The sequence below is a fragment of the Lynx rufus genome, unplaced genomic scaffold, assembly GCF_022079265.1.
Source record: "Lynx rufus isolate CCGP_SWC_20201006 ecotype Redwood Valley unplaced genomic scaffold, mLynRuf1.p SCAF_7, whole genome shotgun sequence".
Classification (NCBI taxonomy): Eukaryota; Metazoa; Chordata; class Mammalia; order Carnivora; family Felidae; genus Lynx; species Lynx rufus.
Genome location: NW_025814889.1, coordinates 68,418,223 through 68,668,988, shown reverse-complemented (window position 1 = coordinate 68,668,988; position 250,766 = coordinate 68,418,223). Strand labels below are relative to the sequence as shown.

General features: G+C 35.6%; 1 protein-coding gene across 1 annotated transcript; it reads right to left on the bottom strand.

Moving 5' to 3' along the window:
- Window positions 1-12,747: 12,747 nt before the first annotated feature.
- CNTN1 (contactin 1) lies at window positions 12,748-181,000 on the bottom strand. Its single transcript, XM_047066344.1, has 22 exons — window positions 180,988-181,000; window positions 179,339-179,471; window positions 175,554-175,726; window positions 172,578-172,673; window positions 170,245-170,451; window positions 166,822-166,921; window positions 166,484-166,665; window positions 160,688-160,812; window positions 159,889-160,006; window positions 153,609-153,759; window positions 147,849-147,976; window positions 147,374-147,549; window positions 129,300-129,420; window positions 103,119-103,277; window positions 91,101-91,250; window positions 80,823-80,893; window positions 75,432-75,666; window positions 72,585-72,688; window positions 64,477-64,663; window positions 61,901-62,013; window positions 60,944-61,100; window positions 12,748-13,438 (listed from the first exon to the last, which is right to left on the bottom strand). Exons 1-22 carry the CDS (start codon window positions 180,998-181,000, stop codon window positions 13,362-13,364), a joined length of 2,976 nt encoding a protein of 991 aa, XP_046922300.1. The 3' UTR covers window positions 12,748-13,361.
- Between the last annotated feature and the right edge of the window lie 69,766 nt (window positions 181,001-250,766).

Sequence of the window (250,766 nt, the reverse complement as noted above, 5' to 3'; positions counted from 1 at the left end):
TGACACTACTTTTTTTCTGATGCCTTTTATTTATTTTTCTTCATATCATTTGCATGCTTCTGGTTATTTTTCTTCATTCCTTCAATTACGTTTACATTATTAATGATTTTTATTAGACCCTAGTCTACCTTGGCCCCATCTTGTAGTTTATTCTTCACTTATGATATGACTTTTGTCATTTTCTTCTATTTCCTTGCCAAGTTCAATCAATTCTTATTTCATTTCTCCCCCCCAATATCTTCTCTAGTTTTGTATTCTGACTGAAGATACTTTTTTATATCCTTAAATAGCTGTCTGGGAGAGGTACCTGGGGGTCTCAGTCAGTTAATCATCTGACTCTTGGTTTCTGCTCAGGTCACGATCTCGTAGCTCGTGGGTTCAAGCCCCACTTCCAGCTCTGTGCTGACAGCTCAGAGCCTGGAGCCTGCTTCAGATTCTGTGTCTCCATCTCTCTCTCTGCCCCTTCCCCACCCACATGCTATCTCTCTCTCTCTCTCAAAAATAAATAAACATTAAAAAATTTTTAAGAAAATAGCTGTCTGAGGATATAGAATTGTTTGGAGTGTTCCATTACCATTTTCACCAATTCCATGATTTTTTTGTGGGGAATGGGGTAAATTTTCAACAGCAGAGTATTTTCATGAATATTTTCCATTTATATAAAGTAGTTGTATGTGTATGTGGCTTGTTTTTTCCCATTCCTGTTTATTTTGTGGACAGTGTTCTTAGTTTGAGAGCACCTTTTTTTTGTGAGCCTAGCACTTATCAGTTTGTTTTTGTTTTTGTTTATTTATTTTTGAGAAGGAGTATGCAACTGGGATAGAGGCAGAGAGAGAGAGAGAGAGGGAGAGAATCCCAAGGCAGGCTCTGCACTGGCAGTACAGAGCCACATGTGGGGCTGGAACTCACGAACCATGAGATCATGACCTGAGCTGACAACAGATGTTAACCCACTGAGCCAACCCACTGAGCCAACCCACTCAGCCACCCAGGTGCCCCAATTTTCAGGTTTTTTTATGGGGAGGGCATGGTGTCCTTTTCTCCTTCATTTCTGTAAGATCCTTAATTTTTCTCTCATATGATAGCTTCATTTCTCAGGACTGCTAGATTTTTCTGCATATCTGATTCTACCCCAGAAACAACTCTGCCATTCCAGTCATACACACATTCAAGTGTCTCTCCTATAGCCAGTCCTGTGAACCATCGACTTCTGACTTGTCTTGATTGTTTTGGTATATAATGTTGACCTTTCTACTCGGGAGTTAACTTTGTCCTTGCTTCATGTAAGTCCCTTACCACCCTATATCTTTTTTATGGAGTCTCTAAGTCACCCCTTCTCCATTCTCCTTACTGCAGAATAGTAACAGAAAAAGGATCACAAACTTGCATGCCAGTTCCAGAGATAAATTATCAGTGGGAGCAGGTGATAGGAATGGATTTTCAGACTGATGGTATCTAGGAAATTCCCAGATTTATAATCTACCTACTTAATGTTCAAGTAGATTGTAAATGGAATTGTTCCATTAAAAAGACTCTTAACAAAGGGTAAAGTTTTGTACTTTATTTCATCCATGTTCAGGAGAACTAAGAAAGAAAGTGGGAATAAAAAAGTCCTTGAAGCTGATTACCTTGGGAAACTCAGGTGGCAAATATATTGATTCAGGTGTGAAATAAATGTTAATAAACAATTTTGCAAAACTACATCTCTAGGAAACACCTTTCCAAAACAGTTTTAAAAATTCCCAAATAATTTATAGTATTGTATAACATTTTAAATGTTTTGTTTGTCCAAATATTAACATAAAGTGTTAATGTATTAAATTCAAATAGTTTATGGGGATTTATTCATTGGAATCATCACCCCAAGAAGAGAAGCATAAATTGAAGAACAGATGGTTTTTTAGTAGGCTGAATAATGGCCCCCAAAGATATCAGATCCTAACCTCTGTAACCCACATTTATACTTGTAAATGTTACTTTACATGGCAAAGACTTTACAGATGTAGTTATGGATTTTGAGATGGGAAAATTATCCTGGATTATTAGAGTGGGACCTCAGTACAATCACATGTGTCCTTTTAAGACAGAAGTAGAAGCAGATTTGACTACACACAGAAGAGGAAAAGGTGATGTGACCATTGGAGGCAGAAACTGAAATGATATGGACAAAAGCCAAGAGACACCAGAGAGTGGATAGCCCGGCAGCACCATGGTTTCACGTCAGTGATACTAAACTTCTGGCCTCCAGAACTGTGAGAGAATAAATTTCTAGTCTTTTAAGCCCCCAGGCTTGTGGTAATTTGTTATAGCAGCCACAGGAAGCCAATATAGTTATCAAAGGGAATGACATTATTCTCTCAAGCAATATCAATTTTACCACCTAAGAGATGATGCACTGGAAGTTATGTAATGAGCTACTGTAATATATGTGGTCTACAATTGTTCATTTCCTGCATGCTACTAGTTGTGGAAGAAGATAAACAGAAATTCACCCTGTAAGCCCAAAGTTTTCAATATCTGTTCTAAAGCTTTTAAATCAACTTCTCAGAGATAATGACTAAAAATCCAATCCTATCAAACCAAATCTGGTAGACTCTTTAAACAATTAATGAAAAAATATATAATTTAATGATTTTAAAAGGGTCTAAATTACAATATTCAAGGTGCCTTTAGCTCATGAGAAGTATATGGTTTTCCAACAGATATTGGCATGGATGTGGAGAAAGGGGAACCTTTTTACACTATTGGTGGAAAAGCAAACTGGTACAGCCACTCTGGAAATCAGTATGGAGGTTCCTAAAAAAACTAAAACTAGAACGACCCAGCAAATGCACTACTATGTATTTATCCAAAGGATACAAAAATGCTGGTTCAGAGGGGAACATACACCCCAGTGTTTATAGCAGTGCTATCAACAATAGCCAAATTATGGAAACAGCCCAAATGGCCACTGACTGATGAATGGATAAAGATGTGGCCATATATATATATATATATATACAGTGGAATACTATTTAGTGATCAAAAATGAAATCTTGCCATTTGTAACAATGTGGATGGAACTAGAGTATAATATGCTAAGCGAAATAAGTCAGAGAAAGACAAGTATATGATTTCACTCATATGTGGAATTTGAGAAACACAACAGATGGACATAGGAGAAGGGAAGGAAAAATAAGATGAAAACAGAAAGGGAGGCAAACCATAAGAGACTCTCAAATACAGGTAACAAACTGAGGGTTGCTGGAGGGGAGATGGGTGGAGGGATGGGGTAAATGGATGATCGGCATTAAGGAGGGCTCTTGTTGAAATGAGCACTGGGTGTTATGTGTAAGTGCCGAATCACTGGGTTCTACTCCTGAAACCAGTACTACATTGTATGTTAACTAACTTGAATTTAAATAAATAAATTTTAAAAAAAAAGAAGTACAGTATATGGTTTTCATTACTTACCTCTCTACCTTCCTCTGATTTTATGGGTCTACTTCTTCATAAGTCAGAATAGTTGAATCTTACATCTTTTAAAATTTCCTGCATAAATAGCAATTGAAGGATTTTCTGCAGTTTAGTGTTTTTTTAAGTGGCTGTATACTTAAATAACATATTTGCAATTATAGACATCCCCCGTAGGAACTTTCCAGAACCCTAAATTCTTTAGAAGTATTATCAGAAGACTCTGGTGAATAAGTGAAAGCAATCTGACGAATGATTGACAAGATGACATATTCCATAGTGGATTCTAAAGAATGAGCAAAAAAGGATTAGCTGCTCAGGACCCCAATCTGAGAATCTGATGTAGAAGCAGATGGGACAGGCTGGAGATATGAGAGCTTCTTGTTGCTATCCTGGGGAGAGAAGTCTGAAGCAATTCTTTGAGTTTGGATTTGTTCACCCACATGGCATTTTATGCCTCTTTAGCATGGCCTCCCAAACTGAGCTTTTCTGAATGCCAGACAGCAGACCATGTCATGGGAAGAAAAGGAGATCAAACCAAGCTGGTTTTGCTTGTCTTGAAGAGTCATCCCTGGTACAAATATTGTTAGATTAATTAGAAGTTTAAAAAAAAGGAAGTAAAAAAAGAGAAAGGAATAAAAAATGCAAAACCAGAAAAGCACACAGGTTCTTAGTAAGAAAATATTTAAGGGACTTGGAAAGGTCACATTCTTTATTTGATCATTAACCAACTAAGATTTTGGTACGGTTCTGCAGGAGCCTTGAGGGACCATTTCCCTGGCTAAGGAGTGCTTGATTATGCTAAACAAACAGAACAATAAATTCATTGTAAAGTACTGGGGATAGGTTCTTTTCCTGGGGGTGGCAATAAGAAAGACCAGAATGATTTTTTTTTCCGAAGACTGGGATAATAAAAACAGTATTATAAAAATATGGTGTATTTTTCTTCCACGCTGCAGTTGAAGCACAGAATTAGCTTGTTTGTCAATTAGGACTTAGCACACAACTGTTAGAACCAAAAACATATTTAGGGTGAGATGGAAATACTCTTTACACGATATATGTTTCTATTACAGTGAACAAAACTTAAACCCATAGGAATCATGTAGCAAACTCAACATCACTAGATCTGACACTCAAATTTATGGTTTAAGACTCCTAGTAAATTGTTTTTTTCAAAGAGCTACTGTATTTCCCAAGACTTTTCAAATAGTAAAATCTTCCCCAAACTGGATTGCTTAGAATATTCCATTACATACCAGATTAGCCATTTCTAAAATATACATTCCATAATAGAATTGTTTAAAGAAAAAATAGGCACTTCCACTGAAATCAGAGAAAGTCATGTATATGCAGGATCAATAGTGTCTCATATGCTAAAAATGCCAATCAGTAAATCTTTTTTGAGAGCTGGTTTGCCTCAGTTAGCAGTGTAAACAATCTCTCTGGAAAGTGAAACTGTTTATATTAGAAATATGCCTCTTTCCTGTCCTTAGGACTTTAATTCCACAGTAGCATAGCTGAATTGAATAGAATATAACTACCTATATAATATTTATGAATGTCACAAACAGAATTTTGAAGTATTCAAGTTGTGCTTTACATGCTTCATTAAATCTCTTTTAATCATTTTATTATTTCTTCTGTATGACAGAGTTTGGACTGTTACCTAATGCCTTCTACTACCTTTCAAAGACTTCCTATCACTACAAATGCTTTAAGTATGACCATTTCCTAACTAACCTCTTAACTCCAGCCAAAAAGGATGGGTTTTACATTTCTTCAAAGCTGTTAACTTCTCAAATTATTTTAAATTAGGGTGTAAAAACATGTAGTGTATAGCATAATATTTGTGTTTAACTCTCTCAAGACTTTTTTTTTTCTTTTTGTAGGTTTCATCCCCAGTGCAGAGCACAATGCAGGGCTTGAACTCATGACCCTGAGATCAAGACCTGAGATCAAAAGTCAGACACTCAACTGACAGAGCCACCCAGGTGCCCCTTGCCTCTCCACTCTTAATCCACTATTTCTCAATCTGAGTCTGTTCAAAGAACCTGCATCTTACATATTCTGAGAATTCTCAAGGACAATTTAAAATTTTTGATCATTTGATGATTATCTTTGGATGATGTCTTTAAAAAATAATGTAAGCACATTCTGATCTTCTGAGTGATCACTGAAGAGCTTCATATTTCCTATCATTTTAGTCCTGGAGTTTGTATGTGCAATTGCATTGGTGCCAAATAGCCCTATTTTCTTGTCTCTGGCTAAGAAGAAACAGACATGCACTTAATGGTAAATGATGAGTGTGCACTAAGTGATGCCCAGATGTCAGCACCATTTACCAAAAGGTTTCATAGTAATTAGGATTGGGAAACGACAGGAGAGTTCAGTCATCTGGTACAGGGCTGCAAGCAGCAAATTAATTTCGGCAAAACAACATCCATGATCACATGAAATCAATTTCAACAGTGCTAGGTTTGTAGCTTTAATTTTTAAGCTTGCTTTGGTATAAGTTATAAGGACAAGAAATTTATAATTAATTTTATGTTGGAAAATATTTAGGTAACATTTTAATAATAATATTATAGTCAACCTGGGTTGCCTGTGATTTTTTGGTTGATTTATTTGGTTTCAGCTGTGCTTTCCTCGAGTTTAAGGGACACAAGGCCAAGATAGATAATAATATAAAAATCTAAAATCTGTCTGACAGATGGTCCTTCTGGCAACTCTCAGCTCACTTGGTACGAGCAGTTGTCTTCCCAGTATTTGACTCTGGAAATGGCAAACTTATAAGCAGTTAAATTGGTCAGTATTTTTGAGCACAGCAGATTAAGTGAGGAGGGGAATGTTAATTTATCTTATCAAAAAAATATCTATATTACCATGTTCTCAAAAGGGGTCTGAAGTCTCCTCATTTATAAACCACAAAAAACTAGAGAAACTTTTGAACAATCTGATGTATTTCTGTTTCCTTTAGCAAATCATTGTAGTCTTACGAAGATATCTCAGACTTTTACCTTCAACAGACTGTCATGCATTTGGCTGCCCTCCTCGAGATATTTTATTACTCTTTCTAGTCATAGGTATGAACAATTTAAGCACAGTATAAATGCTGTTGTTATGAAAAACAGTACAAATATCTAAAATCACTCAAAACCATTTGTGAAGCCATTTGAAAGCTTTGGTTAATTTCTAAGAAAAATAGCTAGACTTAAAACCAGCAAATGATGCTTGTTTTCATTTCGTCTATTCACCATACCCAGTCAAATCATGAGTTCTCTTAATTTGGTCTATTAAATACCCTTAAAGTCTGTTCGCTTTCTTCATTTTTCTCCACCACAAGAGGATTTCAGGCCACCACCCTTCCTCCCCTGGATTTTTCCTACCGTTCTCTTGCTGACTAGTCACCCTCATGCCAGACTACTGAAGGATGAGGGAGAAGTAGGGCAGAGCCAAGTTGTCCTAAAGGGCCCACTGACAGTGTGTAACAGCTGATAGCTGGCTCTCAGGCACATGAGAAAGCCCAGTTCATGTTAGCAAAGCCCCGTACCTGACCCACTGCTGACCCAGATGTGTGAGCAATTAATATTTATTGCCATCTGCCACTGAAGTGTTGTGGTTGTATTTCTGCAGCACTATTATGGCAATAAATCACTAATATGGTTCACTTAAAAGGCTGTGTGAGTCTTTAATACTTTATTATGGCATGCCCCTTCCCATTGATTAATTGGAATTAATTGCCTAGTAGATAAACTTGTCCAATTAAGTTCCGAAATCCCTTGGAAATTTGTACCACCCCTAGATACACACATCACTCTTTCTTAGAAATAATGAAAAAAAGTACAGGTGAGACTGCTTGACAATGGTGTCCCTTCACTCATCACTGGGAAGGGTGTACATGTAAAGTGTAGTAAAAGGAAGATTTCAGTGATGACGGGCTTTTTCTTCTCTTCTTTTACGTTCTGATATTGCTTTCAGTTAGGTAAGTCAGCTCTACCTGATCAAGGAGGAACTAACTTTGGGTTGACTGTGGATGCTAAGCTCTGCGCTAGGTATCAACAGAGAGCTGTGCCATCCCCTCAAGTAGGAGTTTTAGGAGCCCTAAATGCAAAACTGCACTTATCTATTGAAAAGTAATGGTAGGAAGGGAGACTTAAGATTGGTTTGGGATTTATAACTCTATCATCTTCTTAAATTTGTATAAATTGTATAGAACTCCAGGAAAAAGTGGAGTGCAGAATGCTTTTTGCCAGTCCAATGCTCTCCTGCTAGTAGCATTTGATAGTCCTTTGTGACTGCATGTGGTCCTGGTCCTCCATTTTTATCAGAGTGTATTTGCCACCTTCTAGTTATCCAGAGGATAGATAGGAGACCCAAGATGGCTGAATAAAATACACCAAACTCCTGGGGATAATCTGAGTCGTTAATGAGATTTGGTATGCGTCAGAAAGAGTCTCTATGCCTTTTGGACCACTGACCTGGAGGACGTAAACTGTCAGCACCTATGATTCCTGCCACAAGGAGATTAGACTGCCTGAGAATGAAGCCTATGCACAGACAGAAGCAGAATCAACAATGGAGAGTGTTCCCTGGGAACATTATTTATGGCCATATATCAAGTCCATCTTGTAGATCCCATTATCTGAGCCAATAAATTCCTTTTTTCCCCCTTCAGTTTGAGTGTCTATCACTTACACTTGAAAGAATCCTGAGGAGTGTTGTCCTCATTTTATGGAGGAGGAAATTTGTCCTCAAAATGCTGCATTGCTTGTCCAAGGCCTCACAAGTAATAACAGATCGAGTTAGAATATGATTGCAGGTCTATCCAACACCCATGATCCAATGCCCAGTTTAAAAAATGTCCACACAGTAAAACCTACTCATTTGCTGTACGGTTCTCTGAGTTTTGACAAATGGCTAGATTTGGGTCACTGCTATTAGTTCCATCATCTCTAAGGGTTACTCATGCTGTTCCTATGTAGTCAGACTCTCTCTCCTTAATGCCTGGTCACTATTGACCTGTTCCCTGCCTCCAGAGTTTCACTTTTTCCAGAATGTCATATAAATGGAATCACGCAGCCTTTTGAATCTGGCTTCTTTTCACTGAACCCAATGCATTTGATATTCATCTACATTGTTGTATGTTATCAACATAAATGTTTTCTGAAAGCATGCTTACAGCAGTGTTTCAATCACATCTTCATTAGTGTGAGTGGAGCATATGCGCGTTTTAAAATGAGGAAAGGGGAAGAACACGGGGTTGAATGTTCTCCTAAGATTTCTATCCACCTGGAATCTGTGACTCTGATCTTATTTGGAAATAGGGACTTTGCAGAGGTCATCAAGGCCATACTGGATTAGGGTGGGCCCTAATCCAATGGTTGGCATCTTTATAAGAAGAGAGAAATCTGGATGCAAAGACCCACAAGGAGAATGTCAGTTGAAAATGGAAGCAGAGATGGAGGGATACAGCTGGAAGCCACGGAATGCCAAGGATTGCCCACAACCACAAGAAACTAGGAGAGAGTCACAGAACAGAGTCTCCCTCAGAACTAACCTTGCTGGCACCTTGATTTCAGAGTTATAGCTTCCAGAACCGTGAGAAAATAGATTTCTATTGTTTGATGCCGTTCAGTTCGCTGTCATTTGTTATGATAGCCCTAGGAAACTAATATAACTGAACTAATGAGGTATTCAGCACTATTTTCAACCAAAGCAAAGCGGCCTGAGGACATATGATAGGCGAAGACCAAGTTCCTTCACCTCACAATTTGCCTTAGGCTGAGCTTGATTGAATTTTACAGCCAAATTAGTAATAGCATCATATGCACTGCTATATATTACCCCAACTATCAAATTTATTACTAGAAACTAAAAAGTGAAACCTGTTTTTAAGTTATAGAAATGTTAGAAATCTAATCCTGGCCTCCCATCAACTAATTTTAAAGTCAACTCATCCAAAACCACTGTGTTTCTATTCTGGAAAAAAAAAAAGTTCAAGTTAAGGAGCGGACACCTTTCATCAATCTTTTTATTAACAACCTTCAGAAGATTATAGACTCAGGAAATTAAGTATTAAAGTTTAATTAAGTTACTAAGTCACATAAAAAAAAGAAAGTAAGAAAAGGGTAAAAGAAATCCACATTCCTTTAGAGAAAAAATCTTCTGAAGTACATTTGTGTCTGCTGCTTGGATTTTAGAAACAAACAAGTTGAGATATTTTGATTAGACAAGCATTTTGACACTTAAGATATGTAACTAAAATGTAAGAACGGTCATCAGTATTTTAGCATTTTAGACAAGCCAAGAAAATGGATTTTTTCCTTAAGAGATACTTAAATTACATATACAGTCAAAAATATCAGTTAATCTAGTTTGTAGTAATCATAAAAATCTTTGATTCTCAAATCTGGCTCCCTATGAAGACACTCTTGAACAACCTAAAAAGATACAGCTTCGTATCCCTCACTTTCCAAATTCTGATTTGGTAAGTCCGGACTGGGGCCCAGAGACTATTTTATTTTTTTCAAATTCTCCAGCTGATCCTAAGGGGCAACCAGGTTTGAGAACCATTAACATGGGAAACACTCTCATGGAAAAAAGCTTTCATCTCCCAAAGTCTGGGGAATTAGAGCTAGGGTCAATCCAAGGTCAAATACCAAAAGCAAAATATTAGAAGGGAAGTAATCTAATACTTAGGGTCAAGAAACAGAAGCAGGGGTCCGAAAGGGAAACCAGGATCCAGTGTGGAAGCAAGTTTCATGAAACAGGAAGGGAGGTCGGAATGCCAATGAGAAATCACAATCGGAACACAGAAGATTGTCAGGCAGAACACAGGGAGCCCTGGGATTCAGAACTTTGGGCTTAGTCTAAATCAGGATTCAGAGAAACTTTACCTGTACCAGACTCCTGTCTTTAGAGACATGCTTTTATGCAAATTCCTCTATTAGAATTTCAGTTCATTCAGGGTTGAATAGCCTTTTTTTCCTTTTTTTTAGCTTTTAGCAGTTTGCTTTAGTGTCTAGCATTAGATTCATGGCAATCCACAAAATTGAAGTTTTTTACTAGATGATCTTATTTCAATGTAATAATGCCTGTGTGTGTACGTGCAAGCTCGCGTGTATGTGTTTGTGTTTGTGTGTGTCTTTACATTTGTGTGTATATTTTTTGTAGAACCTTTCAAACATTTAACTGTTACTTAACAAGTAATATTTATTCCATGCAGTTGAATTTACAACGAAACCTTCTAGGGGTACCTGGGTGGCTCAGTCGGTTAAATAACCAACTCTTGATTTCGGCTCAGGTCATGATCTCAGGGTTCATGGGTTTGAGCCCCGCATCAGGCTCTGTGCTAACAGCACAGGCCTGCTTGACATTCTCTCTCTCTCTCTGCCCCTCCCCCGCACACTTTCTCTCAAAATAAAAAAATAAACTTAAAAAAAAAGGAAAGAAAACCTTCTAAAAATGAGTTTTAAACTTTAGGTAAATTGAAAGGACAGTTGCTATTTTTTGGGTAACAGTAAGACATTTATTTCTTTATAATTTGTTTTCATTCATAAAAAGGACAAAGCACAGTCCTATACTACTCCATTGAAAAAATGATAAAAAATAACTAAAAAAATCAATTCAATATTTATCAGTATCAAATAAAACTACTATCACCTTTCCTGAAATACAAAGAAACAACAGATATGTCTATATCTATATAAAGTTTAATTAAGAATCTTGCGTCTTAAGCAGATGATACATTAGTTAGTTTGACAACAGTTTAAAACTGATGGTCCCAGTCAAATTTGTACAACTGTATGAGGAAATGAAAAGCTTGAGTTATCAGTGTATGAGAGATTTTAATCTACCTTATCTCTGTCACAAATTTAAAATGAAACAACCTCCAAAGTCTGTTTCTTCTTACCTTTCAGAACCATTTCATGCAAAATCTAACCAGTTTTGCTCTTTATTGCAATACATTAGAAATAAAAGGCGAGCATGCATTTGGCAAAAGATTTAGTTGTTGTCGATTATATAAAAATGCCCAACATGGGTCACATTGCAAAAGGAAAACCCCAAAGTGTAACAATGAAAACACAAACATTTGTACAGAAGGCTTACACAGTATTCGTTTCCCTAAAGTATGAAGAGATTTTGTTTCTTTTTCACATAATTATGTATTTTATGAAATCTGGTAATGATTTTAAGACTGTTGACATACTTCCACTGGGAAATCATCCATTTCACTTATTATTAAAAAGTTTAATTTTATAACAAAGAGTTGAATGTAAACTAATGACATATTTATTGATATTTTCATAATGAAAGCTCTAAACATTTACACATAGATATATAGTACAAAAATTATACAAATTAAAGAAAAGGGGGTAAAGTAGTAATAGTTCTATTTTGCTGCCTGTAAATATTTTTTTTATGAACCTATAAGGTATCCTTTCTAAAAAGATAAACTCTATCTCTAATTAGCTAGCAAGGTTGTGCTAATAAAATAGGATTATACCTCCTGAATCATCAGACATTGCACTATTTCATGAGCCAGCTAATCCTTTATTATTCCATTTCTCTCACATCCACACTCAAACACATTTCCTTGCATACCATGGAGAATGAAGAAATGTGCATCTTCCTTTTTACAACTTATGAAAACCTAAAGCACCAACACTTGGGAGACACCATTGGACACATTATTTGTCTCCTCCTGGCCTTCCAGTTTGCATACTTTCAAAGTACCATTAGCAACATATTGATTTGGTATTTTTAGCCAGTTTTCAGTATTGCATTGAAGTGGGAAATGAGTTTACTAGCAAATTAAAAAAAATAAGGTATATTGTAGATTTTCCAACCTATAGGTGATTTCTTGATACCTTCAATAAAGAAAGCTTTTACTTAGAAATGGAGCACAAAAACAAAGATCCTTAGAATAGTATTAGATCACACTTATACTCACTTAACGTTGTTTATTTCTAGCTGTGTAACGACTGTCATCTCTCAAAAAATGAAAGCATTCTACTTTTCAAAATTCATTATTCTATGTATGAATAAATACAGCAATATGATGATACTCTAGAGAAGAGCTGTGATTTTTGAGGTTTGAAACTGATGATGAGAAAGCATAAAATATCTTCAGAATATCATATAAAAGTAAAGAAAAACCTTCCTATGGTATGTTAACTTTACCACTAAAAATCTAACGTAAAATTATTACTGATTCTGAAAATCAAGCATTTAGAAAATCACTTACTTCCAAAATAAGAATACTGATAACAATTTCTAGAATTTGGTTTTCAATATTCAGAATCTTTCAACTCATTCAGTAAAATGAGTTGCTCATGGAATTTATGTCAAAATGTTTCAGTTATACTTTATATTTTTTTCAAGAAAACTCAAAATGTCATGAATGATAGGGGCCATTTGAAAATATGCACGACCTGAAACAGAGAATAGTACAAGAGACTGTTTTACTCTTACATTTACCACATACAATCAACATTTCAACCTCTATTATATTTCACAACTTGTTATTAAATTTAAAGCACCTGTGTATGGTGATTTTACTTTTCACTCTACAGCCTATAGTATTGAATTGAACACTGTAACTTGTCCCATTGGATTAAATCATGCAACTGTCACAGAATCAGGTTAAGTGGTTTATAAGGCATATTGGAACGAGTTAAAAATCATTTTATACCCATTTAAAAGTTTATTCTTTTGGACGAAGGGGTTCCTGAATGCCTCAGTCATAATGTGTGTTGTAAATCAGTTGGAGAGTTTGTTAAAGTATCATTTATTTGGCTTAGGGTGGAGCCACAGAAAATGGAAGGAATTATATTCATCATAGGGATGAAGGTGTCCTCTGTGTCCTCTAAGCTGGGCTGGGAGCAGCAGCTGTCACATCACACTCAGAAATCCAGGTAGACAAGGATGCCAAGGGCAGGCAGCAGTAAGCCAAGAAGGCTTGGTGATAGGGTGGATACACCTGCGAAGTAAATAAAAAAGTACATATTATTTCATTGAGAATGCCACTGTTTCTAATTTACCCTGCTTTGGGAAAGGCCAGATTATGTAGGCTTGAAAATCAAATGGTTCCTTTAAAAAAATTCTCTGATCTTAAGTAATATAAAGAAAAAAAAAACATTCGATCAAGAATTTTGTGTGTGAAAGCACGTAACTCTCTACAACATGTTCTTATAAATCATTTATGATAAGATCACAAATGCTTAGGTTTTCCCTATAATCCAGCTGTCCCAAATTCCTACCAGAAGGTGGTAAGTGAAGAAACATATGGAAATAAGCAAACAAATGAAAAAACACTGAAGGTGTTAAAAAATAAGATAAAAAGATGTACTAAAAATACTAATAATGTTACCTGGTATAAAAACATCATGGGTATACTAGATAAATTTTGCATAATTTCATATCCCAATAGTTTTAAGGCATTTAGGTGCTCAGACACAAATGATTTGAGTAATATATATATAATATAATATATATAATATATAAATATATATTTATATAGATAAATATATAAATAAATAATATATATAATGTATATAATATATAATACATAATACATAATATATATGTAATATAATGTATATAATATATATAATATATATATATAATATATAATATATATGTATATATAATATATATATAAAATAGGTGCTCACCCCAACAGGTGCCCTCCTCAATACCCATCACCCACCCTTCCCCTCCCTCCCACCCCCCATCAGCCTTCAGTTTGTTCTCAGTTTTTAAGAGTCTCTTATGCTTTGTCTCTCTCTCACTCTAACCTCTTTTTTTTTCCTTTCCCTCCCCCATGGGTTCCTGTTAAGTTTCTCAGGATCCACATAAGAATGAACACATATGGTATCTGTTTCTCTGTATGGCTTATTTCACTTAACATGACACTCTCCAGTTCCATCCACATTGCTAAAAGGGCCATATTTCATTCTTTCTCATTGCCACGTAGTACTCCATTGTGTATATAAACCACAATTTCTTTATCTATTCATCAGTTGATGGACATTTAGGCTCTTTCCATAATTTGCCTATGTTGGGAGTGCTGCTATAAACATTGGGGTACAACTGACCCTATGCATGAGTACTCCTGTATCCCTTGGGTAAATTCCTAGCAGTGCTACTTCTGGGTCATAGGGTAGGTCTATTTTTAATTTTTTGAGGAACTTCCACACTGTTTTCCAGAGCGGCTGCACCAGTTTGCATTCCCACCAACAGTGCAAGAGAGTTCCCGTTTCTCCACATCCTCTCCAGCATCTATAGTCTCCTGATTTGTTCATTTTGGCCACTCTGACTGGCATGAGGTGATATCTGAGTGTGGTTTTGATTTGTATTTCCCTGATGAGGAGCGTTGTTGAGCATCTTTTCATGTGCCTGTTGGCCATCCAGATGTCTTTTTTAGAGAAGTGTCTATTCATGTTTTCTGCCCATTTCTTCACTGGGTTATATGTTTTTCGGGTGTGGAGTTTGGTGAGCTCTTTATAGATTTTGGATACTAGCCCTTTGTCCGATATGTCATTTGCAAATATCTTTTCCCATTCCATTGGTTGCCTTTTAGTTTTGTTGATTGGTTCCTTTGCCGTGCAGAAACTTTTTATCTTCATGAGGTCCCAATAGCTCATTTTTGCTTTTAATTCCCTTGCCTTTGGGGATGTGTCAAGTAAGAAATTGCTACGGCTAAGGTCAGAGAGGTCTTTTCCTACTTTCTCCTCTAGGGTTTTGATGGTTTCCTGTCTCACATTCAGGCCCTTTATCCATTTTGAGTTTATTTTTGTGAATGGTGTCAGAAAGTGGTCTAGTTTCAACCTTCTGCATGTTGCTGTCCAGTTCTCCCAGCACCATTTGTTAAAGAGACTGTCTTTTTTCCATTGGATGTTCTTTCCTGCTTTGTCAAAGATGAGTTGGCCATACCTTTGTGGGTCTAGTTCTGGGGTTTCTATTCTATTCCACTGGTCTATGTGTCTATTTTTGTGCCAATACCATGCTGTCTTGATGATGACAGCTTTGTAGTAGAGGCTAAAGTCTGGGATTGTGATGCCACGTGCTTTGGTCTTCTTCAAAATTACTTTGGCTATTTGGGGCCTTTTGTGGTTCCATATGAATTTTAGGATTGCTTGTTCTAGTTTCGAGAAGAATGCTGGTGCAATTTTGATTGGGATTGCGTTGAATGTGTAGATAGCTTTGGGTAGAATTGACATTTTGACAATATTTATTCTTCCAATCCATGAGCATGGAATGTTTTTCCATTTCTTTATATCTTCTTCAATTTCCTTCATAAGCTTTCTATAGTTTTCAGCATACAGATCTTTTACATCTTTGGTTAGATTTATTCCTAGGTATGTTATGCTTCTTGGTGCAATTGTGAATGGGATCAGTTTCTTTGTCTTTCTGTTGCTTCATTATTAGTGTATAAGAATGTAACTGATTTCTGTACATTGATTTTGTATCCTGCAACTTTGCTGAATTCATGTATCAGTTCTAGCAGACTTTTGGTGGAGTCTATCAGATTTTCCATGTATAATATCATGTCATCTGCAAAAAGTGAAAGCTTGACTTCATCTTTGCCAATTTTGATGCCTTTGATTTCCTTTTGTTGTCTGTCTGATTGCTGATGCTAGAACTTACAACACTATGTTAAACAACAGCAGTGAGAGTGGACATCCCTGTTGTGTTCCTGATCTCAGGGAGAAAGCTCTCAGTTTTTCCCCATTGAGGATGATATTAGCTGTGGGCTTTTCATAAATGGCTTTTATGATCTTTAAGTATGTTCCTTCTATCCCGCCTTTCTCAAGGGTTTTTATTAAGAAAGGATGCTGAATTTTGTGAAATGATTTTTCCGCATTTATTGACAGGATCATATAGTTCTTATCTTTTCTATTATTAATGTGATGTATCACGTTGATTGATTTACCAATGTTGAACCAGCCCTGCATCCCAGGAATGAATCCCGCTTGATCATGGTGAATAATTCTTTTTATATGCTGTTGAATTCGATTTGCTAGTATCTTATTGAGAATTTTTGCATCCATATTCATCAGGGATATTGGTCTGTAGTTCTCTTTTTTTACTGGGTCTCTGTCTGGTTTAGGAATCAAAGTAATACTGGCTTCATAGAATGAGTCTGGAAGTTTTCCTTCCCTTTCTATTTTTTGGAATAGCTTGAGAAGGATAGGTATTATCTCTGCTTTAAATGTTGGGTAGAACTCCCCTGGGAAGCCATCTGGTCCTGGACTCTTATGTGTTGGGAGATTTTTGATAACTGATTCAATCTTAGCTGGTTATGGGTCTGTTCAAGCTTTCTATTTCCTCCTGATTGAGTTTTGTAAGTGTGTGCATGTTTAGGAATTTGTCCATTTCTTCCAGGTTGTCCAGTTTGTTGGCATATAGTTTTTCATAGTATTCCCTGATAATTGCTTGTATCTCTGAGGGATTGTAATAATTCCGTTTTCATTCATGATTTTATCTATTTGGGTCATCTCCCTTTTCTTTTTGAGAAGACTGGCTAGAGGTTTATCCATTTTGTTTATTTTTTCAAAAAAACAACTCTTGGTTTCGTTGATCTGCTCTACAGTTTTTTTAGATTCTATATTGTTTATTTCTGCTCTGATCTTTATTATTTCTCTTCTTCTGCTGGGTTTGGGGTGTCTTTGCTGCTCTGCTTCTATTTCCTTTAGGTGTGCTGTTAGATTTTGTATTTGGAATTTTTCTTGTTTCTTGAGATAGGCCTGGATTACAATGTATTTTCCTCTCAGGACTGCCTTTGCTGCATCCCAAAGCATTTGGATTGTTGTATTTTCATTTTCGTTTGTTTCCATATATTTTTTAATTTCTTCTCTAATTTCCTGGTTGACCCATTCATTCTTTAGTAGGGTGTTCTTTAACCTCCATGGTTTTTCCTGTGGTTGATTTCAAGCTTTATAGCATTGTGGTCTGAAAGTATTCATGGTATGATCTCAGTTCTTGTATACTTATGAAGGGCTGTTTTGTGACCCAGAATGTGATCTATCTTGGAGAAGGTTCCATGTGCACTCGAGAAGAAAGTATATTCTGTTGCTTTGGGATGCAGAGTTCTAAATGTATCTGTCAAGTCCATCTGATCCAATGTCTCATTCAGGGCCCTTGTTTCTTTATTGACTGTGTGTCTAGATGATCTATCCATTTCTGTAAGTGGGGTGTTAAAGTCCCCCGCAATTACCACATTCTTATCAATAAGGTTGCTTATGTTTGTGATTCATTGTTTTATATATTTGGGGGCTCCCGTATTCGGCGCATAGACATTTCTAATTGTTAGCTCTTCCTGATGGATAGACCCTGTAACTATTATATAATGTCCTTCTTCATCTCTTGTTACAGCCTTTAATTTAAAGTCTAGTTTGTCTGATATAAGTATGGCTACTCCAGCTTTCTTCTGGCTTCCAGTAGCATGATAAATAGTTCTCCATCCCCTCACTCTCAATCTAAAGGTGTCCTCAGGTCTAAAATGAGTCTCTTGTAGACAGCAAATAGATGGGTCTTGTTTTTTTATCCATTCTGATACCCTAAGTCTTTTGGTTGGCGCATTTAATCCATTTACATTCAGTGTTATTATAGAAAGATACGGGTTTAGAGTCATTGTGATGTCTGTATGTTTTATGCTTGTAGTTATGTCTCTGGTACTTTGTTTCACAGGATCCCCCTTAGGATCTCTTGTAGAGCTGGTTTAGTGGTGATGAATTCCTTCAGTTTTTGTTTGTTTAGGAAGACCTTTATCTCTCCTTCTATTCTAAATGACAGATTTGCTGGATAAAGGATTCTCGGCTGCATATTTTTTCTGTTCATCACATTGAAGATTTCCTGCCATTCCTTTCTGGCCTGCCAAGTTTCAGTAGAGAGATCCATCACAAGTCTTATCAGTCTCCCTTTATATGTTAGAGCATGTTTATCCCTAGCTGCTTTCAGAATTTTCTCTTTATCCTTGTATTTTGCCAGTTTCACCATTATATGTCATGCAGAAGATCGATTCAAGTTACGTCTGAAGGGAGTTCTCTGTTCCTCTTGGATTTCAATGCCTTTTTCCTTCCCCAGATCAGGGAGGTTCTTAGCTATTATTTCTTCAAGTACACCTTCATCCGCTCCCCTCTCTCTTCCTCCTCTGGAATACCAATTATGCGTAGATTATTTCTCTTTAGTGCATCACTTAGTTCTCTAATTTTCCCCTCATACTCCTGGATTTTTTTTATCTCTCTTCTTCTCAGCTTCCTCTTTTTACGTAATTTTATCTTCCAGTTCACCTATTCTCTCCTCTGCCTCTTCAATCCGAGCTGTGGTTGTCTCCATTTTATTTTGCAGCTCATTTATATCATTTTTTAGCTCCTCCTGGTTGTTCCTTAGTCCCTTGATCTCTGTAGCAAGAGATTCTCTGCTGTCCTCTATACTGTTTTCAAGCCCAGCGATTAATTTTATGACTATTATTCTAAATTCACTTTCTGTTATATTGTTTAAATCCTTTTTGATCAGTTTGTTAGCTGTGGTTATTTCCTGGAGATTCTTTTGAGAGGAATTCTTCCGTTTCGTCATTTTGGATAGTCCCTAGAGTGGTACGGGACTGCGGGGAACTTGCCCTGTGCTGTCTTGAATAACTTGCATTGGTGAGCAGGGCCGCAGTCGGACCTGATGTCTGCCCCCAGCCCACCGCTGGGGCCACAGTCAGACTGGTGTGTGCCTTCTCTTCCCCTCTTCTAGGGGCAGGATTCACTGTGGGGTGGCGTGGCCCATCTGGGCTGCTTGCACACTGCCAGGCTTGTGGTGCTGGGGATCTGGCGTATTAGCTGGGGTGGATTGGCAAGGTGCACAGGAGCGGGAGTGGCAGGCTCAGCTCCCTTTTCCTTCCGAGATCCGCTTCGGGAGGGGCCCTGCAGCACCTGGAGGGAGTCAGACCCGCCACCAGAGGGATGGATCCTCAGAAGCACAATGTTGGGTGTTTGCACGGTGCAAGCAAGTTCCCTGACAGGAACTGGTTCCCTTTGGGATTTTGGCTGGGGGATGGGCGAGGGAGATGGCGCTGGCGAGCACATTTGTTCCCCACCAAGCTGAGTTCTGTTGTCCGGGGCTCAACAACTCTCCTCCCGTTGTCCTCCAGCCCTCCTTCTCTCCGAGCAGAGCTGTTAGCTTATAACCTTCCAGATGTTAAGTCCCGCTTGCTGTCCGAACACACTCCATCTGTTCCCTCCACTTTTGCAAGCCAGACTCGGGGGCTCTGCTCTGCCGGCGGGCTGCCCCTCTGCCCCAGCTCCCTCCTGCCAGTCCGTGTAGCATGCACTGCCTCTCCACCCTTCCTACCCTCTTCTGTGGGCCTGTCGCCTATGCTTGGCTCCAGAGAATCCGTTCTGCTAGTCTTCTGGTGGTTTTCTGCGTTATTTAGGCAGGTGTGGGTGGAATCTAAGTGATCAGCAGGATGCAGTGAGCCCAGTGTCCTCCTACACCACCATCTTCCTATTCATTTCTCTGTATTCTTGATAATAGTAAATAACCTATTAAAATTTTTATATAAGGAGATATTGCTTTGAGATACTATGTTATGAATTAAAAATAAAAATGATGTCATGTACTCTGGACTTGAATTACATCTTGAGCTAATCATTACATCTAGAAGGGTTCCTCCTGTGGTCCAGTTTATGGGTGCAGGTATTGCCCACGTTGGAATTCTTGAGAAAAGGCTAACAAAGGGGATCAAGAAGGCACACTCTTCTTTTCCACTCCCCACATCTATTAGGCACTATCTTCACTGAACACACTGCTGGGATGAATGCTGAGCTAAAAACTATAGTCAACAGCTCATAAATATAATAGATGTGTGTCAAGTTATAGACACAAGTTATAGAAGTTATTCTGAAACCTTAAAACATTATTAGCTACCATATTAACAGTGACCCCAAACAGCCCCTTCCGTGGAATATTCCTCTTGTATTAGGAAGAGTCAGGGCATTTATCTTGACTCTCTAGTCATTAGAAGCACATTCCCATTCTCCACAGGATGGAAGATGATTGTGTCTATCTGCAAACATGTATTTCACTAGCACCCTGTTAGTAGCATTGAGTACTACATGGAAAACTTAAGAGAAGTATCATTTGACACAGATAAAAAAAACAAGCAGGACGGTGAGGGTCAAAAGTGTGGGCAAACAAGAAGGGCAATATAAGTGGCTGCTTACAGTCCATTAATGCTGATGCTGCAAAACATTATCAATAGCGATGATAACACTAATAGCAAACTATGAATGCTACTACTTCCTGATCTACAGCCATAAGACAGACACTACGCTGGCCAGTTGTATATATTATGATGTTAACACAACAGCCTGTGACGGTAGGTCTTACCATCCTGCTTTTATAGATTAGGTAACTCAGTGTCAGGTAAAATGACTTGCTCAAAGCCAATTGCCAGTAGACTGGCAGAGCCAGGTTTCCATCTCAGATTGGTCAGGCCCCAAAGGCCGTATTCCATTTTCTGCCACTTTCTACAGATAGTTTTGCAAAAGGATCAGTTCTAGAAATGCATAAGGACGCTACCCTCCACACTTAAAAAGGCACAGAAGGAAAATTATATGAGACATATGAGAAAGCACAGCACCTAAGTTGTTTCAAAGAGTCTTTGGATTCACGTAGTATTTTTTCATTCTATTTTTCTACATAGATATTTTAAAAATTATGCCACAGTCCACATGTTATTTTATTCTGACAAGGTAACCAACAGTAAACCTCAATCACACAGAAAAACATTAGTTTTCAAAGTCTGATCTAAGTTAAATGATCTGTTCTGAAGACTTTTGTCTGACAATGAGTGCAGGGTCTTTCTGTACTGCTGCGTCCTTTGACCACAAATTATATCGGTGACGGGTCCACATTCATGTACTTGCCTAAATGGTGGGTTGGCTCAAACAAATTTTGGCTGCAGAAAGAAGTTTAGGCAATTGTGGATGCCAGCTTGAAGTTTTGGTGTTAGTATGAAAACCAAATACAATTTCATAATTTGTGGCTTCAACATCAGGATATTTGATTTATTTTAAATAAACTCTTCATGTTTATGTGTGTTATATTTAATTTCTCTAATGGCTCAAGCTTATGTAATTGTGGTCTTCATCTTCAATTCTCTTCCACATTCCAAGCACAAATTAGAGACCTGACTGAATTACTATTTAAAGGGCATTTTAAATGTGGGCTCCCCTTATTCTTCAAGGGTTTTCAATATATATTGGTTTTATATCTAACAAAATGTATATCAAAATAATGCTATCAAGCACAATGTCATAATTATACGGTAAGTAGTAAACACATATTTTGCTTTCACATATTTACTGCATGTCAAACATGAACATGTGAATCATTTTTCCCTATCAGAACAAAACCAAAGCCAATTTAGAGTACTATATTTTTTCTACTGGATTTTCTTGATTTTTTTTTTTTTTTTACCTAACCTTCACTGATCTATTACTTCTTTCATAAAGGATTCCTAATGGAGGGAGTTTTATGTTGAGAAGGGAAATTCTAATTAAAAGTTAAGCAGTGCTTAACCATCTTTGCAAGTTTTATGATAAGCAGAGAACCATTCCAGTCAGTTTTTAATACAGATCTACTTTCTTGTTTTTTTTTCCATTTATTTATTTATTTTGAGAGAGTGAGGACAGGGGAGGGGCAGAGAGGGAGAGAGAGAATCCCTAGCAGGCTCCACACTGTCAGTGTAGAGCCTGATGGGGGGCTTGAACTCATTAACTGTGAGATCATGACCTGAGCCAAAATCAAGAGTCGGATGCTTAACTGACTGAGCCACCCAGGCATCCCACAAATCTCTTTTTTGGTGCTTCAATTTGGACGTTATAGTCCAATCCAAATTGCTACTGCTTAGCTATCGTGCATGATGCCATGGGACAGAGAAGTTCATTCTTGTGGTGTCACTCTTTGTGTTCACACTGTTCATATTTCTAAATTCTAAACACTTCAGGAAAAGGAATAAACCCAAACTGTATTTTCAGCTGTGTTGACTAATACCAAGTGCTGCACATAGTGAATACTTGATCTGTAATGTTATAATATAAATAATTTTAACAGCTAGAAGCCCTTAACCTTTTCTGATTAAGGGTACAAGTTGGGAGAGAAAGCAAAAGGGTAGGAAAGGGGGCTTAATAAAGAAGACAAAGGAAACCACTGTGATCTGTAGTGGAACCGTTGGTATTTCCTTACATTTTATATTCTTTCTATTCCATAATCTCTCTAACTTTTAGGGATCTGGGGCAAGGAAAGGGGTTATCCATTCCTGTAAATGCTTTTCTTCAGGAAATACCGGGTTTTTTTCTCCATCAGAGAGAGGATATTGAAAAAAAACACAACAAAAAGGCATTTATTGTGGTACGTGGCTGGCTCAGTCAGTAGAGCATGTGACTCTTGATCTTGGGTGGTGAGTTTGAACCCCACATTGGGAGTACAGATTACTTAAAAATAAAATCATTTTAAAAAGCCATCTATCTATTTTACCACTTGGTTGTGGAATCCTCTGATTTGTCTTGTTAGAACATTACTTCAGATTCTTTCAGTCTTATAATTGGCCCTGGACTTAGGGAAGAAAGATTTTAGATAAGATGGTTGATTCCCCACAACCTAGAGGCATGTTTAATATACATTCACTGTATTAGGTACGTATAAGTGGGTGTTTGCTATTGAAATTTGTCAAGTTAACAGAACATTTGTTGGGATAGCAGCAAACTTAAGTCAAAGAGTAGAAATCTGTCTGGGACTGAGAGTGGAAATCAGATTAGATGGAAAAAGAACAAAGCCACATGTCATTATTCAGGTTAGTGTGAAAGACACAGATAATGCCAACTGTAAGCTTCACTGGAGATACTTCAGAGGTCAAGCCACAGCTACAAAATTCCATAATGGCCCCTTCATTGAGGGGCTAGTGCTGTGTTACCCATGATGCCCCCGGTCTGCTTTACTTCCCATCTATTACTGGGAATACTCAATTGATCAACCGCCCTCTACTCATGATGGCCCCCCAACCCTAGTTAATTTCTGCTTCTCCTATCCTTACTTGGGAAACAGCAGGTCCAGAACTGATTGTTAACTCCCTTACACCCTGCTCTGAATTCTTCAGCAGGGACTCAAGTCTTACGTAAGAATCTTCTCCATCTCACTTGAGTGGTGTTCCACAACTGCTCTGGCTTGTTTCTTTGCTGCATCCAGTCTGACTACATGTCAGACTACAGGTTTGTGCTTGGTCTTCAGCTGTGTAGGTTTTCACAGAATCAAGAGGCAAACATGAGGATCAGTAAGGAGATCAGTGTCCTGGTAGGAGCTGTAAGGCTGTACTGGCAATAGTAGTAGCATGTGGCAGATAAGAATAAGACCTCTGGGGAGAGGCAAAGAAGGCAAAGTCCAAATCCTGCCTCTGCCTTTTACTGGCTAGGTAATCTTTAGTGTATGTCTTAATCTTTTTGTGCCTCAGTTTCTTCAGCTATAAAATGAAGATAATGTCTCATGGCTTTATTGTGAGAATTGAGAAGATGTCTATTAATGGTTCTTATATATATTTTAGCAGAAATCTTTAGAAGCAATCATGCGTGGAAGTTCATGACTGAACTAAGAGGAAAAGGGATGCTTTATCCAAAGATGTGCCTGGAGAAGGAGACTAGAGACCTTTGCCTCCTCCATGGTCATGCTGTTACTTGTACTCCCGCAAGCCCATCACTCCACACAGCATGTGGAGATCTGCTTATCACAGTTTGAAAACAGCTGCCTTATGTAAAGCACTTCAGAAAATGCATGGCTAATAGAAAATTCCTGTAAATTGTAGTAATTCATACTACATTTGGCCTGTGCCCAAGTGGGAGAGGGGCAGACAGAGATGGGGACAGAGGCAGAAGTAGGCTCCATGCTGACAGTGGAGAGCGCGATTCAGGGCTCGAACTAATGAACTGTGAGAGCATGACTGAGCCAAAGTTGGACATTTAACTGACTGAGCCACCAGGCACCCCAATACTGTTCATTTCTTGCAATAGATTTCTTGCACTATATTTTTTGAAAAGTAGATGGGTGAAAAGCAAAGAAAAACAATAAAAAAGGCAGGTGTCCCTTGCATACAACCTACATTTGAGCCATACATGTCTACTTACTGTTCCCCAATCACACACGTCCTTTTAGTGCACAAATATTCCTAGAATGTCCTTCCACCTATTAAGACTGGGCATACTGAACTTTATTGTAGTGGTCTAGCTCAAGTGTTATCTCCTCTGAGGTATTATAGTTGGGATCTTTGGTTTCTGGTAACAGGAACCCAACTAAAGAGCCAATGTCATACGGATTTTGGACAACTAGAGCCAGAGACTTCAACCTCTGTGTCTTCCGTGTCGCTGACTTTCATCTCTTCTTCCTTTGCATATTGCCTCAAATTCTAGACACACTTCTCCTCAAGACACACAATGGAATACTACGTGGCAATGAGAAAAAATGAAATATGGCCTTTTGTAGCAACGTGGATGGAACTGGAGAGTGTAATGCTAAGTGAAATAAGCCATACAGAGAAAGACAGATACCATATGGTTTCACTCTTATGTGGATCCTGAGAAACTTAACAGGAACCCATGGGGGAGGGGAAGGAAAAAAAAAAAGACGTTAGAGTGGGAGAGAGCCAAAGCATAAGAGACTGTTAAAAACTGAGAACAAACTGAGGGTTGATGGGGGGTGGGAGGGAGGGGAGGGTGGGTGATGGGTATTGAGGAGGGCACCTTTTGGGATGAGCACTGGGTGTTGTATGGAAACCAATTTGTCAATAAGACACACAAGAGCACTAAGCTCGCTGTCATATATTCTCAAGAAGAAAATGACGACATCTTTTTACCCAAATTCTAGTGAGAAAACTGTGAAGGAAATATTCTGATTTGCAGAGTCTGGATCAAACAGCCACTCCCAGACCAACCACTGTGGCTGAATTAGTGAATTTCTGTAATAGAACCAGCTTGGAACAGGTTCCCATCCCTTTACTAATCAGTGTGGCCAAGGAGACAAGGTGACTTAAGAAGGTGTCAATGTTCATTCTGATCTCAGGAGGGGGTACCTTCCCCAGGGAAAGAGCTATGAGGATCAAGAAGCAAAATAAGAGTTCTGAGAGAAAATGAGAGCACACTTCAACTAAAAAGTACAAATGCCCACTGAGTCACCAAAGTAACATAGAATAATCCTTATCTCCTAAATTTGTTGACTATGGTATGCTTTTTGTCAAGGAATAAGTCACAATAATAATATTCCGCCCATAACTTTGGAAAATGTGTTTTGTGGTAATTGGAAAAATATGTTTCAGATAATTGCTCACCTCTCTAACTTGCCTTCCTCAACTTTTACATATTTTTCCAATTCCAATCAAAATAAGAAAAGCAAGTGATCTATTTAGCTACTGAAGATTTAAGGACTAATTATTTCTGTAAACTAGTCACAGTAATGGAGCCATTTTTATGAGTAAACATTGAAAGTCACTCAGGATGGGTGCAACATTAGATACTGTAAGCCTGGAGGGTACTTTTCTTTTTTGAGGGGTAGGGGGTGGAGTACACAAATATGTATGGTTATATTTACCCTAAGATCTGAATTTCAGCAGCAGTGATAATTACATAAAGGATGAGCTAAGAAATTTAATAAACTACTATGGTTGGGTCTACGTAAGATCTGCATTTCTGACCTTATTTATTTGTACAGGAAGACCTAGAAAGAGTTTGTCATTTTACAAATTCAATCAATCATAAGGATTTAGTCTGGTTAAGAAGTGGTGAAGCGTTTATTTTTGGTTAGCCTAACCCACTGGGAATTCTCCATCTATCTTTTACTAATTATATACCCTTCAGCAAACTATTTAATTATATCTGCTTCTCCACTGGATTGTTGTATGAAGTTGGAAATGATACTTATTTTCCTAAGTTTTGTGGCAGAAATGGGTGAAAACAAGGGTTAAAGAAGGAAGAGCTGTTTCTGACTTTGAGATACTGAAATGCAACTTAAAGTATGGGTGTGTTTTCTTACAAAGACAATTAAGACAAAAATTAGGCAATCCAATTTTCTCGCAGGACTTAACAACTGAGCAATGTTTGCCATTGAGGCAAAACCAAATTACTTTAAAATGTTATTTAAAAATTTTCCTTGACTATTGGGATTTTATGAAAATATTGGATTTGGTTGAGTCATTTCTGGAATTTCCATACTTTCTGTCTCTTCTTTGCATACTTTCTCTTGCACGATTCTCCTGCCCTACCAGCCCCAGGTTCCCACCCCATTCTTTATCCCATCTAAATGCTATCAATAACGAGGGTTTAGAATAGAGCTGATGCATAAAACTGGAAAACTTATAAAGCAGGAAAGTTTTACTTGCCTGGAAACTGGCATAAAATTTGCAATAAAACGCCTACAATTCAGTGAGGTTAATGTTAAAATTTCCTTTAGGCCATATACCAAAATTATTTTTATAAATTGCCTAGTGCTTATTAAAAATTAGAGGAGGTGACTTTTTAGAAAGGTAGTTGGATTTTCTTCAAATAGGTCTCTAGGGGAAAATGCTGAGACATGTTTCAGTTTTAAATCAATTATTGTAAGCGTTAACTACCTGCCCTTGACAAAATGAAGTAATGGATATTTACCCAGTTGGTTTTAAAAGTTTCTGGGGGAAAAAAAAGCAAAAGGGAAATCAGGACATAAAATGAGTTTGGTCTTTGAGTTACAGATTTTTCTGAACTTTTCCATCATTTTTTTTCTTTAGATATCTATTTTTTATGGTGTCTATCAGCTTACTTATTTTGCTTTTGGTAATTTTGTCTCTGTATGTCTCTTTGAGATGGGAAAATACTAAGCTTTGTGGAGAAGGAAAAAGATAGCCTAAGGCCTACTTCCAGTTCTTTCAATAGCTAGTTGTATAACTTCAGGCAAGATAATATTTGGACTCAAGATGTGGCTATGAGGCTGGTGTGATCTTTGGCTATTTTACTTGTCAAGGATGTGAGTTTTCCTTCTGGAAAATGATAGGGTTCAATGTTATAAGTCCTAAGGTTCCTAGTATGGCCATGAGTCTATGATTCTAAGCAAGCCATAATGTATTTAAGAATATCAAACATTGAGCCATCAAATTTGCAAACATATTTGTTATATTTCCCCTCATTTATAATAATCAAAGTTGATGCTAGTTTATAAATACACATTAAAAGTTTGATCATGTAAGTGATAGTGGCTTTGATGGTTTTTTTCAAATTCATGCAACCCACTAATCTTTTTTTGGCAGGGGTACGTGGTTTGCTGGCAGCTTATCTTAGCAATTGTACTCTTTCCTTACTGTTGACTCTGGCCCTTTCCATGTCAGAATGCTAGACTGCCAGGATGCATTTCCTCTTTGAGAAAGAAACGAGCATTTACAATACAATGATGACCAAGTATTTGCTGGGAAATGTAAAAGTACCTTCCAACTGCCTATTGGCCAACAAGCATATGCTCAAACAACCTACTTTGATATGTTTTGGGCAAGATAAGACTGTGACTATGAGGGCCTTTTAGATTAGCTTACCTAGTCCTGAAGAAATGCAAGGTGATGTTTTCACAAGAGCATGAGACTCCACATTACAAAGAATTCTATTTGAATATTTTTGCCCTCAGTGCTCTATGTGAACGCATTTGAATATATTTGTCCTCACAAGGTACTTAAGCCTTCAGAGCCTCCATTTCCTTATCTATAAAATGGGGAATGTAATACACAGCAGGGTATTTGTGATCATTAAATGGAAAAAAATGCTAAAAATGTAAAGTAAAAGTCATCTGATAATTATAAATTTGAAATATGAAATATAATTTGTGCACTAAAACAATTATTTCATGAATTTTTAATGAGAATACACTGAGCCGGGGGTGAGACAGAGAAGACCCAGACCTCAGTATTTGGGTCGCATTCTACACCAAATGTGCAACATGTATATAATGGATTTCATGGGCTTATTTTTTTTTCAACTTATATGAAACTTTTAACGAATAACATTCCAATTATTTATTTGTGATTAATTCACAAACAACCAGAGTCAGCTTGTTAGATCTCTGCATTTGGCTTTGGAAACAGCTGTTAGAACATTCTTACATGGGTAGCCCTTGCTTTGTGGAATGCATTAAACTACCACGAGAATCAGTTTTTTCTCAACCTTGATTACAGTTAGAGAGACTGGGGACTTAAAATGCCTATTCTAGTTTGCCATACTCGTAAAAACAAATACTAAAATCCTCTCCTCCTCCTCCCTCTCCTTCCCTTTCCCCATTCTGTTTTTGAGATAAAAGGACAGTGAGAAGAGTCAGAAAGTTTAAGAATTTGTGTGTGCCCCTTGCCACGGCTAGTGGTGCCCTCTTTAGTGCTAGGCTTGAAGAACCACTTGAGCACATCAGGGACTAATACCTCCTGGACATTTTCAGGAGCTACAGATACATAGTTTATTGGGTTTACTTCCAGATGAAGAAAGACTGTTCTGTGCACCTCCTCCACTGACACACTCGCTGGTTCTATAGCTTTGCCTCTTCATGCTTTTGGGAGACCAGCTAGTGTTTTAGCTTATTGACAATAAAGAGGAAGAGCAAAACCTACTGGTCATGACAGTCTTCCTTGAACTCATAACTGTATCTAATCAAAAGAAATCCAAACTAAGGGAAACAGGCAGATATGTCTTCCCACAAAGCCCACTGAGTTCTTCTCAGTAGTTCTGTTCTTTTCTTTTCTTTTACTTTACTCTATTTTATTTTAGAGAGAGGGAGAGTGTATGAGTCAGGGAGGGAGCCACAAGGAGAGAGGGAGAGAGAGAGAGAGAGAGAGAGAGAGAGAGAGAGAGAGAGAGAGAATCTTAAGCAGACTCTTAAGCATGCTCAGTGCAGAGCCTGATGAGGGGCTCCATCCCACAACTCTGGGACCTGAGCTGAAATCAAGAGTTGGAGGTTCAACCAACTTAACCACCCAGGTGCCCCCTCAGTTCTTATTTTATATAAACTGATCTTTTGCTGATCTTTTGCTGATTTTAATACCCATATTCAAGGTCAGGGTGGTGCACACTGTTTTTATGTGAGACAATGGAATCCAAAAAGCTTACTCTATCATGTGGCAGGATGTCATGACTATTCATGCACAGAGGGTCTACTTTCTATAGGCATCCCTAAAATTGTAGGAAATGTGACATATTTCTAGGAGACACACATTTACATGCATATTGCTGGTACCAGTATTTGTGGGACACATCACTCCCCAGTTGTAGGAAAGGATAGGTATGCAGTTTTTTAAAATTTGCTTAGAATAGCAGGCCCTTCAAAAAGACGAGAACTATGAGGATAACACAGGGCAGTCTTTGTCAATTGGCGCTATGAGCCCCAAAGTGGGAGTTGTGTCTAGCTTTATGTGGCTCTTTTGTGGGACCCTAATTAGTAGCAGTAACTCAAGTGGCTAGCCTGCCTGGGGGTAATTTCCACGTCTCATGCCTAGTTTTATTAAAGTATAGATGCAGATTAATTTGTATTTAAATTTTAGCTCTGTTTGTCTTTTAAAATAAAATCTTCATCTAACGATGAGGAAAACTCTAAAATTTAAATATACAGAGAGTGATAGGAGAATAAAAAGGAGATTTTTAAAAGTCATTTCATTTAGGGGCACCTCAGTGGTTCAGTCAGTTAAGTGTCCAACTTTCGCTCAGGTCATGATCTCAGTTGGTGAGTTCGAGCCCGGCATCAGACTCTGTTGTCAGCACAGAACCCACCTCAGATGCTGTCTTCCCTCTCTCTATCCCCTCCCCTGCTGGTTGCTTCTCTTTCTCTCTCTCAATAAATAAATAAACTTTAAAATTATTTCATTTATCCTAAGTTTTCTGGACAATCTGACCCCGAACACAGCACCAACAAATATTCATTCAATGGATTGATTTTTTTAAAATAATTTATGATGTGCCAACTCTGGGGAAGTTGTAACATGTTATTTTGTGTAAGCCATATAATACACGGTTGAAGTATCGTTATCCTCACATATAGATGAGGAGCCTAAGTCTCAGATTTGCCCACCTAGGAAAAGTAAAATGAAGTATTGAACTGAAACCTGACTGTAAGCCCAGTGCTATTTTCCCTACCGCACAGATGCTTCATGAGTGTCTCTTACTATGGCTAGAGAATGCAGTGATCCAGCCTACCTAATGTAATGAGCTGACGGCTGGAAATTACTACCCATATCTAAGCACCTCCACAGTGGAAACAGCCAAAAATCTTAGTTCTCCACTGGTTTCACTTGGTGATTCAGAGACCTTGGGAGCTTTCCCAGGGTAAAACTGTGACAAAAGGACCATTTGATCTTTCTTGATTCATCATTGCTTTGCGGGTCTGACAAATGAGTGACTCACCTGTTTGAGGTAGTATTTTGGTAGTTAAGATTTTCCTTCCTAATAGGAACCTGAACTCATTTGTTTGTCAGACCTTGAGGCCTCACTGCAGGATTCAGTGTCATCCCTCTATCAGCGAGGATTACTTGGTGTATCTCTGTTTTTCCACGTGCACATTCAGTTCTTCTAAGAAATGGTCCAAATTCACTGAATTTCTACAACTATTATAAGGATCACAACCAGCTGATTCTTCTTTTTGCACTTCCCCAGGAGAAACAATTTCTCAGCTGTTTTAATGATATAGTCTGAAACATGGAAGGAGTTGCTGGCTGAAACTCATCACTGATTACTCTAAACGATTTCTGAGTGTGTGCTTGTTTAAAGCCTCTCAGCCAGAAGATTATAACATAATCCAATCACTTTGGATGGTGTCTGCATGGAATTTTCACTCTGTTTATACATTTTCCAGAATTCTCTTTCCAGAAAGCTCATCCTCAGTCTTACTGTCAGGTGCTAAACTCTGAAATTATAAGTTCTTTTCAAATTCTTGAGGCTCAAAAAAGTGGAGACAAGAAGATTGGCTTTCATCACTTCCGCAAAGAGTTTATTTTAAAAATCAGCAAAGTAGTTACTCCTTGCTAACCACGAGGAATTCTGGGAAATACTTAAGAAACCATTTTGTTTATATTGAACAAGCCAAATTCCCACACAGTGAGTGGAAATTGAACTTCTTTCAACATTTGTCTGTATTCCTAACAGTAGTGCCATTTTTCTTCTAGTCACTTCATTATACATTTTTTGGAGTCATCACTGTCTTTCTTCCATTAAGACTTGCGCCTTGTGCCTTTATGCCTCTTGACTGCATTTTATACAGAGAGACTTTTAGACATTGATGATATGCTAATATGTTTTAAATAACTCATAATTAATTTTCTAGGTATTGAGACAACTATTATAAAATCTAGAAAGAAGTTTGAGACTAATGATTTGTTTTGAGATAGTATATCTTAACTGGACTGTCCCCTCTCATTTACCTGAGCTGTTTTTTCTATGTTAGAGTTCTTCAGAATTTGTCACTCAACCTCTTCTTTCTCCCTATATTCTCTTTGCTCTGTCACTGTCATTGTTCTTATAAAATGTGCCCACTGAATTTCTGAATTACTTAGCTCAGTCAATGATGTTGCCATGGACTCATTATTCATAACAGAAAACACAGAATCATTTGCAAAACCGTTTTGCCCTCATTTGCAATGTACCAACTTGGCCACCAAGCACAACTGAAGAATCTCTCTGTTCCACTTTCTCTACTGCCTCTGCCTTAGTAATCCAGGACCTCATCACCTCCTATTCAAACATAAGAAAAAGTAAAATATGAAAAAAAACCCAAATCATAAATTCAATATGCCCCTTTCTCACAGTCTGAATAAAATAATCTATACTCTACTTATTTCTACCCTACCCTCCTTTTTTTGAATGCCACATCCCAAATGCACTAAATATGATGCCATTTTTATGTGTTCTTACAGTCAACATTTGTTTCGTTGGACTTGAACCCCCTTTATTCCTGGAAAATTCCCACTGATATTACTAGATTCATCAAACATGCCATTCCTTAAAACAGTTATACGTTGATTTAATCACTTTCTCTCTGTCCTTGCTTCTATAACATTTGATAGATGTGCCACAATTATTTTTCTGCCTCCTATTCTCCATGAGCTCAGGAATCCTGGAGAATACACACTATGTTCCTATTCTTCTTTAAACTTCCTGGGACCAAGTCTTATCTAACATGTTTGGTGCTCAGTAAGGTTTTACTGAATGGGTTGAACCAATGGTCAAAACCTTTTTTTTTTTTTTTTTTTTTTTTTTTTACATTTAATCACCAGCTGCTGCTTTGGATTCCCCTTCTGCTGTAGTTCTGTGCAGGGTCTGTTTATCTATGCATGTCCCAGAGGACCATTCCTGAGAAAAAGTATTATAAAGAATTAGTGTCCCTATAAAACCCCCACTTGTCTTAGACTCAAAATCAAGCAATCATTACATCTAATCACATCCACTAGAGTACTCAATTTGTAAATATGAACAAGCAAGGTCAGTTGATCATCCAACTCTGGATTTTGGCTCAGGTCCTGATCTTATGGTTTCTGACATTGAGCCCCACGTCTGGCTCTGAGCTTACAGTGTGAAGCCTGCTTGGGATTCTCTCTCTCCCTCTTGCTCTGCCCCTCCCCTGCCTTGTTCTTTCTCTGTCCCTCTATCAAAATAAATAAATAAATATTTTTAAAAATACTAGGCATAAACAAAAATTCTTACTTAATTGATAGAAAAATGCTTACAATCAAATATGCCTTAGGAAATATTTATAATTCTGAGTTTAATATTGCCTATAATGTATATTCTTTCTTTTTCTTTTAATATCGATGCTGTAACTCCTGGCATTTATTACTTAATCAATTATAATTTATAACTTATTTATTTTTATTTTTTTAATGTTTATTTATTTTTTAGAGACAGAGAGAGAGTTTGAGCAGGGAAGGGGCAGAGACGGAGACACAGAATCTGAAACAGGCTCCAGGCTCTAGCTGTGCGTGGGGCTCAAACTCACGAACCATGAGCTCATGACCTGAGTACAACACTTAACCCAGAGCCACCCAGGTGCCCCAAATTGTCTTATGTCTTTTTTTGAACCCAAAGTTCTACATAAGTGTAATAACTCAACAGATATAAGATAGTATCTTTTATTGTAATTTTTAGATACACCTTTAAATATAACTCACTTTTTGGGGCGCCTGGGTGGCGCAGTCGGTTAAGCGTCCGACTTCAGCCAGGCCACGATCTCGCGGTCCCTGAGTTCGAGCCCCGCGTCAGGCTCTGGGCTGATGGCTCAGAGCCTGGAGCCTGTTTCCGATTCTGTGTCTCCCTCTCTCTCTGCCCCTCGCCCGTTCATGCTCTGTCTCTCTCTGTCCCAAAAATAAATAAACGTTGAAAAAAATTAAAAAAAAAAATAAAAAAAAATAAAAAAATATAACTCACTTTTTAAAAAAATCTTTTTAATGTTTTTATTTATTTTTGAGACAGAGAGAGACAGAGCATGAGCAGGGGAGGTGCAGAGAGAGGGGGAGACACAGAATCTGAAGCAGGCTCCAGGCTCTGAGCTGTCAGCACAGATCTTGACGCGGGGCTTGAACTCACGGAGTGTGAGTTCATGACCTGAGCTGAAGTCGGATGCTCAACCGACTGAGCCACCCAGGCGGCCCCCCTTTTTTTAAATTTTTTAATGTTTTTATATAACTCACTTTTTTAAAGTTTATTTTTATTTATTTTGAGAGAGATAAAGAGCAAGTGGGGGAGGGGCAGAGAGAGAGGGAGACAGAATCCTAAGCAGGCTCCATGCTCTCAGCACAGAACCTGATGAGGGGATCAAACTCACAAACCATGAGATCATGACCTGAGCTGAAGTCAAGAGTCCCATGCTTAACCAACTGAGCCACCCAGGCATCCTTAGAACTCATTTAATTAATCTTCAATTTTACTAAAATAAATCTTCTTCTGGAAAGAACTGTAAAGAGATTTTAAAATACCAAACAAATAATCACACTATAATAAAAAAGCATCCTTATTTGCATTTTCATTTATTTGAGAACAATGTAACTTTTTCCCACTTTGAGGAAAAGGGATTAACAAATAAAATTCAAATATGGAGTTATTTTCTTTTATATTTCTTTTATTTGGTCAGAAAATATTGATTTTTTAAAACCTCCTTTGAATATAATTAATGGTTTTCATAGAAAATCTTCCTTAAAGAGTAAGAGTATAATAATAATAAAAAAGAATGAGAATAATAATTGGGGTTCTTACTCCAGTCACAAATTATGTTCACTTGTAAACTGAGCAAAAATAAAAATAAAAATCAGAATAAGAAAATTCTAAGTTAAATCATTGTCTTATGTCTTTTTTCTTTTTTTAATGTTTATTTTTGAGAGAGAAAGAAAGACAGCACAAGCGGGGGAGGGGCAGAGAGAGAGAGAGGGAGACACAGAATCCGAAGCAGGCTCCAGGCTCTGAGCTGTCAGCACAGAGTCTGACCCAGGCTCAAACTCACAGACCACAAGATCATGACCTGAGCCGAAGTTGGACATTTAACTGATTGAACCACGCCGGCGCCCCAGATTGTATTATGTCTTTACTTGAACCCAAAGTTCTACAGAAGTGTAATAACTCAACAGGTATAAGATAGTATCTTTTTTGTAATGATTTTTAAATATATCTTACTTAGTTTAAACGTTTTAAAGACCAGTTAAATTTCTTTTAGGTAAAGAAAGCTTTTCAGTCCTAGGTAAAACACAAAAAATAATATATGGCTTCAGGGAGCTGCAAAAAGATGTGTTCAGCCATCAAAATCACCCTTACAAAAGGCAAAGTAATTAACAAAATCACAAAATAACCAGTTTTCCAGAAATGAGCAATCCTCTAAAAGACCAGCTCTGTGTTATCAGCAGAAAAATATATTCAGGGAGAACAAAAGAGACAGAAACTAAATACATTTTTATCTGTGTAGGACTTTATTCTCTATATCAAATTCATGTTGGGTATCAGGTACCCATGTCAGTATATTTATATGTTTGGAGGCTTAGGCAGCACTTAATGACTATATAAAAAGAAAGAATGTCCTTCCATTTATAAAAACCAAAGCTCTCTCCAAAACCTCGGAATATATAATGTTACTACATTAGTTGAGGTATTTGGAAGAATATATATAAGAATTATGATGGCTATATATTTCATATATGGTAGCACCATTTTCCCTACTTCCAATCTTTCTCTATTAAGCTGGTTTGCCTTGTGTTTCAGGTTTCTCCTTGAATTACAATTTCTTTGTAATCTTAGAATCATATATAACAGTTCTCCAGTTGGCATGAAAATCATCATACTAAATAATAAGCACTTTTTAATTGTGTCAATTTTTCATTTTTAACATTTTCTCTAGATTTTATTTTATTTTAGAATACATTCTTTATGACTTGCTATATTTAAAGAATTTCTTTTTATCTTATATTTTAATCTTATATTTTAATCATGCATATGTTAGAAATCTGATACATGTGTCTTGTAGTTCTTGAGGGTCAATACATGCTCTTTAGACATTTATGATCTGTGTTCTTAAGACATTTTAACACATCACTATTTATTTAGGTAACTTTTTTTGCTAGTTAATCTGGGAAAATAAATATTGAGTCGAAATGCTTTGCCAGGTTTTTTGGAGAATAAAATATAAATATTTACCTATAAGTTTTATGCTTCCTAATTCTAAAAAGGTTTTAAGATAGTTTGCAAAGATACATAAATTATGACAAAGGAAAAATAAGGAAATTGAGAAGAAGGAAAATAAATTTAGGAAAAAATAGACTAAGCTAGGAGAAAATGATATCAAAATAGCAACAACAACATGCACCAATGCTGCTACTAATATTACTAATATTTATTAAGTAGTTATTTAAAAAGCACTTTACTTACATTCACATATCTTCAATTAAAATATACAATGACCTATATACTTTGCTATAGGTATGTCAGAAATATGGCTCTGAGCTTTGGCCAAGCAACACAGAGAAATAGATCAGTCATTAAGTTAATTATCCAAATGATAAACAAACAAACAAATAAAAACAAAAACAGGTAATGTGCTCAAGAAAGGCTTTTCTATTCCTGGTCCTGAGATAAGAGGTTAAGGGGCAATCCATCTGGGCAGGTCCCTGGAGTAACAATCCATCATGATGCTAACACAATACTAGAAATGCAACAAATTAGGAAAGTATTTTTTTTTAACTTTTCTTAATGTTTTTATTTATTTTGAGGGACAGAACAGGAGCAGAGGAGGCACAGAGAGAGAGGGAGACACAGAATCTGAAGCAGGCTACAGGCTCTGAGCTGTCAGCCCAGAGCCTGACGTGGGGCTTGAACCCATGAACCATGAGGTTGTGACCTGAGCCAAAGCTGGATGCTCAACCGACTGAGCCACCCAGTCACCCCAGAAAGTTTATTTACCAGAGGGTTTTTTTTTCATCTCCCCTCCCTCACCTGAATTCCTTTTCATGGAAAGTACTGTATTGAAGGAAGATATTTGTAACTTATTTAGAGTGTATGTGCATAGAACATAGATTTCCTAATAAATATGCTCTAATAAGTAATATATTAGTTGCCTACAGAGGAGAATGGATTTATTTAACTGTATGTATTTTTCCTTTTTGAGTGTGTGTGTGTGTGTGTGTGTGTGTGTGTGTGTGTGTCAGAGAGGGGGAGTGGTACTGAGGAGATGGATTTTTCTAGAATTTAGACAACAGTGGTCATATTTCACAACCTACCTCTAATAAGATCTCATCCTTTCCATTAAATAGTTTACAAAAATTTCAAGAATACTTATTTAATGTTAAATATTAAATTATCTTATTTAAATATTTATTTACTAGCCTGGGCCAGGGCATTTACTTGTCTAGATTCATCCCTACTTAAGAAAATTTTTAACCATCGTTCCTTAAAAGAAGGACACTGTGTAGTACAGCAAAACATATCCTCTACAATCATCTAATAATATGGTAGTAGATTTTATGCAATTGTTTTTTGCTTTTGTTCTTTTTTCTATAACGTTCCTCAGGATAAGCCAATAGCAAGATACCAAAGTACAATACGATAAAAATTAATCCTATGAAGGTGCAAAAAAATGTCTCATAAAAACACAGCTCACTGACCTTTTGGACTGATAAATTCAGAAAATGATTGCATCTCTTGGGAATGGATGGAAGGGGGTACCTCCAGAGAGAATGCATTCTCCATAGGGACAATATGGCCCTCATGGAGATGAAAACTAGATCTTGTGAGTTGAAAGGATCTAAGATAGTACAATGGCTTTTGCATCTCCAAAGGACTACTGTACATGAAGAGATATGCAGAATATCTGTGGTATTAAAATGTCATGGGTGGCACAGTTTCTAGGCAAAAATGTGTAAAAGGGCTTATTAGTGAGGTAGTAATGAAACAAGGTTGAGAAACACTGATATGGAGTATTATCTCTCCCAATCATGCTTTTGTTTGGAATTGGATGGCAAAAGTTTAAGGCATAATAAAACAGATTTTGATGTATTCATTTATTATTCACAATAATAGTACATAGTGTCATTTACTATTCATAATAATAGGAGGTAACAATCTATTCATCACTTATTACTCACATACAAGATAGACACTTCATCCTATTCTACATATAAAGAATAGAATATACTTTTTATATAGAATAGAATAATCAATGCATATAAGTAATACAAATATATACAAATATATAGGAATAATATAGGCATCTTGATTAGAGGAGTCAAATTTTTCAGGGTATTAGAAAACCAATTAAGAATCTCACAGAAACAGATTTATATTTCATGAGCTGGGGAGATCATGGTACTGGCCAAGGTTGAGACAGATAAGACAAAATACAAAAATGAATATGGGACTTAGTCCTATTTTAAGTAAGATGGAAAGTGATTGCAAGTTTTTGGTCAGGTAAGTGCTGACATATGTGAAAATGATCACTGTGGTCATTCTGTTGAGAATGAATTGTATGGTGCTAGCTAAGCACGAAGCAGAGAACACAGATGTCTAATGCAATAATCCTGAAGATAAAGCATGATCACTGAACCATGATGGTGGCAGCAAACCTAGAGGTTTCTAGATATATTTTAGTGGTGAAACCAATAAGACTTTTTGATGAAATGAATATGGTATGTAAGGAGGAAAAAAAGTCAAAGATGACTTCAAGGAATATTGGAAATGTTTTTTTGAGATGGGTAAAAATGTAGGAAGAGCAAATATAGTGGGCCAGGGGGAAAGTTTACTTTAGATATGTAAGCAGAAATAGTGGTTAGTGATTAGAGAGTTGAATAAATCAGAGACTTATAATGGAGAGCTTTCAGCATTTAAATCCTTGGAACTGTATAAGATTACTTAGACACTAAGAGAGATACAGTTACTGAAGTACTGAGTCCTAGGGCATTTTAAGTTCAAAAGTTGGAAATATGACCAGGAGCCAGCAAAGGAGACTGAGAACAGCAGCTTGTGAGGGAGGAGGAAAATCAAGAGAAACTGGTGTCCAGAAAGCCAAGGAGGAGAAAGTGATCAACTGTATTGATGCTACTAAGAGATTAAATAAGGACTGACTCCTTGATTAAAAACATGAAGGTCATTGGTGACCTTGACAAGAGATTTTTGATACAGTGTTGGAATGAAAACCTGATTGAAGCAAATTTAAGACAGAATTGGAGAGGGGAATTACAGATGGTGAAGATGGACAAATTATCTGTTCCATTTTGCTCTGAAGAAAATCATAGAATCATGCAATAGCTACAAGGAGAGAGCTTTCTTTTTTCTTTTCTTTTCTTTTCTTTTCTTTTCTTTTCTTTTCTTTTCTTTTCTTTTCTTTTCTTTTCTCTTCTTTCTTTTCTTTTCTTTTCTTTTTTCTTTTCTTTTCTTTTCTCTTTTCCCTTCCCTTCTCTTCCTTTCCTTTCATTTCCCTTCCTTTCCTTTCATTTCATTTCCTTTCCTTTTCTCTTCTTTTCCCCCTTAAAGATGGGAGCTATTGCTAAATGCTTGTAGGGTGATGCAAAAAAAAAAAATTGAATAGAGAAAAGGAAAATTATCATGCAGAAGAGAAAAGAAAGAATGGCTGAGGCAATACCCTTGAATTAACAAGAGGTGTTGGAATCTGTCTCATATGTGGAGAGTGGACCTTGTGTAAGAAAGAACACCGAGTTCCTTCAGGGTATTATGAGGGAAAGTATGGCACATATTTAGATGTTGGCTGCTTCTGACTTCTTCCATTTTCTCAGAAAAACAGAAGAAGTTATTGACAAAAGAGGAAGATAGGAAAGATATGTTGGAAACTGAAGGAAGGAGAAGTGCAAACGAGTTGTCAAGAAGAGGGTAAGAATGAACGTATGAGGAAAATCTAGTGGAATGGCCCAGCAGCACTGTGGTCCTGCTTAAAGTGAGTTGTCATGAATTCAAGGTGGTGTAACCAGTCTTAATGTTGGGTATTTTTCTTTAGCCACCTTTAGCTTTGAGAATGTAAACATAGATATAAGTGAACAGTTGGACTTAATCCATGAAATATCAAGTGAGTATGTGAAGTAAGAGAAGTAAAGATATGTGTGGGGATTCTATAAAAAGGAGTAATTATAATTTGTGGCTGTGGGAATTAAGGTAGATATGAAGAAATTGAGAAAGAAACAGAAAAAGTGATAAGGTCAATGGCTTATGGTTTCTTGTGGGTCAAAAATTTTGGAAGTCAGAGTACTAAAAGATGAGAGGAAGGATAGGTGGTGGTCAGAGACTAGACTCTTTGATATTATAAAAACAGCAATAATAAGGTTGGAATGGAACCACAGGAAGGACAACATAAATGAGCAGTGTTTCAAGTGAGAGGATAGGGTAATGTATGGATTATCTATATGCATATTGAAATCAACAAAAGGTATGACAGAAATAGTTTTGGAGACATTCACAGTGACCTGGGCTTGTAACTCCTCAAGGAATGAATAGAAACGATCCAGGGAATTGGTAAAAAAAACAAAACAAAACAAAACAAAACAAAACAAAACAAAACAAAACCTTCAAAAAGGGAAAATGAATGAGAGGAACAAATGCTATGAGATTCCAAGCAGGGTGTTTTGAACAAGAAAGGAGAATACTACCGAAGCAGCAACAAGAAGCAAGGACAACTACCCTGCCACCAGGCCCAGGGTCCACGGTGTCTGAACAGACTGCAGGAGAAGCAATGTCATTGGGTAGAGCAAGGTTTCAGATGAATTAAGGGGAAGGAAATATTCAGTGAAGAGATGGACACTACAGGAGACTTTGCTGATGACTGACCATGAATTCCAGAGGTCAGAGTGAGAGGTTTTAAGAGTTATGTATGGATAGAAATGGAATCATAAAAGGAGCACCCAGAACTCCTTAATCAGGGACTCCTGGGCTACTTTTGGTTAGTGTAGTAAATGAGACCTATGGGAATGCTTAGACCTGAGGGTCTCCAGGCAGATAGTGTTGGGGGTAAATTTTGGGCATGGGGATGGACAGGGAGATCTTGGCAGGAGCTATTCAGGCACATAGTACAACAGAAATTTGTATTTAATCATAGTTTGGCTTGGCCACGTGAGGAGCATAAAGGGAGAATGAGGCAAACTATAGATAAGGTAGTGGTTTTAATTACAGGCCATGGAATGCTGCAAATAATGCTTTCACATACATTAAATATAATATCTAGAATTATAGGAAAAAACAATTATATTGAGATACATTTATAGAAATATCAAGAAAGCAAATATATGTTTATTAGCACAATAAAATTTTATGTGCACATCAAATAATAAGAACAAAGGTCAGGTCTAATAAATGCCATATTTTTGAAGCAGTAATACTGCAACAGCTGAAATATTATATGAGAATATCTGCAATTGTTATTGGTGACAGTAATTTGTTACTTCAATTCATATTTCAAGGAATAATACATTTGAGTTAGCAATTAGTGAAAGTTACCATGTCATTTTTTCTCATTAAATTTTCAATGACCACTCATCTTTTTGTTTTTGTTTTTTTTCAATATTTTATGTATTATTTTTGACAGAGAGAGAGGGAGCAGGGGAAGGACAGAGAAAGAGGTAGACAGAGGATTTGAAGTAGGTTCTATGCTGACAGTAGTGAGCCCAATGCAAGGCTCAAACCCACGAACCATGAGGTCATGACCTGAGCTAAAGTTGGATGCTCAACCTACTGATCCACCAAGGCAGCCCATGGGGACCGCTCATGTTCTAGTTCACATTTAGGTCTGTGAACCCCTGTCTCCATTGTGATCAGAAGCAGGTGACTGAGGCAGGGCAGGAAGACAAGATCATCAAGAAAGAGGAATTGAAAGTCCAGGGCATTGGAAGGATCCTCCACACAGATGTTCATATCCAAAGAATTCACAACTTTTGGGCACATCTACTTTGAAGCAGCCCCTGTGGATTGAGTCTCGTTAAGCTACTCCTCTGTAATCTACAACATCCTTCACTCTTCCTGCTTCTAATGGCCATGTGACCAAGGCTGTTAATTTGCAGGGCCTGAAGCAGTAGGTTACTGAAGAAAGACAACTGGCGGGAGAAATACATACTTTTGTAATATGTTCTAAACGATTTATTTCCTCTTGGTCTGGCTCATTTTGCAGAAGGTGTCTGTAAAAAGTGCCTCTGGAATGTCTTTTGCTTCACTGAATTGCTTTCATACTGTGAATAATCTACTGAGGGGGCTGACTTCTAGCCTTACCTAACTTTGGGAAGGACTTTGAGACCCAAACATTCCTTTCATAAATCACTAAAGCTGGTCCCTAAAGTAGTATTAAATGGACCATTTTAATATGTTGATATATCACTTTCCAGTTTAAGTGTTTCATATTCCTTCTTATTATAGCATTAAAGGTTTCCAGTTCTATTTGTGAGAAATTTCCAGGGATTCAATTTTAACAATGACAAACTCATTTTCTTTTCTAAGTAGTTTTAAAATTTGTGCTGGGGCGCCTGGGTGGCTCAGTCGGTTAAGCGTCCGACTTCGGCTCAGGTCACGATCTCACGGTCCGTGAGTTCGAGCCCCGCATCGGGCTCTGGGCTGATGGCTCAGAGCCTGGAGCCTGCTTCCGATTCTGTGTCTCCCTCTCTCTCTGCCCCTTCCCAGTTCATGCTCTGTCTCTCTCTGTCCCAAAAATAAATAAACGTTAAAAAAAAATTAAAAAAAAAATTGGTGTTACTGTGGGCAAATATCAAAACTACAGAGTGAAAATTTAAAGTCAACTCTCTTTCTCAGCACAGATAATTATCTTTATATTTTCCTGAAAGGGTTACAAATTTCAACATAGCCTATAATGTTTCAAAGGAAATTAATTTTGAAATGGTGTTTTGATGGTTGATGTATATGTCAAAGATAACATAATTATTTTAATTCACTTATTTGTTGCTCTTATTTAAGGAGAAAATATAAAGCAACATCCTATGACTTGAGGGGGTGTACATATATCCTAATATTTCTTCCTTACGATTATAGAATATTTTCACTCCATTTGTGTATAGAGAATATAGAATCTTACTGTAATTTTTATGCCACTAATGAACCAACATTCATAAATGTGCAAAATTGAGCTTACTAATAATTAAAATTATACATATAAGACATGCCATTGCAAAAGATTATTCATTTTCTCATGACCAATGTATTGGCACAAAATAAAATTTGTTGGAACTTTATATTCCACAGAGTTTGGAATTATGAAAACAAGATGAAAATAGAGAACTATTTAATAAAACTGGAATTTTGCTGATACCCCAAATTCAGAAAAGTTCATCTTTGAATGAAGATATCTCCCTTAATACAACTGCTTCATTTTCTGAAACTGCTTCCGTGTAATTACATTCTTCAAAAATGATAAATTCCTTTAATTTACAACTCCTTTTTTGAGAACACTTACTTTATGTAGGAGTCCCTAACCATGCTAGGTTCCATTAGCAATGTTCTTTTCAGATTCTAACCTCCTAGTTCAACTTTTTAAATCTAGAAAACATCACCAAATGCAGTCTTTGAGGGGAAGGGATTGTCTCATAGGTTTGAGTATTGCAGAATATATAATCTAAACTACAAAACAAAGCAAAAATAGTTACCATTTTCCTACAGCAGTAATTACTTAAACTCTTCCTTGAACATTTCTGTTTACCCATCCAAATATTCTTTAACAGTTACTGACTTTAGATCGGACTTCTCTCAGTTTATGGACATAATCCTTGGTAACTTGTTCAACATTATTAATCCTCGTTTTAATCTAAAACTTCACATGTGATTACCATTCCTTATTACCTCAGTAAAAATAATCCTGCCTAAATTGTCTATTTTTGAAGCTAACTTTGTATCTTTCCTATAACTTTTTGTCCTTCTGTTGCACTTTTATGAAGTTGCTCTTTGACCCAGTTTTCCCTTCTTCATTTTTCTATATCCTCATTTATTTATTTTAGTTATTTACCTCATTATTCATCTTGTTATCTAACTTTTAATATTAAGTAGAAATCTTTTTCTGTTTCCTTGCCAATATACTCTCCAGTTTTTTGCTCAGATGTTCACTCCTTGAAGAAATTTTCACCATCCCCATCTGAATTAAATCTTGATCACTTTGAGCATTCATGGAAATGCCATTTTACTAGTTTAGTAAAACCAATTTGAGACAATATGGAAAAGATTTTCAGAGAGTCTCTGGTAAAGGTCCTTCATTTAAGATGGAGCTGTGACAGAGACATACCCCTTCTTCCTTGGACATTATAGAGTCTGCGTGCACTAATTCCTAGCTTTGCTACAGCCATACTATAACCACAGAGAGAATCAGCCTTAAATACACCCAGTTCTGAGACCCCTCTGGTGGAGATGTAAGATGCTGGGAGGGAATGGCCTTGATTACATTTTTGAGACACTGATTTCACTAAGGCCTAATAGCCACCTATTTCTTAAGCAATTTAGAGCTGAGGGTTTGTTATAGACAGCTGAAAATATTTTAATAGATACAAACTTGCTGCTCAGCTACTTAAATTATTCAACTAAAAGTAATGAATCCTTGTTTCCCTTATCTCCTACTACATTAACCATGCAAGTTGCCAACTTTGGGTGATGTCAACAACCATCTGCTTTCTCTGTATCCAGGCTGGTATGAATTGCAGATAGTTATATAATTATGCCACTTGGTTCTCTGACAAATTTGTTATTTGACCTCAGCTGGTCTCTCAGTTTTGCTAGATGATTCTTTTCCTTTTTTTTTTTTTAATCTATCTCCATTTGGATGACTGATGGACATAGCATGAACTAGCACATCAAAATTTGAGCTCTTCCTCCTTTTCTCCAGTCATCTATTTTTAGTAGATGATTCTGTTGGCCATTTCACTAGATGATTCTGTTGCCTAATCTAAATTCTTAGAGTCATGCCAAATCCTCTTTCACATCCCTTATCAAATCATCAGAACATATTGTTGGGTCTTCTTCCAAATAAATCCTGACTGTACTTCTCACTTCTACTATGACCACACTAGTCAAAGCTGATTTCATCTCTAGCTTAGACTGTCACCTTTTGGTTTGTAACCACTCTCCCTCTTTCTAGAGATTCACAGAGATTTCTGGTCCACCATTTATGAGATTTCTACTTCCTTCCAAAGAACAGATAAAATAAGACTTGTAAAATATACATCTGATCATGCCATTTCCCATCTTAAAATGCTTCAATGGCTTCTCATCACATTTAGAGTAAAATCTAGTCTTTAACCAGGACCTGTAAACCTTGTTATGATTCAGGTTCCAACTACTTCTCCATCATAATTGTGTCTACTCTCCCCACGCCTTGCTCAGCCCCAGTAACACTGGTCTCCTTGCTGTTCCTTGAACAGCCAAAGGCACTCCTAGAATAGGGCTTTATATTGTTCCAATAGGAATACTTTTCCTCCAGATAACCACATGGACCTTTCCCTCACCTCATATGGTTCTCTTTTTCAGTGTTATCCCATCAGAGCAAGCTGTTCCTCCCACTCATTGAAAATGTAGGTCCTAGCTCTCTTCCATCACTATTTACCTACCTTCTTCTGGTTTACTTTCTTCTTCAGGTATTATCACTATCTGTTGTTATATGTTGACTGATTGATCTTGCCTCCTCTCTTTAGAATGTAAGCTCTGGGAGGTTGGCTTAGAGAAAGAAATAAGACCTTCACCCACAGTATTTTATGGAAGATTTTCTCTTGAAATTACCAGAAATTACCGGTAACTTTGTTATGGGATGAATTTTGTCCCTTCAAATTCCCATGTTGAGGCCCTAACCCTCAGTACCTCAGAATGTGACTGTATTCAGAGATAGTCTTTAAAGAGGTAATTAAGTTAAAGTAAGGTCATTAGGGTCAGCTCTAATCCAATATGACTGGTGTTCTTATAAGAAGAAAAACTCAGGACACAAACATACTGAGGGAAGACCCCATGAAGATAGGGGGAAGACAGCTGTCTATAATCCAAGGAAGCCAACCCTGCTGACATTTTGACCTCAGACTTCTAGCCTTCAGAGCTGTGAGAAAGTGAATTATTGTTTAAACCACTCAGTCTGTGGAACTTTGTTATGGTAGCTCTAGCAAGGTAATAGACACCTCTAAAATGTCAGATTCAATAAACTTTCTTATTTGTCAACTTTGTCAATCCTCTTTTAACTTCTACAACTTTGAAATAAATTACGTAAATTAGTACTTTTAAAAATATAATTTAACAAAAACAACAACAACAACAGAGCACTTGCATACTTAACAGCCAGGCAAAGAAATAACATTGTCACCATCCTATAAGCCTCTTCCTGATTGCCCTCTGCCCCTTCACAAGGCAACATGGTACTGAGTTTTGTGTTAAGCATTTTCTCTTTTGGGGGGAAGTTTTACATGTCACTTACATACCTCTTTAAACATTGCTTCATTAGATCCTAAGGGGGACCCTGTGAGACAAAGTACCAGAGAAATCACTACAAGCATAAAACATACAGACATCACAATGACTCTAAACCCGTATCTTTCTATAATAACACTGAATGTAAATGGATTAAATGCGCCAACCAAAAGACATAGGGTATCAGAATGGATAAAAAAACAAGACCCATCTATTTGCTGTCTACAAGAGACTCATTTTAGACCTGAGGACACCTTTAGATTGAGAGTGAGGGGATGGAGAACTATTTATCATGCTACTGGAAGCCAGAAGAAAGCTGGAGTAGCCATACTTATATCAGACAAACTAGACTTTAAATTAAAGGCTGTAACAAGAGATGAAGAAGGACATTATATAATAGTTACAGGGTCTATCCATCAGGAAGAGCTAACAATTATAAATGTCTATGCGCCGAATACCGGAGCCCCCAAATATATAAAACAATTACTCATAAACATAAGCAACCTTATTGATAAGAATGTGGTAATTGCTGGGGACTTTAACACCCCACTTACAGAAATGGATAGATCATCTAGACACACGGTCAATAAAGAAACAAGGGCCCTGAATGAGACACTGGATCAGATGGACTTGACAGATCTATTTAGAACTCTGCATCCCAAAGCAACAGAATATACTTTCTTCTCGAGTGCACATGGAACATTCTCCAAGATAGATCATATACTGGGTCACAAATCAGCCCTTCATAAGTTTACAAGAATTGAAATTATACCATGCATACTTTCAGACCACAATGCTATGAAGCTTGAAGTCAACCACAGGAAAAAGTCTGGAAAACCTCCAAAAGCATGGAGGTTAAAGAACACCCTACTCACGAATGAGTGGGTCAACCAGGCAATTAGAGAAGAAATCAAAAAATATATGGAAACAAACGAAAATGAAAATACAACAATCCAAACGCTTTGGGACGCAGCGAAGGCAGTCCTGAGAGGAAAATACATCGCAATCCAGGCCTATCTCAAGAAACAAGAAAAATCCCAAATACAAAATCTAACAGCACACCTAAAGGAAATAGAAGCAGAACAGCAAAGGCAGCCTAAACCCAGCAGAAGAAGAGAAATAATAAAGATCAGAGCAGAAATAAACAATATAGAATCTAAAAAAACTGTAGAGCAGATCAACGAAACCAAGAGTTGGTTTTTTGAAAAAATAAACAAAATTGACAAACCTCTAGCCAGGCTTCTCAAAAAGAAAAGGGAGATGACCCAAATAGATAAAATCATGAATGAAAATGGAATTATTACAACCAATCCCTCAGAGATACAAACAATTATCAGGGAATACTATGAAAAATTATATGCCAACAAATTGGACAACCTGGAAGAAATGGACAAATTCCTGAACACCCACACTCTTCCAAAACTCAATCAGGAGGAAATAGAAAGCTTGAACAGACCCATAACCAGCGAAGAAATTGAATCGGTTATCAAAAATCTCCCAACAAATAAGAGTCCAGGACCAGATGGCTTCCCAGGGGAGTTCTACCAGACGTTTAAAGCAGAGATAATACCTATCCTTCTCAAGCTATTCCAAGAAATAGAAAGGGAAGGAAAACTTCCAGACTCATTCTAGGAAGCCAGTATTACTTTGATTCCTAAACCAGACAGAGACCCAGTAAAAAAAGAGAACTACAGGCCAATATCCCTGATGAATATGGATGCCAAAATTCTCAATAAGATACTAGCAAATCGAATTCAACAGCATATAAAAAGAATTATTCACCATGATCAAGTGGGATTCATTCCTGGGATGCAGGGCTGGTTCAACATTCGCAAATCAATCAACGTGATACATCACATTAACAAAAAAAAAGAGAAGAACCATATGATCCTGTCAATCGATGCAGAAAAGGCCTTTGATAAAATCCAGCACCCTTTCTTAATAAAAACCCTTGAGAAAGTCGGGATAGAAGGAACATACTTAAAGATCATAAAAGCCATTTATGAAAAGCCCACAGCTAACATCATCCTCAACGGGGAAAAACTGAGAGCTTTTTCCCTGAGATCAGGAACACGACAGGGATGCCCACTCTCACCGTTGTTATTTAACATAGTGCTGGAAGTTCTAGCATCAGCAATCAGACAACAAAAGGAAATCAAAGGCATCAAAATTGGCAAAGATGAAGTCAAGCTTTCGCTTTTTGCAGATGACATGATATTATACATGGAAAATCCGATAGACTCCACCAAAAGTCTGCTAGAACTGATACATGAATTCAGCAAAGTTGCAGGATACAAAATCAATGTACAGAAATCAGTTGCATTCTTATACACTAACAATGAAGCAACAGAAAGACAAATAAAGAAACTGATCCCATTCACAATTGCACCAAAAAGCATAAAATACCTAGGAATAAATCTAACCAAAGATGTAAAGGATCTGTATGCTGAAAATTATAGAAAGCTTATGAAGGTAATTGAAGAAGATTTAAAGAAATGGAAAGACATTCCCTGCTCATGGATTGGAAAAATAAATATTGTCAAAATGTCAATACTACCCAAAGCTATCTACACATTCAATGCAATCCCAATCAAAATTGCACCAGCATTCTTCTCGAAACTAGAACAAGCAATCCTAAAATTCATATGGAACCACAAAAGGCCCCGAATAGCCAAAGGAATTTTGAAGAAGAAGACCAAAGCAGGAGGCATCACAATCCCAGACTTCAGCCTCTACTACAAAGCTGTCATCATCAAGACAGCATGGTATTGGCACAAAAACAGACACACAGACCAATGGAATAGAATAGAAACCCCAGAACTAGACCCACAAACATATGGCCAACTCATCTTTGACAAAGCAGGAAAGAACATCCAATGGAAAAAAGACAGCCTCTTTAACAAATGGTGCTGGGAGAACTGGACAGCAACATGCAGAAGGTTGAAACTAGACCACTTTCTCACACCATTTACAAAAATAAACTCAAAATGGATAAAGGACCTAAATGTGAGACAGGAAACCATCAGAACCTTAGAGGAGAAAGCAGGAAAAGACCTCTCTGACCTCAGCCGTAGCAATCTCTTACTCGACACATCCCCAAAGGCAAGGGAATTAAAAGCAAAAGTGAATTACTGGGACCTTATGAAGATAAAAAGCTTCTGCACAGCAAAGGAAACAACCAACAAAACTAAAAGACAACCAACGGAATGGGAAAAGATATTTGCAAATGACATATCGGACAAAGGGCTAGTATCTAAAATCTATAAAGAGCTCACCAAACTCCACACCCGAAAAACAAATAACCCAGTGAAGAAATGGGCAGAAAACATGAATAGACACTTCTCTAAAGAAGACATCCAGATGGCCAACAGGCACATGAAAAGATGTTCAGCGTCGCTCCTTATCAGGGAAATACAAATCAAAACCACACTCAGGTATCACCTCACGCCAGTCAGAGTGGCCAAAATGAACAAATCAGGAGACTATAGATGCTGGAGAGGATGTGGAGAAACGGGAACCCTCTTGCACTGTTGGTGGGAATGCAAATTGGTGCAGCCGCTCTGGAAAACAGTGTGGAGGTTCCTCAGAAAATTAAAAATAGACCTACCCTATGACCCAGCAATAGCACTGCTAGGAATCTACCCAAGGGATACAGGAGTACTGATGCATAGGGGCACTTGTACCCCAATGTTCATAGCAGCACTCTCAACAATAGCCAAACTATGGAAAGAGCCTAAATGTCCATCAACTGATGAATGGATAAAGAAATTGTGGTTTATATACACAATGGAATACTACGTGGCAATGAGAAAAAATGAAATATGGCCTTTTGTAGCAACGTGGATGGAACTGGAGAGCGTGATGCTAAGTGAAATAAGCCATACAGAGAAAGACAGATACCATATGGTTTCACTCTTATGTGGATCCTGAGAAACTTAACAGGAACCCATGGGGGAGGGGAAGGGAGAAAAAAAAAAGACGTTAGAGTGGGAGAGAGCCAAAGCATAAGAGACTGTTAAAAACTGAGAACAAACTGAGGGTTGATGGGGGGTGGGAGGGAGGGGCGGGTGGGTGATGGGTATTGAGGAGGGCACCTTTTGGGATGAGCACTGGGTGTTGTATGGAAACCAATTTGTCAATAAACTTCATAAAAAAAAAAAAATAAAAATAAAAATATACACGGTAAAAAAAAAAAAAAAAAAAAAAAAAAATAAACATTGCTTCATTATTTTCTGCTTTTGGATTTCATAGAAGTGGACTTAAATCATATCTATTATTCTATGGCTTGTTTGTATGCACTAAATATTTGAAGGCTTTTAAGATGAGAATTCATTATTTTGCACATAAATGACCATATTGATCTAGCATCAATGACTTTGAAATGCAAACTTGAAAAAATATTTGCTACAAATAGGGTATGAAAATGCTAATTACATTGTTTTCCAAAATGAGCATAAAATTTTAAGGAAAATTATTAATGTTAAACAGAGAAAAAAACATAAACAGAACTTCTTAGAAATAAAAATATAAGTAGCTATTAAACATATTAATGTATTCACCTCAATAGTAATTAAAAATAATAAAAATTATGAGATCATATTTTTGCCCTTAATTTTTGAATACTGAAATGCTAGTAAAAATTGTTTAATGATAAAATATAGGCATTACTGTTTAGATAGCAATTTGGCAATTATCAAATATTTGCCAAGTGTTTGAAAGGTTCTGCCTTCTAATCCAGTATTCTACTTGTAAGAATCTTTTCTAAAAAGTAAGAAATTTTGAAAAAAAGATTTATATACAATGTTGTCCATTATGATGTTATTATAACACTGTAAAAGAAAATACAGAGGGGCGCCTGGGTGGCTCAGTTGGTTGAGCGTCCAACTTTGGCTCACGTCATGATCTCGTGGTCTGTAAGTTCGAGCCCCACGTCAGGCTCTGTACTGACAGCTCAGAGCCTAGAGCCAGCTTCAGATTCTGTGTCTCTCTCTCTCTCTGCCCCTCCCCCACTCATGCTCTGTCTCTCTCTGTCTCAGAAACAAACATCAAAAAAAAAATTAAAAAGAAAATATACAGAATAACTAAATATAGTTGCCACATTGTTATCTGTGATTGTTGGTGATCAAGTGATATTAATCATTATTTTCTATATCTTAGGTAAGTCTCCCTTTTAGATATATTTATAATGCAGCCTCGATAGCTACGGGTTTTCTCGCCCTATATTTTTAATAGTGTTTCTAACACGGATTTCTATATCATGAAATCAATTTAGAAGTTAAGAGCAATTTTACTTCTTTTCTCTAATTTCATTTAACATATCCTAAAAAGCCAGGTTTGGCTGGGTTTTTCTTGTCAGTTTTGATGGTTATCATGCAAAGCTACTTAGTTTTGGAGAAAGCGTACTACATTTTTTCTTGGATTTGCAGCAGCATTTCTGGTGGTCACTATGTCCTTCTGCCTATCCCTGGGATAAAAAGGTGAGAACTACATTCCTAGATGCTCTTGCCAATGAGAGGCACAGAGAAGGGGTGGGATGTGGAAGGGCCCAGAAAAGCAGAAGCCCCTGCTGCTTTTGCAGCAGTGGGCAGGGCTCTAGGCCTCGATGGTGCCCAAGGTTCTGGTGGTGCCAGTGCCCTCACAGCTTCTCCTGTGGTTCCCTCACTTGGGAGCTGCAGGCAGATGGACCACCAACAGGGGCTCTTTTCCACTGCAATTTCTTATTTTTCTTAAAGCCAGCAGACATTCTAACAACTCTTATAAAAGGTTTTATTTTCTCTTTTAAGAATCTAATTCAATACTTGATTAAAATATCCAGAGATGTTTCATCTTTCCTCAAAGATGAAACCTCTTTCACTGAAAGAAGACAGAAAAGAAAGAACTTCATAGAAAGCTATGGGTTGATCCTATGAGGTAGATTTTATCAGAAACTAGTTCAACTACTATAGCATTGATCAGAAATCCATAATCTATTGATTAAGGTTATTGATAAGTCTAAGGGCTGCTTGTAAAATGGATGAACTGGCTCCCCATCACAGATAGTGTTTGAACTGAGGTTGAGAGAGAAAAAGCCATGAATGTTCTGCAGAGAATTCCAATGCTCAGAAAAGAGTCAAACAAGATGATGTAGACATTTCCCTCCAGCAACTTTATGAATCTTTTTTGCTTTTCTTATCTTTTTTATCACTAAATTTCACATATTTTGATAATTCGTACAGAAAACCTTCTAAAGTGTACATTTTCTCCCTCTGAAACATATATAATGTCTCCGTACACATTCTTTAATCATTTGTCCTAGAAAAGGTCTTGTAGTTTGCTTTGCATCTCAGAGGAGTAACAGACTTGTTATCTTATAAAATGATTCTTTCTGGAAGGGAATCTACCTACGCTGATGGGCTGTCAGACTTGCTCTCTTCTTTACCAACTCCCCTTTGCTCCACATCAATATACTGTCTACACTACAACAAAAATGGTCTTTGATCAGGTTGCATCACTCATCTCTGAAAACACACTGATATTCCCCCCAGAATAAAGTGCGGACTTCTGATGGAAGGCTTCAAGGATGGGGCGATGGGAGTTGGAATGAGCAAAAAAAATGGTCTGAAATGAGTCTGAGATGCAGTCAAGGCCAGGCCTTTCACGGTGTTTTCCCCTATGCTGTCTCCAGCACAACCCCCACTGCTACTCACCAGTCACCCTGGCCTCCTTTCAGCTTCTTCAACATGGCGGGCTCTTTCCTGCACTCCCTGCACCTATGACTCTCATTCCTACTTTTGTGGTATGGCTAGTTCCTTTCCTTTAAATTTCATACCAGACATCACCTAGTTAGGGCTTGACCTGATCATCCTATTCAAACCAGTTCTACTTCCTTTATTCTCTAAATTGGCCACTGATTTTTTTCTTATAAATCCTTAAACCTACATGAAAATGGATTTTATTTTTGGTGTTAGTCCTTTATTCTCCTGATAACCTCTAGAATGTAAGCTTCAGGAAGGCTTGTTAATTACTGTAACCAATAACAAAGTAGAATGGCTGACACATTGTAGGTGTTTGGTAGATGTATATTAAATGAATCAACTTTCTGGAGAACAAAAGTATTATGAAAATCTGTAATGTTTTAATACTAAGTTTTATTTATCAAAGGAAAAAATTATTTACACATTCTAATACTAAAGTACAGCCTCATAGACTAAGACCATCCTTCATAAACTAAAATTATTTTGGTTGTAAGTAAATCTTGGAGGATTATTTTTAATTTTTCTTTCTATTCTTATAATGCATTCCACTGGGGAGTTTCCCAATTAAATTATTTCTAAGTCTAAATAAATGAAGAAAATAATATATTTGGACTGTTGTGTTAACTTACTAGTAGCTAAAAGAAACCTTGGAGAAGATCCAGGAAAACCCAAGTTAGTTTAGATGCAGAAGTGCTATCTTGAAGTCAAATGCAGAGACACACAAAATATTATTTTGTTCAGATAGTTTCCCTCCATTTCATGATTGTTATGAAAGTAGGAGTGTTATGTACAGCTGGGATGTCAGAAAAGGTTTTAAGTGGATAGTCATAATTCAAAGTTAGTGAAAGGAATCTATACTTTAGAGGCAATTAAAAATTTCTTAATGCTTTATTTATTTTTGAGACAGAAAGAGAGACAGAGCATGAGTGGGGGAGGGGCAGAGAGAGAGGGAGACAGAATCTGAAGCAGGGTCCAGGCTCTGAGCTGTAACCACAGAGACCAATGAGGGGCTCAAACCCACGAACCATGAGATCATGACCTGAACCAAAGTTGGATGCTCAACCTACTGAGTCACCCAGGCACTCCAAGGTAATTTAAAATGTAAGCTGTTTGTCAGCCTAGAAATACAAAGGCTGGATTGGTCCACTTGAACTCTCAAATTGATCCCACACAGAACTTAGCAAAGGAAGACAAATTATTTGGCTACTTCAAAATAGTTGGAGAGATAGCCTTTCCTAAATAATAATATTTGATTATGCCATAATCACAAATACAAGCTTTTAAAGTTATGATGATGAACTTATAAGAATGGCATTGAACTCTCATATGATATACCTTTCCAATTTCTCATCTTAGTATATAATTTATTCATGGCAATCTATTTGTCCCAAATAATACAGGACATTTACAACGTTACAGATTTGGGGGGGGGTCGCTAAATTATATAGTAGCCTATCATTAAAGAAGGCAAGATACAGTAATTCTAAGCCCATCATGTATACTACCCTCTCCTCCTGTTATATGGACTACTGTACAAGATTAGATGCTCAAAATAATTTTGGCTTTTGAAATGCTTACACTGAAAAAGTGATGAAATCAATATAACATTTTAATTTCATAATGTATGAATTAAATCTAAACATCCCAACTACCTTCTTGTTCCTATTACAATGTACTAATAACTTAGGTAGTAGAGAAGGGGGCATGTGAGTAACAGAGTTAACATCTAAAGATTATATCTAGAGAACAGTTTCCTAGTCCTTCCTCTGCTGCTAGTGGAAAGATAAGGACAAAGTGAGAAAACAAAATGCGTTTTTCATCAGTGTTTAAGTCAGTGGCTTTGGTTATATAGTTTAACTTAGTAACTTAGGAGTTGCCAAAAGTAGTAGGTTAAATTTTGAGTTTGCATCATCTATGGCAACATCAGAATAAACTAAAGATTTATTAGGAGATACAAAATCAACAAGATGAATATACAGCAACTTTATTTTTTTTTAATTTTTTTTCAACGTTTTTATTTATTTTTGGGACAGAGAGAGACAGAGCATGAACGGGGGAGGGGCAGAGAGAGAGGGAGACACAGAATCTGAAACAGGCTCCAGGCTCCGAGCCATCAGCCCAGAGCCTGACGCGGGGCTCGAACTCACGGACCGCGAGATCGTGACCTGGCTGAAGTCGGACGCTTAACCGACTGCGCCACCCAGGCGCCCCTACAGCAACTTTAAATCAAATGGAAAAGATGTCTTGTTCTTTTAGAACCTACCCTAGACCTGACTGACCACTGCCCTCTTTCCAGGACAGACCGTTATCATCTTCTAATCATTCTATAATGATAACCTTGTAATTCTACTCCTTAAATCTTTCTCCCCTACTATATACATTTTCCACAATCACCAAAGTGATTTTTTCAACTGATATAAACAACTGATCCTGTTATTCCTACCTCCTTGAAGCTTTCAAATGATTATGGATTGCCCTTAGGAAGAAGTCTGGCCTCTAAAATGCCCTTAAAAGTCTTCTTTGATTTGACTAAGGTATCTTTTACTAAAACTAAAAAGAAAAATAAAACCTCAAAATATGCACATTCACACATAAATAAGTAAATACGTACTTCTCTGTGGATATTTATTTATGGCCACAGATCCTTGATAATCTATATTCTAAAATTTATAGTGAATATGTAACAAGCCAAACTAGCTTATTAAAATTTACATTCAAAGTATTTTGTAACTATTAGCACATTCTTAATTTAACTACTAATGATGTACAAAAACAAAAGATTCTTAAGAGACAATATAGAATTTCTTAGAGATAGTACATTTGTGATGAAACATTTGTGGTGTTACATTTGCCTAGATGTGAACTGTAAACATCTAATGGGGAATAATGTATTAAGACAGCAGTACCAGTGTTCAGGTCAGAGAGAAGCAGAGATGCAAGTTACCATGTCAAATAAATTTTCTAGACTATCTCTCATATGAAGTCTTAAGCTTTGTAAGAACCAAACTGTGAATTAGCACATGGCATAATACAAACCATGTGCCTAAGGGAGAGAAGTGTATCAACATTCTGGAAATATAAATCATAATTTAAGTTATCCAAGTTATTCTTATAACTAAATTTTACTCTATGCAGAAATAGTAACTTCATTTAGCAATTATTTGTTAAAACACTGTTTTGTGCCAGATGTGTCCCCGAAGTACTGGGGATTCAAAGGTTGAAGAAGTCAGATAAGAGCTTGTTCCCATGGAGATTTACATTCAAGTAAGGATGGAGATAGATGATAAACAGCATAAATTAATACATGAGGTAACTTTGAGTAGTTATAAATATTATTAATAAAATAAAAGAGTGATGTGATAAGATATAGTGGTAGAGTAGGGGGCTATCTTAAATTGGTGGTCATACAAGTCTCCTCTGAGGAGGTGACATCCGAGCAAAAACAAAAATGACAAAAATGAACCTGCCATGCCAAGATTCAGAGAATTCAGGCAGCAGTAGGAACAAGTACAGATGTTTCAAAGTAAGGATAACATTGATGTATGTTCACGAAGAGAAAGAAGGTCATGGAACAAAGATGAAATCACTTAATCGAGATAAGAGAGTTTGGCCAGATTATTATAGAGCACTACAGGCCATGGTAAGGAATTTTGATTTTATCCTGTGGGAAGTCTTTTTAAAAGGAGAGTTGCATGATTTGATTTAAGTATAAAAAGACCCCTCTGGCAGCTGCATAGAGAATGGACTGTACAAGGCCAAAACTGGAAGCCAAGAAAATTGTTAGAATCACAGTAGGGCCATCAAGGGGTGACAGTGATGTGGAAGAGGAGGGATATGAGATATATATATATATATATATATATATATATATATATATATACACACACATATATATAAGATATGAGATATATATACATATACATATATAATATATGTATATAATATATATGTATATAATATGTATATTATATATGTATATATATAATGTATATATATATACATATGGTATATATATATATATATACATATGGTATATACACATATATATATACATATGGTAGCACATTTTAAATATATGAACTGTGGGGGCACCGGGTGGTTCAGTTGGTTGAGTATCTGACTGTGACTCAGGTCATGATCTCATGGTTCATGAGTTCAAGCCCCACATCGGGCTCTGTGCTGATAGATCCACCGTCCCCTCTTGCTCTGCCCTGACCTCGCTCACGCTCTCTCTCTCTCTCTCTCTCAAAAATAAACATTAGAAAAAAAAAAATATATATATATATATGAACTGTGCCTGGACATAATGTAGGCATTTCATGTATATTTCTTGAATGAATAAATAAATGAATGAATACATGAATAGCACAATGCTTATATAAACATTAAAACATAGCAATGTACTCTATTCCTGGCATCATATTTTAGTCATGAAAACAGAAACAAAGGAAAGTATGAGGAGTCTTTTACATTCACAAGAAAGCCTAAAATTTTCATTTGCATTCACATGCTTCTTTCATTACAGATAAGGTAAACAATTTGCAAATGAATCTAACTTAAAGAAGAAAATTTTAGAATGGGACAACCCAGCAAACATCTGACATTTCCTAATGTTAATTGTGGAGTTTCTTCATAGAGTCATGGCTAGAATAAGAAATAAATAGAAATTCTGCCTTAATAAGAACATTGCCTGTTAGTTCGCAGAAAAAGGAAATTATTCACTTGAGGTTTCTAAAAATAGCTTGCTCTGTGCCTTCCGTACGCGGGCTGTTCACACTAGTGTCAGAGTGTGCCCGTGGTGGGCAGCATGGGGTCTCTGCCACCTCCCAAGAACCGATTGTTAATTGTTTAGAAAATTGATGAGCAAGTGGTTAAAAATACTGTTATTAAAATTGAAATTATTTAAATTTCTTAAGTAAATGAGGAAGTTTAAAACAAGGTAGTAAATTCTCAAAACTCATCACTTCCTAATTCCTTACTGCATTTTTAATAATAGTCTTTGAATGTTTGTTTATTTTTGAGAGAGACAGAACACAAATGGAGGGGAGGGGGCAGAGAGAGAGGGAGACACGATCTGAAGCAGGGTACAGGCTCTGGGTGTCAGTACAGAGCCCGACATGGGGATCAAACTCACTGACTCTGAGATCATGACCTGAGCTGAAGTCAGACGCTGAACGGACTGAGTCACCCAGGCGCCCCTGTTCTGGCATTACAAAAAATTTTTTTCAGTTTATTTTGAGACAGAGAGAGAGAGAGAGGGATAGAGAGAATCGTAAGCAGGCTTTGTGCACAGAGCCCAATGTGGGGCTCAAACCCACAAACCGTGAAATCATGACCTGAGCCAAAACTCAAGTTGGATGCTTAACCGACTGAGCTACCCATGTGCCCCTATTTTACTGCATTTTAATATCATCAATGCTCTTGAGGTTATTCCTCTGCATCTGTGTGGTGGCTACCATCACATATGCATAATGGTGTGCTGCTCAGCATTTCATCGTAGCTCCACATTTAGTGATGTCATGTGGGAAGTTTGAAATCAGACATGATGGAAATATTTACACCACAGAAATTAGCAAACTATAAAGCCAGGGCTTCCCCTCACCCTAAGACAGTCTGTTGTTTATCATCTACCTGCACATCACTAGTTATCACTATGCTGAGGCTACTGTCACTGCTACGGCATCTCCAGCTACAAACTTCTGTAGTTTCAACCCCAGAAGCTTTTGGGTTTTGCTTCACATCAGCGATGAAAAATGAAGGGTAAGGAAATAAAGAGAGCAGCAGTGGGGTATGGCAGGCTTCTTAACAAGGAAGGTTGGTTTTCAAATCGATTTACTGGGTTCTTTTGCACTTTACTACCCTCAAAATAAAGTGCTCATTTCCCTCTGATTTCCTTTGTGGAACAGCCCTGCTGAGTGTGAAACCACTCAAAGTGTGTGCTAGCAAAGTTCAGAAATTAGAAAATGTTTTAAAAATAAAAACATGCCATCTTCTCCTATCATTAGTAATGACTAAAAGGAAAACTAATGTTGGGGCAATGCAATGGGAAATGCACTCATATACAATGACAACAGGAAAATAAATAAATATATTTTAATTTGGCAATATAAAAGTAAAATACTTTATCAAATTATTTCAATTTAACCCGCAGAAAGATTAATTTATAAAAATGTATTCAAAATAGAATTATTTATTATAGTGGAAACCAAAATGGGTAGATACATCTTATACATTTGAGAGAATATGTATAATTTTAAGTGAAATTTACAACATTTTGAATGACATGCGGACTGTTTGTGTAACATGATTCATAAAAGTAGGATATGCCATTATACATTCAACAGAAGCAAAAATGCAAAATTATATATAAATATAAATATAAATAAATATAAATAATAAATATATAATTTATAAGATATTATATAGTGTAAATATATTGTATATAATATATAATAATTATATAATTTATATAAAATATAAATATATAAATATATATACACACACACACACATACTGAACACTAATTGTAGCTAATTTAGAGTGTTTGGAATATGACTATTTTTTATTTTCAGATTTTGGCAATTTATAAATTTCCTAAAGAAACACAATAATAATGTCTAAACAAAAAAAATCAACATAAATTAAATGCATGAGAAAACCTATTTAAACAATTTGCAAATAAATCCAAACTTAAATGAGAAAATTCTAGAATGGCACTATTCACCAAATACATTAATCTATTTAGCTATAAATTATCATTTTTTTTCTAAACAGTGATCCCTGCCTTTAATTTAGCATCTTGCAGTGTTTCAGAGACTCATAAAACTCTCAAATAAACATCATTTAATTCATTATAATTAATCTATAGCATGCAGGATGAGAAAAAAGTATCAAAATTTAAATAATAGTGTTCTACAAGTCCACACAAGAGATGAAGTCACTGCCTCAAGTATTTATTTTGGATTACCCAGTGCTGTGAGAAATACAGTTTGCAGAATAAGGACACATACGCTGAGACACAGAGAGAGACAGTAAAGGAAGGAGCTTCCATCTAGTTAGTATCTTTCTATTTTATTACTATATTAATATACATAGGACAAAGAAAAAGGAGTTAGAAAAGTATGAATAGTAGTCCAGTGAATTTCTTTTTTTTTTTTAATTTTTTTTAATGTTTATTTATTTTTGAGACAGAGACAGACAGAACATGAACCAGGGAGGGTCAGAGAGAGGGGAGACACAGAATCTGAAACAGGCTCCAGGCTCTGAGCTGCCAGCACAGAGCCCAATGCGGGGCTCGAACTCATGAGCTGTGAGATCATGACCTGAGCCAAAGTCACAGGCTCAACCGACTGAGCTACCCAGGCACCCCATGAATTTATTTTTGATAAATTTCGGATATTAGTATTAAATGGTCTATTATTACATAAAATTTTAATGCATTGTGGTATTTCTTTCCATTGAACTATAGTTGACATACAATGTTACAGGTGTACTACATAGTGATGCAACAAGTCTAGATGTAATGCTAGGCTCACCATAAGTGTGGCTACCATCTGTTACCACACAATGCTATTACCATACCTGCATTATGGTACTTGAATTATGCTTTGTCACCCAGATAGTAATCAAAAAGTATGCAGTATGTTGCAAAGTTACTTTTGTGACTTATAAGGGAAGAAATGCCAAGTTTTAGGACATCCTTGACACTTCAGATTTCCTTAGGAAAACACTGATACTGGTGTGCATACCAATCCTACCTTTACTCTTGAGAATCCATATGGCCTACAAATATACAAGTAATTAATGGAAATGTGTCTTAAATGACTGGCTTACCTGAAATTTTGACTTGAGACACTACTCCATCTCCTCCATCACTGTGTGCACGAACCTCTACAACATACTCTCCATCCCTGGGGATTGGAACTTCTATGGAGTGTTTATGAGTTGAATACAGCTTGCCATCATGCTGGCCATCGGGTCTATAGAGAACCTGAAAAAGTCCCAAAATGTGTATATTTAATAAAGTGGTAATAATGAGCCAATGCCAAAACACTAAAACCAAAATAAAAATGCTTAGACTTTTATTAACAAAAAAAAAATCCCAGGAAGCTGTTTAATACTAGCTAGAAAAAGTTATGTTATTTTTAATTCACAGAAATTGATTTCACCTATTATTTTAGGGTGATCCAAGAGAAAATGCCTTAAGCATCTGACTTTTTTTTTTCTGACCTAACATAGAGGCAGAAATATGTGTGTGTGTGTGTGTGTGTGTGTGTGTGTGTGTTTTATGGAATAGGTATAAAAATGAGGGCTCTTTGAACATTTTGAAGTAGTCTTAAAACATTGCTCAGAATTAAATTTTTTAATATTATTCCCAAAGTCTGGTATCCAATAAAAAATGTGTGATAGAATATATGGAAATAATCTTTTTTTGGTTCATTTATGGTATGCAACTCAATATACCCAAGTTTACTGTGTGCCAGGCAACGCTATCTTAATCATTGCCAAACAAAAATGGATTCATGCACTGATTACTTTAACAACTCTATTCTTTAAAGCAGTTATTGTACCTATCTTGCTCACTTGACATAGAATTTTCATAGAATTCACTGAAGATCTTTTCTTATTTCAAAATTTATCACAGTACGATGTCATCTGATTCCTCTATACAGCTAGAATAAGAAAGCTGAAAGGGTTTTGGTGAAATAAACATCAGTCAAGTCCAAACATCAATCATTCTTTATAGGAATAAAGCCTGTGTGGGGAAAAACCCAGTAATATTTTACATACCTTATATCCTGTCACTGTAGATTCATTTGATAGTGCTACCACATGATCCCAGGTGATTATATAGCGTGAACCAGATCTTATGGAACTGATGATCCTTGGGGGCTGGCTCGGAGCTGTGGAAAGTAATAATATGCAAGTGACAGCCACCGTATCCAACTTGAGTTTTGCAAACTGCTTTGAGTCAGTGATGATAATGATGTGACAACAACAGCTAATTCTGATGAGTGCTTACTACATAACAGGCACTATACTAAGCACTTTATATCCATTGGTTCATTTAATGTACCCTTGACCCTGTGAGGTAGGTAATGTAACTATCTTTTATTCTCTTCTCCTTGTTCTTGGGTTTCTTTCTCCACCAGTCTTTTGTAACTGCTGCTTTTAAAGCCATCAATTATCTCCAGTTGGCCAAATAATGTCATGTTTTACTCTTTTCAGACTTAATATCTTTGTAGCATTCTAGAGAATTGACCTTCTAACCCCTTTCTGAATCTCATTCTTTTCTTAAATTCATGATCTCTTAACATCCAGGTGTCCTTCCACCTCTCCGGATGCTCCTTCTCATTAACCATCCTGTGCCAGCTCCTGTCCTCTGCCTAATTTCTAGATGTTGGCATGACCTAGGACTTGATCCTGAGAACCCTTCTCTGATCTATGAATCTTTCCTAAATTTTATATCTGGGTGTATGGCTTTAAGAAGTCAAAATTTTATTTCAGGTGTATGCTTTCTCTTGGCCTCTAGACATATGTGTCCAATTGCCTGTATTAGAATGTCTACAAGACTTCTCAAATGTAATCAAGATGGAACATTTGCCATGTTCTCCCAAATCTGCGTCTCTATGGGTCTTTCCCATCTTTGGCAAATGATACAACTGAATTCTCAGTTTCTGAATCAAAAGTACAGTACTCAGTCTTCCATTCCATCCATGCCAACATCCAAATCAGCACCAAGTTGTCAACTCTTTTCTTTCTGTAGAAAATTTTCCACTTCTCTTTATATCCATTATCACTTAGTTCTGGCCATCATCACTTCTCTCCTTGACATCTAAAACCGTCCCCTAATTGGTTCTTTTGTTTTTACCCCTACTCCACCACCACCCATTGTCCATCCAGAAGCCAGAATGATTTTTTTCAAGCATAAGTTAACTATCCCTCTCTGCCTTAAAATCTCCCAATGGCTCTCAACAGACTTAGAAAAAACTCTAATCCCTAGCAGGACCTACAACTACAAGACTCTTCATATTTCAACACCAGCATACTTCCTCCTTCTCACTTCCAGCCTACATCCTTGCCCAACTGGCCTTTCTACACTTATGGCATACCAAACTATTCCCACCCTTAGGCTTTACCCTAATTACTTTCTCTACCTGAAATCGTCCCCTCCCTGCCAGTTGTCATAGTTGGTCCTTCTTATGATTCATATATTCATATATATATGACTCAAATGGCATCTTATCAAAGAAGCTTTTCTTGACCACTCAATTGGAATTCATTTCCATCCATGTCACTTTCTATTTTATTATGTTTATTCATTTTATTGCCCTGTCATCTGATATTATCATTCATATTGACTTGTCAGTTCTTTGTTTAGTTTTGTTTTGTTTTGTTTTCATGTCCTTCCATTAGGTTGTAAATCTTCTAAGAAGAGGCTCTGGGTCTGGTTTGATCCCTTCTGTATTCTCAATGGCTAGAACAGAGATAGTAGACACATAGCACACTTCTGATGAATAAATGGAAAAAAAGAACAAAGGAATGGATGCTGCTCTTACAAATTAGAAAACTAAGGCTTAAAGGTGGGAGGTAATTTGTCTACTGGCACACATTTAGTAAGTGGAAAATACATATCTGAAGCCCATGGCTGATACCAAAGTCTGGTATCCTATCACCATGTTCAGTTACCTTTCCCCAAGTGAATTTCATAAATTTCCAAACACCAGTAGTATTCATGTCTTTAAATTCTTGCAAATCTCTCTAGAATCTTGAATATAAATTCTATTCTTCTATATATTCAATGTGGGTTCAAGAAGGAGATATCAAAGTGAACCCAGAGAGCTAAGAATGACTAGAAGACTTAAGCAGGATGGGCTGTCTTGTTGTATAAACAACGAGAACATATGGTAATAAGAGATGAAACATAATGCTACAACATTTACCTCACATTTGCACTATGCACTGATGAAGGTTTATATAAAAAAAGTATAGAAAAGAAACAATTTTAATTTTCTCATGCTATATGCTATTTATGCAGTCCTATAAAAACAATGTTAAAAATAGTAATGGAGAATACAAATTGATTATCTAGTGATACAAAATTTACAAATGGAGGTTCTGTAATATTATTTCTATAGTGGAACATTAAATGGGTGAAGTCATCCTCCACATGTTTTCATCACCTACAATAACTAACAGTGATTTTTTGTTTGTTTTTGTTTTAAACCTTGGATGGCTGTAAAAGATAAAATCTAAAATGGAATGCGCTAAGACTGCTAGGTAGTAAATTTCTCTCAAATGTAACTTGCATCATGACTGAATGGATTGGTAGTTTTTGATGAGTCTAAATGCAAATGTTGACTCACGTGCTTTCTTGGTGAAGGTCTCAATCATGTCACTGGGAGGCCCACACCCTGCGCTATTGCAGGCCCTGACTTCCACAAAGTACTGGGTGTCGGGCAGAAGGTTCTCCAGCCTGGCCGAGTACTCTTGGCTGGTGACTTGAACTCTGTGTGCAGCTGCTTCTTTGTCATGGGCAGCCCAATACCGAATCTGCAAACATTCAAATTGAGGAAGACGTTGTCATGACTCAGTGGTGAAAATCCTTTTCACTTGGCTCTGACACCTATGATGTTGGCTGAGTGTCATATACTCAAATGTTACTTAATGCTACTTATACTTCTATTGGTCTTAGAATACGGCAAGGCACATAATGTAGATCTATTAAAGATGTCAAAGAAATCAAGGGCTCACCTCATGGCCTGAAATAGTATCACTCTAACAACAACAACAACAAAAAAAAAAGATGAAGAAGAAGAAACCAAAAACCTCTTCATATGATTTACCTTCAAAATATAACACTGGTTTCTGTTTGGATGTATTTCCACAATAATTTTTATCATTTATTTACTGTTTTATTTCTGTTTGTATAATATCAAATGTGTCATGGGTCACTGATAAAACAGTTTGACAGGAAATACAACTTTGTTTTATAAAAAGTTATTATATGGCCTAGAACATGCGAGTGTAATAAGTTTCTGCTAGTTCATTTTAGAAATATGTATGAAAAAATATTCCCTTTGAAGCTATATTTTTGCCAGCTATCAAAGAAATGGGCTTAAGAGTTTAATTAGTTGAGGAAATTATTTATTATGAAAATCAATTTATTTTTAAAAATGTTATCCATGTTGTGATTAGAAATGATTACTTGCGGGGCACCTGGGTGGCTCAGTCCGTTAAGCGTCTAAATTCGGTTCAGGTCATGATCTCAGGGTTCATGAATTCACGCCCCCCCCCCCCCCCCCGCCCAAGCTCTGTGCTGACAGCTCAGAGCCTAGAGCCTGATTCAGATTCTGTGTCTCCCTCTCTCTCTGCCCCTCTCCCACTCACACTTTGTCTCTCTCTCTCTCAAAAAAAAACATTAGTTAAAAAAAATGATTACTTGTACCAACCAATGTACCAATGACACTCTTCCTTGTCTCTTAAAGTTTAAGTAAAAATTGGAAATTATAATTTCCATCCTTCTAATGAGACTATTTTGTTGGTTAGAAATTCCTGTATCTAAGGTGTAAATAAAAAGGAGCAAATTTCCTTATAAATGTGTTGATATTTTATATATTTTAGATTCCCTGGCCATAAAATAAATGAAAATTTAATTTCACAATTAAGCAAAGTGCCTAGACAATAGTATCTAATATTTATATAATCTTGAATAATTACATAAATCAAATGAAACCATTATAAAATGGAATTAGATGGTTCCAATTCACTTGGTAACAAAGTAAGGTTTATATGTAGAATGATCACATTTCAGAACAAAGCCTAGTTACTAAGTTGCTAATTTGTTTCCTTTGCAATGTTTTTATTTTGTTTTCTAATACTCATTTTTCTCATATCAGCAATACTTTTTCTAATGGTTTTGATCGGATCTCCTTGGCATTTCCTGTCATCTGACCAGAAGGATGGCCTCAGAACCAAGGAACTAGAATTGTACCCAGTGTCTCCAGAGGCAGATCTCAGTTGGCAGACAAAAGACCTGCTAAGAGGAGGAGCCTCCTCGAGATGTTTCCAGATTCTGAAAGGGTTCAGGCAGTGAGTACATTCATCTGGGAGGACAATGGCCTACATTTTAGTGGGCACTTGAATTAGATAATGCATAAGGCCTCCTTCTAATGCTTGACTAAAGAGAAATAAAATGAAAATTTATATTCTAATGAAATGCCAAGAACCTGAGTAGGATCATCTGTATACATTATCTTCATAATAAATCTAGAATGTTTTATAGCAATCAAAACTGAAATCTATGAGGTTGATGCATTTTTATATGTATGCTTGTTGACTGAGATGTGGACCACATTTTAAAATCTTCATTGAATTTTAACAACTTTTCTATCATCCAGTTTAAAGAAGAGAAACTTTTTAACCAGATAGATACCAAAAAGGTAATTTCTAAAAGACAGACACTATGAGGAATTAAAGTGACAAAATTTTTCTGCCTTCTCACTTAAATTTCCATGAGGCATTTTGGCAATACAAAAGAAAAGAGCTTTCCTTAATTTACTATTTGCACCTATATCTAAAATGACAAATGACTTTATTCATCTGTGGTGGTCAGTCTCCATTAACATTCACAATAGGGGCGACTGGGTGGTTCAGTCAATGAAGCGTCTGACTTCCACTCAGGTCATGATCTCATGGTTCGTGAATTCAACTCCTGCACAGGGCTCTGTGCAGACAGCTTAGAGTCTGGAGCGTGCTTCGGATTCTGTGTTTCCCTCTCTCTCTCTGCCCTCCCTGACTCGTGCTGTATCTCTCTTTCTCAAAAATAAACATTAAAAAAAAAAAACATAAGTCACAATAAATTAAAGCAGTGATTTAGCTATGCCTTTTTAACTAGGGAGCAGAAAGAATTATTGAGAGTGCCAAATAGTCCTTGATTTCCTTGTTTTAGAACAGGAGAGTTGTTTGAACTTTTCACAGTATAGTTAATCTTTACAAATGAAAGCATCTGAGACAAAATGATTTAATTTAATAATCTCTTTATATGTTTACATATAACTTACAATGTTTTCAAAGTATACTAAAATAAATAATAGATAGATATATGTAATGCATGGCATCATCTTTTTTTCTCTGAACTAGCCACTGGCCATGCACGTCATTTCCAAACAGATAATAAATTTGGGCTGTTGCATCTTGATCATCTCACTGAGTTTCTCAATGTGGTGAAGCACCGAGCAAATCGCTTATGAGCGATTTGGAACAAATGGCTTGGAGTGAAGGGTGCAACCTGTAGTCATGGAACAGAACAAATGTGTTGCTTTTGATTAATCACTAGGGAGACCAAAAGAGAGCCTGAATGAATTAGTGGAAAGGGATTATCACTACTGGAAAATACATAGGCACATACATACATATAGTGGGTCCTGAATTATGGATAGCAAACCATAAATTCATCTTCATATGCTGCATTAATACATAATGCATTTCTTTTTAATGCTGTGGCATTATACAATTTTCACTCTTTCTCTACATGTTTCTATAATTCCCATAGCATCTTTTGTCTCTCATAAACCTATCATAGTGCTTATTAGGCAATTATGACTAATTAGACTGCCTCATGACTTGTCTTTTTCCACTTAAACTAGATTATAAGCTCTTTGATGACAGGGTATTTACTATTTATTTTCAACACTATGGGCACAGGGCTACATTTGACGTATGATACTCTTTCATTCATTGAACAAATATTTATCAGGTACCCACTTTGTCCCACTTACTGTGCACGGTGCTGGGAGTGCAGTGAACACAGGCATACATGTTCTTTGCCATCATAGATCTTATTTAAAAAATGAAGGCATACATGTTCTTTGCCATCATAGATCTTATTTAAAAAATGAAGGAATCAAAATGTATAACTTCACATAAAATCCCTAATATCTTTGAGGGAGAGATCTAAGTATATCATTTTGCCCAAAGAATACTTACTCTTTACAAAAGTATTAGGAAGCTAAAAAGAAAAAAGCCTTAGCAGAAGAATATCACACTTTCCATAAATTGTGTGCTACACTTACAATACTTTTGTACAATGACAATATAGTTATATTCCTTCTCAGAAAAATTTAAGAAATTTGCAGGGAAAATGGCTTTTCTAAAACCTCATTTTCTCCAAAGGGGTTTAGAAAAAAGGAATGGATGTTACAATTATGGAAGTGCCTGAAGATATTTAGCACTTTTGAAAATTGGGTTTGCTCCATTTTATTATTTTCAACTTCAGTAAAGTTTTTCTTAAGTTTATTTAGGTATTTTGACTGAGAGAAAGAGAGAGAGAGAGACAGAGAGAGAGAGAGAGAGAGAGAGAGACAGAGAGAGACAGAGAGAGACAGAGAGAGAACATGGAAGAGGAAGAAAGAGAGAGACAGAGGGAGAGAGAGAATCCCAAACAGGCTCGTGGATGTAGGGCTTGATCTCCCGAACCAGGAGATCATGACCTGAGCTGAAATCAAGAGTTGGAGTCAGATCCTTAACTGACTGAGCCACTCAGGCAGGCGCCCCTTCAGTAACCTTTTGGATCAGATTTCTAAGTTCTGCCCTTTCAGTTCTGAATTTGCTGGAAAAAAAAAATCATAATCATGTGACAAGTGAAGATTCTTTTGTAAAAGATTTAATACAGTATTTAGGAGAAACGGTTAATATGGTCATTTAAGTGAAAAACCGAGACTCTGACACAAAAAAAGCTCAATCTCTAAAAATATACAATAACTATATTATCCAAATGTTAGACTCCTTTGATTACTAGAATATTCTATGGGAAAGGAATAGCAAAAATATAAATCATTCCAATCCATATTCTTACACCTTTTGGGAGCTATTCAAAATTATTTTATTCCAGCCACTGGTGCAGGGACCAACCAATTCTATGGAGGCTTCACTTAGGTACTTCCCCTAAGCATGACCAGTAAGCATTTCACCCATGCTAGTGCTGCTGGCCTCGCACTCCCAGTCCCAGGATGTCTTTGATGCTGCGATGTGAAACTTGTCCCACAGTCCACGGAAGTGGGAGAGGAGGTGATGCTGATGGGGCCACCCTTAACCAGTGGGGGGCAGCAGTGGATGAATGCTCCCCCTTTTATCCCAGGTAGGGCAATTCTAAGCCACATTCTAAAGGTCCTCAGAGATCCCAAGAGATGGAGCACCAGTTGCCAACAGGGTTTGCCAAAAAGATACGCATCTTTCTATCCAAGCTTCCCCTTTTCCTCTTCACTCTGTTTTTCCTCATTTTTTGCTCTCCAGGATCATATTAAAACAAATGGATCAACAACAGCAACAACAAAAACACTACCTTCTCCCACACCTGTGTGTCAGACTTTGCTTTGGGGAGATCAAGATCCAAAATAAGAAAATGAAGTACTTCCTAAATATTAGTACTTCCTAAATGTGCTCACTATAATCAATTAACCTTTAAAAAACTGAGATTACTCAGGGTTGATAATCTTTTAAGATAATTGTGAAACTGATTATTTGCATTAATCTCTAATTCACTTGTTAAGAGATTTTGCATTCATTATTCCTGATAGCATATTATGCTTGTTTACATTAAGTTAAGTGGGTGTTGTACCTGCTGGGTGAACAAACTGTCTTTTGGGGATTCTGGGCAGGAGCTCAAAGCTCTAATACACCTTTCCTACACTGCAGAAAAACTTGTACCATTAAGGTTAGGAGTGGGGAGCTCTTTAACTAGGCAAGAGGAAAAAATAAGTAGAACTTAAACACTCTACTGAGATAGATTTTAAAACCACAAGGGAAGAGATTATTTTTAAACTCAACTGCTCACAGTTCTCACTTGAAATATCAGGAAATTAACCTTGAGAAGGGGTTAATCACACAGGACTCGGGCTTTTCCAGTTTTTATTTTATTTTCTTAATGTGTTACTTTTTTTTTCTCTGTTTCTGTATAACTTTGTCCCTGAGTACATTTTTATAGGAAGTGCACTGGGGTATTAGTTTTCTCAATCATCTATCTTGTTAAACCATTGGCTTCTCCCATAATATTTTAGAATAGAAACAATAACCACATTATAGTCAGTCAACCTCCCCCCCACCCCCTATACAGGGGCATTTTCTTACAGGAGAATAAATGTTACAGACATTCTCTTTTAAGCTTTCATGCTTATCTCTTTGATATTCAAGGTTCTGTGTCAACAACTCAAAAAGGTTTTAAGAAAGAACAACTGGAAACAATAATTTTGCGATTTATGTCCAATATTTTAAATTTATTTGGAGACGTAAGACCTAGGTTCAAATCTGGTTATGCTAATTATTACGCAGACAAATATTTCTAAACTCCAGTGCTGTTGAGCATCATAAAGGCTCAACAAATGTTATCATTCTTATCAATATTATCAGTATCATTTTCATCACTGTCATTATCATCACTATCACTGTCTTCAAATGTCCAATGACATAGAACAGGAAAGGCATTAAATGTTTTGATTTCATTCCACACAACAGTTCTATGAGGCATGATTACTCTCTCACCTTTCCAGGTAAGAGAACCAAGGTTCAGAAATTTCAGGTAAATTTTGTATCAAATTCCTCAGTGACAGAGTTGAGATATCAATGCACATCTGCTCAGCAAAAGAGCTCACTGTTTTCTACTTAATATGGAATTACAGAAAATCAGATATCTGTGAAACCAAATTCCTCAATGGTATACATTTTCCTTGAAATTATCATTTGAGAAAATATTATCTGATAACTATTATTTTTAATGGACTATTTCATTGAAAATCCTTAACTGATGTTTACTTCCAATCAAAAAAGCTTACATTCTGGTTATTGCCTAAATTCATTGGTGCCAATGCTAGGTCAATGTTTTAAACAAAGTAAAATATAAATTTAGCATTTTGATTCAATGAGTGAGTTATATTTTAAATAACCTTTTTTCTCTTTTTTTATTATTTAAAAATGAATAATATGAAAGAAGAAAAAAATCCTATGGTCCAAGATGACTTTCAAGCTCCAAATACTGATGTCTTCTCCCAAGAAACCTTGGACTTGTTTATTATAGGGGTTTGTAATGCCTAGTGAATTTCTTTATTTTTCCCATTCCTTTCCTACTAGCTTTAAATGTAAAGGTCAATTTAATAAGTTATGAATACTGTCTTTCCAGTTCATTCCTACCATTCCACTCTTTTCATAATAGCTTCAGCTGAACCCTTGCAAAGATTATCTGAAGACACTTTGACATGTACCCAAATCATAACCTATGTTACTGAAGAAAAAAAGCTTCCTGATATTTACATGTTTAAAACTTAAAATCTTGGGTTGGTTTTGTGGTCACATCTCAGAAACATGGCTTTGAGAAGTCCAGATTGTAACATATGATTTGATAATACTGTAGCTCTATTCAGCCTGAATACCTGTTTAGTGCCTACCCTGTGCCCAGCACTTGTTCTTGGTGCTGAGAGAAAAAGAGACAAAATCTTGCCCTCAAAGAGCTAATATTCCAACAGATGAAGAAGGAAGGTGCACAAGAACTGAGAGGGCAAGCTGGCTGTGTGCGCAGTTCAGCGCCCATGGTTTCAGAAGGGCATTCACTTCTAAAACAGAAAGGAGTCTGTGGTTTGGCATAAAGCCTTGAACTTTGAATCATCAAAGCTGAATTTTAGATACTGCTTTGACACTTAATTTGTGCTGAGGCAAGTTGTTGAATCTCTGGCATCCATTTGCTCATCTGCAAAGATCAGATGTTGCCAATTCCTCCTAATTTTCACTCTATGTGCTTAATTAAACATATGAGATGATATCACATTTCCTGCACAATCAAATCTTAATTTTGCTAGTATTGTATTAAAGGCCCCGACTATCATTCTAGCTTCAATTTTCCAGGTCTTCTTCCCTTCAACTAAGACAAACTCTCCCCTTTGTATCTGGTGAATTCCTACTGGTATTTTAAGACTCAACTCAAGGAAAATTTCCTTTGGGACATTTCGAATGTTGCCAATTTTCTACCTTCATAAATAACATTATGAGACACATATCTGGTATATTTTTAGTTATTTCTTTTATAGGGACCATTAGAAGTGGAACTACTGAGACAAATAGAATAAACATTTTAAGGATGCTTTTATAAATTATCAAAATGGTTTCCAAAAAATTTTTAAATTTGGCAACAGTTTATGAGAATGTCTCAAGAGATCTCATTTAACTATGGGTGTTATTACCTTAGTGTTTATTTCAGTCAACTGTTTGTCAACACACAGGACTCTGTATCTCTCCTAGATAGTTAGGAATCTCCGCCTTACTCTTAACAACCAGCTTATGAATGCCCAACATATTAGACACAGAGATTATAGTGTTAGTTGCCACATAAATCAATGGCCACAGAACATTCAAAGGGACAACATATTTGAAAACTTACGATAATAAACTTTTGAATAAATGTATATAGTTTAATAAAAATTGAACTCACCTGATAGCTTTCCACAATTTTTTCTACAACATGATCCCAATGAACAGATATCTCAGAAGATGATAAGACTTTTACACCTACTTCTGTTGGGGCTTCACTGGGAGCTGAAATTTGATGAGAACATTACATTCTTATATAAGGTGCTTATATTCATATAGCACCATTTGCTGTATGAATGGATTAAAATTACATTTTAATATTTTTTCAAGTTTTCGTATTTCTAAAATAAAACAAGACCAGTAATTTTATTATCTTTTTCTCTGTTTTTACTAATATTATTTTATTTCATGGTCAGCAATGATATATGATGACACACAGTCATCTACATGAATGTTAATATATTCACACACATGTACATACACATGCACACACACACTTTTACAAAATATAAACTCTTTCACGGATTTCTCCAATATCTGTGAGCAAGAACTGTACTAATTATTTTTTTGTATTTCTCTGTACTAATCTGCTTTAAGAAAGCCTGTGGATGCACATTCAATTCATTATATTTATATAACTCTATATTATCAAAAATAGGAAATTTGGTATTTATTAAAATTGTTCATTACATTTAATTTTCATTTTTCTCACTCACACTTTGTATTTACATAAGGTACAGATACACAGGAATACTTCTCTCCTTTTCTTTTATGTTTAAGCTAAGTTTTTTTTTTTTTTTTTTAGATCCTTTGAAACAAGTTGTGACATCCACTGCTTCTTGTGCTCAGGAAAGCTTTTATAAGTCTAATCTTCCAACTGGGCATCAAGTCAAGTATGTATCAAAAAGGTCTCTGTTCAGTGAAAAATAAAAAGTAATTTACATCCCTTATGAAAATTACACAAAGAAACTAAGGAAATCTTTAAGCAAGAATGGTCAATTTTTATTGTCATTTATTAACAAACCATAATCCTCTTTTGTGTAAAAAATGTCCTGCACATGGACATTGTTGCCTTTCTAAATCAAGGTTAATGTGTAGCACTATGATTGATTTCCTAGCAGGAGAAGAAGAGAGGAACGCTTATACAAGCTTCGGCACATGCAGGTTTTATGAGACTTATGAAACATTTAGGAAAGAAATATAATTAAATGCAGATGGTCATGACTACAGAGATGACAAGCATGGCCCTTTGCCTGATTACTTTAGCATCAAATAAGGCACTAAAAAGTTGATATTGGGTGAGAAGATAACTTGTAAAGTGCTTTTTACTTTCATTTCTTCTGTGGGGGATACTCAGATTGTTCAAACTGGTAACACTGAGCCAAGTTACCATCTTTCTATTGAATCAGAATAAGTATAGAGAATGTAAGAATTATTACTCAGGTCTGAAAGCCCTGACTTGATTATAAACTTAAATAATTTCCATGTTTATTCTCTCCATGTATTTAGTTAACTTAAAAAAAAGCATGTGTGTGTGTGTGTGTGTGTGTGTGTGTGCGTGCACCTACATGTATATATAACCATATATATAAGATTGCCTTTCATGTTTGTGTTGTAAGTAAAGATCATGGAATGATGGGAATACACGTTAAATTTTTAACAAGTAGGGAAGCTAGTAACTGTATGGCTGAAGAGCGTTATGTGAGTTCTGATAGCTAAATGTGTATTTTGAAGTAGAAGCTAACACAAATTTGGCAAATGAATAGAGTGTTTTTCCTCTAAGAGATCAGAGGAGTATTTCCTGTTTTATTTCCTTTTGTGCTTCTCACACGTATGTGAAGAGAACTTGGCCAAGGACAAATGTGTCAGGTCAGAAGGCAATGGAATCTCCATTTGCTTTTCTAGCCATTAATTGTTTACATAGTGCTCATGAGTACAGAGGTATAATAAGGAGGTCTTATGTTTCTTTAATAGGAAAACAATAAAAAGCATAGTAGCTTAAATAGGAAATCACAGAAATCAATGTTATTATGTTTAATCCAAAACGATGTATTATTTATCAAAGACATATAAAGTCTTTTTTTTTTTTTTTTTAATTTTTTTTTTTTTTGTTTTCAACGTTTATTTATTTTTGGGACAGAGAGAGACAGAGCATGAACGGGCGAGGGGCAGAGAGAGAGGGAGACACAGAATCGGAAACAGGCTCCAGGCTCTGAGCCATCAGCCCAGAGCCTGACGCGGGGCTCGAACTCATGGACCGCGAGATCGTGACCTGGCTGAAGTCGGACGCTTAACCGACTGCACCACCCAGGCGCCCCATATAAAGTCTTTTAAAAGCATTCTCAGTTCAGATAAAGTTTCTAGAAAAACAAAGAGAGCCAGTATCTATATATTTTTCCCCTTAACTAGTTCTCCAGACAAATTTTTCCTTTCCCAATAAAAAAATTCAACTTTCTGACTCCTTCTTCATAGAATTATGCCTAGATTCCCTTTAATAAAATTTCAGCACTCTATTGAAATGGCAAAGAAGTTACATAAAGGATATAATTATACAATTTGGGGGTTAAAAGGGGAAACTTTACCCCCAGAAAAGTATATGTTAAGGAATTTGTAAGTAGTAAGCATTGTGAATGCACAGACATACTAAGGTACCAACCAAGTATGGAGAATTTCTCACTTCACAATTAGAATCAAGAAGCCAAAAACAGGGGTCCAAAGCCAATTATTTTAGCGGAGATTTCCTAATTATCGTGGACATGATCTAAAGGATGAAAAATATTTGGGAGGTACTCTTGTCTTTAAATGGTTGGAATGACATTTTAGTTTTGATCAAAGTAATACTCTTTTACTAAATGCCTAGTACTATGAACAGATCTTAGCAAGTAAGGCCTGAAAGACAGCAAACAAAATACCTACCAGAGAGTTAGGTTTATCTTCCCTCATCATGTTAGTAAGGTCTTTTACCTACCGTCTTGTGCTGAATTAATGACTGCTGTGAGGCTGTAAGGTCCATCTCCTTTGTTGTTGAAGGCCTTAACTTTGACTTGAAATGCAGTGGAAGGGCGCATGGTCTCATCTTTATGGACATAGCGGCCAGTATCTGGATTAGTTACTGTAACTTTTTTCCATTCTTCCCCATCAAAAGGCTTAAATGCCACTATGTAACCAAAATTGTTGCCGTAGTGGTATTCTCTTGACAAAGGCTAAATAGAAATTGATATATTAAATAGGTTTAAGCAATATAATTAATAAGGAGGAAATCCAACGCAAGTAATAATAACAATACACATGGAAGCATGTTCTTTGTAAAAAATTACTTAAAAAAACATGTTCATAAGTTAGTGCTGCCTGAAAATGCCAGGGCAAAAACATGCCCAAACAAGTAATGACTTTACTTACTAAGTATTCTCTTCCTGGAATATCTCAGGGGGGCTCTCACTCTGGACCTTTTTACATTCAATTCTTTCTGCCTAGAATGCTCTCCCATACATCAGAAGCTTCCCTCCTTCACTTTCTTGAGGTAAAAATCACCTACTTGTGGTCTTTCCTGGCCACAAGATCTGCCATTTCAAGACTATTTCCATAACACCCCATAGACCCCACCTCCCTGCTTTATTTTCTTTTCTGTAACACTACCATGATCCACACTATATAATTTACTTATCTATCTACTTCATTATCTTTCTCAACTATTAGAATATAAGTTTCATGAGGGCAGAGTTTCTGTGAGTTTCATTTACTTTCATGCCTAGAACCTAAAACAAAGAGAGTTGTATATGACTCTAGAATATCTGTCCTGTAATCAAACAGTACACACTGGTCAGAGGAGAAAAGAGAGAAAAGGTAGGAAGAGATGATATTGCCTTCATCTGTAGGAGGCTGGCTGTGGGCCCCTGTCTGACACAGTATTGAAGAATGTGCTCTGTTTGGCATTATTTCCTGAGTTTCTTATCATTACACACGTCATCTGCCCAATAAGGAAGTTCATGTCAGCCTTAACAAGTCATTATTTATAAATAACGACAAAGCTAGTTCTAGTAAATACTCATTACTTAGTCGTTTTCAGTCAAAAAGAGAAATATGCAAATTGTGTCTTTAATTTTTCACCAGAAAAATCAAAGTTATCTTGAGGAAAAACCATGAAGTAAATATACCACAGTTTCTTGAATATACATATGTTAAACAGGATGGTATAGAAATGTACATCCTGAAAGCATAATCCCCAGGATGCACATATTGTGATTTTTTAAATTATTAGATAATAGAACCTAGTGTTTCACAGTAGTTTGAACTTTTCTTACTGATAGTTATCTACCTAGTTTTTGCAATTTAGAGTATACCAGAGTCAGCTAGAGAATTTTCAAATCCCAATGAAACTGGAGAAAAAAAAATTCCAGAAAAGAAAAAAAAAAAAACTCCTTGGGGAAAAAAATTAATAAGTCTCAGGCCATAGAGACTTGATTTAAAAATTTTAGAATAGGATTTCTAATTATGAATTTTTGACAAGCCCGCATCTTATCCTGAAACAGATACCATCCAATTTTTTTTTAAAACCAATTCATATATATGCATAGGGGCACTTGTACCCCAATGTTTATAGCAGCACTCTCAACAATAGCCAAATTATGGAAAGAGCCTAAATGTCCATCAACTGATGAATGGATAAAGAAATTGTGGTTTATACACACAATGGAGTACTACGTGGCAATGAGAAAGAACGAAATATGGCCCTTTGCAGCAATGTGGATGGAACTGGAGAGTGTGATGCTAAGTGAAATAAGCCATACAGAGAAAGACAGATACCATATGGTTTCACTCTTATGTGGATCCTGAGAAACTTAACAGAAACCCATGGGGGAGGGGAAGGAAATAAAAAAAAGAGGTTAGAGTGAAAGAGAGCCAAAGCATAAGAGACTCTTAAAAAGTGAGAACAAACTAAGCGTTGATGGGGGGTGGGAGGGAGGGGAGGGTGGGTGATGGATATTGAGGAGGGCACCTTTTGGGATGAGCACTGGGTGTTGTATGGAAACTAATTCGACAAAGAACTTCATATATTGGGAAAAAATTTAAAAAATTCATATATAAAAGTTAGAATATTCTAATTTCCCTAATATCCACACTTATGCATGTTACATTGACTAAAACCTACAAATTAAATAACTTGATATTCAGCATTCAGTATTTCTAAATCTTACTTAAGAATGTAACCTAAATGCCAAGAATAAAATATGACACAGCACTGAATAAAGTCCATTTTTGCTAAATATCCACTTACTTAAATTGATTTGATTTCTGCAAAAATTAAAACCTGATTTTTTTTTTTTGCACTCCTAAAAATCCCTTGGAGCTAGGTTGTGCTTTTTGACTATCTGCAATGATTGAACACTAAAGATATTTAATGGGTACACATGGACCTATATAAACATGTTACCTAGATAAACAGATGTCTAATGCAGACAAGTTTATACTATTGCAGCCCTCTCCTCCACCAATATCTGTCTCACTTCAAAAATCCAGATGAGAGGCATTGTTTCTCAGACATTATGGTTTCTGAGATAGACTTCCCTTTGGGTCATAAAAGATTAGCAAAACGTTTTGGGTGCCTCAATAACAAGTCCCTTGGGTGACTCCTGAGACAACATATTGTAATACATTACACTAGTGGTCAAAATAAGTCTCAGGTAAGAAAGCAAACTTCATTTTGAAAACAGGTGCTGATATAAAAGTTTTTAAATCTTTGGGGTTTTGAATGCCCAGAGAAGTGTTATAAATTAAAATTGGGTTACTACACCACAGCGAGCTCAAAATCTATCTAGAATCAGATAGCAAGATGTTTGTTTAATCTTTTAGGCCAGTGGATCAATTTTTGCACAGGAACTATACACTCAGCCATAGGTAAAATCTGACTTGCATTTGAGGAAAAAAATAATTTTAGTAATTTATTCTTGCTTGTGCTTTGAGCATTGATTTTTTTTCTTCTTCCTTTTTTTTTTTCAAGTAAAGTAACATTTTGGATAGGGGATCGTGACATGAACAATTTTCATGAAAAGAAGTCATTGTGAGTTTGTCAGATACTTCAGAAATAGATGTTCAAGTTGGATAAAGCTTGAAGATAAAATTTGTTTTTCAAAAATGCAATTACAAATGTCATGGAAACATGTTGAACTGAAAGTTAATATTGCCATATTCTATGCAAACAACATAATAAAATATCAAGGAGTCTTGAAGAAAGAAAATTGCATGCAAAATAATATTAAGTTTAAAAATGCTTAGAAAACAGCTTTCTGTTTTTATTTTACAAATTTTATGACATCATATGTAGAAGATTAGAAAGACCACCCCAAAATGTCAATGTGAGTTATTTCTGACTTGTGTGATCTTGAGTAATTTTTGTTTACATAATACTTCAGCATTGGAGCTGTCATTAATTTAAAAAAAATGTTGCTTTCTAGCTTAAAAAATTATTTTTACAAAACAAACAAAAGGAGAATACCCCTGCGGTAGAAATATTACCATAATAGTAGATATGGTCTTTGGACTAGCTGATACTACATTACTGATGTGTAAATAGAAAAGGACAAATATATCAGTTTAGTGTAGTGAACAAGAGCAGTACCAAAGAACATCCAGATTCCTTTTGGGTAAACGTTCCCCAGTTGAATACCCAATTATTCCAGTACCTTTCGTTAACAAGTTTTTCTTTTTATTGAAAAAGAAAATAAAGTTATTTTCTTTGTATCACTTTGGTGCCTTTGTTGCAAGTTAATTGATCATATGAGTGTGAGTCTATTTCTGGGCTCTCTACTCCATTGATATGTATCAGTCCTTATGGGAATATCACATTGTCTTAATTAATGCAGCTTTAGTAAATTTTGAATTCAGGTAGTGAAATCCTACACCTTTGTTTTTCTGTTTTTATTTTTCAGATTTACTTGATTCTTCTAATCCATGAACATGCTATTTATGTTCATTTATTTGGATTTTCCTTAGTTTCTCTCAGGAATATTTTGTAGTTCTTGGTAGAGAAGTCTTGTATGTTTCTGTTTAATTTATGTCTGTATTTTATGTTTTTCTAATTGTCATTATAAATGTATTTTTAAAGTTTTGTTAGCAGCAAACCAATAAAATATAAAAGAACATTTGACTTTAGAACATTGATTAGGTATCCTGCAATTCTATTAAATATGCCTATTAATTTTAAAAGTTGTTTATAGGTTTCCTAGAATTTTCTGCACATATACACTTCGTGCTCTTTTTTCTTTTCTTCTTCTTCTTCTTCTTCTTCTTCTTCTTCTTCTTCTTCCTTTTCTTTTTTTCTGCCCTATTTCACTGGTTGGGGACTATTATAACATCAAGAGGGGATATATTTGCTCTGTGTCCAAACTTAAAAGGAAAACACTTAGTCTCTCACCACTGAGCCCATTATATTAGCTACAAGATTTCTATAAATACTCTTTACCAGGTGTAGGAAATTCCCATCTATTTCTAGTTTACCTTGAATTTTTAAAAAATAAATGACTGTTTTAAGTTGCCAAGTGCTTTTTATGCATCTATTGAGAAGATCCTATGGTTTCATTCCTTTATTCTGCCAATATGATGAGATTTGTGAAACCAACTTTGCATTGCTGGGATAAACTCTACTTTGTCATAGTGTATCATTCTTTTAGTATTTTGCTGGGCTCAATTTGCCAACATTTTGTTAAGTTTTGCATCTATGGTTATAAAAGGTATTTCTTTGTTATGTTCTTTTAAAAATAAAATTCACATTTTATTTAAATTAAAATACATCGTGAACAATTTATTTCACCAAAAATAACAGCAATAACTTTTATATTGTTACTCTATAAACCACAAATTCCTATTTTTCTCCAGGTAATTCTTATAAATCAAGAAAGGTGGTAGATACGGTCATGCAAAGAAAACAAATAGATAGCTAGCATCCTTGGCCTCTGATTCTATCTTGACCATGAATAAAAGTGTTCAATGTACACTCACTAGATTTCTACCTTATGAGTTAACTCATAAGGCGTAAATCAACAAATGAATGTCGATAACAACCATATGCAGAACAACAGTGGATTGCTTTCCACTCAAAATTCAATTTTCTCTTTACATTCACTTAATGGAGACAAAATCTACATTGAAATCTCTGGTGAACTCAGTTTCTTCTACTTGTTGATAATTTCCCTAATTGCCAATTCAATTTTTTTATTATATTTAAACAAAAACAAAACAGAACAAAACAAAAACAGTTTACTCTGGGCATTGTCTTTTATTCCATTATTTCAGGAAACAAAATGGTTTTGAGATTCAGTGTAGGTAAAGGAGCCTATAATATATGCAACTTATTCATACTTACCACCCATGTTATGGTCAGCTCTCTGTTGCTTCCACCTCCACCTCCTACATCTGAAGGCGCCACATTAGGAGCTGAAACAAACAATAAAAAATGAGGTTATGCAATTTTTTTCTGGCACTCCAAGACCATAAATTTTTTCTTCACTAGGAAACACAAGCTGCACACATTACCCACTCAATTATAATGATAATGCCTCACAGTAGCTGCAATCTATCATATATTATATATATATAATTATATAAATATAAATATAAGTATAAATATAAATATAAGTATAAATATAAATATAAATATAAATATGTTTTCCTGCCAAGCTAAAAATTGATTCAGTGCCATAGGAAAGTATGGGTTTTCTTTAGCAGGGGGGAGCAAAGCAAATTTGCCCTCCCACACACATCTTTTTTTTTTTTCCTGTGTCCTTTCATTTAATATGATTTTGAAAGATTAGATCTATTTTGTTAGGAAAATATTCCACAGCTCTTACTTTTGAAACTTATGACCTTCTTATAATTTACTGTTGTGTTAGTTTTATGCTTCAATCTACAAATAATATTAAATAGCTCCTGTGTATTAACATTGGATAAAGTTTCTCCAAAACATCTGGCAATATTTGAAATCTAATATTTTTTTCTGGTACTCTCACTTCCAGTTCCTAAATACCTTCTAGAACCTTGCCCCATCAGGGACTCCGACTCTCCCACACTTCTGTCTTTTTAGATCTTCCTTCAGTTTCACTTGTTCTACTGGATTCTACCTTACAGTCTCTCCATCTTTAAAAATTATCTGTAATATTGCCTCCTTCTTACCCTCCACACCATTAAACACTTTGTCACAGAACTGCAAAGAAGAACTGATATATGGCTATGCTTTGTACTTCACTCTGTAATAGCTTTTTAATGACCCATAATCTGTTTTCCACTTCTTTATATTACTAAATTCACTCTCTCAAAAAAATCACAAATCACAAAATTGCTTCAAATTGCTAAGTCCAATGACCTCTTCTTTATTTTTCTCCATGTTATTCTCTCTCCCTATAAATCTTTCAGGGTAGTTGCTGTATCTCATCAGATTTGTATACTATTGGATTCTTATCTAACTGGAGTTGCACAGATATATAAAGCATAGTTTGTCTTGTACTGGAGGCACTTAGAGACCAGCTACATGGATGAAGTCCGTGTTTTTACACACAACTGTCGTGGCTCAGTCTGAGATATCATTCCCAGATCTGTTAAAATTTTAAAGAACAGATGAAGGGCACCTGTGTGGCTCAGTAGGTTAAGTGTCCAAGTTCAACTCAGGTCATGATCTTGAGGTTCATGGGTTAGAGCTCCAGTTCCAGCTCTGTGCTGACAGCTCAGAGCCTACAGCCTGGTTTGGAGTCTGTCTCTCTCTCTTTCTCTGCCCCTCCCTCTCTCTCTCTCTCTCTCTCTCTCTCTCTCAAAACTGAATAAACATTAAAAAACAAGAACAGATGAAAGATGAATTATCCCTGGATTCCCCACATCCTTCCCATGGAAATAGTCATACCTTCCTCAGAGTGCTCAAAGTAACATGTTCATTTACTAAGCTGCACATACCAACAAATAATTGTGACTCAAAGAAAAATAATTCGTAACTTCTCCTATGTTAGCCATGCAAATTCTTTGTTGAGATATGTACATTAATTGCACAGAAACAAAATGTATGGTTTTATGTCTATAAACCGTGTGATGATTTCCATTTCTGATTAGGAATGAATATGAATTTGAGAGATTTTATTTTACTATTCAACTGTCACCACATAAGTGTTAGAAATAAAAATTGAGTGCACAGAGGTGTTAAAAGATAATTGTAGTGCTTTAGATAAAATACATATTGAACCCTGGATATTAAAATAACTCTTGGAAACCTTTTAAACAACATAACTCATATTCTGAAGTTAAAATTCTACATGCTACAAGAAACAAGAAACAAAGAACATGCTGTCTTACAATCCATGAATAGATCAAATTTTGTGTGTTTAACTCTAAGTACAAGTATTGTGGTCACAGGCAAATAATTTCAAAAATAACTCTTAGAATAATTTATTGCACTGCAATTTGTTGAATCAAACATTGCCTTCATTAGATCAAGTATTATTTGCCAAAGCACTTCACTGTAATCCTTTTCTTTATAATCAAAATTAACCTCTTTATTTAGAGCTAAAAATGAAATATGTGTATTATGTTAGATTGAATTTTTCTCCATTTCATACTGTTTATTTCAAACTCCTTTAACATGCTTCAATAAATCAAGATTGACTTGCCCTTCAAAGATCACCCACTCAGCTTATGATGCTAAAATAAAGGGCAGGAATAAAGGTAACTGTACCTTCTAATAGAGTGTTTTATATCTTAGGTGAATTATTGACTTAATGTCCTCCATTTAGCTTTGAATGTGCAGCTGTAGCTTTAGCAACTAAGGGGCATTTTTTTTCACAGGTGGGATTGACATATACCCTACATAACTGACAAGAATCTGAGCACCTTGGGGCGCCTGCGTGGCTCAGTTGGTTAAGAGTCTAACTCTTGATTTCAGCTCAGGTCATGATCTCACGGTTCATGGGTTCAAGCCCCACATTGGGTTCTGCACTGACAGTGTGGAGCCTGCTTGAGATTTTCTCTCTTCCTCTCTCTTTGCCCCTGCCACTCCCCTGCTTGCACTCTCTCTTTCTCTCAAAATAAATAAACTTAAAAAAAAATCTGAGCACCTAGCTACTGTATATTTGCATTCAGCTTTTCAAGAACAGAAAACCTGGGCAAATCATGATTCCTTTCAGGGAAGTAAATAACTCTAACACAAGGCAGTTTATTCAGCGTTAGGCTCCAAAGCAATTTAACAGTGAACAAACTAAACTTTCTTTTAACAATAAATCATTTAAAAGATTTTAATGAAATATTTAGGAAAAAATAGAAAATTATTGAATTAATCACGAATAAACAATATTTATCATTTTACTGTGACATGTTAAAAATAGCTTTTAAATTTGTTCTTCTGCCTTGAGTTCAGTCTAACAGTGATTTCCTAATGATGTTTGTAAGAGTGCTTCTGTATTTCAGTCACAGAACTCAAAATTATTTAAAAAGAAACTCAAGCCAATGTCATAATTACTTGTTCAGTTTAGAAAAAAACTGATGCTGCCAATTTTACTTTTAGATTTGAAAGCTTAGGTAATTTCCTTAGAAGTACCAATTTGAGCTTTAGCGTTTTTTTGCTTTTGTTTTTTCTTTCTTTTCTTTTTTAACAGTGTACACACTGACTTATGACAAACCCTAAATTGTAACAACCATGAAGTATATGAAGACAGGCCCTTGATTCAAAATAAATTGTTGACTACTTAGTCCTTGTTAATTATTGCTTAATTTGTATAGCCACTTTTACAGAAATAAAGTTACCATGAATGTAGCTTTCAAATTTAATTTGCATCAAAATCTCATTGTGATTTAAAACAAAATCTTTAGGAAGAGATTCAAATGGTTATAACTGTAATGCTCTAGAACCTAGAAAAACCAAGGGATTAAAAGTACAATTAAAGTCTTGCATCTGCTTTTATTCTACTTTTAAATATATATTCTTTGTGATTAGCCATTAACAAAACCAAATGAACTGCATAATATTTGGATATTCAAATGAGAGTAGCTATTTGTAACTCTTAATGATCTGTTCCGCTGGTGGAACAGATTGCTAATATTGCTAATGCATCTGCCATGTTAAACTGATGCTCTTCCCGTAACAGGTAAAAACAATACAGGGTCTGAGATAATTCACAATAATATTAATGTCATAGGGTCTTCTAGAGCTGAAATTGGAGGTTTGTTTATGAATCTAGGCTTTGATCTCAAACAGGAAAAATTTAAATGGGTGGAACGGAGTAAATTTGTTAACTGCTCAAAAGCATGATAATCTAAAAATAAGTCATCTGAAGAAATGCTGTATGGGCAGAAAAGAATGCTACAAACTGAAATGATCATAAGGTACAGTGAAGTTATTATGAAGAACTCAAACCAACTATGCACTATTCATTTAAGTAAAAGGATGAAATCTAGTTTCTCTCAGGATATTAAAAACAAAAGTATTTAATGCATGTGTGACCTTTGTTTTCAAATAGAATAAAATATATTTGGTAATGGGTTCTTTTCAATCATAACGTGCAATTATCACTATGGCTTTATCACTGCTTCTCTTTTCATCCTCCTCTATTAACTGCCAATTTCTAGAACGACCATCTTACCCTTCTTGCTCCTCCTTTTCTCTTCCACAAATAATTTTGTAGTGCTAAAGATAGCAACATAAATAGAATCTGATTCCAGTACTGAAGATGCACTTTCTTTAATTTAGCAACAAGTGAATATGTACAACTAATTTTAATTTAATGTGTTAAGTATCCCTAACTTGTGAAAGTCTGCCGAATGAATGAAGCAGCTCAGCTTCATAAAAGACTCATCTAGAATTCAGAAGTGATTTTTACATACTGCACCTAACTGGATACTCAGATCAGCCCTTTGAAGTAAGCATACAGCGAAGTAACATTATCCCATTTTACAGGAAAGGCAAATGAATCCCAATGGAAGTTACTTAACTAGCCATGTCACAGTGCTTACATGGATAGTAGCTTTAATGCAGGCCTCCTCATTGCTTAAAAATCTATACTTTTTGCTACTTTAAAAAAAGATTTCTCTCTTTTATTACCAATGATAGCAAATAAATTTATCAGTAACTTGCTAGCTACAAAACATGCTCTTAGCACCATTTCTCTCCTTTATCAAACATAACTAAAATGATTAAAAATAAAACTAAATAAAAAGAGAATGGCTTCATTAGACACAGAATTAATGTTCTATATAAAGGATGAAAGTGCTGATTCTTGTATTTTTTTTCTCTTTTCCTTCTTAGGTTGATCTGGCATAAATAAATGCCAAAGCTGTCAAAACAAACCCAAATGCGCCATTTTAGGATATCAACTCACCAACTGCACCTGCAGATCCATTAGCTATGAGGGTATGTCTTAATGACACATTACTTTGAAGGATGCTTTTGTTATCTCTTTCTTACAGTCAAAATTAAATGGGCTACAATGAATTACAAACACATCTTCTAATTCTTCATTTGGGACCATCCATTTTATAATGCACTTGTCTGAATCCAAAGAATATACCCAACCATGCACTGCGATCTTAACATTAAGTAATTGGACAGATAAGGGCATGTGCTGCATTAGATAATGTTGTGTCTTTCAATCAGCATAATGAGGTGCAGGGGCAACCTTTCCATCAAATGGGAACCAGCCTTTATCCCACATAACATATGCTGGCATCTCTTAGGGAGTTGTTATAATGGTACATGGCAAGACAAACATCCCCTTGTTTTAAAAACTATTTTTATTTTTTTGTTAGAATGAAGAATGTGAATGTCCAATTTTATGCATATTAAATTTTTTAAAATGAAGAAGAAAAGAAAAACAATATTTAAAGATAAATTCTATTTAGTTTTATTATATTAAATGTATATTCTTGTATTTATGTTAAATATAAATATATATATATTCTCTAAAATGATTAGAAATTACATGAAGCTATGTGATTCTCTGTATGCTTATAAAAAATGGAAATACATTGTCAAATGAGGTGATCAATTACAGAGTAGACAATATTTTCTTATAAGCATATTATACTGTAAAATGAGAATAATAGCATAATAAATGAATATTAGGCAGCAAATATTATGCACTAGATAGTACTAACTTCTTTCATTATATGTTTTTAAATCATAAATCATAAAATCATAAAATCTCAAAAAATAAATAATTTCCATTTTGAGATGAGAAAACAGAGAGGTTATGTAATCTAAGGTTTGAAACAATGGCACCAAGATTCTACTGAAGGATTGGTGTCTCGGAGCTTCAATACTACACACTGCTTTCAGAAGAGTAGGAAGACAGTGAGGTTGAAAGGTCTTTAGAGTTTCATATAAATTGAGTATACCAAAATGATCCTGAGCTTCCAAATATGATATTAAATATAAATCACCAATTCAGATTCTAAAGTCAGACTGAGTCTCTGAGACACTTTTTGTTCGTATTCCTAAAAACATAATCATTTCTACTTTGAGATGACAAAAAAGATCTTACAATAATTCCTTCCAGATGATCAACCCATGTATACCAAAGCAATCACCTTCTGAAATTAAATAATTAAGATACTGTTTGTAACAGATTTCCTGAGGAGGAGAGGAGAAGGTCTGTATCTATCATCAATGCCAGAGAAAGCTCCTTCCTCCTCTAATGAACAATTCAGTATTTCAAAACATGTGTTCAGATTAAGTCTTAGTTCATACAATGTTAGTCAAGACATCATGGAAAGTTAGCCAAGCTCAAGAGATTTTTTTAAAGGACTATATTTAAATATAAGAATGTTATAATTTTTAATTTTTATTTATTTTTTATTTTTTTAATGTTTATTCATTTTTGAGAGACAGAGAATGAGTGGGGGAGGGGCAGAGAGAGACAGAGGGAGACACAGAATCTGAAGCAGGCTCCAGACTCTGAGCTGTCAGCACAGAGCCTGGCACAGGGCTTGAACCCACGAACAATGAGATCATGAGCTGAGCCAAAGTCCACTTAACTGACTGAGCCACCCAGATGCCCCAAGAATGTTATAATTTTTTAACTGAAAAAAGTTTCCTTAGGCATAAACTTAATCATTTTATTTTATTTTTACAATTTTATTTTGAAAATGAATACTTGTTAAATCAAATCAAGTACAAGATCTCTCAGCATGAAATTATGTGGTTTAAAACCACTGGTCAGATCATGCCCATGTTCCTTTTTATTTTTGTCTTTCAAGAAAGTCCATCATACAGAAGTTTATATTAAAAACACAAGTGGCTCTAGGGACTAATAATAAAAACCAAACACAAGGATCCTGGCTATATGGTATCTGTAATCTACAAAGCTTCAACTTATATTACCTCTCTATCCTAATGAGATGCTTGCCAGGTAGAGCAAAAGAAACAGTTGTGTTCATTTCGCAGGTGAATATACCAAAACACACAAACAAAAAATTAGCATTTTATCATATCTAGCTTTATAGTTAAGGATGAAATCTAAACTACTCCTAGAACACTAATAAAGTTTTATATAAATACATATTTGGGGTTTTTTTCATGTTTATTTACTTACTTTGAGAGAGAGATAGAGAGCATGCTGTGTGTGAGTGGGGGAAGGACAGAGAGACAGGGAGAAAGAGAATCCCAAGCAGGCTCCACACGGTCAGTGCAGAGCTCTACAAGGGACTCCATCTCACAAATCGTGATATCATGACCTGAGCTGAAATCAAGAGTCAGATGCTTAACCAACTGAGCTACACAGGCTCCCTGTGTACACACTTTTAGAGTCCTGCTTGAGAAAATGCCCTTAAGAGAGAAAGCTCAATGTATGAGAATAGGTGTCAAACAGATCTTGGATTTGAACTGAGTCTTGCAAGTAATTATATGAATTTCACATTATTTACTGTCTCTGAGTCTGTTACCCATTAATGAACACTGGATAGTAATACCTACCTTAAAATATTATCAAAAGAATTAACTGAAATATGTGTGAAAATACTCAGTGAAGATCAGTATTTCAATGTTTATTATCTTCCTTAATTACAGAATCATTATTTTTATCTGGTAAATAATGTAGTAAACTACATGAAACTTTCAGAGATTACTGATGGCAGTCCTGTGAATAACTGGCTTTAAAAACTAAGACATGAGAGTTCATAATTCTATTTAGAAGTTAGGCCAAGAAATTGAGGTAGCCAGCAATGTGGATTAGTGGTATTAAGATACCACAACAGATTTTAACAGCAGTCTATCATCCTTTTAAAATCTTTTCTCTCGCAGGCACCTGGGTGGCTCAGTGGGTTAAGCGTCTGACTGCAGCTCAGGTCATGATCTCACAGTTCAAGGGTTCAAGCCCCACATTGGGCTATGTGCTGGCAGTGCAGAGCCTGCTTGGGATTCTCTTTCCTTCTCTCTCTCTCTCTGCCCCTCCCCCACGTGCACTCTCTCAGAGTGAATAAACTTAAAATAAATAAATAAATAAAATCTCTTCTCCCAAATAAAGCACTGAACTTTGGCAAGGCATAGTAAAAATAAGCTCAGAGAGCCTACAAAACATTTTCTTTTTCTTTTTTTTTTAATATGAGATTTATTTTCAAATTGGTTTGCATACAACACCCTGTGCTCATTCCAACAGTGCCCTCCTCAATGCCCATCACCCACTTTCCCCTCCCTCCTACCCCCCCATCAACCCTCAGTTTATTCTCAGTTTTTAACAGTCTCTTATGGTTTGGCTTCCTCCCTCTCTAACTTTAACATTTTCATTTTCATACACAAGGAATAATAAAAAAAGAGCTATTATTATAATCAGAACAATATTTTTGCCTGGTAATTCAGGGAAAAGGAAAATAGAGCTGAGTACTTCTGAACCAAAGGCTATTTAAATGGAGTTGGTATTTCGCCTAAAAATGTGAACCTGAATTGGAACAACATCCATGGTTGAGCTAGGGTCAAAGAGCATATTTAGAGTGACACCTAATATTAAAAGAACACATTCTAGCTATTTCTCAGAGAAACTATGACTCTCTTCGTGGTTTAGATCTGGGAAGTTCTCATTCCATGGTCTCCACTCCCTGCTTATCCTACCCTCCCCCCCCGCCCCCGACCATGCCACATGGCCACACAGTTTTAAATGTTTTTGAGTGACATGCAGAATTGTGAACCTTCTAAATCTTAAAACTCGTTACTTATGAGCCTCCCTGGTTAAGATTCAAAATTTACATGAAAGTTTACATTCTATTTTTTAATGTTTATTTATTTACTTATTTTGAGAGAGAGAGCACAAGTTGGGGAGGTGCAGAGAGAAGGAGAGAGAGAATTGAGGATGATTAATTGGCTTTCACTCTAGTGTCTACATAGAAGGTAGAAGCATTTACTGAGGGAGAAGTGAGATTAAGTGCAGGTGAGGACTTAGTTCCATTTTCAAATGGGTTCTCCATTTATTTATGCAGAACTGGATTTCCATCTAGTATACTTTTCCTAAGTAAAAAAGTTTTTTAATATTTCTAATGCAGGTTGCTGGAGTCAAAGACCTTCAGCCTTTGTTTTGCTTTGTTTATAATGTGTATTTATTTTTGAGACAGAGAGACAGAGAGAGAGAGAGAGAGAGAGAGAGAGAGAAAGCGAGAGCGCGCAACCAGGGGCGGGGGGAGCAGAGAGAGAGGGAGACACAGAATCAGAAGCAGGTTCCACGCTCCGAGCTGTCAGTGCAGAGCCCAATGCGGGCTGAACCCACCAGCGGTAAGATCATGACCCGAGCTGAAGTCGGACACTCAACCGACTGAGACACCCAAGTGCCCCAAAGACCTTCCTTCAGCCTTTGTACATTAGGAAATTTCTTTCATTTCATATTTGTGATAATTTTTTGAAAATAAGTTCTAAATTATTTTTTGAGAAATTTAATTTTTAATCTTTAATTTTTTTAAGTTTATTTATTTCGAAAGACAGAAAGAGTGGAGGAGGGACAGAGAGAGAGAGGGAGAGAGAGAATCCTAAGCAGGCTCCATGCTATCAGCCGGAGCACCATGCAGGGCTCGAACTCACAAACCATGAGATCACAACCTGAGCTGCAACCAAGAGTCCGACGCTTAACTGACTGAGCCACCCAGGTGCCCCTTTAGTTTTTTTGTTTTTTTAATTTTTTTTAAGTTTATTTATTTTGAGAGAGAGAGAGTGTGTATGTGAGAGCATGAGAGTGGGAGAAGGGCAGAGAGAAAGGGAGAGAGAGAATCCCAAGCAGATTCAGCTCACAGCCCAATTCTGGGCTCGATCCCATGAACCATTAGATCATGACCTAAGTAAGCAGAAATCCAGAGTCAGATGCTTAACTGAGTGAGCTACCGAGGCACCCAAATATGAAAGTTTATATTATAAATACCAATTTCATTTTAGTCATCCCAAGTGGAATACACAGAGATTTCTATTTACTTCTTTCCTTACTTTCCTTATGTAAAAATATTCTTAAACATCATATGACCTTTTTCTTGATTTTTGACTGTCTTGTCACAGAATACACACACCTGTGTGAAATACATACACACATTTTTAGATGAATCACTTACCTCAGAGTATTATTTATTTCCAAATACGTTCAACTATATATAAAAGTGGCACCATATATATAAACCTTTCAAATTTTCAAAAGTTTCTTCAACATACCAGCACCATCTGTTTTAATTCTGTTTGATGGTATACTGGGCTCTCCTATACCCAACGTATTGGTTGCTACCACACGAAATTCATACTCCATCCATGGTATTAAATCCACCGCTCTTGCTGCCTCCATATTCCCTTCAATGATTGGGGGATCTAAACAAAATGAACATTAAAAAGAATATTAGTTGAACAGCATCATTTTTATAATCTCGCATTTTAATTTTACTATTTTGAGACAATGGCACATATTCCACTGAGTTGAAATAAAAATAAAAACTAGACATGACAGAATATTAAGTTCAAGGGAGTAAGCAGAGAGATCATTAATAAATAATAAACTACAAAAAGTGATATGAATGTGGATCATCTATTTCATAAGCCTAAGATCAGAGGGTTGAAATTCGGCACTCCTATCAAGCTCCCAGGTCATGCATTTACTGCTAATCCATGGACTCTACCTGGAATAGCAAGGAGCTGTATTCTAAAGGTAGAATCTAGAAAGATTTCCTGAGGGAAGAGCACAACTGGGACAGTTAAAAACTTTGGGGACATCCACTGACATTGTACATGGGCAGTGAACGATTTATTATTAGGGTACCTATATGTTTATACCCTTTTTTAGTTGGTTTTGTTGATTTTTACCCAAATCACTTGGGGCAATGATAACAAATGTTATAATAGTTTATTAAAAATTCATGCTCTTAGATAATGAAAAGATTATAAATTATGGATAAAATATGATCCAACATTGCTTATTTCATTGAGATATGATAAAACAAAGAATCAAGGCAGGACTACACAGTATTTTAAGCTCTCTTAAAATATTTCCACATGGGGGCGCCTGGGTGGCGCAGTCGGTTAAGCGTCCGACTTCAGCCAGGTCACGATCTCGCGGTCCGGGAGTTCGAGCCCCGCGTCAGGCTCTGGGCTGATGGCTCGGAGCCTGGAGCCTGTTTCCGATTCTGTGTCTCCCTCTCTCTCTGCCCCTCCCCCGTTCATGCTCTGTCTCTCTCTGTCCCAAAATAAATAAAAAAACGTTGAAAAAAAATTAAAAAAAAAATATTTCCACATGTGTTTTTAATAACTAACATATACATACATATGCATATAAATACTTGTACATCACTTGTTTGGAAAATGTGTTGCTTTAGGCTTGTCTATGACTCATTATCTTACTATTTAGGGAATTTTTTATCTGGCAATGCAGACCATGAATCTATAGTTTTTCAAGATGTTGTTCTCATCTCTACAATAAATGCCAAGCATCCCAGTGTCCTGGTTTCTGCTTTTGGACAAATTCCTGTGTGGCTCAGACCATGCCATGCCTCATCCTGCCATAATTGTAACTGTCCTGGATGCTAATTTTTCCATCTCTTCTCTTATTTTGTGATGAACTTGTTCTATACATTTGATGTAATTTTTGACTTTCTGATTGAAAATTTGGCTTTGTCTTCTCCTGTTTTGATTCTGCCTCTTTATTTAATATTTCTTCCACCCTTCCTTCACAGCAAATCAGAATTTGCTTTACTTCATATACCCAAGGACTTCTTTTAGGTAGTTGGAGGAAGGAAGTGTAATTTTAGTTTGTATAGTGCTCTTCATAAAGAAAAGAAAAAAATATAGCTGGTTGTTATGACACTGGGTAGCCCACTTCCCCTCTAGAGACCTTCCAATAATTTTGAGCCTAGTATAAAAGAAAAAAATTTATAGTAGTGGGTTGAAATTATAGTACCAAAAAGTTCTATCTCTTCCCAAATTACAAGAACCTGTGAATGTAAGTCATCTGGAAAACCAGTCTTTGTGTGTCCTTTGAAGATTAAGACCAGAATTATGTTAAGGATCCTGGGATAAGATTAGCCTGGATTATCTAAGTGGGCCCTGAAACCAATAATAAGCATCCTTATAAGAGAAACACAGAAGAGAGACATATGTAGAAGAGGAGGCAATGTGACCACAGAGACAGAAGTTGAAGTGATGTGGCCACAAGCCAAGGAACATCTGGAGCCACTGGAACCTAGGAGAGGTAAGGAATACCTGTTCCCTAGAGCCCCTGGAGACGGTACAGCCTTGCAAACACCTTGATTTTGGACTCTGGCCTCCAGCACTGTGAGAGTCTAAATTTCTGTTGTTTTAAGCAACCAGTTTGTTACAACAGCCCTAGGGAACCAATACAGAGTTTTAAAGTCAGAAGCTGATGGGATTATTTATGAGTTTGTGATCTTATGAATTTGGGGCCTAAGTAAAAACACATGGTAGAAGGCTCAAGGAGGCAGTCCAATCTTTCCCCTCCCTGTGCTGCAAAATCCCGGCACCATTTAAATGTTTATTTTGAGAAACAGAAAGAGAAAGAGAGGGAGGGACAGTGAGAGAAGGAGAGAGAAAATCCCAAGCAGACTCTGGATCTCATGACTGTGAGATCATGACCTGAGCCAGTATCAAGAGTTGGATGCTTAATCAACTGAGCCACCCAGATGCCTTTAATCCCAGCATCATTTAAATGCCTGAAGAATGGGAATGTTGAAAGCCCTCCAAAGGGTCTCTGTTGACAAGGGTATGCTATTCTCATGATGGTCAAAGCTAACCAGGCTTTTTCAAGCAGCTGGGCAGCCAACAAGTACAGGCAAGAGTATGTTGAGTCAAAACAAGAAGAACCAGAAGGATGTGCAGTGGAAACTGTAGCTAATAGACTGATTTTGAGCATGTGTAATCATCCAGTATGAAAACACCCCTAAATAAATGGAAGGTCGAGTATATGTTCAAAGAGTAGAAAATCAGACTTGACCACAGAAAATATTTGGAGGAATGGTGAAAGGTAAAGAAGGAAAGGTCTAGTGGGGTCATTTTGTGGTAGGCTTTGGATTCCAGGTGAAGCTGTCAGTCCTCTGATTTAATGACCGAGATGAAGAAAGAAGGAATAAGCAAAATGCCTTGGAGTTACTACCATAAGATAAACACCAGTGAGAAACCATTGGCTCAGGGATGCAAACGACTTTCTCAGAACGGGAAACAAGAAGTGGGTGGTTGGTAGGAAGATGGACTTCTGGAATGCATCTTCTGAATGGGTAGGAAAGAATTTGGTATCTATAAGTTAAGGATAGTATTCTCTACCAGGATTGCTAAAGGCATGAAAAGTGCTCTTTCTGGAACAAAACCAATTATAATCATTCTTGTTAATATACATTAACATCAGTACTTATGAGAATATAAATATCCCAAACAAACATGTATTGGTATATTTTTATAATATCTCCTAAATAAAACCATTTGCATAAGCAGTAGGAAAAACTTAGCCAAAAAAAAGACTAACATTTTCATTTTAGAAAAATGTATCTAGAATTAAAAGTGGCTTCTATCATGCCTGTTTTCCATTCCACAAACTGGGGCAGGACTTTTGAACACCACATCATGAGAAGAGGATTTTAAAGCTTGCGAGAATTTCTCTAACTTTTTCCCAGTTCCAATCTTGACACAGGCAGTCCACACTAAAAATATTTCTTTTGCCTCCTCTTGTTTGTTCATTTGTGAACATCCACGTTTCTTCTACTTCTTCTACATGTTTTGGAATTCTCTGGGCCTAGTATACATAGTATACTGTTTTGTAAATAATACTACTTAATAAATGTTTGTAAAAACTATACATAAAATATAAATACAAAAGTTACACTTATTTAGAGCAGACAGTGTTTCAATGCAAGAAGTACAGCCTTGTGCAGAACACTCATGATAGTCTCCTTCATCCCTGAATCATGCAGGCTACTGGTGAAAGACAAGAAGATCATTCCTTTACCCTGCCCCACCACAAAATATCCAACACTCTGTGGCTTTGATGCTTATATTCAGTCTATAAATTATCTTCCCTTGTAAGGCAGTATACTTTGTCTCAGTCCCCTTAAGCCCTCTCCCACTCTCTTTAACTGTGAGCTGATCCTTTCTCCTCTACTGCTACTGTTTGTTTTACCTCTATTATACATTTTTATTTGTTTTATTCTGGCCCTGAATATCCCTATAAATGGATTTTTACCCCATGCAATTCTCCCCCAACTCCTTCAGTCCTGGCAGGAACTATTGGATATATTTTATTTTTCCAAAACCACCCACGTAGACAGGAGCAGAGTTCAGCTTTGCTTTGGAAGCAGATTCATACCCGGGCCGAATGCAGAACAGTCAGAAGCAGAGGACATTGTGTCCCCTCTCTTCAGCCAAGTTTCTTGCCACCTGTTTGTTATTCCTAGAGTCAGAAAGAGAGGAGAGCACTTTGCACAATTGACTCAAGTGCTAGGAATCAGGACTGGGGTCTCAAGATCCTGAGTTTTAAGTGGGTCAGTTCTGAGTCAGGCCATTGTTTAACAGATAATTTCAGTATTGAAAATCAGATCTTAACTGTATCATGACTGCCAGAGGCTTCTCCCTATAAAAACTATATTGAGTATTAACCTGATAGCTGTTTAAATCTTGGTTTTACTCCTGAGTGTAACTCTCAATCAAAGGGATACAGAGCAGGAGACATGCTCCTTACGTTAACACTCAGGTCAAAAGACCCTCTTGAGAAGGTCTTACTTTAACAACCAACCATACACAATAATCCATAGATTCATTTGCAAATGCCTTGAGTCCCTGAGGCTCATAATAAAAAGATTGTGACTAATCTTTGGAGGAAAAGAGAAGCAAGCCTCATGGGTATCCTAAGGCCAATAATTCACAGTGCTTTTGTTGCCTGGAAACCATGCTTATGGCACTCTGCCATCAGGCCACATGCACTAACTGAAAAGCTTCAGAAATAGCCGGAATGACCTCTGGACTAAAAAATATATTGTTTCAAGAATAACTCTAGGCAATGTCATCCTACCTGTTCTAGATTCTTTGAAGTTGCCTAGTGAATCCTGGTGTTTCCTTAGGATTTAAATACATTCAGAACCTTTAGGTTCTTCCCTCTCAATCCAAAATTCAAGCATTTGAAACTATCCAGAAGCCACTCAGAGGTTCTAAGTGATAAAGCAGGTCTGCGTTTGAGGATGGAAAAGGGCATTTACAGGCTTTTCATTGGTTCTGTGTTATATTAGAGCCTTCAGACCCCACCTACAAGGTCTTGTGGCAGAACTTTGAAAGGAGCCATAGATTTGGCAAAGTTCTCTGCAGTGAAAGAGAAGCAAATTGTGCTCTGGCATCCCAAAAGATGTGATTCATTGATTTTTCTCCAAGGAAATTTTGAATGTAACCTCATAAAACCCCAGAAATTCATATTTGAAATAAGAACAACAAAAAGTGAGGCTACAGAAAGGCAAAAGAGAAAATAGCAAATTCTACAAAGTATCCTACAAGAAGCCTAGTGGTTTTTCTTTTCTTTTCTTTTTTTTTTTGCATTTTTTAAAACCTAACAATGTGGCAAAGAATTAAAAAAAAAACACTAAAAACTAAGTAAAGATGTGGTAGAAGAGATACTCATATGCTGGTGGTGGTAATAGAAATTGTTTCTTCTTTTCTACTGGATAATTTTTTAGTTCAGCTCATGGGTTTAGGCATGTTTACACTAAATAATTTAGTTTACAAATATCTATTCTAAGGAAATAACCTAACATTAAAGAAACATTTATGTATTAAGACATTATTACAGATTTGCACCAATAAATTCGAGGCTTCCACATGACAGAATTTTAAACACAAAGACATTTTTCTTCTTCATTTTAGAAAATATATCTCAGGTTTGTTCTCTTAATTGATCCTCATAGCACGGTTTCTAGGTCTCTTTATGTTCAGTCCCCTTCCATACATACATCCTATCACCAACAATATTCTATAAAATTTCCTCTCCAAGTAGCAGTATAGAATCAAACACAACATTCTAAATCTTATCTATGCATCGTGTAGAACCCTGAGAAAATGGCATCAAATTTCGGCTGTCCATCCCCAAAAAGTCCAAGAGAAATAATATTTACAATAGATTGTTTCAAAGCATACAGTCTATTCTTCCAGATCATTATTCTAAATGTAATCCTTGGACTGCTGAAACTTGGTATCTTTGAAAAATATTTACTGAATACCTTAAATAATTACCTTCATAAAACAGAGTTTAGTCTTATACTTTCCATTTTTAATGGGCACCACTATAAATAAAAACTACATGGTTGCATTTACCGCAAAAAGTATTTTTCATTTCTACTTAGGACACTGTCACAAGAGAATTTTACTTACATAACTAATAAAAAGAACAGGTAATACAATCTACAAAATAATCATTTTTCAGAGCCTATCAGAGAGCTGAATTTGTGAAATTTGTGAAGAAGAACAGGTACAGGAACAGGGAGAGGAGAGCATAGTCATTAATGTTCAGAAAAACAAAACTTTTCACAGATATTTAAAGACAACAGGTAGGCTGGCATGGCTTTTTCGAATCCCAGAAGCCCCCAAATCAAGGAGCATCTATACCCATCAGCGAATTCTTTTTTTGTGGGCCTTCACCAAGTGTACGAAAAACAGCTGGGGGCAGGACAAGAGAGCCAAAAGAAACCTCCCTCTGAGGCACAGACATCTCAGATCTGTTCAAGTCTAAGAGCAAAGCAGGAAAATGGAGACCACCATATGCACTCCAGGCCTTACCCTGAATAAGTATGCGGTTGTGTGTGGCTGTGTGAGTGGCAAGAGAGCAAAGACAGATCTGCCTCCCCAGAGAGGGACAAGTGTTTTGGGTCTGCTGAAGTCTGAGTGAACCTGTAACTGAGAACCACTCCCCCACCCACCCCCAGGAACTCGGGTCTTCAGACTAATGATTAGACAACAGCTGCCTGGGGCAGAAGAAGGGAAGCCAATAGAACCCTCCCAGAGAGCCAGGCTAGAAGAACAAACAAAGTCTGATGGGAAGGCTGGAAAGCATTCACATGTGAGAGAGGTTTTGATCCTCCACTCAAATTTACTCGACCCTGTACTGAACTGAATCTAACGGCAAAAGTCAGATCACCTCAACTACAGATTGTAGTGACAAAATGACAGTTTTGGAAAAATGACATGCATTTTCCAGGATATAAGTAGTATTCACTTTATGCTCCACTGTTCTTTTTTACACAATGTATGGATATTTAAAAAGTTATCAGGACATGAGAAAACAAAGAAATGTGATTCATTTTCAAGAAAGGAAAAAAAGAAACAATCAACAGAGCCAGACTTAAAGATGGCCAGATGTTAAATGATCAGACAAGGACTATAGAAAAATTACACCACTTGCAAAAACAAAAGTGCAAAAAAAGTGGTGCACCACTTGCAAAACAAAAAGGAAATTTCTATGGAATACTGTGTAAACAATATGAAAAGGAACCAAATCCTGGAAACAAAAAATCCTGGAGATAAATAGAAATAAAAAATCAAAATAATTTTTATAGGATCTTCAGCAAACTGAATGTAGCATAGAAAAGAATCTATGAGGGTGAAGACAATTCATTAGACACTATCCAATCAGAAGCAAACACACACATCCATGATCTATGGAACACATCAAACAACCTAACATACATGGCAACACAGACCAAGAAGAGAAAGAGAGCATGACGCAGAAGAAATATCTGAAGAGATAATGGCTGAGAATTTTCTAAGTTGAAGGAAGATATCAACTCAAAGATCAAGCTTGCCAGTAAACCCCCACCAGGATAAATATATTTTCATCAAGCTGAAAAGCAAAAAGGAAAAAAATCTTGAAAGCAGCTAGACATGACGGACACATTAAATACAGGAATATAAGGTAAAAACAATAAATAGTTCACTTCTTATCAGAAACAACAAAAGCAAAAAGATAAAGAAATAATATTTTCAAAATGTTCAAGGGATGCCTGGGTAGCTCTGTCAGTTAAGCCTCTAATTCTGGATTTTGGCTCAGGTCATGATCTCATGGTTCAGTTTACGAGATTGAGCCCAGCATTAGGCTCCATGCTGACAGCTCAGAGCGTGCTTGGGATTCTCTCTCTCCCTCTCTCTCTGCCCCTCCCCTGCTTGCTCTCTCTCTCTCTCTCTTTCAAAATAAATAAACTAAAAAATAAAAGAAATAACAAATAAAGGGGTGCTTGGGTGGCTCATTTGGTTAAGCATCCAACTTCGGCTCAGGTCATCACTACAGTTTGTGAGTTCGTGCCCTGCGTCGGGCTCTGTGGTGACAGCTCAGAGCCTGAAGCCTGCTTCAGATTCTGTGTCTCCCTCTCTCTCTTATCCCTCCCCTATTCACGCTGTCTCTCTGTTTTTCCAAAATAAATAAACATTAAAAAAATAAATAAAAAATAAAATGCTCAAACAACTTAGAATTTATATTCAAAAAAATATCACAAATATGATATGAAAGAAATTTCCAAAGGCTAAAGGTCATTGACTTCAGCAACCTGCACAATCAGAAATATTAAAAAAGTTCTTCACTTAGGAAAATTATACTAGATGGAAATTCAGTTCTACATAAATAAATGGAGAACACTTTCCAAAATGGAACTAAGTCCTCACCTGCACTTAATCTCTCTTCTCTCAGTGAATGTTTTCCACATTCTGTGCAGATGCTAGAGCCAAAATCTCATTTCCCATCCTCAATTCTGACCTTTCTCTCAATATCCATACTCAATTTGTTAGAAAGCTCTGTTTTGCCTTCAAAAATATATCTCAAACCCATGCACTGCTCTCCATGCGCATTGCTATCCCATTGTCCTAGACACTGACATCTCCGACCTGGACATCCCTCACCTTCAATATCCTCCTAGCTATTCTCCATGTTTCTAGTTTTGGCCCTCCAGAAATCCCTTCTCCATACACCATTATTTCTCCTTCGTTTAAAAATTCCTTGTAGGATCTACAAGCCCCTGCATATCTTGTCATCCACTATTGCTATTTGCATTATAAACTACCTCCAAATTTAGTGGCTGACATCAACTATCATTTTACTCTGTCTCATGAGTTTCATATATATAAATTTTTTATTATAGGGGCACCTGGTTGGCTCAGTCGGTTAAGCATCCAACTTCGGCTCAGGTCATGATCTCACGGTTCATGAGTTTGAGTTCAGCATCGAGCTCTCTGCTGTCAGTGTGGAGCCCACTTAGGATCCTCTTTCTCCCTCTCTCTCTGCACCTCCCCCTATCATGCTTTGTCTCTCTCTCACACACAAAAATAAACATTTAAAAATATTTATTGTATACATTTTATATTATAAAATAAAAATTTTTGTTGGGCCTAAGACATACAGAAGTGTAACATATTTGATAATATCTTAAGGGCAGGTGGATGCGAAGTTCTATCAAAGTAAGGATGGTAACTCAAATCCACACGAACAAATGAGGAGGACTAAAAATGGAAAATAAAAAAGTTAATATAACAAACTCTATAAATATGTACTTGCTTTCCTTTCTTCTTATAGCTTCTTTAGAAGACAGTAACAGAAGAATAACAGGTTGTAATATATAGAGAGGTATAAAAATAACACATAGCACCAAAAAATGGGTAAGATGCAATAGAGTTATCCAGGAGTAACATTTCCATATCTCGCTGAAATTAAGTTAGTAAACATATGAAGTATTCTAACAAGTTCAGAAGTAGCTGGTGAGCCCTAGAGTAATAATATGTATATTTATATTTAAAATTCATTTATTTATATTCAGTAATGTATATATAGTATATATAGAGTAACCATTAACTACATAAATATAGATATTCATTAAAGTAGTTAAAATGTTATACTAGAAAATATTCACTCAAGCAGTAAAGAAGGAATAAAGGAACAAAAACAAGTAAAACATTTAGTAAGCAAAAATACAATGGATAGTTACCACAGGGGAGGTGGGCAGGGAATGGGTGAAATAGGTGATGGGGATGAAGGAATGCACTTGTGATGAGCACCAGGTATTATATGGAAGTGTTGAATCACTAAATTGTACACCTGAAACCAATATTATATTGTGTGTTGACAAACTGGAATTTAAATGAAAACTTAAAAAAAATAAACAGAATAAAATACAATGGCATATATAAACCCAGCTATATAAATAGTAACATGAAATATTAATTGATTAAAGAATCCAATCAAAAGGCAGTGGGTGTCAGGATAAAAAATAAGATGCAGCTATATGTTTCAACAGAAAACATACTATAGATTCAAAGATTGAAATAGGCTGACAGTTGTGAAAGACACAACATGTAAACAAGAACCATGCAAAAGTTGGGGTGACTAGATTAATATCAGAAGCACCCTTTCTTTCAAATGCAACTCCTGTATCCTGATCCCTCTTCACGATTGTTTCTCTTTAGCACTAATCACCATAGGACTTACTGTACATTTTACTGTACATTTACTGTAATTATTTGTTCATTGCCATCTTTCCTACTAGAATGTAAACTCTTTTGAGGGTATGGTGTGTGTGTGTGTGTGTGTGTGTGTGTGTTTCTTCTCTCTGTTTTGTTCATGGATGGCCAGGTGTATATCCAGAATCTAGGACAGATTCTTGCATACAATGGAGGCCCCATCAGCATGTGTTTAATAAATGAGCATTATGGGCCCTGATCTAGGAGTTAGAGTAGGGCAGTGAATAAAAACCTTCATCCTCATGGAACTTACTTTCTAGTGGAATAGATATAGATATTTTAATGATAAGTATATTTTTATTCAGCTACCTAGTAAGAACATATATTTAATGAAAATGATTACAATTATTACTCCTTTTTCAAAGCAAACCAAATTTAAATGTGTTCATTACATTCTGTTCTCTAGTATCTATAATCAGTGTCAATTAGGCTAGATATCTAATATTATCATTATCATCCATTTTAATTCTCTTCAGAGAAATAGAAAATATCCATACTTTAGGTTTATCAAACATCTAAATTGTTTTTACATTATTTTGCAAATGGTCTGATTTTGCCAAGTTTATTGCTAGATAACTTACATTCGCAAGCATAATGTAGCAGAAATATTTCACCTGTTTCTAACTCGTGTTCTTTATATAATATATGGAGAATACCTCAATACTAAAATATATCTAAACCCTCATAACAGCCTTCAGGTTTATATTTAGTTCATTTCACATAATAGGAATAAATTATCAAAGAAAATTAAATCTAAACTGAAACTTCTCAATGATCAGTACAATTAAATCCCATTATGTTAGTTAAAGCAAAAATAAGAGCAGGTTTGGGATATTCTGGGATTACTTCTTTTCCAATTTTTAAAAAGACAAACATTTTATTCATTTTGTTTTTTTCTCCCCTTGTGACAACTGAGCACATATTTCTACGTCTCTTCATTATATCTAAAAGAAACTCTAGCAATTACAAGTTTGTTTAAAAATAATGTCAAAATGACAAACAGAAACAGGTTATTTCATTGAAAGGATCCTTCATTTTCTTTGACATTACAACAGATAAACTGATGTGTGATGTTATAGTCTAGTCATGACAAATGGCATTGGAATAGCTATAAAGGAGGGAACCCACTTACTCATTTATTTTTCCTGATCAACTTTTAGAATACCTTAGTATAAGAAAAAAAAAATGGAGATCCAAAACTTAATTGAAAATATGTTCTGAGGAAATTCAAAGCAGGTATGATCATCTTTGAAAAACAAAGGCTATAGTAGTGAGAAACTGGGTGCTTAAATTAATATTTACAATCAAAGTGGCTTTTCTAAAAATGCAGAATAATAGTACCTATGTAATTGCAAAAAAAATGGGTCATAAATAATAAGCTATAGATATCATTTGCCAAAAAAAAGATTTCCTGAAGTTTTTTTCCTAATAAACCTTAGAATTACACATAGCAAACTAGAAAACTAGGAGGCCTCTCTTTGCTTTCCCATTATAGATTCAGAAATGCTGCTTCCCCTGCAGCTTTAAAACGTCTAAGTTCCTTGTGGTTTTCTTCACTACCATTCCACAGGGATACTTGAAAAAAAATTAAAAATAGAAAAGCATTTCAAGGTAGATGATGAAATCCTTAAAAAGTCCAGATATTCATTTTTGTGAAAAGAATTCATTTAAAAATATGCACAGATTAATCAGACAAACGAAACTTACCTGTCTTTGCATCTTTCCAGTCATCTGAAAGAATAGTCTTGGTCTGAATAGTGTATTTAGATATAGGACTATGATTGTCTGAACCACGGCTCCAAGTAAGTGCCACAGAAGTGGCTCTAATGTCTTCTATTCGCAGACCACCTGGAGGGCCTGGAGGGCCTGGAATGAAAATTTGGGTAATGAATCAATGAATCCCAGCTAGCGAATTAAGTGCACATTAGAATACAAAAAACATCTTCTATGAAATTAAAGAACATTTGTATGATATAATTGGTGTTGCCATATTTCTTTTGGAATATATAAACTATAATAGGCAATAATAATAATAATAATAATAATGATAATAATATGGCCTTTGCTAAATGAATTCATGGTGTCTCTTTGAAAAAGGAGATAAATGCTATCATTTAGAAATGGCATTATTCAAGATAAATATGACAATCTTGGGTTCATAAAATGCATACACATGACAATCTTTGACTTATAAAATGCAATTGGCATTATAGGACCTAACAGAGTATAGCAAGTTAATAAATGTTTGCTGAATGCATAAATCAGATATGGTAGCACAAATAAGTCCAGATATGAGAATAGTCAGTTAAAGGTTTCATTGTGCTTCCCCCAGATGGAACAAATTCTTTTTTATAACCCTAAATGGTCTAGGTAGTTTATTTTACTTGGAGTAGAAAATTCTGGGAATTATTGTATCATTTTGGATAACACATTCATATTAGTTACAGTAATGGGAGTAAATAATATGAAAAGAAATATCTCTATTTCCATAAAATGCAAAAAAACAATCATCAACTCAGAGATACACCAGAAATGCTCTGAAACACAAAATAATATACTGAAGAGTCTTAGGACAGAAAGATTATTAATGCAGAACATAAAACAATGTTAAAAATAGTTTTCATAGATGCTTCATAGGTCAGCACCAATATTACTCATTGAGAACACTATGCCAGGTAGTAGAAAAACACATGATGCATAACTTTTGGGTACGGAGGAGCTTTTCAGGGTCTTGAAAAGAGTGAAATGGACCAGCAAATAAATAACTATAATTGTCGGGGTGCCTGGGTGGCTCAGTGTGTTACACATCCGACTTCAGCTCAGGTCATGATCTCACGGCTTGTGGGTTTGAGCCCCACGTCGGGCTCTGTGCTGACAGCTCAAAGCGTGGAGCCTGCTTCAGATTCTGTGTCTCCCTCTCTCTCTGCCCCTCCCTTGCTCATGCTCTGTCTCTCTCTCGAAAATAAATAAACACTAAAAAAAAACTATAATTGTAAATGCCACGATAATGGCATACAAGGGATTTATACTTTACATCACAATTTCTTGTTTTTAAAAATGAGAAAAACATCCTTTAAGTGGTACAGAGGCATCCATTGTTTACAATGCCACAGAAGGTTCTCAGGGAATGGAGACATCCTTGTATAGACATCTCAGAAAATACTCTCACTTGTTTTCTTTACACAAGAAAAGAGTTGATCCCCAACTAAATTAGGCATATTAAATATAATAACAACTTTGGTAAAATGATACCTTTGGCTTTTCATTGTGAATGTAGTACTAAAGACATGTGTAGCTAAATATAAATACTTTACTCGTTATTTATCAAATCAGATGCTTAGCCTGCATCATTTTGGTTTTTGCAAATAGGTTTTGGTTTTTGCTAAGGCATAGATGATTTCCTTGTAGCTGATCCCAAGGGGGGAAAGGTATAGATAGATCCATACAAATACATTACTGCTAATACTAAAATAACACAAGACACATCCTATTGATGGTAGTAAATTTTATTATTTGGAGGTTTATATAACATATAAATAAACTTTTATAAATGGATCATCTCTAATAGTGTACTTATACTTCTCGATGTTAATTAAAAGCAACATATATACATCATCCAGAATAAATGAAAATAGACACATAAGTAATATAGAACACGTGCGATATTCTGAAAGAAAAAAACTGCATTTTTCATGTGTAAAAACCATATTGATTGGATACTTTTTCTGAGCACAAAGGTATGGCATCAATAAAATGTTAAGGGGGATTTAAGACATAATTGCCATAGGTTAGCCTTTAACCATTAAAGTATAAATTATTGCCCTGCTGTTATTCTCTGAAGTTCTTGGAGTGGCAAATGAGTAATATTTTAAAAGTTCAGATTAGAGTTGCATATTAGGAACATATTTGTTGGAATCTTACATGCCAAATAATTTCACTCAGTCATCCATTCATTGAAGAGTAACACTGTTAAGCAAGACATTGTAATTAAATTTGTGCATTTTGTTTTCTCTGATATATGCTTGGCTGCTAATGGGTTCTTAACAAATATTTTGGTGTCTACATAAATGCATATATCACATTTGAACTTCTCTCAGTTCTGTAAACATAACAGTCATCCACAATACAAGCTCTACTTTTCCATTTGCCTTGACTATCATCCTAAGGAGGTAAAATTGAGAGAACAAATGGAAAGGTGTCGGTTGAGATCCTCAAAACCCTGGTGTGGCAATGTTACTTAGTAATGCAAAGTACACTTTTCCATCTAGTAAGTGACTACGAATATCTCCTGGAAAATACCTGAGAGAAAAGTACAATTAAAGGCAGGGATTGTGGAGTTTAAAAGAGGCTTGACTTTAAATTCTGTGCTCTTTGCCTGGTGACTCAGTGTCAGGAGAGTGGAGCCTTCTTAAGATTCTCTCTCTCCCTGTCCCTTTGTCGCTCTTCCATGCTCACACAAACTCTCCACACACTCTAAAATATGTGTGTGTGTGTATTATATATTATATATATTTATATTTATGAATATATATAATATAAATATATACAAATATTATATTTATATATATATATATATATATATATATATATATATATATATATAATCAATTCTATGCCCTGATTTACCATGGGCAACTTTTTAAAATTACTGTTTCCATTTCCTCATCTGTAAACTAGGAGTAATAAAAATTGATCATAATATAGAATAGTTTTTTTTAGGATTGAAACAATATCTTTAAAGAATATAGTGGTAGACTTGATCCATAGAAAGTCCTCAGTAAACTTTAAGTATCAAAAGTATTATTGCTGTTATTCCTGTAAGAGCTTCCTGGGCATCTGAGCTACTAAGCAGCAGTAATTATTGAATTGGGAGTGATCTGTTTCTCAGCTTGCTCATTTACAACTTGTTTTCACTTAAAAATAAAGTGTTTTCTGATAAATTTGTTGGAGGTGAGGAAAGGTTGGCAGTGTGAAGTCCCTTAGTTTGTACTAAGAAATCACGATGTAGCAAAAACGGAGTGGTGTTATCAAGAGGAACTTGCACAACCCAGGAGGTCAGCTCAGGGCCAGTATTGTATTATCCCCCAGAGGAAGATTTTCAAAGCAGTGTAGCTGATATTACTTGTTCATTTTTTCCTGTTCATAATGGAGAAAAAAGTTTTATGGTAGAAAATAAAATGCAGCTACCAGTTCCTCAGCACACACACAAGAAGGCATTCGGAACTGGCCACCCTTGTTTTTCTTCCATCAATGAGGAGAAAAAAGCAATAAATAATTCTAAGAGTTTCTCTTCCTCCCTCCCTCCCTTTCTCTCTCTCTCTTTCTCTGTCTCTTCTCTACCTCCACCTCCTCTCTCTTTCTTTTTTTCTCTGCCTTCTCTCCCTCTCCCTCTCCTTTTCCCTCTCCCTCTCTTTAAGCTCCTACTGTTTTACAAACACTCTCAAGAAATATACAAGCAATGAATTAAAGTCAGAGAAAAATGTAAGCAAATGGACTGTTACATGCAGCTTATTCATTATTACCCTACTAATATATCTTTCCAATTTCTTAAGTGGCCCTCAGGCAGATAGCTAATTGTTCCTAAGAATGTTATTTATAATGAATTATGTGTGTGTGTGTGTGTGTGTGTGTATATATATATATATATATATATATATACACACACACACATATATATATAAATTAAAATGAAATTAAATTGAAATTATAATGACACAGAGACATTGGTCAGATAGAAAGGAACTTTGGAATTTGACATGCATTTTAAATGCTTATATACATTCAATGAGAAATTATTTTAGTCTTCCATTTTCTTTCTTTTTTAATTTTTTTAAAATTTTTAGATGTTTGTTCATTTACTTTGAGTGGGAGAGGGGTCAGAGAGAGAGGGACAGAGGATCCCAATGACCTAACCCTACATCAAGAGTTGGATGCTTAACCAACTGAGCCATCCAAGCACCCCCATTCTTTTGTTTTTAATCATTACAGATCAGGATGGCAGGAGGAGGGGGAAGTGTGTGTGGAGGAACTGGGATATTTCCCTGACTAGCCCTGGCAAAACTTTCTTTTGATTCTTCTCACTACCATTAAATACTTAGGAATCTGGAAAGAGAGGAGTAAGGAGAAAAATAAAAAAAGATCTGGGGGAGGAGATAAAAAGCTTTTTATTTTTATTTTATTTTTTTTCCAACGTTTTTTAATTTATTTTTGGGACAGAGAGAGACAGAGCATGAACGGGGGAGGGGCAGAGAGAGAGGGAGACACAGAATCGGAAACAGGCTCCAGGCTCTGAGCCATCAGCCCAGAGCCGGATGCGGGGCTCGAACCCAAGGACCGTGAGATCGTGACCTGGCTGAAGTTGGACGCTTAACCGACTGCGCCACCCAGGCGCCCCTAAAAAGCTTTTTAAAGGACGCTTTTTGTTTTTAGTTTTTATGAAGACAGTCTGACCAAATTCTCCTAGGATAACATTTCCAGTGCAAACTTCAGTGTCAATACTCTCTATCTCCTATTCAAAATCATGGTGCTCTATCACTATTTTTCTTGGACCTACTTTTCTGTACTTCTTCAGGTAGAGGCTGCCACTATGTAATTCCTTCTCTATTTGCACTACCCTCTGTCTTACTATCCTGGTTTTTCACTCATATTCTTTTCCTCTGCCTTTAAATATCCCTCGCAGAGATTGCTGCCTGAGAACGCTCCATAAAAATCTCACCTATAGGGGATAATTAGTGGTCTGTCAAAGTCCTTGCTAGTGCTATGTTTCAACATTGTGGGTTCTTCAAAATCAGGCAAAAGGAATCTACAATTACTGAAGTTTGTTCTTTTTTTTTTTTTTTCAACCAGTGAAGAAGGACTGTGGGAAATATCCAGAATGGTCCTGTGTCATCTGTGGTTCAATGCAGTCTCATTTGCCACATTGATACTCCCTACCCCTAAATCTCTCCAGGTTCTCAATGTTTTAACTCATTGAGTTAAAGGAAATCATTGACTGCAGGCAAATAACAAAAACATTTCAGTATGTAATATGGATCACATACATTTTAGAGTGCATGTAAGTGAATATCTGTATATTTACCAAAGGATCCAGAAGTCTAGAAAGGTTATTGCCAGAGTCACCCAGATAGTTTGTAACAGAGTACAGACTGGGACAAGAGACTGGGTGTCCTGGCATAACTCACACAAAATGAGAAAAAGCCCATTTGATATTTAGATCCTGCAGCCCAAAGGTGCCTATCTGCAAAAGCCCTCCAAAAAGCTACCTGAATACTGACAGGTTTACCCTGTTGTTTTCTTGGATTTCTCTGTGTTTTTTTTAAATAATATAATGTATTTTTTAACAAGTATGAACTCATAACAACATAAAATTTATATGACATAAAATGTTAGTGAATAAAAATTTTATATTTTTTATTTTAATAAAAATAATATATTTTACTGGGCCCTTATTATATTGAAGTCACTGCTAAATCTCATCATCAATGATGTAGGTGCTATCATTTTTGCTACTTTACAGATGAGGAAACAGAGACATGGATAGATTAAACGATCACAGTCATACAGCTAGCAAATGACAAAGCTAGGATGTAAACACAGCCAATTTGCCATGAAACCAACTTTCCAATAACTATAGCATGATGATTTAAATTATTGCATTATCAGAATCAAATTCAAAAAATGGTATTGAGCTTTTCTTTGGAGACCTCTCTTGTTGGGGACAATATGAATATCTTGGGCACAAGTGTATATTTTAGAAAAAATGACCAAAACTGTTATACAATGACCATAACTTTTTAAATCTTTGCTTGATCTGTTAACTCAGATAAATGAAGATAAACACATCAGCTGTCTATAAATTCATACTCAATATATCCCCAGTTTTTCTTGATCACATAAAGCCATCTGTTAATCTTTCCTTCATTTTGCCAGTGTCTTTAGGTAAAAATACCTATGTATGAGAGAAATATAGATGTGATTTCCACTCAATTCTTGGTCATAGGTAATCAGAGGAAAAACTGAGCAAGAACACAACTATTTATCAATTTGGCCATTTCTTCTTTGGGAAAGTAGTAACATTCTATGAAAAGGAGTTTAGACACTTGAGAAAAAATGGCCAGGAAAAAAATATTTTAAAATGTCTCCATCAATAATTGAGACACATTTTCGGATGAGTCAAATGGGATAGAAGATTTGAAATTGGGACCCTCCAGAATTAAACAGGGTGCACAGCAGCCATGACTCCACCCCGTGCATTGCTTGAGTTTGTGCTGACACTTAGGCAGTACTGATTACTAATGGACTTTCTTCTTCTTAAACACTGACTTTCTAAACAACCGGACCGTAAACTTTTGGTCCTTTTGGGACTCCCTTCCACATGGCACACACATTTAATATAAACCTTCACGTTCCAGAGCTGCTGCAAGCGTGAAACACATCTAGCATTACTCTCTACCTGTAATTCCCATTAAGTAATTAAAGCAAACACCACATGCAAAACTCTGTGATTCTTTATTTTTTACTAAAATAGCAATTTTTAATGAAAAGTTTGAATGTTAAGGAAACAAAAACTTCTCAGAACAAATTATCTTCCCTTTTAAAATAAAATAATCTTGAAAAAAATCACATTACTGAAAGGACATCAGTTATATTAGGAGGGGCGACCTCTTTTTTTACCAGTATGTGTCAGCTAAAGTCCTTTTATTATTGTAGGCCTATTTCTGTTCTCAAAATTAGTTAAGACAATGGTTCTACATAATGTTCTGAAACACAGTTCAATGTCATGGGGTCTTGTCAATGTTTAAAGCTCTACTAAGGTGAAGGTGAATATTAAACATCCCTACCATTTAATAGGAGCATGGTAGTTTTTTAACCTCTAACACTGAGAGAAGTGAACTTAGATCCATTCGTAATGAGAATAAATCTAACAGGACGGCAATGAATCTTTATAACCTCTACTTATTATCAATGCAGTTTATTTAAACAAGAATATTCTTCCTTTCCCAGAAACAGGAAAAGCACATTTGTTGTCATGTGATTTTCTTTCAAATTTTTATTCTTTCTTTTTTAAAGCTATATCCCCATCTAGGGGCATCTGGGTGGCTCAGTCGGTTAAGTGTCTGACTTCAGCTCAGGTCATGATCTCATGGCCCGTGAGTTTGAGTCCTGCATCAGGTTCTATGCTGACAGCTCAGATTCTGTGTCTCCCTCTCTCTCTACCCCTCCCCTGCTCACACTCTGTCTCTCTCTCAAAAATAAATAAACATTAATTTTTTTTTTAAAAACCAACAACTATATCCCCATCTGGTCTTGGTGGTATACTTTCAATTATGGTCTATGAAAGAAGATGCCCACAATGATGATTCATGCACATATCTCCATGACGATATTTACAGGTACATGAGAGTTTCAGAAAAATTCTAAATATCTTATTAAAATGGCAATTGATCTGGATCTCTATTCTAAATTCTAAGATAGTTCCATCTGTGACAATAATTGAGACTGGAAATTTTTAAAAAAATTAAAAAGATGGAAGTTAACAACATCTTGAGCCAGAGATTTTTATTCCTTTATGATGACTAATGAGTTATTTAAAAAAGAACACTACATATACATTTAAGAGTCATATCCATATCCCTCAAAACTTTCCTGAGAGTTCTTCCAACAACAGATGGGGTTGCTTGAGCTACTAAACGAGAAGTTTATATAATACCTTATACCTAAATATAAACCTGTTTAAGAGCAAAATTATTTCTGGTAAAGAGACAAGAATTTTAAGCATGTCTTTTTGACCAAAGGGGAAAAATTAAAGTATTTTGAAACAATGAAATTTAAGCAGTTCCAGAAAGAATTATATATACTTCATTTTAATCTTTCACTTCTGCTCAAGTCCTTCCAGTCACAGTCTCAAATTTCCTGCCCAAATTAAAGATCCAAGAAGGTTGATGGTAGGAGTTAATAAAATTAAATACACATCCATGCTGTTAACGGCTTGGTATCTTCACATAAACCTTGCTACTGAGACAACAATTTTCTCTGCATGCTGTCCATTTTCACTTCCCAATCCCAGGAATTGTTCCAAAAACCCTACAGAGCCATGGACAGTCTTGAGTTGTTTATTGCTGCTTTTCATCCATTCTTGCCAAAGAATATATATATGGCATCAGGATACAAAAGACCAATGGAGTAATGCTCCTTAGAATGCATCCTAATTAATATGACACCTTCGTGAATTTGACAACAACACTGTTCATTACCTGCTTGGCTAAATCAAACAGTCCATTCAGTGGCAACACTCCTGTATTATAATTCACCAGTTCTTCAGAATTTTTTTCAGATAATAAGCTAATTTCTGAGATATGTAATTTCAATGAAAAACAGGACAAGAAAACACAAAAATTTCACTTGGCCATTATAAGACGTACTAGGTTAGTTCACTAGCCATTTTTCATATTAGTGAAGCTATGATTATATTTTTAAATATCTTCCTGCTCAAAAGTATGTTTAGAAGTTTCAAAGGGGGAAAAATCCTCTAAGATCTAGATGGGAGGGAAAACTGCAGAAGCTACAAAATTGAGTAAATTAGTATAATCTAGAATAATATGTTAAAAAAAAAAAGAAAGAAAGAAAAAAAGGCTTTCACACAAATGGTGAGTGTCAACGATCACCAGGTTGGAGGCAGGCTGGCACAGACGGGGAGAAAAGGATCCACCATGTTTTTCTCTCCATCTTTTCTGTTTTTACCTGCAAGAGGAAAGATCAAGGCTGAAGGGACAGTGTGGATGCCCGGTTAGGGGCAGGAAGCCATGTGCTTTGGGTATTTGCCATGAGTCCTTGATGGGTAAGTTGAACTAATGAGCAAAGGAAAACATCTTCTCCTAGACACTGGAGACGGGAGTCCAAGAGAGAAGGCTAAAGTGACAAGCTTTGGCCCAATCAAACCTCTCTCCCCCTGTAATAGTGACTGACTTTCTAGAGAACAAGAGCTGTACCTGGATCCGTTCCCCCACGTTAGCAAACAAACAAACAAAAACTCCTAGAACCTTTGTAATTTCATTCCAGAAGTGCAAGTCTACTTACTAAAACATGTGCTTGAAGGCTTACAACTAAGAAAAAAATACTGAGGGTGAACTTAGCAATGATTCTAAAAAGCTAATCGGTGTTTGGGACTGGATGTCACGGGAACTTGTGTCTTGAGGTATATGGTATTTATTTTTTTATGTCTACATTATACATTAATAGCAAAGAGGGAAGAAATGAAGGAAGATGTTTATAAAACATCACCATGGTCATTGTGTGAACTGTAACTATTATTATTCTCTTTCATAAATATGGAATCTGAGACTTAGAGTGATTAACTGACTAGCCTAAGACCACAGCTGAATCAGTAGTGGGAGTGGCTTTCTAAGGTACATTTGCTTCATGCCAAATGTCATACCTTTTAGAGTGCACCATATAGATCTTTTTCTTTTAATTTTTTAAAGTTTATTTATTTATTTTGAGAGAGTGAGATTGAGAGAGAGTGCAAGCGGGGTAGGGGCAGAGAGCGAGGGGAGAGAATCCCAAGCAGGCTCCGCACTGCCAATGCAGAGCCCGATGCAGGGCTCAAATTCACGAACTATGAGATCACTACCTGAGCTGAAACCAAGAGTTGGGCGCTCAACTGACTGAGCCATCCAGAGGCCTCACATCATGTAGATCTTTTAATGATTGTATGCATATATTAACTATAGTATTAGAGAAAATCATGTAATTTATAGGATGACCAGCCACCTCTTTCCCTTACCCATAACTAAGTATAATTTGATTATTAGAATTAGACCACTTTACCACACTATTATCTCTCTGGTGGTGACTATTTAACTATGACAAATAATATGTGAAAACTCGCTTTTGCTGACTGCTTATTGCAAATTTTGTCCTTATGATAAATGGTAGCAAAGGGCGCCAAATTCACTTGTCACTTTAAACACATGAGATTTCTACATCTTTTCAATGAGAACTGGAAGTATTAATTTTGGATATATTCTGTGCAAACACCACTCCCCTCACTCCCTGGCCTTTAAATAAAGTTTTGGTAGATTTTGCTATATTAGCAGAGTTTGCTTCTCTGAACCCTGAGGTTTTAAGTCTGATAAGAGGGGATTCTGCACAGTCACACAGCAAGTCTCCCTAAACTGCCGTACAATAGAATTCCATTTCCTTGATTTAGGCACCTTAGCTACCAGCTTACACAAGAACATATCAGATGGTGACATCAGACAGATTTGACATATTACTGTCAGTAACGGTCCATTGCTCCTGGAGAGATTCTCAGGAACACGTGGAGTTGCTCAAGCTCTGGTGTTGACAGCCAGTAAGACGGGAAGGAGCTGAAGTTTAGAGCTATATTCTTCAGTGTGACAGAGCCTCGACTATTCAGGGACACTCATACAAGGGATCACTACATCTTGGCATGTCACGAGTTACTTGCTACTCACATGTTTGTGCATTATTTCTTTTCTAAAATGAAGTGGATTCAAGGTTGTCCCTGCAACATGCTAACTCTTAGCTTACTTGCATCATCCCGACGCACTTTCAAAGGAGTTGGCATTCTCGCTGCCCTGGGAAATTCACAGAAACACAGCCAGCTTCCTCACCTCCTCTCGTGTCCATACAGTGACCATTACTGATGGCTAATATTGGACAATTAGAAATTAAAATAGTGTTTTACTTTTTAGGGAAAAAAATGCCTTGGGATTTATGCCAGAATGGGCATTGACTTGTAAGTGTACTGGGCAGTCAAATAGTATAACGGGAAAGTGCAGTAGCAGAGGAAAGACAGAAGTCACTGCTGTGCTGATGTAATGATAGGTCCTAAGTCAAATTTAGATAACACATGGGGTATTCTGTCAAGTATGGGATCCTGTAGTTACCTTTAAGGAGGAAGTGGAGAGGATGCGAAACATGGTTGCATCATAGTTCAAATCCACAGCTGGGTTTGTAGGATATCAAGAGAGAGTCTACAGAGTCAGTTACAGAATACATTTCTTCCTTTCTCTTTGAGTATATATTAATTAATTTGATGATATCAAGATTTTACTTTCCTCTCTAACCTAACTTTGAATGATCATCAATACTTCAGAGTGGTTTGGGTACACAATTTAATTAACTTGATAAAATAAACCACATGCCAACAGTGAAACATATGTAAAATAAAAATGATATGATCTGGCTTTTATATGTTGGGAAGTTAAGCATTAAGTGAAGTAAAATAAGTTATATAGTAAATTTAGAGCACTGGTATCTGGCCACGTTCTGGCTTTATAAGGTGAGAGCTGAAGATTATTCGTTTTCCTTTTTTAAATTCCCTCTGCTTATGAAATGGGATTACCAGTTATTACACTACTACCGCACAGCAATTTTAAGATACAACAAAAAGATGACATGATAAAATTTATATGAGAGTCCTATAGACATATCCATTATAAAGTAAAACATTTAAATATTTGAATAGGTGAATGTTATTTATTTAAAAAAAATTAATGTTGATTTATTTTTCAGAGTGAGAGACAGAGCGTGAGTGGGAGAGGGGCAGAGAGATAAGGAGACACACACACAGAATCTCAAGCGGGGTCCAGGCTCTGAGCTGTCAGCACAGAGCCTGACTCAGGGTTCAAACTCACAGACCTCAAGATCATGACCTGAGCTGAAGTCAGAGGCTTAACAGACTGAGCCACCCAGGTGCCCCTTGAATGAATCAATTTTAAAGCTAAAGAGCACATTTTAAAATCAAGCTTTAAAGCCACCTCCTACAGTTATTGTTTTTGCTATTATAATTGCATGATGCTGAGTAGCTATATATATGTGTGTGTGTGTGTATATATATATATTTTTTTTTAACTACTATAATTTCCCCTGTTATTAGGTCAGCTATAAATTATCGTGGGCAAAAATAAAATTGTAAAATCGGCATCAGTGACTTTCTATGGAATAAAAAGTTCTTACCAATAAAGAAAGAGGCCTACTTTTTAAATTTTCCAAATTTATTATTTTATCTCATTGAATATATCCGGATTAGTGTTTCATTATATTGTGTTCCAGCCATGAGCTAGATGTTACATCTGTAGTCAGGCTGCTTGGATTCAAATCTCGTTCTGCTTAGTAGCTGTATGACCTTAAGCCTCATTGGAACTCATTTTTGTATGTGTAAATTGGGGATAACAATAGTATCCATCACTTAAAACAGTGCCTGTTAAGTAATAAGCCTTTAATTAATATTATGTATCTTTATATAGGAATTACATGATATATGGTAAGTAATATGTATTTTAATACCATATGTCTTTATGATACTCTATCTTCTATATTATACATTAAATTATATAATTATATATCTTTATTTTTATTTTATATTCATAATATAATGTTTTTCATGGCCTGAAGATTGGAGTTGTAAACATAATATTCTTCCAACATACATTGAAATTATTTTCAAAATATGAACTAATTGTCGCTTATGTATGCTCATAAAGACTTTTAACTATCTCTGTCTGAACTGTTGTTATAATTTGACATAACTGGCATAATTGTCACATAAATTTGGCACCATTGGTAAATACACCAGCTGTATAAAGCCTACTATACAGCACTGCAGTGGAGCATGTAAAAGTGTACCATGGCTATTAAGCTCTGTAAAGCTTTCCTCCTTTCTCTCCTGGAATCAGAGTGAGGAGAAGTGAGTTTGCTGATTATTTGTTAAGGGATCCATGGATACAGACAGACTGTGTAGCAAAGAGTAAGTTTCAGTTTGCCAAAAGCTGACCAGTTTGATTATGAGACGAAGAGGGTCAGGAACAATTAATTAACGAAGAGGAGAAGAAACCCTCCATGAAAACGTCTCTCATTGCATTCCATTGAGGAAAAAGAGAAGTAATCCAAATCTTCATCCGTGTATGTACTACGGTGTTGTGTATGAGTTTATGATTCTTACACAATTATGTTTTAATTTTTGAATTTGTAAAATGAGGTGTTACACTAGATCAATTTCAAGACCCATCTTAAAGCATAAAATCGTATGACTCATTCTGAATGAATTACATAATGTGTTGATATATTTGAAAATCACCTTGAATTTACATCAATTTACATTGAACTTACACTGAGGAATACAATTTCAAATCATTGGTGTACTTTATAACTTCAGTAGTATTGGAAGAGTTGTTATTTTTACTAGAGCTTTAAAAAAATAGCTTTAAAAAATAGAACTACTACTGAGTTCTAACTTTGAAGCAATCAAGCTACTCTCTAAATTCTGTATTTATTCAAAACAGATACACATTCCAGCTCATTATTTCAGTATTAGTATGTAACAGTTATGGAGATCTGCCCCCTAGCAGCTTTTGAATCTGTTGATCTCAATGGAAAGGAGAATGCTTAATTTCTGGGCAGGCTTTCACTATTAATAGATGTATCACTGTGGTTTAGTGCCAAGTGGGCTCAGGATGCCTCAGGATGGCGCCCAGTCAGTCATTGTTCCAGCCAGTGTGGGCAGCAAGGGCCATTTTCCTGTCTCAGTCCTGTGAGGGCTGATGAGATGGAATCTTTAGTCTGTCTCTGTGGCAAACTTTCTTGGACAACACAAGTGGAAAGTAGAGGCAATTATCCAAGTATCTGAGGTAAATGTGTGTTTTTCTGACCCAAATACTTGAAAAACTACCTCAACTCTTCTCTTTGGTTTGATTATGATTATCTGGACACATCTTTCTGCCTTTATAAGTGTATCTCTTTTCTGGATGTCTTCATAAAAGTGCGTATGGTGGCAGGGGTGGTAAGGTGTGTGCATATTGGTATGCCTAACTTGGTACACATACTACAGGAAACTTTTCTGTCTGTTCTTCCAAATTTTATAGAGACTAAATTGATTAATTTCAAAGGCCTTTGAAATTCATTTAGGCATGCCATGTCTTAATAGTTTTGAATACAAATCCATAGTCTCATATTGGATAATAATTTGAATATAGGATTTCTTAAACACAATTGGAATATTTATGCCAGATACCACAAAAATCTAAATTGTGATTTAATACCAGAAGTTCCACAAATCTTAACATGACAGCAGACTTTCTTTCCTTTTGCTTTTACTCATAGCCAAGGACTCTAGGTTAGCCATACAAGTAGAATTCCAAATAACCCAGGAATTAATAGTTTAATCTCTTTTAGTGACTGTCTTTGGTTTTATCTTTTTCCACAATGTGTTAAACCCTTAACTGCTATTTATTAGCATATGCCACACAATGGGAAGGAAAGAGAAAAGAGCAGAAGCTGTAATCTCTAACTTTTACTACTTAGTAGCAGCAATTCTAGAATGGACTTGGTCATCGTTCTGATACTACACCAAATTAACTATAGAAAGCTTTAAAGTATTAGCTACAGAAGTTTTAGAAATTAACTATAGATTTTATTTATTTGTATTCTCTGGAAGAAGCTCTAATACAATGACAAAACTGGACTGCTTATCACTAAGCAGATGGTAATACAGGGCAAATCTCTCTTAGAGTCCAAATTTACAAAATGAAGGCATAGGAATTATCTAAATGACTTCTAGGATTAATATTAAATTTAAAATTGTATATTCAAATTTGAACATAACTGCAGAGATTTCATGTAGTTATTGTGAAGAGCAAACAAGATGTAATTAATGCATGATTTGACAATAACAGAACCAATAAAGCCTTTTGATCTTAAAGAAAATGTTTATGTATTCCATATTTTTTAAGGAAAGAGTACTAACTAACCTGAAACAACAATATCTGAGTAAATGCATCAAAACCAATTTTGCCTGGATATGCTCTTAATATGAACTCTGCTAATATAAAAGAGCTGAGCATTTCCTGTAGAAAAGACCACTAGCCAACCATCGATTTAAAATATAGCAATACTGGGGCGCCTGGGTGGCTCAGTCAGTTAAGCATCTGACTTTGGCTCAGGCCATGATCTCGAAGATCTTGAGTGCAAGCCCCACGTCGGGCTCTGTGCTGACAGCTCACAGCCTGGAGCCTGCTTTGGATTCTGTCTCTGTCTCTGTCTCTGTCTCTCTCTCTCTGCCCCTCCCCCGCTCGTGATCTATCTCTCTCTCTCTCAAAAATAAATAAAAACGTTAAAAATAAAATAAAATAAAATAAAATAAAATAAAATAAAATAAAATAAAATAAAATAAAATAAAATATAGCAATATTATTCAGATAAAATGTACATTGACAGTTTCCATCAGGTTATTTATTTGGCTATGTTATCTTAACTTATTCAATGCAGGTTTTAAAAGTGGGTTAGTCATCAGCCAAAATGATCTCCTTAAGAAAGAATCTGGTAACCATGTCATTAGGCCAAGTAATAAAAACTTCAATGAATTACATCAAATAAAAATGACATCTAACATATCCATTTCCATTCTGCAACTGTACTCTGCTTTAGGAATAAAGCGGAAAGCTTCACACACACACACACACACACACACACACACACACACACACATACACTAGTCATCTAAATAAAAATGAATTTCAGCTACCCTTTTTTTCCAAACATTTCCAAATTTATATAGCATATGTCAGGGTATGAGAATTTGACCAAAATAAAAGGAAACAAAAGTTTCAGATAGTGAAAGTCTTTTTTCTTTTGTGTTTAAATTTCAGACTTACACTAAGAAATTTTGTTTAACATGGTATTTAAGATGTAAAACAACAACAACAAAAAACCGGGGCATCTGAAAAATATGGTCTTCATTGCATTTTCTGTTTTGGCAAGTTTAGTGCCAAACATTATGTTCAGCTGGGTGCCAGGAAGGTCTTCCTAATAATTGGTAGCAATGCCAAGAATATTTATAATAACAACAGAAATACCATGGAAAGTGGTAAAACACGGATGTCAAAGCCTAATTTCTTGCCTTTGTGACCTAATTTTATGGTCCATTTTTTAATGTTGTCCAAAAGTACACTCATGAAAGAGGATTTAGGTTTGGCAATCTGCATAAATATTCCCATAAGTGCTGCTGAATAAATCCTGGAAAACCTTTCCCTCTAAAGGACACTCTTAGCTGAAGAGCTTAGGTTTTTCAGAAGTGTCTTTCATTAAAGAACATTCATACAGGGCTCTTCATGTGTGCCAAAGCTTGCTTGATGAGGCTGACCTGAAATACATTTTTACGGCACCTAAGAAGTAAAACATTTATTATAACAACGAAGACATTTTTATCAATTCTCTTAGTTCAGAGTTTTATTAAGAGGTCTAAAAACATTTGAAGTTTAATAACTGGTTCTTTTTTTGTAACTAAGAATAGTTTTAAACTATAAAGTTTTTTTTTAATATTAAGAAATTTATATTTGTTTGAGTTCTAAATCCCTTTGGCTATACTATGCACACATCTGTTTTAAAAGGTTAATTCTGAAGCTACCTCCTTCTCTGATACAATATTATTTTAAAATGAGTTTATATATGCTCTCTTGGTAGGAAAAAAAAGCTTTCACTAAAATCTTCTATAAACAAATTTAAACATCATAATACCAAGAATGGTATTATAACCTCTTGTAAAGTTATCTTAAATTTTATAGTAGTGCTCTAGTTGGGGAATGTTTCATCATATTTGGTTTTTGTTTTTTCTTTACTGCTGATATACAGTCAGATTGAGTAGTTCTGTGATTAACTGTAGAGCTTTTGAAGCTAAACCATCTTACTTAGTGGGACTTAGGGTTTAAGTCCAGTTGTGCTAAAATGATGATGAGGGTGAGGGAAAAACTCAAGGCCTTAGTTCTTCTCCCCACCTGGGCTGTTCTCCTCCATTCCCATACCACTCCTGGCCTTCTGTGGCTTCTGGAAAAACATTAATATCATTTTTCAATTGTCCCCTGATTGACTTCTATTTGGTTTGCATAGGACACACTGGAGGAAAAGAGGACCTTACTATCTTATGAAACATATTTCTAAAATAAATTATCCCCAAAATACATTGGATAAACAAAACAGGATTACTTGCAAACTATTTTCCATGGATACCCTGGAACAATAATTCCTGAATACCAGTTAGAGACCACTTTATTACAACCATCTGGAGCCTTATTAAAAATAGAGTTTGGCTGGGGCGCCTGGGTGGCGCAGTCGGTTAAGCGTCCGACTTCAGCCAGGTCACGATCTCGCGGTCCGTGAGTTCGAGCCCCACGTCAGGCTCTGGGCTGATGGCTCAGAGCCTGGAGCCTGTTTCCGATTCTGTGTCTCCCTCTCTCTCTGCCCCTCCCCCGTTCATGCTCTGTCTCTCTCTGTCCCAAAAATAAATAAATGTTGAAAAAAAAAATTTAATAAAAAAAAAAATAGAGTTTGGCCAACCCAAGCCAGGTTTGAACATTTGGTCACTTTGGTTTGCTTTATTAATTTGATGTCCTCCATAATAAATATCAAAAAATATTTAATGTTTATTTCAAGGAAAGACAGAAATGCATAGGGAAAAAAAATGAAGATGGGTTTTGGGGAAGAAAGAAGAAAACACATACAGTTCTCTGTCGCTTTTCAGTAATTCAGCTCTGGTCCCAAATCTGCAGGCCCACTAATTTTCTTCTAGGTCTGGAGGCTAACTGGACCCACTTCCTTAGAAGGTAGTTTGTGGCCATCACTTGTTTAAATATTACCTCTGGGTGTACCATACTCCACTTCTTCTAAAATTATACTATCCTTGAAAAAAGGAGCCCATAAATACTTATTTTCTTTATACTTTCAGTGTATTATATGTTCAGTGATTTTTAAAACTTCCTGTTTTGAGATAATTGTAGATTCACATGTATTTGTGAAAAATAATGCCGGGAGATTCTGTATCTCCTTTGCTCATCCCTCACCATATCACTAAAGTATACTAGCACAACGGGAAAATTTACTTTGCTATAATCTATCATCCTTATTCAGATTTCACTAGTTTTACATGTCTTCATTTGTGTGCCTGTACGTTTCTGTAGTCCTAAGCAACTTTCTTTTTATACAATGCATAGACCATCACAGTTACAGAACAATTTCATCAAAAGAATCCTCTGTGGCACCCTTTCCTGGCTATATCTATTTCCTTTTCTCGGCCCTCCCTAACCCATGCCAATCAATAATCTATTCTCCATCTCTATAATTTTGTCATTTTAAGAATGCTATGTAAAGGGAATCACACAGTATGTAACCTTTGAGATTGGCTTTTTCTTCACTCAGCATAAATCTCCCGAGATACATCCAAGTTGTGTGTATCAATAGATCATTTCCCTTTTATTTTTGAGCATTATTCCATGGTACTCATGTACCACAGTTGAACCATTCCCCTATTGGAGGAGATGTGTTTTTTCCAGTTTTTGATTAGTATGGATAAAGCTGTTGTGAACATTTGTGTATATATTTTTATGTGAACATATGTTCTTATGTCTCTGAGATAAATGCCCAGGAGTACTGGGTTGGATGGTAAGCACATGGCTACCAACTGCCATACTCATGTCCAGAGTGGCTGTCCCATTTCACATTTTCATCAGCAATGTGTAAGTAACTCACTGTCTCTACATCACTATTTTTTTTTTATTTTAGGCATTCTGATATGTATATAGTGATAAGCCATTATGGTTTTAAATGTACTTTCTCCCAGTGGCTAATGATGTTCAACATCTTTTATATGTTTATTTCCTGGGGTGTCTGGGTGGCTCAGTTGGTTAAGCATCTGACTCTTGGTTTCAGCTCAGGTCAGGATCTCACATTTTGAGATTTTGAGCCCTGCATCAGGCTCTGCACTGACAGCTCAGAGCCTGCTTGGGCCCCTCTCCTGCCCCTCCCCTGCTTGCACATGCTCCCTCTCTCTCTCAAAATAAATAAACCTAAAAAAAATTATGTGTTTGTTTCCCATTTGTATATCATCTTCATTGAAATGTCTGCTAATGTCTTTTGTCATTTGTCACACTGTTGTTTTAGGGTCTTAAGAATTCTTCACATATTCTGTACACAAATCTTTTGTTAGGCATGTAGTTTGCAAATATTTCCTCCCAGTCAGTAGCTTTCTCTTCGTTATCTTCACACTTTCACAAAGCAAAAGGTTTTAATTTTGAAGAAGTCCACATTATCACTTTTTCATCTTATACATTATGCTTTTGGTGTCAAGTCTAAGAACTCTTACCTTACTCCTAACTGCTGAACATTTTCATCTTCATGATTTTTCCTGAAAGTTCCATAGTTTTACATTTTACATTTAAGTCTATGATTTACTTGGAGTTAATTTTATATAAGGTTTGAGGATTAGGTCAAGGCTCTTTTTTTTTTCTTTTTGGTCTATGAATGCCAAATTGTTCCAGCATCATTTATTGGAAAGACTATCTTTCTTCCACTGAAAAAACTTAGCATTTTTGTTAAAAATCATTTGGGCATATTTGTAGGAGTTATTTTTTGTGCCCAGTGATGATGCACCATGGTTCATCAGGCCAATCTTTAATCCAACTTTGCTAGACTCATCCCAGCACTATTAACTCAAAAACTTCTCTAAGAGGGGACTTAGAATTGTGTGTCTCTAATCATAGTGGTAAATCTAATGTACAACCATGTTTGGGGACTCTACCCAGAGGTTACACAAAGATCTCTCATGAATCTTTGCTGAGGTTGGTGGTGAGGAAGTGGAGGGTATCAGGTGACTCTGTGACACTCTTTTATTAAATTAATTAACAAATATTTGACATTTAGGGAAACTTATAAAAAATAAGAAATGGCTACTTATGTTCTTGCTACTTGGCTTAAGAAATGAAACATTACTTATAAAGATGTAGCTTCCTGTGGATCCCCTCCCTCTTCGGTCACATCCTCCTCCCCTTCTGTCTCCAACCTCAGAAGTAACCACCCTCCTATATTTTATGATTATCATTTTCATGCATTCTCTATATTTGAACATATAAAATATGCACATACAAAGGCATGTATCTACATATATACAGATATGTACATATATATCTACATATATACACATATGCATATATACTCATATATGTCTAATTTGTTATTTTAACAGAAATCTGAAGTAAAAGCAACTACCAACTTGATCAGAGGACAAATTATCATTCTCATTAGTCCTCAAACCTAGACAACAGCAGCATATCCTGAAGTCTGGTTTATTAGCTTAGTTTGCTTACATTTATCCACATGCTTACTGGCTTCTTTGTTCACCATGCTTTCTGACATCTCAGAACTTTATTCTGGGATTATTTTCCTTCTTCCTGAATTCTACCCATCAGACATTCCTTTATACATAACACTTTCTTGGAGGATAAACTCTGTTATTGTTTGCCTAAATATAACTTTATTTTTCCTCATTATCAACGATAATTTGTCTGGATATACACTTTTTGGTGGACATTTACTTTTCCTTTAGTACATTGAAGACATAACTCCATGGCTGTTGTTGTATCTACAGCTGCATAACAAATTATCCGAAACCCAGTGGCTTAAAACAGTAATAAACATTGCCTCTCATATCTTCTGTGGCCTAAGAACTTTTTAGCGGCATAGCTGGATAGTTCTTGATCAAGATGTTGACCAAGGCTACAGTCTTCTGAAAGCTTGCCTGGAGGATCTGCTTTCTAGATGGGTTACTGGAATGACTGGGAAATTGATACTGGTTTTCAGTAGGAGGTCTTATCCCCTCCTCATGTAGGCTTCTCTACAAGATGCTGAAATGTCCTCATGACATGGCTTCCTCCAGATTAAGAGTTCCAAGAACCAAGGGAGAAGAAGTGATGTGATTTATGACAGTGTTCAGCACTGTCACTCCTGTTGGCATATAGAGCAACCCTTAGTGTGAAAGGGATTACATAAGGGTTGGTATACCAGAAAGCAAAATGAGTGGAGGCCATCTTGAAGTCTGACTCCCCCCAGTTACTTGGTGACTTTTATTGCTGATGCTGATTAGTCTGCAGTCGATGTATTGCTATGCATTTGCAAAAAGGTATTTTTCACTTTTGCTGTACTTACCATTTTCTATCTATTTTTAATGTTCTTGGGTTTTATTTTCATTATTTTTATTGATTGTTCTTGTGTTTCATTGTGATTCTTAAAAACGAGAAACCATATTTCTCACTAATTTCCAAAAATCTGTAGTCATTATCTTTTTGAAAGGTTTTTCTCTCCTACTTTATCTATTAGTTCTTCTGATCATCTGATTTGACAAATACTGTTTTCTCATTAGATCCTTAATATCATCATCTCATTTTCATAATTTGTTTTTGTTTCTCTGTGCTGAAATGTGTTAATTTCCTCACGTCTACCTCTTAGGTTCCCTGATCCTTTCCTGATCTGTCTCTAATTATTGTTTAACTTATTGATTAATCTATTGTTTTTATTATTTTCAATGATTATATTTATCATTTATAGGAACTGTCCTTGTTTTTTCCCCCTCCAAACCGCTAATTTTTATAGTATCTTGTTTCAAACTCATTTTGGCCAGTTCTTTTATTTATTTAAAGATATGGGCAGGATTATTCTCATTCCTATTCCAATGATTAGAATATGTGAAGTATCTTGAACTTAAACACTATTGTTGTCCATCAGTCTAATTCCTGGTTCTCTCTCATTATGGCTTGTTTGTCATTCTTTGCATAATTTCATATTTGAAGGCTCACTATTTAGAGAGGGTATTCTTCTGCCTTTGCCAAGGCTGTGAGGAAGAACGTATACTGATTTATCCAAAACTTTGGGTGCTTTTAATGAAAGAGTTTTTAGGACACTGAATGAGCATATTGCCAGTAAAGTAAATAGTTTTGATTTCTTTCAATCAGCGCAACTTGAATTCTATATATAGGGCTTCCAAACCCATACTGCTTGAATAAAGGTTACTTGTGCAAAAATAAGCTCTATTCTGTACAAAGACTAGCAGAAACATATCCAAAGTGAAAGGATAGAAGTAGTATAAAAGGCAACTTTGGAAATCAAAAGTGAAAATCACACAGTAAGTATGACCCCATGATTTGAAATTGTTTGCATAACTGGAGGAATGGACAATGTGCGCCACTTTTATGGTCTAATCCTTGAGCATCCATTGGCTCATTTAGTGGGTAAATAAGTTGAAGTCCTATACATTTTTAATTTTCTTAATGTTTATTTTTTGAGACAGAGACAGAAAGAGAGAGAGACAGAGCGTGAGCAGGGGAGGGGCAGAAAGAGGGAGAGACAGAGAATCTGAAGCAGGCTCTAGGCTCTGAGCTGTCAGCACAGAGCCTGACGTGGGCTTGAATACATGAGCCGAGCCGTGAGATCATGACCTGAGCCGAAGTAGAATGCCTAACCAACTGAGCCACCCAGGTACCCCTGAAGTCCTATTCATTTTTAAACATAAACATTTAGGACTGTTACAATGACTTGTAGCTGATTATTAGACCATTTTCTATAAATTGGTTTTAGTTGACCACATTAGCTATTGTTTTCCTTATTTCTCAATCCTATCATACATTAAACAGATAAAGGGTAGGAGATGAGTTTTCTCTGGGTAAAAAGCTCCATGAAATCAGATCCAATGTTACATTTTCCTTGGACTGTGTTTTTCCTATATTTAATTTCATTTTATATGTAGAAGCACTCAGATTTAACTAATGCATTGCCTATATTCTAAACTCAGTTTAAAATAATGACGAAAAATATAAACCAAAAACACATTTTTCTCTCTCATAGAAATTCCTTTCATCAAACTTTATGAACATACCCACATTCACCCATCCATGGTTACACACACACACACACACACACACACACACACACGGTGTGATAACAATAATTTTCATTTGTATTCGTTCCCTTCAAGGTAACATAGGCTAAAAGAAACCACAATGTCTAAGTTACATCTGAATATTTCTACTTTCATTTCAGCCTTCTGATACGGCATAACAGTTTACACACTAAACTAGTTTTATTGTCCAAAAAATTTATCAGGGATCATCAGAGGAAATTACTTTCCTCTCTAACCTGCTCACTGCCCCACTCCTAACACTAATTTCAGAATCAGCAGTTTAGATCACTGGCATCTGAAAATGAATTAGAATTAGTTCATCTCGAATCTGGCAAATTCTTTTATATATATATATACACATATATATACATATATATAGACATATATATATAATGTCTAATATATAACATATTCAATATGTTTTGAGACAGATATATTCTTGGAAGGTTGAGTGAAAATTGAGTTTTTCAAAAGCAATTCATAATCTAAATGTGCTACTAGATCTCACTATGTGGAACTTGTTAGTATTTTTTTTTTATTGGCATGAAGTGAATAATCATCCCTTAGTTTCTCTTTTTAGAGAGTCTTGATCTACAAAAGGGAAAGAAAGAAAAACAGATTAAGCTTCTTGGCCTTTGGGCCAAAAATGGTCTTTTGGGCCACTGCCAGCATTGGAAATCTGATAAAATTATAAATCCACAATATACAATTATAAATGCCATACACACACATGAAATTTTGCATACAATTTCAGGAAGTCCATGGGACCCCTTGAATCCTGTCTATGGACTCCAGATTATGATTTCCTGGACTAGATGAGAAAATAAATTAAATGGATAAATGGACCAATAATAATATTACTTGAGGCATGCTATATTTTCTTATATATTACTCACCGTTACTATAATAAATTTAAAAGAACTGTTTAATTTTATATCCCATGACTTAGTATATAAAGCATATTTGAAGGTTTAATTTGTATACATTTTGTGGCACAAGCTATGCAAATATTGGCTTTTTTAATAGCAAACTTCTCTTGACATAAATTGAATAGCTTTTATATTAATAGAAATAAAGTTTGGAGAATGATTATAACATGCAGACTTTTAACAGTACTAAGCAATACTTTTTATCTGCCTATATGGTTGTTTTTTAATATCCTGCTATAGTTTAGGGGCTTAAAATGTTCTATTGTGTTTCTACTGAGTGCACTTGCCAGGTTCTATTGATTTGAAGTATTTTCTCTGGAACTAAAAAGCTTACAGAAAAACCTTTATATTTCCAAACAATACCTGTAATAGCTTCCTTTTATTTGTTTTACCTCTATAAAAAACATACATTATGATGATTATTAATTACCTAAGTATGTGTGGATAATACCATTAATACCCTGATTGCATTTGCCAAACTTCTTCTTCCTTCTAAATACTGGGAATTTACCATACTCTAATTATATAAAAACACTGCTGTACAAGCGTTGTAACATAACCCCTTTTGTAACATTAATGCTAAATCTGTTAATATGCAAGCAATTTCCATTAAATACATACATAGGCTATTGCTAAAAAAGGCTTAACAGCTAGTAGTCTGACTGGAAAATACAGGGAACTAGTCTCTCTCTCTCTCTGATAACTCTTGAATGCTAGATGTCCCAGATCATAAAATACTTTTAATGGAAATACAGAATTTAAATGCACTTTCTTCAAGTTAGTATAAGAGATGTATGGAATGAATGTCTAAGTTCATTTGGATATGAACTTCAGCTGGACTTCTATTACTCCATTGGAGAATATGTTAACTGGACTATAAGTCTTCTCAGCATTTCCCCAGTATGACTTGGGGACTCCATATTACCATTGCTCTAGAGGGAAATACGGGAGATGTATGAGGTTGAATGAAACTATAATGATCCAGAAAGGGTATGAAGACAAACCACATATCTCATGTCATTTACTAAATATTTGTTTGATTGTGCAAAAAGTGTCTGAACAAGTGTGCAATAAATATTAGTCAATAAGTATTTCTAGTAGATGAAATATGAAAACATAAAAACTTTAACATAAAAAAGAATAAAATTAAAATGTTAACATGACACTGAGAGAGAAAAAGAGAGCTATGAAAATATGAAATGGAATTCTGCAACTCACTTAAGGATTAATAAAAAATACATATGTGAATTTCACAATCCAGTAGAGAAGATAACTCATATGCACAGATTGCTATAAAATGCATTATAGAAAGTAGTAAGTGTTATGAAAGTTTAGAAGAGAAGGGCTTATGTTGGTGACATCAGGAAAGGACTCATTAATTTGGTAATACTTGAGCCTAGCCTTGAAGGATGGCTTAAGACTTGGGCAACAAATAACGACTACAGGAAATGGAAGCAATGTTGTGAACCAAGGAACACAGCTGGAAATCCTAGGATATTTTTGTAGACTGGTGGGACACTGGAGTTGGTTACGTAGAATGGTAAGAAATTAAAGCTAAACAGGCTGAGGTCAATACATGGACCTTCTTGGTGCTTAGTTAAAAGGAGTGGTCTTTATTCTGTAGGCGGTGAGGGAAGAGCCAATGAATGATGTTTTGAGATGGCCTTACACCTATACAGCAAAGACCAGTATCAAAGGAGCTGTATTTTCAAAAAGGGCATATTCCAGCACATTCTCAATTATATATAAGAACAAAAACACTGCTTTGAAAGCTAGCAACAAATAGAAACATGATGCATGTATAAATTAACTTCTTATTCTAAGATTACGGTAATAAATACGTAACACTTGAAGTTATAGTAAACAGTATCAGTATGCTTTTTCCATAAAAAATAAAAATGGAAACACTATTCTCAACACACGAAAAGTATTAGCAGAAACTGAGAACTTCTGGTAAATACTGAGTTTAAAAGCACAAACATTTAGTAGGAGGTATGTGGTGTAAGTTTCTAGAAGACATGTAGTTAGTAAAACAAACAAAATCAGTGTTGTTTACTACTTGTCTAGCAAAAATCATTCTTAAGCATGGATGAGGAGCTGTTCTCAAGGACCAAGACTCTAAATATATAAGAATTCATACCAGAGTGACCAGAAGATTATACATAGTTATGCAAGTCAAATACCTTTGGTTTCATAATTTTAAAATGTTGAAACTCTTACCTCGCACAACAAGATCAGCTGAAGCTGAAGAATTGTCCACGATTGTCTGAGCAGTGCACGTGTATCTCCCAGCATGCTTCAGCTGGGCATTTCGGATGAGCAGTTCTCCATTGGAATCCAGCTGTTAGCAAAGACAGCAGTCATTCACGTCAGTATAATCTTCACCAATTTTATGGCATTTAGGATTCAAGAGGTACATTTTCTCCCTAACAAAATGAGTACCATGAAAAGGTATATCTTTTAGATATGCTAACACTGTCCTATGTCTTTTAATGACAATTCTGTCTTTACTTAGGTTACTTAAAGTCTAGACTTTGGTATCTCAAGAGATAAATAAAGTGAGTGAATTGTATAAGATCCTTGTTTTTTTTAACATTTATTTATTATTGAGAGACAGAGAGACAGAGCATGAGCATGGGAGGGACAGGGAGAGGAGGAGACACAGAATATGAAGCAGGCTCCAGGCTTTGAGCTGTCAGAGCCGGATGCGGGGCTCAAACTCAGAAACCGAGAGATCATGACCTGAGCTGAAGTCGGACGCTTCACTGACTGAGCTACCCAGGTGCCCCTGTGAGATCCTTTTAGTCCTAATATCTTTAACATTCTATTATTTGTATTATCAGAATGCCATACAGAGATAAAATATTTCATTGATATCTTTAAATGATAAATGATAAAGTCTAAACCTCTTCATTGTAAGTGTCAATGAGGATAACTAAATGGTAGAAGGCTAAGAAGAATTATTAATTTGGTTTTGCAAAGCCAATCTAATTGATTAACTTCAAGATGTACTAAGGTTAATTACACAAAGATACTAAAAGTGTGTAGAAACTGTCAAAATGGACTATTCTAATATTTTCCATTTAGGTCAAAACATAAGCTCCATGTAGGCAAAGAATTTTGTTTTGTCACTGCTCTATTCTTAGCATTTGACTGATCAATATATATGTTTTGAAGAAGGCTGAGGGAGTCTTGCTTGTGAGAGATAAGGCACCATCTCAATGCAATTTCTAAAAATAGTTAATATTTATTGAATGCCTACTCTGTATGAGGTGCTGGGCTACGCAAGTATGGAAGTGTGTGTGTGTGTGTGTGTGTGTGTGTGTGTGCGCGCGCGCGCGTGTGCGTGAGTGTATAAAATCTCATTCAATTCTCTTCTGACAACAGTCCTATGAGATAGGTCCTATTCTGTCCATTTTATTGAAGATACAAGTGAGACTTAGAGTAGCTAAGTAATTTAACCAAGGTCACTGAGCTTGTTGCATAGTGGGAGCATGCTCATTATCTCCAAGCTATTCATTTAGAGAAAAATTTGGAAAACTCAGTTGTTAAGTAGATATTTCATTTTCTCAAGAACCAAATATATTGATTTACTATTCTAATCACAAATATCCAGCTATCTTAAAAGATGAAAAATTGGTGATTAGGTTAATGTCTGAGAAAATAAATGAGGATAATTTTTATATGATAGACCTACACATTTTTAAATTTTGGTTTTTTAATGACTGTGGAATGAAGGCTCTATTTCACCATGGGTTTTGCAAATGGCCCTTTCATATGTTAATTTCCTTCTGGTTTTGGAAAGTATTCTGGTTTGCTATACTTGTTTAGTTAATGAGATTAGGAATGCAGGCATACCTTGAAGATATTGCAGGTTTAGTTCCAGACCACCACCATAGAGAAAGTCAAATGATTTTTTTTTTTTACTTCCCAGTGCATATAAAAGTTATGTTTATACTGTATAGTCTATTCAGTGTGTGATGACATTATGTCTAAAAAAGCAATATACATACCTTAATTTAAAAATACATTATTGCAAAAAAATGCTAACCATCATATGAGCTGTCAGCAAATCATAATCTTTTGCTGGGGGAGGGAGTTCCCTTACTGATGCTTGCTGACTGATCAGGATGGTGGTTGTTGAAGTTTGGGGTGGCTGTGGCAATTTCTTTTTTTTTTTTAATTTTTTAAAATATTTATTCTGAGAGGGAGAGATAGAGAGCAGGGGAGGGGCAGAGAGAGAAAGAGAGAGACAGAAAAAGATTCCCAAGCAGGCTCCTTACTGTCAGCACAAAGTCCGATATGTGGCTCAAACCTATGAACTATGAAATCATGACCTGAGCTGAAGTTGGATGCTTAACTGACTAAGCCACTCAGGTACCCACAATTTCTTAAAATAAGACAACAGTGAAGCTTGCCCCATAGATTGACTCTTCCTTTCATTAAAGATTTCTCTGTAGCATATGATGTTGTTTGATAGCATTTACCCACAACTCAACTTCTTTCAAAATGGGAGTTCATCCAGTCCCTGCCCGTGCTTTATCAACTAAGTTGATTTAATATTCTAAATCCTTTGTTGTCATTTCAACAATTTTCACAGCATCTTCACCAGGAATAGATTCCATCTCAAGAAAACATGTTCTTTGCCCATCCATAAGAAGAAACTCCTCATCTGCTCAAGTTTCATTATAAGATTGCAGCAATTCAGTCAAATCCTTAAGCTTCACTTCTAATTCTAGTTCTCTTGCTCTTTCCACAATATCTACAGTTACTTCCTCCACTGAAGTCTTGAACCCCTCAAAGTCATCCATGAGGGTTAGAAACAAATTCTTTCAAAACCCTGTTCGTGTCAATACTTTGGCACCTTTCCATGAATTTCAAATGTTCTTACTGGCATGTAAAACTGTGAATCCTTTTCAGAAGTTTTTCAGTTTTCTTTGTCCAGATCCATCAGAGAAATCACTATCTATGGCAGCTATAGCTTTATAAAATGTAGTTCTTAAGTAATAAGACTTGAAATGAAAACACTAATTTTAAAAGATATATGTACCTATATGTTTACTGCAGCATTATTTACAATAGCCATGATATGGAACCAGCCCAAGTGTCCGCTGATAGATGAGTGGATAAAGAAGATGTGGTACACACACACACACATACACACACACACACACACACACACACACACACACACACACACCACACACCACACACCGGAATATGAGTCACAAAAATGAAGGAAATCTTGTAATTTACTACAACTTGGACATATTATTCAAAATGAAATAAGTCAGAGAAAGACAAATACCATAGTATTTACTACATATGAAATCTAACAAGAAAACCCAAAATAAATGAACAAACCAACCAAACTCAAATACAGAGAACAATATGGTGGTTACCAGAAGGGAGGCTGGTGGGGGAATGGGCAAAATAGGTGAAGGGAATTAAGAGGTACAAACTTCCAGTTTTAAAATCACAAGCCATGGAGATAAAAAGTACAGTGTGGAGAATATAGACAATAATTTGTAATGATGTACAGTGACTATGCTTATTGGGGTGAGCACAGAGTAATGTACAGAATGTGTTGAATTACTGTGTTATACGTCTGAAAGTAATAAGACATTGTATGTCAGTTACACTTTAATTATAACTTGAAAGGAATAATAGACTTGAAAGTTGAAATTGCATCTTGATCCATGGGCTGCAGAATAGATGTTGTGTTAGCAGGCATGAACACAACATTAACCTTGCTGTACATCTCTATCAAGTCTCTTTGGTGACGAGGTGCACTGTCAATGGGCACTATTATTTTGAAAGAAGTCACTTTTTTATGATCAATAGGTTTCAACAGTGGGCTTAAAATATTCAGTAAATCATATTGTCAACAGATGTGTTGTCATCCAGGCTTTGCTGTTCCATTTATAAAGCAAAGGCAGAGTAGATTTTGCATAACTCTTACCAGCCCTAGGATTCTCAGAATGGTAAATGAGAATTGGCTTCAACTTACAGTCACCAGTTGCGTTAATCCTCCACAAGAAAGTCAGCCAGTCCTTTGAATTTGTGAAGGCAGGCATTGACTTTTCTCTAGCTATGAAAGTCCTAGATGGTATCTTCTAGTATAAGGCTAGATTTGAAAATGTATTGTTTAGTGTAGCCACCTTCATTAATGGTCTTAGCTAGAGCATCTTGTTGCTGCTTCTCCACCAGCACCTGCTGCTTCACGTTGCATTGTTATGTTGTGGGGATGGCTTCTTCCTTCACGCCTCACGAAACAATGTGTGCTAGCGTCAACTTTTCCTCTGCAGCTTCCTCATCTCTCTCAGCCCTCAGAGAATTGAATAGAGTCTGGATCTTGCTCTGGATTAGGCTCTGGTTTAAGGGAATGTTTTGGCTGGTTTGATCTTCTATCCAGACCACTAAACCTTTCTCCTTACCAGCAATAAGGCTGTTCTGCTTTCTTATCCTTCATGTGTTCACTGGAGTAGAACTTTTAATGTCCTTCAAAAACTTTTCCTTTGTATTCACAACTTGGTTAATTGTTTGACACAAGAGTCCTAGATTTAGGCCTGTCGTGGCTTTCGACATGCCTTCCTCTCTAAGCTTAATGATTTCTAGCATTTGATTGAAAGAGAGATGTTGACCTCGGCTCGGGTTAGGATCTCACGATTCGTGAATTCAAGCCCGGCATCAGGTGAGCACGAGCCTCGCTTTGGGTGGGCCCTGCTTCTCTGTCTCTCCCTCCCTCTTTCTGTCTCTCTCTCTTCCCTTTGTGAGATTCTCTCTCCTTCTCTCTCTCTCTCTCTCTCTCTGCCCTTCATTCACTTGTGCCCTGTCATATATGTATGTGTGTGTGTGTGTGTGTGTATGCATATATATATAAAGTGAGAGATATGAAACTCTTTCTTTTACTCAAATACTTAGTGGGCATTGTAGGGTTATTGGCCTGATTTCAATATTGTTGTATGTCAGGTAATAGGGTAGGCCAACCACAGTCAGAACACACACAACATTTACTAAGTTCACTGTTTCATATAGGTACAATTCATGGCATTCAAAAACAATGACAAGAGTAGCATCAAAGATCACTGATCACAGATGACCATAACAAATATAATAATAATGAAAGTTTGAAATATTGTGAGAATTATCAAAATATGACACAGGGACACAAAGGAAGGAAATGCTATTGGAAAAACAGTGCTGACAGACTTGTTCAACATAGGGTTGCCACAAACTTTCAATCTTTAAAAACACATTATCTACAAATAGCCATGAAGTGCAATAAAACAAGGTATGCTTGTAATCACTAGTTATAATCTGAGCACATTGGCTCAGTTGGTTATAATGGGATCACTACTATCTCCATATAAAGAACTTGTCAGTGGCCACACACATTGTTCCTTGACAGTAACCAGTCTTAGTAAAAATGAAGATAAAGGTTACACAATTTAATGTCAGTTGGGGGTCTTCTTGTGCCCTGAGGTCTAGATTGACTAAAAATCCAGCTTCCAAGATTTCTGAAAATTCTTAGGGTAGGAGAGTATTTTCCTCCTGCTATATTTTTTAGTTATTTTGGTGCCACCAAGGAACACCATACAAGAAATTTAGCTCTTTCTCTATTTTGTCATACAACCTAGTAACACAAGGTACTCTCTAGTAAGGTGGGTTTACTGAATTGAAGATGATGGAATTGGTTGTATCCCACAGGGTGGGGCATATCAACATTAAAAATGATCATTCACTACATATTTCTATTCTTAAAAGTCCTGTTGGCCATATTTTTACTGGGGATTTCACAGTGATTTTACCTTTCCCAGTGCCCTGCCATCTTGCTGGCATGCACTCCTGCTCCCGTCTCTTACTTCTCTCTGTTTTCCCCTGGAAACAGAGAATTATTCTTCTTTCTTCATGTTAATCTGCTTAATTCTACTACGGTTGCTTGGATTGAATAATATCTATTCTTTAAAACCTGAATTTCTGTTCTTAGTTTTTTTTCCCCATTTTTTAAAAATCTCTTAATCCTCAATTCATTTTAATCTGGTTCCCACCTCTTCAACTTATTTTACTTGACTTCTAATAGCATTTGAGCTTTCCTACACACTCAATTTCCAATCATCTAGGACAACACACTTTTCAGAAACTTTGAGGGCATTTTCAATCCTCTTCTTCAACTTCCTTATAATTCAATCATAAATTCTTGAATTTATCCATTCCTCCCATTACTACTATCTCTTTCTTTTTCTAAGCTACCCACATCTCTCACTGAACTACTATGACCTATTAGATCACAACCTCCACCCTTATTCTACTCTATTCTCTGCTCTACTTGGTACCCAGAGTGACCTTTTTAAAATGCAAGTGTGATCAAATCACCCCTCTTTGTAATAATACAACTTATTGAAAGCTTTAAAAATGTTCCTCTTCCTGGAATAAAACCTATATGTGTTATAATGACCAATCTGGTGCCATTTTCTAGAGTCTGTCCAATATTGCAGCTTACCAAGTGCCCCCATTTCACTTACTCTGCTCTCCAGGAGAACTTTCCCTTTTTAGGCCCTTAAATGCATCTTGTTCTCTCCCATCTCTGGTTCTTCATAGTGTTTCCTCTCCTGGAATGTGATCCCCCTCATTCACCTAAGTAACACTCTCCACTCACCAATACCACTTCATTTCCTCAAGCAACACTTTCCATTTTCTCTTGTTATATTTTGTCACAGCACCTTTTACCTTATGTCATATAATACATCTCAACTGCAATAAAATATTTGTACAACTGTATGATTAAAGTTGGTTTTCCTGGAGGACTATAGGTTTTATGTGAGGAGGAAACATGCCTGTTTTGTTCATCATTGCATCCTTATGTTATATATGTACAAAGCTGTCTTCTACTGAGACATGATAATTTTTTGAGGGAGGGACTAGATCGTATTTATTATTATATACAAATTAATTATATCTGACGTACAGGGGAAATTCAACAAATATTACACAAATGAATTATTAAATATTATGTAAAATGTTTTTATTAAATTCTATTAGTAATTTTGTATGACTTCTTCAGGTAAGATAATAATATTATAAGATAAAATAACCAAATTAAGAACAACTATTGCTATCCACATACATGAGAGCAATATATATAATAATATATTTCAAACTAATTTTATTAGGAAATAAAGTTTTAGCACTAACTTACAAATTTATAGAAAAAAAATGCAGTTAACATATAAGAATGGAAACCTCTGAGTTTTCCAACCACTTATATGTGTTATAAAGAATCTGGCCTTGTCGGAAGAGAGGTCTGTTATTTTCTCAGCCTCTGGAAGGTAATCTATATCGTCTTTTTCTGTTTGGGTATCTTGGATGATACTGGATAGACTAACAACATGATTTAGAGTGGGTGTTAGAGACACCTGTATACTTTTAGACTTAGGGTCTAACACTGTCTAGTGACTTAGGTAGTGGCTTTGGTCATGTGGTATCAGTCCAATCTTAAGACTGACATTAACCATATGGTCAATCAAACATGCCTACATGGTTAAGCCCCAGTAAAATCTCTGGATACGAAAGCTCAGGTGAGCTACCCTGGTTGGCAATACTCTGTGCACACCGCCACACACGTAGACTGATAAAGTAAAGCATCTTGACTCTACAGAGAGAGAACAATGGAAGTTTTGTATTTCGTATTTTTCCTGGACTCTGCCCTATGCACTTCTTCCATTGGCTTATTTTAATTTGTATTCCTATAACAAACTGACCATAAGTATACTAGCATTCAGGAAGTTCTGTGAGTCCCTTCCAGCAAATCAAAACTGAGGGTGGTTTTGGCAACCCCTGGAACTTGTAGTTCATTTAAGAAATGAAGATGGTCTTGGAAACTGTACCCTTTGTAGTTGGCCTAGTTCCTCATAGTGCCTTACTAAATAGAATTCTTCTGAGAAAGGAGATAAAGAAATACTATGGTATTATTTATAAATACTTTTTAAAAATATTTGAAGTAAGGAGAGAATAAATGTGTGTGTATAGTGAAGGTAGTAATAAATTTTTCTTGAGCTATCATACGGGCCATTATGGCACATTAGCCAAAGTGTATATGTGGTTTACCACTTAGAAATTTCCCAAACCTAAATCAAAAGACCTGCAAAATATAAATGCCCATTCCTTCCTTCCCCTTCCCCCATGAGTAATTTTCTAGTGAGAAAAAATAAAATTATAGTAAAATAATATAATTTAAACACTATATATTTGTAAAGCATACAGCTTCAATGTGCTTTCACATTCTTAACAGCACTGTACTGTAATACTAAATATTCAGTAATGGAAGGATATTAAGTAAAATCTTTTTAAGCTATTATGACATAAGATAATAAGGTATATTTGAGAAAACTAATGTTTGCATAAAAAATAAAAAGCAGTTCTATTATATGCTTTCATTATGTGAACTCACTACCCTGTTTGATTCCTATATTTAAACGAAAGCTAATCCTGTTGCTAAACTCACACTATTTCAATGAGTCATGTGATTAGATTGGAATTAAAAAAAAAACAACACTTCAGAAATATTAAATGTTTTCATTCAACCTCACAATAAAAAATTGAGGGCAGAAAAATAATATAAAAATAAACAAGTTGTGACACCATAATTGCCTTTAGTAAAAAATTTGTATTCTGTATACCTAAATTCTTTTTTTCTTAATAAAATGGCTTTTTCCTCCAGACTCTCAGTTTGAAACATATTGCTGTTTACATATTCAGTTATTTTATTCTCAGAGAAATAATGTGGCATGATTTTTATACTTTTCACATGTAATGAAAACCGCAAACTATTTTATGTCTTAACATTATATTAAATATATACTATTTTAGAATAAACTCTTTAAAAGTTTTAATTAAAACTATTATAAAAGTTTAATGCTAAAGTAACTTAAATGTCAGCGAGTTTTAAACATTAGGACTTAGGTAGGTAATGACAGACTTCTTGTATATCATTACCTTATGCTTATAATAATAAGGGATTTTAACATTTATTTTCATTTGCTCTATATTTGGTAAAGGTGTGGCACTGGAATGTCTCAAGAAGGAAAGCAAGGGAAAATATACTATATCATTTCCAATATAGTTGTGTATGTATAAGAGCTTTCCTGAAGTTTTATAAATGGTAATAGCTCTTTCCATACCTCAAGAGAAGCTGAGGTTCTCTGGTCAGCAGAACGCTTACAAAGCAAGTAAAGATCATGGACCTCAGCACATTCTAGCCACAAATTAGATACGAATGCTCTCTATATTTTCACTAAAAAAACCACAGCTTGGCTGAATTACAAAATGCTTCCCTTCATGTGAGGAGAGTTGAATCACATACTGGAAATTGTGATAGCACAGCTCAGGGATGTTCCAAAGTGTATATGTGGTTTACCACTTAGAAATTTCCCAAATTTAAATCAAAAGACTTCCAAAATATAAATGCCCCTTCCCCCCTTCCCCCTCCCCCGTGAGCTAAATCTACAAATTCATCTCTGCAGTATAAATGAATCTGAATTACTAAGATGTAAATTGAATTAATCATCATGAACAAAGAAATAGGTTGTATGGTGCATACAAGGTCTAGATAAAGGCTATATACATATATCAATGAAAATGGCTAAATATCAATGAAAACATCTATTTTGTTCCATTGAAATGCAGAAGGAAGGGGCAGATACAGAAGGTTGAAGGAAAGAATATCCCTTAAAGAGAATGTTCTAGAAACTTAAAAGCAAAAGCTATTAAACATGTTTGATACATGCTATATCTATGAGAGATTAAAGAAATTCTCTTTTTAGTTTTGGCTGGTTAGATTAAAAAAGGCATAACTATAGCAGATGTATCACTGCAACTATAAACTTCAATATCACAATCACCAACACAATTTACAGCCTTAGTTAGGGTTCCATAGGTGTCAGACACTATTATAAATAAATATTCTATGTGTGCAGACTCACTTGCTCTTAACAGCAACTCTGTGAGACAGATACTATTCTTAGTCACATTTCAGGGAAGAGGACACAATACTACTATAACTAAAGCCACTACTATTGCCAGTAGTGATGGAATAGAATTGCTGCTGATAGAACACTTCTGCTGCCACTAATCCTACTATTAAAACCGCACCTGTTAATTGCATTATTGCTGCTGCCACTGTGGCCACTATTCCTGAACTCCTTGGAATATCTGATCTAATTTATTAAGTGACGTTTAGATGTCTGGCAATATGTTTTACGTATATACATTTACATACCTTTCTTATGTAGCTTTTATTATACTCAGGGAGATACTATTTATATTTCCATTTTAAGGACAAGGAATTTGAGATTTTAAGTTGAGGGGCTTGTGGAAGGCTCCACAGTTAACACTCATTACTGGTGTTAAACTGTTTCCAAAATTCTAGTTTATGAATCAGACAATGGGATCTAAGTTCACAGTTTTGCAGGTAAAAATGGGTATCTTCTCATAGCAGAAAGAATACAATGCTATTATTTTACATAATTATTTATTAAGTTCTTAACTTATTTAAAGGTCCAAACATGAGAAAATAGAAAGAATACTACCATGGTCACCTGTATACCAACCATTTGATTCAATAATTTTAAATTTACCATACTTGCTTTACCTAATTAGTAGCTAGCTAGCTCTGTCTTTCCTTGTCTCTACATATACAACGTGTCCATCTTTTTGAGTATTTGAAAAATAAATAACTGATATTATCACACTTTCACTCCTCAAAATATTAGATTGGACCTACAAAAATGGTTACTATCTTACATAATTGCCAAACCATTTTCACATGTAACATAATTAACACCAATTTCCTAATATCACCTGGTGTAATATTACCTACCTAATATTCAAGTGTTACTACCTAATATTACTAATATTACTACCTAATATTTAAGTGTTATTGTATGCAATGCTTCAGCATTAAGTTTTAATGTGGAAATTTTTTTAAAGATATGACTTAAAAATATTATGAAAATGAAATAATATTATCATAAAGACTTAAATTAGGGAAGTGGTCTAGGATTATTACTAAGGTAACCAAGTATTTACAGAGTCAATGTAAATATTGTATATCTTTAAATTTGGTTATTTTGATGGCTGAAGTGTCCAATTTTGATCATTTGGACAATTTTATTTACTTTTTTGTTTTGTTTCTTTTTTTAAACACTTAATACTTTCACTTTTTTTTTTTAAGAGAGAGCAGGTGAACGAGGGAGAAGGGCAGTGGGGAAGAGAGAGAATCTTAAGCAGGCCCCATGCTTAGCGCAGAGGCCGATGTGGGACTCGATCCCATGACCCTGGGATCATGACCTGAGCCTAAATCAAGAATCAGAGCTCAACTGGCTAAGCCATCCAAGTGCCCCTACAGTTGAAAGTAGCTTGGATATTAATTTGTGTGGTTTCACATCAGTTCCCATTAGCCTTAGGGTTCTTAAGATCTTCAAGGATCACTTGGTAGAAGAAAGGAATCATATGGGAAGTTTTGTGGGACAACAACCTCATCTTCTTGTCTTTTATTTATTGGGCTTCTGATTTAAATTCTCTTTGCAAAAAGGATTCTGCTGCTAAAAACTTGTTGTTGTTGTTGTTGTTGTTGTTATTTTAAAACTTCTGATGTGGACTAACCTCCTTATATAATAGATGAAAAGCCTGAGGCTCAGAGTGACTGTTTTGACCAAGGACATAGAACTCTGTCAAAGGCAAAACCAGAAAAAACACTCCAGATCTTTAGATACTATTATGTTCTTAAAAACAAAATGAAAAAAGTTAGATAGAATTTTTGGAATATGCCAGCTAATGACAAAATAGTGTACTGCTGGTGTGATATAAATAAAACATCAAAGTCCACAATGTAAAAATTATAAAATTCTTAAGACACCGAAGGGCTACATGTTTATTTCTTCCTTTTATCTAAATACTTATCATATTTTGCCAGAATAATAACTGCCGTGATGCTTAAGTATGCAAGGAGTTCTATGTAAAACAAAGGGACTTTAACTTTGAATGTATTTCTGGACATTTTCCAAGCCAAGACATCTGAAGAACAGACTTGTTGCTCTATGTTCTTATTTCCACTTACTTAGCATTGCCATCAACAAATGCTCACTAATGACCAGACTATGGGGTGTTATGCTACAGAATAACTTTAGCTGACATGGTCTCTACACAGGAAGTATAATGTTCTAAAAGAAGCCAGAACATGTATAGACACCTCCCTTTTCATCTCCCCTGACAGTAGTTTCTCAATCTTGGCACTATTGACAATGTGGACCAGATAATTCTCTGTTGTGGGGGAATGTCCTCAGCATTATAGGATGTTTAACAACACCTGTGCTAAACAGATGCCCATAATACATAGCCCTTCCCTCCTCCCCATAGTGGTGACAACCCAAATTGTCTCCACAAACGGCCAAAGTCCCCTGGGGAGGAAAATCGCTCCCAGTTTAAAACCACCACTTCAGGGCTTGCATCATTTTGTGGTGCCTGCCGGTCTTCTGCTCTAAAGCAGTCCTTGCCTGGATGATGGCCCAACCTTTCTTTTCTCCTCCAACCTTTACCCCCCAATTCTGGACAATCGTCACCTTCTTGCTGAGCAGTAACAGAGAACCAATAACATTTTTATTGTCATTCCTTCCTCCTCTCTCTCCCTCTCCTCCTCCGCCCCTCTACCTTTGGATATGCAGAAGAAAATTTCTGTTCAAATTCATAACATATTCTAGTATGGAACACATAGGTCTTAAATTTAAGCACCATGATGTTACATGTTCAGTATAATTAATATTTTCTTTTAAAAGGAAAACCTGAGGATAAGAAGTCTGTCCTCCTGTGTTTTGAATGGTGTTGTATATACAAGCAGAACAAATGCACACCCACACACCTGCAAACACACACTACACCTATCTACCTAAAGGAGATCAGAAAGAATTGCCTACAACTACAAAGACCACCAGAAACCATGTAGACTTGATTTACAATGTATTGCAAAGTTTGCTAATAGTATAGGGAAAGTGAAGTAATTTGGATAAACCTGAGTGAATGTAAAAAGGTTCATTTAACACAATGATAGAATAAATTGGGAGTTGAACAGCACTGCCTTATAGTGCTTTGAACAATGGGAGGTGGGTATTAACCAGTGGATGAGAATCCGAAGTGGTGAAGGCCACGGGGTCTGCGGTCAGAGCACCTTGGTTTCAAATCCTCCCTGTCACCAACAAGTGGTATGAGGACTTTGGACAAGTTACTCAATCTTTCTGATCCTCAGTTTCTTCACGTTGAAAGTTAAGAAAAATCACAATAATATATGTTTCCTAGAGGATTGCTATGAAGATCAATGGAGAAACACATGAAAAACATTTAACCCAATGCTGGCCAAACAGGAAGCACTCAATAAATGTTAACCATTCCCTCAGCAAGGAAATAGCTAGAACTTTTTGCTTCAGATTAGGTATCCAGTGCAGCAGGAGTGTAAGAATTAAAGTATGAAAAATTGATATCTGTAAGCTGAAAAAAACTATGCAGCAAAACCCTCTGGAAATTTCAGTGCGGAATGATTGCCCTCTATGCAGAGTATTAGTAACTGCTTACAATCTGCCAGAACTTGTGTCAAGTGCTTCGTAGGCATTCTTTCATGGAATCATCCCAAAATACTAGGAAGCACCAGTTTCACAAACCCAGTGAAGCAACCTGAATCAAGTAAGTGAATTATTAAAAAAATTTTACAGAGATGGAAATCTGAAAGTTTAGAGAGGTTTAATCACTGGCTCAGGGTCACACAATAAGAAGTGACAAAATGAAGCCTAGACCCCAGGACTGGTTGTGGCAGAGCCCCTGAACAATTCAGATGCTATTAATGAATTCAAAACATATACATAATAACTTATTGCCAAATTTCAATTTTAACATTTATTTGTATTAAGAGAAACAGGAAGAAGATATTAGAGTGGCAATACCTAGAATTGGAAAGTTCCAACTCATGCGGTTAACTAAGATAATGGCTCGGACAGGAAGGCGTTGTCAAATATTTGAAAGAAAATGACTCAAAGTAGATGTCAAAACTTAGATGGTTATTGAAAAAAAGTAACTTCCGCAGATCAGACACCACCGTGGGAGAGGCATAAAATGGTATGTTAAATAGGTTTTTAAAATTTTTTTGGTGGATAGTTTTAAGTCCTTTCAGGAACAAAAGGGAATATAAATTAAATTGATAAGTGAAATGACTCTGCCTTTTATACTTACTCTAAGGCAGTAAGCAGCTATTTCACTGGAAAATAAAAATAAAAGCCATTTTATAGTTGGGCTTGAAAAATTTATTTATTTGTCACATAACTTTGATAGAATAAAAGAATGCCAGATAAATTGCTTATAAGCTTATTGTATTCAAGCTTCAATTTTTAAAATTTGTGATTCATATATATAATTCTTAATATCCTTCTATGCATAAGTTCAAATGAAACATTTACTGAACCTGATTATATAATAATATAATGCTGAGTGACTATTTATGGAATGAATGAAAGAATAAATGACATAGCAGGTAAATTAGATATTTAAGTTATTTTTTTCTATAATCAGTATGAAGTGTTTCCACACAGCTTTAAAATTAGTATCTATATATATATACATATTTTTAATAATCAATTCAACAGAGTTTTGCATGAAGTAGGATCATTAAATGTAATGGCGATGTAATTTTTACTTTTTTTGTGAGTTCACTATAAATTCTTAAAAGAAATGCACCTTGGGGAACCTGGGTGGTCAGTCTCTTAAGTGACCTACTCTTGATTTCCACTCAGGTCATGATCTTATGGTCCCTGAGATGCAGCCCTGCATGGGGCTCTGCACTGACAGCACGAAGCATGTTTGGGATTCTCTCCCTCTCTCTCTCTGCACCTCCCCCTCCCTCTCTCTCTCTGCACCTCCCCCTCCCTCTCTCAAAATAAAAATAAATAAACTTAAAAAAAGAAACGCACCTCTTGAAAATATACTTTTTTCCTGATAACTATATGAATATAATTGAAAAAATATAAAGTAGAATTTTTTTAAATTACCTATAATCGCATATATTAGACCTAAGTATGGGAAAATGTTTAATTTCATAAACCTTCAAGTCCCAATTATTCCAGGCTGTGAAATTTGAAAACTTATGCAAGGTTGCCACATTGTGGTCACAGCGGAGAATAGCAAGCTAAAATCAAAGCATCGTCATTGATTTGACATTGAATAAAATTTCTTATTGAAACTAAATTGGAAAATACAAACTTAGTTTCTGGAAATTAAAACCTTAAATTTTGGTTTACATATTCATTCTTCATTAATTAGGACTTCTGATATTAATTTTTAGCAATTAAATTTATTAAAACGAATGATGATGATGACATCGGTTTTGATACCTATGAAAACATTTACATTTGAATTTTAAACTCACAGGGTGCCTCTAATTGATTTTGGATCAGTGCCTGTGTTTATCTTATTCAGTGTTTTATTCACCCTAGTGTCTATCCCTGTTCCTGCTTTTGGTATGTGCCCAGTACAATATTTTAAATGAACAAAAATGATATTCACTGATTAAAATGCTGCCAGAATCAAATAAAATATCAACACATTATTTAAGACCCCCCCCAAAATGATGTACTGACATATTTGCCCATGCAATTTGAATAATCAACAAACGCAGTCAGCAATGTCCCTTCCTTTGTATTCCCTCACTACGCTTGAGGTAGGAAGGGCCACTCCTTCTGACGCGGTCTGTCAATGCATCCAGCAGCAATTACCAGTCATTAGCATGATCTACTAAGAGGGGGATCAAACACATATGGTGTTTTTACTCAAACTTCGTGTTGTACGTTTAGCAGTGAAGTCTGACTTTGAAGTTGGCTTTAAAAGAGAAGGAAGATGCAAGGGAAGGTTTTATAGGTCTTAGGTTCAAAAGACAGAATTAAATTTAATAATTTATTTTAAAATAAATTTCTCATCTAGGTTTTTTTAAATTATTTAGAGAAATGAATCGGCCTGTCCATCTAATGTGCTCCAAATGTGTATTTGATATTTTTACTCAATGAAGTTACATATTTAGCTAGTGAATATGTGTTCTACCAGTGGTTATGACTTGGTGGAATAAAGCTGAAGCGGAGTTGGTGAGGCAAAGCGTGGCCTGCAGTGAGTTGTGCTCTGGATTAGCTGAGGGACAAGCACATGAACTTCTGTGGCTGTCATCTGCAAAAGGAGTCCAGTAAGTAATGACCAAAGTCGTTTATGTTTTTATGATCCATTTTATTATTTATTTCTTAACTATTATTCCAGTTATTTCTTTATTTTCCTCTCTTTTTAAGCTACCAGGCTATTTTTCCTTTTTTCCTTTCTCCTTTCCTTCTTATCCCTGTCTCTTTACCTTCCTTTTCTCCTTTATTCCTTTCTCTTTTTTTTTGAAATATTTATTTACATCAACAAACATAATGTAACTATCATTTTAAAGTACATAAAGAAACTCCATGTATGAAGTTCCAGCAAATTCAAAAGTCTTTTTCTTTTAAGTAAGATATTTGTTTAGCTCATTTTTTTCCCCTGAAAATGAGTGAAAACTGAGTAGCATTCACCTTACTTGCAAAATTAAACACAATTTGAGGAAATTACTAAAGATATCAGTGCTAATTTTACTCATATTGGGAACAGGTATGAGTAAGCATACCAAAATATTTTTCAGAAACATAAGGAGAGATATCATATAAGGAGTATAATGTTAAAATAGTCCCCTGTTGTTATTTTCTAAAGTGTAAGTTTTGTTCTGACAATGAAAGACAATCAGCAGGTTTACAGTAAATTTCTACTCATAGCTAGAGCTGTTAGATTTGCAGTTAATATGTAGAAAGCATACATACTGATTATTGCATTGATAGTAGTTTTATGAATCTATCTAATAAGAATTTAAGAAGAAATGTTTTCATCTAGTTAAAATCAGTCTCACTCAACCTGGTTGAATGCTTGTTTGGCTTTTTAAAGTGTAAAGTTCTAGAATTTTTTTAAAAGCTAGACAATTTGAAAGCATGCTATTATATGTACATATCAATCTTAAGATTTCATAGGACTTTAAAAATCCCACATATTCCATGGAGTTAATTCAAACTTTTATTTATATATTGATAATTAACTTCTAAAATTAAAATTACTTTTCTTCACTAAGCATATGTTCTAAAGAGGTTTTTAGTTCCTTAACAATAGCATTTCTAGGAACAGACAGGAACAGTGGCCAATTTATCTTTTATATATAACTGACCCTTGAACAATACGGGGGTTGGGGGCACTATACCCCTGCACAGTTGAAAATCCATTATAGCTTTGACTCCCCAAAAACTTAACTACTAAGAGCCGTCCATTGACCAGAAACTTTAGTAATAGTTAAACGGTCAATTAACACATATTTTGTATGTTGTATCATATATTGTATTCCTATTATAAAGCAAGCTAGAGAAAAGAAAATGTTATGAAGAAAATCATAAGGAAGAGAAAATACATTTATGTACTGTACTTATTGAAAACATCCACGTGTAATTGGACCTAGCAGTTCAGACCCCATGTGGTTCAAGGGTCAACTGTTCGCTGTAACATAGACAGTCCTATCTTACACCAGCGATGTTCCTATGCAAGTCAGTATTCCTGCATTACTTACCAGTCCTTTCCCTTTATTTTCTTTATTTCTACACAGGGACACCACTATTTGTACTTATAGGACTAGTGCCATGTATGATTTCCTATTCTTAAAATACAGCCATTTAACCCTTCTAAAAATCACATGACTATTTCCTCAAACCCTCCCATATACATATTTTGCCTATTTCTTACCCTCAGAGAATAAGAGAAATGCCTTAAAGTCATCATTATAACAAAGGATAAGCTCTACGCTCTTACCTTATTTAAAATTATTATGAAGGCACTACAACCAAGAGTACAGATACAATGAGGTATAGTACACAGCAATATCACAATGATATTGTAATGAAAGGAAAAATGAACCTAAAGCCCAATGAATATGTATTGATTAATATCTCTACCAGAATACTTACAGCCAGCCATTTTTGAAAAGGTTCAACAGTGGTACAGGTAATATAAGTAAACCACTAAAAGCTTTTTTTTCTTTTTCTTTTTCTTTTTTTTTTTTTTTGCTTGTTTTTCAGTCTCGTATGAATGATTAGAGTAAAAGGAGTTGCAGTGCAGACACATAGGGGTCAATGGAATGTTAATAAGATGAAACTTAAAACACATACCATAAAATTCCGCTGGTAATGAATGTTCTCTTTGTTAAAATCGATCACATAGCCATTGAAGGACCAAATAAATGTGAGATCCAGGGCGGGATCAAAGGACGCAGCACACTGCATGGTAGCATTTTCTCCAACAGTAATATCAGCATTAATTGGGGCCAATATAATTCGCGTGGGATCTACACAATGGAAAAAAAAGAATAAAGCACAATTCAAGAAAACATTAGATATCATATTATCTGGCAGATTCAAAGAATAAAAGGTACTACATTTTTATTTCTCTGAACAAAGGGAGAAAGATGTTTTCAGATTCAAATTCTAGGAACAATTTCATTAAGCAAGAGATTTGCCCAATAGGCTTTTGAAATGGAAACTTATCAATACATGGACTGTCTTTGTGAATCATGTCTTATACTATATTAGAAACTAAGTACTATGAAACTAGAAAAAAATTAATATTGATCAAATGGTTTCTTACCTGTAATAACAAGAGTGCCAGTGTTATTAGCCCTCCCTCTATTATTTTCTGCAAAGCATGTATAGATACCTCCATCATTTCTTGTAATGTTATTTATTTCCAAGCTGCCGTCTTCCCAAATGAGTATTCTATTCAAATGAGAGAAACACATTCTTCACAAAACTAATTTAATAAACATTTTACTATTCTGTCTTAGATTACAAACACTAGGTTTTGATCATTACAATTTATACAAATTACTCGACAGTAACATTTTCTAAAGATGAAACATTCTAGCCTTTGTTTATACTATTTTTTCCAGCATTGACCAATTGCTTTAGAAAGCCATCTTCATCTTTTTCTTGGACTATTGCAGTAGTCTCTAACCGGCCTCCTGCTTCTATCCTTGCCTGTCTCTAGTCTCTTTTCCACATGTCAGTCAGACATGAAGACATAAGTGACATAAGTCACACCATGTCACTCTTCCGCTCAGTGAGATCACTCTGCAGCTCAGCTCCCTCCAGTGATTTTCCATCTCACTCATAGTAAGAGACACAGTCCTTTGATTGCCCTTTTAGTCCCTGGGCAATCTCAAAGCTTTTGCACATTGGAACCTTCAACAAAGCTTTGCTTAATAATTCTAGCTAGCATTGCATGCTGCTGTCCAGGCACCCTCTCCAACCCATCCCTCCTCTAAGATTTTCTCTCCTAATATTCATGCCGTCACACATACTTCAGTTACTTATTAATCTATCTTTCCAATAGCTGGTAACATTCCCATGCCAGGAATTTTTTATCTGCTTTGCTTGTGGCCCTGTCTCCAGCAGGTAATACATCTGTTCATTCATTCATTCATTCATTCATTCATTGGAAAAAGAAAATCTATGTGCCAGGAATTTAGAAGAATAAGACACTAATTACTGATTAGGAAGTCAATCAACCTTTTCTTGAATGAATGCACTTCATGGAGTTTAATTGAAGCAAATGGTTTTTCATATACTGCCATAAAATGACTTAAAAACTGCTGTGGAACAGCCTCAAACCAGTCAAACCAGTCATAGGCCTGAAATGAATGAGCCCAGGTCTTCCAGAAATGTGACCTCAGGACTTCAATTTGGACTTTTTAAAAAATATATATAATTTATTGTCAAATTGGTTTCCATACAACACCCAGTGCTCATCCCATTAAGTGTCCTCCTCCATGCCCATCACCCACTTTCCCCTCTCCCCCAACCCCCATCAACCCTCAGTTGTTCTCAGCCCTTAACAGTCTCTTATGGTTTGGCTGCCTCCCTCTCTGTAACTTTTTTTCCGTCTTCCCCTCCCCCCATCTTCTGTTAAGTTTCTCAGGATCCGCATATGAGTGAAGACATATGGTATCTGTCTTTCTCTGCCTGACTTATTTCACTTAGCATAATACCCTCCAGTTCCATCCACGTTGCTGCAAATGGCCAGATTTCATTTTTCCTCATTGCCAAGTAGTATTCCATCATATATGTAAACCACATCTTCTTTATCCATTCGTCAGTTGATGAACATTTAGGCTTTTTCCATAATTTGGCTATTGTTGAAAGTGCTGCTATAAACATTGGGGTAACATGTGCCCCTATTCAACTCAGACTTTAAAGTTAGCACAGACTATCATTTCCACAGCTACAGAGGAATGCAAAAATATTTTTTAGTAATGTTTAAAGAAGGATATTCTAAAACCTTCCTTATTAACAGCTTCTGTAACAGATTAATATTTAGGAAAGTCTTCTTTCAATGGAACCTAAATCTTTCATACTAACAACCTAAACCTATTCCCTCTGTCTGCCTCTTCCTCAGAGACTAGAGACTATAAAAACTCATTACATATAACTATATTGTATTTAACTTGTATATTTATTTAAAAACTTTACTATGCTATATAATACTTTGCATTTTGATTCAATATCAAATTGCCTATCATTAGATTTTCACTTTCCTGAATGTACCATTCCAAAAACCTTAATTTATCTCTGAAGCTTGGTAGAGCACATGCCAACAATTATCCATCTATTCCACCTTAAGGGCGGAGCTTGATAAAGCAAAAACACCATATATCTACCTTATTAAGAAAATGCCAAATTTTCTTAATGCATTTCCACATAAGAAAATGCCAAAAAATTCCACCAATAATACATTCCAAGATTTCCTTTTGCCTCTTTATCCAGTTCCAACTTAAATTTATTTCAGAATACTTTCTTTTCCTTGAAGAGAAACTGTAGTTTCAAAATAATATAACCTTAAAAGTAACTATTTGGTACTGCAGAAGCTTTGGCATGTGCCTCTAAGTTCTCCACTGTAAGAAGTATAATGGATCCACACAGATGTTGCACTCAGAAATCCATCACTGTGTATGAGCCAAGGCTGGTCTCACCCAATGACAACCTGAGAGGAATGTAAAGGCAAACCTGTTTCTAGGAGACATCAGAGTCTTAGGGGCAGTTTGAGCTGGAGGACTCTCCAGTGGCCTCACCATACTCAGATCTGCCCTGAAATCTGAGTCATTTCCTTGGGCCTTCCTTCCTGCCCTCCCTTTCTCCTTCATCTGGAATCAGTCCTGCATCTTGGTCAGATGGTTGTCCAAACCTCTACCCAGTGCCCTCTCTATTTTCCCATGTAGGCACTGCCATTAATAAATCTCCTGAATACTTACTCCTATATTGGCACCTGCTTCTCCAGAATCATATTAACAAGGACCAACATTAATGTGCCACACTTTTTTTTTCACTAAAATCTAATGTGAGCCCTTAGCCAATGTTCCACTGCACTATCATTTAATTATTTTGCAAATGAAGCTATGAAAATTATAGCCAATATGCAATGGAAAGAACAACAGTAATCATTCTTTCTAGAATCCACACTATTATCCTGTTTTCTCACATTAGCTCTCAGTTAACCTTTGGTATATCCAAAGTATATTCTTCTTTATGTCACTCATTTCACCTATTATTTCAGGCACTTATTTTGTGACACTAAAATTAATTTTTGGTAAGGATTACCATGGTAAGTTAACTTGATTTTTCTCTAATAATGGTCCCTATTTTTTTAATACATTTTTGGTTTATTTATTTATTTTAACAGAGACAGCATGAGTATGGGAGGGGCAGAGACAGAAGGGGAGAGAGAGAGAGAGAGCAGCAGAGAGAGAGAGAGAGAGAGAGAGAGAGAGAGAGAGAGAATCCCAAGCAACTCTGCACTTCCAACTCAGAGCCTGATGCAGGGTTCAAACTCATGAAACCCGAGTCGAAACCAAGAGTCGGACCCTTAACTGACTGAGCCACCCAGGAGCCCCTAATGGTCCCCATTCTTAAATCAATGCAGATTAAACTCTAGTGATCTTATCCTTATTTTCAGATAATCTGATATGGATAAGCAGTCCAATAAACTAGGAACTACTTGGTCTTTAATAAATTAGTCACTCACTTTTGCCAAAATTACCCCAGGATAACCTTCATTTTACTTGTTAATTGCTAAAGAATACTAACTCTAGAGAAGAAAAGAATTTTGGAGTTGCTCTCACATAAATGGCTCAGATAAAGATCACTTTAGAGCTGATAGCAGTCCATTAAATATGAAATGAACAACTACAAATAAATTCTGTTGTAAACTGTATATCATTTAGCTCCAAGTAAAATCATACAATTGAGAACCTAATTACAATTTATCAAGATTTATGTTTCTTCTCTACTGATAGGAAATATCACATAAACCATTTTACAAGCCACTAATCAAGTGTAGCTAACTGTAATGTGGAACCATTTTCTGTGGTTTATTAATCAGAATGAGATTACAATTATGCTGAAAGACAGTTATTCAGGTGCTCCTTGAATACTATTTTTAAACAGAAATGTTTTATTTCTCTAAAACCAATTTATTAGTTGAATTTTTCTTAATGCATACTATCTTACCACATTGAACTTTAGTTTTATGTAAAATACTGTATCTATTATAAAATGGTGCTTATAATCTGAAAAATTAATGGATTAAAGCAGTGAGCAAAAATTGGATTTATAGAGTCTTTTGTCAAGAAGTAATACAACTTGACTCAAAGACTAAAAATATTCTGACAAGATTAAAATGGTAAGATTTTAGGAGCTAGAACACATGTTGATATTTAGGAAAATATCCTTTTTCTTTTCCTTTTTTGAACACATGTTGATATTTAGGAAAAACAAGGCCATGAAACCAGGTTCTGAGAAATCCTTGGTCAGAAAGGCTCATGACATTGGTCCTCATCAGAATCAGAGCAAGATTTTTTTCATTTAGGGGAGAAAGTTAGTGGTGGGGGTGGGGAGGCTGAGGGGGATGCTGTGCCACAAGTTTATTGCAGGGGTAACTAAGTACCTAGATAAGGGACTTACCCTTTGGTCACAGTCTCTGCATTGCTCACTCTCTGATCATTAATGTTTCGGCAGAAAATTGAACAAATTAATTCTTCCTTTAACACTGATTCTGCTAGCATCATTTTGCTAAGGTCTTAATAAATCTTAGTTAAATCTATTCATTTTAAAAGTTAACGTGCTTGTGGAAATAACTACTGACCCTGTGCACTCCCTACCATCCCCCACCCCCCATCTCGATCTCTGTCCCATACACAGCCACACTTGTGGCCATCCTAATAAGAGAACTGTGTTGGCATATGTTCATTCCATGTCAATATGACCCAAGTTGAAGTTTCAGTTTGGAGATTATCAACATACTTTCAAAAGTTTACTTTAACCGTTCCAGGCTTCAGATACATCAAAATAGAGATAATAATACCCATCTTACCTACTTTTTAAATTATTATTGTGAAGAAGATCTGTCTTATGCACTTTTGCTAGAATATTCTTTTTGAATGCAAAAAGTACATTTTTTTCTCCTTTATTTAAGTCTTTAACAGATTTGGTTACTCAAAGATGGGGTCGAAGCCCCCTAGCCTAGAAAACATTATTGATGAGCTGGATTACTACATCTTATCTCTTAAAACTCTTCTCCACTTTCTCCTAAGGGAAAACCTCAGAAACCTAAGAATTCTTAAATTCTTCACCATCCTATACTCTCTGCCTCAGAGCCCTTGTACATACTCCTTTCATTGCCTGTATTTCTTTCTCCCCCACTTTCACATCCCATTTCCTATCCTGACTTTCTTTTCTCCATACTCAATATTACCTTATCTTCTTCTAGTACATTTATAGAAACCATTCAGTGTGGCTTTTAAATAAATATTATGAAGTCACATGCTTTATATTTTATCCTAAAGCTACCAAAACATTGGTAATCGTTTATTTGTTAGGAAGGTGAGAAATTCCAATTTATTTTAAAAGGTGGGAAGGGGTGATTTATTCTTTGAAATGTACCTTTATATTTTTTCTACTGAAATATTTAATGGGCTAACTTCATAAAACTAAACCAAATATAAATGGATACAGAAGTCCTTGTTAGGGGAAAAGTAAGTCAGAGATCCTATTTTATTTCCCATTGTTCATTTCCCCCCCCCCCCCCCGAGGACTTGGGCAATTTACCAAAAGTCCCTGAGTCTCAATTTTCTAAATTTCTTATAAATTACAGAAGCCTAAAAATTGAACCTTGATTATCACAGATAATAACAGCGAAGGGTAAGTATTTCTTACTTTTGTTTATCTTAGAATTACAGTGCCTTCTGCAGAGGAAAGTTAGAACAACCAACATTTACATAAGTCCTCTTTAAAGTCCTCTTTAAATGAACTTGGCCAAATAGTTCATTGCAATTGGATTTCTAGTTTCCGAACTGACCTGCTGCTATTGACGAGCCACTCTGTCCCTTTACTCCATGAGAATTTTGGCTTGGGTGCTGCTTTAGGTTTGCATTCAATTATGACCCTTCCTCCCTTAGCAGCTAAGATCTTTTTCTTCATAGGATTCATTTCAAAAGTTGGAGCCAAAGCTAAAAGGAAACAAATGATTATTTTTCTCTTTCACTAAAAAGGGAAAATAAAACATTTCTTCTATAGCATCTTTTATTCTTTTGATTAACAATCAACAGAAAACATTAATCCCACCAAATATTATCAGATATGACCATAAATATTTCATACCTAGTATTCATACATTTTTTTACTTAGTAACTTAACTGAGGTATATTTTACTTATAAAATTCACCCATTTTAAATGTATAAATTTTGCTGTTAACAGAATTAATTATTATGAATTTTAGCCACAATCAATTGCTATATACATATTTACCTTGAAGGTAACATCCAATTTAATTATTTTGACTTAATTGCACAAAGGAAGTTAGGTGGAAGACTGGAGTTATATTGAGCATCATTATTAATATCGACATATGGTCATAATTAATACCCTCAAGCATACTTTGAATGACCTGTCTCCAGTGTATAAATGAGAGAACTGATATCTATTAAGATTATATAATTTGCCAAAGATGCCATAGGCAGTATCAGGTAGGATTCACAATTGAATCTTTTTCCTACTGATTTGCCAGCATCCTCTTTTAATTAAACAATATGATTCCCCCTTCACTATGCAAACATTTCTTGAGCACCAACTGTATGCAGACGCTCTGATGCCAAAATGAACATATGTCTTATGTCTGCCTTCAGACCTACCTGCAAACATCCATGGGAGTGATGGATGCAATTAATTGAAGGGTACATGATCCACCTATAGTTTCTCCTTATGTCAAAGTACATAGCTTACGAAAAACAGGATATAGAGCCTCTTAAAAGGTTACTTCAGTGATGACGTGCTCTATTTTTCTTTAGGTCTCCCACATCTGGCTCATTTCTCAATTTCCTTGTATTCTAGCAGAATTCTTGGCGGAGGGGGCATCCATTTATTTCTATACACCCAGTCTCTGTATGTAACTGTGTCCATTCTGTAGGCTTTTCCAGGCCCAAGTATATCTTTGTCCAGATATTAGCTGGTCATCTGCTAGTCCTGTGACTCTCAAATTCTATTTGTACATCAAAATAATGTGATGATCTTGGTAAAATGTTGATTAAGTAGGCCTGGTGTGGACCTGAGATTCAGCACTTCTAACAAGCTCTCAGGTGTTGTTATTGCTGCTGCTGCTCTGTGGGACACACTTTTATAGCAAGGATTTAGTTTATCCCATTGTTCTTTTGGTCTGAGTTTTGATAACTGACAATAAACAAATAAGTAACCAACCAACTTGTGTTGTACACCTAACTCCGTGTGTAGAATTTTGTAGAGGCTCAATAAATATTCTGGGTGACATATTGCTTGCCAAATAGGAAAGAAAATTTAATGGAATTATATTTTAAAAATCTAAATTCATTTAGAAAATTAGAATTTTTCTTGAGTCTGAGTTTTAACGAAAAAAGTTGATTTCATACAGTTGCTTAAATGACTTCATACTTATCCAGTATTTGAATTTATAGTGAAAGAATCCAAACTATGTTCCTACATATTTTAGAAGTGGGAAAATGAGGGAATATTTGTCCCCAAACTAAGAAGACATGCATGTTTTTTGTTTTTTGTTTTTTGTTTTTGTCTATCATTCTTTACTGTGTCTATTAAAAAGAATAGTATCTGGTGTAGAATAAGTTCCCAAAAAATATTTGGTGGGTGAATAAATGAATTACCTAGATAGAAAATGAATATATATAGAGAGAAGCATTGTTTCTAAAGCTAATAAACAAAAATTGATTCAAACAAATATAAAGATGCCCAGAAACATTACTATAAGACTGAAAACACTCAAGCAGTTTGTTTAATAAAAGCCATTAAAATACTGATAAATTTTGTGCTTGAATATGGAGAGATCTTTCATCCTGAGCTGTTGAATTTTCTTATTATTTTGTAACATAGAATGATAAATAAATTTTAACAAAAAATAAAAAGCTTACATTTGGAAAAACATTCAAAGTCACCTCATATCTTGTATAAGAGTCAAAACAATTTTATTGTATTTCATAATAAAGTAATATGGTATGAAGCCTGAGCCTGAATATTTGTTTGATACCCAAATAAAGTAGATTAAATATATCAGCAAAGAATTTTTACCTTGGAGGGAATAAATGGAATATGATCTTCAGCATTATAAAAAGAGACAGGGAAAATTAAAATTAAGAAGGCCTCAACTCTTCTTAAAGTTAGTTTTTCATATTCTTTCATATTTTTTAGTGTTAATTTATAGTGATAGCAATAATTTTTTAAAATTTTTTTAATATTTATTTATTTTTGAGAGAGACAGAGACAGAATGCGAGTTGTTAGGGGCAGAGAGAGAGGAGACACAGAATCTGAAGCAGGCTCCAGGTTCCGAGCCGTCAGCACAGAGCCCAACGTGGGGCTTGAACCCACAGAGCTGTGAGATCATGACCTGAGCCAAAGTCAGACACCCAACTGACTGAGCCACCCAGGCGCCCCTGATAGCAATATTTTAAAGAATTTCCCTTTGGTGTAGCAATAATAAAATAGGCCACACTTTATAGTCACGGCTTTATCTTTTTGGTAATCAGTTGTAGAAGACAAAGCCTGGCTACATCTAGATTCATTACTTATAACATGACTAAAGCTGATGACAGCTAATTAAAATAAAATGAAAAGGACATATTACAGTAAGGCCTTAATTAAAGTAGTTGTAATGAAAGTAAGGAGAATGTGAGATTTATGGGGTAATATTGAGAAATTTAGTAGATGTGATAGAAAGAAAAGATGTAATGAATTATGTCATTCTATAGAACAGACTTTTTCAGGATAAGGTGAGTGAGAAATAAGGATTATAGCTTCAGACACGCTAAGTCTGGGTTATCTGTGAGGTTACCAGATGAACATTCCTATTAGGAAGCTTTATATTGAGCTAAGGATAAAAACCTGAGCCAGTGATATAAAGAATCAATGATAGTTCATGGAAGAAGAAGAAATTATCAAGGATTTCTAAAAATTTGAAAATAATAATTTGGGAATAATAATATAGAATATGAGAAAAAAGTGGGTTACAGAATAGAATGAAACCATAAGAATGGAATCTGAGAGCAAGATTTCTAACTGAGCAGAGGAAGGGGTAAAGAGGAAAAAATAAAAATGATCAAGAAGAAATAATCTGGGAGGTATGAAAGCATGGAGTCTCCAAAGTCAAAGAAGCAGAGAATTCAAGAATAAAACATGATTAAAAGGAGAGGCAGCATGAAAGATATGAACACACATATGCACATGGAGAAGAGATATCTGTTCATATCAAGTACAGGGTAAGTGAAAAGAAATGAATATAGGGCAGAGGTAAAGGGATTACAGGCATACCTCAGAGATATTCCAGGTTAGGTTCCAGACCACCCCAATAAAGCAAAAATCACAAGTGAGTCACATGAATTTTTTGGTTTCCCAATACATATAACAGTTATATTTACACTATATTATAGCCTATTCACTGTGCAAATGGCGTTATGTCTGAAAATAAACAACGTACATACCTTAATTTAAAAATACTTTATTGCTAAAAAATGCTAACCATCATATGAACTTTCAGCGAGTCATAGTCTTTTTGCTAGTGGAGGGTCTTGCCTCCATGTTGATGGCTGTTGACTGATCAGGGTAATGGTTGCTGAAGGTTGGCGGTGGGGGGGCATCTGTGGAAATTTCTGAAAAAAGACAACAATGAGGCTTGCCCCATTGATGGACTCTTCCTCTCATGAAAGATTTCTCTGTGGTATGTGATGCCATTTGATAGCATTTTACTCACCACTGAACTTCTTTCAAAATGGGAGCCAATCCTCTCAAACCTAGCCATGCTTTATCAGCTAAGTTGATGTAATTTTCTAAATCCTTTGTTGTCATTTCAACAATCTTCACAGCATCTTCACCAGGAGTATATTCCACCTCAAGAAACTACTTTATTTGCTCATCCATAAGAAGCAACTCTTCATCTGCTCAAGATTTATCATGAGATTAGAAGAATTCAGTGAAATTCTCAGGCTCCACTTCTAATTCTAGTTCTCTTTCTAGTTCCACCACATCTACAGCTACTTCCTCCACTGAAGTCTTGAACCTCGCAAAGTCATCCCTGAGGGTTAGAATCAACTTCTTGCCATTTCCTGCCCATGTTGATGATATTTTGCATCTTCCCATGAATCATGAAAGTTCTTAATGGCATCCAGAATAGTGAATCCTTTTCAGAGATTTTTCAATTTGCTTTGCCAAGAGACATCCGAGAAATCACCATCTGTGACACCTAGAGCCTTATGAAATGCAGTTCTTAAATAATAAAATTTGAAAGTCGAAATTGCTCCTTGATTCAAGGGCCTCAGAATGGATGTTGTGTTAGTAGGCATGAAAACAACATTAATCTCACGTACATCTCCATCAGAGTTCTTGGGTGACCAGGTGTGTTGTCAAGGAGCAGTAGTATTTTGAAAGAAATTTTTTTTTTTCTGATGAGTAGTTCTCAACAGAGGGCTTAAAATATTCAGTAAACCATGTTGTCAACAGATGTGCTGTCATCCAGTCTTTGTTGTTCCCTTTACAGAGCACAGACAGATTAGATTTAGCATAATTCTTAAGGGCTGTAGGATTCTCAGAACGGCAAATGTGCATTGGCTTCAACTGAAAGTCACCAGCCACATTAGTCCCCAACAAAAGTGTCAGCTGTGAAGCCATTTCCTCTTTTCTCTACTCTAAACCTCATGAACCAACCTGAGCTAGTTTTAAACTTTTCTTCTGCAGCTTCCTCCCCTCTTTCAGTCTTCACAGAATTGAAGAGAGTAAGAGCCTTGCTCTGGATTAGGCTCTGGCTTAAGTGAATAATGTGGCTGATCTGATCTTCTATTCAGACCACTAAAACTTTCTTCAAATCAGCAATAAGGCTGTTTTGTTCTCTTATCATTCATGTGCTCACTAGACCTGCACTTCTAATCATAAGAACTTTTCCTCTGCCTGCACAACTTGGCTAACTGGTTAGCACAAGAAACCTAGCCTTCAGCCTATTTCAGCTTTTGACATTCCTTCCTCGTTAAGCTTAATCATTTCTAGCTTTTGTGTGAAAGTAAGAGATGTCTGACTCTCCCTTTCATTTGAACACCCAGAAGCCATTGTAAGCTTATTGACTGGCCTAATTTCAATATTGCTGTGTCTCAGAGAATAGGGAGGCTCGAGGTGAAGGAATGTGGGCAGTCAGAACACACACATGTATTGATTAGGTTTGCTCTCGTATATGGGCCTGGTTCATGGTGCCTGAAAACAGTTTCAATAGTAATATCAAAGACCACTGACTACAGATTAACATACGAAATATAATAATAATGAAAAAGTTTTAAATATTGTGAAATTACCAAAATGTAATACAGAGACATGAAGTAAGCCAATGCTGTTGGAAATATGCCTGCTCGCTGCAGGACTGCAATAAACTTTCAATTGGTAAAAACGCAGTACTGTGAAATGCAATGAAACGAGACGAGGTATGCCTGTTTTAGAGAGGAGAGATACTCACGCCTCTGGATGAAGAACATGAAGGGGAAAATGTAGTAAAGATTTACATACTTTTGAATGTGGATAGGAAATTGATATATTTTATTTCAAAGGGTTTCAATTGTTATGGCAGAGTAAGAAAGCGATACCAAAGAAGGAGTCAGGGTGGAGTAAAGAGCTTGAGGAATGTCCTGAGGATTTTAAATATCAATTGTAGGATATGAGACCCAAAGACTGCTATAACTAGCAAGTGCTGAAGATCCATCTGAGACTGGGTCACATGCATTGTGGAAGCATCAATCACCACAATGAGATTTTCAGGAAGTATTTAACAGCCCAGACATAGGAGAGAATAAGACTTGTAAAAACTGGCGTGTGTAAAGTTTGCTTTACCTGTAAAACATTTTTTTAAACTATTGTACTCCATGCTGCCTCTAACTTATTTACTGTTCTCCAATGAAAGAAGGGAAATAAAACAACAATACCATCCTGTTCCAAACCACATTTTGAAAGTTGTCACCTTTAGCGATCCAACATACAATCAAATATGATCTGCAGAAACCCTTATGATCACTGTTTAATGTGGTGCTTTCTTGCTGAATGTTATCAGAAACTAGAAATGATACTGACCCAAGATCTTCAACTCCGCATTTGCATATATGGCTCCATGTGTGTTTTCAGCTATGCACTGGTACATGCCAGCATTTTCAAAAGTCACATCATACAGTCTCAACTCCCCTTTATGATACTGAAAAGAAGACAAAGCAAAATACATTTCCTTGATCAACTTTAACAGAAATGCTTTTATTTAGGTCTGGGCCGGTTTGCCTTTTCATTCAGGTACAATATTTTGCCCCCACTGTTAACTAAGCCAGATACGGTAGGGTTTAAAACCCACTTACCATGCCCAGTGGCTCTTGTTCTATTCATCCTACAGAGCTGGGAGTCCACTTTTTCCCTCTTGGCCCAGCTGGGAGATTACAGAGGGAAGGTACAGAAGGGCCCCACTGCTGCTACTTGTCCCCAGGGCTAAAGGTAGGACCTTCCCTCTTACCTCTGTTTCTGTGGGGTCAGGGAAATAGTGGCCAAAAAAAAAGAGGACAATATCAGGTAGTAGAGAAGGAAAAGTAGGAAGCAGGGCAAAATGTGGAACAAAGGGCAAAATAAGGAGAGAGAGGAAGAGAGAGAGAAGGTAGACATAAGATTGCAGAAAAGTTGTTTTAAACTGAAGATAATTTATTGTTCACTTCCTTGTTTGCCTTTTTTAGAAGACTTATTTATTTATTTATTTATTTACTTATTTATTTATTTAATTTTAGGGCCAAGATACCCTTACTCTATTGATTCTCTTGCTAAATTTATCTGAGGACCACTGGAAATGGTGCCTGAGTATGGACTCAAGAACCGCAAAACGCTTGAACATACATACCGCGTATCCATTTTTCAGCCATCGGATTGTAGGGATGGGCTTCCCTGTGGCCACACAAGGCCAATAGAGGTCACTGCCTATATCCACCTCTGTGTCGTTGATATGTTCTACCCACTCAGGAAACGCTGAAAGTTAAAGAACATTGTAAGTGTCAGACTCAAATCTCAACACTCAAAATAATCTCAAGAATGCAAACGTCACATTTGGTTGATCTTCTGGAGAATACATCAGATATTATATATGCCATAAAACCAGCGTTAGAGCCATTGAAATTGCATCCCCATAGGTCTTCAGGTAAATTTTACCCTACATTGTTATAACATGAAGTAACTATAATCAATTCATAATTATTTTTCTATTTGTGAACCATGTGTTATTAGAAAGCTAATTCATGAGTAACACTACAGTAATTTATCTTTTCTTATAACTTAAATCTTTCAAAATGACAATTAAGGTTTTAAAAAATTATGTCTTGGGGCACCTGGGTTGCTCAATTGGTTAAGCATCTGCCTTCTGCTCAGGTCATGATCCCACAGTTTGTGAGTTCAAGCTCCATATCAGGTTCTGGGCTGACAGCTCAGAGCTCAGAGCCTGGAACCTGCTTCAGATTCTGTGTCTTTCTCTCTCTCTGCCCCTCCCCTGCTCACACTCTGTCTCTCTCTCTCTCTCTCAAAAATGAATAAACATTAAAAAATTAAAAATTTCTCGCCTGTAGGAGGGGAGATGGGCTAAATGGGTAACAGGCATTAAGGAATCTACTCCTGAAATCATTGTTGCACTATATGCTAATTTGGATGTAAATTAAAAAATAAAATTAAAAAAATTTCTCACCTGTAACATTTTTAAAAAATTATGTTTTGGGGCACTTGGGTAGCTCAGTTGTGAGCTCAACACTCAAGTGTCCAACTTTGAGTTGGACACTCAAGTGTCCAACTTTGGCTCAGGTCATGATCTCGTTGTTTGTGAGTTCAAGCCCCACATCAGGCTCTGTGCTGACAGCCCAGAGCCTGGAGCCTGCTTCAGATTCTGTGTCTCCCTCTCTCTGCCCCTCCCCTGCTCACTCTCTTTTTCTCAAAAATAAATAAACATTAAATTTTTTTTTAAATTATGGCTTCATTGAGTATGACACTAAGTATTTTCTTTTGGAATAAAGAATCAAAATTTTTTCCACTTCCTCAGGTGTCCTCCTTTTGATGTACCGTTCACCTAGTGGCCACTGTCACATTTTACTGTAGGATTAGAAAAATGCCTTGATCACATAATTACTCTTTCAATATTAGAAACCACATACAGGAGCTATAATTGGTGAAATCCATGCTTTAGTGAAATTAATTTCAGCTTCATCACTTCATCTGATCTGGTAGCTAAAGAAAACTGCTAGGTATTTCCCACACCACAACTAAATATTTCTAGAGAGCAAGCAAATGGACACTATGACATTTTTTTGAGTATTTAAGTTAAATAGTTTAAATAAATGTATGTAGGGGTGCCTGGGTGGCTCAGTCGGTTAAGCCTCTGACTTCGGCTCAGGTCATGATCTCACGGTTTGTGAATTCAAGCCCCACATTGGACTCTCTGTTGTCAGGACACAGCCTGCTTCAGATTTTGTGTTCCCTTCTCTGTCTGCCGCCCCCCACTTGTGCTCCCTCTTTCTCTCTCATAAATAAATAAACAAATGAATAAATAAATAAATAACTGTAGGTAAATAAATTGATATAAAATAAAGGAGGTAGGAATAGAGAATTAATTGTGAGTGGAGGATAGTATTTTATTTTCTTTAAAAAAGAAAACTTTGATATATTAATTTTATGACAAAATAATATATATGTCTTATAGAAAGTATTTAATACATATAAATAATAAAGAGTATAAAACATTTTTATGATCTCACTAGATATAATCCATCAAGATTATATGCATGTGTGTATTTATAACACAATAATCTGATTTAGTATATTTTCACTTATCATTACATTTTGGTAACATATGTAGACAGTTATAAAAATTAAATATTGATAAGAATGTTAATTGAGAGAGGTTTTACTTTGTAGACAATCTTGGCAATACATAAAACAGGAATATGAGCACCTTTCATGCCTTGGACTCTAACACACAAGATATCACATTAAAAAATACAATAAGAATAAATAATGGAATCAGCTTGACTATGATTTAATTTTGTAAACTGGCTGTTTGATTACACCAAAAGATAAAAACTGAGTGTGTTTCATTAGTAAAGGAACAATAATAATTCCCTTAATAAGATTCCCTTACAAATATCTGCTGTCACCTTGATTCTTCTAAAGAATTAGACATTATATAGTTTAGAACTCTACTCGGCTAAGAACCTGGATCATAGTTTTCTTAGTACACTGAATAAAAACAGATCTATAAGCACTAGAAACCTGGTAGAATGCCAGCTTTATTTAAAAAATGTAATGTAAGACTCTAACCAGAATTTTCCTCTCTTCTGGAGGTCACCTATGTATACTTGATATATATCAAGTGAATTTTGTTGGGGTACTGAATATACAAGTCTAGGGTTCCAAGAAAGTATCTGGGTCAGAATTTTCAGGCTCTAGAGCCTAATTAAAGCCAATGATCATAAATGAAATCACCAAGGTTGTGAGGAAATAGAGAAGATTTTCAGAGACAAACCCTGCTTGCTCCCATGTTTGAAGGGCATATGGATTGAGGAGGAGAATGCAAGTGGTGCATGAGGATGTTAGCAAAGTATGGATCCCAGATGCGAAGCACAGAGAGCGGACAGTGGAGGACAGCACAGTCAACAGGGGCATCTGTTGCTGCTGGATCAGGTAAGACACAGCTGCCAAGTGGCCATTTGCTTCAGCAACATGACGTCATTGGTGATCAAGACACGATTCCAGCAGGGAGGTAGGTATGAGACTCAAACAAGAGTGAATTTTAAAAAGAAGAAAAATCGACCACAGCATATTTAGAAAGTATAGACAAATCTGTCAGGGAGACAAGAAGAAGGGAAAGGGAGCAGCAGCCAGACTTAAAAATATTTTAAAGAAGTAGGAAACAAGAGCCACCATACACTGATGAGAATGATCCATTGAAAAAAATGATTACTTTCGCCGGAGAGGGAATTGCTGGAACAACAGCCTTAAGGAAGTAGGAGGGCACAATCAAGCACAGAGTAGAGGTGTCGGCCTCAGACAGCAGCTGAATCCATAGCAATGAGATATGGGTAAAGGTATTGGATAGATGTGGGGTGGGAGCCTGTGGAAGTTCTAACTTGATCTTTCATTTTCTCAGTGAAAGAAGAAGCCAAGTTATCAGCTGAGAGTAAGGTTGAAGGAGGAGGTGTTAGGGTTTGAAGTAAACTGTGAAAGCATGAGTAGGTCATCTAAGGGACTGCAAGAGTAAGTGGGCCTGTGGAAGTAAAATATAATTGCCAGGCAGCACCAAGGGCCCAGTTGAAGTTAGTGATGAATAACTTAAAATGCTCTAATAAGTATGGTGATGTTTATCTCAAGTCATATTCAAGCCTCTGGTTCAGGCACTGTTGGCAAAAACCTCGATTTTTCCGGGGTTGGCCTTTTACAAAGGTAGTAAGACAAAACAGAAGGTGGTGAGTGCATTGTGGAGGAGTGCAGGGGAACAGTTATGAATGATCACAGGTTTAGGGAAGAGGTGGGTAGAGGTTAGAGGAAACGAAAGAATGTTAAACCGTTGCTAGATTAATTGGTTATAGTTCCTGGTAGAGTCCAAGGGTATTAGAGAGACTGAACTAGAAAGATAGGAGATAGTGGTTTGAAAGAAATGTGTGAAATTGAGATTATAAAGGGATTGTAATTTGGAGGGGGGCATCTGGATGGCTCAGTTACTTAGGTGTCTAAGTCTTGATTTTGGCTCAGGTCATGATCTCACAGTTGACCATGAGATTAAGCCCCGCATCGGGTCCATGCTGAATGTATAGCCTGCTTGGGATTCTCTCTCTCTCTCTCTCTCTCTCTCTCTCTCTCTGCACCCACACCTCTATCTAAAAATAAATAAACATTAAAAAAAATAAAGGGATTGTACTTTTTGGTAAGGTTGAGGTCTGAAGTGTGGCCATGGGAACAGGTTGCTCAGGTGGGTTGACAGACAAGATCATTAGGGAAGAGGAGTTCAATAGAACTGAGAGGCCAAACTACTAAAGATAATCATAGTCTAAGTTGATTTTGATGTCACTAAGAATGTCAAGAGTAGTGTTCTGGTTTGTAAGAGCTGCCAAGAGCAAAATCCTTAGAGAAATGAGGGGGTTTGTCCTGACAGATAGTTAACTGGACATTTAAAGGAAAAGAGATGGAAGGTAGTCTAGAAACAGTGTATGGAACAAGAAGAGCAGGTATACTGCAAGCCAAAGGGAATGAGAGCTGTGGAAGAAAATTAGTCACTGCCTGAGAGGATTACAGGGGAAGCAGTGTCTTTAAGGGAGAACCATGTTTTAGTTAAGTGAGGAGTTCAGAGTAGAAGTTATAGAGAAGTTGAAAATATACGGGATTGCGATGACAGCAGCCTGTGTGTTGTAGAAAGTATGGTACAAAGGTTTCAGAAGTTAGGGATGGGGAGGAGATGGAGACTGAGAAGGACATGTGCAGAGCTGTGTAGGTGTTAAAGTCCAGATGATAAGGGAGGCCTGGAGTGTGTGGCTTTTTGTGCCAAATGGAATGAACAGGGTAAAGGCAAAAAGAGCCTAATCCTGGTGAATTCTATGGGATGGTGGTGGTGAGACTTCATGTGTTAAGTCATTGAAGGCACTTACTTCATCCCTGTATAGACAGAGGCCTGGGTCTGGGTAGGGGCCACAATGCCCCTTCCCCATTCTGATATCACAGTTTGGCTCTCACATGTGTATGGAGGCATATGCTCAGTTGCTTGTGTATACTGGTATAAATGTAGAGGTTTGTATATAGTATGAAAACAGTATGAATCCTGGACAGAGGACAGAGAGAGTATTTCTCTTATCTAGTTCCACTTGTTCCTGTCATAGTGTGTGTCTCTGAGTAGACACTCAATGGATGCTTGTCCTTTAAATGAATGGGCTTACTGAAACCTCAGATGTTTGCTTAGTTGTGATCTTTAAGTTTTATATTGTACAATAATACAGAAATGATTTCAGCCGAAAAGTTTCAAGTGGTCCCTGAAACACAACATTCTATCCACCTAAATATAAGTGTGTGGGTGTGCGTGTGTGTGTCTGAATCAAACACTTGACCAAGAAAATTGCTTCAAAAAAATTTTTTTTCCTCTTTTGGAAAAAAGGAGGTTCTCAAACTGTGGCTCCTGGTCTGGTAGCATTAGCATCTTTTAGGAACTTATTAGAAATGCAGATTCATGGGCCCTAAATAGAACTTTCTAACTCAGAAACTCTGGCAACCAGCAATCTGTGTTTTAACAAGCCCTCCAGGTGATTTTGAAGCATACTTGAGTTTGCAAGTCAGTGGCTTAGCCTGAGTCATAATGCATAGTTTCTTCTACAAATAAAAAGGTATTGGGGAAAAAAAAGAACAAGGAAGGGAGTCAACAAGTTACATCAATTGTATTTTCAGAAAATTATCAAGAACACTACTATGAATCCATTGGTGTTAGTTTGATGCTAATAGAAGTTTATAACTTTTATAAGCCATATTTGTGACTTCATTAGATGGATAAATATTTCACCTTTTTGCATAATATAAGATACATCACTGTTTTTAAACTATTATATACTAGCTTTTCAAGTATGGAAATGGCTATAAATAAGATACTGATGCAATTTACAGAAAATTAAAATAACATGTCTACCTTGAACATAAATTCTTGCCTGGTGTTTATCCTTTCCTCTATTGTTCTCAGCCTCACATTCATATGTGCCTTCATCTTCTAGCTGAATATTGAAGATCTTGAGGACAGCCCCAGAGGTGCTGATCTCAGCAGTACTTGGCATTGGTTCTAGGACCTTCCGCCATCGGATATCAGGAACGGGACTTTAAATAGGAGATAACAAAAGCTAAGGGTCCACAACATTTCAAAGTAAATTACTTTGTTTCTCTATAGCTAAACACTTACATCATTTATTTCCTAAATGGTACAAAAATTAATATATTTCTATATATGTTAATAAAAAATATAAGTATACTTACTTGCCAAGCGCAAAACACTCTAATGTCACATTTTGGCCCATCAATGCATAAATGTCCTTGAACTGAACTACGATATCAGCAGGATATGGTTTTGTTGTTCCTAATATCAAGAAAAATACAAATATCCACTAATTATTAGGCAGAATTAAAAGAGTTTTTTTTTTCAATATTGTAATTTTGATAGAATTACTTCAGTATGGAAGACATTTCTCAAGTACTGGGAACTATCTGATCATATCACAATGCATAGACTTATTTGTTTATGCATAGTATGTGTATAGCATAAATTTCATCCAGCATTTCCAATCATATTGACTCATTCTCAAGCTGTGTAACTAATTTTACTCAATTCACTAAACAAAATTTTCAAGGGGCGCTTGGATGGCTCAGTCAGTTAAGTGGCTGACTTCGGCTCAGGTCATGATCTCGCAGTCTGTGAGTTCGAGCCCCGCGTTGGGCTCTGTGCTGACAGCTCAGAGCCTGGAGCCTGTTTCGGATTCTGTGTCTCCCTCTCTCTGACCCTCCCCTGTTCATGCTCTGTCTCTCCCTGTCTCAAAAATAAATATAAAAAAATTTTTTTTTCAAGAAATCTTAAAGAGCATCAAAAATGTGTGAAACACTGTGCCAGGCGCTAAATGAGACTTAGGAAGGAAGAGAAAGGACAAGGGAAATGAGGGAGAAGGGTAGAAGTAAGAGAGAAGAGTGTAAAAGAAAGAGGCCAGGCGAGAAAAGAGGGAAAAAAGAAGAAAGACATGCATATGGCAAAAGGGAAATAAGTTGAAAAGAGGGAAGGAGAGAGGGACCGAAGAAAAGTGTTTATTCAGACAACACTGTGCTTATCAATATAGTTACCTTATTGAATGTATTGAGCACATCTGTACTGAGAGATGTTTTATTCCCTCAATCTTACAGTCACAGAAACAGGCTCAGAAAGGCAAAATGCATGGTTTAAGATTATAGTATGAATAGTACTTTGCACTTCATTGATACTAAGAGACAAATAGATACACAATGACTGAAAATACAAGTCAAAACAAAAATAAGTGGTCTGAAAGGGTGGCACCTAAGGAGGATGGTTGATTATGCAGGGCCTATGGGAATTTCAGGCAAGAAGAGTATTTGAATTCACCAGACCAGTTCGGGTTGAGGAAACAACATATTAAGACAAAGTTTCAGGAGTATGCAGGGAATTTTTTCAAAAATTCACAAAATATATGTGTTGAAGATGAGCTTGAATCTATTATCTAGAAGGCTTGAAACTGTGACATTAAACATTTTGAGAATAATTTCCTTGGTGATTAACTGCCAGTGCATTTGGGAAAGAGAATTTATATGAATATCACCTTTGGTTTAAGTAGAAAATCTTGTTGGAAGTTTTAAAGAATGGAACATGGAGAAGAGAATTTTAGAAGAGTATCTAAGGAAGGCTTTGTCATTACTTCAGGCAAAACAGATGAGGGCTTGAGCAGTAGGAATTAAAAGGAAAGAACTGGTCGAAGCTGTCTTTCAGAGGCAGAATCAACAGGACTGCTCTTTGGGTCAATGTTTTCACAACTCATAGATAAAGGATCCAATTAATTGTAATCACTGGGGATGCTTGCTGAACCTACAAATTCCTGGGTCACATCCCAGACCTGCTGAATTAGTATTTATGGGTTGTACATTTCCGCAAACTTCCCAAGTGCTTACATACTAGCTGCAGACCACTGAATTAGCTATCTGGAGGATGAGGAGAGGACGGGACTTGATGATTAAAAATGCTATTCTGAGATAGTAGAGATATGACAATACTACCAAACAAGATGAAGAGCACTAGAAGTTTTAGACATGAGATGGCAGATGTGTCTGGAACATTTTGAACTCAACATTCTCAAAAACATTCTGTATGACAAGTCTAGGAGGTAGGTAGAATTAAGTCCTAAACAAAGAGAAAAGTTTTAGACATAAGAATGTGGACTCATCTCCATAGTGCTGCTGTCGAAAGGCATAAATTGGTAAGAATATCTGAAAAAAGATTAGAGAGAAATATAAGAAGGAGGAAGATCTGGGGAAGGGTACTGCATAGAATTTGTCAGAGAGGCAGGTGGAAGATAAGGGGAGGGAAGGAGCTGGGAAAATTAGGAAAAGAAAGAAGAGTTCAAGAGAAGCATAGGAGATCAATAGTGTCAAAGTTCATACAAATTCAGAATTGAAAAGTATACTTTGGATTTAGCAAATAAGAAATTGTCAAGATTGTTTGCAGTTAATACAAAAGAATACACAGAGGGAAATGAATGGAGAATAAAGATTCTGAGAAAAAAAGCAGGAATTAAATGATATAGTGAAGTCTCTAAATGAATCAAATGGTAAATGAACTAGTGCAACTGGAAGAATTAGCTAGAACAGGAAGAGAAACACTTCTTCCACAGAGATGCTAGTAAGAAATAAATAGATGAGATGAACTTCTGGGGTAGAATAAGAAAGAAACCTATAGAAGTTTTTACACGCTGGCTGCTTATGATTCTATGAGGTAGTAGATCTCAAGTATCTCCAAGATTGTGGAGAGAAAAAAGAGCCAGAAGTCAAAAAATATTTATTGAATACCAACTACGTGACCACAATCTTGAGTAGAAAAAATGCAGCCACAGTGATGTGATGACATTTTCCCCATTTCTTATTTAGAATAGAGGCAGGAACCAAGCCTACGTCTGTGAACAACAATTCCCAGTATTTCTTCAGAAGCCTGAACTCACTGAACACTGATGTGTTACCAGACTCACTGGTAACAGTAGGACTATGATAAAAACAATGGGAAGTAAGCAAATATGTTGAAGTCTGATTTTCTTAGGAAGTGATGCATTAAAATAAGGAATGCTGTTCAACTGGAATCTTGGAAATGCCATTCAGGTCTGTCAGTGATCATCAATTATGGCATCATGGTAGTGATACCCCATGCTACTTACTTATAGCAGAAAGGCAATACGTACACTAATTTGCTTCATGTAAATAGTTCCTTAAAATATCAAAGTAATAAAACTGCGTTTATTTCCTAATTCTATAATCACTATAGCTTGTTTTGATCTAATCATTTGTTCTCTTTCATTAAGTTACTAAAAGCTTTGAATGGACATGAGAATAAAAGCAGAGGTCAGTGATTCCCACTGTAACCAATATATGGGTATTAGGCTAATGAATCAGTGCCTACACATTCTCTGAACTAGAAGCAACCAGTCTGACCTGGACCATCTTAGGGCACTTTTAACATGTAAATCTCCATCAGAAAAACTAAGTAATGACCAAGACTTTCAAAGTATTCTGTTTGTGTATCTTCTGTTTGCCCTGACTGGGCAGCCAACAAGTCTTCCCACTGGATATTTCTTTTCATATTGTAAGTACTCCCATAAGCAGACAATCTGCAAAAATAGTGTGTAACAAAATACTTACGTTCAGGTAGTGGAATGAGTGGGATAAATTTGCTGAACACACTCTTTGTAATAGAAGGACTGGATACAAAGCAGGAATAATTGCCTTTGTCTGATGCCTCGACATTTGCAATGTAGAGATTTCCATTTGTCTGAGACACAAATCTTCGTTTATCCATTGTGATAAATACAGGAAATTCATTTAGAAGCCAGCGGTAGCTAAGGTCATCTGGAAGAAAATATTGTCTCTTATAACTGTTGTTTTCTAGCAGTAAGCTAAGGCATAATCCAAACTAGGCTATTGCAGAACAAATGTTGGATGTAAGCCAAGACAAACAGTGCTTTTTCCAAAAGCTACCATATTTTTTTTGAGTAAATATAAGCAGGGCGATAAGCAATGGTATCTGTCTTTCTCTCTCAAATATTGTATGGATTATTAATATTCTTACTTTGATTTCACTGATAGGCTAAATGAGACTCAGAGGTTAAATGTTTTGCTTAGAATTTCATGATTGGTAAGTAGAATCAGACCTTGCATTAATATAGGAAATTCCAAAATTTCATGACCCATCTTCCCTAATGCATTTTAAAAATAAAATGAAGATTGTTAACCACACTGTGTCTTTATATCTTTTTTCCTTTTGCACTCCTATTTTGAGTAACAGATTTAGAAATGAATTTCCACTAAGTCTTTTCTTAAAACAGCAGCCAGACTCATCTTTCTATAACTTAAGCAATGTCATTGGACTCCTCTGGTCTAAGCCCTCCAATGAAAATCTCACTCTAGTTAAAGCCAGTGTAATCACTATGAATTATAAGGTCCCATGTGATACAGCTCTTGTGTCTCTCCAATTTCATTTCTTACTACCTTCTACCTCATTCGCTCTATTTCAGTCACCCTGACTTCCTTGATCTCCCTCCATAGTCCCATCTCACCCCTTGCTCCTGCTGCTGCATCCGCCTGGTATGCCCTTATCTCAGACATCTGCACTGTTAGCCTCTTCATTTCCTTCAGGGCTTTATTCAAAGTTACCTTCACAGCATTGTCCCTTACAAGAGTTCAGCTATCCCTTTAACACTTACTCTTTCCCTTCCCTGAATTAATTTTCCACCCTGGAGCTTACCTACTACCAATATCTTGGTAGGAATGTAGTTCAAATGGAATCTTGGAAAAGCTATACCTGTTAACTATGGATCTTGTCTGTTGGCTGTCTCTTCCAGTAGCAAATCCCTGAGGGCCGGTGGATTTTCCTTTTTTACTCAAATAGGTATTCTTGCCTATCAGGCATACACAGTGCCTGGCACGCGTAATTGTATAACAGGTGCTCACAAGAGATTTGTTGAATGAATGAGTGATTAAATGAAACCCATCCAGTGCTGAATGTAGTCAAATGTAGTCATTGGCTATTTATGATCATTATCTTTGTTTGTGGGAAATGCTATGGAGATCAGGGGATTTTTTTCCCTGTAGTTTTAGCAGTTCTACATAATAAAAGATTACTCTCTCATAGAAAGGTTGTTACATCATTTTGAATTCTATGTTCCTCCTATATTTAGCATTTAATAGTATTTCTCCTGTTTTATTAGAGAGAAAACTACTGATATTTGATATATAAACAACCAGACTTCATATACATATAATTGTAATAGAATATATTCTCTACGAAGGTCTTTAAAGACAAATTTATGCCATAATATTAGAATATAAAACATTGTTTTTTTCCACTGTGAAAAGTAGTGTTTATATGTTTCAAGAAGATATTTTATAAAAAAAGCAAATGAAAATTAATGAAAGTATATAAAGTGTTCATCTTTTAATTAGCACTTGGTGGCTTTTCTTTTAGCCATATCAAAGTACAGAAAACCTGTATTCAAAGGTTAAATCTTGTTACAGATGACAATTTAACCCCTTTCTAAATTGGATGATTATTCTTGCAGATAGATGCCCTAAAGAGATTAGTAATTTATTATGTCTTTATCCTTTTTAAGCATTTATATAATTCACAGTATACTGTAGATATAATATTTTTAATGAAATGACTGACCAGCACTGTTCTATTTTTAAAATAATTTGTAAATACTCTATCATATTTTCTCCTGTGTAACAAGAATGTTAATAAGGGCATAATCTAACATATATGTTGTTTATAAACCAATATGATTCCAGACCTTTGGAATTAGGGCCAAGTGACTAGAGAGCCTAGAAGGGTCTATAACCATTATTAAGTGATACATTACAAGGTTAGACAAATATTGAGTCTTATTTAATCATAAATGTATCATTATTGTTAAGAAAATTGAAACCTGATGCGTTCATTGCACAGATGCTTACAGTCACAGAGGAACTTAATTTACCTGGAAAATGGTAGGGAGGATCACAGAGAAGCACCATTCCCTTCCCTTCTTTCACTCTGACCTCAGGACGCTCCTCAGGTGGGAAAGGGTCAAGATCTAATTATGAAAGCAAAAAGGAACACATTCACTCTCCAGTCAATAGAGATTTTCATTAAAGTATATTTTTTACCTACTAACTCATTTTTGGATATGATACTTCTCAGTTGCTTTGGTGGAGCCTGTGCGACTCAATTCTGCTTTTATACGCTGGCATTTGCATAGACTCTAAAAGACTTCTGTGACGAACTCCAGCAACTGGATATTAGTATCGGCCTACGTAAGTGTGCTAACAACCCTGAAGATTACAAATATCCTCAACCTTTGCTTCAAGTTTAGGGAGAATCTTAGTGAGGTAATTTCAATCTCAGTAAGTAATTTCCATCTGGAAATACAATTGGCTCAGACAAAACCAGGATGCTACCAAATAAGTAAAGAGGAGTGACTTGGAGTCACAAACTCATTTGAAAAGTCTATTTCTCTTCCCGAGGGGAGGACTCCAAGGGGGTGAAGGAACAGGATGAATGGCAGGATCCTAGTCACCAACTTTTTCTCCTTTTCAAATTCTGAGTTTTCCTTAGTCTCATCTCCTTCATTCTTTTCTGTTTACTTAGAATTCACATTTTGTTTAGTTTCATGATACTCTATTTTTTATATATTTTTTTTTTCAATGTTTATTTTTGGGACAGAGAGAGACAGAGCATGAACGGGGGAGGGGCAGAGAGAGAGGGAGACACAGAATCGGAAACAGGCTCCAGGCTCTGAGCCTTCAGCCCAGAGCCCGACGCGGGGCTCGAACTCACGGACCGCGAGATCGTGACCTGGCTGAAGTCGGACGCTTAACCGACTGCGCCACCCAGGCGCCCCTATTTTTTATATTATTTTTAAAAAAATTTTAACACTTACTCATTTTTGAGAGATGGGAAGAGACAGAGCATGAGTGGGGGAGGGACAGAGAGAAAGGGAGACACAGAATCTGAAGCAAGCTCCAGGCTCTGAGCCGTTAACACAGGGCTTGAACCACAGACCACGAGATCATGACATGAGCTGAAGTCAGATGGTTAACTGACTAAGCCACTCAGGCACCCCTCATGATACTCTATTTTATTCTTTATTTGTTTTACTCATGCTCATTCTGTTTCAGCCCTGCCTCATCTCCTACTTCTCAGTACGTGAATTATAAAATCAAACTGTTACCTCTCTGAATATATTTGTATCTCAGAAAAGTCATCATTCTAATTATTACCTTTTTGCAGAGAGCCCTTCAGATATATATCTCTCATCTTGATGCCTCACTTGAATGCCAACCCTATCCTCAAATACTTAGCTGACATTTCAACAATGATAACTTAATGTCACTATAACCTCTGCATGTGAAGCCATTATTTAAATGCTTCCTCCCAACCTTGAAATTGGTTTTACTTGATCCCATTCCATTATTAAAGAAAGCAGAATGTTTCTGCCCTTTGACTTGACTTTCCTTTTAAAAAGTTATTTAGGTTCCTTTTTCTTCAATGCAATGCAATTGTTCTATTGTTTCTTCAAGAACTGGGTTTATTATTTATATTCCAACTGTGGCCACATTAAATTTTTTTTTTCAACGTTTTTTTTATTTATTTTTGGGACAGAGAGAGACAGAGCATGAACGGGGGAGGGGCAGAGAGAGAGGGAGACACAGAATCAGAAACAGGCTCCAGGCTCTGAGCCATCAGCCCAGAGCCCGACGCGGGCTCGAACCCACGGACCGCGAGATCGTGACCTGGCTGAAGTCGGAGGCTTAACCGACTGCGCCACCCAGGCGCCCCCAACTGTGGCCACATTAATTGAGTCTGATTGTTCACACCCTCTGGTAATCACTGCCACATGGGTCCTCTTAAAACATAGTTTTCAGGGTGCCTGGTGGCTCAGTCAGTTAAGCATCCGGCTTTGGCTCAGGTCATGATATCACGGTTCATGAGTTCAAGCCCTGCATGGAGATCTGTGCTGACAGCTAGTACCTGGACCCTGAGAATCTGTCTCAGTCTCTCTCTCTGCCCCTCCCCTGCTTGTATTCTGTCTCTATCTCCAAAATAAATAAACATTAAAACAATTTTTTTGATTAAAAAAACATGGTTTTTATCCTATAATTGATTTTGCAAAGGATTTAAGTGCTAACTTATAAAATCACATACTGGAGGTCATCTAGCCCAACCCCTCTTTCAATGTGCAATTTTCTTCTAGAATAGCTTCTATCTTTAAGTTTAGCACAAGTTTCCTGAAGATATTTTTTCACAACTGCCTCTATAAGGAGAATATTTTAAACTTAAAATAATTTAATTAATTTAATTTAATGTATTCTTAATAAGGTAAATTAAGTACTATGGATTAAGATTCTGTCAGGTAGAGTTCAACTTTAGAGAACAGAAACTGTTAGTTACAATGTCGAAGATGGTTTCTGCCCCCAAAAGCTTCCATTGAGAACACATGGCTTGACACTTCCACCGAAACTAGTTTTTAGAAAGTTATTCAAAATCCCGCAGAACATGGCCTTTGTTTCACGACGCTTCACTCTTGAAATTTTCTCTCCACAATCTTTTTTTAAAAATTTTTTTACATTTATTTTTGAGAGAGAAAGAGAGAGACAGAGTGTGAGCAGAGAGAGAGGGAGACACAGAATCTAAAGCAGGCTCCAGGCTCTGAGCTGTCAGCACAAAGCGCAACATGGGGCTCAAACTCATGACAGGTGAGATCTTGACCTGAGCCAAAGTAGGATGCTTAACCGACTGAGCCACCGAGGCACCCCTCTCCACACAGTTTTAAATGTGATAAGACCCACTTTATCTATGGATCCTTTCTTTCATTTTCTTTTCATCTTGATTTTTCTTATTGAACTCTTATTATGACATCTAATTTTTACTTCACCTAAATACACTTGACCATGTTAAAGTTACAGTCACTTACATCCAAAGCTCAGGGTTGCTTCAGTGCTTCTGACCATCCCATAGTTATTTGATGCCAAACAGTAATATATTCCAGCATCTTTCTGTTTGTCAGGGTTGTTGATAACCAGGTTTCCTCCTACCATACTGTACCGATCACTTGTCAGGTCAATATCCCCATTATTCATTCTCCATCTATGAGAAAGAAAAACAAATGTCATATCAAAGGTCATGAGGCCTGCAAATAGCATACTGGGCTAATGTCATTCTAAAATAATATGGGTATGGCTCCATGTGAAATCAGATGATTAAGTAGATGACTTGGTATGGTATTTCTTCACACCCTATAATTCTGGGTCGCTGGGCTCATAATTTATGATTTAGATCAGACACATAAAGGTAAATGTTAAAGTGCATGAAACATTTTCTCTTTATTAATAAGACATCTGCAGAGACATATATTTCACTGAATTTTGCTACATTAATTGGTTTCTTAGCAGATATACATAGATTACAAATGATAATCATCTATGTACTAGTAAGATTCATGCATATCCAGATGTGTTGCATAAAATATTAATGCATTACTCTAGTATAAAATAAAAAATAAAATATAAATTTCTGATTCTATATATCAAAATAGTTTTTCAATAAAACTAATTGAAGTCAGGGTTCTACTGAGTAAATGTCACATTCTGACCACTAGAGGTCGATCACACAATTTGAAAATTGCAAAAATCAATTGGATCTTTTGTTTCCAAGCCAATATACAATTGCAGGTATATTTAGGGGATTGTGTTATAAATAAATTGACTAAAAACAGGAATCTAACTTTCTTGGTGAGATTTTGAGAAGAATAAATGTAGAAAATAGTTTTCAATTAAGCTGACCATCTGTGTAATATACATACTCATTCTGTATCAGGGTTCATGTCTTCAGCAATGTCACAGGCAAGAGCCATGGTCAATTAGTGGGCTGGGGCCTCATGGCTCGTTGCCTTGCACACTTCTAATTAGGGTTAGAATCTTACCAAAAAAAGCCTAAACATTTTAGAATACTTTTTATTAAATCAAATTACTGGAACATTTTTAGTTTTAACTTTTATAATATAGGACGTAATTTAAAAGCAAACCCAGAAAACTGGGCTTTTGCATTTTGAAAGCCTCCCAAATTCCAACCCAATGAATAAATCTTCCTTCCCCCCAGTTTGATGGCAATGTTGGCCCTACTTGAACAATCCATTGTCAAGTTGTTTAGCACTTGCCAAGGCAATGGGTTTCCTTGTTGAGCAATTCCAATTTTATTTTGTTTTTCCACTATGATGACTCCAAATTTTTGCTTATTGCATTAATTCTTCTCCAGTACATTTGATTCTGCCTTTTAGGTTATATAATGATTAAGTTTTGCTACGATTGGGTAGGTTCACTGGTTTACTTTACTTTCAGGAATACACACCATTCTTGTAACTCCTTTCAAACAGTTTTAAATGCAATTTAATTAGCATTCTTATTATTTTGGGGGTCAAAGCAAGATGATGAAAGCTTCAAGGCTGGTAAGTAAAAGGTAAGGTTCCCTGCTGTGCCTTTCAGGGTGTTGCCATGAATAAGACATTACCATGGAATATGCCATAAATATAAAACTACTGTGTGAATGACCCGTTGTATGATGACCAAGGTTAGTATGGCTCGCTCTGAATATTAAGTAAATTTTAAAAACTTCAAATGTTCTTTTCAATCAGACATGCTGCATCATGAGCTGAATTCTTTCTTTCCTTCCCTTTCTTCCTCCCTCCTTTCCTATTTCTTCCTTCCTTCTTTCCTCCCTCCCTTCCCTCCTCTCTTCCTCCCTTCCCCCTTCCTCTCTTTCTTTCTTTCTTTCTTGTTGTCAAATGCAGACTGCCTTCATAACAGAATTAAACATCTACTTCTCCTTCCAGCTCTCTATATTAAGGTGAAAGGTCAGGAGGCCACACTCATCCTAGGCATTCAGTGCTGGTACAACCTATGGAAGGGAGTCGGTGATATATTTGTCAAGCAAAGCTTTCTCTCTTATTTTTACATTTTAAATTTTGATAAGAACGCTGAATATGAGATCTACTTATATAAGGTATCTATAATAGTGAAACTAGCGAAGCAAAGTATAGAATGGTGGATGCCAGAGACTGGAGAGAAGAGAAAAAAGGGAGTTGTTAATCAATGTGTATTAAGTTGCAGTTATGCAAAGTTTTGCTTCTTACTGTATCTGTGGGGTTGGGAAGGGGTTGAGCACAGTGAGAAACTCCCAATTCTAGAACACTATCTGAGAACAATCTCTTCTGTTATGGTGCCTCCATTTCAGCCTATAGACTGATCTGCTAAGTTTCCATGTATGAGTGTCAAGGACAAAGTGTCACAAAATAAGCATCACTGAAATAGCTTTTGAGATCACTGAAACAGCATTTGAGATGTTATCAACCTATCTATATAGACACATACTGAAAAAATTATATGTTTCTTTGAAAGCCATAAAACCTGTGTTTCAGTCCTAGATCTGTGATTACTAACTCTGAAGCAAGTCAGTTTATATATTCAAGATTCAACTTCCTTTCCTATAAAACTATGTGCTTGGGTTAGATCTCCTCTACAGTCCCTATTAGTTATACTATTCCATGCCCATAACTATGTATATAAACACCTATTATGTATGGCTTAAGGGTGGAAACAAGTCTAGCTCATCAAATATTTTCAGAACAAACATATTACTTATAATTTATAAAATGTCTATTTACTTTGTACTCCCATGCATGAAATTGAAACAATAAAAATAATTTCAAAGGGATGGTGATTTTGTATATAAATTCATATTTTATTTTAAGAATAATTTTGTAATTTAACCCAGAGACTTAAGAGAGTCTCTTGAACTCAAGAGAAAATAAATTCAATTAGAATGAAATTTGATAACGACTTTTTATAACAATAGACAGTTGTTTTTCTACTGAGAAAAAAATACTATGAAAATCAATCTTGTTGAGTGACAACCTTCAATTAAGTTAACTGACATTAATGCACTAAAGTCCCAATTTCCCCATCAATCACTTGCTTTGTCTTCATGGAACCATTTCACAGGTGAAATTCAAATCCATTGGTGTCAGGTTGATTTTTTAATCTAATTCATTGTATCAGGCTAGGAATTGTTAGTATACTTTTCTGAACCATCTGAAGCAGAAAAACCCATTGTTCTTTTTTTATAATATAAATACGTACCTCAGAAAAACAGAGGGAGATATATTTATATGAATTGTCTAATAGGCGGGGATATTTAAGAAATTTGCTGTATTATCTGGAATATAGATTTGATACTACTGAAAAAAGTGGTGCTTTCAGGATTATAAGTGCAAGCTCTCTAAATGTAGTTGATACAGGAATATCATCTATAATATGTAAGTATGCATTATCCAGGTCAATGCATATAAGAACATTTTATTCTCAAATGAGTATATTTAAATTGTGCATGATTTTCACATAGCCTTTTATGTGCTTAAATCCATGATCACCATTAGAAAATTTTTAAATAGATAATATCAAAAAGCATTGGCATTATCTGTGCAGAAAATAGTAAGTGGATTATTTGCATATATTTAAGGAAACTTATTATCTGGGCATTAAACTACTCTATTTTGATAACTTGTATGCCAATATTTTTGTTAATATCCCTGTATTTTGTTAACAGCTTTATATTATAACTTTTTACTATCATTACAGGGTCACAGATGTTGATCTATAATCTGGTCTGACACGCCACTATGAAAAGAGCAGTGAGGTACATTACTTGTAAACTGGGAAAGGGCTGGCTCGTGCCCTACAGTTTAGTGAAACTTTTCCTTCTGGTGATTCCTCTGGATAAATGGTATTGATTGGCTGCTCTTCGAAAATTGGTCCAAATCCTTTGTCTTCCTCAGAAACTACAAGAAAAATAAAATTATTTTACATTGTGTTGCTATAAGTGAAAGAAAATTTGGACATGTTTAAAAAGATTTTAGAGAAAAATGCCAGAAACACAGAATCTCCATTCCCATTTGAACAAAGATATTTGCCTTCATAATCCTGAGGAAAACATTTAGGTGCTTTATTCAAAATTCTTTTCTGCCCATCTCTCATTGCATCTCCCAAAGCACCCAGTGTTGTCACGCTTAACTACTTATAGTCCCTCAAATGAGTCATGCTTTCATGCCTCTGAGCTTTTGCAACATGTTTTTTCCCCTTTCTAGACTAATCATCTCATTTTTGTCCTCCTATCAATACTCAAAATGTCCTTTATGATGCAACAGTAGTTAGTTCCTCCAGGAAGCCACCCCTCAACCCCCCTAGCCTCAGTTGGTCCTCATTTGTGCTCTCATAACTCCTCACATAGCTTATGGTACTTAACACACCTTCTGTGATTCTTGATACAATTGTCTGTTCCACGAGACTGCAAATGCTTGGAACAGGTGGCTGTGTTGATAATCTCTCAGCTAGCGGTCAAACAGTCTGGAGCACAATAGGTGCTGAATGAGTTTTTAATGAGAGAATGAATGAATTTGTAGATGCTCTGGGGAAATTAGGCTCTTTCCTGAGTCACTTTTTCTTTTTTGTTTAATTTTTTTTACACATGTGACCAATGCCTGTACTCAGGAACATCTAGAACAGTCCATAAACAAATTACATGGATATGGGATCTGACCAACTGGTTTAGAATTCATCACAAGCATACCCATGTTGGGAAGCAGCTGTTTCTCTGGAAGGGGAGAGTGATGCTTCACAGCAGGAAGACGAGAAGAGAATTACTCATATGACATCAATATGGCAGCACTTACAGAGAAGAGCTAAGAGCCATATGCCCCATATGAATTAATACTAGCATGTGTGGCTAGGAAGGAGGATATTCTTACATAAGATCATTAAAATGTCTCTGCTAGAGCAAAGTTATGGTTCACTCCTCCAATTTATTTTTTAAGAGAGTTTAAGGTGAACGCCACAGAGACATTTTTGTCTTCTCTAAAAACAACCTTGAAGATGAGAGCTTTGTTCCAGCTTCCCTGAATGAGTAGTTTTATTATATTATTTAAATCTTGCCTCAGTAGTGTTTACAGTGTCTTTGGAAAAATTATTTAAACTCTCCAAGCCTCAATATCACCCTTCATAAAATGAGGATAATAAAATCTATCCCATTAAGACACAGCAAGAATTATTTTGAGACAATGCACATAAGACAGCAGTGTACCTGGCTCACAGTCAGTATTCAATAAATGATTTTGCCAATTTTCTCATACATTTGCCAATCCTTTCAAAATTTAATTTATACATCTTATGTACATCTTATGCATATATCATTATATGTATATGTATATATTTGTATATCAACTCATGAAATTTCTAAAAGCAAGAAGCCACACTATATTCATTCTTCCTGTTCTAGTGTTATTAGCGTTGTATCAATACCTATTTGGTACATGTCGCTGATTAATAAAATCCTCAAGTTAGTTTCTCTAAGTATGAAGCTCCAATTTTTCTAAACTTGCCTGAAATATTTTAAAAAGGAGATGACTCATTTTTAGTTGGAATCACTGAAATTTGCCATTCAAGAATTTATAGACCTCAGTTACATTCCATATCACCATTCTATTTCAGATAGCAAATTGCTGGATCAGAATCAGAGGAATGATAGAAACTAAGATTTATTTCCAACAATGTACTTCTCCAAACTGTTGTTTTATGCAAGCTATTTGGTTTACATGATCAACATTTAAAAACGTTGTGGTTTACATGGTCAACGTTTAAACAAGAAAGGAAAGAGTAGGGGCATATGTTCTAAAGGCCCTCAGGCCCAATACAACCATAAATAAGATCACAAATGCAAGGTATTCACAGAAGCCCTCTGCTAATGACTGTGAAAGTCCTGCTGTGAGCAGTGTCTAGTTCCATATTCTTCCCGAGGCTGTAAAAAGCCAGAAATGCATATAACGTTTTCTGCTTCACTTCTAATAATTTTCCTGACGATGCCCAGTATTTCCTGGCCTTTTGGGATATAACCACACACCAGAGGAAATGAGGAGTAAATTCCAAATCTGTGATAACTGGAGACTTTCATTTGGATGTAGGCTCTAGATTTTTCAATCTCTGAAAGAAATGACCTTGTGCGTATCCATGATAAAAATCATATGCCATTTTTCTTCCCACTTGGACAATTTTATAAGCTCTTCCTTGAGTCTCTCCCAATTGCACAGCTTTTCTGATTGGAACAATTTAGTAACACCTGCTGATCTGGAGATGCTTTGTTTCTTCCCAATTCACATGAAAATGCTTAAAACGACAAGCAGTGAAGTGCAGTTTTATCAGTATTTTTAGATTCTCTTCTTGAAGACAAGATGACTACTATTTTAACTCTATCCTCAATCAATGACAATTTTAGTGTGAATTGTTCAAACAATTTTTAAAAATTTAAGTAGACTAGATATGTAGAGAGTAAAAGTAAATATTATTTATAGAAGTTTAAAGCTCATAAATATCTTCTAAGTACATTGTATTTATATAACGATCCTGATGTTTATGTCATTACTGTTACTACCAATGCATAAGATCATTAAATTTAAGGGGAAATGGTTGTTTGATGCACTTATGCATATAGTTTAAATAGAATATCATTGATCTGCACTGGATTGTATCTTGAGTTTCCATTTGCTACATTAGTGGTAGCGTAAGAATTTCAGAAAGTCACTTGGGAGACCTTTGACGAACTATAGGACTATAGGTATTAGTTGTTCCCAGTTCAGTCAATGACTTGAATATGATCTTGGGTATGGCGATGGATTTTTAGACAGAACACAAAACCATGGTTCATTAAAGAAAACAAAAGACAAGCTTGATTTTATTAAAATAAGAAAAATTCTGTTCTGTGAAAGATACTCTTAAGAGAATCTCAGGTCTTCAAGGTTAGGGTTTTTCCTTTCGATTTTCTCCAACTTGTATTCCACAAACAGCAAACAGGAGAGACTTACAACTAACTAAATCTTTGTTGTATTTAATAAGAGGGATATATTAGTGATTGCACACTATTTCACAAAATTTGTCCTCATCTCAACAGGTACAGGTTTGTAATAGTTAAACCCCCTTTAACATTATTGGGTTTCAATGCAGAAATAGCCAGTCCTGGCCCATCTAACATCTGCTTCTCTAGTGCCCTCTGGCAGTGCCACGAAAGAGATTGTAATAATCACAAATTCTCAATTTATAATTTCATTAGCTTTCCTGAAACAACTACTTTTATCACTCTGAAATAGCATTATGTTCATTCTAAACTGGCCTTAAATTATTTATGGTACTGTATGGTATAGGGGCGCCTGGGTGGCTCAGTCAGTTAAGCATCCGACTTTGGCTCAGGTCATGATCTCGCAGTTCATGAGTTCAAGCCCTGCATCGGGTTCTGTGCTGACAGCTCAGAGCCTGGAACCTGTTTCAGATTCTGTGTCTCCCTCTCTCTCTGCCCCTCCCCAACTCGTGCTCTGTCTCTCTGTCTCTCAAAAATAAATAAACATTAAAATAAATTTTAAAAAAAAGGACTGTATGCTACCTTCAAATTCAACAAAGACATAAGTATATATATATATATATATATATATATATATATATATATATATGTGTGTGTGTGTGTGTGTGTGTGTGTGTGTGTATGAAGGTGGACTTGCATATTTTAATTAAATGTATAATCTTAAATATTTCATTTGATAGTGTATCTTTTGATTTTAAGGCATATATGCTTTCGAGATAAAAGTTGGTCCGCTTTTAGAAAATTGAGGATGTTTCAATAGTTTCTTCATCTTGATCATATGCATTAAAAATTATGTTTTTTTTTTTTCAGAAAAGAGACCAGCAATGAAAATTTCCATGGAAAATAATCAAATGTCACATACTTATAATGACGAGATTGTATCTCTTGCCAAGCAATATCTCAAGGAGTATATGTAAAGATTAAACACTTTTTGGGTGAAGTGTGTTGAAATTATATGCCAAACTGGATAATATTAGTAGTACCCCATGCTATTTTTCTTTCTCAAAGACAAGGACTCTTCATAAATTACATGTATATTTCTTCATATTCCTCATCCATCTGGCCTTTATAGGAACAGACAACAAAACATTCAGGGGACAAAAATATGAAGCTACTTTCTACCAAAATATTGGATTTATTTTTCACATTGAGAGAACACTGCATTCAAGTAAGATACTTTCCTCGTCTCATTCTCTAGGTCAAAAGCAGAAAAGGACACACTTCACATCACAGTAATGTTCCTGGTAAGTACTATTTTATAAATAGAGGGTCCCTGCTTTTGTAAAATGTACAGGCCTAAATAAAACAATGTATTCATTTAGATGGTTTAGCAATTACTGTACATATTTTATTTGGGGAACATATTTGGGTCCTTAAAAGATAAATTACTCAAGACAAGCTTGTGAATTGCATGGGCATGCGGGTGAATCTCTGAATGTGATCCTCACAACCCCCTTGAAGAGGGTCTGAGCTCATCATTATGTTCACTCCACTAGGGCACTCAGATCAAGGAAAAAGAAATTTCTGGGAGGACACGAGACTCAGTAAAGGAATCATTAATGCAAGCATTACACTCTCAGAAACAGAAAATATGACCATCTTACTGTTTTTTTCTACAGCCATGGAAGTAATTACATGATAAATTACAGTGCTTTGGATGTATTATGAGGGTATAGGGCACCCAAGACAAGAAATAGGTATTACGTTACAGAAAAAGAAGATTAGTTTTTAAATATGTGCCCTTTTTCTTAGTGGGTAAATTCTTCTAAAAAGAAGCACAAAATTATGGATGATTTCTCAAGCTAATTGAAGACAACATTTCATATCACTCTTTCTTTTGATTTACTCTTAATGCAAAATCACCAGTTTTCTACCATGTAATGCTAGTCTCTTGCAGAAATAAGTTCAATTCTTTAAGTTATTTATTTATTTATTTATTTATTTATTTATTTATTTATTTTATTCATTTGAGGAGTGCAAGTGGGAGAGAGGGGCATAGTGGGGGGGAGAGAGAGAGAATCTTAAGCAGGTTCCACATTTAGTGCTAAGCCTGAAGCAGGACTCAATCCTACAATCCTGGGATCATGACCTGATCCAAAATCAAGAGCTTTGATGCTTAACCAACTGAACCACCCTGGTGCCCTATAAGTTCATTTCTTAAATTTGATCACGAGGATTAATAAGAATAAAATCATATAAGAATATTTGTTGTCAAATTTACAAATGTGAATGACAGGTAAAAGTTACTGCTTTTTTCAGTACCATTCTTAATTCCAACACTAACATAATCAGTTGTATTCTCTAAACTGGGATTACATCACCTCTCTTTATGTGGAGATGGTCCACTGTAATCTTGCTATTCTATTTTATGTTTGAAAATTGGAAGCATAATTATGATTTGTACTTGAGATAATTTTTTATTCATTTTATATCTATTTTGAAACAAATTCTGTTTCTTATTCTGTAATATGTCATCTCAATCTGTTAGTTATAAAAACATAATTTTACATAAGGATAAGAAGAATCTCAAGGATAAAAAACTATTAGAAAAAAGCAATGGCAAAAAATTTTGAACAGAGTCTAACACGGGGATTTTTACAATATTTACAATGTTACAATTATTATAGGATGGAGAGTGTTACAAGTCTCTTGAAATACAATAAATTCTCTAAATGAGACAGCATTTAAATAGTCTCAAAGAATGCTTCTTCCTACTGTCTTCATTGTCAACCATTCCCCACTGATAAGGAAACAAGGCTGTTCAGAGCTTGGAGTTTGAATACTTGGGTGCCCCAATCCTTTAGAGTCATGGGAAATCTATACTGTTGTAGTAATTCACTATAATTAAAATGTAAAGGAATTGGTTTGAAGAACTTGTAGCAACAAAATTATCAGAACAGAGACTAGGGTCAGGTTAGCGAAAGGTTGACCATATTTCCCTTTGCATGGCTTTATCTTCCAGAGAAGAGCCTATCAAATCCTTGATAGCAGCCCCTTCCTTGACCACTGCTAAAGCCTCTACACACTGTGTTTTCCTTAACTGTCTGGGCATCTTCCCACACCTACTTCATATCTGACTATATCCCACTATATAGCACTCTCCGGTTAGTGGACCTATTTGTATGACTTAGACTCCTCAGGCTATCTCTAGTCTATTTTAATTTATAACAGTGACTATATCACAAAATAATGATAAGGCAGTGAATGCTATAAAATCCCAGCCATAATTAGAGATAGACTAATGCTATATGAAATGAAAATAATGCTAAGTACTTGATGGTAGTCTTATGGAAAACATGTCATTAAAATTTGGGTGTAAGTGCCGTGAAGACAATGGAAATTCCATATCTGTTCTCTCTTCAGAATTTTAATTTTCGTTGATATTAGCTTTGAATATTATAGTCATATGGTAATCCCATTGCACAAATTATAGATTGTTTTATACTCTAATTCCTACAGAATAAGTATTATACTGCTGTTTTATCTCTTCTCATATTCTTTTTTGTCACTAAATTACAAAGGAATTAAAGAGATACTTATTTTCATTTTTGGTTAGTATAGGTGAATGTTGGTCCTGAAATAGCTGTATCTTATTATTTTTTTTTCTTATTGTTAAAGTAAAGTAACAGCAGACCGTAATTGAGAAAGCATCTAAAATAAGTATTTACCCTCAAATATTCAGTTATTAATTAAATATCTGAATGTTACAGGTTCACTATATGGAATTCAGTTGTATTTATTCTCTTAACTCAATAGGATACATGTTGGTTTCATACAATCTAAAAAATAAAAGAGGAAGAAATTTTTAAGAGACATGGAGAAGAGTGGAGTTGGGCTTTAGGATTTTTAAATAAATTTTGGTGTATTTTATTTTTCAAACTAAAAATATCTATGTATTATTTTAATGCATACATTTATTTTATTTAAAAGCTAGTCACCTAGGCTATTAAGACTACTATGAAGTAATAGTTAAAAACTATTGTAGATCCAAAATGATATATTGGATAGAACTCTCCTATTCATAAGTGAAAAAACAAACCTTACTTTCAATTCACCTAAGTGATGTAGCAGACATTCTTCTTTGACTAACCAGTTCTAGTCCTCCCCTCCTACCCTGATGACAAAGGTCAGATATGTTTAAGGATCAAATCTTCAGTCACATGACTCAGAAATATAGGTTGACTCTCATTAATGTCATTACATTACTCCTTCCTATTGGAGGTAAATGTGTGACCCCACTCTGGATATTGAGGTGACTGGAGAACTACCAAAAGGTCTCTTACTTTTAAAAGAAATACATATGAGAAAAAAATACAACCTGTAGATGTTATTATGTCTACACATAATATCTGCACCTGCATCACTTTTCCAATAGGTCAAGTAGAAAGCCTTAGTGTTGACCATTGGATTCACAATGTGTACATCATTGGTGACACGGACAAAGCATCTTGGTTGAATGCTGGGATGAAAGTCTGATCAAAGTAGGTTCAAAGGGAAATATGGGTCAGAGAAGGAAAGACAGAAAGCATACTTCATTTTTTTTTTTTAGTAATGATGTTGAAAAGAAGAATAGAAAAGTGGGATATTAGCTATACAGTATGGGATTAGCAGAGACATGATAACTTAAATGAGAGAAATTACTACAGAATGTCTATATGTTGACAGTAATAATCGAGTAGAGAGGGAGAAACTGATGATGAGGAGACACGGCAGGCAATTACTGGAGCAATGAACTTAAATAAACCAGATGGGATAGGACAAGGGCACAGGTATAGGGTTTGGTATGGTGAGATCATGTATAAAACAAGCAGGAAGACACAGTCTGAGTATAGATGTGGAAGGAAACTACATATAGTGGGGTGAACTTGTGGAAGTTCTCTTGAGATTGTCTCTAACACTTCTGTGTAATAGAAAGTAAAGGACAGCCAGGAGCTGTTGGAGTTTTGAAGAGAGGGAAGCAACTCTGACATGAGCTAGGAAAATGAGGAGATGAATTCACTGGGGAAGTGGAGTATGTTGGCTGGGCAGTACCAGCTCTTAATTTGAAGTTAGTAGTCATGAATTTAACTTGATATCGGTCAGCATAAATGAGTTTTTTTTTCCCTTAGTAACTACTAGCTGGGTGGGTGAATAAGCTTGGGAATATCTGGATATTTTACAACTCTTATTTCCTCAGAGATTCACAGTACTTTTCTCTCGGTGTAATACTGTTGGTTGAATTGTGCTCCCACAAAAAGATATGTTGAAGTCCTAATCCCTGGTACATCAGAACGTGAACACATTTGGAAATAGGATAATTGCAAAAGTAAAATCAAATTAAAATGAGGTTAAAGGTAGGCCCTAATCCAATATGAGTGGCAACTTTAAAAAGAGGGAAATTCAGGGGGGCCTGGGTGGCTCAGTTGGTTAAGTGACCCACACTTGATTTTGGCTCAGGTTATGATCTCACAGTTCGTGGGATTGAGCCCTGCGTTGGGTTCTGTGCTTACAGCACAGAAGCTGCTTGGGATTCTCTCCCTTTGCTCCTCCCCTGCTTGCACTCTCAAAATAAATAAATAAATAAACTTAAAAAAAGGAGGGCAATTCAGACACAGACGTAGACACACACAGAGGGAAGATGTGAAGAGACATGGGAAGATGACATATGAAGATGGAGGTGAACATTTGCAGTCATGCTGCCGTGAGCCAAGGAATGTCCAAAGCTACCCAAAGTTGGCAGAGGCAAAGAAGAAGCCTTCTCCTACAGGTTGCAGAGGAAACATGGCCTTGATGATACCTTGCTTTAGACTTCTAGCCTCCAGAAGTGTGAGACAATACGTTTCTATTGTTATAAGCCACCCAAGTTGAGTTACTTTATTACAGCAGTCCTAAGCAAGTAATATATGTATTATACTTATTACATTCATAGTATAAATACTTATTACTTAAAGTTAACAATAACCACTGAACTTTTATGAACTAACCTTTCCCAAATTTATTTGACAATGAAGTCCTTTCTAATGTAATTCCTACTAAGATCCTGTAGAACAAGTGTTTTCTGAAATGCTTGGAGAAACACTGACTTAACACAGCCCGTATTTCCCTAACTCTGTGTTGTTTTTGTTCCACATCATTTATTTGGAATTAGCTCCATTTCTAACTTTTGAAATACTTCAAGATTCCCTAATGTACTACCCCCATCATTAAATATTCCTTTTTTCCTCAAGGAAAATCTTTTAAAATGCTCATTACATTTTTCTTATAATTTCGTTATCTACTTACTTATTTCCTAGTATACAGTAAGGTTGTTGAAGTCAAGAAACATATCTTACTGATCTTTATATAATGTACATGCAGTGATTCCCAACTCACAAGGTGGGAACAGAAATGGCTTTGGTGGAATTCATGCTAAGACTTTCCCATAACCCTCATGGCAACTTACAAATGAAAGTTCTTCTACCCACTCTAGCATGAATATTGTTAATTTGGCATGCAAGTTGTAGCACTGTTTGCTCAGTGCCTCTTTCTAATTTTTTTATTCTCCTACCACTATGCAGTAGCTTTTATAAGCTACGAGTCTTAGTGTGTTCACTGAGCACCTATCATGAAGATCACTATGCTAGAATCTATCACCACATTCTTTTTTAGTCTTTACAAGAACCATGTGATTTTTATACATGGGAAAGTCAAAGCTCATAGAAGTTCAATAATTTGCACAAGATCACAATCTCCAGTGAATACCAGGTTGAATATGCAAATCCAAGTTGGTCTTACTCTAGATTCTGTCTTCTCCAGTATACCACTGCCTCTATTTCTGGCCAGAAATGTTCAGTGGTTGAAGTAGAATCTAAATTAGCAGAATCACTAGTTATACTTAATAAATTATAAACAATAAACTCTGCACCATCTTTGGGGTCCTAACTAAACTGTATCTTAAGGTTCCAATGTCATTAACTTTAACAAGTTAAAGAACTTGCTGAGAGTTCTTTTTCTCTCAACAAAGCAAGAGGATTTCAAAATTAAGTTAGGTGTTTACAATATTTAAAATATTGCTTCAAAACTTCATGGCATTAAATTGTTACAAAGCATTAGGAAAAACTAAAGGCCACCTAGAATATATTTTCAATCTGCTATAATAATCTAAGAGCATATTTGTTTGTGGTGTATCCATTCATTCATTTTGGCAATCAAACAAGTTGTTTTATGACCCCAGATAAACTCTCTTATAGAATCTCCAAGTTATCTAACATTTATTTGCCATTAAGTTTATAGATTTAATTGCTTAGAGATAAAATATGGTTCATTTGGAAAAGTTATTTAAAAAATTTATTCTTTTATCAACTTACCTCCATGACCATATCTTCTGTACCATGTAAACTCTAAAAATAAAAGAAAAAGCAATTTTAATCCCAAAGCAGCTTTTCAAGCTGTGGTTTGAAACATTACTCAAGTAACTGATACTAGTTAATAAAATGACATTACTGGCCCTTTCTTATTATGGTTGATGTATCTTCACATGTTTGCAACTATTTATTTCATTTCTTTGCATTTTATAGTTGCATTAAAATTTGTGGTCAATAGAATTAGGACAAATTTTCAGTACTAATAAGGTTATTCCTTCATTTTATTCATACAAATAAGACTTAACCAAAATAATCCTACCACAAAATTTTATTATATTTGTATAATATGTATATAAATATGCATGTAATTGTGTGTGTGTGTGTGTAATTCCTATCATTATAGCAATGTCATTAAAATTCTCAAGCACTGATGGAATTATTATATTCTATGGATTCTGAAGTCATCATAATAAAAACTAGTCCCCAAAATAAAATAGCATTTTTATTTCCTTAATAATAAACAAAAAGTACAGTAGGATGTCTAGCTGGTTCATCATTAAAACAAAAATGGGGACTGATAAATGAAAAATAATTTCCACCTAAGTCTTACACTCAATAATAACCAAACAAGTATTTACTGAGTTAAGGCAATGAAATGAAGGTATTAGAAAAATGGATTGTTAGAAAACATGTTGCTTTCAGATAAAAATATAATGCCCCTCTCCTTGTAGGAAATATTTCTGAATCCTTTGTAGTTGTCTTTGAAAGACAGAGGTATAGTATCTCTCCTAAAACTACAGCACTTTCAAAACCGCTTTGTTGTTTTTAATGTCCTTGAACACACTGTAGATTATTTTAAAATTGTCTTTCACAACACCAGCCAGTAATAGGAATTGAATATTAAGTTACAAAACAATTCATTAAAAACAAAAGTAACAAATGCTTAAAGCCCATTACTCTAATTATTTCACTACCTTTTACTTTTATTTACGCAATTGAGGTTACTTAAGGTACTGTATCCTTACGGTGAAAATACTACATAATGGTGAGCTATTGTATATCTTTTCCAATGGCACATTAAATTATGTCAATTTGTCAAGATTGGGTATAGCAGTAATATTTAGTCCCCAGCCATTGATAAATGTTACGCAGCAGGGACACTTTCCTCTCCCAGAGATCCACATTTTAAACATTAAGCAGCACACTACTACATAAGATTGATTTAATCTTGTGACATTTTAATTGAAAATAAAAAGGAAAATAAGGTCGGCTTCAATATGTATTAATTTACTTGTCTGACAGATGTCAAAAAATATGAATACTAACTTCATGCACCAGATTTAATAAGGTGAATACACACATACTGATTACATTGACATAATTTATGGAGAATATGCAAAGGATATTTCTTACCTGATAAGCAGATTGTAAAAGATATTATCACAAGGTGACTGACCAGCAACCACATTTTCATCTTAGGTGCAGAAGTTAGTTTTGATTTTTCAAAAAAGCTTTAGCTTTATGACAGTTGGATAGTAAACACCTACATCCAAAACAGAAGAGAAAGAAAAGAGAAGGAAAGGAAAGAAAAAGATAGGATAAGGGGAAAAAAAGGAAAAGTGAATGTTCATCATTTGAGGTCAACAATATTACCAATTCTATTTTATTTTAGCTTTCTTGTTTATAGAATAAGTTTTAGTTTATTTAAATACATTTGTAAGCACCATGTTGTATGAAATGAGTGCACTTGGTATCAGAGGGTTATCAGCTGCCTCCCAGTCTTAACACTGTACAAACATGAGCAAATCACTCAATTTTAACTATAACCATTGAGCATAACAGTGCTTTTCCTATAAATAGCACAGTAATAAACATTTTGTTATTGACCAATTTAATTGAAGATCAAATTTAAGCGAAGGGCTGGTAGGAAGATTCAATTAAAGATATGTCTGTATACGAGCTTTGGAAATTCATAGACATTATACAAAAGTGATATGTTAGGATTACCTGTTTGGTGGCTTGTGGAACATTTTTTGCCAGTAATGCTAATTTCCAAATACTATGTGGAATGTGTTGATTAATGGAATGTGTTGATTAATAACACACTCATCCATCATCCTCTCCTTTATTATTCATTCAAAAAAAAAGGCAAATTAAAACTTATGTGTCAGCAAGGGAGAATCTAAGTTTTGTGGGGCCAAATCTTTAAAAGTTGGAAAGCTGTATTTAAGAACAAGATGACAAAAATTACTAATGTAAAGTAAACCACAGAACTATGCAGTAGTCTAATTAAAATACCTTGCTTTTATAAATTTTGCAAAAACTTAGGATCATGTGAAAACACTGGGGAGGATCCATCCAGGAGGTGCTGGGGATACCCTGGTGAAGGCTGTACACCACAACTTAAGCTTATTTAGCTTTGTGCCAAATCCATCTCTGTGAGTAAGCATATAGATAGAGGAATCAGAAAAGACTTAGTTGGCTTGCCCATAAGAAGTTCACAATTCAGTGGGCACACAGATGTGTACAAAAATCAGTGTGATGGAACAGTTGTTAGGACCTAAATGCTATTAAACTTGAAAACATGTTAATTACTTTAATTAAAAGCATCGTAAAATACATCATGGTGAGAATGGATCTGACTGTGGCAGCGAGAGCATCACGGTGGAGGTATTACACTCTTAGATTTGAGTCATTGGGTGACATCAGAACCCAAGCAATTCTTTCTGCTCTCCTTGAGAGCTCTCTCCTGGAGAGCAACATGGTTCAGGGCACTAAAAAGAGACCCTTCAGTTGGGATACAACAGTAATTCCAACTTCAGAAGATATTAAATCACGTTTTCAAACAATGTATAATAACGTTGGAAACTCTCATGACCTAGAGTTGAATGTAAAATCTAAATTAAGACAGAGCCTGAAAACAATACTGAAAAGAAAATATCTAATGTTATGATGTTCAATATAGAAATATATTTAAACATTTTCTTAAGTAGCAAAACCAAAATGGTACTAATTGCTTACATCATAAAGACATGTAAAAAAAAACCCATAGGATTCTACTTATTTTTTTCAGTTGTGATGAATTTTAAGATCATATTTAGCACCACCCCCCCACCACCACCCCCACCCTGATCTGCCAGAATTCTAGCATTTCCAGAGACAGGTAAAAATATTTATTGGTACTACATGGACCAGGATAAACCCATTTTTCTCTTTTGGTATGTAGATTATTCTGCACTGAAAAATCAATCAAGAATCAATTATTTCAAGAAAAAGTTGAGGTGAATTCTCAACTTTTAGAGAAACATAAAAACAGAAAATATAGTGGAAATGGGTCAAATTAGCATCAGGAAATGTTTAAAATATACTTGCTTGAGTAAAAATATCAACAGTTAATTTTGAAATGCCAGGATCAATTTATAACCAATTTATTTCTCTTGGATGTAGGTGAGAAAGTGAGAACTACAAGTTTGTATAAATCGTACTTTCTGGACTTTTAATTTTAATTTTATTTCTTTTACTAAGCAGAGAGAAAAAGAATATTCCTTCAGGAATCGGGGAAATCAATTAAATGATCTATGGAAAGATTTCTAGTTATTCATTTCTATGATGTACAGTATCATTAGTATTTAAAGATAGACCTAAATGAAATTATTGAAACCTGTACACATTGCTTACATCTTGCAAAGCTTGTCTAAAAAATTTACATTTGAGCATTTTCTTGATCTGCTTGATCAAGATCTTATTTCTTCTCACAGAGTTATGTACACTAATCAGGATGAATTCTCTTCATGAAAAGGAAGGTAGGGGCGTCTGCCTAGCTTAGTCGGTCAAGCATGAGAGTCTTCATCTCAGGGTCATGAGTTCAAGCCCCATGCTGGGCATGGAGCTCACTTTAAAAACAAAAAGAAAAGAAAAGAAAAGAAAAGAAAAGAAAAGAAAAGAAAAGAAAAGAAAAGAGAAGAAAAGAAAAGGAAAGGAAAGGAAAGGAAAGGAAAGGAAAGGAAAGGAAAGGAAAGGAAAGGAAAGAAAAGAAAGAAGAAAAGAAGAAAGAAAAGGAATGTAGAAAAGGCAAACAGATAAACTATGCCAAAACTGTTGTGTCAATCACTTCTTTTTTTGTAAATATTAACTTAGATAATATACTGCAAAAATTTTACAGATTATAAAGCATTACACTTTAATGTGGTGGTAATTATTGTATTTTAACTAGTTCTAATTTACCTATTAATAAACTTATGATTTGCGAACTCTTAATAATTCTCACAGATGTTCAACTTTAAGAGCCAGGGATGGTGCAGCAGTTTGGTATTGAGTGTAGAGGAACCAGCACTGACCAGACAGAAAAAGAATCAGGTGAATCGAGGCAAAGAATGAAGAACAATTTCTGTGAAAGTTTTCATGAGGTTTATAATTCAGATGAAGTAGGTCAGCAAGATTTTGGTCTATTTATCTCATTAACTTTAAAAGTAGTCTCGGAAAGGAGAGCTGGTCTAAAGGAGGATTAGCTGTGCCCACACAGAGCAAGTGATTTCAGAAAATTGGAGGTAAAATACATAAGAATTTTCTAGGTCTGGAATATCATTTGACATTGCCTTCTTATATAACAACCACACTATGTGGGAAACTATGGCAAGGCAGAGTCAAAACAGAACAAGGGGAATTCAGCCAGATCTTGCTGGAATTTTGGCTCACCCAGTTTTTATGATAAAAATATATTTTATTTGCCATATAACTAGAATCTCAAAAGAAACATGAATTCAATCTCAGATGTTTCAAAAATTCAGAAAGTCCCCATATAACTTTGGGTGGACATATTAATATAAACTGATTAAATTAAATTATGATTTAGGTCCATTAAATTTCTCTCTTTAGAAAGGGATGAATAGGAGCATGTATCCTGTGTAATTAGAACTGATCTTATCTCCTGCCACATGTGGATATCGTACTGTCCAGGGAAGTCACCAACTAAGAGCTTTCCTCACTTCCTCTGTCAGAAAATGTTAATCAAAACTTGCTGTAAAACGAAAGCTGATGTCATTAATCAATTTTTAAAACCAGAGTGGGGTTTTCTCAGTTATTCAAAACTGCTACAGTAGGGTCACCTAGGTGGCTCAGATGGTCGTGTCCTATTTCAGCTCAGGTCATGATCTCACGGTTCGTGAGTTCGAGCCCTGCATTGGGCTCTGTGCTGACAGCTCAGCATGTGGAGCCTGCTTTGGATTCTGTGTCTCCCTCTCGGTCTCTGACCCTCCCCCCATTAATGTTCTGCTTCTCAGAAATGAATGTTTAAAAAAATGAAAAACTGCTCAAGATTTATCTATATGAGTGCCTATGTTCTAACAAAAACACATTACCCTTATTATATTTTCCCAAAATTAATTATGCTATAGATTTGGCTATTAGAACTGGGCCATAATTCAAGTCTAATGGTTGAATACGCCAAACATATAAGATTTTGTGGTTGTTTGTTTTTCTTTTAAAAGTTACTACAAGTGCTCAGTTGGTTAAGTGTGCAACTCTTGATTTCGGTTCAGGTCATGGTTTGTGAGTTCAAGCCCTGTATTGGGTGTCATGGAGTCTGCTTGGGATTCTCTCTCTCACTTTCTGTCTGCCCCTCCCCCACTTATGCACATGCTCGCTCTCTCTCTCTCTCTCTCTCTTTCACACTTTCTCTCCCAACAAATAAATTAAAAATTTTTTTCAGTTAGTGATAAATTACTAATGTACTAAATAATGAATTTCATGATTTTTTGTAATAGAATCTTCATTTTGGCAAAGTTTTCACAAACAGCACATCGTACAAAGAACCTGGGTACCTGTTATGAAAAGTTTCCCCATTAATGACAAGGTCTTGTTGGTTTTTTTTTATTGTGGTAAAATACACATAACTTACATTAAGTTACACAACCAACACCACCATCTATCACCGTAACTCTTTACATCCTTCAAGACTGTAACTCTGTACCTATTATACAATAATCCCCCAAGACCTCCTCCTCTAAGACCCTGACACCCAACAGTCCTCTTGATTTTTTTTACCTCCCCTTTCCCACACCCCAGCATCTGATAGCCTCCATTCTACTCTCTGTTGCTATGAGTTCACCTTTTCTCACCCATTCTTTAGCTTGTAGCTTGCGACAAGTTACTCAATCTCCAACCCTCGATTTCCTCATATGTAAAATGGAAAGAATGACTATTTCATAAGACTGTTGTAAGAGTTACATAACATTGTACATGTGAAATATTTATGATGAAAGTGTTTAATAAATATTAACTTATTATTCTACCAGGCCATAGACCCACCAGGTTAGGGAACATGATTCTTATTCATTGTTGCTTTTATAATGCCTGGCACATAGAAGTCTCTCCATATACATTTAATGAATAAATGAAGGAATGAATGGACCATTCCGTAACTATTCCAAAGTACTTGCCATAAACAAAGTGAAATTTAACTTTAATTCCTTAAAATGAGGGTAGGATGATGAAAAATACTAACAAGGAATGTCTCCTAGGCAAACCATAAGAGACACTTAAATACAGAGAACAAACTGAGGATTGATGGTGGGGGGATGGAGGGGTAGGAAGGAGGGAAAAACAGTTATGGGCATCAAGGAGAGCATTTGTTGGGAAGAGCACTGGGTCTTGTAAGTAAATGATTAATCATGGGAATCTACTCCCGAAGCCAAGATCACACTGTATACACTGTATGTTAGCTAACTTGACGATAAATTATATATATACTAAAAAAAAAAAAAAAAGGAATGTCTCCTATTAGAGCTCTTTTCTCTGTGAGGGATTATTGTTGCTTATAAATAGAGTCTAGAAGAGGGTATTCTAACTAGCAATATTTAAAGCATTTTTAATATGTACTTTATTAAGTGTTGGAAGTCTCTGTCTTCCGATATGAATATGCACATTCTAGTCAGAAGGAAAAGTTTTTCATTATTTTGAGCCTCTCTGTGTCATACCACATTATCTTTTCCTTCACTCCAAAATATTGCCTATTTCAATAGGACAGTGAGTCATCAGCCTGACAACACGTAATTTATTTCATTTAATGAGTTTCTTGCTGTTCAAATATAAGAGCAGCCTTCACATCTTGTTCACACATTTGTTTTCTGCTAGTGATTTGTTCCATTGTGTTACCAGTTATCTTATTATTTGTGACTCTCTGATCACATCCGCTCAGCAGTGCTGCAGAGGAGAGAGGCAGTGAGGATGGGTGCATTTCTGCTAACTCAGAAGAGGCCGCTCTTCTTACTTCGCTCTGGAGGACATACCATAGAGTAATTCAATTCACAGCTCGCTCCCCAGCCCCCACAGGCCCGAAAGCGTTGCAGCAAATGAAGCGACGGAGGAAGAAAACAAACAACTCTGACAAAGATGTGTCACTTATGGGAGCAGACATTTTACTTCCCAAAAGCTGAAAATACATAACGACCAGAAGCAGGAACCAGGGATGCATTCCTGTGCCCGAGGCAGCGCTGTGCACCCGAACTTGCTGGCTTTCAGAGCCCTGTGGCCTCTCTACTCTACTCAGGCGAGGCCTCCCAGCCAGCCCTGCAGATGCAGCATCCCCCAAACCATCACAGATCTCTAGGTGTCTAGTGACTGCTGGAGCCCAGGGAATTCAACTTCTTTTGAATTTCCCAGGGAATTCAACTTCTTTTCCACTTCTTTTCTCCAGCATCCTTCACTAAATCTCTTAGTCACATTAAAACAAAAACACATTACAATGAGACAACACAAGGCAGCATGTTTCTCCCTTCCGTCCTTTTCCTTCTTTTTTCCTACACTTGTCTTTTCCCCTACCTCTCCCTTTCTATGTTAGACAATGCAAGAGTTCTCCTTTGAGAAATTTGGTCCATATCTAGATATTCATTTTTCTGCCGGACAGACACCATCTAGCTCTTTTGTTTAGTTCTGGCTTAGGCTAACACACATAAGCTATTTAAAAGCTTCAGCGATACATTAGTGGTGAGCATTTGGGCACTAACAATTATTTGAAAATTATTAATTTTGCTATAGAATCAAAGGACGTTTCATTAAGGCCAAAACAACTAATATTTCATTGCACTGATGGATATATAATCATTTACATTGGTAGAGAACAAGATCTTAGGAGTATTGATAAATAATACATATAATCAAATGGTCACATCTCTATTTTAGAAAGAAAAAAGAGATTTGTGGGAATATCAGGAGTCTATCCTGATCTATTCTTAACACAGCTCATGAAAGGCCATGTTAAAAAGAATATTTACTTATGGTGCTCGTTGTTCTGCTCTGGTTCAGAAAAACATTTGCTATAAAGTACTATTTCTAGAAAATAGTAAGAGGAAGCTTATTGGAGTTGAACACAGATTAGTCTAGGTGAAAATATACCAATGTCTTCTACTCTACATTTTAATTTTTTTAATGTTTTTATTTATTTTTGAGAGAGAGAGAGCACTCAATTAGGAGAGGGGCAGAGAGAGAGAGGGATACAGACACAGAATCGGAAGCAGGCTCCAGGCTCTGACCCAGGTCTCGAACCCACGAGCTGTGAGATCATGACCTGAGCTGAAGTCAGATGCTTAACAGACTGAGCCACCCAGGTGCCCCCCTACTCTACATTTTAAAAGCAGAGGACATTTTATCCTGAAATTTATCATTCTGAAATTCTGCCTCTGCTGTACAAGTCATTTAATCTTCCCAAGGGGTCATCACCCAGTCTGTAAGTAGAAATCCAAGTTCCTTCTTCACAGGATTATTGTGAGTACTAATGTATGTATGTGTGTGTATGCAAGTAAAAGCCCTACAACATAAGTACATAATAAAAGTAAACATTAAAGTGGAGTAAGTTAAATTTCCCAGAAATAAAATTAGTTTTTGATCTTAGAAAAAGGGCTACCCCTTTAGAGAGGGGATATTATATATTTAAATGTTAAGTCCATGAAACATCTTCATATTGCAGCACGTGGGTGGCTCAGTCGGTTAAGCATCTGGCTTTGGCTCAGGTCATAATCTTGCAGTTCGTGAGTTTGAGCCCGTGTTGGGCTCTGTGCTGACAGCTTAGAGCATGGAACCTGCTTCGGATTCTGTGTCTGCCTCTTTCTCTGTCCCTCCACTGCTCACACTCTCTCTCTCTCAAAAATAAATATTAAAAAAAATCTTCATATCAATATTCTAATTTTCAGATTATGAAATGTAATTTAAACATAGGTAACACATCTCCCTCTAGGTGAATAATTGCATATTTCAGATGTTCTTCTCCAGTCTCACACTGACTTCTTTAAACTCTATCATCAAATTATTATTACCTCAGTTCACTAGTTTTTCTGCAGTCATTAACAATATTTTAGCAGCTTACTGCTATGATCAAATATACTTAGTAAAAGTTTCTGAAGAACTTGCTGTCTAAGCCAAAGAATAACAGCACAGACTCGAGAAAAACACCCCATTTTCTGAAACTGATTATAAACAGTATCCTTTTTCAGAACAGGGTCATACATTGTTCAACTAGTAGGTAGAGCATAATATTCTTTAGATTGCAATCTTCTTAGTCCTTGAAACAGTCCACCACTTGACTGTATGAAGTATATGTAAAGATCGAAGTGATACAATATATTTTAAAACATTTCAATAAATATGACATCATCAGATTGTGAAGTATGTCTTAGGGGCTGCTGAAGAAAAAAATATCTGAAGGCATTTTGAAGATGTGTATATTAATTGAGTACTGACAGTATAGCTTGCATTTAACAGAACAATGGACTCCTCACATTTTTAGATTTTATGATTAATTATCCATTTATTTTTAAAATTATGTAAGACATGCAGAGGAATTTAAAAATAGTAAAACCCCTGTTTGTGATATTTATAGCACATATGTTTACACAGGCAAATTTAAGCTAATGACGTCATATAAGACTAATGATGCAGTCATGCTTATCACTGAGACAATTTCAGGAAACCATCACTTTCAGGTAGTAAACAGAAAGTCCTACATATATTTTGTCCCACATTTTAGGAGCGTGTGTATGCGTGGTTGGGTAGCTCTTGACATTTGAGAAAATGCAGAAGGGTCCTGCTGATTCCAAACTAATCCCCCAACATGACATACTGTCAATTGTGCCCATTATTTTGCTTGAAATTACAAAAGTGAGATGCTATTGGAAAATGGAGACAGTAATCACGAGCAAATCAGACAACATGGTTTCGTAAGTAATTCCACAAATTACCAGTTCAGTCAATGAACAAAGGAAGAGCTATTTCATCAAGAAAGATTTAAAACTCAAATGTATATTTATGAATTTCACTCAACCTCTTTCCTATCAGTGTATCAATATGGATCACTTTGTTATTCAAGGGCAAACACATGTTTTACTCTACTTTGAATACAGTGCTACATTTGGCAAAGAACTGTTACTAAATTAAAAAAAAGAAGAGAGGAATATCAAGTGAGAGGTGAAACACAGCAGGTAGGTTTTAGGACCAGTTAGGAAGGATACTGGGAAGCAGAACTGATTCTTCCTGTGTTATAAAGAATAGTGGAAGCAACTGAATGGAGCCAATGAGTAGGAGTGTTGACAGTAACAAGGTCACCTCAGCTACTGGGAACCATAAAGGAGCAATACCAAGGACTGGTGCTAAAAATTTTACAAATCATTAATCTATATATCATATCCTCTGACACTACCAAATGTCTAAGATTTTGATAGACGAACAGAGTTATCAAGATCATGTGCATTGCCCAAAGATACACAGAGCCAGCATGTGACTCCTTCTAGTCTAGAAAGATTTAAACCCTTTACTCTTTATTGTTTATTTTTTGAAAGGTACTTAGAATTTATCCTAGCTCTAGATTGCAAAAAAAGTTTTTTTGTATATTCATGATCAACATATTTTTCAAAATGCTAAAATGGTACTTCCCAAAACATGGTCTACGGGCCAGCTACCTTAACAGTATTTGGATGTACTTGTTAATAAAATAGATTTCTGAAAAACTCCCAAGAATAATTAGAGTCTCTGTGGGAATAACCCAGGTATCTACTTTTTAATCAAGCTTCCCAGGTAATTTGTAGGCATACTACAAAAACTATAGTTCAAAAACTACTGTATTGTACTAAGTGTATTAAGTGAAAGTCAAAATATTTCCAACACTCACAGACAACAATCAAATGTGTTCTGAATTCATTAGACCACATCTTTAAGCGGGGCACACTAAAAATCAGAAGATAACTAACATTTAACATTCAATAACTCATCTCTTAAAATTATGTCTGCACTGTACTCTGTTGTGGGTTTTGGTCTGGGTGAGAATTGAATATCCTGTATGTCTACATCTGATTTACTTTACCACATCATAACGAATAAGGCATTTTGACATATTGCTTTGACTAATACCTAGAAGTTTTCTTACTATTAAATGAGACTTATGGGACTATAATGACATGACTGAAACGTACTATTAACTTCTCTTGCAGCCCAACAGCCGTTCAAACTGATCTGAGATAGCTGGACTACGTCAAAGTAATGTGTTTCATGATACCTTCCTTGTGAATCATATCTAACAATCCAAAATAGGATTGAATAAGTCTTTGACAGCAGGAAAAAAATTCCCATGCCAGCAAGACAGAACTTTCCCTTTTGCTCTCCCACAGACTCGCAAGAGAATGAAACCTGGGAAGAAACCATACCAGATGGAAACATGCACTCAACTTACACTGGGAGTTTTAAAGACTTCCTGGGCTGTCAGCTCTCCTCTGTATGACTTTATTCCTCTGTACAGGTGGCCATGTCTAATACCAAGGATTCACTGCTACGGCCACTCTGCTTTCTGAAGCTCCATTTGTAGCCATTCTCCCTAAAGCAGCTGCTTCTTGCTCCACAATATCTGTATGTCTTACATGTAAAAGAGCAGGTATTTATACTACCTCACCAACCTCAAGGCTGAGAATAAAGGCTCAAGAATAAAGCCTCAAGGCTCAAGAATAAAAGTTCTTACTGTCTTCTGACAAGAGACCCACCCATGATTGAAGAATGAGGCTAATGATCTTGTATCTCCTAATCGCTGCTGTTCAGGTTGAGATACCGTACAGAAGGAAAGAGCAGGATATAACCTTGACATTCTATTTTTCAAATAACAGGGGAGAATCACTAACTGTAGGTCATTATATCAGTATTTACACTGAGGAGTGATTCCTACCAAAATAATTTAGGCCCCTATTCCTAGAAACAATAGAAGAGAATTATTTTTAAATGCACTTCAATTCAATTAAACAATACGTATTTAATAAGTATTTATTTTTGAAACACATATAAGAGGGTATATGTGAACATTTGTGCACTTTAATCAGATATCAGTTTTTATTGGGTGCTGTCAAGAAATTTGTTTTATTTCCTTTGAAGATTATAAAATAATCACATAAACATAGCTGGATGATCCTTTTTAATTATTCATTCCTTCCACACTATTTATGAAGCACCCGTCAAGTAGCAACATTTTGTAGCAACAGCAAAAGTATTGGTAAATCAAGGATATACATTCAGTGACAGAGTTTCTAGATGTAAACGCCTCAGCAACAGTTTGTCTCATTCCTTTTACCATACTCCATATTGCTTAACACAAAGCCTTACTCGTTAAAGGTACACAATTAACATTGGTTGAATAAGTTTATGGAATAATTACTAAAAGCAAATCATTGGTCTATATTTGACAGGTAGATCCATGCAAGCAGGTGGAAGTGCCAATAGTAAAAGCATACAGAAGGAAAGTAAAGGTTAAAGTCCGAGAACTCTGCAGAGTTTAATATGGCCAGGGCATACACTCATGGGAGAATTAGAAAAAAGATAAGTGGGAAGAAAATGGAATCAAATTATGGAGCCTTAAATACCAAATGTTGAACTTTGATATCATAGGTGGTGAGTGAGTTTCCCTTGCTGAATTGTTCTGCAGGAAAATATCATCATTCTATTTGATCCCAAGTGCTTTGGTTGATGAACACTGTGTTCTTCAGTCTCCTTTTCAGTGTTCCATTCACAGAAGAAATACTGGGGAAGCTCCCTAATTCTCTCCCTATTCTCATGCTCTTTTGTGGAAGTTTCTGATTTATAACAACAATGTAGTCTTGAGCTATACAAAGAATTTTACTCCTTGTTATTCAAATTTGTATCAAGTATTAATTAAATTTTCCATAAGACAAGAGTGGATATATCCCTCCACTTAAATACAATTTCAGAACAAAGATATGGCTAATGCAAAGTCTGAAGTCTAAAGGAAAGGGATTCCACAGTTTCTGATAATGCCTTTATTTTCTCTTAATGTAAGGAATTATTTCTTTTTATGAAACTCAAGTCTTATCAGACAACAAGTACTTATTGAGCACCTACTGTATGAAAGGGCCCAGCAAACCTCAGTTAGTATTAGAAGTAGAGGCAAATTTTCAATCTTCAGATACTTAGAGTCTACTTAAGCACACCTATCATAACAATGTTGCTGGATCTATCCTTGATCCCGGTTACCAAGAGGAATCCATGCCAGAATTTTATTATTTTAAGGAACATGTATTGAAATATCTGAAGCTCAGTGAATAATACAAAGTTTAATTTGATCTTCAAAAAAGTTAACTCTCTTGTACTCTGCCTCAAAATTTGTCAGCAGTACACCAACACTTCATACTTCCTTCAATATCTATTGAGTATTTTATGTGTTATACTATACATTATATTAGGTTATAGAAATTACAATACTATAGCATATTTATACTTTATAATAATATTATATATGCTGTAATTAGAATTATAAATATTTTAGAAATTAAAAGATCAATTAAATAATCCTAGCTTCATAGTTAATATAACCACACTCCATTATCTCTCAACTTGAAAGGCAGACTCTGTTCTAGAAGCTTATTATTAATATTCATATGAACTCAAATGATACAGTAATTATTATTAACCTCAGTTTATAAATGAGAAAACAATGTCTCTTCTATATTTCAAGACTTAAATCAAGCTTTCTATTTATAGGAAAATCTAACCTCTGGCAATGTCCTATGAGATCTTCTCCCTTGTCTAAAATCATGGAGCATTTGTTTAACTCACTCATGGATTCCTTATTATTAGGTTCTTGCTTATCTTCAAATGCCAGGCCACTTCCAACTGAACATAGGGACACTTTATTAGAAGACTTATTTGAAGACAATTTCAAGAACTAAGGGGTGAAAAAAATATTTTGGAGAAGTGGTTTCTTAGCCAAAATTTGGTATTTTTGACAGGTCTTGATGGCTTATGAAGATAAATATAGCAGAACATCTGACTATAAAACTGTCTTGGAAAGTCTGTGCATATGGTCACAGCATTTTAGATTTTTATATTATCAAAAGGTAATGAGATTAAAACACAAGAATGTAGGTACAGTGAGAATTCTTTCATATGGCTATTTCATTTGGGCAAATTATTTCAGCAACTGGCAAGTAGGAACACTAATATGTACTTACTTGTGAGAACTATATGAAAAAATGTAAATAAGACACCTATATTACTCTTTCTTAATCTCTAACTAGATTAGAATTTACTGAGTAAAAAGAACATGCCTTATACATATCTTCATATTCCTATTGGGGCCTCGAAACCTTGCACAATGTGAGATCAATAAATGTGTGTGCATGTGCATGTGAGTGTATTTGTGTGTGTATTTAATGCCACTGAAGATATGTCATAGAAGTAAACTGATAATTAAAAGAAAAAGCACTACACCTGTGAATGGCTATGTAACTGCCTTCATTTGGAAGTCTTTAAGCACAAGAATCACTACTAAACAGTTAACATTGGTTTGAAGATAATTCCATGCATTTCTACAATTGGGAGGAATGATACAACACCATTTCTCTTCCAAGATCTAATGAATTCTCTAATGCTGTGAGGTTGCCAATACAATTTCCAGTGTAGATATGTAAAGTGAGTAATTTACTTATAATTTATTTAGCAAATGTAGAAACGGTTATATAGGCAATTATATCTGTTTTAAAATATTTAAGGGTCTATCATGTACCCTGTGTTAGGTCCATAGAGATTCAACAGACCCAAGCTCGATGGTCCTCAGACCTGTGAGAAATAAACAGTTTGGAAGTAGAAGGTGAGGGAAAGAGAGAAGCACAGGGGTGAGTTCTCACCTCTTGACTTGCCCATTGGTGTGGAAGATGCTGCCACTTGGCAAAGGGGAAGTAGGGTTTTGGTGGAGAGTGAGTTGGCCAAAAATTTAGTTTTGAATGTGCTGGGTTTCAGTTTCCCATTATACATCCAAATGGAGATACCAAGTAAACATTTGAATAAATGAGACCAGAATTTTTGGAGGGGGTTGGGGTTGGGAATAGGTATCTGGAAGTCATCTGCATAGAAATACTATGTGAAGCCCAGTAACAGGTAGAACCTTCAAGTCAATTTGTATTATGCAGTGGAAAAATGAAACAAAGATAAAAGAAACAGCAGAAATATAAACCTAAAATGATTTCCCCCATCATGGTCCTCTCACTAACTAAAAACATAAAATAAGGGAAGAAAGCAGTGACAGCTGTAAATATTGGCAGGAGCCCTGCAGCCCTTTGCTCTATTGCCAGAATTATTTACTTTCTTCGAGTTTCTATGAGTTTAGAAGAAATACTGTTGGCTTTTGCTCAAAAATTCTTGCTGAATTAAAACAGATTTTTAAAAATGCTTCTTGGTGTTTTAAAGATTTAAGGAATTTGAAGATTTAAGGGAGATTTAAGGAATATACCATGACTGTAGTTTCAGTTTTTTAGAATAAACATATTAGAAATTCATAGGTTTCAGAAATTCATCCTCTCTTATTTTTGTGAGCTAGTTTTGAATGCATCAGGCTTATTAAGGTTATTAAAAGACTTTTAGTCCTATTCAAGAAAATATCAGAGGTGAATTCAATATGTCCATATTTATATCTCCAAATCTCAAATTATCATTGATATTTTAAGAAATTTGATTTAGCTGGAAAATTAAACTCCCTACACGACCATACAGAAATGATATAATGATCTCCACAGTTAAGATGAAAAAAGTTAGGCAATTATTTTATTATTATTATTATTATTATTATTAAGCAGTAAACTTTAGGCAAAGGCAATATTTTCACATAAATTATTTAAGCGACCATTCATACTTTACTTGTATTTGAGCTATCTCTGAAATCTTTAGTAATAATAATGATAATAATAATAATAACAACAACAACCAGATTATCCCTGCTTAATATTTTTTGGTATTTTAATAAGTATTTTTTCCTCTATCAATAGGTATATTTTGCTTCCAGCTTCATCATGTTTTCATTTATTCACCCTCGAGTTGTTTTCATTTGTGTTTGTTTCCATTTGCTTAGAATAATGTGTCTTAAATTTCTGGGAATGATTTATATCATTACATACTAAACCTCTCTGACTCTCAGCATTCCAGCAGAAACAAAAGCACCACGTACTGCCTTTTATATTTCCTTTTAAATACGTCATCTAATAAGATGTTGGCAAATTGTCTTATAGTCAAGTCTGGTAAAAAGTTAAAAATTCCAGGTTGCAAATCTCTTGCCCTTGCAGAAGTGAGCTTCTTAAGAAACTAAGAGTATACAGTTATTGGATAAGTTATGTCCCCCAAAACGTTCAGTATTTTTATCAAAGGAAGATATCTTAACTAAATCAGGTATTATTCCTAGTACACATGCAGGATATTTGTCGATTACTATAGATACTCATCCTCAGGTCTTCCTTTAAAATGCCAAGAGTAATGATTGTTTAATTATGGTGGTTCTGTCATCTCCTGTTAGTGTGCCTCCTTGTTTGGGAAGGATTCCATTTTGTTTTTTGCAATTAGTATTTTTATTTGAAAGTCAGTACCTAATGTTTTGCTGAGAATGAGAAACTCCCCTGACATATCTGAACATACATATTATTTTCTAAAGCTGAAAAACCCCATTGACCACAGCATCTTTAGGGGTATACATAGTGACATAGATTTTTTAAACCTGGTATTAGCTCAACTACACTGTTATGTCCTTCCCACCACTTTCTGCTAATTGCATCTAATCTATACACCTTTCACCTTCAGACATGCCTGATGCAAAGGTGCAACCTCTCAGTGGTAGATCTTTAACTTTATCAGCCAGCTGGCTCCTTGGCTACAACTGAGCTGCATAAAAAGGACAAACTTTTGCAATATGGCTATGGTATGGAAGAGTTCAATTTATTGTTTCATTAAACAAGTATTTTAGCACATTTTCATGCAAAGATGAAAAGGTAGAAGACTCAATATTGTCAAGATGTCAGTTCTTCCTAACTTGATCTATAGATTCAATACAATCTCAATCAAAATCCCAGCAAGTTATTTTATGTTATTTTGTGTGTTGAAAACCAATTCTAAAGTTTAGATGGAGAGGTTAAAGACCCAGAATAACCAACACAATATTGAAGGAAAATAACAAAGGCAGAGGACTAACACTGCCTGACTTCAAGACTTACTATAACGCTATAGTAAACAAGACAGTGTGATACTGGTGAAAGAAAAATAGATCAATGGAACAGAATAGAGAGCCCAGAAATAGACCCACATAAATATAGCTAAGTGATCTTTGACAAAGGAACAAAGGCAATACAATGGAGCAAAGATCATCTTTTCAACAAATGGAGTTGGAAAAACTGGATATCCACACGCAAAATCTGACTCTGGGCACAGACTTTACACTCTTCACAAAATGGATCACAGACCTAAATGTAAAATGCAAAACTACAAAACTCCTAGAAAGTAACATAGGAGAAAACCTAGGTGATCTTGGGTATGGTGATAACTTTTTAGATACAACACCAAAGACATAATCTCTGGAGAAAATAATTGATAAGCTGGACTTCATTAAAATTAAAGGCTCTAGCTGTCCAAAAGTCAATATGAAAAGAATTAGAAGGTAGGCTACAGAATGGGAGAAAATATTTGCAAAAGACATATCTGATAAAGAACTATTATGCAAAATACACAAAGAACTCTTAAAACTCAACAAGAAAACAACCTGATTTAAAAATGCACAAAAGATCTGAAGAGAGACATCAGCAAAAAAGATATACAGATGGCAGATAAGCATATGAAAAGATGTTCAACAACACATGTCAATAAGGGAATTGCAAATCAAAACAAGAAAATACCACTTAGAATGGCTCAAATCCAGAATACTCACAACATCAAATGCCGGTGAGTGTGTGAAGCAACTAGAAATCTTATTCATTTCCCGTGGGAATGCAAAAATGGTACAGCCACTTTGGCAGACGGGTTGACAGTTTCTTACAAAATTAAACATACTCATAGCATATGATCCGGCACTCTTACTCCTTTCAAATGACACTAGGAGTATTCCTGGATCTTTATCATTCTTAGAATTTACAACGGATACATCTGTATTCGATTTTTATTAATAATTTTTATATAGTTTTAGGGACTAATATCCCATGAGTAGTAGCCCAGTAAAAGAAATTAACTTATTTGTTGAATACTTACTATGTTCCAGATACTGGGCAGGTGATCTACATATCTTTTATCTTCACAATAACCAATAGGTAACTGCTATTAACCACAATTAACAGATCAAGAAAATGAGGTTAAGAGCAGTTACATAACTTATCAATGATAATAAATGATGGTACCTGGATCCTAACATCTTCATCCACAGCACTGTGATCATCTTCAATCTGCTCATCATTAGAATATGAATACAGCAGTTCAGTTCTTCCGGGGTCCCTGTCAAGTACTTGATTTGAGTTACCTCTTTTAATACTATTATGACACACTGAGGTGGTTAATATAATGATCCACAGTTTTTATGTGAGGGCATATAGTCTGAGAGATTGAGTATATCTCTTCTGTTATTGTGACAAAATATGCACATCATAAAATTTACCATTTTAATCATTTTAAGTGTACAGTTCATATCATTTTGTAACCATCGCCACTGCCCATGTCTAGATATTTTTTTAAATGTTTACTTATTTTGAGAGAGAGAGAGAGTGAGTACACATGTGCACAAGCGGTGGAGGGGCAGAGAGAGAGGGAGAGAGCATCCCAAGAAGGCTCCATCAGCACAGAGCCCAACTCAGGACTCGATCTCACAAAGCATGAAATCATGATCTGAACCAAAATCGAGTTGGGCTTTCAATTAACTGAGCCACCCAGGCACCCCTCCAGATCTTTTCACTATTCCCAAACTGAAGCTAGAGTGTTTTCTAATATTGGAGATATGATATGGTCCCCCTCCTTTCATGGCCCACTAAATTTAAAATAATAATAATAAATGCATCAATGCGGGTGACAAGGTTCTGCCTTGTTTAATTCCTGCTTGCCTATCACATGCTTTTCATCCAACTCAAGCGTTTCTCAGAATGCGACCTAAACTGACTTTCCTTAGAGAAGCTGTCTGTCAATCCCCAAGTGAAATCAGGTTTTCCAATGACACTTTCATAGTTCCCTGTGCCTTCCCTTTATTGCAAGTATGCTTTTTATGATCGGACACTTATTAATGACTTTTGCCCCCATTGGTCTATAAAATTCAAAGGGGAAGCTCTAGCTAGAAGCTACCACCTGCATATTTCACAGGAAATGCTCAATAAACATTTTTTAAAAATCCCTGAATATATAAATTAATAAATGCCTTCAGAATTATTTCATTGACCTAAAAAATAATGATTACATGTTTGTACATCACCTGAAGTGATAAACTGAAGAGACTGAAAAGAGAAGGAAGAACCTATCAATTGCCCTTTTCTCTTTCTTCAATCACATTCTAACTGTCTTGGCAATTTTTTTGTTTTAAACCACTCATAGCATCCCCTCTCTTTGCCTTTTCCTCTTCACATCATGGCTAAAATCCATTCACTGAGGGTCAGTGATTCCAATTACAACTCTAGCCACTTCTCACCAACGTTTTAAAGAATCTCCCTAATTTATTTGTAAATGAATTAGGTGAACAGGTAGAAAGTGAATTTCCTAAGATAGTGGATTGAACCCTTACAGATAATCACTTGAGAAGGAAATTTTCAATGCTTTAACTTTTTGTATTTCCATTCAAAGTACTTTCAAGGATTTCAAGTGACTGGCTCCATGGAGCAAATAATCTGCTGGCCCAGGCCTGCGTATTTACTGGCATGCTACAGTGGGGCAAAGTGAGAGGCAGTTGGGGGAGGGAGGCTTGTTCTTTGTCCACATGAGTGGGTATCTGCCACACTGTTCAACTTTGTTTTGTTTGTGGAGAACCACCTAGCTGGCTAGATTCTTACTCTGCTGAACCAATGAAGTGCTCCCATAGTCACTACATCAAACCTGGAGAAAGTCCTGCTGTCTTCCCCAGCAATCAGGTAATAGAAATGTGTAAAGAATAATTACTGGCAAAAGTAAAAAACAAATAAACACAGACAAGCCTATTTGTTTACTTTTCATTTAAGCACATTTCTTTAAACCCCTAATCTTTAGTCTAGAACAAACAACCATAAGATTGCGAACCATACCCCAGTTTATTCCTTTTCCTTAGAAACCAGGGATGAAAAATCTGTGACTTGAATTGCATTTCAGTTGATTTTTAATACTCAAAATATTACTTTTTAAAGTTTAAACTAATGTATCTCTAAAGAGTCTTTTTTATAGTGTGTATATTATTTTAACAGATTTCTATGAAAAATTAGTAACTGATTTTTCAGAATGTGGATAATTTTTAAAATATGAATATATTAAGGAAACTGATATTACTACCACAGTTGCTTTCAAATATAAAAAATCTATAATAGGGAATAAGAACATTTAAATCATTATGAAGTAAAATTATTCAGAATACAAATAAGGCTTAAATTTGTCACCATAAATTAGGACTAATGGTTCTCAAGCTTTTGTGGTGATAAACTGTTTTTGATAATCTAATGAAACCTATCTAACATCTTCCACAAATAATGCAAACCCACACACAACATTTGATATATACTATGTTAAAACCATGGGGCTAGTTTTAAAGTTCTCTAAGAAAAGGACCCATAGCGGGGCGCCTGGGTGGCGCAGTCGGTTAAGCGTCCGACTTCAGCCAGGTCACGATCTTGCGGTCCGTGAGTTCGAGCCCCGCGTCGGGCTCTGGGCTGATGGCTCAGAGCCTGGAGCCGGTTTCCGATTCTGTGTCTCCCTCTCTCTCTGCCCCTCCCCCGTTCATGCTCTGTCTCTCTCTGTCCCAAAAATAAATAAAAAACGTTGAAAAAAAATTAAAAAAAAAAAAAGAAAGAAAAGGACCCATAGCTATGCTGTCGGTTGGTTTATCCCAAGTTCTTTCCACAGAACCTGAAACATGGAAACCACCCACTGAATATTTGTTAAACACATAAATTTAGCATTACTATGGAAGCTTATGCAAATACAGTTCAAAATTTAGTAAAACTCAGATTTTAAACAATTAGAAAAGAGGGGAAACTATTATTTGCATACTATGTGATTATACACAAAAATAGGAAAGAAAATGGATTTAAATAAAATACTAGAATTAAGAGCAAAGTGGCTACAAAGAAGATAAATATAAACCAAACAATGGTTTCCTTGAGTACTAATGATATATATTTAAAAATAAGCAAAATAAAATATTTATTTAAAATATTTAATATAAAATATTTATAATATTAACAAGCATAATTATTTAGTAGTACTTTTTAAAATTTGTTTTAGAAGTTTATTTATTTATTTTGAGAGAGAGAGAGAAAGAACATGAATGAGCAGGGGAGGGGCAGAGAGAGAGAAGGAGAGAGAATCCCAAGCAGACTCCATACTGTCAGTGCAGAGCCCAATGCAGAGCTCAAACCCACAAACCGTGAGGTCATGACATGATCTAAAACTTGATCCAACACTCAACTGACTGAGCTACCCAGGCACCCTTCTAGTAGTATTCTTAAAAAATAGTGTGAAGAAAAAACTGTAATTATTTACTGATAGATGTAGAAGCAGTGTTGAAAAATTGGAGAAATACATCTTTTCCCTTAGTAAGAGGACTCAATATTATAATTTCTTTTACAAAACAATGTACTTGTAATCAAAATAGAAATGGGATTTCTCTAAACTTGACAGAATAGATCTCAATTTCACTAGAGGATAAAAATGGATGAAAAGGACATTAAGAACATTTTGAGACAAGTAATAGTTCATGCTAGCAACACATTTACCACTAACTACTTTACATATATTTAATCCTCATTGAATCCTCACAGTAAATCTCTGAGGCAAATGCTATACATATCTCAATTTTATAGATAGAGAAATTAAAAAAAACAAATATGTAAAGCAATTATCCAAGGTCATATAATTAATTAGTTTGGATGTTGGGATTTATATGCAGGCAGTTCAGCTCTAGAGTTCATATGCTTAAATACTATGCCAAATTGTCTCCCAAAGCTAATAAAATGAGAAAAATCCCAACAGATAGAAAACTATAAAAGTAATCTCCATCTATAAAAGTGTGATGCTCTTCCAAGATAAAAAGATTCAATAATAGGTAACATTTCCTGGGAATTTGCTATGTGCCATATACCTGAGATATATTATTTCATTTACCCTTCACAATTACCCTATGATACAGACTCTTTGACAAACTCAGGCACATAGATGCCAAAGACGGTGGTGTTACTGTGTGCGGGAGCTGAGATCTGACCCCAGGCTTACACTTACAATGCTTATATTTTCCATTTGTCAAAATGCTAACAGATAAAAATATAAATATGATTTCATAGAGGACATTGAAGCAATTAGACAGTTGGAAAACTAAATAAACATTCCAGTCTCACTTCATACATCAATATAAACTCAGACAAATTACAGGTTGAAATGTAACGTAAAAATCAAACCCACTGAAGAAAAAACTAATAGAAAAAGGAAAAGCATATATCAATCTCTGAATAAAAGAAAATGCAGAGGAAATTTCAAAATATAAACGGAGGGAAAGCTTCAAAAAGATTACAGACACAGCTATATGGAGCTCACAGCAAAAGATATGAAAAATTTTTAAGATTACAATAGATTCATTTATGAAAAACATGGTTAGATACTTATATGAAGGAAAAATATGAATGATTAAAAAATAAACCAAAACGGGTGCCTGGGTGGATCAGTTGGTTAAGTGTCCAATTCTGGATTTTGGCTTAAGTGATGATCCCATGGTTTATGAGTTTAAGGCCCACATCAGACTCCGTGGTGACAGTGCAGAGCCTGCTTGGGATTCTTTTTCTCTCTCCCCTCTCTCTCTGTCCTTCCCTTGCTCATGCTCACTCGCTCTGTCTCTCTCTCTTTCAAAATAAATAAATAAACTTCAAAGACTAAAAAAAATACAAGTTTAAAAAATGTTATGTATATTTTACCTGATCAAATTTTCACAGCATTAAAATTAATAATACTCGGGGCGCCTGGGTGGCGCAGTCGGTTAAGCGTCCGACTTCAGCCAGGTCACGATCTCACGGTTCGGGAGTTCGAGCCCCGGGTCAGGCTCTGGGCTGATGGCTCAGAGCCTGGAGCCTGTTTCCGATTCTGTGTCTCCCTCTCTCTCTGCCCCTCCCCCGTTCATGCTCTGTCTCTCTCTGTCCCAAAAATAAATAAACGTTGAAAAAAAAATTAAAATTTAAAAAATTTAAAATTAATAATACTCATTGTTGGCATGGATGCAATGATTAATATTTTCTCATATTGCTTCAAGCAGCAGTAACCAAGACAATCTTTTGAGAAAATAATTTAGTAATATGCATTAAGGGTTTTTAAAGAAATCTATTCTAGTGAAATAACTGGAGATATTTATATTATACTACAGCAATATGGTAAAAGATCAGGCAGGACTTAAAATTATGCATCATAATAACCAGAATCAGAATCACAAAATCTCATACTATACTATTATGTAAAAAGCATCACTAAATATAATAGATTATGACTTCAAAAATGCAAGGTATACAAAAGATTCTCAATTGAATAGAAGGGAGAAGAAAGAGAAATAGTATCGAAAGTAAAGAAATAAAACAAAATTTTAGAAATACACCAGGATACATAATAAATTATAATAAATATAAATGGATAAAACTAATCTATCTGCAGAAATCAGGGAATTTCATAACTTAAAAAACTGTAAAAACATTTAGCTAGCATTACTGAGTATTTAGAATAAATATGAAGTAATAACACCAAAATATGGTTATTTCTGTGTGGCAGTATGCGTGATCTCTATTATTTGCTTTATATTTTCTACAATCCAAATTTTCCTGTGATAAAGGATACATTACTTTAATAGTCAAAAAATTACTAAAGCTAAAATTAACATGAGTTTATTTATTTTATTTTTTAATATGAAATTTGTTGTCAAATTGGTTTCCATACAACACCCAGTGCTCATGCCAACAGGTGCCCTCCTCAATACCCATCACCCACCCTCCCCTCCCTCCCACCCCCCATCAACCCTCAGTTTATTCTCAGTTTTCAAGAGTCTCTTATGGTTTACCTCCGTCCCTCTCTGTAACTTTCCCCCCCCTTCCCCTCCCCCACGGCCTTAAGTTTCTCAGGATCCACATAACAGTGAAAACATTCAGTATCTGTCTTTCTCTGTATGACTTATTTCACTTAGCATTAACACTCTCCATGAGTTTATTTTTATGTTTATGTGTATTTCTTTTAAAAGTGACTATTTTGACAAAATATCATTATATGCTTACAATTTTATCTTTGCCCAAATAAATAACAAATTATGTGGAAGTTCAGTGCAACATAAATAAAAACTATTTCAAAAATGAAGCTATTTAAGTAAACCAATAACAGATTCCCTCTGGGTGTAGCTTTACTAGATTATTTTTCCATTTTCTACATCAGAACATGCTACCACTGCACTTGTTTGTTGCAGGATGGAAGATTGCTCTGTAGGGAATTTCATCTTCGAATTGTGTTTCCTAGAAACTTCCTTGAAGCCAGAGTCTTTTTTAATATCAATCACTCGTATCTGTGGAGAATGCTTAAAAACATCTCTGATATCCTGTGAATAAACAATGAAAATTGGGCCAGCAGACAGCTGCAAAGTGAGAAAAGCATTATCAATTCCATAATCACTAGAATTCTCTTATCCACTTTGGATGCCTATGCTTTAAACAGGGAAAAATATATTTGAATTTTTCAGTCATATGATTTCAGCAATACTGTTAACTGTCAAGGATCTGGACTGAAAAACAACAGATACCATAACTATATCATCCTTATTTTCTCAAGACCAGAAATAATTAGCAACTGAATCTAAGAAATACCTTTAACTTAAAAGAGGAGGCTTCTCATTAGATCATACACTACCTTGAATGAAAATTAGAAATACTCAGGACTCTTTAAAAAAATTTTTAATGTTCATTTACTTACTTTAGAGAAAGAGAAAGCCCAAGTGGGGGAGAAACACAGAATGAGAGGGAGACACAGAATCTGAATCAGGCTCCAGGCTCTGAGGTGTCAATGCAGAGCCTGATGCGAGGCTCAAACTCACTAAGCTGAAGTTGGACACTTAACCAACTGAGCCACCCAGGTGACCCAACTATCTGGGACTTTTTTAAAACATGCCCACGTCCTGGTGGAAAACCTCAGTTATTCTGTCTTGAGTGATGATTAAAAGCTCATCACTGGGGCGCCTGGGTGGCTCAGTCGGTTGAGCCTCCGACTTCGGCTCAGGTCATGATCTCACAGTTCGTGGATTCGAGCCCCGCATCAGGCTCTGTGCTGACAGCTCAGAGCCTGAAGCCTGTTTCAGATTCTGTGTCTCCCTCTCTCTCTGCCCCTCCCCTGTTCGCACTCTGTCTCTGTCTCAAGAATAAATAAACATTAGAAAAATTAAAAAAAAAAAAAAAGCTCATCAGGTGATGCTAACATATGTCCTGAGTTGAAAACCATTGCATCATTACAGGATCTGCAGTATCAGTTTTTGTTTCCCTCATACTGTAGTGTTGTAAGTATGTAGGAAGTGATGTAGTAAGTGATAACTAAAGTTTGTGGAATAAATTAATAAAATATTATCTTCAGGCCTATCTTAAATATATTAATTTATACAGATTTTCTATAATGATTGAAAGGTAAATTTCAAATAAACCATATAGAACCCAAAATGAAAAGTCAAAACCTTTTAGAATGTCTTTATTTTACTATAAAATATTTTACTTTTACTACATATTTATTATGCTGAATTCAAATCATTTTATAAAGAGATTATGTGTTCATGTGTGTTGATATTTATATTTCCTTCAGAAGGGTGTGTATATCACATGGGTTTATTAAAGATGGAATACAATTTTAAGCTCTAACACACCATGAAGTATAAAGGGTGAGCAACAGGTGAAAGAGGTCCAGATATGATTGTGTCCTCTGAAAGGACTAGTACCTCTGGTCCTAGAAGAGAGAAAATCTAGAATAAATAGTGTTCATATCACTCAGTTTTCTGTGTTGCACATTCCAGTCAGTCTATAGAGAATTCTCTGGGAGATTGAGTCAGAAAGCAAAAATAATCTAGGACATATACCGTTTATTTTCACTCTTCACAGCTTTATAAATGTCTACTTTTATTATTGTTAATGACATGTTTCTTCTTGTATGTAACAGTCTTGGAATCAAATTAAGAAAAGGCACAAATATATTAATAAGATTTATTTAACCCATGTGTCTAAATAATCAGAATGAATCACTAATAAAATTTAAAGTATTTCAAAATGCTTGTTAGTTCAGCTGTTCTCTAAATATTTATTGGTATGCCTATTTGCCAGATACTTACTTAGCTCTTTTGTTGACTTATCCAATCATAATCAAGGTTAAATCTTGGAAAATTAAGAAGTGATCCAAATTTATCTTAGGTTATCTTTGCTCCACTTCTATGTATCTTTCCTGTCCTTGTGTCCTTTCTCTCACCATCTATTGCCCATTTTAAAAAGGTTCAATTCTCCTAACTTTGGTCTCTCTCTTCCCCACACAAAAAAAATGATTTTCTGATCATTCACAGTAAGTTATAAATGACATAAAATCATTTCATATATCCAAAACCAAATCATGTTGTGCAAAGGGGGCAAATTGTCTAACCTGAATATACAGAAAACAAGTCAAATTTTCCCCAACTATAAATGCCTGATACGTGAAATTAGTTTTCTCAAATTTTACTTTCTAATCAGATTCCATTAATCAGAACTCAAATTGGCAAAATTTGGACAAAATGGTATACAGTAATCATCTAGTCAAGATCTGTATGAGTATGGTAATATTTTATACGCAAGTCTACCAAACAAATGTCTGTGAAACTCATGTTATCTGTTTTTGATTTCCTGATTACTCTCAAAAAGTAATGGCCCACTTTTCTAAGAAAATGGCTAAAGCCACAGTTTACAAAATAGGGGTCCCATAGGGTGTTTAAAAATTTTTAAATGAAACCCATCCACATTATTTCATAGATTTAAGTATTTATTAAACAGATCTCTTAGGCATTTATTTTGGTGTAGGGGTGCCATGAATAAAAATAACTGAGATATCAATTGTGATGTAATTTGAAAAAGTTTGGGAACCTCTGGGCCATATTATAACTCTACATCATGTATAACTATGAAAATACCTAATATTGGAATATTAATGGATCACCAAGCTCCTCCTCCTCCTCCTCATCATCATCATCACCAACAACAATAGCTAATTAATCATCAAGTTCTACTAAGTCAACCTTGAAAAATTTTGCACTTTAAGGTCACTGTTTCCATTTCAACATATATAGATCATATTCATATAATTTAAAGCAATAGTATGTCATGTTCCTATCTCCAGGCTTTCTTTCTTCCAACCCATTTTACATACTGCTATCATACAGCAACCTCAAGTAAACACTTGGGTTGATTTCAGCCTCTAAAATCCAAATTGCACTTGGTTCTCTCCATCCCTCTCTCTCCCTCTCCCTCTCTTTCTGGTTTTGTCTCCCTGTCTCTGTCTCTGTCTCTCTCTCCATAATATAAAAAAAAATTCCTCTGGGAAACAACCCATCCTCAATTCTTATTTATGTGGTTGTAGGGAATGATATGAGTGTTCAGTGCCCAGCCAGTCATAATATTAAATTATTGAATTATTTTATCCATACGAGTTATGGTTCAGGGATAGGCTTATGATCCACACCTGGTAAATCTGTATAATTCCATTCGTTTAGCCACAGTAACTGGCTCAGAGATGAGTTTGTGACTCTAGAAATTTCAAGCATAAAATATAGTAACTTTATTCAGGAGTCAACAGAAATTTCTGTCTCTTATTCTAGACTTAATCCTAGGAGGATGTAAGCCTAAAACTGAAGGAAAGTACCATATGGAGCTTGAGATTTAAAACAGAGTTAAGTGAAAGATAAAAACCAATTCCTTATTATATCATCTGTATCCCCAGCATGTTTCTGAAACCCAATTTACCTCTAAACTTTTCCGTGATGTGTACAAATCCTTTCTTTCTTCAGTCAGCTATAGTTTGGTTATCTGATAATTATCAGTAAAGGAGTATTACGCAATGCACAGTCTTTCATTATGTCATTTACTTGCTTAAAAGTAAATTCTTTTTTCCGACTTCAGCCAGGTCACGATCTCGCGGTCCGTGAGTTCGAGCCCCGCGTCAGGCTCTGGGCTGATGGCTCGGAGCCTGGAGCCTGTTTCCGATTCTGTGTCTCCCTCTCTCTCTGCCCCTCCCCCGTTCATGCTCTGTCTCTCTCTGTCCCAAAATAAATAAAAAGCGTTGATGGGGCGCCTGGGTGGCGCAGTCGGTTAAGCGTCCGACTTCAGCCAGGTCACGATCTCGCGGTCCGTGAGTTCGAGCCCCGCGTCGGGCTCTGGGCTGATGGCTCAGAGCCTGGAGCCTGTTTCCGATTCTGTGTCTCCCTCTCTCTCTGCCCCTCCCCCGTTCATGCTCTGTCTCTCTCTGTTCCAAAAATAAATAAACGTTGAAAAAAAAAATTAAAAAAATAAAAAAAATAAATAAAAAGCGTTGAAAAAAAAAATTAAAAAAAAAAAAAAAAGTAAATTCTTTTTTTTGCCCAGAACACCAATACAAATATTCTGGCTAGTGACTAAAATGTGTCTTTTCCAAAACTTTCACTTGTATCTCATTTAAAAAAGTTTTTTTAATTTTTTATTTATTTTTGAGAGAGAGAGAGAGAGCACAAAGAGGGAAGGGGAAGAGAGAAAGAGGGAGACAAGGAATCCAAAGCAGGCTCCAGGTTCTGAGCTGTCAGAACAGAGCCCCATGCAGGGCTTGAACCCACGAACTGGGAGATCATGACCTGAGCTGAAGTCAGACTCTTAACCAAGTGAGCCACCCAGGCACCCCTACTTCTATCTCATTTAAACAAAAATCTGTTTGTGCCCTACAGTCCAGCCAAGTGATTTACCAGTACTATACCCTGAAAACTTAATGGCTTTGCTTTACTTAGTAAATGTATTTGATTCTACTTAGGAAAGAATGCTCTCCTACTACCTGTTCAAATCTACCCATCCATAGAAACTCAGCAAAAAAGAAGCCTCTTCCTAAAAAACTTCCTAAATCAGAATTGACAATGATCTTTCAACCTCTAATATCTACTTCATTCTAGATTTTGTGATACTCAACAAATAGTTGCTAAATGAATGAATACAAAATCTTAATATGTATCACCTAATTAGCCTTTCCTTTACTGCTATTCTAATTTCTCTATTGTATAATATGTTGTTTATGAATATTTATCATACCAAGTAAACTGCTCCTAAAAAGAACACTTTGTATTACAATACTTTGTATTCCTTACAGCAATCAGCACCAAACTCCCTGAAGCACAAGTTTTATTGCAGATATTTTTACAATTTGTATTCAGCTTACTCAATAATGTTATTTATTTGCGAATAGTGTACAATTATCACTAATAATTTCTTGCTTCTAAAGAGTTAACTATTTTTTTCTTGTTACAAACCTTTAAAATGTACAACAAACCATCAACAAACTATGAAATACAGTTGCACTCAAGTCACAATATACATAGGATTGATTATGATGAAAAACTTCTGTATCTCTATGATTCTCTGCTCCTCTATTATTATAGCAGACTGCATTTTACTCGTATGCATAGGAAATCAAGAACAAGACTGAGAGGATTTTCTTTTTCCAGCCTCTAGTTAGTTTTTCAATTTCCTTCCCTGTTTCCCGGCACAAATGTCTCGCTTTTCTGTGGTGATAATACTAGTCCCTTCTTCAATTCTAATCTTCTCACTTCTTTTCTGATTTTCCTTCTCTTGTTTCTAATCTCTGTCACTTGACTCATTTTGCATAACATGTAGAGAAAAGAGAGAGAAAAAGAGGACAACTCTGAGTGCAGTTTATAATGTTTTTATTTATTTCTTCTTCTTGGGAATCCTGTGTCTGGGTATTTCTTCAAGCAGCCAAATTTTTGTTGTTTTCTCAGAATTTTCTCACTAAGCTAAGGGATCCTAGAGAAAATATACCAAAGAAATGGATTTTCTTCATTGTAGAAGGGATACAGGGAAATCGTCTAGAGAGGTAGTAAATAAAACACTGATTAGATGAGTACTCTTCCAAAAGAGATACTGATGAATATTCTATACGGAAAGAGCAAACCATGCTGTGCATAAATGATTTTATATATGTAATTAAGGTCATCATAGTGCTTCAAAATCTCAACTTGAAAAACCATGACATTGATTTAGCTCCTGCAAATGAGCCACCTCCAAGGCACAGCTTACTTACTAATCAATCTCTTAATAAACCAAGGAAGGGAGATCTGATCTCATTGCCCTTCAGACTCCCCAGTTATGTTGATTTTATTTCCATAATAGTATTAATTCCACATAGAGTTCAAAAATTAATCCAAAACATCTCATAGGAAGATAAACAGTGTATACAAATCTAATTAACACATAGAAAATGCATTAAGCATGTCTAGCTCCTGACGATTAAGATGATCTGTTCTTTTGAGCAGAAACATTTTTTAATATGTTTAGGTTACTTACTTTGATTTTTCACAAAAAAACTTCTAGAGTAAAAACCAATGTTCTATTAAAGGTGATTTAAAAATTACTGCAAGATGTTGTGGATGCATTTATTAATCAATCATGAGTCTATTTAATTGAACATACCATTTTGGTTATTAACCTAGAACAGTGACTAAATGCACAATAGCAATTGCAAAAAAACAAAACAAAACAAAACAAAACAAAACACCCTCAAGGTATAAACTTGAAACGTTGATGTAGAAAACCTCAACTAAATATCCCTGACCTTCACTGAGTCCACAGTGGGATAATTAAATATAAGTGTTAAGCTGGGTATAATGGTACATCAGCAACAGGGAGGACTGTTGAAGGGAAAATATACCAAGTTGTTCAGATAAGAATGCCACAAAACAAGAAAGCTCACATCCACAATTATTTTGGTGAAATTCACTTTTCAGAGCATCTCAAAACCAAGTTATTCATCGCAATAGAAAATGAAAACACCCTTGAGTTTTAGGTTTTGAAACATTACACACAAATAGTTCAAATTTATCTAGGCTACATTTTATTTTTTTTAATTTTTTTTCAACGTTTATTTATTTTTTGGGACAGAGAGAGACAGAGCATGAACGGGGAAGGGGCAGAGAGAGAGAGACACACAGAATCGGAAACAGGCTCCAGGCTCTGAGCCATCAGCCCAGAGCCTGACGCGGGGCTCGAACTCACAGACCGCGAGATCGTGACCTGGCTGAAGTCGGACGCTTAACCGACTGCGCCACCCAGGCGCCCCTCTAGGCTACATTTTAAAGAAAACAATGCATAGAGGCAAACATATTGGACTTTTCAGTTCCTTTATAAATGTACCGAACTCACGAAAATGATATCATCACAAAAGTCACCTATCAAAGTTTTTAGAAAATGATAATGTGTCCTACAGAAATACAATTATATTTCTGTCTTAAGGAAGCAGAGAAATCTCTTTTTGCAGCATGTGGGAAAAAGAAAATCTGATAACTACAATATGCTCATTACATAGATATAATAGGAAATGTTTTTGTATACAAATAAACATATTAAAATATTTGAATAAGTATAATGGATTATTTTTTTTACTTCTGTGATGATTTAGTTATATTTCCCTTACTAAAATACTATGCTATATTTTTGTTGGCTCTGATATCCTGACAACTTTCAAAAATAAACGCGGCCACAGAGATGGTTTAGTCCTATTTCTATTAAAGAAGACAAATTGTTCTCAGATTGACATCACTCAATGCTAGTCAATTAACTTTTCCATGACATTCTATACAGTTTAAACTTAACTTTATATCCAGGTTACTCTAAAAATTGTTGGGTATTTTTTTTCTTCAATTTTTCTTCAAATTCCTATTACTTTGATTTTAAGTCAATGAACACATCATTACAAATATATGCTTTTTTTCATTTGGTTCTAAGAGACTACAAAAGTGTTTAAGGATTTGATTTTTTTTCTCTCTCACATGTTATATCCAAAAAACAAAGCTAGTCAAATGGATGCATAGTGCCATCAATCCTACTAAACTTGTAGTATGCATTACAAACTGGAAAACCTAAAACAATAAGTTCTCTTTTTACTAAATCATGTTAGCAGTATTTAACCTGTGGCTATTTCATGTTTGCCAAGGTCGTAGAAATAACATTCATACCCAAAATAAAAAAAAAAGTTTGGTGATAAAAGTCATCATTAGAATAAGAAAAATATGTATTTTTACCCTGAGAGAGACGTTTTTACCTCCAAGTGTGATTAAAGGGAGAGGTATTGGTAAATCAACATAATTTCCTTACAAGTCAAGACTAAGTCAGGATGTCTGCCTCTACTCCTTCTATTCAACATTACACTTGAGCTGTGTACCACAAGGTCAAAAAAAACAATAAAAGGACTAGGAAGGAGGAAAGAGAAATGCCATTATGCACAGACAATATGATTGTCTAAACAGAAAATATAAAACACAAATTACAAATTAAAGCAAATAGCACAGCAATGTTCTTCATATAAAATCAATTCTGAAAATCAGTTATAATCCTATAAACAAGCAGAAAACAATTAAAGTGTAATTTTTAAAACATCTACATTAGCAACGAACTATTAGACATTTAGGATAAGTTTCACAAAAGTGGTATAAGACCTTTCTGAAGAAAATTGCTAACTTTATTAAAAGACTTTGAAGAATTGCTAATTAAATGAAGAACTATTATTAAATGTCCAAGAATAAGGAAACTCAATATATTAAAGATTTCAATTTGCTCCCAAATTAATCTATAAATTCAATTCTAGTCAAAATCCCCAAAGTTTTTGGTAAGGAATTTAGTGAGATGATTTTAAAACTTATGTTAAAGAGCAGATAGTCAAGAATAGTCAATTGGATATTCTTTCCTGCTTTGTCAAAGATTAGTTGACCATATATGTGTGGGTCCATTTCTGGGTTCTCTATTCTGTTCCATTGATCTCAGTGTCTGTTTCTGTGCCAGTACCATACTGTCTTGATGATTACAGCTTTGTAGTGTAGCTTGAAGTCTGGGATTGTGATGCTTCCTGCTTTGGTTTTCTTTTTCAAGATTGCTTTGGCTATTTGGGGTCTTTCCTGGTTCCATACAAATTTTAGGATTATTTGTTCTAGCTCTGTGAGGAATGCTGGTGTTATTTTGATAGGGATTGCACTGAATATGTAGATTCCTTTAGGTAGTATTGACATTTTAACAATATTTGTTCTTCCTATCCAGTAACACGGAATATTTTTCCTTTTTTTGTGTGTGTCTTCTTCAGTTTCTTTCACAAGCTTTCTATAGTTTTCAGTGTATAGATTTTTCACCTCTTTGGTTAGATTTATTCCTAGGTATTTTATGGTTTTTGGTGCAACTGCAAATGGGATTGATTCCTTGATTTCTCTTTCTGTTGCTTCATTATTGGTGTGTAGGAATACAACTGATTTCTGTGCAATGATTTTATATCCTGCAACTTTACCGAATTCATAAATCAGTCCTACCCGTTTCCTAATGGAATCTTTTGGATTTTCCATACAGAGTATCATGTCATTTGCAAACAGTGAAAGCAGGAAAGAATATCCAATGGAATAAAGACAGTCTCTTCAGCAAGTGGTGCTGGGAAAACTGGACAGAGACATGCAGAAGAAGGAACCTGGACCATTTTCTTACACCATACACAAAAATAAACCCAAAATGGATGAAAGTCCTAAATGTAATACAGGAAGCCATCAAAATCCTCAAGGAGAAAGCAAGCAAAAACCTCCTTGATCTTGGCCACAGCAACTTCTTACTCAATGTGTCTCCAGAGGCAAGGGAAACAAAAGCAAAAATGAACTATTGGGACCCCATCAAAATAAAAAGCTTCTGCACAGCGAAGGAAACAATCAGCAAAACTAAAAGGCAACCGATGGAATGGGAGAAGATATTTGCAAATGACGTATCAGATAAGGGTTAGTATCAAAATCTATAAAAAAAAAACATATCAAACTCAACACCCCAAACAAATAATCCAGTGAAGAAATGGGCAAAAGACATGAATAGACACTTCTCCAAAGAAGACATCCAGATGGCCAAATGACACATGAATAAACTCTCAACATCACTCATCATCAGGGAAATACAAATCAAAACCATAATGAGATACCACCTCATACCTGTCAGAAAGGCTAACATTAACAACTCAGGCAACAACAGGTGTTGGCGAGGCAGAGAAAGAGTATCTCTTTTGCACTGCTGGTGGGAATGCAAACGGGTGCAGCCACTCTGGAAAACAGTATGGAGGTTCTTCAAAAAATTAAAAATAAAACTATCCTGCAACCCAGAAATTGCACTACTAGGTATTCATCTAAGGGATACAGGTATGCTGTTTCGAAGGGGCACATGCACCCCAATGTTTATAGCAGCACTATCAGCAACAGCCAAAATATGGAAAGAGATCAAATGTCCACTGATGGATGAATGGATAAAGAAGGTGTGGTATGTACATACAATGGAGTATTACTTGGCAATCAAAAAGAATGAAATTTTGCCATTTGCAACTACGTGGATGGAACTAGAGGGTATTATGCTAAGAGAAATTAGTCAGAGAAAGACAAATATCATATGAATTCACCCATATGAGGACATTAAGATACAAAACAGATGAACACAAAGGAAGGGAAGAAAAAATAACATAAAAACAGTGAGGGGGAAAAAACATAAGAGACTCTTAAATATGGAGAGCAAACAGAGGGTTACTAGAGGGATTGTGGGAGGGGGGATGGGCAAAATGAGTAAGGGGCATTAAATAATCTACTCCTGAAATCACTGTTGCACTATAGGCTAATTAACTTGGATGTAAATTAGAAGAAGAAGAAGAAGAAGAAGAAGAAGAAGAAGAAGAAGAAGAAGAATAGTCAAGACAATACAATAAAAGAAGTAGGTGGGGTCCTTACTTCAGCAGATCCATGATTTATTATGTTATAATAAATAAGTAAGTATAGTAACAAGGCGGGGTGGAACAACGAGGGGTGGAACAATAAGTCAGTAGATCAAAAGAGAGAGTCCAGAAACATATCCACCATACATGGAGATCAGATAAATGATAGAAATATCTCTGAAACTAGTAAGGATCAATTATTTAATAATTGGAGGCTGTGACACCTGATGATCCAACCAATGATGACCCTACCCTCACATTAATTCTAAGTTTAATAAAGAAAATAGTTTGTAGGGCATCTTGAATGGCTCAGTCGGTTAAGCGGCTGACCGAGCTCAGGTCATGATCTCACGGTTCATGGGTTCAAGCCCCGCATGGGCTCTGTGCTGACAGCTCAGAGCCTGGAGCTTGCTTCAGATTCTGTGTCTCCCTTTCTCTCTGCCCCTCCCCCATTCATGCTGTCTCTCAAAAATAAATAAAATGTTTTTAAAAATTTTTTAAAAATAATAATTTGTAACACAAACTTCAAAACTTCCAGAAAATAATAGAAATGTATTTATTACCTCATAATGGGAAAGAATTTCTTTTAAAAATGAAAGCACAAATTAAAATGGAAATGGTTCATAAATTTGGCTATATTTAAAACAAAACTTCTATTCATCAAAATTTACCATAAACAGAGTAAAACAACAAGCCAGAGCTCAAGGGAACTGATTTGCAATTCACATAACTACAAAAATTTTCATATCCAGAATATGTTGAAAAAGAAGCCATAGTAATCAATAAAGAAAAAGTCAAAAGAGAAAGATACTTAGAAAAGTGATCAGAGACTTTGACCAGGCAACTTAAAGAAGATGAAAGCTGCAAAGTCAATGAAGGTATAGAAAGACACTTAATCTCATTAGTAAGTAGAGACAAGTAAAATAAAACCATAATAAAATGTCATTAAACATTCATCAGTTTGCAAACATTTAAAGATTTTTAAAGTATTAAGTGATGGGGAGGAAAGAGCAACACACTCACTTATAGGAATACAAATGATCACCTGATTTTGTAAGCCAGTTTGCCAAAATCTAGTAATGTTGAAAATATATATACCCTATGTCCTCCTAAGTAGAACCCCTACCACCATGATGCTCAAATTATGAGGAGCTCTGAAAATACATCAGGGCCATTTGGAAGTTAAAAAACTAAACATGCAACTACCAGACGACCCAGCAATTGCATTCCTGGACAAGTGTCCTAGAGAAATACAAACACATGTTCAAACGAAAACTTAAAAATGAATATTTATAGCAGTTTTTATTTTATTTTATTTTTTTTTTCAACGTTTATTTATTTTTGGGACAGAGAGAGACAGAGCATGAACAGGGGAGGGGCAGAGAGAGAGGGAGACACAGAATCGGAAACAGGCTCCAGGCTCCGAGCCATCAGCCCAGAGCCTGACGCGGGGCTCGAACTCACGGACCGCGAGATCGTGACCTGGCTGAAGTCGGACGCTTAACCGACTGCGCCACCCAGGCGCCCCTTTATAGCAGTTTTATATGTACTAACCAGAAAACCTGGAAACACTCAAGATGTCCTTCTATAGGTGAATTGTTAAGCAGACTCTGGTACATTCATACCATAAAATACCACTAGTAATAAAAAGGAAGAAACTATTTACACATGCAACACATTAGATGAACCTTCACAGAATTATGCTAAATGAAAAAAGTCAATCACCAAAATTTACATATACTATAAATCTATTTACATAATATTCTTGAAATGACAAATTATAGAAATGGAGAATAAATTAATGGTTGCCAGGGTTTAAGAAGGGATTTGGTGGGAGAGAAATGGATGTGGCTATAAAGGGGCGATAGGAGGGATCCTTGTGGCGATGGAACTGTCTTGACTCTATTAATGTCAATCCTGGTTGTGATATTGTACTATCGTTTTGCAAGATATTATCACTGGGGAAATTGGGTAAATGAGATCGTTCTATATTGTTTTTTACAACTGCATGTCAATTTGCAATTACCTCAAAATAAAAGTTAAATTTAAAATAAGAGCCTAAATGTCCATCAACTGACGAATGGATAAAGAAATTGTAGCTTTATATACACAACAGAATACTATGTGGCAATGAGAAAGAATGAAATATGGCCTTTTGTAGCAACGTGGATGGAAATGGAGAGTGTTATGCAAATGAAATAAGCCATACAGAGAAAGACAGATACCATATGTTTTCACTCTTATGTGGATCCTGCTAAATCTAACAGAAGATCATGGGGGAGGGGAAGGAAAAAAAAAAGGTTAGAGAGAGAGGGAGCCAAAATATAACAGACTCTTATAAACTGAGAACAAACTGAGGGCTGATGGGGGGTGGGAGGGAGTTGAGGGTGGTGATGGGTATTGAGGAGGGCACCTGTTGGGATGAGCACTGGGTGTTGTATGGAAACCAATTGACAATAAATTTCATATTAAAAAATAAATAAATAAAATAAAATAAAATAAAATAATAAGATTCAAAGACATTTATGTATAGACCCTATCTACAGAGACATTGAGTCAACTGATCTGGAGGGAAAATTTGACATACATCATTTTTTTAAATACTTTTAAAGTTTATTTTATTTTGAGAGAGAGAGAGAGAGAGAGAGAGAAAGAGAGAATCCCAAGAGGGCTCTGTGCTGTCAGTGTGGAGCCCAATGTGGAGCCTGAACTCACAAACCATGAGTTCACAATCTGAGCTGAAACCAAGAGTCACACGCTCAACAAAATGAGCCATCCAGGTTCCCCAGATACATCATTTTTAAGTGCCTAGATAATTCAGATGGTCAGACAGGATTGAGTCCTGTCTTAGAGCCACTCTCATGTATATGCCCAAAGAGACATGTGGTTAAGAAAACTGATTCTTAAGCCTTATTGTCAAGTTGATTTCTAGCAACACCATGTACTAGCTGTGCAAAGTTGACTGAGTTTCCTTGTCTGTACATTATATACAATAATAGTATTTATTATAAATTATTGTGGGACTAAATGATTCAGTCACTTACATAAGTCACCTAGAACAGTGTCTGAAACATAATAAACACTAAAAAAGTGTTTTATACTAATTTCATCATTATATTATTGCTATAGAAATTTATAAAAATAGAATGGAAATTTGTAAAAATTTATAAACTTTTATAATTCATAAAATAATAATTTTATGATTTATAAAATTTATAAATATAAATTTATAAAAATTTGTAAAGACATCTAAATATACATCAGTAAAAGAATGGATGAAAGAAACCAGTTTCACTCATAAAATACAATACTCGTGAAATTTAGTGAAATTTAAAAAGTGTATACTCGTGAAATATAGTGAAATTTAAAAAGCCAGAAGTTTATGTATCAATTATAATGACTTTTGCAAACATAATTATCATAAAATGCAGGTTACAAAAAATATATACTTGGCCTCATCATTTAAAAATCTGAAAATTTCTCTAGATATTGTTTAGCAATATATAGAAAATGTAAATGTAGTAAATGTATGAAAGTAGGCATGAGAAGGATATTTAAATTAAAAAATAGCTCCATCTGTGGAAGATAGGAGTGAACATAATCAGGGATAGGTATCTGTGTTCCAACTGTGTTCATATATCTTTTCAATTTCACTGTGAGTACTCTGATTTTTTATTATCTTTCTAACTTTTGTATATATATCTGAAGTGTTTTATAATAACAATAATAACCTAAATTTATTTTTCTCTATATATTGTGTTCTGTACTAAACTCTTTAAATGGCCTAGTCACTTTTTTCTTCTTATAACCTGATAAAGTAATCTCATTTGCCCTACTTTGTAAAAGAAGAAACTGAGGCTAAGAGAGTTTAGGTGATGCACCCAAGAGCATGGTTAGAAAGGGGCAGAACTGGGATCTGAATCCAGACAGACCAAATATAGTGCCTGGAACATGGCAGACATTTACTAAATGGAAGATGAAATTTCTGGCAATCATCATTTCCTAGTAGAAAGAATTGAAAGTGAAATCAGACCTGAGTTTCAGGTTTATCTCTCTGAACCCTAATTTTCCTGTATCTATAGTAGAGTGGTTGGCAAGAGTAGAAGCAACATACACAGAGGTCCAGAACATAGTGAATATGCAATGGTTGACAGTTATTGGTTGGTGTTTAGTTTGGGGGAAATGAGGCACCATTGCAGGTTTTTAGCCCAAAAGTGTCAAGCTGGGATACAATTTGTAGAGGATTGAAAAGAGTTGAAGAAACTGGAGGATTAAATTTATGTTTTAGTTTTGTACAGACAAAGCCTTTAAAACACATTGGCCTATTGTAAAATTGTATTGTGTTTTTAAAGCAAGATTCTTGGCCAAATATCCTAGAATCCACAAAGATATTAACATAATGCATACAATAATAAATGCCCTTTGACCTAAAATACTAAAATTTAGTATGAATAGTTGGAAGCAGCAAAGGCAAATTGCTAAGTTTTATATGCTTTCATTGGAAAAATGTTCTTAGAATCAAACCAAAGTAGAGAAAAATACTTGTCTTATAATGAGAAGTTTAACCAAGGAAAGCTCTATCAAAATTGCATTTAATAAAGAGGTGTTAAGTAACACTTGGCAATTTATCTTCCCTCAGAGGAAGTTTATGCCTCTGTTAAAAAGTGACAATAGAGGGGTGCCTGGGTGGCTCAGTCGATTGAGCGTCCAACTTCGGCTCAGGTCATGATCTCACAGTTTGTGGTTTCGAGCCCCACGTCGAGCTCTGTGCTGACAGCTCAGGGCCTGGAGCCTGCTTCGGATTTTGAGTCTCCCTCTCTCTCTGCCCCTCCCCTGCTCACGTTCTGTCTCTCTCTCCTTCAAAAATAAATAAACATTAAAAAAAATGTTTTAAATAAAAAGTGACAATAGAACCACATCTGTAAGACTATTATGAGGACACATTAAGACACTGCATATAAAATGCCTAGTGTATACGTTAACTATTACTATTATTATTAATTACCATTATTATTTTCTAAAGGTCAAATGAAGAGCAGATAAATTTTACTAATACCTCTCAAGATGTCTGCATAATAAAAAATACTCAAGGTAGAATAAAAACAGCATTCCAATTGTATTGTGGAAGCCTTTATTGAAATCCACACCAATTCATTTAATGGTTCTTCCATTTGATACTGATTTGTTACACTTGATATAGCCATAAACTACAATATATTTGCAACTAACAAATATTGTATTTTTTCTATATTATGACAGCACAAAGAAACAAAAGATAACAACAGCAAGATGCTACCGGAATTTCAAAAGATTGTGATCCAATTCTGACTGATTAAATACCTGTGAGACTTTTGTCAATTCATTTTTTAGTTCAATTTTTTCCTATCTGTAAAATTAAGAGTTACACTGGATGATTTCTGAGGTAACTTCAAGAAATGGATCCAAGCAAATTGAAAATATTTTTTCATCATTCCATCTCAAAAAGTCTCCAGCCTCAATCAGCGATGGACAAAGAACAAATATAAATGCATATTGTAAAATATAGAAATACCTTTCACACAGGAAATCACTCACTAAACCATACTTTTTGTATGTCTGAATTTCTACTCCTCCTGGATGGCAAAAAAATGTCTGAAATGTCTCTGTGAAATCATCACCACCACCAACAACCTTGAGGCAAATAAAAATAATGGATGAACATTCCAATTATTTTAGAATGATGCAAGTCGGTCTGACTCACTCCATTAAACTCAATAATTTTAGCCAAACTGGTTCTATTCTGTTTTGGTGATGTCAAAAGCAAAACATCACCTTAAAGCTTTACATAAAATGTTTCAATATATTGAAATATAGTGATAACATATTCAATTTTGATACACTGAAATAAATTTCAATATATTGAAATAAATACTGATTACTTCTTTCTCTCCTTTGATATCCAATCTGTTAGCAAGTCCTCTAGAATCTAGCTTCAGAATATCCTGAATCTAAATACTTTGCCCTATTTCCTCTGTTAGGAACCTCATCCACTCATCCCCCCTTAACTGGCTTCCCTAGAGTCTACTCTCCACAGCATTGCTAGAGTGATCTTTAAAAAAAAAAAAAAAAAAGGTCAACCATGTTCCTCTCCTCCCTTGAGTCAGACAATGAGGGTTCATCTCAATTAGGCATCTTATAAGGCCCGTAGGACTCAACCTATCTCAGCTCTAATCTACTCCCAGAGCATATCCCATAACACTTTCTCCTGGGTCATTATCCTCCAGCTTCTTTTACTTCCTCTAACATATCCAAGTGCTTCCTTAGTGTCTTTGCACTAGTATGTCACCTACTCCTAGCAAGGAATTGTCTTTTATGGTAGCAGGTAGAAATATGAATGGGGATTAGTCAGTCAAGAGTACAAGTGATTCTGAGACCTTGCTTTTTGCTTTGTGGCCTAGCAGGATCCTCCTTTGACTCTCTCCTCCTGAGAGATGGACCACAAATTTAGGTGTGCCTCAGCAAGTTGTTGTGCATCTACTTACTCACTTGTACACTTAGCTTCTTGTTTGCTAGTTCTGTGCAACCTAACATGAAAATATCCTTAAACCCAGAACATCATAGTTCTCATTAGTCTTTTGTTTTTTTAATGTTTAATTATTTTTGATGGAGAGAAAGTGCATGCACATGTGCAAGTAAGGGAGGAGAAGGGGGCGGGAGGGGGCAGGCAGATGATCCCAGTTGGGCTCTGTGCTGACAGCAGAGTCTGATGAAGGGAGCTCAAACCCACAAACCATGAGATTATGACCTGAGCTGAAGTCTTAATCAGCTGAGGCACCCAGGCACCCCTCTCATTAGTCTTTCTACTCAGACCAACCCTTTATGATCTGACCAAACTCAATGATATTTTAAGCTTTATACGTGTGTGTGTGTGTGTGTGTGTGTGTGTGTGTGTGTGTGTGTAATCTATATAACCAGATAACAAGCTTCCTTGGATCAGGAATTGTTTCACAAATTTCTGGCATCCCTTTACTCATATGTATCCCTACTATAGCATCCATCATAGTATGTTCTCAATACATACTGACTAAAAATTGATTTATTAGTTCCCTTCAAAAATGATGCTCAGAACTTAGAAATATTAGCTTGAGAATTACCATCTATGATCTGATTGTGAATTCATAAGTACCTTACATCAGAAATGCAAGTCGAAAGAAATTTGATGACTGGAGTGTCAACCTTAAGAACTTAAAGTAATTCCAAATTCCCTTAGGCTGAAAATATGTTAATGTACATATCACACTATATTTTGCTCCAAGAATTAAAAAATCTTCAGTAAAGTAGCATTTTAGACAAAGTGTAAACATTTTTGCTATAATTAATGGATTCTTCCTTGTGTACTTCCTTCTTTCCATAATTTTGTCATTTTTCGTTAATTTCTTTTTGCTTCATTCCTTGAATAATTACAGTGGAATATGAGAATTTTATATGAGAAAAAAATAACCATTGTCTTCAAAGTATATATTTGTATTTGCAGTTCAAAATAATGTCCTTTCCATTCCAATATCTTCCCTAAGGAACAAAATAATCAGTGGTAGTTCATCTGTATTTAGTTTGAAAACTATGATAGCAATATGAAATGAAAAGCCAGTATATAGATTTTTCAATAGTTTTAGCATAATAGTAAACATCGTTAATTGAGAAACTATATGTAAAATATTTTCTAGAAATATATTTCTATAGTTCATTCTGATTATAATAATGTTGTATATGCAAAAGGAATGAAGTGATAAATTTTAGTATCCTGTTATTTAGATTTTTTTTAATATTTAAATATGTATTTAAATGTCCCAGGATCAGATCTCATAGAATATCACTTAAATTATAATTATATGAATACCCATAAAATGTGACATCTTATTCAAAATTATCCAGAATCATAAATTTAATCTGAAAGTTTTTCCAATTTTTATGTAAATATGGACCTTAATATTTTTAGGATGAATCTAAAGTGAATTATGATATGGTAGTGTTAAAAATCTTTAAATAACAAGTAGCCTCAAGATCCACAACTCAAACAAAGCTGTGAATTGGTTTGAGTTTTATTCATTTGACAACTTTTTCTTAAGCATTCCAAAATAAAACTAATAATGGGAAAAAAAAATTAAAAAAAAAAAAAAAAAGGGGCACCTGGGTGGCTCAGTCGGTTGAGCGTCCGACTTCGCTCAGGTCACGATCTCACGGTCCGTGAGTTCGAGCCCCGCATCAGGCTCTGTGCTGACAGCTCAGAGCCTGGAGCCTGCTTCAGATTCTGTGTCTCCCTCTCTCTCTGGCCCTCCCCCCCGTTCATGCTCTGTCTCTCTCTGTCTCAAAAATAAATAAATGTTAAAAAAAAAATTTTTTAAAAAAACTAATAATGGGGACTCATGAGATTCCAGCTGCTGACAAAATATAACACAGTTGATCTCAATCCACATGGGATCTATAATCCACTATGGACGAGTTGTATAGACAAGTTGTACGGCCAAGTAAGTGGCAACAATCAGCAACACGTGTCGACTACGAGGAGTGAAATGCAGCAGCAGGATCAGCAGCCACATAAAAATTAAACAGGAGCATTTGCAAAAGCATCAAGAGAAGCAAAGTGCACAGTTTTTAAGGAAGTGAAAGTATTTCTAACAGGTTGGAGCAGAAGTGCAGGGCTGGTAGGGATGGGAAATAAGGAATAGAGAGATGCTACTGCAGAGGTCAGTGTTTGTTTTGGGCATCTTTATACTACCCTTTTGTGGCTTATATAGAAATTGTTATGGCTAATGTACTTCAGGCATTCTGGGTTTTTGATTCATAGTCTTTTTTTTTTTAATTTTTTTTCAACATTTATTTATTTTTGGGACAGAGAGAGACAGAGCATGAACGGGGGAGGGGCAGAGAGAGAGGGAGACACAGAATCGGAAACAGGCTCCAGGCTCCGAGCCATCAGCCCAGAGCCTGACGCGGGGCTCGAACTCACGAACCGCGAGATCGTGACCTGGCTGAAGTCGGACGCTTAACCGACTGCGCCACCCAGGCGCCCCTGATTCATAGTCTTATAGGTAGATGCCCACTCAACCTGAGTATCTGCTCCCATCTCTCAGTACTGTCCAACTGCACAGTGAGTCCCGACCTATAGAATGTGGACCATGAGAATACCAGAGATAATTGCAATAGATCCAAGAGTCAACAGGAGTACCAAGCTTTACTGTAAATTAAATGAAAGTAAAAATTTTATCATACAAGGGGGGCTTAAACTTTTCTTCATATTGCTAAAGATTTTATGTCACTGCTTTTCTCTTCCCTCTATACTCATTTCTAATGAAAGTATAATGATTTATGTTCCATTCTTCAGAACTCTGTGGGAATGCTGGCTAGTATAATGAACTCATCTGTGCTCTTATGATAAGAGATCATGATGGCTTCAATAGTTGTTATTTACATTTGGCATCTTAACATTTGAACAGAGGTTTTCAGGAGAAAATTACTTAACTAAAATGGCCCAGTAAATGTGAAACTGGAACATAGCTGAAGACATACAGGAGACACAGTAACCTAAAACAAAAACTCTGTTAAATAAATAACTGCTTTTTGTTTTGCCATGGCTTATAAACTTTTTTAGGTCAGATATGGCTATATTCATATGGGTAGAGCCCTACTACCTAGCATAGTGCTTTATACAAAGGTATTTGAAGAATAAGTTAATAGGACCAATAAATCGGATGTTAATAAACAGCCAATGGCATAATCCAATTTAGATAAATTATTTTATAATTCACTTAATATATTTTTGAACACTATTAATAATAATAAACATTCACTGTGATTCAAGCATTCTACGTAATTAACTTACTTAAGTCTTACAGCAAATGAACAAGAAAGAGGGCAGGATCCTTCAGAAGATGTTAATGCCGTAGATTGGAGGGGGTAACAAACAAACAAAAAAACTAATCTAGCAGCATGTAACAATATAAATCAGAGAAAAATCTAAACTTCTTACCCATAAAAATATAGGAATATACTTATAATTTCATGGACATTTCTTAATTTAATAAATTGAAAAATTTCTACCTAAAGTAATGACATGTTCCATGTAGTTGGTTACACGATCCTCAGATTTTCTGGTTTTCACTTACACATTTGCATTCTCTCTGAATTATACCCTGATATATTTTAGAAATTAGATTTAAGTCACCAATTTTTTTAATGCAGGTCAATTTTTGGCTACTTGAATACTCTCAGACCTACAAATTGTATAAATTGAATTACAGAATTCTCAATATTGATTTGTCCTTCCTAATTTTAAGAAATTAGTCTGAGTTAGGGATGATTAGAAATGTTGCACATGTTCTATTTTGATTGACTGATATGTGGAAATATCTCCATGTATACTGGCATATTTATGAGGCAAAGCATAGAAAATATTGGAATAGCTGAATTATTTGAAAATACTTAGAGACGGATGGTATCTTAGTCTATTTGAGCTGCTGTTAAAGAATATCATACACTAGTTAACTTTAAAACAACAGAGATATACTTCTCATCATTCTGAAGGCTCAAAAGTCCTATATCAAGACACTGGCAGATTTGGTGTTTGGTGAAGGACCATCTCCTGTTTCATAGATGGTAGTCTTTTTAATGTGTCCTCACATGGGAAAAAGATGAAGGTAATTTTTTGGGGACACTTTTATAAGGGCATTAACCCCATTTGTGAGTACTCCATCAACAGGACCTAATCACTCACCAAAAGCCCCACCTCCAAATAGCATCACATTAGTTATTAGATTTTAACATAAATTTTGAGGCAAATAAACAGTCAGTCTGTAGCAGATAGACTATCACACTTACGAAGGAAAAGGAAAGATTTTAAAAAGATATCTTAACTTTTCCATATATAACTTACACACCTTGCACAAAAGAAATATAATTTTCTGACTGACATTTTCATGGTTCAACATGTCAGTGATAGTTGCTACAGCCTGTAGCCTTGCAATAATAAAGATTTAAAAACATTTATTTCAGTAAGCACTTGTGCATAATCAAGAATCTCTTGGCAAGACATTACTCTGAGAGGAAATTGGGCTATATAACTTCTAATATTCTTTCAAAGGATAAAAATAATGGAAGTAGATACTCTTAATCCTGTTTGATAAACTAGATCATAAGCTTCATTTTGAAACATTAATTACAAATGACAAATTTCTGTCCCAATTAAAATCTTAATGGCTTCTATATATAAAAAAAAAAAAACAACAACAACTTAGAATTCAAGTGGCAACTTAGTTCTAATAACTAAGAGATTTCCATGGGGATGATTACTTTGATTTATTGAGATAAAGATCTTATACACTATGAGAAAGGAATTACATGAGACATGAAAACAAAAGAAACAGGAGCCATCAATGCAAGAAAAAAAAAGGATCTAAAAAATCTTAGTAAGTTGTGACTTATCAATGAAACTTTTAACTTCTCAAAGCAAATACTGTTACCGGTAGTTTTTAATAAAGGCAAAATTACAAATTACAAGCACTCCCACAGTAATGTCCAAAGTTAAGATGTAATCCAAAGGTTTTTTCATCCATACTGAAGCAAACATGAAAGTACCACCAAAGATATCACACACACAAAAATACATTATAATAAATAAATAAGTGAATCCAGAAAGCCCAGCTCTAGTTGTCTCCCCTTTACATATGGGAACGAGTATTCATACATTTTATATTTTTAAATATGTAACAAAGAGCAATCATATACATACATTAGAAGAAAATTAATTCTGAGCATACTGATCTTAGATACTATCCTACTAACTACTGATCCTTTTAAAACATATATTTCCATATGCTCTAATCAAGGTGACTAGGGAAATTCGCTTAAGGCTTACAGGGTAATTATAATGAGACATATGGGCTGCTATTAGGTATAGGTAATTTATACTGCACAGTCAAAAATTGATCCATTTAGGAATAACTAAAATTTAACTTGATTTTTTATTTTTAAATCTGACTATGTTCCAATTCTTTTTAGTCTGGAAGGCCATTATCCCTTCTCTATCTAGCAAAACAAGATTCATGTGTCATTCTCTTTGACTCTGAAAATTAAAATCTGAACTTCTCTGACTGCCCAAGGCAGAGTTAAACACTGTCCCTCCTTGAATCCCTCTAGCATTTTGGTAATAACATACAGAGCACACTGCCTTCTCATTATCCACAATTCTGTGTCCAATATGTCTTTGTTTTCTAAGTGTTTCTACTGTTCTAAGCATATCACATGCATTGAATAAATATTATTTGAATAAAAGCATTAATAAACGAATAGATCAGAAAGCCAGCATTGTTTGGCAGTTCCAGGATATGAAAGGAGGCTTTGGAAAAATAGTAGATTCATATTGATTTCATTATTATAAAATGCTTTAATGATTGGCAGAGACTGCAAGTTGCTATTCTTCTGTTCTGCATTTATAAGGTTGGTCCCTTATGACTGCTCCTAGACCATGGCATGTGGACAAAAATGGCGGAAGGCATTTTTCTAAGACTGGCCCTTAAAATTCTCCAGCCATCTCTTCCTAACACAGTGGCTTGGGAGGCTACGCATTCCAAATGGCAAAGCCACAGATGTGACGTGAATAAGTTAAGTCTTTGAGGTTGAAAGGCCCTACAAAAGGGCCAGCGGCCTCGAGGAGCTGACAGTAAGCAAGAAAATGGGGACCTTCTTCCAATAATGGCAAGGAACTGAGTTTTGCCAACAATCAGAAGAGAATCACAGCTCCAGAAAGAAACAGGACCAGATGAACTTGACTGCAGCCTAATGAGACTCTGAACCAAAGACTGTAGCTGAGCTGTGACCATACTCCTGACTCACAGAAACTGAGATAATCAGATTTAAGACACCAAATTTGCAGTGTTTTGCTTGCAGAACAGAAAAAAGTAATATCCACTGCCACCACAAAAGACAGGAAAACAAAACGAAAAAAAAAAAAACAAACCCTCAAAGGACCTGTTAGTTTGATCCATGGAGCTGTGAGCCTGGCTAGATGGTTTATGGTTATGTGTTATCTCAGGAACTGTAAAGAGCTTTATCTGCAGAGCTCAGACTTTTGTATCTGAAACTCAATAGTGATTGACATTCTTGGGACTATTTTTTATACAAATTCATGAGATTTACCCATTTGGAATAATTTAATTCATTAATTTTATACTATTTTGCTTTAAGGCTTAAGAGTTCAGACTTCAGTTTTCTACAGTAAGCAACTTTGTATCTTCATTGTAGTAAGACCACAGTTCTGCCTACTTTTGAGACCCCACCTGCTTTCAGGTCATTAATTACCTGTGAATGACTTAAACATCATAGAAATGTTTCTAGTCCCAGGCCTGCCTCCCATTAACTTTCCTTAAGGACTCACATGGCATCTCCTCCATGAGGAAACTGCTCCAAGCCACAATGTAATAAAAACAAATTTATCAAATTTTCTGCTAAAAGAAGTAGCATGTCTCCACTCCCTCCATTATTTTCCACAGCTGTAAAAGCCTCTTAAAATGGGTCACACCTTTGGAATACTTATAGTTACTCAATTCTTTGGAAAAATTATATAGATTAATCATTAATTTTTGTCTGTAAAACTACCACCACAATTATATCATATCCTATGTTATCCAGCATCTAGATTTAATAGCATCTTCCCTAAACCTCTGTTCCTAGGTATAAGTACTTCATTTCAGTGGTATTCAAAGTTTTTGTCTATGAATTCCATAGAATAATTTAGAAAAACTTATATAGCCCATTGCATATTAGTAGTTGGTATCTAAACTCTTACTGAAATATGTATATATATTTTGAAAGAATCTAATTTTAGTGTATATTTACACTATATTCAGTGTATATTGTATTGTATAGTTGTATAGTTGCTTTAAACATATTTTTTAAACCTTGGAAACCATTACAAAATGAAAAGGCAACCTCCTGAATGGGAGAAGATACTTGCAAATGATATAACTGATCAGGCATTAATATCCAAAATATATGAGACTAAGCAAACAAGATCACTAAATGCAGTGTGGTATCTTGCATTGGATCCTGGAAGAGAAAAGGGACATGTGTGGGTAAATTGGTGACCTCTGAATAAAGTCAGTAATACTGTGTTAATATTAGTTGTAAACAAATGCACTCTGATTATGTACGACGTTACCATTAAAGGAATAGAATGTGTGTGTGTGTGTGTGTGTGTGTGTGTGTGTGTGTGTGTGTTATACATGGCTTTCATAGTCAGAGGGGTCAGTACCCTAACCTCCACATTGTTCAAGGTTCAACAGTAAATTCCTATGTTTGTGTATTCTTTTATTTTATCCTTTTCAGAGAAGCTAAACTACTTTCCCATTTCATCACCTCTATTCTTTTCTTTGAAAAGCTCAACATAAGGACTCAGTTGAGCGTCCACCTCTTGGTTTCGGCTCAGGTCATGATCTCATGACTCCTGGGATCAAGCTCCGTGTCAGGCTCTGCACTGACAGCATGGATCCTGCTTGAGATTCTCTCTCTTCCGCTCTCCCTGCCCCTCCCCTGCTTGTTTTCTCTGTCTCTCAAAATAAACATTAAAAAAAAGGTCAGCATAATAAAGACTTTTTCCCCCTCTTATAACAGTCCTGGTTAGATGTTTAGGTCAATAGAGCAGAGTTCTCCTCTACCCAAGAATCTTCTATCTTGAGAACTTGCCTTCTCCAGTATTTGGTGATCATCAGTTTCCAGCTGGCAGAATAAGTAAGCGCATAAAGGAGTTTTTTGTTTTGTTTTGTTTTGTTGTTTTTTGTTTTTTGATGTTTTTTAATAGGCCAGGCCTGGAAGCTGTGCACATCTACTCTGCTCACTTTCAACTGGGAAAATCATAGGTACATTTCACACTTACTTGAAGGAAGCTGAGGAATGTAGTGTAATGTAGGTGTATGGCCAACAAAGAGAAGAATTATTTTGGTGGACAACTAAGTCTTCACCACAATATTTGTGGTTTATTTGACTTACCCTCTGGTGTCTCACAAAAACCTCAGATTAACCTAGATAGAAAATCACTCTGGATTCCCCACCCTCACACCCACCACATCTTTCAGTCACTGAATGGCACCATCATCTATATAGTTACTCAAACCAGACATCTGCAAATTATCCTTGACTCATTTCTTATCCTCACCTTTCATATTTAATACTCCAGGAATGTCCTGTCAACTCTACCTCCGAAACACACCTTAAATCATTAGCTCTCTCCATCCTTTCTGTCAGCTCCTTAGTTCAAACATTATAATAACCTCTCATCTGGATTATTCCAAGAGCCTACTGATAGCTCTCCATGCTTCACTCTTGCTTGCCCATGTTTCGTTCAGGAACATATCACTATTTAGTTTAAAACCTTCCAATGGCTTTAGGAAAAAAAATAATCAATAAAATCCAAAGTCCTTACAGGATCACTAAGACCATATATGGTACGGCTCTTGCCCAGCTCTCTAATCACATCCTTTATTACACTCTTTCTACTGACTGCTACTCCAGCCACAATGACCTTCCCACTGCTTCTTGAAAATGTTTAGCTTACTTTCATTTGAAAATCTTTGCACTTTCTGTTCCTGAGAGACCTTCTTCACATCCAGTTATTCTCTTACTCAGCATCATGTTCTTTGTTTTCTTAGCATCCTCTTAGGCTGTGTTTTCCATTTATCATCTGCTTCTTTCTCCTGAATGTAGGATCCACGAGCCAAGTACTGTTCCTCATTCTCACTATTTCCCTAATTTCTAGTAGGCCTGGCACAAAGTGGTGCTCACTAAGTAATTAAGTGAATAAATGTAAAACCGTCTAAGGGTGATCAGAGAAAACCTCCTGCAAGGCCTTTTGGTATATTGTTGGTGTAGTATAAGGAACACAAACCTGGCTTACAATTCAGATTTGACCCCTTCTCAGCTTTGCACATGAGACTTCATCTCTGTGAGCTTCAATTACCTAATCTGTAAATGAAAGTAAAAAAACATCCCTAACAGTGTCAAATGCCTACTTTATTAAGAAGAAGCTAATGGAGGAAAAGAGCTCCAGGTAAGATTAACCCTTCTCCGTAAATAAAACTATTATTGCTACTATTGTGTACAATTCTGTTCCATTATGGCAAGACCCTCCCAAGGCAGCCGTTTCTTCCTCTTTGTAATTGGTTGACTCCTTTCTGTGGGGTGTTTCTGGTGGCATAAATCTCCACAACACAAAGAGAAAAAAGCTTGTCAACTCCATTGTTAATAATTCAATCCATCCATATCCCTCAAAACCAACTTTCTTTTTTTTAAAGGTTAATTTATTAATTTTTGAGAGAGAGAGAAATAGGGAGTGAACAGGGGAGGGGCAGAGAGAAGGGAGACGGAGAATCCTAAGCAGGCTCTCTTCTGTCAGCAGAGCCTGATGCAGGGTTCAAATTCAGGAACCATGAGATCACGACCCGAGCTGAAATCAAGAGTCTGATGTTTAACTGACTGAGCCACCCAGGCTTCCCAAAACCAACTTTCTGAAATTAAAATTAAAAGCCTTCAACCTATGCCTTCTCTGTACCTTCACACTGGTAACTAATGACTGCAAAAAAAAAAAAAATTGCACAGTTTGTAGGTCAGTGACCTTTTCTCCAGTTATCAGACAAATCATTCTGTTTCTCTGGTCAATTCTTTTCCATGCTCTAAAAGAATATTTAAAATGTACTCCACTTCTGAAATTCTAGAAATATTACACATGCATTGACTCTAATAAAGCACCAAAATTCATTGATTTTTTTTCCACCTCATATTTTTCATTATTTCTTTTGTTTTACTACTTTTTTCCATGACCACTATTACTGCCCTAATCTAAGTTACTAGTCTTCTAACTCATGTATACATACATGCTCTTGAGAGTACAAAAATCCTCTCCATGGTGTTCCCAGAAAAAAATTTAAGGAAGAAGTGAAGGTACCTCTATAACAGAGGTATAGGTTCTATTTTCCAAACATTCCTCTCTTAGTTACCTTTCTCTTATGTTACAATGATAAATAAATTAAATAAATAAATAAATAAAATTTTCTCTTATTTTATAATCATAAATAAGTAAAATTATACATAAATAAATAAATAAATTATCCTATTTTACAATAATAAATAAATAAATAAATAAATAAATAAATAATGTTTAAAAACATGATTCTTACCCATCCACAATTTTATGTGCATTGACCCAGCATGTAAATCTTATGGGGGCACCAAACAAAAGGACAATTGAGATAAATGTTAAGAAGTACTAGTGTTACTATTGAAAAAAATGAATGACCACTAAAGAAATTATTTTGTAAATCCAACTCTTTGCTTTCCACAAAATTAATAGATTACTAAAGATAAATTCTGATAACTGATCATCATGTAGTTCTTTACATATAATCAGAAAGAGTTCAGATAATTAAATTGCATCATTATAACTCAATTCTTCATCTTTTAGTTCACATCTATAAAAATGAAAAGTCCAAATAAATACCAAATTCTGTCTCATTTTGGCAATAAATAACATTGTTCTAAAAGTAGAGGAATCAATTAAAATAAAGAAGCCCATCTGTCACATTTAGCACTGCATTTCTAATAAAGTTGTATTTTTTTGTCACTAACAACTTTTTCAGAGTTTTAAATACAGTTACATAGTTTTGGTCAATTATGCATTAATAAAAACCATGATGATTAATTCTAGAAGAAAAATTAACCTTTAAACCTTATAGCTATAAGAAGTTGAAAAAAATCAAATTATATAACTAGAAAATATGATAGGGTACTGAATTAAATACTTTAAAACATAATATAATAACAGGATAAATTTCCATGGGAATAGAAATATGAGTTCAAAAGAAATGAGAACTACATAAAATGTTTTAAAGTTCTGCAAGAGCTATTTCAAATATTTTTAAGTGGATAACAATGAATATGGAATCTCAATACTATTCAGACTTTAATGGATATATTTTAGTGATATAACAGATTTATTTTAAAATGTCAAAACTTGCAATATGCTAAAATGACTTTTTTTGCTGCTATTTAAAATTATGATGAATCTGTATGTCAATTCATAAGTATATGTGAGGATGTACAGTTTTAATATATTCTCTTGGAGATTTTTAAGGAAAAAGGTTTGAAAATCACTAGTTTAGGCCATTATCATCTCTTTCCAAGGTTACTGTAATACCTTCTAATATTTTTCTTGCCTAGCATCCATGCTCTACGCAAAAATGTCTTCAAAAATGCTGTCAGAGTGATCTTAAAATTTTTTTTACATTTGTTTATTTTTGAGAGACAGAGAGAGATAGAGCCCAAGTAGGGGAGGGGCAGAGAGAGAAGGAGACACAGAATCCCAAGCAGGCTCCAGTCTCTGAGCAAGCTGTCAGCACAGAGCCCCACACAGGGCTCGAACCCATGAGCCAGGAGATCATGAGCTGAGCCAAAGTCGGATGTTTAATCAACTGAGCCACCCAGGTGCCCCTATTTATTTTTTTAAGCTTATTTAATCTTGAGAGAGACAGAGACAGTGCAAGTGGGGGAGGGACAGAGAGAAGGAAAGACAGAGAATCCCAAGCAGTCTCCACACTGTCAGCGCAGAGCCACCCGGGTGCCCCACAGAGTGATCTTTAAATGCAAAAAATCAATCAAGTCACTTCTCTACTTAATATAATGCAGTATCTTCTCATTGTCTTTCCTTGTGTACCCTTCCATTGACTCTTGTCATGGCTGCACTTTATCATCAATTCTATGGAAACTGAACTACAATACTTCCCAGCCTCCTGCCTCTGGGCCTTTACTGAGGTTTCTCTCTTTTTCTGACTCATCCTCACTCCCTCCCTCCACTTCTCCTCCTTCCACCATCTGCCTTTCTCCTAATTAACTCCTACATCACTTAGATTTCAATCCTGATATCCATTGTTTTATAAATATTCCTTGGCCCTCCAATTCTGAGTTAGAAATCCCCTTAATTTATGTTGTCACAGCACATAAATTCTTATTTAGAAACATAAATTATAATGGAAGCTGAAAGCTTTCCCTTGGTTCATCTTGCTTTGTCTCCTTGAATCTTCATATTTTAAATGGTTAGATGTTTGCATGAGCGTGTTTTTTATTTTCTTATTTCTCCAGCTAATTTCTGATTCAGGTTTATAGACATTCTCAGCTAATTTCTGATCCAGATTTGTATACATATAAACTTAAGGTAATTCATGTTTTCATAAAATAAGACCAAATTTGTAATTCTAGAAACATGAGATGAGCTGAGGCTACCTCTTGATTATTCCCCCATGCTCTGGCTTAAATAAATCTTTAACCCTCAGGATTCAAAATAAATCACTCTTCCACCAAGAGTCTTTCCACTATCATATAAATTAGCTTTCACTCATTCTTATCTGATGAGGAAATTCTATACCTCTGCAAACTCCTTCCTAGCATTTGTAACAAGCTAACAATCTCTATAGACAAAAAAGACTGTATGTCTATTATTTACCATTGACCTTCCAATGTGAAACATAGCATCTCATATACAGTGAGCATTCAGTACATGGATGCTGAATGAGTGAATGAAACCATACCAAGACAAGGAACAAATAAGCAGCTGTTTCACTAACTGTGAAAAACAATTTTGATATCATAGGTATAATACAAAGTAGGCCTTGGATTGAGTCCTCACTTGAGTTTCTCATTAACCTTTACTAATGGCTAGGTCCATTCAATAAGGATTCAGCCTCAGTTTCCTACTCTATAATTTGCCATGCAAAATTGGAGCCATTCTTTTAAGTTACAGTGAACATAACCCTTTGGAATGCTATCTACCTCTACATTTTCCTTAACTCTTAGAGGCAGTGGTTTGGACAGTTTAATTTTTTTCAACCCCAACTTTCACTTTGCTCAAGTCCTTGACATCCCTGGTAACAACCTGAACGACTTAAGGAAAAGGTAGAAAAGTTGAGCAAAAAATATGAAGCTCAATTTTCACATATATGTTTCCTTGTTAAGTTGAACAAGTAGTGGGGAGGTGTCATGAAGTATAGGTAAGTTTGGGACAGAGTAATACTTACATTAACACATGGAGAAAAGACGATTTAATAAATCAGGCTGTTACTGAAACATTTCAGTAACTATTTAGTGAGAACATTGAAAAACTGATATATATTAAATCAAATTCTCTCAGAAAACTATACAATGAAAATTATCTTCCCAGGAGGAAACTAGCTTCAAAAAGTATATTTAGGGGCCCGTGAGTGTCTCGGTCAGTTGAACATCCAGCTCTTGGTTTCAGCTCAGGTTATCACGTCACAGTTTGTGGGCTCAAGCCCCACGTCAGGCTCTGTGCTGACAACATGGAATCTGCTTCAGATTCTGTGTCTCCCTCTCTCTGCCCTTCCCCCAGTCATGTTCTCTCTCTCTCTCTCTCTCTCTCTCTCTCTCAAGATAAATAAACAATATATACATTTAGAAAATTATGAAAATTAATAAAGGAAGATTTGCCAGTGGTTTGGGGAAATTGTAAGAACAGAAATAATGAAATAGAATTTGAATTTGAATCTTATATGAAGTCTTCACATAAAAGTAGAGAATTTTTTTTTTCATGAATAAGGGAGTTCAAATATATGTATATGTATATATATACAATTTTTCTAAACATAGGATGGAACACAAAAAACTGCCTTCTCAGTTCTATTACAACATATGTTTTATCAATTTAATTTCAGATTTTGTGAAAACATCCTTGTGACATTAACTATTGTGGCATCTTAATTTCAATAACATTAAATTGAGAGAAATATGCTATTTAGAACTGAAAAAATACGCTGCTATAAAAAAGGCACATGTGATTCATAAAATATTAATAAGACATTTTGGATAAAAACTATGAAATATAAGGCCCTGGTAAAAATCTTGAAGCCAAGTCACAATCATACCATGTAGGGAAAAAGCAGTGGTCCCAGAGAAAGCTGGTCTAGATTAAAAATAAACATTGGTGCTCAGTCTGGTGATATTTATGAAGCCAACTTTTCTGAATCTGTTTCCAGCTGTAACATGGTAATAGAAATGCCTTTCACATCAACCATAAGAATAACTAAGGGATTATTATGGGAGGATAAGATAGGTTTAACAACTTTGCAAATTAATGTTTAACAAAAATGAGCATATAGTTCTGTAAGCAAGACTAACCCCTGAGAACCCAAAATGTGAATGGTTGAAAGATGTCCCAGAGGGATCCCAAAATGTTGATGGAAATTCTTATTTGACTACACATTTCACATGAAATATCTATTCCTTTGTGAATTATGACTTAAAACATGCAGATACATACAAATTATTAGGGCGAGTAAATTATTAGTACGGTAATAATGTAAAGATAAACAAATAGCCTCATCCACAATTCCCATTAACAACAACAACAACAACAAACACTCTGGGGGCAACTGAGTGGCTCAGTCAGTTAAGCATCCAACTTCAGCTCAGGTCATAATATTACGGTTTGGGAGTTCAAGCCCCACATCGGACTCTGTGCTGACAGCTCGGAGCCTGGAGCCTGCTTCAGGATTCTGTGTCTCCCTTTCTCTCTCTGCCCCTCTCCGCGCTCTCTCTCTCCCTCCCTCCCTCCCTCTCTCTCTCTCTCTTAAAAATAAACACTAAAAAGTAAATTTAAAAAAACACTCTCATATCAATTGGCATATATCTGAATCAATCATAATCTCATAGACAGCTGAATAATACAAAAGCTATCTGTGCTTATTCATTCAGACATGCAAGTTACTCAAGACTAGCTCATATTTTGATATCATCACTTTGGATAATTTTGATTATGTCAGCTGAAACAGTAACAATAATATATTCAGACTGTGTCTGCATCTTCTGAAAGCTTTCTCTAAAATACAGAGCATGGTCAAGGAATACGTTGGAAGCTTTAACAATTCCATTTTGTTTTACGACACATAAAGGAGCAGAACTTTCAGTAACTATTACTCCTCCTACCACACTCCTTCTGGGTAGCCCCTCAGGACACTGTTTGGGATTCATCTAACATAACAGTTGAAAAGTACTGAATAAATTCAGGGTCTTGGCTGAAAAAATAGAGAGAAAGAAAAATAATAATTCTGGCCCAGTCCTTAGATGATTTGAGCAAGCTGACAGTGCTCAGAGATAGTTGAGGAAAAAAATGAGCAAACTGTCAGATGCCTTTATATAAAACATCCTTTAATTTAAATCGAAATCTACAAACAGTATTTATAATGCTAAAGGTGTAAGCATTAACAAATATACTACTTCAATATTATTTTCTAAAGAGTTGATTAGTTGGTTGATTAATTCTTTACTGGATTCATATATCCACTAAGGTAGTATTCTACGTCTCACAGAGAAAAAATAAAGAGGTTCTTCCTAATTTAAGTTTGTTTTAGTTGCACATGACATGGCTAAGAAATTGTTTGAAAATACTTTAATGATGCAAATCACTGTTAGATATTAACAAATATGACAAAAGTATCATAGAAGTTGTTGTTAGCATTTTGTATTTTATGGAGACTCAGTCTCCTTTGTAGAAATTCTCCAGATGACAGAGGAATAAATCAGAGACTCCAGCATAATGCCTAGCACTACTTAACTGTTTCTCCAAGTGTTTCTCCACTGTTGCCCAACCAAGTTTTGTTGTTGGTATTTATGGAACAAGAGGATAGATGGATAGATTAGATTGGAGAACAACTGTCTGAGTCAGTTTTGCAGGAAATGATTTGAAGATTGAATATTATTTCCATGGGGTCGATCATCAATGTAGTTTTTGCATTTGTTTTACTTTCCCTGAATGCATGATTTTCTTTCTTTTGTCCATTCATTCTTTCTTCCTATTTATATTTATATATAAAGTAAAATTTACCTTTTTAATCAAAGGTTGATTGTTTCATTGTTGCTATTAATATTAAGTTTACTTTTCTTTGGCCCTTATACCTTTTAGAGGCGTAAAAGTTATTAATGGTTCCAGGAATGCTTTATCTGTATTTCACAAACAGTTTGAGAATTGGTGAGGTCAGATATTTCTAATCCCCATTTTAAAGATTAGCAAGCTGAAGCTTAGAGGGATTAATCCATTTGTCTAAAATCTCAAGGGATAAATTTCAAGGTTTGCTGGTTCTTTGTTCAGTAGTTTGATGACACCACCCCATTAAGATTTATTGATCTTTCTAAGTGTGCAAGGACGTTTTCTTTTGATTCTTCATTATCTATTGCTTACTACTATGAATCTATCACAAAGTCTATCACATTACAGTTGTATATTATATTGGATTATTTTGTATGAGAAGCCAATTCATGGAGAAGGAAGTGATTTTTCTCCTTTATAATCTTACTGCCCTTTTCTTTTCAATAAAAATGGTGATGTTTTAGATTCTATCTGTACTACAAGACTATGATACGTCATTTAATAAAAGAGGAGTTTCATCTTTGAGAAGACCTAAGGACTAGCTACCAGCCACCAGGTATATGACATGCATTCTTGAAAGGCCTTGAAAAAATAACTCAGCTGGAGAAGGTTTTGAAATATCCTTTCTTCATTTTATTATATCTACATCTTTTTAAAAGAGAACTGGAAGCAGTCAGATTAGTATTTACCCCAAATCCAAAACAGCATTTGGGTCTCCTGACTCATCAAATCAGGTGAGGGTCTAGATGCTAATTCAAATTATTCACATATTTACATGTTCATTATATATGCACTAATACTTAGGAAAAGAATTTGTGGCAGCTAATAGAGTCAATAAAGCTTTCAACATAGTGATAAAAGAATGAGACTCCAGGGGCACCTGGGTGGCTCAGTCGGTTGAGCGTCCGACTTCAGCTCAGGTCACGATCTTGCACTCCGTGAGTTTGAGCCCCGCGTCGGGCTCTGGGCTGATGGCTCAGAGCTTGGAGCCCGCTTCGGATTCTGTGTCTCCCTCTCTCTCTGCCCCTCCCCCATCCATGCTCTGTCTCTCTTTGTCTCAAAAATAAATAAATGTTAAAAAAAAAATTAAAAAAAAAAAAAAAAGAATGAGACTCCAGTATGAAGAGAATCAAGTAAACTAGCCTAGGGAACATTACTTATTAATTGAATAGAAATTTTAGCTATAAGCTGCCTAGCTTCCAATGCAAAGTAAAATAAAAAGAAAGTAAAGGCAATCAGTTATACAGCTCACACTGAATAAAAGAAATAAGAATAATTTTGAATTAAAGCATTTTCCCAACATTAAACACTAAGAGAAATTTTGACTTTACAGAAACGTCATTGGGAAAAAAACAATTTAAAATAAAATCTTCAATGAATATTAAAAGCATTCTTTACATACAATTCTTATGTTCATTCTGATATCAAACTGCAGCCCTGAGAATCCATCCTATGTAGCCATAAAGCTTACTGTCCTATAACAATATATGTGTAGAGTTTAGGAGTTCTATAGTAACAACTCACTCCTTCCTGCTGAACTCTCACTATTGCTCCTTATTTAGGCATGTGCCTGTGCATAGCTAGTAAGATACAGCTCTAATTGCTGTCTACATTATCAATTCATTGTTTCATCTCTTCTCTAAGATGTTTGAAAATAAGAAAATTCAAATAATTTTCAGCTCACACTTTTACTTGTCATAAATAGGTCACACAATGTTTGAAAGTGACACAAACTGAAAGGAGTAACCATTAGTGGATTTGAATTTTTTTCTCAAAAATATGCACATGAGAAAAAAACATCTGTGGCTGATTTGAATTACTTTGTTACAGATATTGGACAATAAAAACTGCTCTATGGGGTGATGATGCATAGGAAGAAATGAAATGAATACTTAAGTCTGCAGGAGACTTCACGGAAGCATGTGAGTCCTTAATACTCTCACCATCCACCCCCATTGCTGCCATCTCTTTTTTTTGCAATTACTGATAGATTTCCTCTATTCTTTTCATATCAACTGTCCTTATGGTTTTGTGGTTTTTCTAACTTCTACTGCCATGCCATTGCTAAAGTAAATTCTTCTATCACCTATAAACTGAAACTTTCTATGGATTTGTTTGCTGAATTCATTCTAGATCAGGCTCTAAATTCATCACATGATTCTGTTTCCCCAATTTAGTCAATCTGCATATAATCATTTTTACTGCCTACATGAAATATTTAATTTCCATTCTACTCATATGCATTTTTGTTATGTTTCTTTACAGCCTAAACCTAATCACTCCATTCTTTTAAGTTTTGTTTTTTAAGTTTATTCATTTATTTTGAGAGAGAGAGCAAGTAAGGAGGGGCAGAGAGAGGGAGAGAGAGAATCCTAAACAGGCTCTTCACTCTCAGCACAGAGCCTGAGGCAGGGCTCAAACTCATGAA

What these genes read in the sequence shown, in the direction of transcription:
- CNTN1 (XM_047066344.1), bottom strand. An exon ending in CTACAGTGACAGGATATAAG is followed by an intron (nt 61,101 to 61,900) that starts GTATGTAAAATA and finishes GGACTTTTTCAG; the next exon opens with GTTCTCTATAGACCCGATGG. An exon ending in GTCTCAAGTCAAAATTTCAG is followed by an intron (nt 13,439 to 60,943) that starts GTAAGCCAGTCA and finishes TTTACTTCGCAG; the next exon opens with GTGTATCCACCCTATCACCA.